The following is a 226081-nucleotide window of genomic DNA, read 5'->3' as shown; positions in this document are numbered from 1 at the left end:
TCTCATGAGGTTGTACTCATCTGAAGGCTCACTAGGGCCAAAGGCTCTGCTTCCAGGTTCACTCAAATGATTGGTGGCAGGATTCGTTTCCTCAAAGGCTGCCGGACTGAGGGCCTCACTTTCTTGAGGGCTGTTATCCAATGGCCGCCTCAGTTCCTTGCCACGTGTGCCTTTCCATAAGGCAGTGCACAAAATAGAGGACAGCTTCCCTCAGGGAACAAGCAAGAGAATTGAGAGAAGGTGCCCAAGATGGAAGCTACAGCCTGTGAAACCTGTTCTCAGAAATGACATTCCATCACTTCTGCTGTATCCTATTCGTTGGAAGTGAGTCACTGGATGCAGTCCACACTCGAGGAGAGGAGCATACACAGGGCAAGAATACCAGAAGGCAGTGAGCATTGGGAGCCTTCTTAGAGCCTGCCAACCCCAGTATAAGTGCCGTAGTAGTGGTAGCCAACACATAGGAAGAAAAGCATCAAAACGTTAACTGGGTGATGGGATTATGGATTGTTTTTCCCTTTTTTGAATTTTCTAAACTCTCTTTAATGAGCATGTATGGGTTTGACAATGAATTTAAAAATAGGAAAGCTAAATGAAAGGGAAGAAAGGAAGGGAGAAAGTAAAGAAGTGGGGGAGGATAAAGGAGAGAGGAGGAGAAAACCTGAATTGAATTTTCTGAATTAAATTTGAGTTCTGTGAGTCTGCTTCAACCTGCGGAAGCTGTCTACAGAAGTATCACAAGGCATAATGCCTTTTAGCTAAGAAGTTTCAGACTTGATTGAAAAAAACAATTAGTTCCAGGATGTCCTGGAGGGTGAGGTGAGGGAAAACAACAAGGAATTAGGGTTGCCAGTGCTTGAGAATTGAAGAGGTGGAAATGGTTTTTCCCTGAAATCTGTTCACAGGCAGCAGAATCCCAGCAGGGCAGATACTCGGTGATCAGCTCCCTTCCTTGTGGCTGAAAGGACCTGAATAATAGTGTCCGGTGCAGAGCACCACCCCTCCCACAAGCAGCTGAGGCTATTTGAGCATCCTACCTCAACCAGAATTACCTTGGAATAGGACAGGACTGAACTATGATAGAAACTTCAGTAAACCCTCCTCTGAGGAACTGGAGAGGGCAGGTATTAGGAGATGGCATTGGGCTGACCCACATTCCCTGAACCTTGAAAACCATAGGGTAGAAGTAGCTTCTATCCCACCCACAAAGTATCCCAAACCCCAAAAGGGGGGCACTCATAAAACGCGTACCAAAGCAATCAGAACCCCACAGGGCCCAAATAACCAATTTTATTAGAGGTTATTTTATCATCCCCTTTGGGAGAGAGCAGACCACTCTCCTGCCTTCTCTGACGTGTTTTGAGGATTCTGGACCCACCGCCTATTTCCTAAAGCCATGCTGGAGCAGGAAACCCCTCAAATGCTTCATAAGACCAAACTTTGGGGGGGCTGGTGGATTCCTTGGGGCCCCGTGTGGGTTCTCAATTTCCTCAAGTTCTTCTGTTTTGGGAAGAGCAACCGCAGCACCGCAGTGACCTGGTGGCTGAGGGTCCCTCTTCAAAGAAGCGTGGTCTCTGATGCTGTCCTCCCTTGCATGTGGGTCACCCACTCTGGGAAGCAGGACGGGATCAGGATCCCTCACACTCAGGTTGGGGGCTAAGTGCTGGGGCTTGGCCAAGTGTGGGGACCAGGAAATCCTGTTCAAAAAGCTCATGGTCAGCCTTGCTGCAGCAGAGTGCAGACTCCTTTTGGAGCTGAAGGTGTCTGTGGTACAGGGGGAAGGCTGCTGCCCAGCCCCTCTGCCTTCCTCCGGCTCCAGGCTTCCTCTTCTCCTGTGTGTGGGCTGCTGACGTTTGAATCTGGGGGGCTCCTGAGATGCGTGCTCCTTCCTCCAGTGGTCTGCCCCGAAGTGTGAGATCCTCACTCTGCCGGGAGCCCCGTCTGCCATCTGGGAGACCCCTGGCCTGACCATTTTCCTGCCCCTGCTGTTCTCGCTGGAGGGTTCTTGGACACTTTCTTGGCCACACCAGTTACTAGATTCTGCTGCAGGCCTCGGGTTCCTGGGAGCAGTGAGCTTGGCCCTAGGAAGAGCCTCTTTCTGGAAGTCCTGTCGTTCTCTGAGGCCCCCTGGTGGCCTGACTCTCTTAGACTTTTCAGGATGGATAGAAATGCCCATCATTGGCTTTGTCTGGTGTGGTCTACGCTTCTCCAGAGCTCTGGCCTGTGTAGGAGGTTTTGAGCTTTTCCTTTCTGGGGGCCGAACGCTCTGGGACCTCTCTGGGGACTTAAGGCCTGGCCTGGATCCCTGGGCCCCACAATGCCTTTCCTGCTGCCCCTGCAGCTCACAGGTCTTGTGTAACCCAAGGAGCCTCACCCCCGCAAGGGGCAGCGGGCATGGTGCTAAGAAGTTAAAGCACAAGTAGGACTCTAGGATCTGCTGGGGGAGGCCCCACTTCAGGTGTGCAATCTTCCGCTGCACAAGGGACTCCAGGAGCAGTAGCTGGCTCTTCTTGAGGACTGGCCACTTCGGCAGGATGGTGAGGGCAGTGGGAAAATCCACCAGAGCTGTGGCAGCTTGTGGGGCTTGGCCACATGAGACAGAAGGGCAGGCAAAGGTCAGGCCCGGGGGAGCAGCCAAAGACTGTGGGTTCCGGAGCTGTAGAGTCAGGCCAGAGGTCTTCCCTGGAGCCACTCCTTTGTCCCTTTGTCGGCTTTTCTGGAGTTTCTGTTGGGCCTGCCAGGAGGCTGGAATGCCACTGTGCTTCCTGGCAGTGGCCGTGCTCTGGCTGGCCAAGTGCTCTCCCTCCCCACTGGCGAGCAGGAAGAGTTCATTCTGGTGGGGGAGAGGCTTCATCTCAGGACAGGGAGCAGAGGCCACAGCCTGTTCCTGGTCCATGGCCCCATGTCCAGAGCCAGTGAGGGCTGGGGGCCCCTCACCCCCGGAACAGTCAACTCGGAGATTGCCTTTAGCAGCACCCTTTCCTCTGACTTGGCCCTTGTTTCTTCCCCTTAGTACTCGAAGCCTTCCAGCATCCTCAGCTCTGCACTTTGTCTGGCTCCCTACATCCTGGATTTCTGCAGCGTCCTCATCTTCACCCTTATTCTGGCTTCCTTGCCCTTGTATCTGGATCTCTCCATAGATCTCACTTCTCAACTCTCCCTGATCATCTCCCCCAGGAGCCTGGGTCTCTTTATCATCATCACCTGTGGTCCCTCTCAGGTTTCTCTTCTCTTGGATTTGAAATTCTGCACCATTCTCACCACCAATCTGTTCCTGGCTCTTCCACTCTGATGTACAGACATTTCCATTCATCTTACTTTTTAACAGTCTTTGCTTCCCTCCCCTAAGTCTCTGGATCTTTCTACCATCCTCGCTTCCAAACTCTCTCTGGCTTTTCTTCTTCAGTGTTGGATTTTCTGCATCGTTCATTCCTCTAGTCTGCTCCCAGCTCCTTCTCCCTGGTGAGTGGCTCTCTCCAATTTCACCATCTAACTGTCCCTCATTCTGTCTCTCAGGTCTCTGGGTCTCTGTACCATCCTCACCTCCAGCTTCTCTCTGGGGTCTCTTCTCTGGTGCCTGAATTTCTGTTTCATTCTCACCTCCCATCTGCTCCCGGTTCTCCCCATCTGACAAATGAGTCTTTCCATCAGTGTCACCTCTTAACTGACTCTGGTTTTCTTCCCCAGGTGCCCAGGTCTCTGTACCATTCTCAGCTCCAGCTTCTCTCTGGTTTCTCTCCTCTGGAGCTGGAATTTCTGCACCATTCTCACCTCCCATCTGCTCCTCTTTCTTCCATTCTGCTGAATGAGTTTCTACATCAATTTTACTTGCTAATTCTCCCCAATTCTCTGCCTCAGATGCCTGGGTATTTGCACCATCCTGGCCTCTAATGTGTTCCTGATTTTTCCACTTTGATATGTGAATCCTTCCATTAATTTCACTGTTTAACTGATGCTGGTTTTCTTCCCCAAGTTCCTGAGTCTCTTTACCATGTTCACCTTTAACGCCTCTCAGGTTTCTCTTCCCTGTTGCCTGGATGTCTGTACTATTCACATCAACAAACTGCTCCTGGTTCCTCCTTCCTGGTAGATGGGTCTCTACATGAGTTACACCTCTTAATTGTCTCTGGTTCTCTGCCTCGGGTGCCAGGATATTTGTACCAGCTTCATCTCCGTTCTTTCTCTGGTCTCTCTTCTCCAGTGCCTGAATTTCTGCTCTATGTTCACCTCCAATCTGGTCCTGATTCCCCCAACATGGTATCTTGAATTCTCTGCCAATTTCACTTGCTACTGGTTTCTGGTCTCCCCCAAATCGTGCCTGGATCACCACCCAATCCTCCGCTCTTATCTCCCTGAGGTTCTTCCTTCTAGATATCTGGCTTTGCCCAGCATCCTCACCTGTTTTCAGGCCTTGACTTCCCCACCCCACTTGAAGTTCATGTCTTATTTGTTTCTGGATCTCTACCCTAAATACTTGGACCTTCCCAGCTTTCTCACTTCTGTTTTGGTCCTGCATTTCCCACCCTGGTGTCTGGATCTCTGTAACATTCTCACTTTGAACGCATTCCTGTTTTCCCCACACCAGGGCTTGGGTCTCTAGGCCATCCTCTTTTTTCACTTCCCCCAAGTTCTCCCTCCCAGATACCTGGATTTGCGCAGCATTCTCACCTCCAACCTGGCCCTTTCTTCTCCTCTCTTCTGCCTGAATTTCTATACTAGTATCACCTTTAATCTGGTCTTGTTTTCCCCACCCTGGCAGCTGGGTCTCCCCACCATTCTCAGTTCCAGTCTGGCCCTGCTTCCTCAACCCTTGGGCCTGGGTCTCTCCTTCATCCTCTCCTCTGGCTTCTTTCTTATTCTTCTCAGAAGACTGGGTCTCTATAGCATCCTTATTCCTACTCCTATCCTGCGTCTCCCACGTTGGCGTTTGGGTCTCTGCATCAATTTTACATCTTAACTGTTCCTGTTTCTCTCCTCTTCGTGCTTGGGTTTCAGGAAGATTCTCACCTCCAGCATCCCTCTGATTTCTCTTCCGTAGTTTCTGACTTTCAGCTCTATTCTCAACTCCTACCTGGTCTTGATTCTCCCACCTTGGTGTCAAGATCTCTCCAACAGCTTTCCTTATTACCAGTCTCTGTCTTCCCCACTCCAGGACCTTAGGCTCTGCCTTGTCCTCCATCCCAAAGTTTATTGGGAGTTGCCTTCCAGATGCCTGAATTTCCCAAGCATCCTCTCCTCTGCTCTCTCTCTGGTTCACCCACCCTGGAGCCTGGGTCTCTCTACTATCCTCTCTGCCTAGTGTCCGGTTTTCCCTCCCTGGTGCCCAGGCCTCTCGTGGGCAGCGCGAGGACTTCCAGATGGGCATTCCCACTTGTTGGTTGGAAGGAACAGGTAGGTACTCTGTGGAACAGAACTGCAACCTCTGGGCTGATGGGAGGTTTGGGAGAGAGTCCATGGAGGTGGGGTGGCATCTCATGCCAACAATATGCTCCAGTGGTACCAGTTCTTCCGGGGAGGGGACCAACAGCTGCTCCATCCTTTGGCACATGTCCAGGGCAGCGGGCAGTGGCTTGCAAATCAGGTGAGTCTGGTCATCACTACGACACCAGGGTACCTGCCACGCTTCCCAAGAACTGTCCTGAGGTAGCATACAGGTGCTTGAAAAGGAGGTGGTGCAAAAGATGTGTTCCAAAGGTGTGTAGGCATCCCGAGGTAAACCTTGACCTGGCTGCTGACAAGAAAGCAGATATTGAGTCCATGAATCCTGGAGGCTCCTCCGGTATTCCTCTCTCTTATTTTGGGTCCATTGTTGGGCATCCAGGCCCCTGAACTTGCCAGGACTGAAGAGGAATTCAGGGGTCAGCCCGAAACAAGTGTCATGTCTCATGGAGGGCACTGCCCACTTCTGCGGTGGCACCTGTGGGTGAGAACAGAGAAGTAAAATCTTTGCATTCACATTATCTCATCTAATCCTCAGATCAGGATTGTAATCCCCATTATGCAGATGAGGATGCTGGGGCTCAGGAATGGGAGGTCAGTTCTCTTAGGGAAAACAGTATTCATTCAAGAAAGAAAGATATGGGGCTTCCCTGGTGGCGCAGTGGTTGAGAGTCCGCCTGCCGATGCAGGGGACACGGGTTCGTGCCCCGGTCCAGGAAGATCCCACATGCCGCGGAGCGGCTGGGCCCGTGAGCCATGGCCGCTGAGCCTGCGCGTCCGGAGCCTGTGCTCCGCAACGGGAGAGGCCACAACAGTGAGAGGCCCACATACCGCAAAAAAAAAAAGAAAGAAAGATAAAGAGTTTACTCCAAGCCAGGCACTGTTCTAGGTGCTGACAGTACCAGCATGAACAAGACAGACAAAGTCTTTGTTGGCAGCTGTCTTTTAGACATGGAAGACACAATAACTAAGTATACAACATAATGTTAGGTGTTGAAAAGTGTTTTGTTGGTGTTTTTGTTTTGTTTTGTTTTGTTTTTGCCACGCTGCATGGCATGAGGGATCTTAGTTCCCTGACCAGGGATCAGACCCATGCCCCCTGCAGTGGAAGCGTGGAGTCTTAATCACTGGACTGCCAGGGAAAGTCCCCTTGAAAAGTGTTCTAATGGAAGTAAAAGCAGAGTGGGAATGGGGTTAGATCCTTTAGACATATTGGTCAGAGAAGGCCTCTCAGAGGAGGTGACACTTGAATGGACACCTGAATGAAGCAAGGGACAAACCAAGTGACATCTGAAGAAAGAGCATTGTAGGCAGAGGAGACATTAGTGCAAAGGCCCTGAGGATGGAACTGGGTCATTTTTTTTTTTTTTTTTTTTTTTTGCGTTACGTGGGCCTCTCACTGTTGTGGCCTCTCCCGTTGCGGAGCACAGGCTCCGGACGCGCAGGCTCAGCGGCCACGGCTCACGGGCCCAGCCGCTCCGCGGCATGTGGGATCTTCCCGGACCGGGGCACGAACCCGCGTCCCCTGCATTGGCAGGCGGACTCTCAACCGCTGCGCCACCGGGGAAGCCCCACTGGGTCATTTGTATAAGAACAGCTCGGAGGCCTGTGTGGCCAGAATGGAATGAGTGAGTGACGAAGAGAGCGCTAGGAGATGAGGTCAGAGAGGCGTGCAGGGCAGATCATTCTGAGCCTTGGAGTTGTGGTTAGGAGTTGGATTTTGGGGGTTTTTTTAGGAGTTGGATTTTATTCTGAGTTCGACTGGAAGTATATCCATCAGAGCCATTGCAGAGTCTTGAGTGGCAAAGTCCTGTGATCTGGTTTTTTTTAAAGTTTGTTCTTGCTCATGAGCATAATGTTAGGGTTAAGCCAGGTGCAAAAAAATACTTACTGTATGATTCCATACAGACAAAACTAGTCTATGCTATTAGAAATCAGCACAGTTGTGGCTGCAAGCTTCTGGGCTGCTGGTAGTGGTCTGTTTCTTTTCTTTCTTTTTTTTTAACTTTTTCTTATTTTTTTTTTAATTTTAATTTTTATTTATTTATTTTTGGCTGTGTTGGGTCTTTGTTGCTGCGTGCAGGCTTTCTCTAGTTGCGGCAAGCGGGGGCTACTCTTCGTTGCAGTGGCTTCTCTTGTTGTGGAGCACAGGATCTAGGCGCGCAGGCTTCAGTAGTTGTGGCACGTGGGCTCAGTAGTTGTGGCTCGCGGGCTCTAGAGCGCAGGCTCAGTAGTTGTGGTGCACGGGCTTCGTTGCTCCACGGCATGTGGGATCTTCCTGGACCAGGGCTCGAACCCGTGTCCCCTGCCTTGGCAGGCAGATTCTTAACCACTGCGCCACCAGGGAAGTCCAGTGGTCTGTTTCTTAATCAAGTGCTGCACCTGGATGTGTTCAGTTTGCAAAAATTCATTGATCTATACACTTATAATCTGTATATTCCCTTGGATTAACATTTTTTAATATAAATTTATTTATTTATTTATTTTTGGCTGCGTTTGATCTTCGTTGCTGCACGCAGGCTTTCTCTAGTTGCATCGAGTGGGAGCTATTCTTTGTTGCAGTGCGTGGGCTTCTCATTGTTGTGGCTTCTCTTGTTGTGGAGCACGGGCTCTAGGCACGCAGAGTTCAGTGGTTGCAGCACGTGGGCTCAGTAGTTGTGGCTCGCGGGCTCCAGAGTGCAGGCTCAGTAGTTGTGGTGCATAGGCTTAGTTGCTCCACGGCATGTGTGATCTTCCCGGACCAGGGCTCGAACCCGTGTCCCCTGCATTGGCAGGTGGATTCTTAACCACTGTGCCACCAGGGAAGTCTGGATTAACATTTTTTTAAAAAGAGAAAGAAGTTCATTCTGTTGGCTGCGTGGAGCACTGATGATGGTTGGATGAGAGAGAAGGCAGGAACCAGGCAGAAGGCAGTACCTACAGTCCAGGTGAGCGCTAAGGGTGGCTTTGCCCAGGAGGGTGAGGTGATGTTTTAAGAAGTGAGCAGATTCAAGATATGGGTTGCAAGTAGAGCCCATAGGACTTGCAGGTGGATTGATCCTGAGGAGTGAGGGAGAGAGAAGTGCAGGGTGACCGCTGGGTTTGGGGCAAGATAATGCTCTTCCTGACTAGTCTGAGTTCATCTCTGATACACAGGACATAGAACAGGGTCTTTATAACAAATGACTGAGACAGTCATGGTGTTGAGGGAAGGAGGTGTGTGGGATCCCCTCACCTTGATGACCTTCCTCATGCTGGACTGGGTCCTGGTGACCTGGTGCCAGTAGTGCTGGACCTGCTAGATCAGAAAGAGGCAGAGGACAAGCAGGTCGCTGCAGCACCGAGGGTCCCTGCAGCTGCGATCCTCGGAGAGCAGGCCCCGCACTGGCTCCCACTCAGAGCCCTGGAACGGCCCCACCACGACACAGGCGCCCAGGAGGGGCAGCAACATGACACAGCTTAGGTCAGGCAGGTGGTGTTCAGGAGTTGTAGAGCAGGACTGGTATGGCTGACCCAGCCACTTTGGGGCGGGGTAGCCCCTGCCTCATAGCACCCCCCCGTCACTAAGGCCACCTCACAAAGGCTCCCGATGCTGCAGCCTCAGCTCCAGCTGCTGCACCTGGCACCAGAGCTGGATAACAGGCCCTTCGTACAGGTGAGGACAACATCAGGGAACTGCCCAAAAGGAATTAAGAGGAAGAAGAACTTGTTTTAAACATCCTGACCTCTGGAATGGAGAGATTAAGTTCCCCCGTGTATGATGGAGGGATGGAAACTGCAGTCTGCTTGATTTCTTTCTTCCTGTTTGATACTTTCATCCATTTGTCCATCAGTCTATCCAATATCAAACATTTAATGAACACTGTATTGAATGTGTGTTCTTGTTTAACCACCCAGCATATCCTGATTTTTTGTTGGGGGATTACTTTTCCATCCCAGGATCACTGTTTGTAGGAGTATAAATGCTACCCTGGAGACTTTCACCCAAAGGTTATATTAAAAATATTAAATTACAGGGCTCCCCTGGTGGCGCAGTGGTTGCGAGTCCGCCTGCCGATGCAGGGGACACGGGTTCGTGCCCCGATCCGGGAAGATCCCACATGCCGCGGAGCGGCTGGGCCCGTGAGCCACGGCCGCTGAGCCTGTGAGTCCGGAGCCTGTGCTCCGCAACGGGAGAGGCCACAATGGTGAGAGGCCCGCGTACCGCAAAAAAAAAAAAAAAAAAAAAAAAAATTAAATTACAGAGCAGGCAGGGTCATCAGCCAATCAGAATGGGCCACACCTTAACCATTTAATACCTGGGTTGTAAGTGGCCCCTGGGATCCCGGTAGAAGGGCATCACCTATTTACCAACCAGTTGGGAAGTATTTCTCTATTTTAAGAACCCAGGGACTCCCCTGGTGGCGTAGTGGTTAATTATCTGCCTGCCAGCGCAGGGGACACAGGTTTGAGCCCTGGTCCGGGAAGAGCCACATGCCGCGGAGCAAATAAGCCTGCGTGCCACAACTACTGAGCCCACATGCCACAACTACTGAAACCCGCGCGCCTAGAGCCCGTGCACCGCAACAAGAGAAACCACCTCAGGGAGCAGCACGCCCACTGCAATGAACAGTAGCCCCCGCTCACCACAACTAGAGAAAGCCCACGCAGCAACAAAGACCCAGTGCAGCCAAAAATAAATAAATTAAATATTTTTTTTAAAAAAAGAACCCAATATACCACACAATGTATCTTGGTTAAATGTTACCCCAGCTTATACCTGATACTCTTTCACAGGCCCAGGACAACCAAGGAGTGGAGATGTGACTTAAGTTTGGCCAACTGGGCTCTCTCTTCCAGGGCTCTGTCAAGGTAGGGATAGGAAGCTGGTAAAAAAAAAAAAAAGAAAAAAAGAAAAGCAGCCCATGGCAGCTAGAAACTGACCCAGCTCTGTCAGTTAGGCCTGATGTTGGTAGGAGCTGGCCTGACACTCATAGCTGAGCCTTGGTGTTCTCCTGTTGAACATAAAATATTTCATAGAGTGTCAGCATCAGACAAAACCACTCTAACTGTGGTAATCAAGACAAAAACAAGACCTCTCTTTAGTCATGTCTGAACACAGACAAAAGCATGAACATTGTCAAAACCACAAAAATAACCAAACATCTCACTATCCTGGCTAATATCTATTTTGTTACCAATTATAGCTTTAGCCTCACTTCATTCCTTCCACCTTGTAGATAAGATTTATTAGGATGCCCAATCATAGAATTACTCACACTTTCTGATAGTGTCTAATCCAGAGCAAACCCCATTTCCTTGAACCCTCCCGAAATCATTTGACACAAGCCCAAATCCTATAGTAAATCCAAACACCCTCTTACTGAGAAGTGCCACAGTTCCCCATGGTATGTGTTCTCCGTTGTTGCAATGAGTAATAACACTGTAGAGGTGTGTTCCTGGTGGTCTTTAGCTAAATTTAGGACAGTGGCGTAAGACTTTATGTCTGGTCCTGCTCTCACAACCAGCTCCCCTTGAACCTCCAGGCTCCACTGCAGAGTCTTTTCCCAGATTCCTTTTTGCTTGCTTGCCACCAAAGATCCCTAAGTGAAAGAAGAACTTCCTCTGGATCAGGCACAGTGCCAAAAGATAGATCTCCAAAGTGTCCAAGGCATCTACCAGGCCTGCTCTCATAAAGCTCTCAGTATGGTTGGAAAGGCACACACTGAATAAAAGACAGAGTTGACGACGGCTACAAAGGGCAAGTACAGGGGGCTTGTGGGTGCATCCAGCAGGGGTAATTACCTGGCCTGGATGGCCAGGGAGGCTTCACTGAAGAGGTGACAAACACTAAGCAGAACAGTGGAGCACATCACATCACTCCCAACAGAGGGTGATGGATGGGCTTGGGGAGATTGGGGTGAGCTTAGGGTAGAAAAAGATAGTGGGTGGGGCTGTAACATGTGGATGAGGAGGGGGGTACTGGTGGGGAGAGGCCTAGCAAGCCATGGCAAGGATTTAGCATTTTAAGCACAGAACTATGGTAAAAGACAAATTTCTAAGACAAATTGATTCTGAGCATATGTTAACATTTATCAACTAACTAGCAAGGGAAATAGCAAGATACAAGAGGGTGGGCTAGTTCTGTGAGAACATGGAAACTGAGTTATTATATAGTTGGGAAACAATTAATTAGGTAGAGTGTACAGTCTCATTACTCATGGTCATAAAAACATCAAGCCCCTATCAGTCGTTACTAGGAGATCTGGGATATAATGGTCCAAGATGCCAGGTAGGCCAAATAACAACCAGACATTATTATAATGGATATCAAAAAAGCAAATGGTAATGACACATCTATGACTGTAAACTGGAATAATAAGGTTTCATTCTTCCACAGTGGTAGCTGATAGGTCCAATTAATATGGAAATATGAAACAGGATCTGAGAAAGATGAGGAGCAGGGTTCTACTTTTTTAAAAAAATATCTATTTATTTATTTGTTTGGCTGTGCCATGTCTTAGTTGCGGCACTCGGGATCTTCGTTGTGGCATGCAGGACTGTAGTTGCAGCTTAGTTGCTGCACGCGGGATATGGGATCCTATTTTAGTTGCGGCATGCGAACTCTTAGTTGCAGCAGGTGGGATCTAGTTCCCTGACTAGGGATCGAACCCGGGCCCCCTGCATTGGGAGTGTGGAGTCTTAGCCACTGGACCACCAGGGAAGTCCCCACCGGTTCTACTCTTAAACAGGAGCCATCAGTGGGAATTTCTTAATTTGGAGACAAAAATTTATTTTTTGACAAGTCATAGATATGCATGAATGAAGTTTGATGGGGAAATTTTTTATGTAATAAATATTCAGTCTTGGAGCCACTTCAAACCCATCTGGTTGGGTTTTCAAGCAGAGCAAACAGATGTGGTAGAAGTAACCCAAGCCAATATCCAAAAATCCCAGGGTCCAGTTCTGGCTCTGCCACTGCCTCATTCTGTGACTGTGGACAAGCAGCTTTCCCTCTCTGGGCCTCAGTATCTGTAAAATGAAGGGGTTGCACTGCGTGATTCCTAAGGGTCCTGCTAGGTCTCTACTTCCAGGTTTCCAAAGGAAATAACTGGAACTGGCCCACTATGGTCTAGTTTTGGCTAGATCCAAATGGTCCCAAGAGGGAATTCCCAGGCAGTCCAGTGCTTAGGACTCTGCGCTTTCGCTGCCGAGGCAATCCCTGGTTGGGGAACTAAGATCCTGCAAACACAGCGGTGTGGCCAAAACAACAACAGCAGCAACAACAAAATGGTCCCAAGATATGCCTGGCATCATGCGAAGAGAGATGAGTAAGGGCCATAAGAATCCAGAAGGACCTCTTGGAGGTGTTGAGGCATGAGTCTAGCCTTAAAAAATGGAGATTTGGAGGAGCATAGGGAAAAAAGCACCATGCTAAGCCAGACGAAATTGGGTGTCCTAGACATCTCCAAACTCAACCTGACAAACTCAACCCCCATCCTCAAACCTGCTGTTCTTGAATTCCCTACCCAATGGATTCCATTTCTGGTGGACTCCACCCTCACCAGAAAATTTAACAAAGACATCTGAATATGAAGGAAAACATTGAGGATTACCTATCATTGTCTCCATACCATTCCTTTACCAGTGCAGAGTCAAAAAGATGATTTTAAAAGCACAAAAATGTGCTAAAAGATAAACTACCAATGGAATGAGGACACCCTTGAAAACCTTTGTTTTGGTGTGTTATTTTTTGAATGTTTGACTCACTGTTTCGGCCAATAATTTATGGTAGAATAACAGCAAAAACAGCAAAATACGGTCCCTCGCCCAAAACTGGCGTCATTCCCCGCTGGTGCCTTTAAGGGGCGTGACCCGCCCGCCTCTTGGTGACGCCACTTCCGCTTCCTGCCGCACGCTGCCATTTCCACTTCTACCCTGCGTCTAGCTTCAGCGGTGTGGGCTGCATCTCTGACGTCGTCTTTGCTCCTTGAGGCGTGACGATACCGCGGAACCGGAGCCATGGTGAGTGCGTGCTCCTGGCTGAAGGGCTGGGAAGTGGGAGACGGGATTGCGTTCTCTCATTAGCTTGTTGGGGGCTTAGAACGTGCGCCGTCTCGTTCTCCCGGCTCGGGCGGCCGCGTAGCGCCAAGGGCTTTCTCTCCTGGCCCGAGGTTAGAAGTCTAGAGGCCTCAGGGTCTCAGGTGCTGTGCTGGGGCTTCATTCCGCAGTTCGTGCTTCTGGCCGAAAGCATCCGGTGAGCAGAGGGGGCATGGCCCAACCTGGGAGAAAGAGCCAAACCCACGTAGGAGAGAGTCGAAAGCTGGATGGATGGGGAAACTTGGCTCCATCAGTTTTATTTTTCTTTTGGGGGGATCGCTAGAGTATGGGGTGGAGCCCTGGATTTGGATCAGCCCTCCCCTACCCCGCTTTCCTCATTGCTGATGTTCAGGAGAGGGAGCTCTCCATGGGTCTGCGCGCCTAGTGCCTGCCGCGAGTTACATGTGCCAGGGATTAAAGTGGTCTTTGGCGTTTGGGGGCTGTGGGGAACGTGGAGTGAACCCCAGCCTGGAATGCAGGAAAGACTCTTCCTGCGAGGCGGTAGCCTCTGAAATCAGAAGTGCTGGTAGCACCACGTGCGGCTTCTCTAAAACTCTTGGTGGTCTCCAACTTTTTAGTCAGATCTTGTGCCCTGGTAGCTGGTTTTGGTGGGCACTTAGTAAGGAGGGAAGAGTTTACAAAACACTGATTTCCGTAACGAGGTTTAATCCTTTTAACGGATTTTGGATCCCACGGGTATCTCCCCTACTGCCCGCCCCGCCCCCATTTTGAAGCTAGTACGTGGCTGAGCCTAGAATTTCAAGCTTCTAAACGAGTGCTCATCTTTCGCAGTGCCGTGAAAAGTTTTGGAATCAGTTGGTCACAGTTTAAATGCATTTAATAGACCTAACGCTTGGTATGGAGAGAGTGAGCATGCACTATTTGTTATTAAATCAAAACCTTGCAGGTTTTGGCTGTCTGGTGTATGGGGAAATCAAACGCATCAAGCTACGGGTTACAGTTGCCTTGCAGTAAGATTTCATTCATTCATTCATTCAATTAGCCCTTGGAAAAATTAAAAGGTGAATAAATACACACAGCAAATTTCAGTTGCTGTTTATAAGGTGGTTTGGTTTTAAAGTTGAGTGGAATTTTTGTTGTTGTTGACTTTTATTAAACCAATAAAGTGACTCTTCTCTGATCGTGTTGGATCTCCTGAAGTCTCCCCTTTTGTGCATTTTATGTTTATTAAGAGTTGAGAATCCTAATTTCCAGAGATGGGCTATTGGAAACTGCAATAAAAATATCTGGCATTTTAAAAAGTATATTTATTAGGAGTGATAGGAATAAAAGTGTTGCTGGAACCTTTATTGTTTAAGAGTAGGGTGAAATTATTGATGCGCATTAGACTTTGACATAAGTTGTGATTTCTCAGATAGCCACCAAAAGAATACAGATAAATAACTCCAAATCACTAGAGGGGAGAAAAAACTCAAAGGAAGGAAAGAGAGAAAAGGAAACCGAACAGGTGGGACAAATAGAAGGCACAAAAGAAGGGAGATTTGGACCCAATATATCAATACTTAAATAAATATAGGAAGGGACTAAATGCTTCAGTTAAAAGACAGGTTGAATTAAAAAGAATGGGAAAAAATATCGGTAAAGATAGTGGCTAAAAAATAAGGTACAAGTAAAATGAAAATGACATAATTATAAGAAGAAATAGACAAATATGCAATTATATAGCATTTAATTGATCGTGAAGCCAAAACATAAGTGTGGAAATAGAAGATTTGAACAGCACTATGAATAAACTTGATCTAGTGGTCGCAGTGAAACCAGTGAATACTTTCTAGTGGTCGCAGTGAAACCAGTGAATACTTTACCCATCAATTATAGAAGACATTTCTCAAGCAGAGAACATTTATGAAAATTGGCCACCTACTGGGTCATAAAGCAAGTTAAACAAATCTTAAAAGATTGATAATAAAATAGACCATGGTCTCCCAACCAAAATACAAGACTTAGAAATCAGAAACAAAGTGTTTGGAAAGAAGCTATAAAGAACTCGGGGAATGACTTAGAAATCAGAAACAAAGTGTTTGGAAAGAAGATACAAAGAACTCGTGGGTCAGATTGAAAATATATAAGGGAAATTTGAAAACAACTGAACAATAATGAAAATACCAAATGTGAGAGTACGTAGGGTACAAATGAAGTACTGGAACCTAAAATGCTGGGTGAGGGAGAAATAACATGAAAAGTCCCTTCTGGTGCGATTAATCAAGAAAATAAGCAAAAAGTTATAAATAAGGAGTAATAAACTTGAAGGAGACATAATTTGCAAACATTGAAAAGAAAGGATATTATGAACAATGTGATATCTATAAATATAGAAATTTAGATGAAATGAACAAATACCTGAAAAAATAGAATCAAAACCAATTCAAGTAGAAATAGGATGACTGAATAATAGTAAAGAAACTAAGTTAATATACCGTATGTTAATTATAACTCAATAAGAAAAACTAAAGTTTTTTGACATGAAAAAACTTTACACCTACTTTAAAAAATAGCTTTATTGAGATAATTTGCATACCATAAAGTTCCACTCTAAAAGTGTATAACTCAATGGTAATCATTTTGTAATGTATAGAAATATCAAATAATAGAGTTGTGTTTTGCACCTGGAACTAACACAATATTGTGGTCAATTATACATTAATTTTAAAAAACAAAACCAAAACAAGGTGGTAGTAGAAAAAAATGTATAACTCAGGGGGTTTTCTTATATTTACAGAATTGTGCAACCATCATAAGAAAATCTTAAAATTGGTTTTATCTCGGTAGTGTAAAAGTGGTTTAACATTAGAAAAACTTTTAAAATAAAGGAGAAAAGTCTAATTCATCCAACTCAGTACAAAAACATGACAATTCAACATCAATTTATTTATAACAGAAGAAATTCTTAGTATACTACGGAATAGAGTGAATTTTCTTAAGCTGAAATATCTTAAGAGTAAGTCTAAAAGATTAAAACTTTTGGAGAAATTACAAAGCTTTATTTAAAAGCACTAAAGGTGGATATATATGTTTAAATGGGTCGACAGATTCTGTATCCTAAAGGTGTCTTATCCTAATTGGGATTACTTCAAATCTACAAATCAGTCCCAGCAGGCTTTTTTTGTACACCTTGGAAAAGCTGATTCTAGAATGTATGAAGAGAGCAAATAATTAGAGGTCTCCTCCAGCCCTTGTCTAATTCCTCACCACCCTGGGACCATGACAAATTCACCCAGTGTGATGTGTTGTTATTAGGGAACAGGCTTCTTGGTGCAATCAGGTTATTGACGCCACTTCCCCTGACGTCATTTCCTGCTCCTCTGGGGGTGGGTCATTTCTTTGTCTTTGCGGCATCAGGCAGGAGACCGCCGAGGCGGACTCAATGGTGAGTGTTCCCACTGGGCCATCACCCTTGGGTCACCACCTAGAACCGCGGTACCGCGGCTACGTGCCGCGGTCCAGCCTCCAAACCCAGGGTTAGACAGCACCGCTGCGGGCGAACTGCTCGGTGCTCAGGAATGGTAACGTGGGCTACACCCGGGTTATGTCTATAATAAAATATATATTTGTAAAAAGAATCACAGGGAAAACAAATGAGAAATTAATAAAAATGGTTAAAGTTGAGAGGTGAAGATGGGGTAGAAGGAATGGAATAGGCCAGGCACCACCCAATTTGTTCCCTACATGTGTTATTTTGAAACGGATCAATTGAGGTAGCATTTTAACCATACGTATTACAGTATGTGACTATAAAATAAGGATTTTCAACAACTGCAATGCCACTACAATACCCCCAAATTTAATAATTCCTTAATATCAAATATCTAGTATTAGAATCAAAGGCTGGGACTTCCCTGGTGATCTAGTGGTTAAGACTCCTCCACAGCTGGGCTTCCCTGGTGGCGCAGTGCTTAGGAATCCGCCTGCCTTGGGGCTTCCCTGGTGGCGCAGTGGTTGAGAGTCCGCCTGGCGATGCAGGGGACGCGGGTTCGTGCCCCGGTCCGGGAAGATCCCTCATGCCGCAGAGTGGCTGGGCCCGTGAGCCATGGCCGCTGAGCCTGCGCGTCCGGAACCTGTGCTCCGCAACGGGAGAGGCCACAACAGTGAGAGGCCCGCGTACCGGGAAAAAAAAAAAAGAAGAAGAAGAATCCGCCTGCCAATGCAGGGGACATGGGTTCGAGACCTGGTCCGGGAAGGTCCCACATGCCGCGGAGCAATTAAGCCCGCGTGCCACAACTACTGAGCCTGCGCTTTTGAGCCCGTGAGCCACAGTTACTGAAGCCCATGTGCCACAACTACTGAAGCCTGCGTCCCTAGAGCCTGTGCTCCAAAACAAGAGAAGCCACCGCAATGAGAAGCCTTCGCACCACAACGAAGAGCAGCCCTCGCTCCCTGCAACTAGAGAAAGCCTGCGCGCAGCAACGAAGACCCAACGCAGCCAGCCAGCCAGCCAGCCAGTCAATCAATCAGTCAGTCAATAAAATACAAAAGAATAGCTCAACCCCTAGGGTTGCTTTAAAAAAAAAAAAAAGGCTCCACAGCTTCCACTGCAGGGGGCGTGGGTTCGATCCCTGGTCGGGGAACTAAGATCCCGAATGCCCTGCGGTGCGACCAAAAAAAGAAAAGAATCAAAGGCTGGATCAGATTTTTTCTTAGCTCTCCGCCCACACACACCCCCACCCCAAGACAGCTTGATCACAGATGTTTTGTTAAGAGGGGCAGTGGTCACATGGTATTTTTTGTGATGTTGGTAGCTATTAAAATCAACGTCTGGATCCATTAATTTGGATTAAATTAGTATGGGTTGCAAGATGGTGCTATTTAATTGTATCATTCTTTCTTTATTAGGTGAAATACCGGAGAAACTTATCCTCTGCTATTTGGTTACCTAGTAACACAGTCTGTGTAAGAAAGGCAGGATAAATGCTGTACAGTTTACCTCTACCAGTTTCCACTGACTTTGGAACCATGTAGATGTTTTATATATTTTTAAGAATTTTTTTAAAAAGCAAACTAAATACGAAGGAGCCCTAATTGTATATCAAATTGATAACCACAGGAAAAAGATAATTTGAGTAACTTTTGAATATAATACCCTGGACGGCCTTAGTCAGATATATTCTAAGAATAAAAAGAAATATTGACCTTGGTGGGTTTATAGTTGGTGGAGGTAGTATTGGTATAGCAATTCTGAAACAATTTTATATGAATTGTAGGGTAAAATAAATGAGAAAATATTTTGATGTTTTGGAAACCGGGATTCTTACTGAAAACAGAAGAAGATTCAAATATTGAAGGGAATAGAGGGAACTTTGTGCTAGGTTTCTATAAATTATACCTTAGTTTAGATTTAGTAAATTCAGGGTGGAATATGGAAATCCAAATTTAGAGATTACCCCATGTGACTGAAATGGGTACTGAGCCATGGAAGCCTGTAATAATCCATTTGCAATAATATTAGCAAGCATTAGGCTAAAGAGACAAAAATACATAAGCTTTAGTATATATTATTGGATTATGTAATTACTAATTTTTTTTTCTTGAGCCTAATATTTTCATTTTTCTAAGTTGAGAGTGGGCAGGCCAGTGTCAGTTATTAAATGTGTGTGTTTGGGGGAGGGGGGAGCAGGGAAGCTGACCTTTGTCTCTCTCAGTTGTTGATTAAAGTATTTTGTGACTTGTCTGGAACAACTTATAGGTCAGTTTGACTCATGCTTTGATTCCCCCCCATAGACTGAGGCTGATGTAAACCCGAAGGCCTACCCTCTTGCAGATGCCCACCTCACCAAGAAACTATTGGACCTCGTTCAGCAGTCATGTAACTACAAGCAGCTTCGAAAAGGAGCCAATGAGGGTAAGGCAACCAGAGTGCTCCAGGAAGAGTGCTAAAGGCACTGTCCTTGTCTGGGGTCTCTGGACTAGATTTCCAGTATGGAAAGAGGGCTGGATGCTCTTGATTAGGTCCAACACGAGGACCTAAGAGCAGCAGAGTGTGGTCCGTGGGCTAGCACTGGCTCACAGAGATAAGCAGGCAGGAGTAAGCATTTGAACAACGCTGTGGTGCATTGAACTTGCTCGGTGAGTTGCATGTGGTGTGAGCTTTCCAGAAGTATAGCCTGTGGCAGATTGGGATGGTAAAACCCTGATCCTTGATCACAGAGTTTGAGAAGTGCTGCATTGCACTGCTTCGTGCTGGTGGAGGTTGTGTGAAAGCTGTTCGAGTCAACCAGGCAACGGGTGGTGGTGACTTAGGTGAGTGTGGTAGCAGAGGACAGGAAAGAAGGGCTCTGATTTAGGATGTGTTTGGACAGGATTGATGGGTTTGATGTAGGGTTTGAGAAGGGCATTGGCGATGAGTAATTGGTGCTTGGCTCCCTATCACTTCCCAAGGCCACTATGGGGCACAGAATTGCTTAGTCCTGGAAGTTTTGCCCAGTTTTCTTGTACCTGTTTCTTTTCCTGGAAATTGCTTTGTTGTGGCTTCCCTTCCCCAACCCCATATCACCTATTGGCCTCATGTTCTTCTCTCTACAGCCACCAAAACCCTCAACAGAGGCATCTCTGAGTTCATTGTGATGGCTGCAGACGCCGAGCCCCTGGAGATCATCCTGCACCTCCCACTGCTGTGTGAGGACAAGAATGTGCCCTACGTGTTTGTGCGCTCCAAGCAGGCCCTGGGGCGAGCCTGTGGGGTCTCCAGGCCTGTCATCGCCTGTTCTGTCACCATCAAAGAAGGCTCACAACTGAAGCAGCAGATCCAATCCATCCAACAGTCCATTGAAAGGCTCTTAGTCTAAACAGGTGGCCTCTGCCACACTCCCTGCTGCTGACTCCTACGCCAGGGGTTATGTATCATTTGTCTGTTAGCATATAGTATTTCCAGCTACCTTCTATTGTTATAAAATATTGTAGTACTCAATTTGGTTTTTGTATTTTTGTATTGTTTTTGTCTTGTTTTTAGGTTGTCATCTCCTCCCCAGCCGCTCCTGTAATCTCCACTTCCACTCTCTCTCTGCCATCCTAGTTTTGGAAAATGCATGCCCAGAGCAGGTGGAAGCAGGGTGGCTGACACCATTCAAAGGCAGGGAAGAGCCAAGGTAGAGATTTGGTTCCAGCTTTCAGGTGCCAACTTCCTGCTCTGCAGGGCATGATGGAAGTAAACACTGTCCACTTTGTATCCCTTGTGCCCAGCATACAGGATCATATTTGAATAATCAAGGGGTTTCCGTTGCTCTCTAGGGAATTATTTATCATTTGGGGAGGAAGCATGTATTCTGTGAGGTGGTTGGGTGTATGTCCCAAGAGTCCATTTCTGATGTACCCCTGCTGTTTGCTTTTGGTAATATATTTCCCCCCAACTCCCACCTATGCCTCTGAGGGTGGCAGGGCAGCAACATACCAAAGAGATACGCTGCAAAATTCCAGAGGCGCCTTGGTGAGTGAGACGTGGGACAGTTGACCTAGGTCTTGAAGGTGTGGCAGGAGGTTCTGGAATGGAGGATTCTGGGCCAGTCATGGAGAACTGGAAGCTGCAGCAGAGATGATGGAATTCAGGGGAACATCCTTGCTTTGGTGAATGGAGATTTCTTCAGTAGACGCTTGGTACCAGCTCTGAGAGCCCTCACCCCTGCCTGTTTCCTGCCATGATGTGGGTCAGATGTATGTATTCTCTGTCACATCGGAAGGACAGTGCTAACGTGTCACTCTTGTGAACACCCTAATAAAGAACACATATATTCGTACTCCAGCTTAAAGAAAGTGTGATTCCTGTTAGGAGTCCAGCTAATACTTGAGTGAAGCATTAGCATGGTTACTAGTTTCTTGAACTTTTCACCAGGAAGGTGTAGAGAAGCCATTACCTCCACCAGATGATTTCTGGTAGTTCAAAATGTCTTGTTCAGTCATTGGTGTTGCTGTCACTCTAGAGCAGTATTTCTCAACCTCAGCTGCCCTGGATGTTGTAGAATGTTTAACAGCCTCCCTGGCCTTTACCCACTAGATGTCACTAGCAATCGTCCCCCTCTCCCCAGACATTGCCAAATGTTCCCTGGTGGCAAAGTCACCCCTGGTTGAGAATCACTGTTGCAGGACTAGGGCTCCTAGTAGCCCTCCACACGTGCTAGAGAGTGGGGGGGATTGGTATTGCTGACTGAAGCTGCTGCCGCCTCACCTGCCTCATTACTTCCTTCCTATCTTCAAGTACCATGAGAGCCTGATACCTCCTCTACCTTGAGAAATTTTCTTCCAAAGTACAGACAACTGGATACCATAATGGTCATATTAATGAGAATGGATTACATTTAGTTTACTCTTGGCCAGCTTGGGCCAGTGTGACCACTCCGGCAGTGGGTTCCTAGGGAACCTAAAATCACCCTGTCATGCTAAGGCCTGTTCTGTACCTACTGAGCTCGTCCTCTCCCCCAGCTCACTCCAGTGTTTATATACCCCCCCACTCCCACCCCAAGCAGTCTTCTATCTGGATGGTGGGGTCTGAGGTAGTACTTACTTTCTTTTGTTGTATATGTGTCTTTACAATCATACTCTAAAAGACTGAAGTAATTTGGGGGTGGAGGGAGATCAGGTAATCCAACCTCAGGAATTCCCTGGTGGTCCAGTGCTTAGGACTCTGAGCTTTCACTGCCAAGGGCCCAGGTTCGATCCCTGGTCAGGGAAGTAGGATCCCACAAGCCATGGGGCATGGCCAGAAGAAAATAAAAAAGGTAATCCAACCTCCACTTAGATGGAAACTAGGGCATACCCACCAGAACCCTGAGAAACGGGGGGTGGGGGGGCAGGGCTCCTGGGATCTTCATCTCTAGGGTCCATCTGGAGTGTTAACTCAGTTCCCACAGCTTCATCGTGAGCCTTCAAAGGACAGGGCATCGATTTGTGATCACCCGAAAAAACTACAGGGCTCTTTTCCCTGTTCCTACTGGCTCTGCTATGTGTCTTGTGTCTGCCTCTCTGCCATGTTCTATCTTTGCTCAGTGTTTCATATTTGGTTTCTTGAGCACTTCAAATCTGTTTCTCAGATTCTTTGTACTTGGTATACCTTTACTGCACTAGTGGCTTTCTCCTCATGCTAGTCTTAATTCAAGTACCACTTTTTAAGGGCCTTTCCTAGCTACCTCATCTCATGTTTCCTTTACCCCTAGCACTGTAACATTCTGTTTTTTAACTTGTCCTTAGCTAATATCTGAGGTGGTTTTCTGATTATTGCCCTCGTTAGGAACTTGTGTGACTGTGATCCCCTAGCACCTGCAGCAGTGCCCTAACACTGATGCTCCAAAAGTGTAGAATGAATAATTCCTAAAGCCTAGACATGCAAGCAAGAAGGAAATCTAGTAATTTCCATTCAGCCACCTATGAAGTAGGTTGCAAATTTTTGTGTGTAAACATTTTATTTTGGAGAGAGAATCCATTAGACCTCAAAGGGTCCTCTGACCTCAAACACTGGTTAGGAATTTCTGTTTTAGAATAAGTTTCCTTAAACCGTTTTCTCAAGAGGATCTATGATTAAGGAATATTTTTACATTAACAGCAATGGTCTTGTTAAAGAGGTTATTCATTCGTAGTATTCTTAAGTACTAAACAATGCATTTCCATTATCTTTAATCCCAAACTGATGTGACGAGGAAGGGAGGGAGAGGAGCTCGTTCTAGACGCTTAGTATCCCTGGGTCCCTCTTCCCAGTGTCCGCTAAGTGACATTTTGAAAAGTCAGGAATGTGCTTTAGCAGATAATATCTGCTTGAGGGAGAGGGGGGGTATAATTGCTTGTTTTCTGAAGGAAAAAAATGTTTAGGTAGCAAGTCAGTATTTTCCATGCTACCCTGTGGCAGCCAGCCTCCAAAGTGGTCCCCAGTGACACACACAGCCACCCCCCAGAATTCATGCCCTTCTGTGTGAATGCTCTGAGACCAGCCTACACCAACTCAGAGCTGATCTAGCTGCAGGACTAAGTACTATGGAATGACATGTGACTTTTCAAGTTTCTATAAAAGACATTGCAGCTTCTGCCTTCATGTCTTTGGATCACTGACTATGACAGAAATCATAGCCATGTTATAAAGACTTCTAAGCAGCCTGTGGGAAGTGCCTTGAGGCCTCTAGCCAAAAGTCAGCACCAGCTGCCAGCTGTAGGAAATGAGTCTGTCTCATTTGTACTTGAGGGATTTTAATTTATAGAGGTCACTGAGTGATGACATGGAAAAGGTGGTACTACTGAAAGAAGAATTTATTACTTTTCCCAAAAGAAGGGTGCCGGTGTGCCATGCAGGACCACAGGGAAAACACCAGGTTTTGGTCAGGCAGCAGGAGCAGGAGCAAGGGGAAAGCTTCGGCCACAGCCTTTATTGGGGTTTCTTTGGCAAAGGCAAGGCAGGACAGAGTAAACAGCTTAGGATTGGCTAGTTTGAACAATTCTGGTGGGCTTTGGGCTATAAGGGTGGTCTCTAGTTGCCTGGTACCCTGCCCTGATAATTTAAGTCAAGGGCAATACTGGCTTGGTGTGTGACGTAGATAAAGGAGGTGCTTGGCTTGCATGAGAGGTATGCTCCGAAGTAAGTTTTTAACTGTCTTTAGTAACTAGCTAGCCCTGGGAGGAGCAGTCTCTCCAACCATTTGTAAGGCCCCCCAGCTTATGTCAAAACATAAAATACAGAAAATAAAAAACGTGATTAATACAGCCTCCCTGCAAGTGGATCCTCCAGCCTCAGTCAAGCTTTCAGATGACAGCAGCCCTGGACAACATCTTGAATGTAGCCTCATGATTGACTTCAAGCCAGAACCACCCAGCCTCTTCTTTCCCAAATTCCTTATCTACAAAGATGGTGAGAGATAATATGTGGTTATTGTTGTTTTCAAGCCAATAGTTTTGGGGGTAATTTGTTACACAGCAATACACAACTGTGTATTTGGGAGGTTGGGAGGTAGATGATGAAAAGGTGAGGCGGTCTTGTCAAAACAGCAGCAATAAATATGACCATGTCAAAATTGCTCTGGTGACAAAGAATGCCGGAAGTGCTAGCAGGGCCCACAGGTGAGAGGGTCCCAGCTGCTTGAGTGCCCAGAAGTAAACTCTGGGTAGGACTGGCTTTCAAATATGAGGCAGTCAGTTGCAATGAAGATTACACATTCAGGGATAGTTTGGGCTCAAACCAGAAAGGCTGGGGTCATCATAGCTCCTGGTCGAGAATAACAGGTGTGTGCTTTCCCTCCAAAACGGATTTGAGGTTGGAATCTCTGTTCGAGGGGGAGGGAGAGGAAGTGGGTGACTAATCTCTCCCAGATTTCATGGTCCTGCTTTACTTTTCTTCTAATTTTTTAATAAGACATTAAATCTAAACATTACCGGACTTCCCTGGTGGCACAGTGGTTAAGAATCTGCCTGCCAATGCAGGGTACATGGGTTCGAGCCCTGGTCTGGGAAGATCCCACATGCTGCGGAGCAACTAAGCCCGTACGCCACAGCTACTGAGCCTGCGCTCTAGGGCCCACGAGCCACAACTACTGAGTGCCACAACTACTGAGCCTGTGTGCCGCAACTATTGAAGCCCGCATGCCCAGAGCCTGTGCTCCACGAGAAGCCACTGCAATGAGAAGCCTGCGCACCACAATGAAGAGTAGCCCCTGCTTAATGCAACTAGAGAAAGCCCTCGTGCAGTAACGAAGACCCAACGCAGCCAAAAAATAAAAATTTAAAAAACAAAACAAGACAAAAAACACTAAACATTACAGGGACATCCCTGGGGGCACAGTAGTTAAGCCTCCATGCTCCCCGTGCAGGGTCCTGAGGTTTGATCCCTGGTCAGGGAACTAGATCCCACATGCATGCCTCAACTAACAGTTCGCATGCCACAACTAAGGAGCCGGTGAACTGCAACTAAGGAGCCCCCAAGCTGCAACTAAGACCCAACGCAACCAAATAAATATTTTTTAAAAATACATTTGTTTCCTCTGCATTCAGCCAGGAGGCATATGCGCCTATGCGCATATGCTTGTTTGGTGCAGTTTTGGCCAAACATCCGTCCATGGTCTCCAGCTCTTGCCCCGCCCCCGCCGCTGGCCGCTCAGAGGCCGATGTACCTCCCTGCCCTTCCCTACCCACGCCACTCCCAGCCGCCAGGTCTGCGGCGCGCATGCGCAGGCCGTTTCGTCCAGTCATTGGCCGCGCGTCACCAGCACCTGCAGGAGCGAAGCGTGTTTGCAGCCAGAGAAGTTAGAAGGATAAGAGTTAGTGCCTATTGAGCACTGTGCCCATTTACGTGTTTCCTCATTTATTTTCCCTATTCCATGTTATTATTCTTATTATAAATATGATGAAACTGAGGCTTGAAAATGCCAGGTACATTGCTGGTGGTCACTTGTACGTATGTGAATGGAATCAAGATGCAAACTTACTAAATCTGACTTGTGAGCTTACAAAAACCCAACCAGATTACGTCTGGACATGTTTCTCTCCTGGGGAGCTCAAGAGCAGAGAAGGCAAGCATCATTAATTTACAGAGAAACTGAGATCACACAGTTGCTCTTTATCACAGACCTCGGTGGTTATTTTTCTAACATCATTCACATTACTGGTGTTTTGTTGGACCCTTGAACTCTTTCCTTCTCTCCATTTTGTAAACAGGAGAACAGAGGAGAAGGAGCCTAGACTTGGGTAAGGTCCTGCAGGAGTGCACAGACAAGCCTGGGACTCGCGAGGTTTCCTCCTCGGTAGCCAAGAAATCCAGGCTTGAAAACAAAGGCCCAGCAGTAGTACTCATTCTTGCCCTGCTACTTATGGTGACCAGCCTGATTCTAATCTACCTCTGTGGTATTAGTAACTCTCTCTAGAACCCAGAGTTTCCAAGCATGCTTCATTTAACGGGGATGGTCTTATTTCTCAACAAGAATGAATACATACTACATTAAATGGTTTTGCATTATTTTGCTGTATCCTCAAAGGCATCTCTTCTAATTGGAGAATTATTTTCCCTCTCCCCCAGATAAGGAAAGAAATCCAAACAAGAATATAACATCTCCTTTCCAAACAAAAACAAGCAAAAATAAGTTTAAAAAAAAAAACTTATAAAAATCAGAGCAAAGAATCCAAAACTGAAAAATCTCTTCCAAGAGTAATCTGACCCCTCCAACACTAACCTCATGAGATGCTCATTCTAGTTTTGAAAGACACAGGACCTGCAAGCCATCCTCGGGGGATAAAAACCCTTCCATCTTCTTCCTTCTCTCAGGCTAATTCTTCAAAAGCAATAGCTGCAGAAAGAGCAGGAAAGGGGCAGGGAGGATAGAGGGATGGGAAGGGGAAGAAAACAAAGAGAGACACTCCCCTCCTCTTCCTCTTTTCCTGACACTAGGACTCTTCTTTTTTCCCTTCTCCCATCGAACCTCTCCATATCTTCTTGAACTTCCTACAGCACCCCTGAAAATAACAGGAATAACTCATTTCACTTACGCTGCAACCCAAACTCTCAGGGCAACAGAAAATGTGTATCTCTTCTTCATATACTTGAATGTCACATTAAGAAAATACAACAGGGCTTCCCTGGTGGCACAGTGGTTAAGAATCCGCCTGCCAATGCAGGGGACACGGGTTCGAGCCCTGGTCCCGGAAGATCCCACATGCCATGGAGTTACTGAGCCTGCGCTCTGGAGCCCGCGAACCACAACTACTGAGCCCGTGTGCTACAACTACTGAAGCCCACGCACCTAGAGCCCCATGCTCCGCAACAAGAGAAGCCACCGCAATGAGAAGGCCCCACCACAACGAAGAGTAGCCCCCGCTCGCTGCAACTAGAGAAAGCCTGCTCACAGCAACAGACCCAACACAGCCAAAAATGAATAAATAAAACAAATTAATTAAAAAAAAAAAAGGAAAGAAAATACGAGGGGGGTTGCCATTTACTCATGAAGCAAGTGGTACCAGAATTAGAAATGTTGCCTCATTATTACTTTTGAAATCTGATCTTTAGATCTTCATATGACACATTTAAAGGAAAACAGGTGGGAGGACAGAGGATCAGGAGAATATAACCTTACTAGGGCTTGTCATTCCTAAACTATGTTCACCTGTCCTTAATTGTCACACTCTTCCCTACCCTCATTGATATTTATTTTGTTTCCATTGTGATGAAATGCCTTCCCAGTGGGAGAGAAAATTAAGCTAACAGCCAATGGCATCTTTGGATGCAAGGCAGACACATCTTTCTCTTTTATACTATAGAACAATATATAGTACAAAGTTAGGGCTCTTTATTCAGACAGTAGAGTAAGGCACAGCAAAGTGAGATGGCAATGCTGTCCCCATGACAACAGAAAGTCTCATAAACAAAGTCCTTGGCTTCTGTCAGGCAGACTCTTCCTGGCTCAGGAAAAACATGTTTTAACTTGATAAAAACAAAACCAGGCCACCTGGCTGCAATGTGGAAGGGTAACTGGCTGTGTGGTCTCTGGTCAGGCCTTCTGGAAGCGCTTGGTGAGTGCATCCAGCAGCTCCTGCTTCTTCGTCCCACTCTTCAGCCCGTACACCCTGCAGGCTTCCTTCAGTGTGGGCACAGTGAGCTTACCCAGTGTGCCCTTGCTGACGTGGGCCTTGAGCTCCTCTTCAGATAACTCCACCTTGGGCCTTTTACTTCCAGAATTTTCATCACCTGGGGAAACAGGTCAGGTGAGAGTGATTGGAAATGCTAACAGTGGGACCCCAGCTATACTGCACGGGGGCCCTCATATGATCTGGGCTGCAGTTAACCATCTTCCATAAAGCTGTGATGCCTACCTAGAACACCATGGGGAAGACAGGTGTCTTGATAAGGCAGCTTCAGTTTAACACAAAAAAATGTATCATGTCTAGGAGGGAGTTAAAAGTAGTGAGTCCTATCAGTTTACCCAAAACTGCTGATCACTCTGGGTGAGCAAGTCATTCCTTCCTTCCTTTCTTCATTTGAAAAGCATTTATACTTTCAAACTATACTACAAAGCTACAGGGATCAAAATAGTATGATATTGGCCCCAAAACAAGACACATAGGTCAATGAAACAGATGGAGAGCCCAGAAATGAACCCACACTTATATGGGTAATAAATCTATGACAAAGGAAGCAAGAATATACAATGGGGAAAAGACAGCCTCTTCAATAAATGGTGTTGGGAAAACTGGACAGCTATGTGCAAAAGAATCAAACTTTCTCAGACCATATTTTTAAAAAACCTCAAAATAGATTAAAGATTTTTTTTAAGATAAAAAAATAGATTAAAGATTAAATGTTAAGACCTGAAACCATAAAACTTCTAGACGAAAACACAGGCAGTATGCACTTTGACACTAGTCTTAGCAATATTTTTTTGGATATGTCTCCTCAGGTAAGGGAAACAAAAGCAAAAATAAACAAATGGGACTATATCAAACTAAAATGCTTTCGCGGGCTTCCCTGGTGGCGCAGTGGTTGAGAATCCACCTGCCGATGCAGGGGACACGGGTTCGTGCCCCGGTCCGGGAAGATCCCACATGCTGCAGAGCGGCTAGGCCCGTGATCCATGGCTGCTAAGCCTGCGCGTCCGGAGCCTGTGCTCCGCAACGGGGAAGGCCACAACAGTGAGAGGCCCATCTACCACAAAAAATAAATAAATAAATAAAAATAAAAATAAAATAAAATGCTTTCACACAGCAAAGGAAACTATCAACAAAACAAAAAGGTTGCCTACTGAATGGAAGAAGATATTTGCAAATGATATATCAGACAAGAGGTTAATATCTGAAACATGCAAAGAACTCATACAACTCAACATCAAAAAAACAACCCAGGGCTTCCCTGGTGGCGCAGTGGTTGAGAGTCCGTCTGCCGATGCAAGGGACAGGGGTCCGTGCCCCGGTCCGGGAAGATCCCACATGCCGCGGAGCGGCTGGGCCCGTGAGCCGTGGCCGCTGAGCCTGCGCGTCCGGAGCCTGTGCTCCGCAACGGGAGAGGCCACAGCAATGAGAGGCCCGTGTACCGCAAAACAAACAAACAACCCAACTGAAAATGGGCAGAGGACCTGAAAGGCCATTTTTCCAAAGAAGACAATACAGATGGCCAACAGGCACATGAAAAGAAGCTCAACATCACTAATCATCAGGGAAATGCAAATCAAAACCACAGTGAGATATCCTTACACCGGTCAGAATGGCTATTATCAAAAAGACAACGAATAACAAGAGTGGAGGGGCTTCCCTGGTGGCGCAGCGGTTGAGAGTCCGCCTGCCGATGCAGGGGACATGGGTTTGTGACCCGGTCGGGGAAGATCCCACATACCGCGGAGCGGCTGGGCCCGTGAGCCGTGGCCGCTGATCCTGCGCGTCCGGAGCCTGTGCTCCGCAACGGGAGAGGCCACAACAGTGAGAGGCCCGCGTACCAAAAAAAAAAAAAAAAAAAGAAGAGTGGAGAAAAGGGAAGCCTCATGTACCATTGGTGGTAATGTAAACTGGTTAATGGAAAATAGTATGGAGATTCCTCAAAAATTAAAAACAAAACTACCATACAAGCCAGCAATTCCACTTCTGGATATTGTTTTGAAGAAATACAAAACACTAATTAAAATGATACATGCTCCCCTATGTTCACTGCAGCATTATTTACAACAGCCAAGATATGGATGCAACCTAAGTGCCCATAAATAGATGAATGGATAAAGAAAATGCGGTACACATATATGCAATGGAATAGTAGCCATAAGAAAGAATGAAATCTCTCTATTTGTGACAACACGGATGGACCTAGAGTGCATTATACTAAGTGAAATAAGTCAGACAGAGAATGGCAAAAACGATATGATTTCACTTATATGTGGACTCTACAAAGCAAACAAATGAAAAAAACATAACCAAACAGAAACAGAGTCATAGATACAGAGAACAAACAGGTGGATGCCAGGGCGGGCTGGCGGGGGGGAGAGAAATCGGTGAGGGTGATTAAGAAGTATAAGCTTTTTTTGGTTACAAAATAAATGAGTCACAGGAATGAAACGTAAACTGTGGGGAATATAGTTAATAATTATGTAACATCTTTGTATGGTGACACATGACAACTAGACTCATCATAGTGATCATTTTGAAATGTATAGCAATATTGAATCACTATGCTATGTACCAGAAACTAACACTGTGTTGGAGATCAATAATACTTCACAAACAAACAAATAAACAAACTCATAGAAAAAGAGATCAGATTTGTGGTTACCAGAAGTGGGGGGTAGGGGCAAGGGGAACTGGATGAAGGCAGTCAAAAGGTACAAACTTCCACTTATAGAATAAAGAAGTACTAGGGGTGGAATGTACAACGTGATAAAGATAATGAACAGTGCTGTATGTTACAAATGAAAATTGTTAGGAGAGTAAATCCTAAGAGTTCTCATTACAAGGAAAAAAAATTTTTTTTCTATTTCTTTAATGTTGTATCTACATGAGATGCTGGATGTTCACTAAACCTATTGTGGTCATCTTTTCATGATATACGTGAGTCAAATCATTATGTTGTAGGGACTTCCCTGGTGGCACAGTGGTTAAGAATCCGCCTGCCAACGCAGGGGACATGGGTTCGATCCCTGGTCCAGGAAGATCCCACATGCCGCGGAGCAACTAAGCCCATGCGCCCCAACTGTTGGGCCCACATGCCACAACTACTGAAGCCCACGTGCCTAGAGTCCGTGCTCCGCAACAAGAGAAGCCACCGCAATGAGAAGCCCGTGCACAGCAATGAAGACTAGCCCTTGCTCGCCGCAACTAGACAAAGCCCACGCAGCAACGAAGACCCAATGCAGCCAAAAATTAAAAAAAATAATAAATAAATTTATTTTTAAGAAAACCGTTACGTTGTACACCTTAAACTTATACAATGGTGTATGTCAACTATATATCAATAAAACTGGAAACAAACCAAAAAGCATTTACAGAGCACCTTGTCAGTACCAAGGCACCATGCTAGGTGATGAGAACCTGCAGGTTGAGTGAGATAAATACATAAATCACACTCACGCAGGTGTGAAAAGTTATGACAGCACACAGGGCACTGGAGGAATCACTTCTGACGCAAAAGGGAGAAAGCGTGATGACCACAAACCTAACGTCTCAGAGCTCCACTTCCTCCTGGGTCTCGGGGGCAAGCAAGGCCCAAATTTGGCTTTACTTGAGCAACGACAGCCAAGAGGATTACAACCTAAGACAGAATTATTCCCGAATGCTGAGGAATTCACAACGTGCTGAACTGAAAAATGTGAGAGTCGCGGTGAAGACATTTTGGGTCCGGCAGTAAGAAAAAGGACAGTCTAGTAGGGAAAATGGTTAAAGCCCCAAGCTGGGAGTTCACAGAAAAAAAAAAAAAAAAAAAAAAAGGCCAGTAAAACTACGTCTTACTCATAATTGAAGAACTGCAAATCAAAACGGGATACATTTTCCCTCTATTACTTTTTTGTTGAATATATAATTTTTAAAGTATATAAAGTCTACACTTGGTGAGAGAGTAGGGAATCACACCCATCCCTGCTTGGATAGGGTATAAACTGTATCACTTTTTCACAGGCTAACTGGCAACTCTTATCAGAATTTAAATGTCTGCACCTCGACCCAGCAATTCCACTGCTAAGAATTTATGCTGTGTAACTGCTCACACCAGTACGCAATGGTGGTTCCTGTTCACTGCAATATATCTATCCATCGGTAAAGGTCTGGTTGGATAAATTGTGTGTATCTATCCAACGAAGTACTCTGTAGCCTTATTTTTTTTTTAATTAGGTAGATATGTGAATGTAGGTATCAATACCTGTCCAACATATATAGCTGAGTAACAAAATAAACTAGAAAACAATGTGAATATTGTTTCATTTGTGCTGAAATATGTTGTTTGTAAATATGTAGGTTTGTATAGTAATTTCTAAAAGGACATTATCCTCTGTGATAGGACTATAAAGGCAACTGTAAAAAATAACCCACTGGGAACTACCTGGTGGTCCAAAAAATAACCCACTGGGAATCCCCTGGCAGTCCAGTGGTTAGGACTCCACGAGTTCACTGCTGAGGGCCTGGGTTCAATTCCTGGTCAGTGAACTAAGATGCTGCAAGCCGCACGCGTGGCCAAAAAAAAAAAAAAAAAAAAAAAGCTAAACAAAACCAAAAAACCCCCCCCAAAACCCACTGAACGTCCACACCCAGCTCCTTACTTTGTTTTCGCTTGGGAACTTTTTCCTCAGGATTGTAATCTGGTGGGTAGACAAGTTCCTTAAACTCATCCACCAGGGAGCCCAGTCTTTTGTCCATTACTTCAACCTTGGGCACTAGAAAATAAAAACACAAGAAGAGTGGCCTGTGAAGTCACAAGCCCTGGCTTCCGGTCCAGTCCAACTCTACTGGGACCGGAGGAGAAAATACTTAATTGCTGAGACGGGGGAGGGTCCACAAGGCAGCTGAGCTGGCCATGAATACATTTGCTAGAAGTCTAACATTTATCAAGTAGCTTTTGACGAGCTACAAAGTGTACTTAATGAGCGCTTCTGACAACCAGGCGCTCTCTTGAATGCTTTAAACTTATTATTTTTATTTAATCCTCCTAACAATCTCTGGGGTAGGTAAACCTGTCTTCACGTTTTACAGGGGTGGAAATCAGAGGCGTTAAATGACTTTCCTGAAATCAAACAGCTGGGAAGCGGTAGAGTTGAGAACCGGGCTAGACCCTGTGGATTCAAACAAGAGTCTGTACCCTCAGGGCTTACAGTGCACGCGGCATAAGGAGGTCGTAAAAACACCAATGCAATAGAGCAGCACAGTGCCATGAAGAAAGGGACCGTACAGGGCACCCTGGAACACAGGAGGGGTCAGGAAGGACTCTGTGCAGCACAGCCTCGCAAGCTGAGTGTCCTTCCTGAGGCAGATACTAGTCTAAGCAGAAGGCACAGGGGTGAGAGACAGCCAGTGACAACACAGCTTGCAGGCAGGGTGTGAGATGGGCAGGACCAGCAAGGAGGCTAGAAAGACAAGCATGGCGAGGTCACAGAAGCCTCGAATGCCTGCCCAGGAATTAGGCCTTATCCTATAAGCAGTGGGGAAACTTTGAAGGTCTACGAGCAGGCGAGCGACGTGATCAGATGGACGTTTTAGATCACCCTGCCCGCCAGCTGTGTAGAGTAGGAATTGAGGGAAGGTGAGACAGAAGGCTGAAGCAGTGTGTGTGAGTGGGGCGGTGCGGGGCTGGGGGGTGGCAATGGGATTGTAACTTGAGAAGTGACAGCACTGGCAGGACTTACTCTGGATGGAATAGGAGGTGTGGGGGTGGGCGGTGAAGGAGGTGAGTGGTTGGGATGGCAGGAACATTCCCCAAGGCAAATGCGATAGGCAAAGGAAGCTCTGGGGGAAAGATAATATTTTTATTTCCTTTCTTACAACTGTATAGCTTGTAGAGCTTTTGCTGAGAGCTGGGTCACATCAAGGGCAAGCGTGATGAGACGAATGTCTCATCTCCTCATGTGACCACGTTTGCAAAGTACAGAGGGGAGCTCCTGCCCTGTGGTGTATGTACCTACAAGATGGCGGAACTTCACTGTCAAAATGTGCTCCCGCCGTGTCAGAAGCCCCATGTTCCAGGTTACAGGAATCTCTACTAGAGCTTTGGTTCTCAACCTGGGGACTTGAAAGAGTACTGATGCCCAGGAGATTCTTATTTAATTGGTCTGGGGTGAGGCCTAAAGAGCCAGATTGTTTTTTAAGTCCCCCAGATGATTCCGCTGTATAGCCAAAGCTGAGAACCAATGTGCTAGAGGCAGTGGCATGTCTCAGAATCACCGGGAAGGCTCGTTAAAACACATGTTGCTGCGGACTTCCCTGGCGGTCCAGTGGTTAAGACTCTGAGCTTCCAATAAAGAGGGCACGGGTTCGACCCCTGGCTGGGGAATTAAGATCTCACATGCCACACAGCATGGCCAAACACAATAAAATCAAACACACGTTGCTGGGCCTCAACCTGAGTTTCAGATTCAGTCAGCTTGGGGTACGGCTCAAAATGTGCATTTCTGACAAGTTCCCAGGAGATGCCAGTGCTGCCGGTCCAGGGACCACACTTAGAACCAGTGATGTAGCCTGATGAGGCCATGCAGGGAGAAGTGAGAGGACAGAGAAAGATGGCGCCCAGGATCACCCAGCGCACTTCCATGTTAGAGGAGAAAAAAGGGAAGCAGGTCCAGCAAAGAAGTCTTAGGGTCTCCACAGGCACGGGAGAAAAACCAAAACGGTAATGGTGTGACAAAGCCAAAAGAAGAAAGAAAACAATTTTGAGTCTTTGATAAGTTATTTATTAAAAGAAAGCCTTATCGTGTCACAAAGAAGCAGACACATTTGATTAGAAGTGAGCGAGGGATGTGAAAGAACAAAGAGTCAAAGGGGTCACATGTTTGAGCAGTAGATGTCACCTGGGCAGCTGGAAGCTTTGGCCAGAGCTTAGAGGAAAGGACAGGGCTGGAGATACAGGTTTGGGGGTTGTGGACTGAGGTCATACTTGAGGCTATGGGAGTGGATAACATAACCAACAGAAAGGAGAGAAGAAAGGGCTAAAGACAGGAACCTGAGACATTCAGCTTACAGGAAACACTACAGCAGCCAAAATTGTTTTTGAAAAATAGAAGTAGAAAGAGAAAACAAGACTTTCTCCCAAAAAGTATAGGGCCAGAAGAGAGAATGCAAGAGGCTGAGGTGCTAGTGAGGAAGTAGAGCACAGGGCTGTGGAATAAAGGAGAACGACCGTGTTCTGAGCACCTTCCCGAGTGTCAGGGCCTATATTTTGTTAACACCCTGTAACGACAGATCATTATCCCCATTTTACCAATAAGGAAACTGGGTTTCAGTGAGATTAAGTATTGTTCCAAGGCCACGCAATTTAATAAGTGCCAGAGAGCTGGGATTCAAATCTACCCACATCGGGTGTTTCCAAAGTCTGTGTCCCTAGCCATCTTGCTAGAGACTAGGCAATTTACTTCCTGATCTGCCTAAAGGCCATAAAGGAAGAGATGGGCTGCCTCACTCAAGGGTTCTTCTTCTGCCAGGCCCAGCTGACAGTCACCACCGTGACACACGTCCAACAACTCATGCTTTTAATGCTGGTGCTAGCATGAAAGAGATCAATGATAACTGGGAAGCTAAACAGGCCGAATTAACTGTTCTGATCTTTCCAACCTCTGTCAAGAGTCTTTATTAAATCCAATCTGTTTTCCAGTGGGTGTTTACTTACATCGCTAAACTTCACGCATCCTCTTAGGAAGTACATGAGAGAACCACAATCCAGAAAGGGACCAGCAGGGAGCCCAGAGCACCTCAGCCTGGGAGGCCAGGCAAATGTCCTCCATGCTGGGTAATGAGGTCCATTTTCTCAGGGCAGAGCACGCCGTCTGATGGAGCAGCAGTAAGGTTAAGCATAGTGGTTCAGAGCAAGGGCTGTGGGCCAGACTCACCAGATTCTGCGCCAACAGCCACCACTTACTACTTAGTGCCTTGGGCAAATCACTCCCTTCCCTGCAAACTAGGGACAGTAACAGAACCTACCTCATAGTCATGCAGTAAATGAGTCAACACACAGGACAACAAGGCCTGGCACACAGTAAGCACTCAATGAATGTTGCAGATTGTTGCTTTAACTTTTACTAACATGTAGTCATGGATGGTCTACTTCAGAGGCAGGTCTCAGAAGCCTGGCACTTTCTCCTCCTCTTACTGCAGAATCGGCCAAACCCATTCCCAGGCAATCTAAGCTGGTCTAGGAAATCTCTCAGGCAGAGAGCATCTGGACCACAATGTTGTGTACTTAGAGGGTGCTGGGAAATGCATCCATATTACTGGTCCAGAGTAAAATCGACACTAAAGCCTCCCATGAAAATAACTTCTCAACTCAGTCACAGCCTCCTTACGTGTCAGATCCACGACTTGTTCAGGCTCCATCAAATCCAAAGCCAAGGCCTCCATGTTCCTAAAGTGCTGCTGTAGCACTGGGTTCTCAAAGCTGTCACTTCTGTTAAAACATTAACAGTGACATGAATAAATTAAAAAATAAAAATTTAAACATTTTAAAAATAAAATAATAAAGTTAAAAACCCAACTGAGACAGTGCCGGCCCAAGGTCAGCTGAGAAATACACCCCAGGTAAAACAGTTGGGAATCTTATCTCTTGAATCAACTTCTCTCTTTCCAATTTTCACTTTACTGTCCGATGCTAGGGATCCAAAAGCAAATTTTAAAGCAAAATAATACCTGCCCACCTGTCTGTCACTGGAAGCTGTGGACAGAGACAGAAACCAAGGAGGCAGGGCCAGAGGAGGTAAGTACAGAGAAAACACAACAGAGGGATGGTGGGAGGTGGGGAGACAACGAACCTGAGTATTCTTTCTTCCCATACTCGATAGCAACATGAAAGTAAAAACAGAAAGAATCTAGAGGCATACAGTCCTAGACTTGAATCCTGGCTCCAGTTCCTTCTAGCTGGGTGAGTCTGGGCAAGCTGCCTCACTCCTCTAAGCCTCAGTTTCTTTACCTGTAAAATGGGCACCAAAACTTTCAGGGTTCTCATGAAGAATAAATGAGATACTGTTGGAGTTGTATCTAGAACAGTGCATGGCACATGGGAGAACCTTAACAATGTTCCCATTTGCCCAACAAAGGACAACACCAGGACGTTTCCTTTGGAGAAGGAAGGTCACTGTGCCCACAGGCAGGCAGAGTTAGGGAAGTAGCCGAGAAACAAAAGATGAAATGTGAAAAAAATTATGTTTGCTGTCACCTTATGCAGATTCTGGGAGATGGTCTGTGTGCATTATATAATCATTTTTTCAACCCCATGACAATTTACACTGGATTTACTTGCTTTTACTCACCGTGTGACAACAAACAATCAAGGAGAAGGCCAACCTAGAATCTTCTCCTTACTGCTGCTTTGCAGAGCTTGTTCAACTAACCTGGCTTTCTAAGCACAACACAGCAGGTCAACCAGCTGTAAACCCTTAGCACAATTCCAGAGCCTTCAATAAAAGAACTTCCACTCTCCCTATAGCTTCTAAAGACTAATTATCTATCAGTTAATGGAAAAGAATAAAATCACATTCTCTTGGTTTATGCTTAACTCAAATCTCCAGTACAACCTTCAACTCAGGAGGCAGTTCCAGAAGAAAGCCTGTGAATGACCCATCACTCACCTGTACTTGAAGCGGAGCTTCTGAACAATAGCCTTCATCTTGTCTACCTGCTCTGGGTTTGCCATGACTTTTTCAGTAAAGGGCACCTTCCGTTTGTCATCAGCATAGGGCAAGAAGATGAGCTGGAAGCCTGAAGAAGAAAGAAAGAAAGATACGTTTTCAGAGATTTGACTTAACGAAAGGTTTCAGTCACTGAGCTATCGTTTTGCTTCCTTTTTTTTTTTTTTTTTTTTTTTTTTGCAGTACGCGGGCCTCTCACTGCTGCAGAGCACAGGCCCCGGACGCGCAGGCTCAGCGTCCATGGCTCACAGGCCCAGCCACTCCGTGGTATGTGGGATCTTCCTGGACCAGGGCACGAACCCGTGTCCCCTGCATCGGCAGGCGGACCCCCAACCACTGCGCCACCAGGGAAGCCCTCTTCCTTTTCTTAAAAAATTAATTTATTTTTGGCTGCATTGGGTCTTATTTGAGGCAAGCAGGATCTGTGTTGCAGCGCAGCGGGCTTCTCTCTCATTGTGGTGCATGGGCTCAGTAGTTACGGCACACAGGCTTAGTTGCTCTGCGGCAGGTGGGATCTTAGTTCCCAGACCAGGGCTCGGACCGGTGTCCCCTGCATCGACAGGCGGATTCTTAACCGCTGCGCCACCAGGGAAGTCTCCTGAGCTGTCGATTTTTCTCAGCTCCAATTCACCCTTCTCCATGCTGTGCTGCTGGAGCTGGGACCCTGCAAATCCCATTTCTCCTTTACCAGCTGATTCCCGTTAGCATCTGCCTAGCAGACTCACTTTGGAGTCTCCAGAGGGGGACCTGAAAGGAGTGATCGTTCTCAGGTACTTCCTATTCCTGCCAGTGTCGCCCCAGCCAGCTTCCAGCCGCCAGCTTTTTCCATACACCCAGAACCAGGTGGACAGTGCCCCTCTCTGGAGGGCTACATCCAACTCTGTCGGGCCCTCCTCCGAGCTTCAACCTCTTCCCTTTGCTCCCCAGTCCCCACCATGTGCTAGAAGGGAAGAGGTAAGGGTTACCAGCCTGACCCTGTCCAGTTGCTGATGGGTTCTAAAAAGACTGAAAAATCTAGAGACTGGAACCCACTGCTGCTGCCAGGTGAAGAGCCCTTGCTGGCAATGCCAACAGCACTGAGCAAGAGGAAGTTTCTTAGCTCTCCACGGCCCTAATGTCTCCCTCTAGCTCCCACTATTGACAGAGCCTCACTGAGAGCCCTCTAGCAAAGGAGAAATGGGGCTTGGAGAGCCTCTACTTCATCAGCACAGAGCTGAGAGACAAAGCATAAGAACTGACATAAAAGGTGTTCCTGAGCATTCAGACGACCAGGGTTGGAAATATAACACATTCAAAGACTTTATAATTTTTATTAGCATGGCTAAAGAGGAAGGATGGGATTTCCTGGTGGCACAGTGGTTGAGAGTCCACCTGCCAATGCAGCGGACACGGGTTCGAGCCCTGGTCCGGGAAGATCCCACATGCCGCGGAGCAACTAAGACCATGTGCCACAGCTACTGAGCCTGCACTCTAGAGCCCGTGCGCCACAATTACTGAAGCCTGCGTGCCTAGAGCCCGTGCTTTGCAACAAGAGAAGCCACCGCAGTGAGAAGCCCATGTACCGCAACGAAGAGTAGCCCCCGCTCACCGCAACGAGAGGAAGCCCATGCACAGCAACAAAGACCCAACACAGCCATAAATAAATAAATATTTTTTAAAAAGAAGGATGACTAGAAGTCATCTGTTGGCTGCTTTGTGCTAGGCACTTATGTTTATTAACTTATTTCAAATGTGAAGTGACCTTGAGAGAAAGGTATTCCAGAATTCTCATCTTTGCATTTAAGGAACATAAACAGAAAGGTTAAATTATTTGCCCAAGTTGGCCAGCTAACAGGTGGCAGAGAAGGGTCTAAAACAAAAGAAAGTGAGCTTTCAGACACATAAGTATAAGACAAAGTCAAGTGTGACTTCAAAACCCAGTCATGGGATTTCCCTGGTGTCGCAGTGGGATAGGTCTCCGCACTCCCAATGCAGGAGGCCTGGGTTCCATCTCTGCTCAGGAAACTAGATCCCACATGGCATGCCGCAACTAAGAGTTCGCATGCTGCAACTAAGGAGCAGGTGAGCCGCAACTAAGGCACCCTGAAGCTGCAACTAAGGAGCCCTGGAGCCACAACTAAGGAGCCCTAGAGCCACAACAAAGGAGCCCGCCTGCTGCAACTAAGACTCGGTGCAACCAAATAAATAAATAAATATATATTTAAAAAAAAAAAAACAAAAAAACAGTCATTCCATGATACCTCACTGCTTTGGTGTACACAAGAGATAAACCAACCATTAAATATTACAAGGGTACCAAACAATAGTTTTTTTTGGTTTTTTTTTTTTTTTGCGGTATGCGGGCCTCTCACTGTTGTGGCCTCTCCCGGCTCCGGACACACAGGCCCAGCGGCCATGGCTCACGGGCTTAGTTGCTCCGCGGCATGTGGGATCTTCCCGGACCAGGGCACGAACCCGTGTCTCCTGCATCGGCAGGCGGATTCTCAACCACTGCGCCACCAGGGAAGCCCCAAACAATAGTTTTTAGTAAAGAATGTGTCAGCAGTGAGACCACATGAACTTATGCCAGTAAACTGCAAACAGTCCCTATGAAGTCAATTCTCAGTCCTGGCTGCAGAGCATGCTGTGCACTGCACAACCGTATTTGACAGCCTTACCTGGCTGTTCATCAAATTCACCTGTGCAATCTTATAAATACACATTTCCCAGGCCCCACTCCTGGAGACTCTGGTTCAGCAGGTCTGAGTTGGTATCCCAGGAATGACTTCAAAGCCTAAGCAAGGTTCAGAAGCACTGAAATTATCTCTTTCACATACCTGGGGGAGTCACCTGAATTTTCTGGTCATCCAGCTCCTCTTCCTGTGGCATCAAGGCCACAAAACAAGGGGGGATATTCTGGCGGGGTGTGTATCTGCACACTGCCATGACCTCCTTCTCCAGACACTTGGTGAGTAGAGCACTGAATAGGGTTGAGCTCCCTGGAAAACAAACATCCCAGGGGTCTATATCCTAAAGATGTCTCCTCCTTTCTTAGCCCATGTTATAAACCTACAGTTTCTCTTCCATTTTCTTAAAAGGGTTTATGATACTTCGATAGGTCAGGGGTGATGGACCCAGAGGTGAGAGTAAAGTGAGGGTAGCAGAGGCACAGAAAGGAAGAGAAAGGAAAGGGCACCTCAAATACTCCATTTAGGGGTGTGAATTATTACTGTCAGTTCACTTTTACTATCATTAGGCTAATGACATAAGCCTTAGTTGCTAATGAAAACCAGTCAGGTCAGATCCGGGAGGTTCATTAGCTATAGCACAGAGGAATATAGGTCTGGACAGCACAAATAAACCCAATGGCCAAGTTCATATCATCTTTAATTGCAACACTAGGGAAGAAGCCAGGTTTGTTTTTTTTTGTTTTTCCCGAACTCTTTATCTGATGCCTCAACGAAAGAATTTCATAGCAACTAAGTTTTAAATATGCTAATTCCATATCCCCTCCTGGATATTCACAATGCTATCAGTATATTATAGTCCCTAAAGAAATCTCTTTAACTTTGTTTAGTCCCACGTTTGCAAAATTTATCTGAGCATGAAACACTTTCAAAATACCCACTGACACATCCTATATAGTTTCCAGCAGCAGCCATTTAGGAATGCTGCTCAGTAAATTGCCTTCTGCGTTGCTTACTCATTGATCCCTGGTTTATGTCCCTTACCGTTTATCAGGGACTCCTCGGGGTACACGAACAGGGAGGGCCTCACGTAATGGTGCTTCTTCAGCATCATCAAGGGCTTGAAACCGATGAGAATCAAACCTGGCTCATCAAACCGTTTAAGCTCTTCTGTTTCCTCTTTCTCTAATACAATCTGACGACTCCCATAGGTCTATAGAAGGGGAACAACGAGGGCCACATGGCGAGGCTACACAGAGATGCGAAATGGCTGCCATATGACACTAGCAAGTTAAAATCAGCTTTCCTCTAAGGAGCAGGAAGAGGGCTCATCAGAGGCTTCCTCCTCCTATCAACAGCAATTGACATGTATCGGGTGCCAGCCAGGCAGTTTACTTTTGCCACCCAGTTTATCATCTGTAACAATCCTAGGCGGTAACTGTTAAAAACTTTGTTTTACAGATGAGTGAACTGAGGCTCTATAGTTAGTAACTTGCTCCAGAGTATACAACCAAATCGGGCTTTGAACTGAACCCCATCTGTCTGGTGCTAAAGGCCACGCTCTTCGGGCATCTGCTCCTTCCCTCACTTAATGTGTACGAAATCCTCAGCATCATCCCTGACACACAAAGGATGCTCAAGCCTTACCTACTTATTGAGAGGACCTACATCGGGTGTTGTACTAGGTCTCAGTGTAGGAGGCGCACACACACACACACACACACACACACACACACACAAAACTTCCAAACTTTAACATTTGCATTTTGATCCTAAATATGTGATTAGTAACAGAACTTAGTAGAGGTCAAATTTGGGTTTTAGAAACAAAAACAGAGCCCTTAAGACTTTTGTAGGCACAGTTAATCAAGAAAGAAACTTAGTAACTGGAAGAGCTAATGCCTATGAATAAACCAACATGGAAAACTAGCTACTTCCAAAATGGAAGGAGAAATCTCTTGTCGTCTTCTCCTCCTGAAAAGTAGGGCAAGACACTCTGGCCTGAAATTTGTGCTCCAAAAGACATCTCAAGGGTTGAATCAAAATAATATTTAATTTTAGTCACTTAGTTGATCCTTCTAGGTCCCGAACTTAGGCAAAATCGCTCTCCCACGTTTTGCGTAACTAAAAAGGAAGGATGACTCGCTTGATTTTATCACATCCTTCTATAGGGAACTACATTCAATATCCTGACATAAACCATATGGAAAAGAATATTTCAAAATGTATGTATACGTATAACAGAATCACTTTGCTGTACAGCAGAAATTAACAGAACTTTGTAAATCAACTGTACTTCAATTTTAAAAAATCCTTCTATAGATTGAACAAGGGTGAGAGGATGAGGAGAGATAGCGTTCTGCATCCTTAGTCTGTCTTTCAGATTAAGAAAGGCATGAGGCGGGCTTCCCTGGTGGCGCAGTGGTTGAGAGTCCGCCTGCCAATGCAGGGGACGCGGGTTCGTGTCCCGGTCCGGGAGGATCCCACATGCCGCGGAGCGGCTGGGCCCGTGGGCCATGGCCGCTGGGCCTGCGCATCCGGAGCCTGTGCTCCGCTACGGGAGAGGCCACAACAGTGAGAGGCCCGCGTACCGCAAAAAAAAAAAAAAAAAAGACAGGCATGATGGTATCATTTCAAGGCACAGGAAAAACTGGTTAGTTTGGCAAGAAAAAAAAAATCTCTCCCTAAAACGAGGGCACTTCACACCTAACACACTTTCTTTCCCTAGCTCATCTCCCTGGTTAACTATAAAACAATTTCTGCCACTGACTGGAATTAGACTGTTAAGACTCAGAGTAGCATGTGCTGGCTGATCAAGGGCTGACGTTTTCACTGACACCTCTTCCAAACACTGGCTCTAACTTTGTAGCTCCCAAGGTATTACTGATCTAGATGCCATATTCCAAAGGGTAATGACAACAGCTTGGCTAGAAAGATGTGCACATGCAAGTTATTTAACTAGTTAGGCTGATCATGTCTCCCCCTCCCTGTTAACTCTTCAACAGGACAAAATTCAGTAAGAAGGCAGAGACCTACCTGGGACCTCTTGGTGTCGCTAGGCAAAAGCAAACTGCCTGTATTTACATTAAATGTCCGGGTCTTGGTTTTCACTGGTTCATTTGTTTCCCGATAAAGCCTCACTGGAGAAGGTTTGAAAGCCTTCTGGACCATATTATAAATGCCAACAGTGAGCGCCACATCTTTGTTGAGCTTAAGCTTCAACCTGAAGGAGAGAAAAATTTTTTAATTTGGACAGAAAGAGTATATTTTCCTATCTAAAATTCATTCATGGCACCCAAGCCCTGATTTATTTTATTCTCTCCAATAACCTAAGCTTTTCGAATACAAATATAAAGCTTTTTAATAATACAGTGGCGTTTGCTGTAATACATCTCAGGGTCTACACTGCAAAAAATTAGTCTCAGAATGTATTGTTAACTCCTTAAAATAATGATAAAGAGTGTACCGTAATAAAAATAATGATTTTTTAAAATTGAGCCTAGCAATTTATCAAATCACTTTACAGTTATTCTCTCATTTAATCATCATAATAATCCTATAAGTACTATATTATCTGCTGCTTCTGCTTGTCTAGTATACCTTCCCTCTTATTTTAACAATGAAACCCCACTTTTTCTTAGGGAACCACCTTTCCCCCACTGCACTTTTGGGAAAATGTTCATCCAGGTGCTACGCTTTACCCTGACCAAGAGATGGGCACATCTGGCCCAGGCTCAAGCCATCAGACTTATTCTCCTGAGAGTCTGTGTCTTAAACAATGACCAAGAAAGGACACGGTTGGAGGGGATGCTTGCTGACAGTGGTACCCCAAAGACACTGTCAATAACTCTTATTTTCTAGATTCCTGGTGCCACCCTGGTTCCTATACTACCCATCCTGTTCAGGATTTTGTTTTAATATGCTGAAATTAGTCAAAAGTCAGTTTCTGTTACTTGCTACCCAATAACCTTGTTGTTGTGATTTTTACAGGTGAAAACACTGAGGCTCAGGGATGTTATCTAACTTGCCCAAAGACATACAACTAATGAAAACTGGTATTCAAATTCACGTATGTCTGATTCAAAGCTCAGCTACTTTTCCATTATAACATATTGCTCCAGAGTATTTATATCAACATCTTAAGCAGCAACAGGACCTCTTGAAAATGTGTTCTATAATAAAGACAACATGCAAAAATATTTACAGTACAATACTATGGGGAAAAAAGGCAGAACAGAAAAATAACCTGTGCTACACCTTCTCTTCAAGCACACATGGAACAGTATGGAAGGAAAAAAAGAACTTAGGACAGTGCCTGGCACACAATAATTATGCAATAAAATAATTCTATTATTTTATTACAGCAAGAGTAAGTGTAATAATATTCTAAGCCTTAGGCAATTAATTCTCAAACAGCTCCAATTTATTATTATTACTACCAAGTATCCTATAATGACTCTTTCACAAAACAGTAAGAATAGCTAACGTTTATAATTATTACTATGTTATTCCATTTAATCATCACAGCAGCCCTATAGAGGGACCATTTTCGCTCCCATTTTACTGAGGTTCAGGGAAGTTACATGATTTACCCCAGGTCACACAGCAGAAGACTAGAATCCGAGCCAATCTGACTCTAGAACCTACTTTTAACCACCATTTTATCCCCCCTGCCACTCCCACCAATATGTGTAGATTTCCAAATTGTAGTAGTAACAATATTCCACTATTTCAGGAAGGAGAAAAGGTGACAAGGTGATTGTTTGAGGAAAGAGAAATAGTTCCTGGGAGGAAAAGGAGAACAATGACAAAACTATAACTGTAGCAATGAGCTGCTTCATGGTTTCCTTAAGATATTTAATTTCACGGGTTTTCTAGTAGAATTGTCAGTGATCTCTGGAAAACAGCTCAAAAACTACCAATGGTCTTATTCCTCTATACTGAGGAAACTTGTCTAAAATGAAAGTCTGATGCTCTTTAGGAAGAAACACTGAGGCGGCCTTAGTATTCTAATGTCAAAGGTCTCTAAAGGAAGATAATCCAACCACCTGGCTCTTATTGGTCTCAAGTTTATAAGAAATTAGAATAACGCAATTTTAACAACAATGATAATAACTAAAATTTATTGAGTTTTTGCTCTATACCAGGTACTGTCGTTGTCCCCGATTTACAGAGGAGAAGGAAACAGACAATGTCCTAGTGAGGGCAACTGAGGATACCGTTAGTCCGCAACTGTTTACCCCAAAGGAGTGGAGAGCTGCTTTATTTTGGAGAAACAGCATACCAGCTCTTTCTAGAGAAAGAGGAGCAAACAGCTTGTGGTATCCTGAAATAAAGCAAGTTTTTTAGAGGAACAGTGAGGCAGTGGTACAGCCCAGAGTTAAGGAGCCAGGGAGGTCAAAGCCATGCACTGCTTATGATCAGTTAGGGACCTTGTGGGCAGCTGACCCAGGCTTAGTGCCTACCTGTAGAGCACGCGCTTCCTGGTCTCCTTGGCACGAACCTTCCTCAACAGGTCTTTGAGCTTGCCCGACTCCTCAAAGTGAACCCCTATGTCCTCATCCTCTGCTATGCTGATAATATCTCTATAGAACAAGGATATGTCAAAGCCCCCACGTTTCTTTAGGTGCATCAAGTCAAGGAAGATACCTGGAGCGAGGATAGACAGAAGTGAGGGGAAACAGTTTTCAGCAAGGGAGAATTTTTTTCAGTTAAGTTTAAATATGCTGTTAAAAGCTCCCAAAGAACTAGATTGATTATAAACAATTTCAGGACTTAGAGAAAGTGGTTAAGGGGATCAGCTGCTCTAATGACTTCAGACAACTTATTCAAATAACCACCATTTGTGGTGGCGTTAAAATCAAGAAGAACTCCCTCTGGTAGAGCCCTTCAGACAACTAATGGCCTGGTCATTTTCACTGGGAATATTACATAGGGGTCTCCCCCAGCTTCACTTTTATTGTTTCATTTTACTCTGAAGGGTGAAAAGCAACTATTTGACATCAGCTATAAAGAAGCAAACAAAATTAAGTGCCAAGTTAAAAGAACAGTGGGGGACTTCCCTGGAGGTCCAGTGGTTAAGACTCCTCGATTCCACTGCAGGGGGCATGGGTCCGATCCCTGGTCGGGGAACTAAGATCCCACAAGCCACACAATGCGGCCAAAGAAATAAAATAAAAGAACAAGGGAATGCCGACCTGTGTCACGCAGATCCCCAGCTTTGGTCCTGGCCCTGCTGGCTTTGGCACTGTCGTTGCCGTGGGGGTCATCTTCATTGGTGAAAAGCATGATCCTCTTATGGCTCATCTTGAACTGGACATCGCTAAAGAGGTTGGCACAGACCCACAGTACTTCACTTAGGGAGTAGTCAGATCCATGGCCAATTAGGTCTTGGAAATGTTTCTTCCCCTCCTGCCCCTTAAAGTGGTCAAGCTCTAGCACTCGTTTAGCACCTGATCAGAGAAAGGGAGTCAAATGGGCAGAAAAGTCGGAACAGCATCAGTGTTTTACAAGACTAACAGAAGCTCTTTCTCACCCAGAGCTGTTTAACCCACATTAACAAAAGTCTACACCCCAGTAAGAACCCCCTTGTGCAGGAAAGCATACTCCCAGTCAAGATGTTATCCGCTTCCTTCTCCACATCCCCCTTCGTGCACGTTAGTGACCTTCTCATGTAAGGGAAAAGCTGCTCTTAGAATACTACTGACCTGGATTATCCAATTCCTGCAAGACGTAAATATTTTTGAAATTCACTGAATTTTTGTCCTTCTTGGTACCATAGAACACCACTGCCAAGAGATCTCGATCACTGCTTATGATCTTACTGGTGTATACACTCCGGATACACTGAAAAAACAAATATAAAATTTCAATTAATATTTAACTATATACCACTAAACTTAAGCTCCACAGGTGCCTGACACATAGTAGGACACTCAATATATATTTGCTGAATGTGTACCTGGCATTAGAGTAAGGTGTGACCCCTACCTTCAGGAAACTCATAATCCAGTGAGGGTGATGGTCATTTATATTACGTATAACACAAAGCAAAGTGTGGTTAAGTATACAACAGTCCCTACCATAAGAAATCAGAGAATTCAAAACATGTATATACTCAGGAAGGAAACTCTGCTATAGGGAAATAAAAATAAATAAAAGCCCAGCACTAGAATTGGAAAACCTGGATTTGAGTCCCAATGATGTCACTTACTTAATTGGCTGAGTTTGAACAGGCCATTTGATCATTCCTCAAGTAGCTGGTTTTTTTTTTTAATGTGGACCATTTTTAAAGTCTTTATTGAATTTTTTACAATATTACTTCTGTTTATGTTTTGGTTTTTTGGCCCCGAAGCATGTGAGATGGTAGCTCTCTGACCAGGGATTAAACCTACACCCCTTACATTGGAAGGCGAAGTCTTAACCACTGGACAACCAGGGTAATCTCTTTTCCTCAAGCAGCTTGATACCAAGAAACAAAATTTACATATATAAAATAATTACATATATAAAAGGTTTAAGTGAATGTTAGTATATGTGACATTAATAAATAATGAAAAATAAATCTATACCTACTAAAAGCAACTTTTGAAATAAAATTTGCCTCATTACCCAATTAAAGACATCAGTATTCCAGGTAATATAAACTAAAGCCATATCTAGTAAATCAGTGTCTCATAAGTGGTCAGTCCTGGTGGCCTATAATTCTGGAAGTACTGACGAAATTAAGTTTCTGACTCTGCAAAGTTGAGGAATAAACCAACCATGGTGACCCCCCTCCATATCCTGCTTGAGAGTCTACCTGGCCTTCCTCCATAGCAATTCTCTCCTTAAGTGCAGAACTTATGGTACGTCTAGTCATTGACAGTTATCTTCATAGCAAGCAATTATTTCTTTTTATTTATTTGTTTATGTATTTATTTTTCATATTTATTTCTTTATTTGGCTACGCTGGGTGGGATCTTTAGTTGCAGCATGTGAGATCTTAGTTGTAGCATGTAGGATCTAGTTCCCTGACCAGGGATCAAACCTGTGCGCCCTGCAGTGGAAGTCTTAACCCCTGGACTGCCAGGGAAGTCCCAGTGAGGGCTTCTTTAGGTTCTACTATTAACCGCCCCTCCCTCCCCCCACCACACACAAACTAAAATAGAATTTTAGAAAATGTTTTTTCATCGCTCCTTATCAAATATATTACGTTCATCAGTGACTGTTTCACTTATTCACTACATAATACTATAGTTGCTTCTGGGTTCTCTAGGCGTTAGCATTTCATGAACCCTTTCAAATTACATGTAGAACTGTATCTTTTGGGGGAGAGGGTACATAGCCTTCATCACATCTTCAAAGAGGTCCATGATCCAAAAAAGGTTAAAGCAATGCTCCTCAAACAGTGAGCCCCAAACAACATCAGCGTCACCTGGGAGCTCTGCTGGAAATGCAAATTCTTGGTCCCTCCTCCAGACCTACAGAATCAGAAATTGCAGGGTAAGGCCCTGCAATCTGTGTCAACAGCCCTGCAGGTGATTCTGATGTAGGTTAAAGTTTGCAAACCACTACTTTAAAGTTAAGAATTGTTTTTATTAATTCTTCTTTCAGATGCAAGATATTCTGACTTGTCAATTGCAAGAACTGTTTGTGTACAAATTAGGACATGAGAAGCTTCCGTCTGGTTCCAAACTCCAAAACTATGAGAAATCAGATGTACAATAAATCCTTAAGAATTCTTCTCTATGGAGAAATAGTAATCTTTCTAATTGAGGTGAAATTCACATAACAAAATTAACCATTTAAAGTGAACAATTCAGTGTTCAATTTAGTACATTCACAATGTTGTGCAACCACCACTTCTATCTAGTTCCCAAACATTTTTATCATCCCAAAAGCAAACCCCGTACCAATTAAGCAGTTGCTCCCTCCCCTGCAGCCCCTGGTAACCACCAACCTGCATTCTCTATGGATTATCTATTCTATACTTCATATAAAAGTAATCATACAGCATGTGACCCTTTTGCCTGGCTTCTTTCACTTAATGTAATGTTTTCAAGGTTCATTCACCTTGTAGCATGTATCACTACGTCATTCCTTTTTATGACTAATATTCTACTGTATCTATAAACATTTTGTATATCCACTCAAGAAGTTTTAGAATGAGATAGGGGTGGTGATTATTGCATGATGTGAATGACTAAATACCTTAAAACTGTGTACTTTAAAATAGTTAATTTTGTTATGTGAATTATACTTCAATTTAAAAATAAAAATATTTAATCCTCATAACAATTTGACAAAGTAGGTACTATTATTTTATTTTTTATTTTATTTTATTTTATTTTATTTATTTATTTATTTGCAGTATGCGGGCCTCTCACTGTTGTGGCCTCTCCCGTTGAGGAGCACAGGCTCTGGACACACAGGCTCAGCGGCCATGGCTCACGGGCCGAGCCACTCCACGGCATGTGGGATCTTCCCGGACTGGGGCATGAACCCGTGTCCCTTGCATCGGCAGGCGGACTCAACCACTACGCCACCAGGGAAGCCCTATTTTTTATTTTTAATATATTTATTTATTCATTTATTTATTTTTGGCTGCACTGGGTCTTTGTTGCTGTGAGCAGGCTTTCTCTAGTTGCAGCAAGTCGGGGCTACTCTTCCTTACAGTGCACAGGCTTCTCACTGCGGTGGCTTCTCTTGTTGCACAGCACGGGCTCTAGGTGTGCAGGCGTCAGTAGTTATGGCATGCAGGCTTCAGTAGTTGTGGCTTGCGAGCTCTAGAGTGTAAGCTCAGTAGTTGTGGCACACAGGCTTAGTTGCTCCACGGCATGTGGGATCTTCCCGGACCAGGGCTCGAACCTGTGTCCCCTGCATTGGCAGGTGGATTCTTAACCACTGTGCCACAAGGGAAGCCCAAAGTAGGTACTATTATTATCACCATTTTACAGATGAGAAAACATATCAAGAGCTTCAGCAACTCTTCCAATATCATACAGTTTGTAAGTGGCAGAATCAAGATCTGAATAGCGTTTTTTTATTTAATTGGGTAAACATCTAGGAGGGGAACTGCTGGCTCATATAATAAGCCTACGTTTAACTCTTTGAGGAACTGCCAAACTGTTTTCCACAGCAGCTGATCCATTTCACATTCCCACCAACAATGTATGAGGGTTCCAATTTCTCTACATCCTTGCCAACACTTCTTATTGTCCCTTTTTCTTTTTTTTTTTTTTTAAATTACAGCAGTCCTAGTGGGTGGGTATGATACCTCATTGTGGTTTTGATTTGTATTTCTCTAATACCTAAAAATATTGAGCATCTTTTCATGTGCTTTTGGCCATTTGTACATCTTTAGAGAAATGTATATTCAAGTCTTGTGCCCATTTTTAAATTGGGTTGTTTGTCTTTTTGTTGTAATAATCTTTTTCAACCACAGGTAATACTCAACTTCCAAATAATCACTTACAAAAGGACTCATCTCCACACATAATAGCTGGAACTTCTTTCCTTCCTTTACACTGACATCTCTATAGAAAGAGGAGCCCGCTTCTGCTACCAGGGCTAACACAGAAGGTGGGAGCAATGTAGTCCCAGGGTCGGAAGTTCAAAGCAAAAATAAAATGGGCCTGTTCTCCAACACTGCTACTCTTTTTTTTTTTTAATTTATTTATTTTTGGCTGTGTTGGGTCTTTGTTGCTGCGTGTGAGCTTTCTCTGACTGAGGCAAGCGAGGGCTACTCTTCGTTGCAGTGCGCAGGCTTCTCATTGCAGTGGCTTCTCTTGTTGCAGAGCACGGGCTCTAGGCACACGGGCTTCAGTAGTTGTGGCATGCGGGCTCAGTAGCTATGGCTCGTGGGCTCTAAAGCACAGGCTCAGCAGCTGTGGCACATGGGTCTAGTTGTTCCATGGCATGTGGGATCTTCCTGGACCAGGGATTGAACCCGTGTCCCCTGCATTGGCAGGCGGATTCTTAACCACTGTGCCACCGGGGAAGTCTCCATATTTTTTAAAGTGGTGTTAATACATTTTGTTGTTTGTTTGTTTGTTTAATTAAATGAAAGGTAATCTTACCTGGATGCTCATGTCAAAAGGAGTCAACTCATCTTCATCCTGAGTTTCAAACATGGCCTCAGAAGCATCAATCAAAAAAATTAAACTATCTCTTCCTGAATATTTATAATCTCCTATGGGGAAAAAAAATAGAAGGAAATGTTTGCCCTTGTTTCATGTTTATCATGTTTATTATTCATATAAAACAAACAGAGGGACTTCCCTGGTGGTGCAGGGGTTAAGACTCGCCCTCCCAATGCAGGGGGCTAGGGTTTGACCTCTGGTCAGGGAACTAGATCCCACATGCATGCCAAAACCAAGAGTTCACATGCCACAACTAAGGAGCTGGTGAACCACACCTAAGGAGTCTGCCTGCCGCAACTAAGACCCGGGACAACCAAATAAATAAATTAATTAATTTAATTAAATAAATCTTCCATCATAAACATATTAAAAAAACCCAAAAATTCTAAGAAATAGAATTAAAATAAAATAAAACAAATAAAATAAAATAAAACAAATAGAAAAAAGCCCATTAAGCAAAATTATAATCTGAGGAATTCCCTAAGGTGAACACCCTTAGGGAACTCCTTAGTGGGCCAGTGGTTAGGACTCCACGCTTTCACTGCCAAGCGCGCGGGTTCAATCGCTGGTCAGGGAACTAAGATCCCGCAAGCCACAAGCTGAGCAGTGCAGCCAAAAAAAAAAGAAAAAAGTGAACACCCTTAAAACCACCAGGCAAGTCAGGCAACTGAATCTTGCCAGTCACCCCAGAAGCCCTCTCCAGGTTGCCTCCCAATTTTAACACCCACCTTCCTCCCAAGAGTAACCACCATCCTGACTTTTGGTAATCACTTCATTTTTTTCTTTATAATCATCCAAGCCAACATTCCTAAACACTGGTTTTGACTTTAAAAAAAAAAAAAGTTTTTAAAGCCTCTTATAATCTGTAGATTCCCCCTCGGTCTTTTGTCTCAAAATTTATTTGCTGAAAAACCTGGATATTATGTCATATAGTTTTCCACCTTCTGGATTTTGCTGACTGCATTCTTTTGGTGTAGATTAACATAGTCCTGTCTTTTCTACTAAGGACCTAGAGAGGCTTCATTGGATTTGGGTTTTTGGTTTTTTTTTCCTGGCATGATTACATTATAGGTGATGTTGAGTTTTTCATAAAAAGGCATATAATGTCTGGTTGTCTCCCTTTTTGACGATGCTGCTTCCTAATGCAATAAATTTAATTACCCATCTTTTCTGAAGCAATACAGCAATACGTGTCAAGAGCCTTAAACAAACATTCTACCTTGAGCCAGTGAATTCTACTTCTTAGGAATCTATCTTAAGAAAATAAAATATGGAAAAACCCTATGCAAAAATTTCTACAGTGCTGTTTATTAAAGTAAGAAACTGAAAACTAAAATGTCCAACAAAAGGTAGAATGAACAAATTATAGCATATTTAAAATGATTTATAGGGTGGGATAGGGAGGGTGGGAGGGAGGGAGACACAAGAGGGAAGAGATATGGGAACATATGTATATGTATAACTGATTCACTTTGTTGTAAAGCAGAAACTAACACACCATTGTAAAACAGTTATACTCCAATAAAGATGTCAAAAAAAATTAAATAAATAAATAAATAATAAATAAAATAAAATAAAATGATTTATAGAGGCTATATTTGCAGTTACATAGAAAGATATATCTATAATACAGTAAGAAAAAAGGCAGAACACAAAACTATGTATATATGTTTAAAATTCTTTTTGAAGATGTAAATTTTGAAAATGTAAATTAAAATGGAAAAAAACATATGCACTATGATTACAACCATATAAAAAATCAGATACAAACAAAAACAAACTATATATAGTTACAAAATATAAAGAAAGATATATGAAGGAAATATGCAAAATGCCAAAATGCTAGTAGTGGTTGTGTTAGGGTGGTAGATTACATAGATTACAGAATTCTGTTTTATTTTTTATATTTCCTATATTTCTGACTTTTAAAACATAAAAATACTTTAAAAATTTCTACCCAGGACTTAAATTAACCAGTATGTAGAGTACAGGCACCCCTTATCTCTCTTCCTTTGTCCTATGTGTTACTGTGTTGTCTGACCATATACTCTCAAACCTGCAGGCTAGGTGAGGGAATGACTCTTGTAACTGTGTTGCTAATGTATACCCTTTGGTTGCTGCAGCTATTGAAGGGTGAAAGCATTTTTACACTGACGTCCAAGAATGAGGAAAACTACTTTCCTGGGTGAGGAAGGGTCTTACCTGAGCCACCTAAGGTGACAAAGGATACCAATGTTCAGGGTCATTTATTGGAGATCAATCTACCAGTGCCCAGCAAAAGTTTAAGGCTAGGAATGTTCCATAGACTAGAGTAGGACCTGAATAAAAGAGCCTAGGGTAGCTCTGCAAAGTTCAAAGGGAGAAAAGTATTGGAGATTCTCTGGGGAGAGAAGCGTGGGCCACAAGACATCAAAGATCACCCAGCAGAGACAGGTAGGGAAAGTCTTTCTTCCACACACACAAGGGTACATGTTAATGAAAGTCACTTACCACCTGCTTCAAAGCCCTCCTCTTGATCTTCTTCTTCCTCATCAACCTGATTTTTGTAATAAGACTCCCACTCTGACATGTTGGTTACTGCTCACAAGATGAAAGAAAGTGGAGATCAGTAACAACCAAATTTAAACCTAAAAGTTATCGACCACTAGGCTTCTTTGAGTTCTGTCCTAAAAGCTACATGTTACTCCAGTGGAACGTGGATGCTGGATCCTGCTGCCTGGAGAGCTTGGTAATTGAGATGCAAGGTAAAAGGGCATGGGGATTATTGCTGCAATAGCCTCACCTTAGCTGTCCCTTAAGGACAATTCAGAGCCGGTGGCCCGTAATGCCCTCTCTGACAGGTGTGCTGGGGCAGCCTGACCTGGAGGTCCAGTCCCGCCTCCGGCATCATCTGGCGTATGAAAATTTATTACTATCGTGCTTTCATCATCAAAACTTATGATCTTGGTCTTTCCTTCCTGCCTTTGTATAAGGCCAAAAGAGAGACACTGGCTACTCTGACAACCTTAAAGCAGACTCCAGGAATGTCACCAACAGCATGACCTTTGCGACCAAATCCAGAAACCAGAACTTCATCATTTTCCTCAATAAAATTCAAACAACAATCATTGGGTACAAAGGCTGTGATTTTTTTGTGCTATTCTTGATTAGCTGAACCCTGACACACTTCCTGATGGCAGAATTTGGCTCTTTGGCCCCTACTTTTTCAAGCACAATTCCCTTGGCATGAGAATCACCTCTAAAAGGGTTGGCCTTCAGGGCTGTACCCAAATGGGCTTTTTTGTACTGTTTATCATGCCACTTCTGGTCTCGTCGGCGGCTACGGAGCTTCCTGGCAGTACGAAGACCGCGACACTTGCCCATCCTGCCTGCGCCACGGGCCTGAGCGAAAGAGCTCCGGCATCCTCTGGACTTGAGAGATCCCCGGTCCAGTGTACTGAGTCCTTTAGTAGACCCACTTGCCCTCATCCCGCCCCCAAATCTCCCGCAACTCCTCAGTCAGCTATGCCCAGTGGGGTCTCAAACGCAGGCGGGCCTCCAAGGCCGGGTGTGCCTCCCCTCGGAGGAAGGAATAGGGATCAGAGGCTGTCTCCACCCCTCGGGTCAGCACACTTCCGCACACTTCAGCCCCACGATGAGGCTACGGGGACGCGCAAGGCTGAGTGGGCAAAGCAAAATGAAGCCAGACCTGGCAGAGAGCAACAAACACAAAACTCAGCCCCCTTCCTACCTACCTTGAGCGCAACGAAGAGATCAATTTGGGCAGAAGGCGCGGCGCCGAACACGCACTGGATCCGGCTCCCGCTCCCAATCAACGCCCCTTACGTCATCACGCATAGTGCGCACCTTTCGCGCCCAGCCGACACGCCCACTCCCTCAAGGCGCTTTCCACATCCATCCCGAACTAACACCACCCCGTCCGCTAAGCCCCGCCCACTCTTGGGAAATCCCGCCCCTCGCCGCCCGTCAGGACGGTACGCACATGCGCGAGAATGCGTCCCCGCCCGCGTCCCCGCCCCCGCCCAGTCTTCCGCGCGAGTCCGGCCGGTTCTCACTCTGTCACCTCACAGTAGTCGTTGCCGGTGGAGGGTGCGGGGGCGCGAGCATCGCAGGGCGACCTCTTCCCCGCCCCTCAAGCCGGGCCCAGGCTCGGTCTCCCCGCTCCCTCCGCTCCCCTCCCTCGTCGGGTACGGGAAGGTCCAAGCAGCTGCCGGGTGCCTGAGGGACTTAGTGGCTGCAGCCGCCACGGGTCCCGATGGAGCCGCCGAATCTCTATCCCGTGAAGCTCTACGTGTACGACCTGTCCAAGGGCCTGGCCCGGCGGCTCAGCCCCATCATGCTGGGTGAGGGGTTGGGGGCGGGCGGGAAGGAGGGCGGGAGCCGGGCCGGAGGGCGCCGAGACGGCCGGCCGAGGTGGGGAGGCCTGGGCCATGGCTCAGGCCATGGCTCCATCCAGAGGATGGAGAAGAACCCCAGTAGAGAAGGTGTGGGTCTGAGGTTTGGGCCCCCGAAGCCCCTCTTGGCCCTCATCACGTTTGAATCCAGGGAGAGGGGATAAAGGAGTCACGCTCTCCCCTAGACCTTCAGAGCCACTTCAGCTGGGAGGTGGGGGAAGCCGGCGCTGGGTCCCCGTGGGTTTCCTGACTCGCTTGGGGAGCCCCCTACACTCGTTCCTCGGCTCTGTGGAGGGGAGGTGAAGATGCCTGCCGCGCGGTGCCCCTCGTGGTGAAAGGGACACTGCGGAGGAGAGCCTTCCCTCTGTGCCAAAATGAAACTCTTTGTGCAATCTCTGGGGTAGGTGGGGAGAGAAAGCTAGAGCTGCACAGGGGCCCAGCCGTTGCCCCCAGGTAGAAGTAAAGTCGGGTCTATTGGAGCCCCAACTCAAGAATTCACCAAGTTCCGCCTGGCAGTGCCGTCTTCTCAACAGCTTTTAATTTAATTGCTTTTGCCCAGGTGGTAAGAAAGCAATTCTGGGGGAGGATTGGATGCTGTTGTGGCAATAAGGATTAGTGAGGGAAGTATTTCGGTTGTGCTCCATTAAACTGCTTAACTGCTAGGAGAGAAAATCAGCCCTAGTTCAGCACAGATCAAACCTCGTTATAACCCAAATACCAAAATGTCTTGTGTAACGTAGGAATTGTCAGGTTTGTGATTTCAGATGATGTTGGGCAGGAAAGGATTCTGGGAATTGAAAATTGAACAGCTTTGGCAACATCCATTTGAATGGCTAGTATTTCCTGGCTTCTATGGAGACATTAGAGAATGTTTTAGTTCATGTCATGTCTGTGAGACAAGAGGGCAGAGATCAAGTAAGCAAGGCTGCTTCTGAGTTTCAGTGTCCTTGAGTTTCTAATGTGTCTTAGTGGGTTGAACTTAATCTCTTAACCCTGGGGCAATGAGTGATTCCTATATTTGGCTTCACATCAGAATCACCTAGGGTGCTTGTTAAAAATACAGATAACTTCATTACCAACATATATTGTTTTTTGTTAAAATACAGATAACTTCATTTCCAACATGTATTGTTTATTTTTTTAATTTTTATTTATTTTATTTTTGGCTGTGTTGAGTCTTTGTTGCTGTGCACGGACTTTTCTCTAGTTGTGGCAGGCGGGGACTACTCTTCGTTGTGGTGCGTGGGCTTCTCATTGTGGTGGTTTCTCTTGTTGTGGAGCATGGCATGTGGGATCTTCCCGGACCAGGGCTCGAACCCGTGTCCCCTGCATTGGCAGGCAGATTCTTAGCCAGTGTGCCACCAGGGAAGTCCCCAACATATATTGTTAAATGGGAATAGAAAAAATGAAGTTGAAACAGTCCTTTAAATATGCAGTTGTGTGTTTAAAGCAAAGGATACATGGTTGTTTAGGCAAATAATTATCTGGAAGATACATAAGAAAATTGCTAACAGGGGGCACAGGTTTGATCCCTGGTCGGGGAAACTACATGCCGCACAGTGAAAGAAAAAGAAAAGAAAGGAGGAACTTGACTCTGGGGACATACATATATTTTCTATTCAAAATAAGCAAAGTTTTTTTGGCCACGCCGCGCAGCTTGCGGGATCTTAATTCCCCAACTAGGGATTGAACCCTCACCCTTGGCAGTGAAAGCGTGGAGTCCTAACCACTGGACCTCCAGGGAATTCCTGCAGAGTTTTAAACATATGGATTCTAGAATCTTATTACACAAGTACTTAATAAGAATCTTTTGGAGTTTTGATCCAGAAATCTGTATTGTTAATAAGCTCCTCAGGTAATTCTTTTGTAGCCAATCCATTATTAGAAGGTTGGGCCTAGATCTCCAGTTGTTAAAATGAATAAGGCAAATCTGAAAGCAAACTAACAGAGTCACTGTTTGAGGAAGGTGCTAGTCACTAGTACATTACATCAGTCAAGTTCTGACTAAACGTCTTGGAATGGAGCCATTTAGTTAGCTTGATCATGGTGAGGAGTTACTTAGGTATTTCCTAGACCCATAAATAAAAGCCTCCACCTTTACACTGGATATTTTTTTGTTCTATTATATACTAGTTATTGATTTTAGCTAAAGGGGGCCTTAGGGTCATTGATTCATGATTCATTCAGCAGACATTGAGTGTCTGCTACGTGCTAGTCCCAGTGTTAAGCTTAACTGAAAATGATGTGATAAATAAAGGTGTTCTCTGTCATCATGGAGCTATTTAGTGGGGAAGCATTAAAAATAAATAAGCAAATGAGGTAATTACAAATCGTGATAAGTACTAGGTTGTGCAGGAAGCCAACTGGGTGCTGAGACGGAAAATAAGAAGAGAGACCTACTTTAAACAAGGGGATCAGAAGTAGTGACTTTTAAGTTGGGAATTAAAGGATGAGGAAGAAATAGTCACAAGGTGGGTGGTGAGGGAGTTATAATGTTCCAAACAGAAGGGGGATTAACCTGCCAAGGCCCTCAGGTAAAAAAGAGCCTGGCCTCGTCTAGAAGTGGCCTGGTCTTTGTGGCATTTAGTGGGTAAAGAGAAAGGTGCCATAACTGAAGGTGGCATACTGGGACTCCCTCCCACCCCCCAAACCTTTTTTAATAGATGTGAAATCCTAGAAGACCTCAGCCAACCTCATCAGTTTGGCGCATCTGATTCCAGTAGTATTTCTGAGAACATCACCTTGCCTGCAAATCTGATTCTCTCTTCTCTATCCCATTTTCTCATATTGCTTTTATGCCTTTTTCAAAAGCAATGAATAAAGGGTTATCAAAGGTGGTAATCGGGGCTTCCCTGGTGGCGCAGTGGTTGAGAGTCCGCCTGCCGATGCAGGGGACACGGGTTCGTGCCCCGGTCCGGGAAGATCCCACGTGCCGCGGAGCGGCTGGGCCCGTGAGCCATGGCCGCTGAGCCTGCGCGTCCGGAGCCTGTGCTCCGCAACGGGTGAGGCCACAACAATGAGAGGTGCGCGTACAGCAAAAAAAAAAAAAAAAAAAAAAAAAAAGGTGGTAATCATTACTTTCTAGAGTTAAAAACTTATGGAAAATGGGCATTGCCTTACAGGTTCATCCTATCCAGACATCACTAATCTTAAAGTTGGGTATGTCCCAGTTCTGTTAGGAGCCATCTATTAATTTCCCATTCCTAAATATATTTGAACCTTTAAAAAATCAACTTGTTTCCTGATTTTTGCAGTGTATTCTAGAAGCATATTAATAGCTAGATTTACTGAGTGCTTACCATGTGCCAGACCCTTTCTTTTCTGAGTATGTTCATGTGTTATATTCTTCACCTCAAATTTGTGAGATAGGTCCTGTTATTATCTCCAGTTTTCATTTGAGGAACCCAAGATATAGGACATTAAGAAATTTGCCCCCCAGGTCACACAGCTGGTAATTGGCAGAGCTGGGTTATGAACACAGGCAGTCTGACTTCCAGAGCTCATGTTCTCAGGCATTTTGCTATACCACCTTTCCTCTGTAATGTGTTCCTTTATAATTGATGTAAAGTAGGTACCTAGTTCAAGTTTATAGAGGCATCTCTGGCCAAGTGTTTCAAATTTGGATGAGGAAAATAGCTGGATTCAGTGTGTATGTGCCATTCATAATCATAGTTTTATGATCACCCCTCCTAGCCTTCATTGTCCTGAACTAGTGTGACCTCATCAGCAGTGCCATCTTATTCTTTTTTTTTTTTAAAGGGGGAACTTCATAGGTGGAGTGGCCTGGCTCTTTATCTAGTTATAGTAGCCTCTTATTATGACAGCTCCTCATTGTAAGACCCCCATCTAGTCTATTACAGTCCTGATTAGACTAGATAAAGCCCAATGTAATTCCTTTCTCCCTTGAAACAATGTAGACTCCACAGTTTTACCCTGTCCAGTTTTCAGTCTTCTAGAATTGCTTCCCATGAAGGTACTCCTGCTCCACAGTCTTTTGCTCATAATGAAGACAGTCCTGGAATTATCCTTTTCGCTCTAATGGAGCAGACAGCCTGATTGTACTTTTTTTCATAGTTACTATTTGCCTAAGATAATTAGCTATTATGATTGTCCTTCAGTTTGTCCTTTTAATAATTTTGGCTGCTCTTTAAATTTCTTGACCTCTTTCTGTGCTAAAGTATGTAAAGATAATGGTGGAGGTTTGTTATATTTGTTTAATCGTGGTAAGGGATACTTTCTATTTGTTGATTGTTTTCCAATCTGAAGTTTGTGTGCATGTACGTGTTCCAAGGTCACTTTATTTTTCTTTACAAGCCTATCTCAAAATTGTTGTCAGGTTTAAAGATTTAGGCGTATGGCATGTGTGTGTGTGTGTGTGTGTATTTCTTGGCAGAATGCAATCAAATGAATATTTGAGATTTTACACTGCTCAGTTCCTTGCTTAATTCTGTAGTACAAATAGTAATGAAATAAAAGACATCGAGGAGTTTAATTAGTTAAAAGTAATGCTGTGCATATGCAACATTAGATAACAGCACAAAAGAGATTACGATTAGGACTTCCCTAGTGATGCAGTGGTTAAGAATCCACCTGCCAATGCAGGGGACACGGGTTCAAGCCCTGGTCCGGGAGATCCCACAGGCTACGGAGCAACTGAGCCCGTGTGCCACAACTACCGAGCCTGCGCTCTAGAGCCCATGCTCTGCAACAAGAGAAGTCACTGCAATGAGAAGCCCATGCACTGCAACAAAGAGTAGCCCCTGCTCGCTGCAGCTAGAGAAACCCCACGTGCAGCAGCAAAGACCCAACGCAGCCAAATAAATAAACAAATAAAGTAAATTTTTAAAAAATAAAATAAAAAGTGAATTTTTAAAAAGAGAGAAATTATGATTAGATGCCAAAAAGAGGTGAGTGGTGAGACAATTATTTTAGGCCTTGAAAGATGGGACAGGTACTGGTGGGCTGGATGTGTCACAAAGACTTAAGCAAGAACCTTGAGCTCCTGGAGGACAGGAACTCTGACTCCCCTGTTTGTCCCCAGTGGCCTTTCAGAGCTAGTGGTCAGTAAATATTGATTATAGGAATGACTGAGACTTGAACTCAAGCTTAAAGATTAAGTAGAATTCATTTGAATCTGAGGGTTTTTTTAACGTTTTAATGCCATCTATTGTGCTTTGTTTTAGATTTTTTTTGTTCATTGTGTGCACTGTTTTACATCCATCCAGTGAATTAATTTAGTAATCGTGCAGTTTCTTTCTGGCAAAATGAAAAAACACCAAGCCCTTCATGACCCTTCTCCTGCTTTTCTCTCCACCCTCACCTGTCTCTACATACTGAGCACACTGTACATGAGCCTTTCTCAGCTGGCTTCCACAAGAGAATTAAGCACTAGTGAAAATGATCTGAGTGGCTATTTTCTCATTCTCCCAATAGATTCCTCAGGGCATAAGGGCTTAATTCTCTTGCAGAACCCCAGTGGAGAAGGGCTGTTTCACACGGTAACAGGACTGAACCTGTTCAGTTCTTTTTTACCTCTAGACTTTTCAAAGGCTGTGCCCTCTGCCAGGAATACTTTCTCTCCCCATCTCTTAGCCTGGATAACTTCTGCTTATCCTTGAGGTTTCAACTGAAATGTTACTCCCTACAGGAAACTTTCCCTGTCCCCCACCTTGCAAATCTTGGTCATGTGTCTCTATTATGTGCTGATAACATCCTGTAATCTCCTTTAATAGCATTTATCATTCTATTTTTAAATTGCATGTTTTCTCATCTGTGTCCACTCCCCCAGCCCCAACTGGACTCTTAAGCTCCAATGGGGGCAAGAACTCTTGAGTGTATCCCCAGAGTTTAGCACAGTTACTGGCATTCAGTAAATACAAACTGAGTAAATGACAGGAGGTTGCAGACCTACCTCAAAGCATTGCTACAAGGCCTGACTAAATAAAAACAAGCAGTGGTTAAGAGGGAACCTTCTGAGTACTGAAATAAAGAACTAACAAATTAGTTATTTTTATTCTGAGAAAGAATCCTGTACTGGCTCCAAGGAATCCTAGTGCTAGAGTATTAAGTAGTTTTAAATCTACCCTTTTTTGAGGATCAAAATACCCTCTTAGTTTTTAGCAATGTTTTGCATTTTGATTTTGTGATAACCTCTCTACCTAAAGGAGGGGCAACTGCCAATAGGCACTTTTTTTAGCCTGTAGGCATAGAGGTCCACTTAGGTTATACAAATGTATCCTTTTACCTTTTACCACTACATTTACCTGGTAGTTCCAGAGAAGAATAAGCTGATTCTTTGAGTTAACCCCTTCACATTGCTGGTAATTTGGCAAGTCAGATTAAAACACTGCCAATTAAGAACACTTTGTCAGGGACTTCCCTGATGGCGCAGTGGTTAAGAATTCACCTGCCAATGCGGGGGACAGAGGTGCGAGCCCTGGTCCGGGAAGATCCCACATGCCGCAGAGCAACTAAGCCCACAACAATGCGCCACAACTACTGAACCTGCGCTCTAGAGCCTGTGAGCCGCAACTACTGAACCCCGCACGCCTAGAGCCCGTGCTCCGCAACAGGAGAAGCCACCGCAGTGAGAAGCCCTCGCACTGCAACAACGAGTAGCCCCCGTTCTCTGCAACTAGAGAAAGCCCATGCACAGCAACAAAGACCCAACGCAGCCAGATAAATAAATAAATAAAAAGAACACTTTGTCACTGTGGGTTGAAATCTAGGAGGTGAGCTAGGGCTACTTTTGATTTATACTAATGAGCTAATACTGCCTGCCCCTGGAGTCCCAGCAACATCACCCACTTTATGCTTATTAATAGAGATTTATTTAGCATCAGCAGTATACCAGGTGCTGATCTTGAGCACAACCCATAACCAGCAGGAATGTCTATATGCACAATCTCCATTACCTTAATTGATGAGGAGGTAGATGGAGTATTTTCTCCTTGGCTTTTATGTACTGACTTTACTCTTACAATCAGTGGACGGCTGACTAGTGTGGACCTCACTCTACGTTCTTTGTTGTTCATGATGAAAAACAGGGCTAATATCCATGTCTTCCATTTGTTTTCTTGTTTTTTTCTTTTTTCTTTTTAGCTGCGTTGGGTCTTTGTTGCTGCATGCGGGCTTTCTCTGGTTGCGGCGAGCGGGGGCTACTCTTCGTTGCAGTGTGCGGGCTTCTTATTGTGGTGGCTTTTGGTTGCAGAGCACGGGCTCTAGGTGCATGGGCTTCAGTAGTTGTGGCACGAGGCTCAATAGTTGTGGCTCATGGGCTCTAGAGTGCAGGCTCTAGTTGCAGCGCATGGGCTTAGTTGCTCCATGGCATGTGGGATCTTCCCAGACCAGGGCTCAAACCTGTGTCCCCTGCATTGGCAGGCGGATTCTTAACCACTGTGCCACCAAGGAAGCCCTTCCATTTGTTTTCATGTGCATACCTCATAGGCTTTGAAATCAACGCAACGGACGTGCCAGCAAGCTTAGAGACATGCAGCCATCTGACCCACCCACTCTCCAGCTTGCTGAGGAAATCCTAGTGGGAAAACAATCTGCTTCTATAGTGTGCTAATATCCACTGAGCCTAATTCACATCCCAGAATGGCCTTGTGCCCCAATTCAATCTCAAACCCCCACCATCTACTACTCACCTACTGCACCTCAGTCTGGCTGAAAAAATTTTTTAAATCAATTCAGTCCCACCTTACAATGCCTGTCACCCCCAGAGGAGGCCATGACCCTCGTTCTTGTCCTCATGAGAGCAGGCCACTGAGCAGCCAACCTTACGTTTCTCCCTGAGCTGCTCCAACAAGTACATGGTTACATCCTTTTTCTTTCTTGTCTTTACAGTGGACAAACCATGCATCTTTATTTACCTGTTTGAAATGATGTTAATAAATATTTGTTCCACTCTATCATGTAAAAATGTTGTGAGAATAAGGGTAACTATGAAGCACTTTAAATTAAGAAAGGATGTAAATCCACTCAATCCATTTTAAATGTTGTTGGCTCCAAGTGTTTGGTAGATGGATTAATAAATGAAAGAATGAATAAATAAGAGGATCTTTTTTCTATCGTTTCTATCACCATTCTATGGATGGATGAGATCTTAAGCATACCTTGATGTAGTTGAATAAGGAGGAAGTATAACGTCCAGCTTACAGATAAATTTAGTGATCAATACAGAGAATATCAAGCAGAATAATGTAGAGTTTGTATCCCACAACTTTTGAATTGTTTTTCAGGTGTAAAATAAGTGACAGGATGGTCTCTGAGGCCTCTCTCCAAAAACCCATTAGTTTAGTAGGGCTGGGTTTGAACCGGTGCACCTGTACCTGCCACCTGTCCACCTGGGTCATTGAACATGGGCATCTGAGAAGGCAGTAGCAGACTCAGGGTGCAATATGCCAGGGTTGCAAAGTCATTTGAGTAACAAGCCAGGGCAGCCAAGATTGGGGTTAAGAACTTTGGCCTCATCAGCACTGTGTGTCAACCACAACAGCTGTGCATGTAGCATCTCTGTTCCAGGTTCTTTGCTACGCGCTAGAATTGCAAAGATGCATAAGAAACTGCCCTTGTCCTTGAGACAGTTATAGTCTAATGAGGGAAAAAGACATGTAAATAGGTAGTTTCCATACCAAGGTACTTTGAAAGCAGCCATAACACTTTCAAATCGTGAAGCGTAAAAGAAGAGTTAGTTTTTGTTTGTTTGTTTGTTTTTATTTGGCTGCATCCGGTCTTAGTTGTAGGATCTTCGTTGTGGCACGTGGGATCCTCTGTTGCAGCACATGGGCTTCCTTCTAGTTGCGATGCACAGGCTCAGTAGTTGCGGCACGGGGGCTCTAGCGCCCGCAGGCTTAGTTGCCCCGCAACATGTGGGATTTTAGTTCCCCGAACAGGGATCAAACCCAAGTCCCCTGCATTGGAAGGTGGATTCTTAACCACTGGACCACCAGGGAAGTCCCAGAAGAGTTAGTTTGTGGGGGGCATATATTATGTGCCACACACTGTGCTGGGCCTATTTTGTGTGTCATCTCTTTTAACCTTGGAGATGTTATGAGGTAGACACTATGTTGCTTTTTTTTTTTCTGACAGAATAGGAAACTAAGGTTTAAACAATGCCATCCAGAAAATCTTCCTGCAATGATGGAAATGTTCTAGATCTGCACTGTCCCACCTCTAACTGCTAGCCACATGTGCTACTGAGTACTTGAAGTGCAGTAGTCAGCTGAGGAACTGAGTTTGTTCTTTTAATTTGAATAGCCGCACGTGGTCAGTGACTACCATACTGGACAGCTCAGGCTTAGAAATGTTCTCAGCTTCTGCAAGTTCATCTATATGATCTGGTCCTCCATTACCTCTGCTCATCTCCTGCTTTTCTCCTCCCCACTCACCCAGTCTAGCCACGCTGGCCTCCTTAAGGTCCCTCAGATACACCTAGCATGTCCTGCCTCTGCAGGGCTCGCTCCCTTGCCTCCTTCAGGCCTTTGCTCAAATGGCACTTTCTCAAAGAGGCCCACCCTGGCCATCCCTGAAACTCCCAGTGTCCCTTACCCTGCTCTTATTTTTCTTTATCACTCATTATTGTTAACCTACTATGATTTATTATGTTTATTATTAGTATTTATTGACTGTCCTATCTCCCCACCCTGTAAATACAATGAAAGAGGGTTTTTTTAATCTCCTTTGTTTACTGACGTATCCCTACTGCCAAGAATATTTCCTGAAGTATAATAGTCACTTCATAAACATTAGTTCACTGACTGAACTGATAGGATTCAGACCTGGCCTGTCCACACTAGAACCTGTGTTCTTGCTCACTACACTGTACTTCTTCTCATATAAGTACAGTGTTTTTCCCAAAGTAAATGAGAGCAGGAACAGTCAGAGAAAGCAATATTCCTTATATGTCTAGTTTCGTGCATCATTGCATGTCTCCAAGGAAATAAACAACAAATTGCTGCCATTTAGACCGCAAGTTGTTTTATAAGTGGCAGTACAGAAGAGCACATCAGCTCTACTTAAAATGCAATGTTAGGGTTTCCCTGGTGGCGCAGTGGTTAAGAATCCGCCTGCCAGGGAGTCCCTACCATTGCATTTTATTTATTTATTTATGGCTGCGTTGGGTCTTTGTTGCTGCACGCAGGCTTTCTCTTGTTGCAGCGAGCGGGGGTTACTCTTCATTACAGTGTGCGGGCTTCTCATTGCGGTAGCTTCTCTTGTCGCGGAGCACGGGCTCTAGACGCGCGGGCTTCAGTAGTGGTGCATGGACTTAGTTGCTCCGCGGCATGTGGGATCTTCCCGGACTAGGGCTTGAATCGATGTTGCCTGCACTGGCAGGTGGATTCTTAACCACTGCACCACCAGGGAAGTCCCTTCTTTTATCTTTTGAAAGTCTTCACCCTTTTCCCCAGAAGGCTATCATATGTAATATCTCCATTTATCAAACTTCTGTGTACCACACACGGTGATGCTTTATACAGATTATCATTACTGGTTACAACAACTTTGTATTGAAGAAACTGTAGCTCGGGCTTCCCTGGTGGCACAGTGGTTGAGAGTCCGCCTGCCGATGCAGAGGACGCGGGTTCGTGCCCCGGTCCGGGAAGATCCCACATGCCGCGGAGCGGCTGGGCCCGTGAGCCATGGCCGCTGAGCCTGCGCGTCCGGAGCCTGTGCTCCGCTACGGGAAAGGCCACAACAGTGAGAGGCCCGCGTAACGCAAAAAAAAAAAAAAAAAAAGAAACTGTAGCTCAAGTGGAGTAAACTTGCCCAAGATCCACCGCTAGCAAAGGGAAAAAGCTCAGCTCTGAACCTGTGCCATATTCTTAACTGCCTCTGATGACACTGTGCTGAGCCATCAATAGGTTGTCATGCAGAACCCATGGTTTCTTCTGTCTCTTCCAAAAAAAAGAAAATTAGGCTACTGTTATCTTATTTTAAAAGCTTTCTTACAGGGGCAAAATAGTGCAACTTATGCAAAGGGAGAAGTGTAATCATATCACCTCTCCTCCTTCCACACAGTGCCTAGAGTTTCATCCTTTAGAAAGTCACAGGGCAAACACTGAAGCATTGAAAGTATTCAATTCAGCAATCAATAAACAGTTACCATGAAATTATTACCAAAGGTGAATGAGTGATGTTTGATAATGTTCTCATGTCTTTCACTGCCCTTCCTCTTCATCCTTAGCACTGTGGAATCTCCCGTGGACAACTGCAAAGACCTCCTCACTCTCGTCTGCTCTCTCTACTCTCTGCCCTCCAATTCATCTTCTGTTCCTACAGTTATCTCTTAGAAGATACAGTTATCATTTAAAAACATGGATCTGATCTGGGCACTCTACTGCCTAAAAACCTTCAATGCTCCACAGTATAGGGCAGCCTTCAGTCCAGATTTGCTCTACTTTGCTCACGCCCTTGCCTGCCACTCGCCTCTTACCACCATCACTGCACCCTTTGCTCTACCCTGCACGACCTTAGTCTTTTTCACAGCTATGCATTTGCACATACTATTCCCGCTGGCACAAATGTCCATCCCTCCCCTGTTTGTTCATTGGTTGAATTGCAGCTTGTGAAGGTAATTCTTTATCTTTATTATGTTTACCACTATTATGGAGCCTATCAACATTGTGTTTTAGTTAGTTATGTGTGTCTCTCTCTTTCCATTTGACTTTGGGCTCCTCAAAGGCAGGACAGTAATCTGTTCATATTTGCATTTCCGTACCTCACATGATTTCTGGCATGTAGAGGTGTAGAATACATGTGCATTGACTATTCAAATGGATGACATCTGCAGTTTGCTTTCTAATTTTCTAAAGGATTTCACTTCACATATGCTCCATGAAGAAGTGGACAATAGTTTTTCTATACTATTTTTAAGATTTTGTTTTCTTTTTTCTTTTTTTTTGCTGTGGACCTTTTTTTTTTTTTTTTTTTTTTTTTTTTTTTTTTTTTTTTTTTTTTGCGGTACGTGGGCCTCTCACTGCTGCGGCCTCTCCCGTTGCGGAGCACAGGCTCCGGACGCGCAGGCTCAGCGGCCATGGCTCACGGGCCCAGCCGCTCCGCGGCATGTGGGATCTTCCCGGACTGGGGCACGAACCCGCGTCCCCTGCATCACCAGACGGACTCTCAACCACTGCGCCACCAGGGAAGCTCAACTGTGGACCATTTTTAAAGTCTTTATTGAATTTCTTACAATATTGCTTCTGTTTTTTTATGTTTTGGTTTTTTACCCACGAGGCATGTGGGATCTTAGCTCCACAACTAGGGATTGAACCCACACCCCCTGCATTGGAAAGCGAAGTCTTAACCACTGGACCACCAGGGAAGTCCTCTATGCTATCGTTTTGCTTTATCTCTGTAGATGAGACAAATTAAAAAGGCAGAGTTGAGTTGACCCTAAAGGGGAAAGAAAAGCAGACATAAAATTGGGTACCTCTATACCAATGTTCCATCTTGCATTTTGCTTAAGGATTCTGATTATTTTTGCAGCTTATTTAACACAACATACCATGTCATGACCTAAGGACCTTATTGGAGGAGAATTGCGTTCCTAGAAAGTCCCCCAGGAGGTTTATAATGGGTTACTCTAGGTTTGACTGATGTTCTGAATTTACTCTGGCTGGGGGGGCCAGTTAGTCTAGTCCCAAGTGGTTAAATCTCTTCTTTTTTTCTCCACAGGGAAACAACTGGAAGGCATCTGGTAAGTTGGGTGGGACTCCTTACATTGGCTGGTTTATGAAACCAAGTAGCACCCATGCATTTCAGGTTCCAATCTGTGGCTTCCAGTTTGAAACCTACCTCTCTCAAGTCACAAATCTTCAAGTTCTAAAGCAGTGGTTCCCAGCCAGGAGTTATCAGTGTCTCAAGACTGTTGGGGTGGGTGGGTGAAGGCCAGGGATACTGCTGTAAACATTCTACATTGTACAGAACACCCCTCCACAATGAAGAATTTTCCAGCCAGAAATATCAGTGGTGCAGAGGTTGAGAAAGTCTGTCCTAAAGAAAGGCGGAATGATGTCCTGCACACCCCTGACCAAGCTTTCTAACTATGGAAGTCACGAGTATCCCACATGTCTGTCTTAGAACACATTCTACTTTGGTGTCTCAGACCCATCCCTGTCACACACAGGGTGGTGGCTGGGCTCAGTTCCATTTCTGAGAAAAACTTAGGTCAGCATTCTGTCTGGATCCTAGAGCCTGCTGACATATTGGTTGACCAGAATGACCCTTTGCTTTGTTTGACTCAAACCAAGAAGTAATGAGCACCTTCACCTGAAATAGCTTCACACGTATCATCCGGTCTTGGTCCAGGTTAACTGCTCCTGTTAGTTTAAAAAGTCTGGGAACACACCTTGGTCTGCAGAGATTTATTTCAGTAATTGAGTTGTTAATACTGGGGTGAATCTGTAAGGACTCCTCTCTGCTTACATGATCTACAGCGGTGGTTCTCAACAAGGGACAGTTCTGCCCCAAGGAGACCTTTGGCGATGTCTGGAGACATGTTTGTCATCACAGCGGAGGCGGGTAATGCTAGTGCCATCTAGTGGGTAAAGGCCAGGATCTGCTGAGCATTCTAGAATGCACAGGTCAGTCCCCACAACAAAGGATTAGCCAGCCCCAAATGTCAGTAGTGCCAAAGTTGAGAAGCTCTGGCCTATGGTATTTATCTTACCTTTGTTTGATTAGTTTTATTAAGATGTTGACCTTAAGTCATATCCTTAGGCAGAAATCACTCTCATTGCAGTGTGGTGTTTGCTTTTTCTCAGACCAGTTTTAAGCTTTCTGGCTTATTCTGCCTCTTCTCTGCGTTGCAGGCACACCTCCATAGTTGTACACAAGGATGAGTTCTTCTTCGGCAGTGGCGGTATCTCCAGCTGTCCACCGGTGAGTGTCTTCCCCCACCCTGTCTGCAGTCTCAGGTTCCCATAGACCGGGAACTTTGTTCTCCTCTATAGTTCTGGCTTCTAGCCCAGTGTATACAGGCCTGTGGCATAGTTCCTCGTGGTGACCTTAAGACTCAGCTCAAGAATACCCTTCCCCAATCTTCCAGCTAGCTGCCCTCCTCTCTGCTCCCATGGTATTCGTGGTCCCTCTGTGTCACACTGAGCATGTTATGGTGAAATGGGCTGTTCCTGAGTCTCCAGGGGGAGCCCTGTGTAAGCACCTTGTAAGCTGAGACTGTCTCATTCTTCTGTCACCATCACCAGCTCAGTGCCTTGTGCATGGTATGAACTCAATCAATGTGAAGCTCAGTCAGTGTGAACTATGAGGGCTCTGAGAGGTAAAGTGAGTTGCCCAAAGTTACATGGCCAGTTACGGCACCAGTACTAAAACTCAGGTCTCTCTGACTCCAAAGCCCATGCCCTTTTCCAGAAAATTTCTGTCGGAGCTGTCTAAGGGTCGTCACAGGAAGTACTCAAGCAAAGACCAAAAAACCATTCTTTTTTTAAAAAATTTATTTATTTGGCTGCATTCGGTCTTCGTTGCTGCATGCAGGCTTTCTCTAGTTGCAGCAAGCGAGGGCTACTCTTTGTTGAGGTGCGTGGACTTCTCTTTGTTGAGGTGGTGCACTTCTCATTGCGGTGGCTTCTCTTGTCACGGAGCACAGGCTCTAGGCACGCGAGCTTCAGTAGTTGTGGCATGTGGGCTCTAGAGTGCAGGCTCAGTAGTTGTGGTGCACGGGCTTAGTTGCTCTGTGGCATGTGGGATCTTCCTGGACCGGGGCTCGAACCCGTGTCCCCTGCATCAGCAGGCGGATTCTTAACCACTGTGCCATGAGGGAAGTCCAAACCATGCATTTTGATACTTATAAATGGGAAGTCATTTTTTTAATCTCTTCCTCCCACTGCCCCACCCCACCTCCTATAACAAGTCCTTCGTTAAGCCCAAGTCTGTTCTACCTTGTCAGTGTATCTTAAACCAATCTAATTCTCTTCATCTCATCTCATTTTTTTTTTTTTTTTTTTTTTGTGCTAGGCGGGCCTCTCACTGTTGTGGCCCCTCCCGTTGCGGAGCACAGGCTCCAGACGCGCAGGCTCAGCAGCCATGGCTCACGGGCCCAGCCGCTCCGCGGCATGTGGGATCTTCCCGGACCGGGGCACGAACCCGTGTCCCCCGCATCGGCAGGCGGACTCTCAACCACTGCGCCACCAGGGAAGCCCAATCTCATCTCATTTTTCCAGAGCTTTCACCTTAATCCAGGCCACCCTCATTTCTAGCCTGGACCACAGCAATTAATCTACTCTTCCTTCTCTCTTTTTTTTTTTTTTTTTTTTTTTTGCGGTACGCGGGCCTCTCACTGTTGTGGCCTCGCCCGTTGCGGAGCACAGGCTCCGGATGCGCAGGCTCAGCGGCCACGGCTCACGGGCCCAGCCGCTCCGCAGCATGTGGGATCTTCCCGGACCGGGGCACGAACCCGTGTCCCCTGCATCGGCAGGCGGATTCTCAACCACTGCGCCACCAGGGAAGCCCCCTTCTCTCTCTTTTTTTTTTTTTTTTTTTTTGGCAGTACGCGGGCCCCTCACTGTTGAGGCCTCTCCCGTTGCGGAGCACAGGTTCCGGATGCGCAGGCTCAGCGGCCATGGCTCGCAGGCCCAGCCGCTCGGCAGCATGTGGGACCTTCCTGGACCGGGGCATGAACCCGCGTCCCCTGCATCAGCAGACGGACTCTCAACCACTGCGCCACCAGGGAAGCCCCGACTCTTCCTTCTCAATCAGTTCTCCATACAGGTGGCAAAGTGATTGTTTCAGAATGAAAATCTGATCATGGCATTCCCCTGCTTAAGTCAGTACTCTGCCCGTTGCTCTTGGAATAAAAACAGGAAGGCTCAGCATAGCCTACAAGGCCCCATCTGATCTGGTCTCGGTCTCTCTCTGGGTGGCCTCTTTGCAGGTTGTGCCCTTCCCCACCCCCCTCTTCTCATTCCCTGAACACACCTTGGACATTTAAGCCTGTCCTCTGACTTCCGTCTACCTCCCTGATCCTTCATGTGGTTATGCCTCTCCATTCTCCAGATGAACTCAATGTCACTTTCTCAGCCAAGTCTTCTCTGACCCTTCGGACTGGGAAGGTCCCTGTCTTAAGTACTGACAGCAGTACTTTTTCCAACAAGACCCTATCGCAGCTTGTAATTATACATGGTTTATGGGATTTTTTTGTTTGCCTTCCCTGGTAGACTACAAGCTCCATGAGGGCAAGAATCTCATCTGTTTTGTCCAACGCCTAGCATAAGGCCTGGCAGATCGTAAGTTCTCAATACATATTTGTCATATGAGTGAATAATAGAGGGTTGAATAATGATGACCTTTTACTTTCTTGCAACTCTGACTACAATAATTATCCTGCTCACCATGTTTTCCCCAATGCCTAGAACAACATCGGGCACATAGTAGGTGCTCAGTAGCTGCTATTGTGTGAATTTAGGATCTTTTCAGGGAGCTCTGCTCTGGAGTGCTCTCCCTCACTCCTCAGCCCATTCCCAGCTCTCTCCTTTTCAGTGACCCTGTTGCTTTCCGCTTGGCTGGTTTCCCCCAGGACCTCAGTCTCTCCTTGAATCTGCTATGGCAGTCTGTTAACCCATGGCTGAGACTTTTCTGTAGGTCTTTCCAGGGGAACCCTATCACCTCGTTAAATTAGCCTCACAGATCAAAAAGGAACTGAATTGTGGAAATATTTGCCAGCCTTCCAGCTTCCCCACAGTTCTTCACATTTTCCCAGTGTTACAAGGGATATCAAGTGTGTCACACAAAAAAACGGGCTGCATACATTATGGATATAGACCTGGAAAGATGGCCTGTCAAGTGTGAGCCATTTCTAGTCGTCCTGTTCTGCCCTCGTGAGTAGGCATGTTGGGGCCAAAGGGAGACTTCAGATTCCAGGTTTCTATCCTTTTATCAACTGAATGAATGGACAGTGTCAGGAGTCTGACCTGCAGGAGACTAAGCTTCCCAGGGTCCCGCCAGAAACAGGACACCTGACTTCTTAGCCATGTTGCCAGCACGTGGTGATGGAAAGTCTCCAGGGAGCTCTAAGCCATTATAACCTTGACACAAGTAGGAACTAACTCTTGGGCTTCCCTGGTGGCTCAGTGGTTAAGAATCCACCTGCCAATGTGGGGGACACAGGTTTGAGCCCTGGTCTAGGAAGATCCCACATGCCGTGGAGCTACTAAATCCATGCACCACAACTACTACACTTGCGCTCTAGAGCCCACAAGCCACAACTACTGAGCCTGCGTGCCACAACTACTGAAGCCCGCGCACCTAGAGCCTGTGCTCCGCAACAAGAGAAGCCACCACAATGAGAAGCCCGCGCACCACAACGAAGAGTAGCCCCGGCTCGCTGCAACTAGAGAAAAGCCCAAGCACAGCTACGAAGACCCAATGCAGCCAAAAATAAATTTTAAAAGTAAATAAATTTTTTTTTAAATAATAATTCTTCATCTGTCCTGGGTGCTCTGAGAGTTAAAAGTTGTTGGAACAGAGCATTTGTGGTCTTCCATGGGAAGCCACATGAAAAAATTCAGTGGAGAGAGTGATTTACTGACTTTCTTTGGGTTGGCTTTTTTAGGGAGGTACGTTGCTTGGGCCCCCAGATTCTGTGGTTGATGTGGGGAGCACAGAAGTCACAGAAGAAATCTTCCTGGAGTACCTGTCCTCCCTGGGGGAGTCTCTGTTCCGGTGAGTGGAGACAGGGTTGGTGGTTGGTTATGTCTGTCTCCCCCACTGGATGATTGGCCCCCAGAGGGCAGCCACCAGGTCATTTCCCCCAGAACACTCAGCTCAAGGTCTGACCAGTATTTGCTGAATAAATATGAAGGGAAAGCATTAATCATTACACAAAAAGAGCTCAGCATTGCCTCCAAGGCCACTGTTCCATCGCAGCATATGTACTGCTGAAACTTTTGAGGAAAGGAAGTGCTGTTTATTCCTTCTGATTAAAATCAGCTCCTGCTATTTCAGCACATGCTGCTCTCAACAGCAGTATTTTATCCTGAAAATCAAAAACGGGGTTTGTAGAGAGGTTGGGATAAAATACAAACTTGAGCATATTTTCTCTTAAAGAAGCTTTAGTCAATTTGAAGTGTTAAACTCTAACCCTGTAGCTCTGCTTTTGTGACTATGAAGATTCTCCTGAAACTGTGGAGGAGCCAAATGTGTTTATTTCATCCTTCCCTTAAAATGCCCAGAGTGGCAAACCAGGCACTCCTTTTGGAGGGTAAGAGAGGGGAAATCGCAGTCCTCAAATTCAGCTGTGCTCACCAGTCTGTTACCTGGTTTGAATGGTTTCCCATACATGGTTGATGACTTTCATATCTGTTTCCCAAACCTTTCTCACAATTTACAGAGGTGAAGCCTACAACCTCTTTGAACACAACTGTAACACCTTCAGCAACGAAGTGGCACAGTTCCTGACCGGGCGGAAGATCCCTTCTTACATCACTGACCTTCCCTCTGAAGTTCTCTCCACGTAAGTGGCCTCTGTCTCTGTCTCTGCCTTTGAAATCCCCATTCACAGACAGGACCTCTCCTCTGGCCCACGTCTGCCCCCACTGTTCTCAGCAGAATCCTCCCAAGCTGGGTGGGGTGTCATGATGGCAGCTTCTAACATAGAACGCCACCATTCTTTCTACTCTCGGGTGCTCACCTGTGTTACCTTCACCCTCCTTGGAGTTGGACCAACTCTACCCTGACCTGAGTGCAACTGCAGAACTTAGAAACCCAGTTGATGCTGGCCCCAGCGTTTGTACAGAGTCCTGGCATCTGTCGTCCCCATTGCACATGAAGCACGCCATTCCCCAGAAGTGCCCACTTAAAAGACAGTTTAGGGCTTCCCTGGTGGCGCAGTGGTTAAGAATCCGCCTGCCAATGCAGGAAACACGGGTTCGAGCCCTGGTCCGGGAAGATCCCACATGCCGCAGAGCAACTAAGCCCGTGCGCCACAACTCCGAGCCACAGCTACTGAAGCCCACACGCCTAGAGCCCGTGCTCTGCAACAACAGAAGCCACCGCAATGAGAAGCCCACGCACCGCAATGAAGACCCAACACAGCCATAAATAAATAAATAAATAAATTTTTTAAAAAATAAAAGGCGGTTTAGATAGATGAGCTGAGAGGAGGTCGGAGAATTAGTAGGGTGACTTGTTTTGAAACTGTTGTTCGTCCTTCTTCCCCTGCACCTTGAGTTCTTTGACACCTTCAAAGACAACCTCCTACTCGCCCTCGTACCTCGTAGCGCACAGTCAGCCCTCGGTAGATGTTTTCTTCAAAAACACTGTATAGCCCCTCCCTCCCTGATGTGCTCCAAGCTTTGTGGGCCATCATCCAGGCACACCCAGTGCCATCACACCCCTCCCTGCCTTTGCTGTTGATTGCGTTCAGGCAGTCTCTGCCCACTCTAGGACCAGGTCCATTTGCTGACTCTGAATCAGTTTCTCCTGAACTGGGGACCTGTTCAACAGGGATCCTGGCAGTTTTAGCAGACTCAACAAGGTGAGATGTTCTTCGCATCCAGGTAGGAGCCCCTCAGGAAAAACTTACACAGGAAAGAAGGCTATTGTCTGTGTCGAGGTGGTGAAGAGAGCCCCATGTCCCAGTCTTGGCCCTGCCTTCCTATTCCTTGGTGGGTGTGTTAAACAACCACAGCATTGCTGAAGGATCTAGGTTATTGGGCCCTGAGCAAACCCAAGTAGCTGGAATATTCTTGCTGTTATTATTTGATGGGTGAGGTTCCTGGACTTGTCGGAATTGGCGTTAGTATTTCTTCATTTCATCAGTTTATGCTTTAGAATATTTCATTTCCTTTGAACATGGGGATGGTTTTCAAAAATGGCAGTATCACCGAAGAAAAAGAAAGCCAGTAACTGAGATGTGTTATGGGCAACCGGATTTAAGGTTACAGTAATCTTGGAAAGTCTCTAAGACTACAGTATTTGTGGTCTTTTTTCCAGCTAAGCTACTCTGAGAGCAAACTGGGAGCCCTTTATACAGTGGCATTAACACCTTCTGACATCCTGCACCTGTCATTTTTCCTGAGTACTCCCTGTACTCCCTAGAAGACCTCAGTTCCCTGAGGAGTCCAATTATGTGCCATCCTCACTTCTGACTTTTTCTTGTTCATATCCTTTTTCTTTTACCTCAGCTTCCTCACTTAAACTTTATCTTCTTGTACCATGAGAATTAAAAATACAGTACAGAAAGTACAGAAAGCTCTAGTTCCCAGTATGTCGCCAACCTTTTCAAACCACAGCTAACCAGGAGGCAAAGGTAATATGATGGTAGCATTTACTAAGGAGGGGACACCAGGAGTAAAAATGCAGAGCAGCTTTGTAGAGATCCCCTCTATGAAAAAGGATGTGTGAGGTAGGTGAGAAAATTAGATGGACTATAGCGAACATTCTCCTGGTGTGGCAGCGCTGCTGCACGTGCGGGCAGAGCTGGGCGCGCCGGCCAGCTGTGTCAGCCTGCGGCCAAGAGCCCACTCCAGCTCCCGTGTCTGTTCTCTCTGCAGGCCCTTTGGACAGGCCCTGAGGCCCCTCCTGGACTCCATCCAGATCCAGCCTCCTGGAGGGAGCACGGTAGGCCGACCCAACGGCCAGAGCTAACGGGACTGCATGGGACCGCCCTGCCACCAGGGCTTTTCCTTTTTAAACAAAACAGACCCTACCAGATTTCTATTTTATAATTTTACATCAGAGCTAACAACCAGGGAACGGCTTTTTAAATTTCCCAGGGAAGGAGATCATCGGGCTGCATGTAGAACAATGCTGCTAAGAAACAGAACAAAATGCCATCCCTTCTAATAGTATTATACTAATTTATTAAGGCTGTCTTTGTGAGTTCACTTTTGACGCTGCTTCCTAAGTGTCCTCCGCACTGGAGAAACAGAGGGGATTTGTTTAAGCAGAAAGCAAGAGACACAGTCTAGGGGAGCCCCAGCCCAGAACCTCTTTCCAGAGAATGCCCACGCTCTACCCAGGTCGCCACCACCTGTGGGACCCAGGTGAGTTTTACATCATCCATGACCTGGAAGTGGTTACTCTCCACCATTAAATGAACCAAAGGATTCGGTGCACATGGGGCCAGTTTCAGGATGACTAACCCAACCTAAGTGAACTCTTTAGCCATGATCTGTCTCACCTTCCGTCTCCTCCCCCAAGCAAGGCCATGGGGCAGGCTGGAGCAGCCAAAAGCCTCAAGGTGGAGGGGGAGTAAAACAGCAGGTGTCAGGCCAGAGGACACAGGATAAAGCCATTGCTCCCTCCACCTAGACGGATTGCCAGTCCTGTGACATCAATCTTGGAGAGCCTGCTTTGCTGTCTACAGGCTGCATTTCCTCAGCGTAGCTGACCTGTCATAGTTAATGAAGGTCTGGAGCAGCAGAGACCTTTTGTCTGCAAGTAATAATGTAGGTTATTTGCAGTCACTGTACCCGCCCCACCCAGACTGATACGCAGTATTCAGCTAGGGGCCAAGGGGGAATGATTCCCTGCTCTTGGAAAATATCCCTGAGGTAGCAAGAATAATGAGGCAGGGTCAAGGTGGCAAGAAAATTTAAAGTTATTTCTGATAGGGATTTTTACCTTATCCTAAATGTGTTTTGAAGGCACGTGTTATTTCTGGTGTCATTCTGACTTTAAAGAAGCAAGGTTGAGGGCATTTTCATAAAGAGCTGCTGCTAGGAGCTTATAGGCAACGAATAATCTGCAAGTTTCTAATCTGGAGAGGCTTTCATATTCTCTTTCTTCACGTGAACCTCCTTTAACTTGGGAGAGTGAATGTGGAGAAGAACTCAGAGCTGCGTGGTACCTGAGTCCCAGCCCTGGCATCCTCGGGCCCCTCATGCCATGGCTCCTGCCACTGCTCAGACTTGAATTATGTTCTCTTTCCCGGCGTCTGACCTGCAGCAGGTGCCTTTCCTCACCAAAAAGCTGCTGCTCACCTCTGGCCTCATCTCCTCCCATCTCTGCCATTAGCCCTGGCAGTTGGCATCGTCAGGGTCTCAGCTAGAGGACAAGATGTTATTCTGCCTTAGTGTTTGCCTGTGACCTGACCAGGGCACGTCCATGATGACTAGCTGTGATGTCGAGTGACAGTTTGGAACTGTTAAGATTGGAAGCCAAACCAGTGAGCACTTTAATTCTTCTCAAGACCCACTGATTTGCCAATGTGCATGGTAATAATACACTAGAGCAGAAACTATCAGGGGCTGTCATTTAATGTTGACCGACTGGCCGAATTGGGCCATGGAGAGTGGGTTTCAGGCTGGCTTTCTCCTGGGAGGGCAGCATGTGGACCAAGGCCATTGCTCTGCTTCTCAGCTGCTGGGTTTCTCTCCTTTTCCATCTTGCCTTGCCCAGCCCTCTCTCTCTTGCAGGCTCCTGCTCCAGACCTCTCTGCCCAGGGCACTCAGCCCTGGCCAGAGCACGATGGGCGTCACAAGCTCCTTCTCTTCTCTCTCCTCCCCACATCCAGGCTCAGCTGATTGCTTTCCTTCCAGCAGTCACCTCTAGACCCAGGGCTGTACCACAAAGTTAGCCTGAGTGGCTCCCCGAGAGACTCTGAGTCACTTGGTTCATTGAAAGCCACCCTTCATGTGCAACAGCCACTTGTGCCAATGCCTGTGCCTTAGGGTTTGTGGGGGAGAAGGAGGGATCAATAAGCTTTCTTCTCAGCTCTGCAGGAAGGCAAGCCCTCCCTCCCCCACCCTAGTCCCACCATCACTAACTGGAAACCTGGTCTCAGGCTAGGAACCCCCGCAACCCCATCCTCACATTTCTCTGTCTGTCCCAGAACCTCAGGAGCCTGCTCACCGTGACCAGCCAGCTCCACACGGGCGTGCGCAGGCAAGCAGGGTGAGAAGGATGTGTGTGATTGTATCACGCAGCTGGGCACCTCTGTCGAGGTCCATTGGTTTAAAGGGACAGGGAAGGAGGAGGAGGGATGAGACTGTCACCCCCTCCCAGAAATAAAGTTTATACCTTTGAGATTCCTTTTCGCCCTTGAAGTCAAACTAATAATTGTGTCTAGTACGGAGGTGTTTGCTGTTTTTCTTTGGTATTTTTTCTAATGCAATAAACTCATTTCTGCCTGCGGCATCTGGGTAGCACTTGAAGGTCTGGGTATGGATCCAACATGAAGCAACTCCAGGCTGCTGCTTCATCTCTCTCCCTCTGAGCCTAAATTTGCTGAGTCTGGCTATGCCGCCTTTGCTTGGTTGTACGCCTTGTGGATAAGAAGTGTCAATAGCAGAGAAGAATGTATGACTTTCACCATTGGATTATAAAGATGGGGAAAGGGCCCAGAGAGAATTCGACTTGCCCAAGGTCACCTTGTGACTGGGGGTGGAGTAAGACTCAAAAGCCTGATCTGCTGGCCCCAACTTCTGAGATCTCAGAGGACCTCTGACCTCACCAAGAAGTGTTCACTTCTGGCTTCAGTTTGGCTGTAGGCTGGGTCTGTGGCCCCAGGGATCTCTCCCCACCTTGTTACTATCACCTCACTGAACAAGTGTTGGGGTGGGTGGACAGCTCTCTGAATGCCCCCTGATACTACCAGGCTCATCAGCTTGGCTGCTGGTGTCTGCAGGTTCAGTCAGGCCACTTTGAGTGAACACCTTCCACTCACAATGGACGTGAGATGTGAGCAGTGGTCCCATTTTACAGATGGGGAAACAGGTGCAGAGAAACAAAGTTATCCATGTGGCGAGTGGCTGAGCTCTTGAATCCAGGCTGTGTTCTCACCACCACGCAGCTGAGACCTCATCATTGAAGCATTGTATCTTTCCAACATGCTAGCTTAAAAATAAAACGAGATTCTGTCTTTCCAGAGGACACAGAGGGCAGGTGGCTTTGGCTGACATATTTGCTTCCCAAGAGCTGACATTTTCAGAAGCAGGAGTCCTTTAAGAACACCTGGTCTGGGGGAATTCCGTGGTTTGTCTAGTGGTTAGGATTTGGTATTTTCACTGCTGTGGTCCGGGTTCAATCCCTGGTCAGGGAACTGAGATCCCACAAGCCATATGGCACAGCCAAAAGAAAATGTGCACCTGGTCTGAGATCACACAGCCTGGGCTGAAGTCCTAACTTAGCCACATACGGGCCAGTCTGATTATCTCCTTATCTGTAAAATGGGGGAACTGGTACCTACTTCACAGGGTGGTTTTGAAGAGAGTAAATGGAATGCATTTTGCCCAGTGCCTGGCACAGATTAAATGATCGATGAATGTCAGGCCGAGGACGGAATCCATTCAACAGCCACTGACTGAGGACTCCTGCCAGCCAGCTCTGTGCTGAGGCTCCGGCCAATTCCCTGTGCTGAGGATGGTTTACAAGAGAAGGTACTGCAGACTTGCACTGTTTGCATCGGGTTGGGGGATTGGCAGAAAACACATACTTCACCCTTAGACTTTGTGACTCACGACAAGTCACCGTGGGGTTCGTTCATTCAACCCCACAAACTTCCCTGGGAGCCTACCGTGTGTCAAGCGGCACTGGGCTTTTTGCTGGGTTATAGTGGTGAACAGGACTGATAAGGCCCCTGCCTGGGCAGGGGTTAAACTCTGGGGAAGTTGGGAGAGACTTGGGGAGACATAGGGTAGACAAGTTCGGCAATCTCAGGTGGCAGTTGTGCTAGGGAAGAAATAAAGCCAGGTGGCGGCATAGTGTGTGGTGGGAGTCGTGGGGGGACGGGGATGTTTTAGGAGGTTGGGGAAGCCTTGTGTGACGAGGTGATGTTTGATCTGAGACCTAAATGACAAAGCACAGATCTGAGGGAAGAGCATTCCAGGCGGAGGGAGCAGCAAGTGAAAGAATGTTGGGGAGACTGGACGGGGACCAGAGCAGTTGGTGCATGTGCAGCAGGGTTGGTGGGAGGTGGTGAGGTAGTTTCTGGAGGGGCCGGTGGGCCAAACTGTGCGGGGCCTTGTAGGTCAAAGAATGATGTGATTGATTTGCACTGTTGAGAACAGACCGGGGGTGGGGGGAGATGGGGTGGGCGGGTGGCAAGAGGGGCAGCAGAAAACCAGAGAGGAGGGTAGCGCAGTTATCAGGCAAGAGGTGAGGTGTATTGTGCATCTGCTCTGTGCCCAGAGCTGTGAAGAAGCTCTGGAAATTGGTTTGGTCCCTGCCCCCCAGGAGCTTAGAGTGCCAGGAAAAATGGAACAGCCCCTGTGAAACATGCAAAGGCAAGAGCTACAGGACTGCAGAGCCACTGTCAGCCACTCACTTTTACTGCACTATTCCAGCTTCGTTTGGGATGTGCTTAGACTTCTTAATTTGTTTTTTCCAAAATGAAAACTTTGGGGTTATGTGAGTATAAAGATAATATAGATTTAGAAGATGTAAGGAACCAATAAAAGTACAAAGATGAGAGAAAAAAGTCGCCTAAAATTCCATCATCCTAAGATACGTGAACATGTTGTGAACATCCTTGCAGACGTATCTAGATTCAAAGGCACACATGCTAGACATGCCACGTTGTACCTGGCTTTGATCCCTTGACACGTGGTAGAGATCTGTACGGCCCCAGCCAGGTGGAGGAGAACCATGGAGGAGGGGGTTGGGGAGCTGACGGGATGGACAGAGGAAGTCCTAAGGAAAAGTTACTCCAGCAAAGTTCCTCAAAGCCTGAGGGAGCTTTAGATAGGAGTAAGATGCTCATCACAGATGTGTGCTTGGAGGTAGGCCTGCTCTGGGGTGGGATGATAGTGTAAGAGGATTTCTGCCCAGGCTGGCAGGTTGGGCCATGAGACCCATGTCTCCTCATGCTCTCATGGGGACCCTGGCCTGAGAGGGCAGGCAAAGAATCTAGCAGGGGTCTGACACATCCCTGAATGTGAGCTCTTGACCATAAAGCCTGGCTGTTTTGGAAGGGGACAAAGGTTCCGGGACTGGTCCTGGTCCACAAGTTTGCCTGGGAGCCCAGAGGCAGAGATCATCTCTGTCCTACCTTTTCCCCAGCTAGAGAGCCCAGCGAAGTCAAGCTGCAGTGAGGGAGATGGACACCAGGTGGCGCTGTGGACCCAGGCGGCCCAGCCCACTGCCAAACTCGGCATGCCTTGGGTATCCCAGGTCACCTGAGCGTGCCCCGCTCCCCACACATCCCAACTTCTCCCAGCGTTTCCTCTACAGAACCTTCCTGACCTCTCCCTAACCCAGGGTCTACCTCTCCCCCCCAGCAGGGGCCTCTCACCACACTCGCCCCAGCTGGGACTCTCCAAGGGCAGGGCCTCGCTCTGATTACCTGAGTGCCCGGCACAGAGCAGGCTTCTCTGAGTGAATCAGTCCACCAGTTCAGTCCTGGTAGGGCTGACATTTCAGGGGAGGGCAGATGATAAAAACCCTGAACTTGGACACAGACCAACCTGGATGGAGCCTCTGCCTCAGAGACCTTGATCAAAGCCATCCCGTCTCTGGGGCTGTTTCTGCATCTGGCAGTTTCTGGATCAGATAGCCTCAAAGGCCCCTTCCAGGGAGATTCCCCCCTGCCGCACCCCACCCCACCAGCCTCATCCCCCAAGTGAAGTTTGAAAGGTGAGGAGTGACTTGCCCAAGTTCTCACAGTCCTGGGGCTGAGTTCTGATCTGCAGCGGTCACTAACACCAGGTTTTGGGGGACTGCTGCCCCTGCCCCCCAGCCCCAGATGGGGCAGTGCCATACCTGTCCCCACTGTCTTTGACTAAGGGAGCCCCAAGGGGGCCTATGACAACCCAGCAACAGCCTCCACCACTCCACAAACACCACCTTTGAGCATGCGCCCTTCAGCATAAGTTCAATGGACTTAATTTATTGTGAAAACAATGTAAGCACTGTCGGCATTTTGAAAAATGGAGAAAAAAACAGCCCACATCCACAATCTCTCCAACTTCCCACTGCCCCTGAACAGAGATGGAGTTAAAACCAGCAACCAGCCCGGACCCGTTCTTTGCAGAGCCTCTTTGAGCACTTCTCCTTCCCTGCACCCCTCATCTTCCTGACAGCTCAGAGAGGCTGGCAGTGGTGGCCCCATTTATAAACGTGAAACAGGCTCAGAGTGGGAGGCACCTGTCCACGGTCACCTGGCTGTGGAGGGGCAGCCCTAGGAACTGTCGGTCTGACTCCACCCCCACTATACCGAGGCTGCCCCTGGGGCTGGGACTGCCTACCCTCAGAAGGCCACGCTCCAGGTAGAGAAAAAGAGGGTCAACGCCACCTATATTCATTCACTCAGCAACATGTGGACACTTGGCCTTCAACCGACAGCCAGGGTCAGGGAAAAGTGTGGGCTTTGGGGGAACAGAACTGAATGAGAACCCTGGCTCTGCTGTGACTCTGGGAGAACCACTTCACATCTCTGGTGTCAGTACCTACCTCTGGAAACTGACTATACAGTGTAAGGGTACTCACCTCAGAGGGTTCTTAACAAAAGTAAGGGAAACGCGCCAGGGAAGAGCTACACTGCCCAAAGCAAACACAGAAGTCACTAACCTCCAAACCTCAGCCAGTGTCTGGCCCAGAGGAGCCAAGAGTCTTCCTTTCTGATCAGGATTCTGCCAGGCTGGGGTCTCAGGCCCCCTGCTTTCAGGCCGGGCTTCCTTTGGTGCTCTGGAAACATCCTTCTGGCCAGACCTCCCAGTCCCAGTTCCCCAGTCCTGCTCCTCCTTCTCCTCGGGGCCTCCCTGAGCACCAGCTGCCAGGGATGAGCCTCCCTCTTAAGGCGACACACTGATGGCCATAAGGGCTACCCCACCTGGTCTTCCTGAGTCTGTGCCTCAGGGCAATTCACTCGTCCCCCTCTGAGTTTCAGAGGCCTCATCTGTGAAATGGGTTGTGGTGAAAATCCAGAGTGAGACTGTGAAAGGTACTTGTAAGGAAACTAGTTCACTACAGATCTAAGGCACTGGCGTGCTACTGTCAGGGAGCTTATCTTTGTTTGTCTTTGGTTTTTTTTTTTTTTTTTTTTTTTTTTTTGCTGTATGCGGGCCTCTCACTGCTGTGGCCTCTCCCGTTGCGGAGCACAGGCTCCGGACGCGCAGGCCCAGCGGCCATGGCTCACGGGCTTAGTTGCTCCGCGGCATGTGGGATCTTCCCGGACCAGGGCACGAACCCGTGACCCCTGCATCGGCAGGCGGATTCTCAACCACTGCGCCACCAGGGAAACCCTCTTTGTTTGTCTTTGGAAAGGTGGATAGAACCCTAGGAGGAAAAAACCTGCCCTGCCCTGTGGGTCCCACCCTACAGCTTCCAGATCCCGGAACCAGGGGTGGGACCCAGGTATCTGCATTTACCCAGTTCCCTAGGAATTCTTAAGCAAAGGAACAGGTATTGACTGTGAGATATCAGAGATTAATCTAGGCAGTTCCAGCCCCACCAACAGGCTCTAGACTAGGTGGACCCTGGGAGGGGCCTTGGACCCTGCCAGCACCCAGAGTCATAGAAACCAGATCTAGATGGAACAGGAGGTGCAGAAAAGGGTTCAGTCTCCCTTCTCATGGAGATGGTTCAATTTGCTATCTGCATCCTACAGAAAACAAAAGCTTCTTGAGGGCAGGGTTCTTGTTTTGTTCCCTACAGTGTTCCTGGGACCCAGAACACAGTGTCTGGCACAACAACCGTTTGATGACTGAACCAAACTCTCACAGGGCCCGGGAAGAAAGACAGATTTTTCCTTTTGCCTCTCCATCATGGCTCCTCAGCTGGACACAGTTATTCATCCTGTCCTTAAAAGTTTTGTCTTGATATTTTGTTCATCATCTAATTTTGATTTTTTAAAAATTACATTAAAATGCTATTTGTTGTAAATCAACTATACTTCAATAATTTTTTTAATGCTATTTGTTTTAGTTACTGAGCTTTTTGGTGCCCTCGTAAATTTTGTGCCTGCAGAAAGTACCTCACTCAGGTGCTCCGTGCAGTGCATCCCTTTCCTTTTTCTGCACCAAGTGGAGACAGTAACATCTCCTAGAGATGCTGTCAGAGTGAATGAAGGTATGTGATCAAGTGTCCAGTATGGGGGCTGGCACATAGTAAGGGATCAATAAATATCAGTTATTACTATGTCAACTAAAGAAAAACACACAACGTAAAAACTGTGAGTTACGTTTTATTTGGGGAACTTTCTGAGGCCTATAGATGGGGAGACAGCCTCTCAGACAGCTCTCGGGACCTGCTCCAAAGAGGTAAAGGAGGTGCCAGGATATATAGGAGTTGTTTGCTGGAAAAAACATCAAAAGATTATTGCTAATCACAAAAAACAGACATCTCAATTATTTTAGTGCTTTTCTATATATGGGAAGATGAAAGAGTCTGGGCTCATTGAAATCATTCCCTAGATATGCATCTTTATTATCTAGGGCCAGTCTCCAAAGTACCTAATGCTTCCTGTTTTCCTCCATCCCTGAATTCCCCTCAGGGCCCGTCATGGTATGAGGCGTGGGGGCATTTGCAGTGGCTGACAGCTTGATCTTTCTAGAACTGAAATGGCAGTCAACGTTCTTCGTTTATTGGAATGGCAGGCAACAGTCACTGTCCACAGGTGGAGATTACATCCCCATTTGTATAGATAAACAAACTGAGGCCCAGCAAAGGAAGGTGACCTGTGCGAGTCCCTATGGTTATCAGGGGCCTCACTGTGGTTCTCCTGACTTTGCCTCCAGTTATCTCCCCAAGGTACCGAAGCTACCAAGACAGAAAAACAAACAGGCCTATCAAAAGTATTGTGCACATCAGTGCCACTCATAGATGTGTGGAGTGTGTGTATGACCCAAACTGCCAGAGCTGATCTCAGGCATCAGGGCAAAGACTGTGGATGTAGCAAAAACGCCTGCCTACCCAGGCACGCTGGCAAGCTGGAGGGCAACCCACACAAATACAGAGGGGAGTGGAGGTGGGCCTTTGGCTCTGGCTTCTGGAGGAAGAAATAGAGAATCTTAGAGAAGACGAAGCTGCGGCTAATGCATTTCCAAGGGGGGAAAGGACTTTGAAATTTGCCGTAATACCAGCATCCAGAGACGGTCTGCTACTTTTCCATTAGAAAAATGGGATTATGCTTTTTCCATGTTCAATATTCTACAACACAGATTTTCAAGGCTTCACAGCAATTCATCTTAGTGATGGATCAATCATAATTAATTTAACCAATCCCCAATTTTTTTCCTTTTCTTATTTTCTAAAAGTTGAGGACTTCCCTGGTGGCGCAGTGGTTAAGAATCCGCCTGCCAACGTAGCGGACATGGGTTCGAGCCCTGGTCAAGGAAGATCCCACGTGCTGCGGAGCAACTAAGCCCGTGCACCACAACTACTGAGTCTGCGTTCTAGAGCCCGTGGGGCACAACTACTGAGCCCGTGAGCTACAACTACTGAAGCCCGCACACCTAGAGCCCATGCTCCACAACAAGAGAAGCCACCGCAATGAGAAGCCCGCGCACTGCAACGAAGAGTAGCCCCTGCTTGCCACAACTAGAGAAAGCCCGCGCACAGCAACAAAGACCCAATGCAGACAAATTAATTAATTAATTTTTTTAAAAAGTTGAATTGCTGGCTCAAAGGGTCTGCACATTTTTAAGGCTGTTGACATGAAATAGCCGTTTAATTAGTAACAGTATCAAGCATATCTATACAAATTCTTCTTTGGAGAGGGCCTGCTATGTGGGCTTTTTTATATTTATTATTTCTTTTCATGCGTAAAGCAACCCTACAAAGTAGGTGGTGTTCTTCCCATTTTACAGATGGGGACATGAAGCCTCAGAGAGGTGAAGTGACTTGTCCAAAGTCACATGGTTGGTGAAGCTGGGAAGACACCTAGAACTGACTCCAAAGTCAACGTGATGGTTAAATAGTTGTGAATAGAGAGGTGTCCAGGAAGGCTTCTTTTTTTAATGAATTTATTTATTTTTGGCTGCGTTGGGTCTTCCTTGCTGTGCGCGGGCTTTCTCTAGTTGGGGCGAGTTGGGGCTACTCTTCCTTGCAGTGCGCAGGCTTCTCTTCTTGCAGAGCACGGGGCTGTAGGCGCATGAGCTTCAGTAGCTGTGGCGCAAGGGCTCAGTATTTGTGGTGCGCCGACTTAGTTGCTCCGCGGCTTGTGGGCTCTTCCTGGGAAGGTTTCTTAAAGGAAGTAAACCGTTAGCTGCGCTTTATGTGGTGGACAGAATGACAGCAGGAGGAGTAAGGGTCGGGGCAGGCCGTTTGGCAAAGTCCAGAGCCTTGAGAAAAGGCCATCAGGAGATTTCTTAAAGCCCAAGATGGGCTTCCCTGGTGGCGCAGTGGTTGAGAGTCCGCCTGCCGATGCAGGGGACACGGGTTCGTGCCCCGGTCCGGGAAGATCCCACGTGCCGCGGAGCGGCTGGGCCCGTGAGCCGTGGCCGCTGAGCCTGCGCGTCCGGAGCCTGTGCTCCGCAATGGGAGAGACCACAACAGTGAGAGGCCCGCGTACCGCGAAAAAAAGGCTTCAAGATTTCTAGTTCAAAGGCATTAGCAGGGAGGTAGTCCTAGAGCGATTGATAGCCGCCGACACAGTTGTGGACGCTGAGTCCCGCCCTCCCCGCTGGGACTTGGCACTGAGAGCTCGAGACCCCGCCCCAGTCCAACCACTTCTTGGTCAGAAGCAATCGGACTCATCCCAACAAGGGACAATTCTGGCCCCGCCCCTCCCTTCCGGGTTTTATCCCTCACTTCCGGTCCCAGGCCCACGCCCACGCCCCACCTCCCTCTGGTTTAGAACAATCGGACGGAACCTGCTGGGCTCTGCTCCTCCCTATGCCACGCCCCTTCTCCGTCTGGTGCATTCAGAATTATCCTCCCCAGTCAGCTCAGGCCCCGCCCCTGCCCCGTCCGTCCCACCCCCTGCCTCCTATCAAGCCCTGACCACGACCCTTCTTCGTTTGGCGAGGTCGGGCCGGCCTGCTGGCCCCGCCCCCCCAGGCCCCGCCCCGTCTAGACTCTTCCCAAAGCCGCCGCATCCTTCGACCCAGCTGGGCGCCGGGAACTGCAACCATGGCGGTCACCGCTGAGGGCGCCCGCAGGAAGGAGCGCGTCCTCTGCCTGTTTGACGTGGACGGCACCCTCACGCCGGCTCGCCAGGTAGGGCCCCGAAGTTCAGAAGCTCCCGTCGGGAGTGTCACGCGCACACCCGGAGGCCGAATGTGTGGCCTGCAGCGGCGTGACCCCAGACCCCCCCGGGACCGTGTGTGGGATGCGGCAACACCCGGCCCCTGACACCCCTGGGCCTTCTGCTGGGAGTGATGGGAGCCCAGTTCCCCACGTCAGAGCCCGCGAGCGTCCGCGCCCACGTTCTGCCCGGGAGCGAGTGGGGTGGGTCGGATTCTGGAGGAAGGAAGCTGCGAGCAGGGGCCTAGTCCCCTCCCCACCCCACCAGGCCTGGCTCCGGGGCGCCCCCGCCTCCCCAGCCGTGGCTCCCACCCCATTTCAGCCCTAGGACGCACCGGTAGCGCGAAGCTGGAGTCTGAACCTAGGGTTCCATACAAGGCTCAGCGCACCCAAGCGTTAGGTCCCCATCGGTGGGGGACAACGGGGTCTCGGAGCTATCCCACCTGACCTTTGCAAGATTGGGCCTGCGTTTAGTTTCTCAAACTCCTCCATCCCCATCCCCCTCCTCTCCGAGGGAAGGATGGCGGGCTTCTGTACCATTTAGGCTGTTTTGGGGCTCCTTCCACCTGGAGATGGGGGCGGTGGCTAGTCTGGTCCCATGGGGATATTGTGGTACAGGGTGAGTGGGAGTGCAGTTTTCCTTCTAAAAACATCTCATTGGGTTGTTGATGCTCCAACCTGTGCTCCACACACTGTTTTTCTCCCTTTGGATCTCACTCTGGGGGATGAACCCCCCAGACCCACCCTCACCAGCTGGGTGCATGGATAAGCAGGCCTCTTTCTTGCCCTCCAGTCTGGGTCCACCAGGACCTACTGAGGGATCTCCTAGAGCTGGGAGCCAGCAGGTCTAGGTTGCAGGGCAGAGGCTGATAGGAACCCAGGTCTTGGCCTCCCCTCCCCTATGTGAGGGCCCTGGGGGCACAGGAAGCAATCAGGCCACCTGGCCTTCCAGCAGCTCCCAGGGTCCTCAGGGCTGGGAGGAAGAAGAAAGTGGAGGGAGGGTAGCAGAGTCTAGGAACAGCCCCTACACCTCCCTCTGACCCTTAGCTCCCCTAACCTAATGGCCTAAACAGGAACAGAGTGTCAGTGCTGTCCACCCGCCTGGATCTGTCCTTAGCACTTTTCAAAAGTTAATTTTTAATTGTACACGTATTTATGAAGACATTCTCTTGTAAAGAATGGAAACATAACTGAGGAGGGTAAAGTCCCCTCTGACTAGTCAGGATCGCAGGCCCAGCCCCATCCCCAGAGTTCTAAGGTTTTTTGTGTGCGTTTCTTTTTAGTAAGTGGCATCATACTGTGTGTGCCTTTCTGCAACTTGCTTTTGACAATTAACAGCATGTCTTGGGGCTCTCTCACATTGGAAGCACAGCCCTGCTTTATTCTGTGTAACCACAGTATAGAATTTCAGAGCAGGTGTGTGCCATGCTCCGATTGACTAGCTTATTTGCAGTTTTTCACTGTCATAAACCATCCCAATGAACATCCATATACACCTGGGCAATTCTGTGTGACAGAGTATTTGCATTTAAAGTTTTAATAGATTTTGCCAAATTACCCTCCAAAGTGACTGTACCAATTTACAGTCTCACCAGCAACATATGAGAGGGCCTGTTGGCCCTATGTCCACCCTAGATATTGTCAGCTTTGAATAGCTGAATGTTTGAAAACATGGATTATAACTCACTAGTTTATAAGATTGGGGAATCTTTTCAAGTGGTTAGTCACTAGTTAATTGTTTATTCATTTCCAAGCACTATCTCACTTAATCCTTAACGGTCACGCGGTTGCTACTACACATGGTTGTTATTATCATCCCCATTGTATAGATGGGACAACTAAGGCAAAGAAAGGCAAAGCCATTTGCTCAGGTCATCCTGGTCTTGAGGGACTCGAGCCAGAGTTTGAACCCAAGTGCATCTAATTCGGAGATCTGGGTTCTAACCCTTGACCTGCCTCAGATCTGGGTGGAACGCGGGCTCCCAGGATTCTGAGCACTGAGTAACGTGTAAGTGGAGGTCCCAGACGTGCTGACAGAATGCTGTGCTTCCCTGCCTCCCTGCAGAAGATCGACCCTGAGGTGGCTGCCTTCCTGCAGAAGCTGCGAAGAAGGGTGCAGATCGGTGTGGTGGGCGGCTCTGACTACTCTAAGATTGCTGAGCAGCTGGGAGAGGGGGATGAAGGTAAGAGGAGCAACCAGAGCCACTTCCACATTTGGGGTGGGGGTGGAGGGAGTGGGGAGTTCGTGAGATCCCTGGAGCAATGTGCCTTCAAAGACCCAGTCCTGCATCTGTGGGGCAAAGGAAGCAGAGTGAACAGCCAGGTGTTTCCTTCAGTGATTGAACAAACGTTTGGTGAGCACCTACTATGTGCCCGGCACTGTGCTGGGCTTTGGAGAAACAGCAAGGAACAAAGCAGACAGAATCCTGACCTTACATAGTTTATGTTCTCAGTTTTCTCCCTGCTGAGTCTTTATTTCCTCATCTTTAAAATGGGCCTAATCAGTAATGGCTACCATTTGTTGAAAATGACCTTGTGTTCACTTCTTTTCATTTAATCCTCTGTGTTCACTTCTTTTCATTTAATCCTCACAACCGCGCTTTAGGGTGGGTATGATTACCCCATTTAACAGAGGAGGATTCAGAAGTCACCCAGGAAGTTGTGTGGACCCAGAGCCCCTTTTCTCATCTGAGTTCCCAGTTTCAGCTCAGTTGAGGCAAATGCCTCCACTTCCTCAAACCAGAGACTTCCTTGACTTTTCCCTTTTCCCCTCCTCCTCGTTTATTCCGTCAGCAAGTCCAGAATGTCTCCCTGTGTCCATGTCTCCGTCTCCACCGCCCCACCACAGTCCAGGTGGCCACCTCCCACCTGACCCTGCAGCAGCCTCCTGGCTTGCTCCAGCCACTTCTTGTGGCAATCAGAGCCGAAAACTCCCCTTGCAGCCAGCCTTGATAGCACAGTGATGGAAGTCACGAAAGGGAAGTCCCCATGCAGAGGGGCTGTGAGAGCGCAGAACAGAAATGATGTCCTCTGCCGGGAAGTCCTGGAGGGCTTCCAGAGGGAGGGAGCTGGACCTTGGAGAAGAAGTGAAGGGGGAGGGCGTCCCAGACAGAAGGAGCTGCGTGAACGAAGGCCCAGAGCGAAGCACACTGGCTTGTTTGCTTGTTCGGAAAAAACCAAGCTGCAGAAGGCGAGGAGGCTGGAAAAGCAGGTTCTGGACAGAGCAAGTGTGCTTTGAATGCCAGACCAAGGGGTGTGGGTTTCATCTCTCTGCTTGGCTCTGGGTACCTGGTCTCACACTCTTTCTTTCCCCCCTGGCCTCTACATGGCCCTGAAGTCATTGAGAGGTTTGATTATGTGTTTGCTGAGAACGGGACGGTGCAGTATAAGCATGGACGACTGCTCTCCAAGCAGGTCAGTGCCCCCCTTCCCTGGGGCCTTAGGACCCCTTTCCACAGTGGAACGTTCCCTTGGTGGCTTCTGTCCTGGGCGGGGGGGTGGGGGGGCAGCGCTGTGCCCACCACACTCAGAGCCCTGTGTCCCTTGCCCAGACAATCCAGAGCCACCTGGGGGAGGAACTCCTGCAGGACTTGATCAACTTCTGCCTCCGCTACATGGCCCTGCTTAGACTGCCCAAGAAGCGGTGAGGCCCCACCCGCCCAGCCTGTGTCCTGCCCCTCCTGGGCCTGAGCGAGAAAAGGGGCAGGTCTCTCAGATGGACCCTGACTTGCCTGTGGGTGGATTCTTGTCCCCGCTGATGTCCAGGCGGGGCTGGATTTGAATTCAGGGCCCTCCTCCTTCTCTCTGGCTCTCCACCCTCCCACCCGCCCCCTCCCCACCAGTGGAACCTTCATCGAGTTCCGGAACGGCATGCTGAACATCTCGCCCATTGGCCGGAGTTGCACCCTGGAGGAGCGAATCGAGTTCTCCGAACTGGACAAGGTGCCACCAGCTGTACAACCTTGGGCTATAGGACCTCCGTCCCTCAGCCTCTCTGAGCCTTTATTTTCTCATCATTGAAGAGGATTGGGGGTGGGTGGGTGTTCTGATTCAACCAGTACCCTTTTGGATACCTACCATGCGCCATGGTTGTAGGCACTTCTGTGTCTTTCCGGCACTGCTGACCTCCCTCCCTTGGTGACCAGCACCACCAGCCACCTACTTACCTGAGCAACACCTAGGGCGTCATTTCCACCTGCCCACCCCCGTCAAGTCCAGAAGTAATGTCTAGGGTTTCAGCCTCAGAGCTGGTCTCAGATCCCTTCGCCTATGTGTGTGCCTCCAGCCCTTGCCAGAAAGCCCTGCCAGTCAGTTCTCCAGCACTGTGCCGCTGAGAAGCAGCACATCTGTCTGCCCCCATCCACTCCCTGCTTACAGTCCTTCCACGGGTCAGCTTGCCAACGGGACAATGTCCTAGCTGCCTCCTGTGGTGTCCTGAGCCCCGAGGGGTCTGCCCGGCTCAGGGCTCCCTCTTCAGCCTTCTCCCTGTGCCTCTGTTCTTGGAACACACCAAGGTCCCTGTCGCCTTTGGATGTGCTACCCCCGCTGAACCTTGACTTGCATTTTGGTCATCATCCGCCCCATATACCTCTGTCCCTTTCAGGGGTGGAGCCAGTCCACCAAGCCTTTTCACACCCGCCCGTCTCTGTCCTTCCTGCTGACCTGCCCTTCTGCTCTGCCCCTGCTCTCTCTGCTCCGGCCGTGTCCTCCGTGCTGATGCTAGAGATAGCAGACAGTTTTTCCTACTCCAGGGCTGCGCCTTCTCACCTCCTTCACATCCGCTCAAGTGTCACCTTCCCCGAGCATTACACGAAACATTGCACCCCTTTGTACCTGCTGATCTTCTCCTCTGTTTTATTTCCTCCCAAACAGCCATCACCACCCTCTAATCCACTGTATCACCTATTTTTAAACCTTGGTTATTGTCTGTCTCCCCAGCTGAAGCTGTAAGCTCCTTAAGGGCTGGGGTTTCTGTGGCTGTTCACTGCTGGATCCACCGGGCCCAGCACGTGCCTGACAGAAGTGCTTGAGAAATGCTTTCTGAATGAATGAAATAGATGATATTATACCCACGTTATGAATGAGGAAACTGAGGCTCAGAGAGAGGAAGTGGCTTGCCCAAGGTCACATAGAGAATTAGTTGCAGCCCAAAGATTTGAACTTGGGCCTCTGCCTGCTGCCCTCTGATGTTTCCCTGAGGCTGGGTGGGACTTGCAGTGATGTCCTAGCCCATCCCCATTGGCACCCTGAGCCCCAGGGCTGCGGATAGGCAATGCCCACAGGCGCGGAGACTTTTCTTGTGGAGTGGTTAAGATTGACCACTGGCCGAGAACCTCCTCCCACGCACGTATTGGGAGATGGCCCTTTCTCACAGGCCACCTGAGTTTCTAATCCCAGTTCCACCTCCTACTTGCCCAGTTACCTGGAAAAGTGGCTTCACTACTATGTGCCTCTGTTTTCTCATCCGTAAAGTGGGGATAATCACAGTTCCCATCTCATGAGCTGTAATGAGACAGGACACGCTGACCCTTCCCACAGCCCCCAGGGTCTTCTCTTGTCTTTTGGGTCTTGTTTTGCCCTCTTCTGATATTGGAGAGGGAGCTGAACCTTCTGATCTCCTGTGTACCCTTCACCAGTGCAGATCTAATATAAATGCTTTACCCTCCTTCAGCCCTGTGGACTGGGCAGAGCTGACAGGGCTGAGCCCTGCCCTGAGGTGGACACTGTGACTTGGGACTCAGACTGTCCCACCCCTTCAACCTTCCTCCTCGAGCCTCTGCTCCAAGGCCTCCTTCAGGATACCCCGCCCATACCCCACTGGCAGGATCTGGCACTGAGTTCAGTTACAGGCCTTTGGGATTCAGGCCCTGGCTCTGCCACTGAGGCTGGGTGACCTTGAACAAGGCATAGCCCCTCTCTGAGCCTCAGTTTCCTCATCTGTAAAGTGGGGGGGGCGGGGCATGATATCCACCTGGAAGACTCAGTGAGCTCACATGCATTGTGTACCCAGCCCAGGGCCTGGCCCACAGCAGCCCTCTGAACCTCAGTCTGCTCTCTCCCCTTCTGCAGAAGGAGAAGATCCGGGAGAAGTTTGTGGAAGCCCTGAAAACAGAGTTTGCTGGCAAAGGACTGAGGTTCTCCCGAGGTACGTCAACCCCTTGGAGGGCCTGCAAGGTCTGGTACATGAGCCCACCCCAGGGCCTCACTCCCAAGGCCAGGCTGCACCCCGCGAGCATCTTTAGAAACCCCTCCCAGCCCTCCGGGCACAGCAAGGGCAAGCTGAACCAGAACAGGCAGGAACTCCAGCCCCCGAGGCTTCCCCACCTAAACCAGGCAACCCACACCTCCCACCCAGTTGCTCAGGTCAAAAACCAATGCACCTCCCGCTGCAGTCCATCCCCTACAGTGGCCAGAGGGAGCCTTACAGAAAAACAGACCCTGTCATACCCCTGCTTAGAGCCCTTCAGAGGCTCCTTCTCACTCCTCATGAAACCCAGGCCCCCTCCCTGCACCCCAGGGCCCGCATGCCTGTGCCACTGCCCTTTCCCAGCTTTCTGTGTCACTGGGACACTCCACGCCCTTTCCTGCCTTGGGGATTGCATCATTCCCTGGCAACTGCCACTCTGGCTCAGGTCTCGGCTCAGTGTCGCCTTCTTGGACAGCTCTCCCCTGATCACACCGTCTGGGGAGATTCCCTGCCCCGCGCCCTGCCCCCTTCATTGACTTACATGATCTGAAAGGTGGTCTGGGCACTTACCACCCATCTCTCCCACACGGATCATACCTCCCGTGAGGGTCCTGAGTCCGTCCGCGCCCTGTGCCTGGTGCTCAGTAGGCACTCCAGGGTTGTTGAATGAATGAATGAATGAATGAACGAAGGGCCTTGCCCAAGGTCCCCGTGAGCCACCCCTCTGCTAGCCTCGTCTGCCACCCTCACTCCCGCCCCCACAGGAGGCATGATCAGTTTTGACGTCTTCCCTGAGGGCTGGGACAAGCGCTACTGCCTGGACAGCCTGGCCCAGGACTGCTTCGACACCATCCACTTCTTTGGGAACGAGACCAGCCCCGTAAGTGTGGCTCAGGCTCAGCCCAGGTCCCCCCACCCCAAGTCGCCTCCAGATCGAGGCCAGGACACGGGGTGACAGAACAGACCTCCTGGGAAACTCCCAGAGAACAGCCAGGGCTCACCAGCCCCATCACGCAGATCGGACGGCTGGGGCCCAGAGCTGGCTGGACACTTGCCCCATGTCATACAGCAAGTCAGGGCAGATCTGATGAAGGAGGTGGGCCTCCTGGTGGTTCTGAGGCAGCAGGAGGAGGGGCAGCTGTGTAGGAGCCGGTGTGGGGAGGGGACCCCATGCCAGAGTGGGTGTTGGGCTCCAAACCTGGGAACCTCCTCCAGGCACCACATGCGTACATATGCCTTCACTACCCTTCCTCTGTGTGCAGGGTGGGAACGACTTTGAGATCTACACAGACCCCCGGACTGTTGGCCACAGTGTGGTGTCCCCGCAGGACACGGTGCAGCGATGCCGTGAGATCTTTTTCCCAGAGACAGCCCATGAGGCGTGACCAGGGCCCACACCTGCCCCTTGGGACTTCCAAAGAGCTCTGCCCGGGCCTAAGAGAGGCCCTGGCCCTGGTGTTGGGGGGCGCCAGGGCCCCTCCTCTGGCCCAGGACACCTGCCTCGTGTTACCTGCTGAAGGCCCACCTCAGTGGGCCCGGGGTCTGCGTGGACAGCCACCCCCAGCTGGTCAGCTCTTGGTGGGCCTGGCTCCCGTCCTCCACCCCGATGGCCCTGGCTGCAGCTGCTGCTCGTACCTCTGGACAGAACAGGTTTCTGTCGACGCGGGAAGCGTGTGCAAGTGTTGGTACGAGATAGAGCCCGCGCTGCTTCCCTGCCCTAGGTGGGGCGCAGAGCGGTGGGCAAGGTGCATACTTGTGAGAACTTGATCTCACAGATACTAAACTTCGTGGAACGAGGTGTGGAGTCTGAATGGCTATTTGGCCCCAGTCATAGATGCTGTTACAGCCCCGCCTTTGCCGATGCGAAAACACGCACAGATGGCAGGGACTTGCCCCAGGTCGCACGGGGAATCTGATGCAGTAGAGGAGGGTGGACCATTGAAGCCCCAAACAAGGGCTGTTTGGGGTGTCCTCCCCCAGCCACTTCCCCTGGGACCCAGACAGACAGGCAGCTATGGGCCAGGCTGAGTCACAGTTGAGGGTTTATTGCCAGTGTGAGGAAGGATGGGGGAGTCCAGGTGGCTGGGGGTCTCAGGAGGTCGGACTGGACACTGTGGGGCGGCCCCAGGGCTGACGTTACCACAGCCTGCTTCCCGGTTGGTGCCTAAAGCGGGGGCCTACTGCCGGTGTGTGTCAGGGGAGGGTGTCTTGGGGGCTCCCAAGCGTTAACCTTCTGCCAGGGAAGCCAGGGAGCCTTGTTCCTCAGGAGAAAGGCCTCAGGCCTTGCTAGAGTAGCCCCAGCTCAACGTGGGGGTCAGGCTGGGCCATTCTGAGTTTTAGGGGGCTGGCCGGCGCATCTTAGCAGCTCTGGTCTTCCAGCCTCTGTGCTGGGGTCAGGGGTGAGATACACATACCTCAGCCGGTGTCTCCCCTGGGGCCTTGGGGCACCTACAGGGCTGGGGATCCTCCTAGACAGTCACTGACCCCCGCATCCTTGGCATCTGCTTTACTCAGACTGGGTTTCATAAGGATCACTCCCTGGCAGGTCCTCCCTTGAACCCCATTTCTTCCCCCATCAGGTGATGTGTTCCCTGGAGGGGAGTGTGGTGGGGCGGGGGGATGGAGGTAGAGCCCCTCCTTCCTGACCAGGAAGGTTGGCCAGGCCAACCCCCTGCCCAGAAGTGAATGCATCCTGGCCCAAAAGGAATAGGGACACCACACATCTTAAGGGATGGACAAGGCAGGGACCACAGCTCAGCTGCTGGCCTGTTGGTGGCCAGTGGGCGTCACTGTCCCATGGCTTTGGGAAGAGGGTCCAGCAAGGGGGCTGCAGGGCTGGTGGTCTCCCAGGCTGAGAGCTATTCTTGAGGCTGGCACGCCTGAGGGGATGTGTGTTCATCCATCGCTGGGTCCTCAGCGGCCATGATGGCTGGACGCGGGCAGAGCATCAGTGGGCTTGTGAGTCAGGGTGAAGGGGGCGGCTCCATCCAAGCCAGGGGAGCCGTGCTCCCAGCCCTCTGCAGACCTTTGCCTCCCCAGCGGGGAGTGGGGGCAGCAAGGCTCCGCGAGGCCCAGGGAAGTGGACACAGCCTCGGTCTGGGGTTCCCAAAGCCACTGCCAGGCTGAGGAGGAGGGGCTGGCCAGCAAAACAGGAGCCCCCCAGACCGCCTTCTGCCCCCAGGCCCCTCTTTCCTGCCTCAGGTGTGCCGAGAGAGAGCAGGAAGGAGGGAAGGCTGGGCCTTGGCCATGGGGGGCGCGAGGGTGGCCTTTCTGCCCCCAGGTTTCACCCTCTCCCCCGGCGAGGCTCCCCCAAAGAGCTCAGTGGCCTGGCTTCTGAGGGGAGGGGTCCAGGTCACAGCAGGAGACCCCCGCCCGGGGGGAGGGGGGGTGTAGCACAAGCAGAGTCTGGCCCCCAGGGCCAGGCCTGGAGCAGAGCAAGGAGAGCAAGCTTGGGAGGGGGGCGGGGCCCCCGCCCCACCACTGTCCCGACTCCGGCCCTGGCCTGACGCAGGCCCGCCGAGGCTCAGTGGACACGCAGATGGGTGTGAGGAGGGCAGGAGGGTCCTGTGCGTATGTGGCAGGGAGGGGAGGAAGGAGAGAGAGTGGAAAGCAGGGAAGGCGGGTCTGGTGGCCTCCCCCTCGGTCTGACTCACAATAGTCACAGGGTGGATGGAGGCACACACTCAAGTCCACGAGCACAGACAGACAGACTTGCACACCGAGGCCGCCCGGGGGACTGGCTCAGCCAGTGCCGTGGGGCGTGGAGCTGGCTGCCGCCCATCTACCCTGTGTGGCTCCCCCAACGCCTGGCAGCTAGCACAGGAGCCAGCCAGCCTAGGAGCCCACCACCTGGCCGGACCACGTCTCGTGGGGAGTGTGTGGCGCCAGCTGGGTGAGCACCACCTCCACGGCTTGGAACTTCTGGTTCTTGGGCGGGATAGGGCACATCTTGTAGGTCACCTCGTCGCCTTCCACTGGCACGTACTCCCCCTCGATGCTGGTGGGGGGGAGGGGTGTCAGCCCAGGAGCAGGCCCCCTCCCTGGATGCCCCCTGTGGTCTGGCCTGAGGGCAGCCTAGCCCTGGGCCTAGTTAGGCCAGGGAGCCTGAGCCAGCTTCCCTTCTCGGAGCCTCAGTTCTCTAATCTGTAAAATGGGAATCATAAACAGCCCCTCGCTCCGCTACAAAGTGAGATGCAAAAGGGCTCAGGGAGGTTCCCAAGGCTTAGGGCTCAGGGACTCCACAGGTCACGCCTGGCATTAGGGCTGGGGGCCAGGCCTAGACCACCTCCCACCTCTTAGCTTCCCTCCAGGCTGAAGGACCCAGGCCTCTCACCCCCGTGATGCGGGAACAGGATCCCAGGACTCAGGCAGTGGTTTCTGGGGTCTGAGTGCCCCTCTCCCTCTGGCCCCAGCCCTCCTCCACCCATGCCCCTGGAGGCCCTATGAGAGGAGAAGGGTGCCAGGAACACAGACTTCAGCCAGTGAGGGGAGAGGCCTAGGGAGCATTCTGGAGGCACTGCTAGGAAACTGCAGCAGGGGCCCGGCCAACAACGGGGAAGTGGGAGGGACTCACTCAGACACATGCACGAAGATGTCCTCTGACCCGTTCTCCGGGGTGATGAAGCCGTGGCCCTGTGAGCGTGAGAACTGCTTACAGACACCCTTGAACACGGGGCCAGCCGAGGCACGGGCTGTCCTGAAGATAGGGTAGGGGTATTGGAACTGTGGGCTGGGGACCCCCTCCCTGGACCCCCACAGCTCTCCCGGGCCCCGTCTGCGGGGCCTGCCTCAGCGCTGTGGAGAACCCTCCCGGGCCAGAAATCACCCATAGAGACTAGTTCAGTCCTCTCATCATCCCACGGGGCCATAAGGACACTGAGGCCCAGAGAGGGGAACTGGCTCTCCCAGGGTGCACAGCAAGCGGGCCTCCTGACTCCCAGCCAGTGCCCCTCTCTCTGTACAAGACCCTCCCCTCCTGAGGTTACATGGATTCCTGTGGTAAGATTTCCAAGTGAAGAAATGTACAGCCTAGGCTTGAATAACTCCCAGAACGAGGAGCTCACTACCTCCTGAAGCAGCGGTATCCGTCCTGTCCACTTATTGGTCATTCATCCACTCATTCATCATTTATTAAGCATCTGCTCTGTGCCTGGTCTCGGGTTGGACATGGGACAATCACTCAATGCTTGCCATCAAAAACCCCTCCTTTGACCGAACCAAGTCAGCCTCCCTGTGGCTCCCACAAAACCCTTCCCCAATTTGACTCCACCCCGTGACCTACCCCAAAGACCCAGGGCTGGTCTCCGTCCAGCCTGCCCGCCTCTCTCCAAAGGTCCACCCCATGCCTCCGCCTTTGCCCAGGCTGTTTCATCCACCGGGAGCACCCAACTTCCTTCTTCACCTGATACATCTTTCAGACCCGGCTAAGACATCTCCCCTGATGCCCAACCCGGCCAGGTGTAGTCAATGGTGGGCAAATTCCCTCTGGATTGTAAACACCTTTGCGGGCTGAGACTCTGCCTCATTCATCCCTGGATCCCCTGGTCGGGAGCTCAGGACAACTTTGTGGAATGAAAGAATGCTAGCAGTCACTGGAAGGTCCTTACACAGCTCGGACGGAGGAGGATGGGAGCTGGGCAGCCCCGACCGGAGCCCCGTCCTGGGGAAGAACCACCAGAGCCTGGGCGAGGGGCAGGTACTCACGCTGAATACGTCCTGGTCCGTTTGGTGGGCAGGGGGCTGGGCAGGTCCCGAGGCGAGACACAGCCTCGCTCCCAGACCCTGCTGCCCTCCCGGTGGAATGGGAAGGTGGGCCAGACAGGGGACTTGGGGGAGTGGAGCGGGGGCACGACCGGGGGTGGCGTGGGCTCCGAAGTCATGGCGGAGCCAGTGGGAGAGCCTGGTGGGCTCCCAGGCACAGGGGCCGGTGAAGGGCTTGGGCGTCCTTGCGGGCAGGGCCCGGCCTGGCCCTGCTCGGCGGCCTCACCAGCCACAGGCTCCGTCTGGAAGGGGTAGAGAGAGGTACAGGTGAGTGTGGTCCAGGGTGGGTAGCTTCTGGACACAGGTCTGGAGGGCCGGGCCTGCCTGCTACTCCTGACAGAGTGAGTTCAGGCCACTCACAGCCCCTACCTGACTCGGTGTCCTCCCCCGAAAGACAAAATGGTCATAGAACCTCGCTGTGGGCTGAATTGCGTTCCCCTAAAATTCACATGTTGAAATCCTAACCCCTCCTATATGATAGTATTTGGAGATGGGGCATTTGGGAGGTAACTAGGTTTAGATGAGGTCAGGAGGGTGGGGCCCCCATGATGGGATTAGCGTCCTTAGAAGGACAGACACCCCCCAACCCAGAGCTTGCCCCCTTTCTCCCTGCCTTGTGAGGACAGAGCCAGAAGGGGGCGGTCTACAAGTTAGGACAAGAGCTCTCCCCAGACAGAGCCAGACCGTGCTGGCACACTGATCTCGGACTTCTAGTCTCCAGAGCTGTACGAGGTAAATGTCTTGTTTAAGCCCCCAGTCTGGGGTATTTTGTTAGTGGTGATCCAAGCTGACCGAGACTAACCAAAAGTCCTTCCAGCTTGAAGTTCAATTCTTTAACTTGGGGCCCTAAGAGGTGGGATGGGTAAAGTGGCCAATGATCCGGGGCACAGTGTGGCACAGCTGCTAGCAGTTTCAAATCCACAGACCTGGGTCTGAATCTCAGCTTTGTCACCTGTAACTTGGTGACCTCAAGCAAGCCACTCAACAGTTCCAGCATGGCAGGTGGGAATGTGGGCGAATGTGGACCCAAAAGGTCTGGGTTTGAATCCTGGCTCCTCTACCTACCAGCTGTGCAGCCTTGGTCAACACTCATAACCTTTGACTTGGTTCCCTGCTCTGTAAAATGGGGATAATGTGGGTTCTTATTTCACGGAGAGGTTGCTGTGAGGATTAAATGACTTTCTACATGCTTAGAATAGGATCAGGGCATGGTGAGCTCTTAGGAATGTTGGAGATTTTTCCTTAGCCCCAGGTTCCCCCTCTCTAAAACGAGGTTGCGAATGCTTACCATGCAAGGCTGCTGAGGTTTTTGTTTTTTGGTCACACCACACAGCTTGTGGTATCTTAGTTCCCGGACCAGGGATTGAACCCAGGTCCACGGCAGTGAAAACCCGTGTCCTAATCACTGGACCACCAGGGTATTCCCCTGGTTGCTGAGGATTCAATGATTTAGTGTATGTGAAGGCATCTGGCATCTCGTAGGTACCCAATAAATTGCTATTATCAGTGCTAATCAATAGAAATTCCCCTGTCAACAGCTCAGTGCCTGGATGACCTTAAAAAAATTCATCCTGTATTTTTCTCTGCAGAGGAAGAGAATGTAGTTCCCTCACGCATGCACTCACCACCCCTCCCCCTCCCCAGGGTTGGAAAGTCTTGGGCTCCAAGAGACGCTAGCTGTTGATTGAGCCTGGGGCGGGCAACCTGCCACAGTGGGGCCAGGCAGGACGCCTGGACCTGGAGAGCTCCAGCTCTGCTGCGTGTTAGCCGTGGACTTGGCTAGCACTTCCACTGGCCTCAGCTTCCTCATCTGTATAATGGAGCTGATAAGCCCTGCCTCACTCCCTCACAGGCTATGGTGAGGCTTGGCTAAGGGGGGGATACAAAGAAGTGCCCATTGTCCGTGGTCATATAAGGGTGAGGGTGACGAGTTCTCTACCTCCTCACCCCCATTCCTTCACTCCCCCCCACTTCACCCAAAGGCCTTGGGGCCAGAGGTGAATCCCTGAACTAAGCCTCTTTCTGGCCTCCATTTTCACCCTGCCCCGCCCCCAGGGAAGAGTTTAGGACTCCAGAACCCTGCATGGACTAGAAGAGCCGAGGAGTCACCCCATTCAACCCCTGTCATTGGAGCAGGTCTCCTGGCCACTGTTCAAGATCACATAGCAAGTGGGACTTTTCTGGGTCAAGGTGATGAGCTGGCTCTGCCATCCCTGGGGGCAGAGGTGCAGCCTCCCTCCTCCCCAGCAAGCCCCCAACACATCCCTTCCAGCCAAAAGAACTGCCGGGGATGGGGTGAGAATTGCCCCTCACAGCCCCTCGTGCTGACGTGCAGTTTTTCTCTCTGAGCCCCCTTGAGGGGGCAGGGACGGGCCAGGTTTAGCATTTTTATCCCTATTGTATTTTATATATTTATTTATATATTTGTTGGCTGCGCCGCCCCGCGGCTTGTGGGCCCAGGGATCGAACCCGGGCCCTCGGCAGGGAAAGCGTGGAGTCCTAACCACTGGACTGCCAGGGAATTCCCATGTCCCCATTTTATTTTATTTATTAATTTTTTTTTTTGCGGTTCACGGGCCTCTCACTGTTGTGGCCTCTCCCGTTGCGGAGCACAGGCTCCGGACGCGCAGGCTCAGCGGCCACGGCTCACGGGCCCAGCCGCTCCGCGGCACGTGGGATCTTCCCGGACCGGGACACGAACCCGCGTCCCCTGCATCGGCAGGCGGACTCTCAACCACTGCGGCACCCGGGAAGCCCCATGTCCCCATTTTAGAGAGAAGAAAACTGAAGCAGTCACAGAAAAACATGCACATGAATGTCCATGGCGGCATTATTCATAAAGGCCCCAAAGTGGAAACCCCCCAAGGGTCCAACAACAGATAAATGGATAAACAAAATGTGGTTAACCATAAAGTAGAGTATTATTCAGCCATAAGAAGAAATGAAGTACTGATACGTGTCACATTACAGCTGAACCTTGAAATCATGATGCTAAGTGGAAGAAGCCAATCACAAAAGAGCGTGTATTACAGGATTCCATGCACGTGCAACGTCCCGAATAGGCAGACCCTCGAGACAGGAAGTAGATTAGTGTTTCCAGGCTTGGGGGAGGGGGAAGGAGAATGAGTAGTGACTGCTCACGGGTACAGGGTTTCTCCTGGGGGTGATGAAAATGTCCTCTGTAAATATACTAAAAGCCGTTGACTTGTCCATCTCAAGAGGATGAATTATACGGTGTGGGAATGATATCTAATAAAGCTGTTCCCAAAAAGGAAGACAGGCAACAAAGCTACCCAAGATGACACAGCCAGGAAAGCAGGAGATGACGGGCCCCGCATCACAGCCCTGGGTGCCTGCTTCCCTAACTGGGTGAGGGTGGCCGGCGGCAGGGAGAGGAGCTCAGCCTCCCTTTCTCCAGGAAGCAGTGTGGCACGGCCTGCCCACTGCACAGTTTTCCCAGGCCTGGTATTGTGCTTGGCGGTGACAGCCTGTGCTGGGAGGTCATGGCGGGTGGAGGGGAGGGAAGGAGGTGGGGGAGGGGCAGAGGCAACCCTCAGTGGTTACCAGGGAGATGCAGCTGAGCTGGGCCCTGCTCTGGCCAGCCAGGCCTCCGGACCCAAGACTGAGTGAGCGTGGCTCCCAGGTCTCATGCAAAGCAGGGATTGGGGAAGGGGAAAGAGGCACTGATTTTCCAGGGTTAGGGTTGAGGGCAGCCCCCCTCCTTCCCTTCCCCCAAATGGGCCAGGCAGCAGAGGGGGAGGAGAAGGGGATGGAATAACAGCAGCAATAGACATTCATCCCCTCCAGCTCCCAGTCCACAGCCCCACCTACCCAGAGGGGCTCCCAGGGAGAAGGTGGGGAGTTGACCTGCGGGCAGGAGTTGGGGCTGGAGGGGCAGACGAAGTAGCCCCCACAAGTACCAAGAGTGCTGCTCTGCAATCTCCCCTCTCTCCCTCCTCTTCTGGAAAATGGGGATTACAAGAATCCCTCCTCCGAGAGCTTCAGTGAGGATGACATGGGATGGAGTGGGGGAAGCACTGGGTAGGTGCTGGGTGAGAGGTTGCTCCTTCCGGACAGGGTGGCTAAGTTGGGCATAGAGGGGAGAGGGAGTGGGCAGGAGAGACCCGCCAGCTGGAGCCGCCCTGTATGCTCACCTTCCCTGCTTTCCCAAGGACTCACCCACACACTAGGTACCTGCACTGCCCCTCATAGCTTCTCCTTTCATTTAGTTCCTGCAGTAGTCCTTTAAGGCTGGTGCTATTATGACCCCATTTTGCAGATGAGGAAACTGAGGCTCAGAGAGGCTGTCACTCACTCAAGGCCACACAGCAATGAATGTCTGAGCCAGGACTTGAACCAGGGGAATCTGACTCTGGAGCCTTGGAGTGGGAAGTCAGGAGTCCTGGGTTCAGCCCCTGCATTGCTACTGACTTGCTGTGTGACCTTGGACAGAGGCTTTCCCTCTCTGGTCCCTGCCAGAGCCCTGGACTTGAAGGAACTGTACAGTGCAGGGCAGCCTGGGAGACCAGGGAGAATGGAACAAGGGGGTGCAGAACAAGCCTCCAGTTCAGACCCTTTCTCCAGAATATTGCCACAGAAGGAGGCAAGTGAAGACAGGGCTTTTATTGTCTGAATGCTATACACAGTCTTTACAAAAAGTCTTTACAGGACTTCCCTGGTGGCTCAGTGGTTAAGAATCAGCCTGCCAATGCAAGGGACATGGGTTTGAGCCCTGGTCTGGGAAGATCCCATATGCCGCGGAGCAACTAAGTCTGTGGACTACAACTACTGAGCCTGCGCTCTGGAGCCCGCGAGCCCCAACTACTGAGACTGCAACTACTGAAGCCCATGCGCTAGAGCCTGTGCTCTGCAACAAGAGAAGCCACCGCAATGAGAAGCCCACGCACAGCAACGAAGACCCAACAGATCCAAAAATAAATAAATTTTTTTAAAGTCTTTACAGAAATTATTTTCCATTTTTAAATTTCCCAGTTGCCCTCAAAGGTTGAAATTACAATTGTTTCCATTTTACAAATGAGGAAGCTGAAGCTCAGAGAGGTTAAGTGACTTGCCCAAAGTCACACAGCAGGTAAGTGACAGAGGCCAGACTTGTCTGAAAGCAAGTGGTGCTTTTCCTGCGAGGATAAATTCTGTTCCTGGTTCAGCCAAGACAAGGCTGAAGTTTTCCCAAAAGAACTTTCCCTGAGAAAGGGGAAATAAACTCCGAGAGCAGAGAAATAGATGTGTCTGTAGAACATGTGTTTCAACTCAAACAGAGCTACACCCTAGCTCCCGAGGAATTCGGTGTGCCCATCTGGGGGCACCTCTGGCCTGGAATAATGCCCTTCAGAACTAGCAGTTGGAGGGCAAGAGGACAGCTCAGGACCCAGAGGGCCCGGGATTGAATCCTGGCTCTCCAGGTTCCTAGCTGAGTGACCCTCCCTCTTTGAGCCTCAGTTTCCCCATCTGTCCAATAGGGCAAATCGTAGCACCCTGTCCAGGTTATGAGAGGGGCTGGGAGCTGTGTCAATGATCCACCTGTGAGTGTTTTGGTTCTGACCCTGCCAGCCAAGATCCTCTTCATTTCCCTGCAGGAAGATCAAACCCCAGCAATGCCACAGACAAAAGGGCCAGGGGAGCTGAAAACAAAACATCAGGGCTGTTCGGAGAGAACCCTAGGTAAGGTCGTGGTGATACAGCCTCACGGGGCTGTGGATGGTGACTCAGCCCTGACAGCAGGTGGCCATCAACCTGGTGTTGGGGCTGCTCCACTTATCAGCTCCCCAAAAAAGAACTGGGCAGGAGATGGCCCTCAGAGTCCTCTGCTGACCAAGCGAATCCCTCTCCTTCAGGGCAGATCAGGGAAAGCAAGCTGGCTCAACTACCCAGGGCTGTGTGACCTGGGGCAGCACCCGCCCTCCTCTGGGCCTCAATTTTCTCCTCAGCGACATGAGTCATCATTGGTCCAGATGACTCACGAGGGTCACTCCAACTCTCCTCTGAGGTTGTCAGAAACACACACGTCACTGAGTATGATTGCCGGGCTCTGGGACAACAAACAGGAGAGGAGACAGCCCTGCCCTTAGAGGGCCCCAGTCCACTGGGGGTAGCAGATAGACAAGGAGAACACACGGTGGTTAGTCCTGATACGACAAGATCATAGCCACTGGGACTTCCCTGGTGGTGCAGCAGTTAAGAATCCGCCTGCCAATGCAGGGGACATGGATTTGATCCCTGGTCCGGGAAGATCCCACGTGCCACGGAGCAACTGAGCCCGTGCTCCACAACTACTGAGCCTGCGCTCTAGAGCCCACGAGCCACAGCTACTGAGCCCGCATGCCGCAACTACTGAAGCCTGTGCTCCTAGAGCCCGTGCTCCGCATGAGAAGCCCGCGCACTGCAACGAAGTGTAGACCCTGCTCGCTGCAATCAGAGAAAGCCCGCATGCAGCAACAAAGACCCAATGCAGCCAAAAATAAATAAATGATAAATTTATAAATGTATTTTTAAAAAAGAAAAGAAAACAAAATTCAAGTAGTGAGTTTAAAAAAGAAAAATTCACAGGCACCGTCGATTGATTATTAACCGTGTGCCAAGTGGTATGCCAAAACCTTTGCCCTGTTTCCTCATTTATTCCTCACAACAAACCTACATGATAATTACTGTTATTAACCCTGTTCTTCAGAGGAGTAAACTGAGGCCCAGAGAGGTGAAGAGTCTTGCTGGCGTCATGCAGCTGGTGCGGCAGCACCTCTGCACCCTGGAGATGTTTTGGGGGGATGTTTTGGGGGGCGGTGCAGAAAGGCCTCGGGTGGGAGGTCGGGAGGGAGGAACAGCAGGTCCCTGGAAGCTCCTGCCTCCCCTGGAGAAGGAAGAGCAGGGCTTGGGGTTCTAGTTCTGGCTTTGTGCTGATGCAGACCATGACCTTGGGTGAGTCACTTGTCAACTACAGCAAGCTTAAAAGCAACTCCCTCAATAAAAACATCCCAGCCTGAGCCCCCATTGTGGAGGAACAGAGAGGGGGAGGAGTGGGTATGGTGGCTTAGAAAGGGGAAAGACAGGGAACACAGGGTGATGGTGGAAGGGCTTTCTGAACTTTGAGGTCTTGTCTGTGATGGGCCAGAGGAGGGTGAGGAAACAGCCTCAGAACCACCAGAGAGAAGCTGGCACTTCCCCGGCCCCTCCCCCTCTCCCAACCTCCCAGACACTCCTTAAAATACATCAGTGCCAAAGCTGCTCTAGCAGCTGGAGGTGACCTAATTAAACCTGGTTCTTTCCCTCTCCCACAGCGTGTGTGTGTGTGTGTGTGTGTGTGTGTGTGTGTGTGTGTGTGTGTATTGCGGGGGGGGGGGGGGGCGGGGAGGCTGCTGCCCCGGCCAATACTTGAGCTTAATTGAGACCCTTTAACTCTCCTCCTTGTCATGTCCCCAAGCTGCCCTGGGGGGCTGCTATGATTAAGCCCTTTGGGTTTCCTTGGCATTCGTGGGGGTAGGGATGCCAGAATGGGCACCACGAGATCCATGCTCACATCCCGGCTCCGCCGGGCTGTGTGACCCTGGGCAAGTTGCTTTCCCATCCTGAGTCCCCCTAGAAAGAGGCATGGACTGGTCAAAGTCACATTTAGACTGGCCGAGCTTGCATTCAAATCAATATAACCCCAAAGCCCGTGGGCTTTCCAGCGTGCCGTGCCACTCATCCTGGTGACCGCCATTTCACTGGCTTTGGGGCAGGGGAAGAGCTTTTTGCCTCCCATCTTGATGCTATGCAAGGACAAAGGTCTGAACTGCCGCAAGCCCTCTTCCCACCAGGCTCTGGGGCTTGGTTCTGCTGGCTGTTACCAGTGTGTGACCAGCTCAGCTAAGCCCTGAGCTCCCTCTGCTGGGGCCACTCTCAGGGACTTGCCTCTAGACCAGCCTGCAGGTATCCCCTCCCCACCAGCCAGCTGCGTGGGACCCCCCAGGCCCCCCTAGGGAGGCCCCCTCCATGGCCAGTGGACTTCTGTGAACATTGCCCATCCATCTCTCTCCAGGCCTGGGAGAAACCTCTGTGGCCACGATTGCCCCCTGACCCCTCCCAGGCCCCTGTGAGCTGCTTCCTGCATGCACCTGTCTTTGTTTTTTTTTTTTGGAGGAGGGTCAGACAGATCCGGAGGGGCGGGGCAGATACGGGGAAATAGATGTTTTTGGAAAAGACTTAAAAGAAATGGTGGGGGGAGGGGGGGTAGGAGGCTGGGAGGAGGAAATAGCCAGAATTTGGATGACCCAGAGGCCTCTGGGATGGAGTCAGTTTTGGGGAACTGGCTCCCCATCCCCCGGGGGCTGGAGACAGCCCCTTCCCAGGGAGAGGTCTCCGCTGGAGCACATCCAGGCGGGCATGGTGCCAGGCTCTCAGAGGGGTTGCCCGCCCTCCACCCGGACACACTTCCTCTTCCCCTCCCCCAGCCCCAGCGGATGCAGCAGTTCACACACTCCGCGTCCCCCTCCCCTCTGCCCGGGAAGAGTCTGCAGCCTGGCAGATTGGCAGGAACCTGCAGTCTCCCTTCTGGGTGCCAGCATCACCCCTTATCTCTGCCTGGACTCCTTATGCCAGAGTCAAACCACTGAAGGACTTGGCACTAACCACGGCTGCCCGTGTCCCTGAATCCCACGGCCGGGGACCCAGCAGCCCCTGGCTTATCACCCCTGCCCTCCAGGGGCTGCGTCCTGGCGAGGGTGGAGGTTAGAGCCAGACCAGTGGGCAAGGGAGAGGGGTGGCCTTAGGAGAGGCAAGAGCTCCTGGTGGGGTTGGCTCAGAGGCCAAGGGGAAACTAATAACATGGAGCCACCTCCCCAGGCCGGTTAACACAATTATCCCCCCTCACATCGGGGAAGAAACAGAGTTAGGATGAGACAGCTGCTCCAGGCCCAGCTGTCTGCCTGCCCCGATGGTGCCTCCCGACCCCCAGCCCCAGATTCCAAGGGGAAGGACCTATTTTGCTCCGTGCTGCACTCTCTTTTCAGTGTCTGGTAGGGACACAGTGATTTCCCCAGTCGTTTCTCTCCCCCTGGTTCCCAGACAGGAGGCTGCGGCTTGGCAGGTGTCTGCTGCTCTCTGCTTCTTGAGCCAGACGCAAGTCCCAGACACACACACACACACACACACACAGACAGACACACACACACACACACACACACACAGAGACCCTCTCACAGGGAGCCACACAGCCTCAGCTTCCCCTGGGGGCCAGGGAGAGGGAGCCGCAGGCAGGATGGCCCGTGGGCTCATGTGCTCAGCCGCCAGCCCCTCTTCTGTAAACTGAACGGGGCTGATCCAGCCCCAGGGGAGGTGCCCACCTTCCCAGAGCCCCCAAGTCACGCCTCCCTCCTTCGCCCCTGCCAGAGCCAGTTTCCAGTGTGCCCTCGGTGTGCCCGCACCGTCTAGCCCCTTACCTCTCCCTGGCAGCTGAGGTCCTGGCACTGCCTCCTGCAGCCGGCTTCAGACTGGGCCTCCCTCACGCGCTTGGAGCTGACGAGCAGCGGATGGGTCTGAAAGATGTGCTGTGTGTATGACTCCGTGTGTGTGTGTGTGTGTGTGTGTGTGTGTGTGTGTGAGAGAGAGAGAGAGCATGCGGCACCTCAGGCCCCTCACTCACTCACACACGCCTTCCTCCTGACGTCAGGGAGAGCAGGAGGGAGGGGTGGGATGGGAGTTTGTACTCCCTGCTTAAAGGGACACAGGGCCCGTCTCCTCGGGCCCCGGCCCCACCTCCTGACTCAGACGCAGGCAGTGCCAGAGAGTTAGCTGCGTTTCTCAGGGCCCTAAAGCTTCTTCTTCTGGAAAGTGGCTTTTATTGCCAGGCCAGGGTATAATTTGCCCTGCCAGGTGGGAGCCGTTGCTGAGGAATGCAGAGGAGGAAGAGCTGGGGACAGCCTGCATTCCTGGCGGTGAGGGAGCAAGTGGGGTGGTGAGTGTGCGTGTGCGTGTGCTTGTGTGTGCACGCGTGTGTGTGTGCGTGTGCGTGTGTGGTGGGCCGCGGGGTTGGGGGTGAGTCTGGGAGAATGGAGGCCACAGCAGGGTCCCAGGGACTCTCAGACCTCCCTCCCCCCTCTGTACCCTCTCGTGTCTCCTGCCCTCCACTAGTCTGTCCCTCACTTGGCTCTGAGATCCTCGTGAGTGAACCCACGTGGGTAGGTCGCAGGAACACATCTCTTCCTCTGTCTGGCTCACAGCAGGCCCTTGAGCTATTTCTAGTGAATTGAACTGAAGAGGAGTGAACGTTTGCTTCACACACACACACACACACACACACACACACACACACACACACACACACACACACACACACAAGCACCACAGCCTGGGAAGCTCTCCAGATGCCCTGGATGTGAGTCTCAGCCCCAGTGCTTCCAAGCTGGGTGACCTTGGGAGAGTCTCTTACGACTCTGGTCCTCCACACGCTCTGTAAAGTAAGGAAGGAGGCCCTTTCTGAGGGGCCTGTCGGAGGCTCCAGTGCAGCCCGTGTACGAGCCCCGGCCTGGCTGCAGGAGGCCCCTACAAGCTGGCTCCTCCTCCCCCTTCCCGACGCTTCTACTCAGACTGGGCTTGGAAAGAACGGAGTCTGTCCCTCACATATCTTTAGTACTGCTGACGCAGCATGGCATTTTCAAAAGAAGCCTTATTTAAAAAAAAAAAAAAAAAGGAGTAGGGAGCTTTAAAGGAGACAATTAAGAAAGATATAAATACCTAATAAAAATAGCTAGTAAGAGGCATTGAGGGCACCCCACCTGTCAGGCAACCTGCTTTGCCCTCATTTAAAGCTCAGGACAATCCAGCAATGTATTATCATCATCTGGATTTTGCTGGTGAGGAAAGAGTGGCTCGTGTAGGATGAGTGACTTGCCCGCATTGCTTATCTGGTTAGAGGGGTATTTGAACCAATGTGACCGCTTATCCTTGCCCTTCCAGAACATCCCAGAACAATCAGGTTTCTGATTCTGCCAGAGATGACGATACACGTCGGCTGCTGTTACCCGAGGCCCGGAGCTCTGATTCTATTCCACCCAGGCCGAGGGCCCCATCGCCCCCTTTAACTCCTCCTCTGCCTCCATCTCTTCCAAAGGTCATAATAGTTTCCAAAGTGCCCTCCCAGGCCTCATCCCACCTGTTTCTTAAAACAACTCTGTGAGGTTTACCTGGGTGAGGAAACAGGTTGGACAGATGGGCCTGGGACCCAGGCTCTAGACCCATGATTTTCACACGCACCCACCTGTCCTTCTGGAGAAGGGCGGGGGGCCAGGGTGGACACCTGTGATTTTTCCCTGCCCTCCACCCACTGTCCCTTCTGGGGGGAAATGCCTTCCTGCTTTCACCTGGGGACTCCTCTCTCCCCTGTCTTGGTCCACAGGACCCCTGGCCCAGGCCGGGCCAATCAGAACCAGAGTCAGGCCTTGGGCTGGATTGCCCGGCAGGCTCTTCTCCCGTGGCTCCTGACTTGGTAGAGTTTCGGCCTTGGCTGTTGGTGGCTGGGCGGTGGATTACAGGCCAGCAGAGGTGAGTGGCCAAGGAGGACCTCTCTGAGGTGATGATGTCTAAGCTGAGCCCCAAGTGACAAGAAGTATCTGGCCTTGTCACGATCCAGAGGGAATTGCGGGAAGAGGGGACGGTGTGTTAGAAGGCCCTCAGGTGGGAGTGAGCTTTGGCGTGACAGAGGACTGGGAAGGAGGCTGGTGTGGCTGGAAGGGCTGAGGGAAGGGAGAGGTAGGGTATGAGCCTGGAGGCTGGGAGGCAGGGCCTCAAAGGCCAGTTCTGAGGAGGCTGCGGCTTGGTCCGCTGCGGACAAGGCCAAGGCAAGGACCGAGGGCCTGAGCTGTCCCTTCACATCCAGCCTCCAGTCTCTGAGGCCCTCCCCGCTCCGCCAGCTGGCAAGCATGTGCTGTGGCTGCCAGGGAAGCTGTGAATGAAGGAGGCTGGGCTGAGGTTTGAAGCAGTGTTATGATTATTCTAGACAAAGACGAGAGGGCACAGCTGTTCATTCAGGAAAAGAGCAGCCCGTGGCACCACCCACCTACCCACCAGCAGCTGAGTTACAAAGAAATCAACTGCTGAAAACCAGGGGCTCCGCCACGGAGGCTATTTCTGTGCAAGCCAAGCATTCAAAAGCTCATCTCCTCAAAAGCCTCCCTCGCCTTGGAGAGACTGTAGAGGTGGGTCAAGGCAGAGCAGCCTCTTAGTCTTATTGATTCCAATCGAATTATAATCCCCATTTTGTCATTGACGGTCAGCCCACAAGTGGGGGCCAGTTCTGGGCTTATGTGGCCTTGAATCCACATAACCCTTTAAGGTACACACACTCCTAAGGTGGTGGTGTCGCTTGACAGATGCTGAAACTTAGGCACAGAGAGGATAAGAGACTTACCCAGCACCACACAGCCGGTGATAGAGCTGGAATTAAAACGCAGGAATTCTGACTTCATTACATTCTTGTTCTTTCTGCTGCACCGCACTGCCTTTGCAATGTCTTCAGCTCCCTGGATGCCCTCCTCCTCCACTGAGAGACTCATCTCCAGCTTCTACTAACGATTTTACCCAGTAAATCAGAGTGGTCCTTCCCTTCTCTCTGGCTATGCCCCAGTCATCTTCTCTAATTCAACTACTGCCCTTCTGCCAGAGAAGATCTTTTCCTGCAGTTCTGACCACATCATTTGTTCATTCACTCCCAGAGGCAGGAAAGGACTCTGCATGTTCAAGGAACTTAAGGTCAGCAATGTGGCTGGAGCAGAGGCCACATTGTGTAGGGTTTGGGGGACCTGGAGGGAGGCCCGCTCCTCATCTGAAATGAGACAGTGTCTCTGGCAGCCTCGCAGTCTCATCCAGGGTAATGGTCAGGGCACGCAGGAGGATGGGGGTATGGGAGGCTCTCCTGGCCTTGCCCCTAACCTGGAGCCTACCCTTAGGTTGGTGGGTGAGGGTCTCCTTCTGCTGTAGCTGCTTGGATCCTCTCAAGTCACTAGGAGAAGCTCTCTGTGATGGGGTGAGGGGGTCCCTGGCTCACAGCCGGCCTCCCTTGCACCCTTCCCTGAGGACCTGGGCCTGGAGCAGCCAGGCTGACCCCCAGCTGACCTAGGTCTGGATGGGCCGTGAGCCAGGCCTCTATCAGCCATCTGTCCACAGATGTGTGCTCCTGGACCTTGGGCCTCCAGCCTTCTCAGCACTTCGTGCTCACCTCCACTCTCACCTTAAGAGCCAGGCTGTCCCTGACCGCCTTGGCCAGAGGAGCAGTTCTCACTCACTTGCTATCAAATTATGCATGTGACCTTTCTCAACAGCAGTGCCTGAGGTGACCTGTATCTGTTTCCCCGTTTCCTGTTGGTGCCCCTTGCCGGAGCACTAGCCCTCATGCACAGCAGTCCTAACAAATATCTACTGACTTTCTATACTTGACTTTTGGCTCAAACCAGAACAGAGAGCAATGTCCTGGGATGCTTTGTTTAGGTACGCGGGCCTCTCACTGTTGTGGCCTCTCCCGTTGCGGAGCACAGGCTCCGGACGCGCAGGCTCAGCGGCCACGGCTCACGGGCCCAGCCGCTCCGCGGCACGTGGGATCTTCCCGGACCGGGGCACGAACCCGTGTCCCCTGCATCGGCAGGCGGACTCTCAACCACTGCGCCACCAGGGAAGTCCATGAGGGGTTTTTTTTAAAACATATTTCTTTGTTTATTTTTTTAAATTTATTTATTTTTGGCTGAGTTGGGTCTTTGGTGCTGTGCGCAGGCTTTCTCTAGTTGTGGCGAGCGGGGGCTACTCTTCGTTGCGGTGCACAGGCTTCTCACTGCAGTGGCTTCTCTTGTTGCGGAGCAAGGGCTCTAGGCACGCGGGCTTCAGTTGTCGTGGCACGCGGGCTCAGGAGTTGTGGCTCACGGGCTCTAGAGCGCAGGCTCAGTAGTTGTGGTGCACGGGCTTAGTTGCTCCGCGGCGTGTGGGATCTTCCCCAAACAGGGCTCGAACCTGTGTCCCCTGCGTTGGCAGGCAGATTCTTAACCACTGCGCCACCAGGGAAGCCGAAGAACAAAGTCCTTTTTGAAGATGGGAAGTCGGATAGGAGCAGGTTTGCGGGGGAGAGACGACCAGGAGTGCCATTTGGGCCCAGATTAAGCTTGAGTTGCCAAATGGGCATGTGAGCAGGTAGGTTTGTAGACTGCACACGGGAGCCCTTCAGTTTAGCGGTGGGAAGAGGATCCGGGTGTGTGAAGGAGGAGGGAGTGATCAGCTGGGATAAACGCTGCCCTTGAGGACTGAGAATTACCACTGGATTTGCCAAAGTGGAGGCCTTTGTTGACCTTGAAAAAGCAGCTTGGGTTGAGAGGTAGGGCCAAAAACCTGACAGGAGCAGGCTGAAGAGAGGACAAGAAGAGAGGATTTGGAAACAGCAAATGCAGATGACTCCTTCAAGGGGTTTTGCTGGTTGAAGGGAGCAGAAAATGGGGGCAGTAGCTAGAGGGAAAGGGGGCTGAGAGGGGTTTTTTTTACGAAGTGAAAAAAATCTTAATTGCTTTTTTAAATTTGAATTTTATTCAGTTTTGAATTTGAATAGGTAATATGTTCCTATGATCCCAAACATCAAAGATTCTGAAGGGCATTTGAAAAAAAAATTCTTCCTACCCCTGTCACTCTCCCACACCCCTCAGGCATTCAGTTCCTTGCCCTGGAGACAGCCAGTGTAATTAGTCCCAGAGCACAGACTCGTGCATGCACGCGCACACACACACACACACACACACACACACACACACACACAGTATTGTTTTTCTCCTTTTTATATGAATAGTAACATCCCATATAGACCGCTCTGTGCCTTGCATTTTTCAACAATATATTCTGAATATCATTCTATCTCAAGACACAGAAACATTTGCATCCTTTCTTTCTTTTTTTTTAAAAAAATTATTTATTTATTTATTTATTTATTTTTGGCTGCATTGGGTTTTTGTTGTTGCACGAGGGCTTTCTCTAATTGTGGTGAGCAGGGGCTACTCTGTTGCCGTGCACGGGCTTCTCACTGCGGTGGCTTCTCTTGTTGCGGAGCACGGGCTCTAGGTGCACGGGCTTCAGTAGTTGTGGCACACAGGCTCAGTAGTTGTGGCTTGTGGGCTCTAGAGCACAGGCTCAGTAGTTGTGGCGCACAGGCTTAGTTGCTCGGCGGCATGTGGGATCTTCCTGGGCCAGGGCTCGAACCCGTGTCCCTTGCATTGGCAGGTGGATTCTTAACCACTGTGCCACCAGGGAAGTCCCACGTCCTTTCTTATGGCTTTGCATTATTTCCCTCTATGGTACACCGTGTATATTTTTTCATCCAGTCTTCCACTGATGGACAATCATTTGAGATGGGTTCTATCGTTATCTCCATTTTACAGAGAGGCAAGGAGGGGCTGAGAGGTTCACCAGCTCCACCATGGTTGCTAGCTAGTGCGCTGCGGCGTGGGAACTCCATGCCCTTAACCACCACTGCTCTCTCCTCCTCCTCTTGGATTAGTTTCTAACCTTATTTCTCCTTCACTCCTACACTCTTAGCAATTATTTTGCTATCCTTTTGTTCATTCAAATAGCACATATTTACAAGCGCTGACCTTGTGCCAGGCACAGGGCTGGGCCCTGAGGATGCAGAGGGACAGGACAGAGAAGTCCTCTGCTGTCGAGGAGCTTGCAGACTAAGTCTTTGTGTGTTTTTGTAAGCTACCTCAAAGCTTCTGTGGAAGGACGCAGAGAATTAATAAGGAAGCCTGGTCCTTGTTTTAACTAATGAGGGAAGCAATCGTGCCAACAAATCATTGTTGCAATCCTGTGAGCTGAATACCATTTTAAAAAGCCTGGGAACTCTGCAATTCTGGCCTCATCCCCTGAGCCTGGCCCTCCTCCAGTTTCCCATCTCAGTGAAAGGCCTTAGGGGTTGGCTCCTCCCACTTCCGTCCACAGGTCCTCCACCCTGTCTCTGAGAGCACCCCATGAAGACCTCTGGACTCGGCCCAACTTTGCTCTCCATGGCTACCCGCTTGCTTGGGCCTCCTCTTTCAGGGGCCACCCAGTAATTTCCTCCCTGGTATTCTTGTCTCCACACCAGCCCCTTCTCATCCACTGTCCCTCCAGCTGATGTGTCACTATGTCATTTCCCGGTTCTGACCTAGAAGGTGCCGCCCTTGGGCTAATGTGGTGGCGGCATTGCCCAGTGGCTAAGATGATCATGGGCTCTGGAGCCAGAATCCCAGCTCCTCCACTTATTAGCTGTGTGACCTTGAACAACGCACTTAACCCCTCTTTGCCTTAGGTGAGGCAAAATGAGATGAGATAAATGATAATGAGATAAATTAGATAACAATGGTAATAGCTCCTACCTTATACAGCTGTTGTGAGGATTAAAAGTTAATGGATATTATAATAATAAGGCCCTTGTGATCTGGACCCTGTCTAGGTCTCCAGTCTCACCAGTCTTCATCTCCCCTATAAACTTTGGGATCCCTGAGAGAGCATCAAATCCTCTGGCCCCGCGCTCCCTCTCCTCCCTGCAACCCCTCTGAGCTGAAGCTGGGCCTGGGAACCAGTTCTTCTTCCCCACTGGATCTCTAACAGCTGTAACATAGTGTGTTGGATGAATGAATGAGAAAGGTATTGCATTTGGGTTCCAATGGATGAGTAGGAGTTTTTCAGGTAAAGAAGTGTTCAAGGTTGGGCTATATAAAAGGGCGGTTTAGTCCAGAATTTCTGTGTGGACAAAAGATATTCATGAAGGGAAGGCTTTTGTGACCGTGTGGGGGTCAGTTGGAGAAGGACTTGAGGGCAGGAGCTGGGATGTGTGGTGTCTAAGCTCCAGGGCAGCAATGAGAAGGCCTTCAGGGCAGTAGCTGTGGGAATGGAACGAAGAAGGAAAATTTGAGAGATATTTGAGAGGAAGAAATAATGATCTCCTAAACACTTTTTTAAAATTTATTTATTTATTTCTGGCTGCATTGGGCCTTTGTTGCTGTGCGCGGGCTTTCTCTAGTTGCGACAAGCGGGGGCTACTCTTCGTTGTGGTGCGCGGGCTTCTCACTGCGGTGGCTTTTCTTGTTGTGGAGCACGGGCTCTAGGCGCGTGGGCTTCAGTAGTTGTGGCACGCGGGCTCCCGAGCGCAGCCTCAGTAGTTGTGGCACACAGGCTTAGTTGCTCCACGGCATGTGGACCAGGGCTCGAACCCGTGTGCCCTGCATTGGCAGGTGGATTCTTAACCACTGCGCCACCAGGGAAGTCCCAGTCCCGTCACTGAGGTTTTTGTTTTGTTTTGTTTGTCCCAATATATTATCACTTTTCAGTTGAGATGTAATCTGCCTACAATTAAATGCAAAGATCTTAAGTGTTGAGCTGGATGGGTTTTGACAATTATATACAAATATATACAATTATATACATCTCAGTAACCAGCTGCTAAAAGAAGATACAGAACATTTCTATCATCCGAGAAAGGTCCCGCCAGTCAATTCTCTCCGTTTCCGGAGTACTGTAGGGTCTAAGCATACACTGTTTGCGTTTAGAAAGGATCACTCTGGCTGCAGCACAGAGGACGGCCCGAGGCCAGCAAGGAGAGTACTTATCGGCTGCGCGAGCGATGACTGAATTGCACCGAGGTCGCCTAGCAACCTGGGAGCGATGTCCGTGGGTCGACGGCGCGCCTGCGGCAGGGAAGGCCCCACCCCACCCCACCCCACCCAGGCCCCTCCCCCGCCCCGCCCCGCGCACGAGCCGGTAGGCAGCTCCGCCCCGCGTCGGGGGACGGGCCGAGGATTCTTATTGGTCAGTCCTCCGGAAGCTACCGGATTCGGAATCTCGCCCAAAGTCTTGCCGCGGCCGGCTGCGTGTGGGTTCGCGGTGCGTGGCGGTGGCGCTTGGCGAGGGCTGTCTGTGGCTGGCCGCGCACCCCTCCCGCTCGACCCCGAGACCCTGCAGCTGAGCCTCATTTTCCGCTCCTTGTAGTAGCGGAGCAAGCGCCGCACGGGGCAACCCTACGGTGCAGCCCCATTGCTGGCCTTGGGGCGGGTCGCAACTATTGGGACGGGACGGAGCGGGCTCGGGGATCCCCACCGCCCCAGGCCCCGGTGCGTGACTGACCCACCCGTTCCCAGAGCCCCCCGCGCAGGCCGGGATGTTCGTCCTGGTGGAGATGGTAGACACCGTGCGGATCCCCCCGTGGCAGTTTGAGAGGAAGCTCAACGACTCCATTGCCGAGGAGTTGAACAAGAAGTTGGCCAACAAGGTACTGGGTCCACGGGGTCGCGGGCAGGCCTTGGCACGGGAGGGCCCAGCACTGCCTACCCGCCCGCTGCCGGCCTGGCCATGCCAAGCCTTGGAGTTGGGCAAATAGCTTAACGTCTCAGAATTCGGTTTCTAAGCCTGTGCATGGGATGGGGGTAATCCTTAACCCACTAGGATGTTGGCAGGAATTAAAGAAAAACAGGGTTTGAAAAAGGCCTTGTAACTGGGACTTGCTAGCGTCCCCACTTCCAAATTACTTTGCAATCTAGAGCGAGTCCTTTACCCCCTCTGGGCCTCAGTTTCCATTTGTAAAATGGAAATAATAATTGCTGTCCAACCATGCATTGTTTCTGTGAAGATGGATGGCAGTTTAGATGTAAGGAGGTTTATCCATTCATTCCTGCAAAAAAATGTTTGTGCACCTTTTATGTGCCAGGCTAGCATGCCTTAGTGCTGGGTCCTCAGAGGCCTTCCCATGGCCTTTTCTGAAGCAGCCCTGCCTCTGCAGTTATTCTGTGCCATATCACTCTTTTCTTCTTAGCACTTACCACTCTTTTCTTATTTGTTTACTTGGTTACTGTTTTTCTCTTGCCTCTCCATGAGGGCAAGTGACTGTTGTCTTCTTCCCCACGGTATCCCCCATATTTAGCCAGAGTCTGGCACAGAGGAGATGTTCCATAATTGTTTATTAAATGAATAAGACAGACAAGCTCCTTCTGTAGTGTGGTGGGGAAAGCTGATATGGATGAGAGACTCCCACAGTTGAGTGTGTGATGAGAAGTTGAGGTAAATGTTATGAGAACAGGTGTTCACAAGCCTGTGGAATGAAGGAACTTCGCCTACAGTGAGGGAGACAAGAGGGTTTGCTAGGGAGGTGGTGCTTGAGCTGAGATCTGGTGGTGAGGAAGAACTAACATAGGGCATTTGTTTTTTTTTGTTGTGGGGAGGTTCTGGGCAGAGAGTAGAGCTGTGCGGGAAGCAGAAACAGCATGTGCAAAAGCCCTGTGGCAGGAGGGACTATCGCACCTATCATGGCATGGAGGGGCTGGTGTGGCCTGGGCAGACGGAGAGAGGAGAGGTCAGGCTGGAAAGTGGTGGGAGCCAGGTCATACAGGACTTCATCGAATAATGGTCTTCATCTGTAGAACAGCAGGAGGTGGTAGGCTGAGAAGGAGAGACCCGGAGGAAGATTGGCTGGCTGTAGGCAGGAGGCGGGTCCCTGCCATAGAGCCTGAAATCACAGGAGGTGGAGTGTACAGACCTGGGGAGTTTTTGTTGGCGGAGAGGACTCATGGAGTCCTTAGTGGATGGTGTCTAATTACTTCGTGAGGTAAAAGGAGAAGGGGCCTCTAAAGGACAAAGAGAAAAGGTGTGAAAATTATAAGAAGGGTATGTAGTCCTTTTGTGATGCAGGTCCTTCTCTGACCTGTTCAGACAAGTATTTCTTTTTTTTTGGCCACGCTGCGAGGGTTGCAGGATTTTAGTTCCCTGACCAGGGGTCGAACCCGGGCCCTCAGCAGTGAAAGAGCCGGACTGCCAGGGAATTCCCAGACAAGTATTTCTGTATTTGAATCATTGAGTCATTTGAGAGGAGGCCACACAGAAGAGGTCCAAGGTCCAGCCAAGGGCACACATCTCCTTGTGCTTCCAAAGCCAGCCGACTCTGCCTCATTGCCCTGAGGTCTGGCCAGGACTCTGAGTTCTCTGAGCTTCTTGCTAATCCTTGAACAGCCCTGCAAGGTCTCCAATTGGGAGGTGATGACGCTGGTGTCAGATAAACAGACACCAAGTGGCCAGTCCTTTGCAGCATCATGGAGTGGAGACGGGTCCTGGGAGGCCCTCGGCCTGTTCTCTGCCCAGTTTCAGGGCCTCCCACGTGTCAGCCTGCCGGCCTCAGTGCCTGTGGCCACGTCTGCGTGTCCGAGACTTTGGGAGCAGAACAGCGATTAGCTGTGGTCTCTGACTCTTTAAACTGTGAGCTCTAGTATGGGCCTGGGGCCTGGGAAAGTGTAGGTTTAACCAGGGGTTCCCCACCACTGATCCTTATTAGTAAGGACAGTGCTGCTTGATTGGTGATTGTTATTTCTAGCAGGTGAGCCGGCTGCTGAGCTGGGTGCTTCGCAGCTGTTCTCTCGATTTAACAACCCCACAGCCTGGTGTGTCCATTTTTGCAGATGGGGAAACTGAGGCTCAGAGAAGTGACCTTGGAGGTCACACAGGGAGTGGTGGAGCTGGCATTGTAACCTGCATCTGTCATGTCACCGAAGACCTTGTTCTTTCCAGAGCTCAGCATCTCCTCTGAGTTCCTTACCTCCGGCAGTGCCCCAGTGCTTTCCAGCTGCAAAACGGGGATAATCATACCTGCCCGGCGGGAGGCGGGGGTGGGGGGCGGGGGGTGGATCTCAGGAGAGACTGCGCAGGGAGCTGGGCCTCGAGGTCACTGGCTGTGTACACGGATGCCCACAGGTCGTGTACAACGTGGGACTCTGCATCTGCCTGTTTGACATCACCAAGCTGGAGGACGCCTATGTGTTTCCGGGGGACGGTGCGTCACACACCAAAGGTGGGTGCCCTCCTTCCGGGCATTGGGCTTCTTGCGGCTCAGTTTGCTGTAGGGGGGGTCCTGGTCAGGGTGTTGGGAGACCTGGGGCCTAGTCTTGACTCTGCCAGGAATTTACTGGGTGATCATGGGCAGAGTCTCCCCCTCTCTGGCCCTCGGTTTCTATAAGAAGGGGAGGCAGACACGGTGACTCTCAAGGTTTCTCCAGCTCTGAGATTGTGGCTCTGCGTCTGTGTCCTCTTTGGGCTTGTGTGTTATATGAGCCCTGCTCTGCCTGGCTCTCAGGCTGCTCTGGTGGGGGGGTGGGGTGGACAGGTAGTGGAAGACAACTGGAGTAGGCATTGCTAGCTTAAAAGTGGGGAGAGCGGAGGGGAGCACAGCTGCCCCTCTTGGGGAGGTGGCTGGTTGGGGTGGGAGACTTTGAGGGACACCAAGACATAATGGTTAAAAGTGTGGCCTCTAGGTTTAAATCCCAACTCTGCTACTTATTTGCTGTGTGTCCTGAGCAGAACATGTAACTTCTCTGTGCCTCTGTTTCCTCTTCAGTAAAATGCAGTTAACAGACTTTATTTTTTAACAGTAGACTTTATTGTTGTGAGAATTTACTGAGTTAATATGTGCAAAGATCTCAGGACAGGTCCTTGGCACAGAGCGAGTGCTTGACGGCTCATCGATTTGAATTGTTTCTCCGATTCTGTGGGTCACCTCGGTGGTGGTCTTCTGGGCTGGCTTGGCCAGGGCTGGATGGTATAGGGTGTTCTTGTGTGTCTGGTGGTTGGCAGACTGGTTGGATGGGGGGCTTCGGCTCTGCTCGGTGTGGTGTCCTCTTCCAGTAGGTAGACTGGGCACCAAAGCACAGATGCTTTTCAGGCCTCTGCTTATATCCCATTGGCCAGAGCAGGTCACATGGCTGAGGCCAGTCAAGGGATGGAGAAGGGCTTCCTCTGGATGGGAGGGGCTGCGGTCACATTGGCAAGGGATGTGCACCCCGATGGGAGGGAGCAGTAGAGGGCGGTTCACCTTGAGGAGAGGGCTCGGGGAAGAAGTGGGGTGTTCTTCTCTCCCCTGCCTGGACAAACCAGATCAGAAGCAAGGGCGCCATTGAGGTGTTTCGGGGCTAGTCAGGGTGTAGGCATGCCTCTCGCCGTCCGCCGGGTGCTTGCCCGCCTGCCCCAGACCCTCTGAGTCAGAATCTCTGGGGAGGGGCCTACAGGGATTCTCACACGAGGCCGCGTTTCAGGAGCCCTGCCCTGGCCCGTCCTGGGGGGGTCAGCCTTGGCACAGAGATGTCCGAGCATTCCAGAATGTGCCGTGAGGCTGCCTGGTGTGTGTGTCCAGGAATCCAGAGACTTAATTAGTTCTCACGGATGTCGAACTCTGTGGAGAGCTGCGCGTGGGGACCAGGACGGTTTCATTAGCAGAAAGACCAGTCGGTGATGTGGACACAAGCCCACGAGGGCTCTGAACCCAGTCTCTGTCGTGAGACAGGGGCCTTGCTGTCTAGGAGACAAGTGGTCAGGGGGCCAGAACTTCAAGAAAAGCTCAGAGGGACTTCCCTGGTGGTGCACTGGTTAGGAATCCGCCTGCCAATGCGGGGGACACGGGTTCGATCCCTGGTCTGGGAGGATCCCACGTGCCGCAGAGCAACTAAGCCCGTGAGCCACAACTGCTGAGCCTGCGCGTCTGGAGCCTGCGAGCCACAACTACTGAGCCCACGTGCTACAACTACTGAGGCCCGCGCGCCTGGAGCCCCTGCTCCGCAACAAGAGAAGCCACCGCAACGAGAGGCCCACGCACCGCAACGAAGAGTAGCCCCCGCTCACCACAACTAGAGAAAGCCCGCGCGCAGCAACGGAGACCCAACGCAACCAAAAATAAATAAATAAATAAATTTTTTTTAAAAAGAAAAGAAAAACTCAGAGAAAAAAGTTAAATATGAAGAAATTCTGTCCGTTCATTTGGTTGTGTCTGCCGCTTGGTGTGGGACTTCACTGCCAGTTTTCTTATCCACCCCGCTTCGCGCAGGGTCCCCTGCGTTCTTGGGAACGAGGTGCAGGGGTAGAGCCCAGGGTTAGGCCTGTCACGTAGACCCGGAGTTGAATTCTGGCTCTGGCCCCGCTTCGTGGGGACCTCAGGCAGGTGGCCACCTTCCTCAGCCACACTGTCCTCGTCTGTAAAATGGGGTTAACGCTCGCAGCTACAGGGCTCCTCGGGGCCCGTCGAGCATCGCGCAGGGCGAGTCATTGGTCTGTGGTGGGGGCCGGTGGCCGGGCTTCGAGGCTGAGGCCCCCCTCCCGCCGCTGCCTCTCCAGGCCTGTGGCCAGGGCTGTGCCGAGCGGGGCTCTGCACCGGGCCTCTGCCTTCGCTTAGAGGATTATTCATTTGCCAGCTAGTTGCCTTCTGCTGCTTTCTACTTCTCCTTCTACCCAGGCCAGATTACTTTACCTGTGTCTCTGAGACTCACTTCTGGAAAAACGGTGTAATGTCACTGGTACCCGCCTCACACAGCCCTTGCAAGGAATCAACGAGAAAAACCACGGGAGGCCTTTGGTCCGTTGCCTGGCACATAGTAGGCGCTCACGACATGTTAGCCTTTGTGACTGGTGACACTGGCCCCGGCTGGCCAGCCTTATCCCTTGTCACTTAGGGTGCCTTTCCTTAGCACCAGCCCTGTGTTCTCCGTGCCAGCCAGGCCGGCGGGACCTGCCTCCTCCCCGCTGCCTCTGGCTGAACCGGGGCCCCGCTCTGGGCTGCGGAGCAGCCTGTCTTTGTGCCCACCGTTTGCTTTGCTCTTTTCCCTTGTTTTTTAAGTTGTGATAAAACACATATAACGTAAGATTTCCCATTGTTAGTGTTGAGTTCGGTGGCGTTCAGTGCATTTACATTGTTGTGTGGCCGTCACCACCATCCACCTCCAGAACTTTATTGTCTTCTTTTTTTTTATTTATTTATTTATTTATTTTTTAAATTTACTTGAGCCCAGCTGCTCCGCGGCATGTGGGATCTTCCCGGACCGGGGCACGAACCCACGTCCCCTGCATTGGCAGGTGGAGTCTCAACCACTGTGCCACCAGGGAAGCCCCTGTCTTCTTTTTTTTAAACTTACTATTTTTAAAAATTTTATTTCTTTATTTCTTTATTTTTGGCTGCGTTGGGTCTTTGTTGCTGCGTGCGGGCTTTCTCTAGTTGTGGCGAGCGGGGGCTACTCTTCGTTGCGGTGCGCGGGCTTTTCATTGCAGTGGCTTCTCTTGTTGTGGATCATGGGCTCTAGGTGCGTGGGCTTCAGTAGTTGTGGCGCGTGGGCTCTAGAGCACAGGCTCAGTAGCTGCAGCACACAGGCTCAGTAGCCGTGGCACACGGGCTTAGTTGGCTCCGCGGCATGTGGGATCTTCCCGGACCAGGGATCGAACCTGTATGCCCTACATTGGCAGGCAGATTCTTAACCACTGTGCCACCAGGGAAGTCCCTTTATTGTCTTCTGAAACTGAATCTCTGTCTCTATTAAACAACCATTCCCCATCCCCCGCCCCCCAGCCCCTGTCCACCACCATTCTACTTTCTGTCTCTGTGAATTTGGCTACTCCAGGTACCTCATGTGAGTGGAATCATTATTTGTCCTTTGTTGAAACTCAATCCTGAGGTAGCCCTATGTATCCTGGGACAAAGTTTGCTCGAGCCTACAACTAAGAACGGGTCTTCCTCTTCTTACTGGTCCTTCAGACCCATCCTTTTTGACTTTCCAGTCTTCCCACCTGCAAGCTAAACATCCCTAGAACTTCAGATGGGGGTCTTGGGAGGTGGCCCGCAACATAGCACCATCCCAGCTGGCCCTCCAGCTGGTCTGTGGCCTCCTATTTTATTTATTATTTTTTTTGGCCATGTGGCATGCGGGATCTTGGTTCCCCAGCCAGAGATCGAACGTGTGTTCCCTGCAGTGGAAGCGTGGAGTCTTAACCACTGGACTGCCAGGGAAGTTCCTTCCTTTTTTTTTTTTTTTTTTGTTTTGTTTTGTTTTGTTTTGTTTTTGCGGTACGTGGGCCTCTCACTGTTGTGGCCTCTTCCGTTGCGGAGCACAGGCTCCGGACGCGCAGGCTCAGCGGCCATGGCTCACGGGCCCAGCCGCTCCGCAGCACGCGGGATCCTCCCGGACCGGGGCACAAACCCATGTCCCCTGCATCAGCAGGCGGACCCTCAACCACTGCGCCACCAGGGAAGCCCCCCTTTTTGTTTTTTAATTGAGATATAATTCACAACCATGAAATTCGCCCTTTTAAAGCATACAGTACAGTGGCTTTTAGTATATTCACCAGGCTGTGTGACTATCACCACTGTCTAATTCCAGAACATTTTCATCACCCCCAGAAGAAACACCATACTCATTACCAGTTACTCCCTGCTCCGCCAGCCCCTGACAACCATTCATCTACTTTCTGTCTCTGGATTGGCCTATTCTGGACGTTTCATATGAATAGAATCATAAAATACGTGGCCTTTTGTAATCGGCTTATTTCATGTAGCATAATGTCCTCAAGGTTCTTCCATGTTGTTGCATGTATCAGTACTTTATTCCTCTTTGAGGCTGAATAATCTTCCATTGTATGGATATATCACATTTTGTGTATACATTCATCTGTTGTTGGACACCTGGGTGGCTCACCGTTTGCTTCTGGATGTAATTGTTCCAGCCTTGAGCTCCCTGGGCACAGGATCATGTGTCGTCCTGCCCCTGTAAGCCCAGTGCCCAAATCGGGCCTGGCACAGACCTGGCAGAGGCTCCGTGGGGATTTATTAAAATGAACTGACGTTGGGTCATGCAGGGGACAGGATTTTTCCATACTGGGCGTAAGTGACATCTGCCCTCATCTGTTCTCTCCGAGGTCAGCATGCGGTTCTCCCATCTTGAGAACGCTCAGGCGGCTTGTATTTGTCTCCTCCCAGGGAGGGAGGGGGCACCAGCTTCCTCCTCTGCTTCTCCCACGCTTTCCTGCCTGGTGGAGCTATGGGGAAGCAGCCTGGTGGGGAGCTGGGGGCCATGTGGACCCTGCTGTCCTTGGGGTGGGGCTGCCAGACTAGGCAGCTGAGGGCACTGGTAGCAGAAGCCTGTGTTTGGGGATTAAACCTTTCTGAGGAAGGCAGATTCAACCCAGTGGTCCTGTCTCAAGGTTCAGAAAGACTTGGAGTTTCGCCTTGGCAGAACAGCTGTGTGACTGTGAGCAGCTGACTCAGCCTCTCTGAGCCACTTGCGCATGCCCACACTGGGGAAGCATGACGTCTGACACAGGTGGACAGTGATGGGCGCCGGGCGACTGCCAGCGGGCAGCCTTGTGGTTATTTACTAGCCCTGGCGGAATTCAGGCCCTAGACACCACCTTTGGGGCTCGGTGGACACCCCCTTTGGGGCGCTCAGCAAGGGGCAGCAGTGATGGAGTGACGGCTTCTGCCACGCTGTGGAGTCAGAGTCTGTGATGTGGGCACAGACCTTACCTGATATTTTTCTTGGGGTCAGGTGAGTAGGGACCACGTAGGACAGGACCTGAGAACCCACAGAAGCATTTTTGCTGGTTTATTGGCTCCTCCCCCACCCCAAATTCCGGAGCATTTATAGCATCCTGTTCCAGGTCAGAGCTATGCCTGCAGCAAACTTTGCCAATCAGCGGGAGATGGGGGAACTTGTTTCCAAACCTGGTTCTCTTTGCCAGTTGCTTATTCCCTTGTTAGAATTTAAAGGAGAGAGCCTGGGCTTCCCTGGTGGCACAGTGGTTAAGAATCCGCCTGCCAATGCAAGGGACACAGGTTCAAGCCCTGGTCCGGGAAGATCCCACATGCCGTGGAGCAATTAAGCCCGTGTACCACACTATTGAGCCTGTGCTCTAGAGCCCACGAGCCACAACTACTGAGCCCACGAGCCACAACTACTGAAGCCCGCACGCCTAGAGCCCGTGCTCCGCAACAAGAGAAGCCGCTGCAACTGGAGAAAGCCCACGAGCAGCAACAAGAACCCAACGCAGCCAAAAATAGAAATAAATTTCTTTTAAAAAGAAAAAAAAGAACAGCAGCCCAGTAATTTTAACAATAAATAAATAAAGGAGAGAGCCTGGAGGAAGGCTGGAATTGACTTTGGAGTCATTGCTGGCCCAGAATCTGAGCTCAGGTGTGACTGATGGATTTGGGAACTGAGCCTCAGTTCCAGGACCAGTGCTGCCAGCCTCTTAATGGGGGCCAAGTTGTGGCCTTGCCGGGGACGGGGCCGGGGGTCCCTCCGACTTAGCTAACAGGTCTAGGCCCACGGGCACCTGGCGTGGACTGCTGTGTGGCTGCTTGGTGCCGCCACAGGGCCAGCATGCCGGTGAGTGAGAGTGGACACTGGCAAGCACAGGCCACCCCAGTTGGAGCAGCCCTTCCTCATGGCCTGCTCATCACTGACATGCTTTCTTCATTTCCAGTTCACTTTCGCTATGTGGTGTTCCATCCGTTCCTGGACGAGATTCTGATTGGAAATATCAAAGGCTGCAGCCCGGAGGGAGTGCACGGTAACGTTGGCCCCGAGTCCTCACGTGAGACCCGGGAGCACGCTGCGGGCAGGTGGCGGGGCTAGCCTGCCTCCCTTTAGCTTCTGTGCTGGGCCGCGTGTAGGGAAAGAGAACCTTCCCGAGCTGTCCGAGCAGCTTGTGCGCAAGGGGGATACTCGGCCCCCCACGCTGTAACTGTGAGGACCTCGGCCAGCTGGGGGCCTTCACTGCGAGGCCGTGAGTCAGGACCTCAGGGCAGGCACTGGAGCTGGCAGAGGTGACTCGGGGCCGCCGGCATCCGCTGGTCCCTGTTGTGCAGTGTCCACCTCGGGTTTGGGTGGCTGCTCAGGCTGTGGCAGAGGCGTGGGGCTCTGGGGTGGGACGGGGCCCGGGGCTCCATGGGCAGCACAGGGTAAGGGCTTGCTTGTCCGTTCCGAGCCCCGTCTCTTGCCGTCACTTGCGTGTCTTCCAGTCTCTCTAGGGTTCTTCGATGACATTCTCATCCCTCCAGAGTCGCTGCAGCAGCCGGCCAAGTTGTATCCTCCCAAGGTTAGAGTGGGTCATGGAGGAGCTCGGGCCTCTCCAAAGGAAGGTCCTCACTCTTCGAGGTGGCCTTGGGTCCTGTGACCTGATGCTGCTGGCCTCTGCCCACCCCTCCAGCTTGCGTTTTGCTCTAGAAGCACCGACCTGCCTGTGCTGCTCACACTGACTGTGGCATCTGCACACCCGCCTCCATCTGGACTGTCAGGCCCGGTTCCAGCTCACGTTGCTTAGGTTGTCCCTTCAGGAGTGGTCTCAGAGGTCACCTCCCTCTAGAGGCCCGCCTGACTGGCCCACCTCCCCTCCCTCAGCTAACATGTGAGGGCTTGGCTCTGCGGGTCCGAGGCTGGTCGAAGAGTCCCTTTGTTGGCTCCCCCATTGTCCCTGTCCCGGCCCTTGCCTGCTGCACTGGGGTTGCTGTTTCTGTAGGTGCTCACCGAGACCGCTCACCAGGAGGGACCCCATCTTGTCCCAACTGTACCCCGCAATGCCCAGCGTGGGACCTGGCGCAGAGGAGGGGCAGGACCCATCTGCGGGGCTGCCACTAGAGGGCAGCATGTCTCTTTGGTGTGGCCTCTGCTGATTGGAGGGGGGCCATCCAGCAGGGCCGGCAGTAGGGAGCCTGGGTGCGCGCGTGCGCGCGCATGCGCAGGGCAGGGGGCAGGGTCTGTGTGTGGCTCTGGAACTTGTCAGAAAACTTGGCCCAGGCTGGCCTGTCCCTCAGCCTCGTGACCTCCCATCCTGCCGTGTCCTCTTGGAAACTGGGCGAGTCCTCGGGCTGCCTGCCGTCGAGAGTGTCTGAGGCACGGAGAGGGATGTGGAATTGCGCTATGCGGAGAACGCTGGCCGGCTTCATCGAGTGCTCGGGCCGACCCAGGGTCCTGTGGAAAGCACTTGCCACGGGTGCTGTTTTATTACCTCCCCACCGCAGCCCTGGAGGACAGGCCTTACTGTAATCTGTGTTTTACAGATGGGGACCCTGAGGCACTGAGAGCTTGGGCCTGGCCACTGGTGGGTGGTGGAGCTGAGGTTTGAACTTGGCAGTCGGCCTCTGAGAGGACACAGGTGGAGTCAGACCCCAGGCACCGAGGGGCTGTGGTCATTCCATGTTGAGGCGGCGCTCGCGCTGTGCTCTGGAGCTCCTTCCTGCTCTGATGTCCCATGGTGCCTGCCCGGGGTCCGTGTTCCCAGCCTGGGTCCTGGTGCCCAGGAGAGCCAGCCACTCACTGGGCCCGGCCCGACCTTGCCTCTCGCACACGGCGCTGGGCCTGCTTTTCCTGTGACTTCCCAAAGCATCTCAGCCTGGGATTGGATTTTCCTGGGGCGTTCCGTGGGAGGACACCCCAACACTCGGGGCTCCCCCGTGGCCTGGTTGTTGCCTTGACCCTGTGCCCCGCCCAGCGATGAGGCGGAGCAGGTGTGGGTGTGGGAGTACGAGACGGAGGAAGGAGCGCACGACCTGTACATGGACACCGGCGAGGAGATCCGCTTCCGGGTGGTGGACGAGAGCTTTGTGGACACGTCCCCCACCGGGCCCAGCTCGGCCGATGCCGCCTCTTCCAGTGAGGAGCTGCCAAAGAAGGAGGCTCCGTACACGCTTGTGGTGAGCTGTCCTGATAAGACTGCGGGGAACCGCGGGGCGGGAGGACCCAGCAGGTCAGGGTGCAGGTCCCTGTTGTGGGGTCTTGGGCGGTCCCTTCTCCCTGGGGAGCCCCCATTTCTGCAGGCCAGGGCAGCGGTAATTCTTTTATTTTCCTTATAAATTTATTTTTTGGCGGCGTCGGGTCTTTGTTGCTGTGCGCAGGCTTTCTCTAGTTGCAGCGAGCGGGGGCTACCCTTGGTTGTGGTGTGGTGGCTTCTCCCGGTGCGGAGCGTGGGCTCTAGGCACGCGGCCTTCAGTAGTTGTGGCATGCGGTCTCAGTAGTTGTGGCTCACGGGCTCTAGGCGCGGGCTTCAGTAGTTGTGGCATGCGGTCTCAGTAGTTGTGGTGCACGGGCTTAGTTGCTCTGTGGCATGTGGGATCTTCCCGGACCAGGGCTCGAACCTGTGTTCCCTGCATTGGCAGGCGGATTCTTAACCACTGCGCCTCCAGGGAAGCCCAGGGCAGCAGTAATTCTTGCAGCGAGGTCGTAAAGCTTCCATGGCTGTTGGGGACGGCAGGGGAGTCAGACCCCTGCCCACAAGAGGGATGACACCAGCTGGACAACAGGGCTGTGGGTCAAGGGGCTGAGAGAGGAAGAAACCAAGGGAGGGGTGGTGACCCCCAGGGCTGCTCCCACTACAAACCCACATCGCCTGAGGTGGCAGGGAAGCTGCAACCAGCCAGATCTGCCTTGGGTCCCTTTTACCCTCGTGAAGCCAGACAGCGACACGTGCCAAAAGTGGGATTTCAGGGGCCTGCTGGTAGGGTTTTCTGGTGTAACAGTGGGCCCCAGGTTGTTCACTTTTAGGGCAGCTGTGTCTTTGTCAGGATTGTGGGTGGCCCAAGGCTTCCCCTCTGCGTGTGTTTGGAGGCTGGGGCTCAAGGTTACTAGGCCTTGCTGGCAGAATTAGACCACGAGTGGCTCAGAAGCTAGGCCCAGGACTGGTCTGCTGGTGCCTGTGTGGGCCAGGCTTGGGGGCGAGGGGTGAGGGGCTGTATACCCCCGGTAAACCAGCACTTTCCTTACATGCCTCCGGAGAGGCTGGAGCAGGAGAGGGGAGTCTGGACCAGCTGGGAGTGCTGGTACAGCTCCTGGATGTCCCCAGAGCCTCCTGGCTGGGGTGTGCCCCACCCTCCCTTTGGCCTGTGCTGGGCACCTAAAAGGAAGGGCCCCCTTTGCCTCCCGTCCCGGTTGGCTCCAGCTCTAAAGGTAGATGAAACGTGCCTGTTCTCTCTCTACCCCGGCAGGGATCCATTAGTGAGCCGGGCCTGGGCCTTCTCTCCTGGTGGACTAGCAGCTAGCACCGGGGCTTGACACCGGGCCCTGCCCAGCCCTCGGGAGGGTGGTGCAGGGTCCTGAAGACAGCGGTGGTTCTGCAGATGCCGAGGACCAGCCTGTGCCCTGCCAGGTTGCCCCCTCCCCTCCTCCTCCCAGACCTACCCCGCTGAGTCCCACCGTCCACATGGACTTCTGCGTGTCGGCAACAACAGAGACATTTAATAAATGATGGCCGCATCAGTTGGGAGAGCCACCCTTGTCTCCGTGTTCTAAGGTTACCGAGTTGCCACAGCTGGGACAGTTCCTCACCCCGGATCACTTCTGGAGATGACTCAATGGCAGGACTTGGGGTTTGAGAGATCCAGGCTATGCTCTGGGCCAGCTGAGCTTGGTGGCTCCATAAAGTAACACAGAGAGCAAGAGGCTGGCCTGGGGCAGCTGCCAGTTGCTGATCAGAGTCTGACCTTTAAGGGAAAAACCATCTTCCCACCCGCATGTGGAAGGTGGGACGGCCTGGACTCAGCTGACCAGCTCCATCAGGAAAGTGGATGCTGTGGATTTTGCTGGCCCAAGGGGGTGAGGGCTGGTGACCTGCTGTTATTCCCCCACCAGCAGTACAGCAGGAAGCCTCGGGCCAGCTGTCACTTTCCGACCTTGGCCACGCCAGGAACAAACACCCTGTGGGTCTGTCTGCTTGTGATGCGAGATCCTGGCACCAGGGCAAGCACCCCATCATTTACCCAGCAGAACGGCTTTGCCAGAGTCCTTCTGTCCCTTCACTCATCTCTGCCAGGAATTTCTGCCGGAACCAGGACGTCGTTTTGTGGCACCCACCCGACGCCATGTTTCCGTCAGGCAAGTCTTGTCCTGATGAAGGAATCTCCGTGGAGCCTGCCTCCTGCCCTGGCCTTTCTGCTCACATGGACGCAGGACCATGGAGGTATGGGTAGGGCCAGTGGACAGTGTTCCAGGGAGAGGAGCAGTTGCATAGCAGTGCCTGTGGCTGCCCTGTACTAAAAACTAGGGAGCAGTACACATACAGACTAGCTGTGACCTTGGATGTGGTGGTCTGTCTGTACAACAGACACACTCTGGGCGTTTGGGGGAAGTGGGGGCTGCATCTTGGGCCACCCCACCCCACCCACCAGGGAAACTACTGGAATGTGTGGGCGTGGGGAGGGGAGGCTGCAGCAGAAGCAGGGCGGGAAGGAAAGTGGAAAGTCTGGTGACAGGCCCAGCTGTGGCGTGGCTGTCGGCGTCCGCTGACTGGCTGTGAAGGACCCCCCCACCCCACAGGCTGGAGTTGGTAACAGCACAGACACCACCACTCACAAAGGAACACTCACTGAATCTGGATTCTTATTTTCCTTAGAAGAGCAAAAGGATCTTTCAAACCCTTCAGCCACCAGTGAAATGATCATGCAGGAGAAAAACTTTAGATGGGAGTCTGTCATTAAAAATAAATACAGTTGCACAAAGTGCTCAAGATCTGAATCAAACTAGATACAGGAAGGTGGGGACTTGATACGTTATTTTAAGAACCTCCCCACCGCCACCTGTGGGTCACTCCACGGGCGGAGGGAAGAGAGGGCAGGAGGCCTGGTCACACCATCTCGGTGGTGAGCGAAGCCATGGCCGGATCAGATCAGATCCAGCTCTGGTGACGCAGAACTGCACTCGTGGCACCGGAGCTGGGTCCAAGGAACAGGACGGGCGGGCACTGGCGGCAGAGCAGGGCCTTACTTCTGCTGCAGCTCCTTCATTCTGTTCAGAGCGCTGCCAGCGCGGAACCACTCGATCTGGGTCTCGTTGAAGGTGTGGTTCAGGAGAATGGTCTCCTGGGTCCCGTTGGGGTGCTTGATGATGCACTTCAGGGGCTGGGAGGAGGAGGAGGAGGAGGGAGGCAGGTATGGGTGGACTGGCTCTTGGGAACACGGCCCTCGGTTCTGGTAGAGGCTCAGGAGAGTGGGTCACCGCTCTGGGGCCTTGGGGCCAGCAAGGTGAACCAAATCCTGGGCCAGGTCTGGGCCTTGGTGGCCATGGTGTAAGACCTAGATGGCTTAACTCCTGGGGCCAAGAGGGTCCTGCTGGGCGTGGGCTGCTGGCCTCTGAGTGCCAAGCCTGGGCTACTGAGTGGACGGTAGGAGGGCCTGAGCTGGCTCTACCTCATCTCTGGGAAGGCATTTCCTTCCCTCTCTAGGGGGGTTACCTGGAGAATTTAGGCGCCCTTCTAGCTGGAACAGAGGCTCATGGGAGGAGGTGCAGGTGGGGCCAGGTGTAGGAGGAGGGGAACCAAGGCGGCTGCCCCCTCCATCCCCCTCCCCTCTTACGAGGGCCCTGGGGAAATGGGCTGGCTGGTCCACCTCCTTCCCTGGTCCCCTACCTTGCCAGGGGCAAAGTCCTTCAGGCCCTGGATGGTCAGCTTGTCCACTGGGTGAATCTTGTTGTAGTCGGCTGGGTCAGCGAAGGTGAGGGGCAGGAGACCCTGCTTCTTCAGGTTGGTTTCTAGAAGGCAGGGGGCACACTCAGTCCATACGCGGCAGGTTCCTTTTGTGAGGAACCTCACCAACCAAGTCTAGTTAGGGCTCTGGGAGAGACACCCCTAGTCCTGCCACACGGGGACAAAGCTGGGGCATCGACTACGAGGACCGAGCCGGCCGCGCTCCCAGTGACGCGGGGCCCTCGGCAAGCGTGCTTTGGCGCCTGTGTTTCCTGAGGCCTCGGACAATCAGAGACACTACTTTGACCACGTGCCCTGGATTTCAGCTGCTACCAGTTTGGAAGCAAGACCAGTACGTGCTGGAGATGGGAAGTTGTGGGTGTCAGAATCCACACAAATCTGAAGGGGCAGAGGCTGGAGCCTGGTGATGGTGGAAAAACGAGCTGCCGACACGCCCTAGGAACCAGGCACGTGGCTCCAGGCCCCACTGGGCCACTGGCAGGTTGGGTGACCTGGGGCTGCCAGCGAGGGGAGGCGGACGGGGCTGGGCGGGGGCTCCAGCTCACCGTGGATCCTGGCGAAGCTCTTGGTGATGATGGCCCGGCCCCCGAGGTGGCGAGGCTCCAGTGCCGCGTGCTCCCGGCTCGAGCCCTCGCCGTAGTTCTCATCTCCGATCACCGCCCACCGGATGCCATGTGCCTGTCAGGAAAGTAAGGAGCGGGTTTATGAGGGAGAGGAGGGCACTGGCCCCCCTCTTGCACAGTCCTCGGGCTTCCTAAGGCTCACAGGTCACGGAGCTGGAGAGTCCCCTCCTCACCTGCTCCCCAAGGACAGGTGAAGTGAGACGTGAATCCAGCCCAGACCGGGCCCTGGGAAGACATGTGATGAGACATGGGCCTTGGCCGTCCACGGTGGGCCTGGGAAGGTGCGACCCCCCCCCCCACCGGTGCTCAGCCTGGAGGCAGGCGTGAGTGGGGGGGCACAGTGTCGGGGAGAGCCCAGGGCAGTGGGGGTGACAGACATGGGACTACCTCCGTGGCACTGGGACACTATTCAACTGCAGAGCTACTGGTATGGACTCCCCCTGTCCCTGAACCACCCATCGCCCCACGCAGCCACCAGGCGGTGCCAGAGGACCCCCATCCCTACCCCCCATCAACCCACCTTGTAGTAGCGGGCGGTGTCAGGGACGGGACCAAACTCCTGGGTGACGGCATTGCGCACGGAGTTGGCCTTGCCATTTTCGATGTTGATGGCACCGATGAGCAGATTATTGGAGATGTTGTCCAGGTGCCCACGGAACTTGAGCCAGGGGCCGGCAGCCGAGATGTGGTCAGTGGTACACTTCCCTTTGACCTGGGGTGTGTGAGCAGAGAGAACAGAGGTCGTGGCAGGGCCTGAGTGGCGGATGAAGGGAGAGGCCCTCCCGAGGCGGCAGGACCCGGGATGGGGACACGAGAAGGATGTCGGGCTGTGACACACGGTCTACAGTTTTGGTGTCACCACCGCTCTGGCCAAGAGGGCTCAGGCAAGGCTGTCAACCACCCCTCAGAGGGGTGGTTAGAGGAGGCTGGACATGGAGGACACAACATGTCTGCTCACTCGCCCTTTAGACCTGGGCCCCCAGGTAGGAGATGCCCAGGCTGGAAGACCGGCTACAGATCTCATGCCAGACACAGAGAGGAGCCCAGGGATGTGTCTGGGTTCTGGCTAGTGACTGATCACTTTCATCTACCACGTGGGCCTAATATTGGCTGTGACACTGCCTGGAGACCCCACAGTTAACAGCATAATGCACGTGTGACATGGGTCTGAGGCCTCTGGCTGTACCACAAGAGCTTGTCTGCTCAGCTCCCAAACACAGGCCATACCCCCTGATGCTCAACTGTGGGAACAGAGGAAGTGACGTCTTCCGGAGCTTGTCTGGTCAAGCCAGACGTGTGGAGACCTGGCTGTACAGGGTCGCATGTGCCCATCTTGCCCTCCCTGTGCTGCATTCACTGACCACACCCACTGGAGGTGGCCCTCACCAGCTGGAGCAGGACTGCTGAGGGCCTCAGACAGCAGCTGGCCAGACTCAGTTCTGCCTGGCACGGGGCAGTGGAAGAGGGGACACAGATGCCCTCACTCCTCTGCAGCCAAACCTCCCTTCCTGCCCCCCCCAACCTTGACCGTGTCCTCCACCAGGGTCCATGGGAGAATGCGTGGTTTCACGGCCCTTCCTGCCGAGCAAGGGCCGCCCTCCCTGGCCCCACGCCGCTGACCTTGATGAGGATTTGCAGGTCCTCCAGGTCTTTGCCGTCCCACTTGTCAAAAGGCTCCAGGAGCTGCAGACGCTGGCTGGTGGGACTCACGTCCACCCGCTGCCCGCTGCTGTCCTTAGGGGGGTGCTGGTAGGTGTCCTGTCCGGGATCGAACTCCTGCAGCAGGGGACAGGGCACGTTGGGTGCCAACCCCTCGGCCCCCATTCGGAAAGGCTCTCACGGAAGGCAAGCTCCCCCGAGCACCAAGCCGCTCTCTCCCGGTGAACACGGCCGCTTCACTCTCACAAACAGTGAGCGTCCCTCCTGGGCAAGAAGTGTCTCAGCCACGCAGCAGCCCTGAGGCCCAGGCCGAGGCGGGCGTGCAGGACAGGCGGCAGTGGTGGTGCCTGCTCACCGCTCGGGGAAGCTCATCTGCGTCTGGAGCCTCCAGCTTGAACTTCTTGCCATCCTTGCCCGTCAAGAAGTCAGTATCTGGGTTGAACTTGAGGGTGCCAGCAATGGCCAGAGCTGTGACAATCTGGAATGGAGGCGGCCGGTTTGTCAGTTAGCACCAGACTCCATTCCCGTTCCTCCACCTCAGCAGAGACCAAAACTGAGATGGAGCCCAGGAAATTTCCAGATTCTCCACAGACCACTCTTCCCCTCAGAGGCGGGAGCTACAGGAATCTCCCTGGGACCAGGGCCACTGGCCCGCAGGGGACTCATGAACCCAAGGGTAATCTGGCCTCTACCACCCCCACTGGGGCCTGACCTCAGAGGCCCCTCGACCAGGGTCAGCGCTGGACCCAGAGAGGCCGGAAATGCGGCTGCAATGAAAATGTTCCTTAATGGGAACTGAAAACATGGAAAGGGCCATTTCTTCACAAAAGTATTTCTGGAACACTCATTTAAAAAACCAAGTTACGAAAGACTGGCCAAGTGCGGACAACCACTGAGTGTGTGGAGCCCGCGGCTCATCGTGGCAGCACGGCCTCCCTCCCGGCTCAGGGACGGCGCGTGCACCTCCTGCGCTGCTCCTGGGCCGCCGACAGGACCCCGGGGCACAGAGGAGGTGAGTGACAGGGTCAGGCCCACGGGGCTGGGTGGAGGTAGGGCTGCCTTCTGTCCCCGGTGGTGATTCTAAAGCTCCTGCTCACGATCGCCCCTGTGCTAAATGAGACCTCAGACTCCCGGGACTGAGGGGAGCCAGGCAGGGGGCACCAAGGGAGCTTGATGCCTGGGGCCAGCAAGGCTTGCGGCTCTTGGTTTCTGCCCTGACAATCCCCTGCCCTGCGATGCCAAGCCTCCCTCAGCAGCCCTGCGGGGTCAGACGGCCTTCCCCAGTGCCCCTACTCCCCTGACCGGCCAGCAGCAGGGCCCCGAGAGGCCGTCCCAGCTTAGGGCTGGGCCTGGCAGACTCTCACCTCAGGGGATGTGACGAAGGCGTGGGTCTCGGGGTTCGCATCGTTGCGGCCTGTGAAGTTCCTGTTGTAGGAGGTGACGATGGTGTTCTTCTCCCCCTTCTTGATGTCCTTTCTGCCAGGTCGGAGGCGACAGAGTTAGGGATGTCTGGCCTTGTCACCTGGCCCATCCTGCCTAGCTCATGGCAGAGGAGGGGCAACTGGAAAGACCCTGCAAGGGTCACCTCTTCCCAGAACTCACACACACACAGCAAGAGGGAACCTCGGGCATCACTGAGGTTTCCTTGAGACCACACGTAAGACAGAGGCCAGACCACGGCCAGAGTCTCCTGACCCGGGCACTGCTTCCTCTCAAGAGGCTGCATCAGAGGTCACCACTGTGTGCACTACGATGAGGCCCCCCTGGCTTCTTCCTGCCACCCCAGGCTCTGTCCAGGTGGCCACTCAGTGCTGCTGGGGGCTCTTCCTCTTTACTTCCAGCCCAACTTTCCAGTCCTTCCTGGAAATGTCTTCTAATGTGCAACAGCCCCAAAGCTAAAGGCCTTGGGCTGAGAGTTTTCACTTCAATGACATCTCCCCTCAACATCTGGGGCTCTGTACCCCAGGACATAAAGGGCCGTCCTATTAAAATCGTGCTTCTCACCTGTCCCACTGGCCAATGCAGGGGCCACAGGCATTGGCCAGGACGACGCCACCCACGTCCCTCAGGATCTGTGCCTGCAGCAGGGACAGAGGACAGCGAGTTGTCAGGGGCAGGCTGGCAGCTGATGGGAAAGAGTGGTTCAGCAGCCTGAGGGACGAAGAGCTGATGGGAACCCGGGGACCTGTACCAGCCCCTGCCTACAAGCCTGCGGTTTGTTCTGCCCTGAAGCCACGTTCCTCAGCAGTGGGGTGGGGGAGCCGGGGGCGGGATGCGTGGGCACTCACGTAGCCGTCCCGCTCAATGGTGGCGCGGATCTGCTCAGAGCCTGGCGTGATGGTGAACTGGGACTTGCACTTGAGTCCATGAGCCAGCGCCTGCTTGGCCACAGCAGCTGAGCGCCCCATGTCCTCGTAGCTGGAGTTGGTACAGCTGCCGATCAGACCTGGTGCATCATGGGTGGTGAGTCCGGGAGTGAGGAGGAGAGAGTGACCAGAGCTCTCCACCTGACCGCAAATGATCCAGGTCTGGTCAAGAGTTCACCAACTCTGCTTCCAACAGAGACATGTTGAAAGCAGACTACCTAGCTGTCTAAGAGTAAAGGATAAGCTCCTCTTGACCCAGCCATTTAAGGGAAGAGGATGTGGCCAGTGAACACGACACTGAACACGCGTGGAAGCAGTACAAGCCACCCTTACAGTAACACAGTCTGCATGTGTATGCACATCAGCAGGCCCACGATGAAGCACTTACATGACTGCTGCTGGGTGAGGGCCTATAGGCCAATTTTCTTCTCTTATACTTTGTAGTATTCTCTGGCTTTCTAGTTGGTTTATAATCAGGGGGAAAAGAATTCTTTTTAAAAAGTCCATCATAGGGCTTCCCTGGTGGCGCAGTGGTTGAGAATCCGCCTGCCGATGCAGGGGACACGGGTTCGTGCCCCAGTCTGGGAAGATCCCACATGCCGCGGAGCGGCTGGGCCCATGAGTCATGGCCGCTGAGCCTGCGCGTCTGGAGCCTGTGCTCCGCAATGGGAGAGGCCCACGTACCACAAAAAAAAAAAAAAAAAAAAAAAAAAAAAGTCCATCATAGTGGGCTTCCCTGGTAGCACAGTGGTTAAGAATCCGCTTGCCGATGCAGGGGACGCGGGTTCGAGCCCTGGTCCGGGAAGATTCCAGGACCAGGAATCTTAGTTGCGGAGCAACTAAGCTCGTGCACCACAACTACTGAGCCTGTGCTCTAGAGCCCACGAGCCACAACTACTGAAGCCCGCGCGCCACAACCACTGAAGCCCGCGCGCCACAACCACTAAGGCCCGCGCGCCTAGAGCCCGTGCTCCACAATAAGAGAAGCCACTGCAATGAGAAGCCCACACACCGCAACGAAGAGTAGCCCCTGCTCGCCGCAAGGAGAGAAAAGGCCGCACGCAGCAACGAAGACCCAATGCAGCCAAATAAGTAAACTAATTAAATAAATAAATTAGAAAAAAGAAAGTCTATCACAGTTATTCAAAGTCAGTAAAGACTGGATGACCTCACACTGTATACAGACAGAGACAGTCTCTCTCACCAGCTCAGCAATTTAGTTTCTAATTTTAAGCTACCGAAGATTTGTTTTTCTTTGCTTCAGCTCATGAGGCTGAACACCGTGCAGCACTCCATGCCAGGCACCCTGGAGTCCAGCTCTTGCCACACATTAGCTCGTCCCACTTCCCAGCAATTTAACAGGGAAGTACAGTATCACCCCCGTTTTACACCTGGGGCACCGAGGCACAGGAGGTGAAGTGATGTGCTCAGTCACCAGCTGTGAAGTGGCAGAGTCAGATTCACACCCAGGCCACCTGGGTCCACGTGCTTCACAGCCACACTAAACTGACGACAGTGACACCATGCCAGCGTGTCCGTATATGTAAAGCATGTAAAGTAAAATCAGTCGTCATGGTTGGTAAGAGGAAGTGTTTGTAAAACAGAAAATTACACACATCAGTATATGCATGTACACAGAAATACAGTATTCCCGTCAAAGGGCTTCTAGAGCTGGTTCTGGCTGAGATGAGGGGTGTTTTAAAACTCTTCTTATTTGTCAATATTCTCTACACTGATATATATTTCTTTTCTTTTTTTTGAAGATTTTCTTTTTCTTTTAGGTTCCATATATATGTGTTAGCATACGGTATTTGTTTTTCTCTTTCTGACTTACTTCACTCTGTATGACAGACTCTATGAAGATTTTCTTGATGTGGACCATTTTTGAAGTCTTTACTGAATTTGTTACAATATTGCTTCTGTTTTATGTTTTGTTTTTTTGGCCGCGAGACATGTGAGATCTTGGCTCCCCATTCAGGGATCAGACCCGCACCCTCTGCACTGGAAGGTAAAGTCTTAACCACTGGACCACCAGGAAATTCCTCTATTTCTTTTATACCAAGAAAAAGTAATTTCTTTAAAAAGCCATAAGGAAAAAACCAACTACTTCAGAAAGTGCCTGGTCTATTCAGGAAGGGCCCCGTGGTGGTAAGCACAGGCGACAGCCCACGGCCTGGGCGGACCGCTGGCCCTGAGGCAGGGGGCGGGGGCGGCTCACCTACTCGGATGTCCAGGGGCCACCCCTCCTTCTCTGCCACACTGCCCACTTCTGCCACGGGGTGAGCCAGGTCGGGGGTGAAGGGCCCATTGATGTGCGGCTTCAGCTGAGGAAGGAAAGGCACGGGGAGGGGACCCAGCTTGGCACGTGGACAGCCTCTCCTCTTCCGAGGCAGCCTCGCTCCCGCTCACCAAGTCACAGTGGGCCTGGGAGGCCAACTACTGTTCTCACGGCTCAAACCTCAACCCAGGAAACGCCCGAGCAACAGGCCCCGTACGTGCCCCAGCTCCTGAGATCTCTCCAACCCCGCGAGGCTCGTCATGTCCAGCCTGCAGACGGCAGAGCGCCTGCCTTGCCCAAGGTCACATAGCTCGGCGACAGCAGAAGCATGGGCTGAATCAAGGTTGCCAGCGTCCTAAGCCCGTTACCTCCCATACTATGGTGCTTTTGGAATCGTAAGGCCAGACGCTTTACACGTGACGATGCGTATCAATCAACGTGAAGCACTTACGAAGCGCCTGGAACACAGTGAGCTCTCAATAATGTCAGCAACTGTTATTACGTGGATTAGCTCATTCAGCTCCCATGGCTGCCTCGGGTTTCACACACCGTGAAGTGAGGCCCACAGTGCTTGAGTGACTTGCCCAAGGTCACAGTCAAGACGTGAACTCATGCAGGCTGGCTTCAGGGCCTAAACCCGTGGCTGCTGGGCTCTGCTGCCGCTGCCCCTCCAGACTGCCCTTTCTCTGGCCTTCCAAACGCCACCCTGGCCTACAGGTGTCAGGGTGCCAGGCTCAGGCTCGGGAATCTTGGGCTTTGCCCTCTGAACTCTCCCAACTCTAGGGCAAAATCTTGGCTTCTCCTAAAGCTGCGGTGGGGGCCAACTGAACGTTTCTGAATCACCAGCTACAGCCACCTCCACTCTCCCCTTGGCCATACAGCCTTCCGGCTGCCCCTCCCACCCCACTGATTCAGGCAGCAGTTTACAGGGACACTGGGGAACCAAAAGCCCAAGAGCCCTGCTGGGTGTGCAGCCAGGGTCCTGCTCTGGCTCTCCCCAGGGCCCACCAGAAGTCCCCAGACAGGGCCTGAACCCCCCACCCTCAGAAACTCCTGGAACCAACTCCCTTCCTCACCTCGCTGAGGTTAATTTCAATCAGTTGGTCATAATGGCAGCCAGGGTCAGGTACCAAGTGATCCTTGAATTCATCAGCAAGGGTGGCAATGTCTGAAATCAACAAGGAAGGGAGACTGAAGCATGTAAAACAGAAATTGGCCATGAGACTCCACCCACCCACCCACCCACCCACCCATATGAACCACAGTTACCCGGCACCTGTCAAACACCAGGCCCTGGACACTGACTGGGCAAACAAAGGAACAAAACAGCACAGCACAGGACACAGTTCCTGCCCTCGAGGAGCTCATGTCTAGCGAAGGAGCTATCAGTGAGCTGGAAGTCACAACGTAATACAACAGAGGCACACAGGAACACGGGGACACGGGAGAAATAGTGACTGAGGCTCAGAGTCAGGGAAGGCTTCCTGGAGAGGAGAAGCACTGAGTTTTTAAAGAAGGAGAAGTTACCTGATAATAAAAGTGAGGGAAGGGCCTTTCAGGTAGGGCTCCATGTGCGGAGAGCTTGGGAACAAAGTGACAAACTCCCCCACAGGCCCCGGCCTCTGGCTCCACCAATCACCCTCGCTCACCTCCCTTCAGAGGCTCCAACAATTCCTCCCCCAGGACCCATTTCCATCTCTGGGTTTCAAAGAAGCCAAGCTAGAACCTCAAGGAAGTTGGTGAGGGAGGCCTACAAAGTGGTTCTTGTTGCAGACGTTTGTCCTCCTCCCCCTGCTAGGGCAGGAATTACAAACAGAAGCAGATCCATGTCATTTCCAGAGCCTCCCAGAGAGGGCACCAGGGACCAGGCCAAGAAGAACCGGAATTCAGACACCCTTTCAGGGGAAACTGAATTCCAATCCTGAGGCAGGGATGTCTCACACTCAGATGCCAGACCCACTGAGAAGCTGATGAGAGCCACAGACACCCCACTCAGGAACAGTAACACACATAACCTCTCACAGACCGTCAGAGGCTTCTCGGAGCCTCTGAAGCCAGTCCGGAGACACCAGGCTTAGGACTTGGGACGCCCACTGGCTCACCTGCCCGGCCTGTCTTGCTCAGGTACTTCTTCATCCTGTGGTTGTAAGGAAACACCGAAGTGGTGGCCCCAATTTCTGCACCCATGTTGCAGATTGTCGCCATGCCTGTAGAGAAACAGAGCCCATGGGGCTGGCTGTGCAGCTAGGCGAGGGTCCCCCACACCTGCTAGAGGTGCACACACATCTTCACGCAGGGGAGCTGGCATCATTTCTTCCCTCACTCTCACTGCCCCTGTGGCCCAGGGTTAAAATGAGGCCCAGTGAAGAGAGGCCATGGGGTCAGAGCTCAGTGTCCCGGCTCTCAGGGTGGCTGCTGGGTAGAGTGAAGGGGACACAAGATTCAGCTCCTACAAGCCAGGTTCCAGTTCTAGGCCTGGCTGTCCCGCTCAGCAGACTAGACAGCCCCCATGTAATGAACGCTGACCTGGCCAGACCACCAAGTTGTTACTGCGTCCATTTGCAGGTGAGGGAACCGGCTCAGAGAGGCCCAAGGTCATGCCACAGAGCAAATGCGGTGCGGCCTGCAGGTCTCGGTCTGACTGCCTGGTGTGCAGGCCTGCACTGTTTCAGCTACAACACAGTGGAAATGTTTCTGGGTCCACGGTTTTCCAGCAATAAGACTGGACCAAAGACCGCCCACAGAACTGGAGAGGCTACAGATGCCCTGACTATCAGGACTCCAGCCTCATGGGGCTGCTGGGACATGGGTCTGGGCTTGTTGCCAACTTCCTAACTGAGCTGTCCAACAGTAGTAAGGGCTACTTATAAGAGTGAGCCCTGAATCACTGGAGGGACACAAGGGCCAGCTGAACTGTAGCTCTGTGGGGCTGCTGTGGAGCTGAGGCAGGCCCCTAGGGAAGTCTGGACTGAACCATCTCTAAGGTTCATTCCAAGTCTACCTGGATTTCCGAGGGCCCAGGCACTGGGGCCAGATCACCAGGAGTGATGAGTAGGAAGGGGCTGGCTCCCACCTGGTCTTGGAGGCTAGTAGGTGACGGTCTCTAATCCAAAGGAAGAGAGTGAGGTTCCAACTCCAGCCAAGGGAAGATGTGAGGATGCGGCTGCTTTGAGACAGAAGCCCTGGCTCTGATTCCCCTTCCCACCACCACCTCCACCCTCTGTAGGTTCTTCTTCTGGACCACCCAAGGCAGCCCAGGGCCACAGCCAAGTTGGCTCAGCCCCTAACTCTGTGTGGCCACAGGGAAGTTACCTGCCGTCCTTGAGGGGCCCCAGTCTCTTGTTTAATGAGGGACCTGGACTAGACAATGAGGTCTCCCCTTGACCTCTAAGTGTCCATCCCAAGTCCCCAAACTGACTGGGCAGACCCTCAGGGGAAGGCCATTCACTGCTTCCACGGCTCAACTACGGGCCCCACTGGGCCCAGCACAGGCTGAGAGCCATGTCACGCGGCTGCCTTCCTCACCAGTGCAGGAGATGGAGTCTACGCCGGGGCCGTGGTACTCCACGATCGCGCCCGTGCCGCCTTTTACTGTGAGGATGCCCGCCACCTTGAGGATCACGTCTTTGGGCGACGTCCAACCGGACAGCGAGCCCGTCAGCTTCACACCGATCACCTGAGTAGGTGGGGCAAGAGAGCAGTTACAGGCCTGTGTATCGTGCGCCATGTTCCAACCAGGAATCTACCTGCTGGAATTCAGCTTATTTATCCCTGCCTCCTTCCCAAGGAGATCTGAGCCTGACCTAGTCTCTCATCCCTTTCAGGTCCCACATCTCCCATTCACCCCCACCAACCACCCCTCTGCTGTCACCCCAAAATGAGCCCTTCCCTACCCCTCACCTTGGGGCACTTCAGCTCCCAGGGGATCCCAGCCATGACGTCCACCGCATCAGCGCCCCCAACTCCAATGCAGATGCCCCCCAGGCCACCACCATTGGGGGTGTGGGAATCAGTGCCAATCAGAAGTACCCCAGGGTATGCATAGTTTTCCAGAATGATCTGAAAAAGAATCCAAGATCTTAAGCTTAAAAGCCCTCAGGAGACAATGGAGGTAGGGCTCCAAAGGGGTTTGCAAGACTGCCCTCTACCGACACTGGGCCGGGCCACTGGGCCATTCCCAGGCACCCTTCCAGGATGGGGCCTCTCCAGTGTGGCCTGGACGAGCCAGAGACCTGAGAGACCGGCGACCTGGGCTCACAAACTGCTCTGACAGTTCCTGACTGTATGACCTGGGCTTGTCAGTGCCTCTCTGCACCTCAGTTTCCTCATTTGTTAAGAACGGCCACACCACCTTGACCCCAGGATTGTGGCGAGAACCAGATGAACTGGGTACAAGAGTGTGTCGTGTGACAGGCCTGGGGACAAGTGCTGACCCCTGAAAGGTGTCCCCTACAACCCCCCCTGCCTCACGTGGTGGACACGTGGAGTGTGATTCTCTGGCTTCTCAACAGGGCAATGTTTCATGGCCTGGCTCCAGCACCCACAAGAAGTACCGGGACTCCTACGGGAGCACAGGCCAGGAGTTTTTCCACCACTGAACTAAAAAGAAGTATAGGCAACACCTCCCTAGCCTCAGTGGCCTGGAGGTGGCTCTGAGAACAGAAGCGGCTTGCTTAAGGAGGAGGATGACGTGCCGCGTCACCTCTCCGAGTTCCGTGTTCCCTTCCTCGAGGCGCTCCTCCTAGCTGGGAGCTAGGGGCTGGCGGTGAGCATTGCCCCCCAGGACATTTAAAGGAGCTACGGGCGCAGCTACCCCAGTGCAGCCCGGCCCACCATCCTGACAGCCGAGGTGCTGGACACGCTGAGGCTGCAGCGGGGCTGCTTGAGGAAACCGCGGCCAAAGGGCGCTGCCTGGGTCTGCCGTCTGGCCGCACCACCTACCAGTAGTCGCTTCACCCCTCTAAGCCTCGGCTTCCCATCTGTAAAAAGTAGCTGGTGACAGTGCCCCCCGCACTGGATCACTGTGAGCACTCGACAGGAACATGTCCGTCGCGCTGTAATAGTGCCCGAGAGAGGCATCATTGCTTATTATTTTACAGCAAGGTCCTTCACCTGAGGCTCTGCTGTTCACTGTCAGAGGCGATTATGGCCCAACACACACACAGGGATGTTGGGGAGGATACATGAGATCAGAGGTGCGAAACGCTCTATGAACCGTCGGGACAGACGGCGTGGTGGGTAGTCTCCCCAGAATATTACAGAAACCCCAGGGCCTCTGCCTCAGGCTAGGCATCTGCTCAGCAGACTCAGCAAGGGTCGAGGGGTCTCGCCTCTTGGGAACATAGAAAGTTAGAAGACCTGGTTCCTTCTCCAGAAACGAGGCAGCTGGCTGGGAGGACAGGCCAACACGGAAGAAATCCCCAACAAAGAACAACTGCTGGAGAGAGTGCCCTTTAACTGCTTCATTTCGCCAGCCCTCCTTTCCTCGGCCACATACAAAGAGTTACAACTAGTGAATCTCTAAAGCTCCTCAAGGTGGAAGAAGTCTGATCCATGAAGACCAGACACACAGAATTCAGTGTGGTCACACCACGCAGACTGTCAGTGTGGTCCACGTCCAGAAGGGAGTGCTCAGTGCAGACCCGAGGACTGCAGAAAGCGTCACAAAGAAGCTGGTTGTGACAGTGACCTCAGTTGGTCGGCTGCATACAGTTAGGCAGACGGGGTGGTGCAGAAGTGTATTTTTAGGCCGGACTAACATCTAGAACAGAAAACTAGAAACTCAGCCATCTATCTGCCTGACACATGTAGCCTGAGGACTCATTCTATGCTGACCTGGCACCGGACCCAGAGCTACAGAGGAATAAACAAGCCATAGTCCCTGTCCCCACAGGGCACACTCGGCACACAGTGTGGCCACAACGTGAAGGGTCCCACAGGATCACAAGATCCCCGATGCTGGGCACCGGAGGGCCAGGACTTCACAGAGGTGACCGGAAAGCACAACTGTGGAGGAGGACGGGTCTGCCAGGGGACTCGGGGCAGAGGGAGAGGGATTAGGGTTTAATCGGGACACGGCAGATTAAAGCTGCCTGCTGTCGAGGGGGAGAGGAAAGAAAAGCTGCACACAGATCGCCCGGCTCTTGGGAACTTTCTTTTTTTTTTTTTTTTTTTTTGAGGTACGGGGGCCTCTCACTGCTGTGGCCTCTCCCGTTGCGGAGCACAGGCTCAGCGGCCATGGCTCACGGGCCCAGCCGCTCCGCGGCACGTGGGATCTTCCCGGACCGGGGCACGAACCCGTGTCCCCTGCATTGGCAGGCAGACTCCCAACCACTGCGCCACCAGGGAAGCCCAGGAACTTTCTTTTTAAAGAAACGTATCAGGCTGTTCACCGAGCTGGGGGCCAGTGGCAGGTGTGAGCCGCCATCACTCACGACCCCAAACTCTGGCCCAGAAACTGCCAAAACAGCCTCAGCATTTGTACTAAGGTGGAATGGAGGACACTTGGATTGGGGTCCCCTTGACGACAAAAGGCCGAGGTTGGATCCACCTGACTCCCTCGCCCTGCTGCTGAGAGAGGCTTTCTGGCCCCTGCAGACCAATGTGACATGCCATAGCCGGGGAGCCCCTTCCTGGCAAGGGCGATGGTTTGAAAGGGCAGAGCAGTGATCTGTGGCTCTGGTTTCAGAGTGGGGCAGTGCTGGGAACCCATGCAGGGTCCGATTACAGCCTGACTCAGCTCATCTTGAAGGAAGGCCTGGAAGTGAGCCCTGGGATGGAGGTGGGGAGAAAGGTCACCTTGAGAAGGTACAAAGAGGCAGGTTTCACATACAGGATGGATGGCAAATGGACACAAACCAGCACACACCCCACAAACCAGTCAGAAGCCCTGAACACACACACACACACACACACACACACACACACACACACACACACACACACACACACACACACACACACACACACACACACACGCGACAGAACTGCCTATCAAGAGAAAATCCATCCTTGGGAGAGAACTCCTGACTGATGTGGCCATGTGACCTTTGGTCCCTCCGCCCTCCAGGACACCAGCAACGGCCAAAAGACTCCAAGGAGCACCCCGTGCACTGAGAGGGGAAGAGCTCCCAGTGTGATGGGAGACCATAAAGCAGCACAGCAGTGTGGGGCGCTGGCTCCAGGGCCAGGCTGCCTGGATGCAAAGCTGGCTCCACAGTCGGCCAACTGGGTGCCCCTGGGCAAGGAGATTAACTTCTCCGTGCCTCAGTTTCCTCATCTGTAAGGTGTGGACAATAAAACCACCAATCTCATAGGGTCATGGCGAGCACCCAGTAAGTTACTATCTGCAGAGTGCCTCGCACACGGAATGCGCTCATCAAGTGTTAGCTATCCACGCAACAAGGTATAACGCTTGTGGAAAAAAGCAAAACAAAAAACAATACAATACCATAAAGCTTAGAAGAAGGTGTAGCACAAAACATATCAACCTTAAAAGGCTGGTCAGAAGGGACTATTTTAATTTCTCACACAGAGAGGGAGAATGTATAACTTGACACAGTGAAAATTAATTTTAGGGACTTCCCTGGTGGCGCAGTGGTTAAGAATCCGCCTGCCAATGCAGGGGACTTGGGTTCGAGCCCTGGTCTGGGAAGATCCCACATGCCACGGACCAACTAAGCCCGTGCGCCACAACGACTGAGCCTGTGCTCTAGAGCCCACGAGCCACAACTACTGAGCCCGCATGCCACAACTAATGAAGCCTGCATGCCTAGAGCCCATGCTCCGCAACAAGAAGCCACTGCAATGAGAAGCCGGCGCACTGCAATGAAGAGTATCCCCTGCTCGCCATAACTAGAGAAAGCCCGCGTGCAGCAACGAAGACCCAACTCGGCCAAAAGATAATTAATTAATTAATTAATTAATTTTGAAAAAAGAAAATTCAATTTAAAGTGAAAGCAGAGGAGTCTAAGGGCTGATGAAAATGTCATCCACTTGCCCGCCTGAGCCCCGGGCTCCCACAGGCCTGGAGGTGCTCCCTGGTTCCCAAAGGGCAGCCTGTTCCCCTGTGCACCCACAAAGGCAGGCCAGGCCCTGCTTTACCTGGTGAATGATTCCAGAGCCAGGCCTCCAGAAGCCCACGCCGTACTTGGCACCTGCAGTTGCCAGGAAATTATACACTTCCTGGTTTATGTCCTATTGAGACAAATCAATAACCAGGGCATTAGTAACACAGTTTGCTCATGCCTTCCCCCCTCCCCCTCCCCTCCTCTCTGACTCTGAAATGCTGGCACTGTGAAGACAGGCCCTCTCCTAGAGGCCGTCTACAAATAATTCCAAAAGGGCTTGGATGCTGGCCCATAGTCTCAGCTGGCAGGCCCAGGAGAGAGACCAGGGAACAGAGACAAAGCCCAGTTCTGTGACACCTGGCCAGGGAGTGGGTCCAAAACAAATCCCTTCCCTGCCCTGGGTCTCAGTTTCCTTATTTGTAGAAGGGTCCCTCTGGCACTCAAGTCCTCAGCCAAGGCCAGCAGTGAGGGGGAAGCATGGGACTACAGGACTAACTGGGACATGGTGTGGGGGAGGGGAACTGTCAAAGGGAAGCAGTGGGACAGAGAGGACAGCCCAGTCCCACCACGCCTCACGTTGGGTGTTGTTTCTCCACTGGAGCCTCGGATGCCTCACCTGTCATCCCGGCTGACATTTGCTGAATGCCCACTACGGAAACGGCACCACGCTAAACATCCTCACAACCCAGGGGAAGTGCTGTCACCAAGCCCATTTTACAGATGCAAAAACAGAAACTCAGAGGTAAAATAACTTGTTGGAGATCCCAGGGTTAAGCAGAGGAGCCAGTGTTTGAATCCAGGCCTGTCCAACCACAGAGCTGAGCGCTACGTTGTAACAGAAATAAGGCTGCCTCCCTTACAGAGACTGCGTCTCCGAACACCTAGGCCGCTGTCTGGCACGTGGCAGGTGCTCAGCACTTGGTAATACGTTTGACGGGCCCCAAATGAAAGACTGTCAAATGGACCATGTTCTGAACAAACAAAACAAAAAAACAGGATGGTACCCACTATACCTATAATTCAGAGACAACTTCCTCGGGGGGGAAGGGAAGGCTTCCCACAACATGGATGTGAGGCCAGAGTTAATCTGGAAGACATGGCATGTCCCTGGATAGGTGAGACGCCAGGGACTAAAGGGATGGGACCACAGCGGACAGCACAGAGCCGCAAAGGAGGAAGTAGGAATAGAGACCTGCTAGCCTCTGGGTGTGGGACAGCCGTGCTCCAAGGCAGAGGAGGGACTCACTGTGGGCTCCGCTGGGCCCTCCCTAAAACAATCTCGATACCGTGCAGCCCCCTTCATTTAAACTCCAGACCAACCCTGCATCCTTCTGAGGGCCCCTGTAGTTCCCCCAAGTGAAAGAATGGCAGACAAAGGACTCAGGTCCCCACAGCAGTCTCTTTCTGATTAATAATTAATATAGTGGGTTTTTCGTTTATAAATCAGTCACTTGTAAAATTGGTACCAAGGGCAGGAGGCAGCTGGTTGTGTGGATGCATTTGCTCGTGTGTTTGCGTGTGGGAGGAGAGGCAGCATGGCGGCCAGAGTGGTGTGGCAGAGTCTCGACCGGAACTCAGCCTAGATACTTCTCCGGTGGTCTGTGTGACCCTGGACAGGTCACTCTGCCTCTCTGAACTCCAACCAGAGGGACCCTTTACAAACACATGTAAATCTGACCATCTCCCTCTCCTGCGCAAACCCCTCAGCGACTCCTAGGAGGGCACCCACAGTCCTCACGGCCCTGCCTGTACCTTCCCCCACCCATCTCAGAGATCCAGGCCCACAGGCCCCCTTCCAGCTCCACAAACGTACCAGGTTTCTTCCTCCTCAAGGTCTTTAGGTCGTCTATTCTGTCTAGAACATTCTTGCTTATCTGTTCATGTCTCAGCTTACATGTTACACCCTCAAAAGAGGCTGTCCCTTCCCCGCCAAAGTCTAAATTAGACATCTTTCTTACACGTTCAGAGTTCCACACTCTCCCAAATTGGCAGTTACCAATTTGTGTGATTGTTTAGCTTCTGTCTCCCTACTGGACGCTAAGATCCATGAGGGCAGAAGGCAGAGCCCCGGTCCGTCATGTTCACACTGAGTCCCAGCACCTAGCACAGTGCCTGGCACATAATTAATGTTCAATGAACATTTGCTAAATAAATGAGGGAACGGGTCCTGAAATCCTATGATTCTGTGAATCTCATCTCCAGAAGGTAGATTTTAAAACTATAAAGTAAGGGGAGGGCCAGACCCTGAGGGTGGTGGCCCTGCTGCAGGCAGTCATTCACCCCTAGGGCTGAAGAGGACCCAGTTCCCAGCACTGAAGGATCCCCTGTGATGTTACCAGTTACCACCACCGCTGCTAACATGGAAACCACCAGCCAGAAGGCTGGGCTCTGTCAGCGGAGTGGAGCCGCTGTGCCACCAGCACACAAACGAGCGGGCCAAGGTAGGAAGAAGGGGCTTGAATGGGAAAGCTGCCCTGCGCGTTTCCCATGCGTCTGAGAGGCTCCCTGAGCCGTGCTGACCCCGGGAGCCGAAGCACTTTCAATTGCGCGCTCTGCTCTGTGCCCAGGCGGGCTGCAGCCCTGCCAGCATTCAGCTCCTGCCAACGGCCCCCCAAGAGCAGTGCCCACTTCCATTGCGAGGGACGGGGAGAGGGGTGGGTAGGGTGGAGGCCCAGAGCTGGGAGAGACCTGCTGTTGCCAAGAGTAGACACACACAAAGGCACCACAAGCAGAGCCTGGAGGAAGGAGCACAAATTTGGTTTCATAAGAGTGAGAGGAATCCCAGGGGAAAACTCCCGTGTGGCATCCAGCCCCTTCTACCTCGTTAAGCAAAACTCACAGAAGCAAGCCCACAAAGGGGGTCAATCAGTAAGAGGGCCCTGAGTGGGAGATGGGATAGGGTCTGGTCCTAACCTCGCCCCCATGCAGTTGTGGGACTTGATGCAAGCGCCTTGGCCGTCTCAAATTTACCAACAGCGACACTATTCGCCTACCTCCCTGACAAGGTCCCCAGGGGCCAGGCGAGAGCGTGAGTGATCACGCGTGATGGTGGCGGCAAGGGAACTTTAAAGTCCCTTCTCCAGAGCAAGTGGCGGTAGGTATCAGAATCCAACATCTGCATCACCTTTCTTATAAAGTATTCTGTTTTATTACAGAAAAAGGACCTGAAAAGAATACCTTGAGTATGGTAAGATTAAGGATGATTTTTGTTTTCTTTAGGTTTTCTCAGTATTTTCTAACAGCTTCACAAAGGGTAAATGGTATTTTTCAAAGTAGAAGAGAGCAAAAATAAATTAAAAAAAAAAAAAAAAAGACAAAATCAGAGAGTCCATCAGAATTTGGGGGTAAGGCCCTAGTTCAAGGGTTTTGTCTCTCGTCCCACGTCACACCCACCGGCCCCCTCCAAACCCCTGCCACGCCACCTTCAGCTCACCTTGGCCCGACGCAGGTCTTTCTCACCCCCGAGCTGGGCCTCGATCAGATGGTCACAGTGGATGGTGGACGGCACAGCCACCTTGGGCAGCCCGCTGCTGATGAACTGCAGCATGGCCATCTGGGCCGTGGCGTCCTGCATGGCCACGCGGTCAGGCCGCAGCCGCAGGTAGCTCTTGCCTCGCTCGATCTCCTGGTGAGCCGGGTCATCCAGGTGTCCATACACGATCTTCTCTGAGAGGGTCAGAGGCCGGTTCAACCTGGCGGGAGGAGGGAGGGATGACCTGGGACCAGCTGCGCGATCCTGTCCGCCACAGCCATTCCCTCTCCGCACACACGGCGGGCAGGGAGAGGGGACCCTGCGCCCCACGAGGGTGGAGACGAATCGGTGCTGCTCACTGTGGTGGCTCCAGCTCACGGCACAGCGCCTGGCACTCGCTAGGTCCAAAACCACTTGATGGATGACAACATCACAAGAGGCGGCAGTGTTTTTTTTTTCCCCGAAGTATATTTGCTTTTCCAGCATATTAATTGCTATTATCTGACGAGCACCTATTCCATGTATGTCTCATCTTTTAATCCTTACTGTATCCTTGTCATTTAGTAAAACAACCAAGAGGTAACAGAGACCCAGCAGAGTGATGTTCAAAGCTCAAGTTCGCAGCCAGAGTCTCACCTTGGACGCTCTACTTCTGTCCGTGGCCATCTCCCCCGTGCACTCAGTCCCACTGAGACACAGAGACTCTGCACCAGCACCCCTCACCCAACCAGCCTCACGCTCTGCCCACAACCCTCCGCCTCAGGTGCTAGAGGCCTTGCTGCCCTATTCCGCTAAAGCCTTTCCCGCTGGTTCCACTCGCTCTCACCCCGTGAAGTCAGGCGTGGCTGTCAGCTCTCAAGAACAGAAGCTGCCTCTGGCCTCTCACGAGCCCCTCTTGCTAGACCGTTTCCTCGTCAGAGCCCCTGGGGAGGTGCCACCCCCCCGCCAGGACTCAGCTGCCTCCTCAGCACAGCCCCCACCCCGCGCAGACCGAGCTGGGCTCGGGCCAACTCTCCACCCGCACCTTGAGGCTCCCTGCTGCTGCCGGCCGCTGCAGCACAGCTGCCACCCCATGTGCCTGGACCTCACACTCTGCCTTCCGCCGTTCTCAAAGCTTAGGCCAAACCTGAAGGCTCCTCGGGAGGGGCACAATTCCACTCACATCCAATGAGCCACAAAAAGTATCTATATGGGACGAGGAATCAGAGGCTCTGGGGTTAGACCTGACCCTAGTACTAAACCCCCCGTGTAACCAGGTAAGCCACTGCCCCTCCCAGAGAGCTCCCAGTCCGTCTCTGAAGTCCAGGGCTCATACTGGAAAGAGATAACAGATAGCACTTATATAGTGCATACTTGTTTTTAAACAGCTTTATTGAGATATAATTGGTGTGTAATTAACTGCACATATTTAAAGTATACAACTGGTAAGGGTTTTTTTGTTTTGTTTTGTTTTTGCGTTACGCGGGCCTCTCACTGTTGTGGCCTCTCCCGTTGCGGAGCACAGGCTCCGGACGCGCAGGCTCAGCGGCCATGGCTCACGGGCCCAGCCGCTCCGCGGCATGTGGGACCTTCCCGGACCGGGGCACGAACCCGCATCCCCTGCATCGGCAGGCGGACTCTCAACCACTCGCCACCAGGGAAGCCCAACTGGTAAGTTTTGACATATGAATAAACCTGTGAAATCATCATCGCAGTCAAGATAATGAACACATCCATCACCCAAAAGTCTCCTTGTCCCCTTTTACAATCCCTCCCTCCTGCCCCCACCCCCAAGCAACCACCGATCTGCTTTCGGTCATTATAGTTTTATCTTAGCACTTACTTTTAGCCCCGAGCACTCTGATGTAGGTAACTCACTTTATCCTCACAGCACAGAGGAGCAAACCAAAGCACAGTGAGGTGCAGTAACTTGACCCCCCCTGGTCATGAGCTAGTGAGTGAGTGGAAGAGCTGGAATGCAAGGAGCCGTCGTGGCTTTATACTGTCTCTCAATAACATCTGGAAACTCAGAAGGGGCCCGGCCTGCAGTGAAGTGCTCAATTACTATCATTACTGCTATTGCCAATACAACTCCGCTGGGAAAGCAGAGAAATGTCCTTCTGCTGGTCTGGGTTCTAGCCCCTCACTCCCAAGTTTACCTATAACGCCTTGAGAGCAAGAGTTTCCCAGGGTGCTGGCCCTGTGGGAAACAGCAGAGCAACTGGCAATTCTAAAAATCTCTCGGTTCTGCTGTCATGAGAACCTTGAATAAAAATAGCACTGGCCTGAAGTACAGCCTGCCCCCTTCTTGTGGCAGCATCTCCAAGGCTGGGGTACAGGCAGTGACTCACTGCACAGCCCCTCCTTCTGTATCCAGGGGAGGTGAAAAACAGCACGTGAGCTTTAAAACCAAAGACCTTGACAGCAAATGCCTGAAGTTGTATAAAAAAGCCTGACAATGACAAAAGCCTAAGGACGAGTTCATCATCACATTTCCTTGAGGATTAACTGAGGATGGCAAAATGGGTCCTCTATGTCCATCTGTCCCCCCACTTCACTGGATGACAGAGACCCAGTTCCCAGGAACAGGATCAGGCCCCTCTGTCACAGGGTGGAGGAATTGTCCCCCTGCAAATCTCCTGGCCCTATAAAACACTCTCACATCTATTTTAATCCACTAGCATCTTTTTAAAACAGCCTCACTTCTGCCTTCTTTCTCAATGGAAGGGTTTCTCAACTATGGCACGACTGACAGTTTGGGCCAGACGATTCTTTAGTGTGGAGGCTGTCTTCTGCACTGTAGGATGTGTGACAGTTTTCTTGGCCTCTACCCACTAGGTAACAGTAAACCCCACCCCACCCCAGGTTATGACAACCTACAATGTCTCTAGACATTGCTAAATTCCCCTAGGGGATAAAATCGACCCTTCACCCCACCTCCAGGGAGAACCACTCTTCTATGGCAACAATGAAAATGGAACATCTCTTGTCTGCACTAATCTGGAAAATGCTAAAAGTTACTGATTGGACTTTTCTGGTTAGTGCAGAGTTGGAATAAGAAGGCAAAGGAAAAATTTTAGGGGGAGGGTTAATTTTGCTGATAAATATTAAAACCAAAGGGCAGTTTTTTGATTAATTTTTTTAAAGCAAAGACAAAATGGTGAACACTTTTTTGTCAAGTTATCTCAAAGCAAGCTTCTATGTTAACTCTCCTTCTAAGCATGATAAAGAGCAGGGAGGAAGTGTTTTGCAGACTAAAGCAAAATCTATTATTTTCCCACTGAGCTGTGATCTGAGAGCTCTAAGAATAAATCGTTTTCTGGGGAAAAAGTATTTGTATAACGTTGCACAGTGATGAGGACAGTGGTTTCAACCCTGACTACACATTAGAACCAGCTGGGAAACGGGCCAGCGCTTCTCACATTTTGCTGTGCACTCCAGTCACCTGGGGCTCCTGTTAAAACTGCAGACTCTGACTCAGTGGGTCTGGGTGAGGCCTGAGGTTCTAACCAACTCCCAGCGCTGCTTGTTGGTGCCGAGGCTGCTGATCCGCGGGCCACGTTTTGAGCAGCAAGGCCTACACCACCTGCGTCAGAGGAACATCCTTGACGTACACGAAGAGGGCTGTACTACAATTAGGTGATGCCACGTTGCAGGCTACTGGAGATAAAGGCTACGATAGTCCCTCACCTGTAAAACTGAAGTGAGGATACCAGTAAAAAGCAAGCAAAGTGGCAACAGAGAGCAAGTGTGGGACAGTGGCCACAGCACTGGACACCAGGTCCCATCACTCACTCACAGTGCGGCTTTGTCCACCTGAGCCCATTCGTCAGCTGTTAATGGGGACACTGTGTACTCATACTGGTTCTCTCGTACTCCCAGGGCCGTGTCACCAGATAGGCAAGCGCACAGCTCTGTCTGCAGTCATTCAAGTTTCAGGAGCAGTGCTGGTTGGCGCTACCAGCCCCCACTCCTCATCCTCTTGTGGCATCTTATTCAGCCCTCCTGTGCCAGCATCTAGCCCAGAACCTGGCACACAGAACAGCAGTGCAAAGACAGCTGCCATTTTACCAAATGAGCAAAGAGAGGTCCAGAAAAAAATATGCTCAAGATCCCGCCTGAGCTTCCTTCTGAGTCTCAAGGCTGAGCTCTCCCCTGGGCTTATGCACTGAAGAGGAAATATATGTATTTCTGAAGTCACCGGGCCCGGCAGATCCCAGAGAAATGGCCCAGGGCTAGTCGTCTGTCCTGAAAAGGGTGGGTGAAAGGTTCAGCCCACAGCACCGAAGAGTGCCTGAGACCTTCCCTAGGGCCCACATCTCCAGGCTTCTTGATAACAGACTTTTCCTTGGCAGAGGGGACCGAAGGTCCACCGCTTCTGGAACACCCTTCCTCAGCAGGGACTGCTGTACCCTAAACGACTCGATCCTGCCACCAACCACCCTTCACCAAGCACCTCCTACGCTGCCCGAAAGGGGCAGGCGGCACCAGAAGCACCAACACCCTCTCGCAGTCTCCGCAGCTCACCCTGCAGCCTTACCGTTTGCGGATGACGTTAATGTTCTTCTCGAGCAGGTCATAGCGGATGTACTCACTGGGCTCAAAGTGGCTCATGGCCACCTCGGCCCGTTGGCACAGGACTGAGGCTACATGGTACTGCCGCACACCCAGGGCTTTCTGCAAGAAGAAGGACAGCAGCAACTGTCAGTGGAGTATTTAGGGCGGTCCACCCCTCAGAGACAGCGCAGAATGGTGAAAAAAGCAAAGAATGCAAGTGTCAAGAGCTATTCAGTGACTGTAGCCTCAGTTTCTTCACCTGAGGCACAGGGATGAGACAGTAGCCACAAGGAACACCGCCTGTGGTAGCAGAAAGTGCAAGGGATTTACAGTCAGGATTTCTGCATCAAAGTCAAATTCTGTCCACTTAAGAAAATCCTCCATCATCTGAGGGCCAGAAAAGTTGGGCAATGGGGATACAACCAGCTGTAGCGATCATATAGTTACTGGGAAGGTTGAAGGAGGAAATATGTGGATGTTCTCATTAAGCTCTAAAGCACCACCCAAATGGTAGCTGCTATCCTGCCTGCCCTATAAGTTCCTTGAGGCTTGAGATCAAGCTTTGTTTGTCTTATTCATCTGTATCTGGACTACCTGGCACATATTAGAGATTTAATAACTCATGGTTGAAAAGATGGAAAAATTAGTGAGGAGAACCTATGCATGAGCTTTGGATGTTTCCTCATCCCTTGAAAAGGTGGTGCCTAATCCTGCTCCCCGGGAATGTGCAGAGCGAATGACTGGATAGAATGTGGCACAGGGACACTAGGGGACCTCTGAGGCTAGGTCACAAAAAGGATTGCTTCTGCCTGGCTCTCTCTTCCTTTGATGGCTCTCGCGGAAGACAGTCACCACCACTGTTAAAACATTTCAGCAGTCCTGAGAGAGGCCCACCTCGAGAGGAACTGAGGCCTCTTGCCAAAAACCAGCACCACCTTGCTAGGCGTGTAAGCATGCCATCTTGCAAGCCAGCGCTCCAGCCGCAGCCTAAGCCCTCGGATCACCAGGGCCCTGGCCGACAACCCAGACTGCAAGTTCTTGAGCGACTCGGAGCCAGAACCACCAGCCAAGACGCTCCCAAATTCCGGGCCCACAGGAACTGTGAGCGAGAAATGTGTACTGTTCTTTTAATCCTCTGAAGTTTAGGAGCACCGACTTGTTATGCAGCAACAGATAAGCAACTGTTATGAAGGGGTCTGTATTAGGTCATTTTAAACTGTGGATGACAAACTTCACAGGGTCCATTTTGACCAAGGAGGAACAGATGAACCCGAAGAAGCGACAAAGGGAAAGAACAGTGGTGTTGCCTGTCTAGGAGGTCATACCCTTGGGCAAGGAAAGAGGCAAAGCTCAAGCCACTGCCCCAGGCTCCCTTCTATATGTCACCAGGACATTTAAAGCCAAACCCTGCCGACCTCAGCATCTGAAGCAATACAAATGCACAGCTGCCACTCGCCTGTTCAGGTGGCCGGCGAGGAGGGCAGACCCCATCAGGAAACAGCACCCCACCCGCCACCCCCCGACCCGCCAGAGCAGGAGTGACCTCCCAATGCAGACTGCAGATCCACCTGCCCTCCAGCTCAAAATCCACCAGGGGACCCTCACGTAGGGGTGAAGAACTCACCGATCAAAGGACTTTCCTTTTTTTTGGCCTCGCAGCATATGGGATCTTAGTTCCCCGACCAGGGAACAAACCCGTGCCCCCTGCAGTGGAAGCATGGAGTCCTACCCACTGAACCACCAGGGGAGTCCCAAAGGACTTTCAACAGCCTGTGCAGAGGAGGAATGTGGGACACTGCAGCTGCAGGTATGGCCGCCGCTGCCTGCCGCTGCCATTACAGTGGGAGGCCCAGTGCACAGCGGCAGTCGGGGGGACCTGGACTTCCAGCTGGCACTCCAGTTACTACCTGAGCCACCTAGGACAATTTATCCTAAGTACTCATTTCCACACAGTGCTATTGTGAGGGCTAGGAGATAACAGAAAGTACTTGGCACGGTTTCTATTATTACCCCTGTGCATTTATAAGCATACGTTCAGCCTCCTCTGTGTTTTTCACACAAATGAGAAGCTGTACAAGTTGTTCTGCAACTTGCTTTTTTCATTTATCAACATATCTTTGACATCTTTCCAATGTTTATACACAGATCTATCGCTCTCTTTTTGTAAATTAACTGCCCTTAACTTCAGTTTCCTTAGAAATAAAAATGAGTATAACAATACCTAGTGTCTGGCCCAGTAAGCAAAACAAATAACTGTAATCATAATTATAGTGTAGAGAAAAGGTAAAGTAGCACATTCCTAACAGTAAGGGGACAAAATGAAGCAATCTATGGACACATATCAGTACTTAAAAATAGATTTAAGTAATAATGCTGATTGGAAAAAAAAGGACAAAATAATATGTTCATACAGAATACAACTTTGGGATACAAAAAGAATATTTATTAGTGCCTAGTGTGAGATGAGCGCCGTGCTAGGCATCTAACCCTCACAGCCACCCAGCGAAGCGGCACCTATTGAGCCTATTTTCCAAGTGAGGCAACTGAGGCCCTCGTGGAGTGAGCAAGGCCACAGAGCAGCAACCAGGACCCAATCCAGCCTGACTGGCCCACTTTCTGCTATTGCCCCAGGCCCTCACCCTAAGCTTTGCCCCGAAAATGGAGATAAACTCAGTAGTGTTAATAACAAACCAACCAGCTACACGCTCAACCCTTAATCATGATACTGCTCTGCTTACCAGCTGTGTGCAGATGTCTGTTCCCAACAGCTAGCGCTGCCCAAGAGGACTTCCTGCCATGACGGACACGTCCTAGATCCTCCCTGTTCAGTACAGTAGCCACCCACCACGCACGGCTGCAGGGCACCGGAAGTGTGCTGAGGTGACTGAGGAGTGGAATTTTGAATGTTACTCAATTTCAATTAAAGTTAAGTTGCCACATGGGATGGCTCAGGTTTATACATTAATAAGGATGGAAAGAGTTTTTAGGAAGCCTGAACAACCTGAATGTTCATCAAGTCAATTTTTCTAATAAGCTATTTGGACCCCTTCCCATGCCAGGAGTTCATCATCCTACACGACCACCAATCCATTTCTGAAAAATTTCAAAATATTTTCCCTCTGTTTCCTTGCAGTCTGCTTTTTCAGGTGGCGGGGGTGTCTGCCCTCTGGACGGTATGAAATAAACGCAACCATCTTCCTCAGGATATTGCTTCCCAGACCTGAGGTGCAACAGAATCTCCTGAGTTTGTTAAAAATACACAATCCTGGGACTTCCCTGGTGGTCCAGTGGTTAGGACTCGGCACCTTCACTGCATGGGCGTGGGTTCAATCCCTGATCGGGGAACTAAGGTCCCGCAAACCATGAGATATGGCCCAAAATAACAACAATGTAACTCTAAACCTTACCCAGGTCAACAACTCAGCTGAGGGCGGGGGTCCCTCAACTATCTGAAGACAGGACTTCCCGTCCCCTCTAAACCCCCTCTTCTCTAGGCCAAGGGTAGCTCTGAGTTTTTCGACTTTTCCTTTACGTGGCATGTTTCTAAATCCTGCAGTAGCCCAACCGTGCCCTGTGCTGAGGGCGAAGGGACAGTCACCTCCTTTGCTAAGCTTGTGGCCGCCCACCTCACCGCTGACACACGCATCACTCCCTTCCTCCTAACCCCTCAACAGCCACCTTCCTCACTGACCGCTCCAGCCACACTGTACTACGGACTTGGTTTTCTGTGCAGAACTCTACCTTAATCTTGGTTTAATTTCAGTGCCAGTTTCTGTCCACCTCCAGGCCTCTGCGGTCTACAGGAGTCTGGGTCAGTCACCCCAGGTCCTGGCAGGCTGGCCTTCCCAGTGCGTGCCAGCCACACACGCAGTGAGCACAACTCTCAGACTGGTCACAAGTCTCAGTACACATGCAACCCGTTCCAGGCCAGGCTCCCCAGGGTGCACGCTTGGTCACGCCAACAGTGATCTATTTCGTGACAATCCCCAGGTCCGGGTCTTCAACCCGCAACAATAAGCACCTGACTGAAATGTCACTAAGCCATCGCTTCTGTTTCATGACCAGGGACAGCCTGAGCGACCCGTCAGTTGCCCTACAGAAATCAACACTCATACTCCGTTTCACTAATCTACTAATCGCAACAAAAAAGAAAGAAGATGTTAGCCTGGCTGTGAGACCTTAAGCAATTCACTTTGTTCCTCCAGGCCTGAGTTTTTCACACCTGTGAAGGGTGAAATCTCAGCCTTGTTCCCTGCTTCAGAGCCAAACTGTGAGAGGTTTAAAGTGTATGAAATGTCATGTATAACTCTGAAGAGGCTGATCATACTAATATGCTTACCCCAAAGACTGACTTCAAGGGCAAGGATACCATGTGTCATTCATTCAGGACCACATATATCTCACACATAAAATGAAGACTAGGCTACGGGTAGTCTTAGAATAAAAATAAAACAGCCTGACTTATTAAGTACTTGCTCCATGCTAAGCATTTTCTGTGCCTAACTTTGAATTCCATAGTGGTACAAGGTAATTGTTATTCCCATCTTACAGATTTGGAAACTGAAGATCAGAGAGGTTAAGTCAGAAGTCTTACATGTGACAAACAGTGAATCCAGGGTGCAAGTGCAGACCTCTTTCTAGGATGAGCCAATTCCCCTGGATTCTGCTACCCACTAACCCCACAAAGCCTATCCTTTCCCATTGGAAGGTAGCACGGTGTGATGGTTCAGATTGAAGACCTGTAGTCAGATTGCCCAACCCAGCAGCATCACTAACCCGCTGTGGCCCTAGAGAAGTTATTTAGCCTCGCCAAGCCTTAGCTTCCCCAGAGAAAATGGAGATAAACGTCAGTGTTAATAGTAAATGAAACAGTCTACTTTAAGTGCTTGGCACAGAGCGGGCTCATATGCGCTCAATGTACGTTTTTTTTAAAAAATTAATTTATTTGTTTTTATTTTTGGCTGGGTTGGGTCTTTGCTGCTGTGTGCAGGCTTTCTCTAGTGGCGGTGAGCGGGGGCTACTCTTCCTTGCGGTGCGCAGGCTTCCCATTGTCGTGGCTTCTCTTGTTACGGAACACAGGCTCTAGGTGCATGGGCTTCAGTAGTTCTGGCGCACAGGCTTAGTTGCTCCGTGGCATGTGGGATCTTCCAGGGCCAGGGATCGAACCCATGTCCCCTGCATCGGCAGGCAGATTCTTAACCACTACGCCTCCAGGGAAGCCCTGAATGTATGTTATATTGTATTATTTTCATGGAGGAGACAGACACACAATTAGATATGATGAGGTTGTGCTCCTTTACTGGATTCTGGCAGAAGGGGTATGCCTCTTATTTTGCTTACTGCCTGCAAACATAGATTTTGGCTGATCAGCATTTTTCAGAAGCCTTAGCTCATCTGGGCCTTTGACATTCTTGACCCCTTTCTGATGTTTTCCAGCTGCCACCCTGTTTCTCCTTAGTTACTTGCCCTCCTTCCAACTTTGGCTGAGACATTCTAAAAATCTAAGCTGAGGTCTGTAGCAGCATCTCTTCTGTCTCTCCTTCAGACTACTTGCAATATGTTAGAATATGCCTTGGAAAACCTCCCATCCCTCTGAAACCCCTTCTGCTTACGGGATCCTGGCAGAGAGACCGCATCTATTTGGTCTCTGAATAATTCAGAATCTTGCTTTCCTCCAGGGCACCAAACATGCTGAACTTCCGTAGCCAGTACAAAGTCTAAAGGGATCTGCCACTGGGCCTTTGCACATGCCGTTTCTTCTGCTTAGAATGTTCTCTGCCCAACCCCTTCTCAATCTACCCTTTGTGTAGGTAATTCCCATTTATCCTTCAAGTTCCAAATTAATTTCACTTTCTTAGGGAACCTTCTTGAACTCTCAGCCCAAGCAGAGCCTCCTATCATCTATGCCCTTTTACTACTTCCTGACGTTCATTTGTGAGATGATATGTCTCCATTACTCTGTAAGATCCACTAAGGGAAGGATTGTGCCTGTTCATTCATAATAAAGTTCCCCACACCTGAACACCAGGTCTGATACACAGGCGGCGCTACAGAAATATCAGTTAATTAAACCAATGAACGTTGCTTTTACTTTACCAACCAGTTCTTCCTTATTGAGCAAGGTTAAATACAGAGCAAGTTTGGTTAACCTTGTGAGAGCAAATGGTTAACAGGACAAATCAATAATCTGCCAGAGGCTCAGATGCTTGTGCTTAGACTGTAAACAGGTTGAACATTTTTGAAAGACAATTAGGCAATACCTATTAAAATGTAAAACGTTTGTACCTTTTGACTAGCTTTCCCTCTTCCAGGAAGCTATCTTATAAAAATACTCACTTAAATGAGCGTAGAGACTGGCAAAGATGCTCTCCAAATCCCTGTTTTTATTTATGTATTTATTTAGACGACTGTTCTTTATCTAGCTGCACATTTGGATTGATGGTCTTCATTGCCACGTGCGGGCTTTCTCTAGTTGCAGCAAGCGGGGCTGCTCTTCGTTGCGGTGCGCCGGCTGCTCATCGCGGTGGCTTCTCTTGCTGCAGAGCACCGGCTCTAGGCATGCAGACTTCAGCAGTTGTGGCTCGCGGGTTCTAGAGGGCAGGCTCAGCAGTTGCGGCACACGGGCTTATTTCCGCAGCATGTGGGATCTTCCCGGACCAGGGTTCGAACCCGTGTCCCCTGCACTGGCAGGTGGATTATTAACTACTGTGCCACCAGGGAAGTCCCCATCACTGTTTTTAAAAGAACAACACAATTGTCCAAAAATAGGGCACTGATTGAATAAATTCTGGTTCATCCACGAAGGAATGCCATTCTACAGCTTTTTAAATATTCAAGAATAAGATGGTGGTGGTGGTCTAACAACATTGTGAATGTAGTTCATGTCACTGAAGTGAACAGTTAAAATGTCAAACTTTATGTTATATTTATTTTACCATGATTTTTTAAAAAAAGTAGAGGGGACTTCCCTTGTGGCGCAGTGGATAAGACTCTGAGCTCCCAATGCAGGGGGCCCTGGTTCGATCCCTGGTCAGGGAACTAGATCGCACATGCATACTGCAACTAAGAGTTCACATGCCACAACGAAGGAGCCCACCTGCCACAACTAAGACCCGGTGAAACCAAATAAATACATAAATAAATATTTTTTTAAAAAAGAATATTTAGGGGCTTCCCTGGTGGCGCAGTGGTTGAGAGTCTGCCTGCCAATGCAGGGGACGCGGGTTCGTGCCCCGGTCCGGGAAGATCCCACATGCAGCGGAGCAGCTGGGCCCATGAGCCACGGCCGCTGAGCCTGCGCGTCCGGAGCCTGTGCTCCGCAACGGGAGAGGCCACAACAGTGAAAGGCCCGCACATACCGCAAAAAAAAAGAAAAAAAAAAGAATATTTAAAAAATTAAAAAAATTTAAAAAGAAGTAGATCTACCTTTACTGGCAGGAAAAAATTTTCATGACGCATTCAATAAAAATAAGAAATAGCAAAATAGTGAAATGGTATGGGCCCATTTCTGTATAATAACAGTAATTAACAAATGTAAATATGTTTAGAAAAAAATTGAAATGATATGCCTAAACTGTTCACAGCAATTATCTCTAGAGATTAGAATTATGGGCATTTTTATGTTCTAGGCTAAGTATTTCTGTAACTTTTAAATGCTGCATGATATATGCGAGTTCCTTTTGTAATCAGGGGAAAAAAGAATGAATAAGACAAATTGGTGCAGAAAAGCATGCTGACTGTAGTGTAGCGTACATAGCAGGATCAGTCAGGAGCACTTAGACGATAATCAAGTGTTCTGGTTTTTAAAAATGTGCAAACCCTTTGTTTCAGCAAGTTAACTTACAGGAATTTATCACGACTAAGTAAAAGAATGTATCTTCACACTAGAGGAATCTGGTTACCACCACCTCAACCCACAGATCAAACAGCATCACCAACAGCAAGACTACCTTACATTCGTGCCTCCCGATGGGACAGCGTCACCTATGAAGAATTCTTGTCAAAAAATGTTTAACCTGAATCTAAGAAAGCTTTGGGACCTTACTTCCAGTTTAAGGGAAATGCAAGGAATAAAAGAATAATCAATTACATCCAGAAAGTGAACAGTCTACGAGAATCTGGGATAGTCCCTTCCAAGTCAATGTTAAGGGGGAAAACGGTGTGTGTGTGACAGGGTGGGAGTGGGGAGGTGCCGTTCTAGATTAAGAGATTAAAAAAGTAAAATCAATGCAGCATGCAAATTTTTTATTAGGTCTTGATTTGAAAAGAGATAGCTATCAAAGACATTTTTGGGAGAAGTGGGGAAGTTAAGAAAATGATACTGTAGTTATATAGCTAATTGACTTAGTTTTAAAAGGTGAATGTTGAAGCTTTTAGGAATGAGGTGTCACAATGCCTTTAATTTCTTCTGAAATGGTCCAGAAAAAAAAAATTTTTTAATATATAGACGGGGGTGGTGGGATGAATTGTGAGATTGGGATTGACACATATACACTATCGATACTATGTATAAAACAGATAACTAATGAGAACCTATTGCATAGCACAGGGAACTGTACTCAATGCTCTGTGGGGACCTAAATGGGAAGGAAATACAAAAAAGAGATAGATAGATAGATAGATATAAACGTATAAGCTGATTCACTTTGCTCTACAGTAGAAACTAACACAATATTGTAAAGCAACTATACTCCAATAAAAATTTTTTAAAATATATATAGATGAAGCGAATAAGGCAAAATGTTGATAACTGTTGACTCTAGATGGTAGGTATATGGGTGTTCTTTGTACTATTTTCTACTTTTCCTTATGTGTAAAAATTCATGACAAAAAATCTTTTAAGTAAGGCATCAAGTATGGTTAAATCCATGCGCTAGACATAATGGCTTAAATTTCCTTCTTGATTTTTTCTAAATTTTCCAAATTTTATACAAATGAATCATTATAATACTTCTTATAATTAGAAAGAATGTAACCAACATTAGTTTTTAATTAAAAATTAAATGCTTGGAACCAAAGATAAATATCCTTGCAGACTGCTTGCTGTGGACTAAAAGCAAAATAATTCAATCCTTTCATAAAGCAGCTTGTCAATAAGATGTCCACAGGAACATCCAAACCTTTGACTTAGTAATTCCATATCTGAGACTATCTTCAAGAAATAACTCTAAATATGTAAAGGAAATGAACATTATACAAAATGGTTTGGGTTAAGACAGAAAATTATTTTCTCCTATAATTCCCCAAATTTGTATTAAGGTGATACTGTGTGGATGGAAAGAGACTGACAGCAAGCTGTTTTTAGCTGGTGTAGAGAGAACCAAAGTTCCCTAGTATCACTACAGGTTTCTCCTTGAACCCCAATTTTGAAATCCAACATTCGGGTGAAGGTATCAAGCTCAGAGTGCCCGCCCCATGCGTCACTTCCCTGTGTGCAGTATGGTGGACAGTGAGATTCCCCCTGTGACAGGAGGTGGTGGGGGCCAAGAAGGAACATTCAGGGGTTAGAAGTCCAGAGATCTGGCCTCCGAGTTTGGTCACAAGGCACCCCTGTACAAATAATCTAGCCTTTCTCTGCTTTCTTTTTCATTTCTTTCTTTATTTTTAAAAAATATTTATTTATTTATTTGGCTGCGCCAGGTCTCAATTGCAGCTCGTGGGTTCTTCGTTGCCGCGTGCAGAATCTTTAGTTGCGGCATGCAAACTCTTAGTTGCAGCATATGGGATCTAGTTCCCTGACCAGGGATCGAACCTGGGCCCCCTGCATTGGCAGCGAGGAGTCTTAGCCACTGGATCACCAGGGAAGTCCCTCCATTTCTATAAAATGGGAGAAGCAGATCATTCTGGCTGCATCAAAATCACCTGGGAAGTTTCACTGAAACAGCTTCTAGGTCCTAAGGACACCCAGACCTCTCAATCACAATCACCTGAGGTGAAGCCTTAAGCATCAATAAAGATTACAGGTTACTCTGATACAGCCATATCTGGGAACCAATACAGCCATATCTGGGAACCACCGGACTAGATGTTCTCCAAAGTTCCTTCCAGCTCAGAGATTCTATATATATTCCTCCCCAGTAAGCAGGCATCAGATAAACCCACTTATTCCCAAAGGCCTACGGGAAAGCACAGCAACATCAGAAAAGATTAATCTGTACCAAGGAAGAAAACCCCCAGAGCTCAGGTCTTTCTGGAGTAGCCACAGCCTTCGCCTTCATTTACACACAGATGTGGATGTAAAGGTATGCATATGTGCACACATCAAATGCAACCCAGCGTGGTGTCACAGAAAGCACACCAGATTCAGAACGCTACCCATTTATTATTAGCTCCCTGCATGGTCAAACTGTTTACTCCATTTTAAAATACTTATAAAATACGGAGAATAAGCCCTGTCATTTAACAAATAATGCCAGAAATTGTTTCCACATGGCTCCCAAACTTTTTCAAGTTAAGGCCCACGAACAAAATAATTCTTTTTGGTAAACAGACCAGGTTGCTGCTGGAAGGCAACTGGCAGCCTTAGTTGCTGGAGGATGGGGGTGGGGGGTGGGGGTGGTCATTATCTCTGCACACCTGTATGTTATTTGCTACAGCACACCTGGGGAAAGCTTAGCTGTACCACACTAGACTCTAGAACACCATCATGCTCTCCCTGCCCTCAAGACCATAGTACAGTGGGATAAGACAAACATGAAAACAGAAGGTGTGGTAGTGCGTTAGAGTGGCTATTGTATGCGTTAGGTACAGGGGTCAGTGAAGGCAGGGAAATATGAGTGGTCGAGTGAAAAAGAGGCTAAGGCCTCCTCGGGGCTCAAACAAGATCATGTTTGGGTTCAAATCAAAAACATTGGCTACAGATGCAAAAACCAGAGAGAATGAGCAATCTGTTCAAAATCACATGGCATTTGTGGAGAGTCATCAGGGAAGGAGCAAGTCATTCAAAGTCCACTGTATCCTAGCAACATCCATATACTGGCCACAGGATGTTCCGACCTAAAAGGAGCCTTAGAGAGGGGACTTCCAAATTTTGACTGAAAACACACAGGCACAAAACACATTTTATGTTGTGACCCAGCAGCAGGTACTGAGAGTGTGTGTAATTCACACGAAGTTTCACTAAACAATACCTGAGGGGCTTCCCTGGTGGAGCAGTGGTTGAGAATCTGCCTGCTAACGCAGGGGACACGGGTTTGAGCCCTGGTCTGGGAGGATCCCACATGCCGCGGGGCAACTAGGCCCGTGAGCCACAACTACTGAGTCTGTGCGTCTGGAGCCTGTGCTCCGCAACATAAGAGGCCGCGATAGTGAGAGGCCCGTGCACCGTGATGAAGAGTGGCCCCCGCTTGCCACAACTAGAGAAAGCCCTCGCACAGAAACGAAGACCCAACACAGCCAAAAATAAAAGTTTAAAAAATATATATATACGTTTAAAAAAAAACAATACCTGACATATGCAATGTACACTGATACTTTTTATTCTCTATTATTATTTTCATGTGGTAAAATCCACATAGGTAAAATCTACCATTGTAACTATTAAATGTACAATTCAGTACATTCACAATGCTGTGCAACCGTTCCCACTATCTAGTTCCAGAACCTCTCCATCACCCAAAGCAAGCCCCGGACACACTGAGCAGCCGCTCCTTTTCCCTTTTCACCCTCCCTGTCCCAGCTGCTGCCAATCACTGATCTGCTTTCTGTTTCTATGGATCTGTCTATTCTAGATATTTTATGTAAATGAAATCATACAATAAATAGGTGGCCTTCTGTGTCTGGCTTTTTTCATTTAGCATTCTATATTATCGTTTTTTGAAGGCCACTTGCACCCCATTAATTTCATGATCCAGTAACAGGTCGACACAGGCAGTCTGAAAACACAATCTTAGAGAACTTCCAATTAAAAATATTAGTTACAGGGGCTTCCTTGGTGGCACAGTGGTTGAGAGTCCGCCTGCCGATGCAGGGGACACGGGTTCGTGCCCCAGCCCGGGAAGATCCCACATGCCACGGAGCGGCTGGGCCCGTGAGCCGTGGCCGCTGAGCCTGCGCGTCCGAGGCCTGTGCTCCGTAACGGGAGAGGCCACAACAGTGAGAGGCCCGCATACCGCAAAAATAAATAAATAAATAAAAATTAGTTACATAAAATGTATGGTGATGGACGTTAACTAGTCTTATTGTGGTGATCACTTTGCAATACGTACAAATAAATAATCATTATGCTGTGTACCTGAAACTAAAACAATGTTGTATGTCAATTATAACTCAATTTTTAAAAAAATTACTTACAAACATCAAAGGCAAACAGCGACAACGAATGAGTCACCAGAGGCGTTTGCAGAGCATCACCAGGCTCTCTGCAGCATTCCACCTACTGCACCAGAGGACCCCAAACCTCAGCCCGCCCACTTGATGCCTGCCTGCACACAACTATCCACCAGGAAAATAGGGAAAATAAAGACAATGTAGGGCTTCCCTGGTGGCGCAGTGGTTGAGAGTCCGCCTGCCGATGCAGGGGACACGGGTTTGTGCCCCGGTCCGGGAAGATCCCACATGCCGCGGAGCGGCTGGGCCCGTGAGCCATGGCCGCTGAGCCTGTGTGTCCGGAGCCTGTGCTCCGCAACGAGAGAGGCCACAACAGTGAGAGGCCGCATACCACAAAAAAAAAAAAAAAAAAAAAAGATAATGTAGCAAGTTTTTTTAAAAAGTTAAATTTATTACATTTAAAACATGTTCTTTGTCTTTCCTTCCTATACCTTTGATGTTAAAAAGGCCCTTTGGGCTTCCCTGGTGGCGCAGTGGTTGAGAGTCCGCCTGCCGATGCAGGGGTCACGGGTTCGTGCCCTGGTCCGGGAAGATCCCACATGCCGCGGAGCAACTAAGCCCGTGAGCCATGGCCGCTGGGCCTGCGCGTCCGGAGCCTGTGCTCCGCAACGGGAGAGGCCACAGCAGTGAGAGGCCCGCATACAGCAAAAAAAGGCCCTTTTAAGAAATAATGGTGGGGCTTCCCTGGTGGCGCAGTGGTTGAGAATCCGCCTGCCGATGCAGGAGACACGGGTTCGTGCCCTGGTCCGGGAAGATCCCACATGCCGCGGAGCAACTAAGCCCGTGAGCCATGGCCGCTAGGCCTGCGCGTCCGGAGCCTGTGCTCCGCAACGGGAGAGGCCACAACAGTGAGAGGCCCGCATACCGCAAAAAAAAAAAAAAAAAAAAAAAAGAAAAAGAAATAATGGTGATAACAGAGAATGATATAGTGGTTTTTTGGTTTGGGTTGTTGTTTTGGTGTCCTTACTTCAAAAAATTTAAAACCTGCAACCTCACATTGATCCTCTCAATTCTGTGTGTACACGTTGGTGCCCTCTACCATGCAACTTTCCCAGAACACTGTCTTTGGGGGACAGTAGCAGTCACTGGAGAAGTAAGATACAAGGATGAAGAAAAAGCTAGGTTTTAATATTAACTTTATAATCTCAGTAGCAGCCAGAAATACGAGAAATGATAAGCAGGGTTGACTCTGGTGAAAAACATCTATCTTCACTGTCATTCTCTCTGTCTCCCCTCCCTCCTACCACCAAACCTTACCCATTTGTTTACACATTCGTCTGTCCATCTATCAACTAGTTACTGAGTGACTACGGGTGCCAGACACTGCTGGAGGCACTGAGGGTACAGCAATGAACAAAATGTTCCAATACTCCCTGCTCTCTTGGGACTGACATTCCGGAAGGTTAAGGGCGGGGAGGGGACAGACAAGTAGAGACAGAGAAACAAGTAAAACCTCAGTCAGATGTCGGTAAGTGTCATGAGAGAATGAAGCAGGAGCAATGGGAGAGGGACCCGGGGAAGTAGGGGGAGGTGCAATTTAAAGTAGGATAGTTGGGAAGGGCTTCAGTGAGAAAGTGACATTGAACAACGACCTGACAAAAGGTCAACCTACAGGTATGTGAAGGAAGAGTATTCTACACAGAAAGTGTAAGGATCCTCCAAAGTGAGGTAGTGCCCGTTGTGTTCAAAGAACAAGAAGAAATATCTGCATACCCACATTGATAGCAGCATTATTCGCAATAGCCAAAAAGTGGAAGCAACCCACCCAAGTGTCCATTGATGGATGATGGAGAAACAGAATGTGGTACATACAACGGAATATTAGTTAGACTTAACAAAGGATCTGTAAAAGCCTAAAAAAGAATCTGACACATGCTACAACACAGATGAACCTTGAAGACATTACGCTAAATGAACTAAGCCAGTCATAAAAGGACAAATACTGTGTGATCAGTTGTATGAGGTACCTGGAGTAATTAATAAGTTCATAGAGACAGAAAGCAGAATAGTGGGTGCCAGGGGGTGGGGGGAGGGGGAAATGGGGAGTTAGTGTCTAATGGGTACAGTCTCAGTTTGGGAAGATGAAAAAGTTCTGGAGATGACTGGTGGTGATAGTTGTGCAACAATGTGAATGTACTTGATGCTACTGAACTGTACACTTAAAATTCTTAAAATGGTAAATATTTAAAAGTAAAAAATATATAGGGGGGAGAAAAGGAATAGCAAGGAAGCCAGTATGGCCAGAGCAGAATAAACAAGGAGGAATACAGTAAGAGGCAAGACCAAGATTGCATAGGACCTAGGGAGTTCCCTGGTGGTCCAGTGGCAAAGAATCCACCTTGCAATGCAGAGGACACGGGTTTGATCCCTGCTCAGGGAACTAAGAATCCACATGCCGCAGGGCAACTAAGCCCACGCGCCACAACTACTGAGCTCGTGCACCTCAACTACAGAGCCTGCGTGCCACAAACTACACAGCCCACCCGCCCAGTCTACACGCCACGAGAGCAGAGAAAACCCACACACCACAACTAGAGAGAAGCCCATGTGCCACAACGAAAGAGCCTGCATGCCTCAACGAAGACCCACGTGCCACAACTAAGATCTGACACAGCCAAAAATAAATAAAACAAATAAATAATAAACAAATCTTTAAAAAAAAGGAAAGGTTGAATAGGACCTTGTAGAATACAGTAAAGATTCTGGACTTTACTCTGAGTGAGAAGAGAAGCTAATAGAGAATTCTGAATGAGAATTACATGGTCCGACTTATTTACAAGGATCATTCTGGCTGCTGTACATAGAATAGAAGGAAGCAGGGAAACCAGACAGGAGGCCAACACAATACCCCAGTCAAAGATGGTGGTGATTTGGACCAAAGTGGTAATGGTGGAGGTGGTGAGAAGGGGTTGGAGTCTGGATATTCTCTGAAAGTACTAACAATAGGATTTGCTAACAAACTGGCCAAGAGGCATGAGAGGATAGTCAAGAATACCATTGAGGTTTTGGGCCTGAGTAACTGGAAGAATGGAGTTGCTATAAACTGAAATGGGGAAGGCAATAGGAAGAGCAGGCTTGGGGGTGAGATCGGGAGTTTTTCTGTCTGACACCCAAGTGGAGATGTCAAGTAGGCAGTAGGAGTCTCATCCTAAGTCCCATCCTTCTAGAACTTGGCTAATTAAATGGTTCATCTAGAATCATAGATTATCAAAACCCAAAGTGACCCCAGATCACCAGATATCTTTTCTTCACATGACAGATGAACAGTGCCCCAGGTCACATACCTAGTTAACAGCAGTTTGGAGCAGAACTCAAGTCACTTAATTCTCAAGTCAACACTTTTTCTACCACACTACTACCCTAATTAAAACTGAAGCAGGGACTTCCCTGGTGGTGCAGTGGATAAAACCTCACGCTCCCAATGTAAGCAGCCCGCGTTCGATCCCTGGTCAAGGAAGTAGATCCCACATGCATGCTGCAGCTAAGAGTTCACATGCCACAACTAAGGAGCCTGTGTGGCACAACTAAGGAGCTGGTGAGCCGCAACTAGGGAGCCCTGGAGCCACAACTAAGGAGCCCACCTGCTGCAACTAAGACCCCATGCAACCAAATAAATAAATATTAAAAATAAATAAAGTTACTCTCTTTAAAAAAAAAACTGAAGTAGGGGCTTCCCTGGTGGCGCAGTGGTTAAGAATCCGCCTGACAATGCAGGGGACATGGGCTCGAGCCCTGGTCCAGGAAGATCCCACATGCCATGGAGCAACTGAGCCCATGCAAAGCAACTACTGAGCCTGCGCGCTAGAGCCTGCGAGCCACAGCTACTGAGCCTGCGTGCCTAGAGCCCGTGCTCTGCAACGAGAAGCCACCACCATGAGAAGCCCGCGCACCACAACGAAGAGTAGACCCCGCTCACCGCAACTAGAGAAAGCCCGCGTGCAGCAATGAAGACCCACTACAGCCAAAAATAAATAAACAATAAATAAATAAATTTATTTTTTTAAAAAAAACTGAAGTAGTACTGATTCATTAAACAAATATTTATCCAGCCCCAGACTTTGTGCTGTGGTGCCTGAATTAGTGAGATAAGCAAGACGGACACAGTCCCTCCCACTGCTGAATTTACAATCTGGTGAAGAAACAGATATCAAGTAATCACTAAAGAGACTATGGAAGCAACGATATGAGAAGTGCTATGAAAGAAAGGTTAAGCAGCTATAACAGTATAAAGCTGGAGAACCTAATCTAGACTACGGGAAGGGCTTTTCCAAGAAAGTGATATTTAATCTGAGAACTGAAACCTGACTAGGAGTTAGCCAGGCAAAGAAAGTGCAGTTTAGGAAAAGGAATCCAGGGAACCTGGCAGGTGGCGAGAACAGCATGTGCAAAGGCCCTGTGGCAGGGAAGCACCTGTAGTTGAAAGAAGAAAGAGAAAGCCAGCTTGGCTAGAGCAAAGTGAGCAAAGGGCAGTGGAAACGGCAGAAAATAAGGCTAAGAGGTAAAATGGAGCCAGGTATCATGACAGACCTTGCAGGTGTATGAGAAAAGCACCGTAGCAACCTTGAACTATAGTTTATCTGAGTCTTGGCAGAATACCTCGGAACACCAGACGGTAGAAGGCCTCTAAAGGAGTAGTGAGGCCATCTCCCACTTGCTCCTTATCTTCCTGGGAGGCAGTCATGAGACAGTTTCTCCTCGCCTCCCAGGATCTGATGAGGTGTGGAGCTTTCTGCCCTGGACTCTTCAGACTAGAGCTGCAGGATATAAACCCGCTTAGTGGCATCAGGGCTGCCACAACTTTCAGTGCAGTCATCAGCTCCCTTTGTTTTGGTGCCGCCCTTTTCGGTGTATGCAACTAGGACCCAAGGAGCTGGCAACTTCGGCTTACTCTTCTCAGTCTGTATATAAGTAATGAACCGTCAGAATATGAAAGTGGTTCACTGTACCTTTACCAATCAATTGGTCAGGCTTTGACTTTTTCATATAAGTATGAGCTTTATTTACAGTAGGACATGTTAAATGTTTAATTTGATTCTAAAAGCAATGGGAAGGACTTCCCTGGTGGCACAGTGGTTAAGAATCCGCCTGACAGTGCAAGCAAGGGACATGGGTTCAATCCCTGGTCCGGGATGATCCACATGCCACGGAACAACTAAGCCTGTGTGCCACAACTACTAAAGCCTGCGCTCTAGAGCCCACGAGCCACAACTACTGAAGCCCGCGCGCCTAGAGTGCATGCTCCGCAACAAGAGAAGCCACCACAATGAGAAGCCTGCGCACCGCAATGAAGAGTAGCCCCCGCTCACCGCAACTAGAGAAAGCCCGCGTGCAGCAATGAAGACCCAATGCAGCCAAAAATAAATAAACAAATAAAATTTTTAAAAATAAAAGCAATGGGAAGCCACTGAAGCAGGATTATATCTGCATTAAAATAAAAAGTCACTGTGGCTGCCATGTAGTAATGCATTCAAGAGGGGTAAAAGTATTCAATGGAATAAGCTGATGGTGGCTTATCATGTAACCTATTTCCTATAAGCACATTTGTATTTTAACACTTGAACACCTATTCTGTGCCAAGCAATAGGACACAGATAACAAGAAGAATAAGACAGTCCCTACATTTATATATCTTAGTCTGGCCACAATCAGCAGTAAATGTAACCCACTGTGACCTGCTTCAGGAAGGAAACACACACAAGGAGCAGGAGTACAGGAGAGGGAACAATTAGCTCTGCTTGGGATGCCCAGGCAAGACTTCACTGTCCAGGGCTGTGGAGGATAAATAAGGGTTTGCAAGGCACTCAGAGGACAGATAGTACATAAAAAGATACAGAATCATCAAGTGAAGTGTGCAGGAGTTACAAGTCACTCAAAATGGTGCGAGGTAAAAGACAAAGCAGGAAATGGTGGAAGGTCAGGTTAGAAACCCAGCAGGTTTGATTCAGGAGGCTGAATTATGACCTGTGGTTTACTTACACAGTGAAAAGAACTTAGGTATAGCTCAAAGGCCCAGCTCTACCATTTATTAGTTGTGTGGTGTCAAGCAGGTTTCATCTTTTTGTTTGTTTGTTTTTTTGGCGGTACGCAGGCCTCTCCCGTTGCGGAGCACAGGCTCCGGACGCGCAGGCTCAGCGGCCACGGCTCACGGGCCCAGCCACTCCGCGGCATGTGGGATCTTCCCGGACCGGGGCACGAACCTGCGTCCCCTGCATCGGCAGGCGGACTCCCAACCACTGCGCCACCAGGGAAGCCCCAGGTTTCATCTTTGAACCCAGTTTCTTTCTCTCTCCTTTTTTTAAAAATTTTTATTGGAGTCCAGTTGATTTACAATGTTGTGTTAGTTTTCAGGTGTACAGCAAAGTGACTCAGTTATACATATACATACCTCCAACTCTTTTAGATTCTTTTCCCATATAGGCCATCAGAGAGTATTGAGTGGATAGACTTCCCTGTGCTATACAGTAGGTCCTTATTAGTTATCTATTTTATATATGAACCCAGTTTCTTCACTTGGAAAAAGGGAATAAATACCCACAGTATTATGTGAGGTCTGAAATTATGTGAATGAGCTCCCAAATAATAGCAATTATTATGTAAAATGCTACAAAGCAGGTTGTTTTTTGTTTTTTAAACAGCCTTTACTAGGGTTTTTCCTCCCATTTAAAAAAGTAAGGACAGATTTCATGGAGAAAATTTAGACAACACATAAAACAACACAATTTTACAACTCCCCAGAGCCCATCCAGGAGTACTTACTCCAAGACCCCTCCACCAGACGCCCTGGCCTGATGTCAGGTACCCTGTGGTATTTAACAGTGACTCCAAGAGAGGCACTAAACACCAGTCTGTGCTGAATCTACACCTCCCCACAGTCCCTGGCACCAGGATACCTACTGAGCCCAAACTGAACAGGTGGTAGGGCTGAGGTTTCTAAGCAAAGACAATGATGATAATAATAATTACTAGTAGTAGTAGTAATAGTGATACTTAATACTTTCTATTGAGTGCCAAGTTATAAGCACTTTACATGGATGAACAGCCCTACTGTATATGACCTCCAGTTAACAGATGAGGAAATTGAGGGCAGGAGAAGCATAGAAACTCACCCAAGGTCTCACAGATACACCAGCATTCAAAGACAGCCTGGCTCTAAGCCAAAACACTGAGCCTTCCAAGCGCCCAGTGAACCCTGGCAATTCTAAGTACTGATTTGGATACAAATGAATTAAAGAAATCAGATAAAATCAAAATGGAATAGATGCCAAACTGTTAACAGGAGCTATCCCTGGAGGGTGAAATTATGGACAATTTTTTATTTTTTATATGTATTTAATTTGAACTTTTACAATCAGAAAAAAATTTAAAGAAATATAAATTATAAATACATGTACTATTAAATATATTTTTAATTTGGATTATAACATTTAAAAAATACTAGATGGAAATATACTACAATGTTAATGGTAGTTATCTCTGGGTGGGGGTGGGTTATCTCTGGGTATTACGAATAATTATAGGTAATTTTTATGGTATTCTTTATACTTCTGTATTTTCCAAGTTTCCTACAAGGGGTACCTTTACAAATATGAAAAAAAGTAAGAAATTAATTTTACCTTAAAAATAGATATTACTGAGTCTTATAATATCTGACTACTGTGGCTGGCGTATGAGTAGTCCACATCAGTATTATTTAAAGAAGGATGATGACTTGGGCGTATTTTTTAAAAAATAACTTACTGGGGTTTTGTTTTTATTTCCTAAGTCCAAAAGTAAAACACACTCAACGTTTGGTTCAACCTGGCCCCAGGGCCCAGAGACATTCCAGAGATCATCCATAGGCCATCCACACAGATGTCACAACAACTAGGAAATGGGTAAATTTTCCCCCATGCTTGGAGCCCAAGTCTCGGGGCTTGTGAAATTCTCATGAGTAAATACCAGGCCTTTATCTAGAACAGATACTTCCACTAAACCCTCAGCCTCCATTTTCTCAGGAACTAGGGTGCCAAAGGGAAGCCTCAAGGCAGAAAACCTCTCTTCAGCAACTTCTACAAGCCCCTGATTCAACATGATTAATCCAGGAAGCTAATTTTCTTCCAGAAAGTCTGTTCCACTACTAGACAATTCTAATACTTTACAACAACAAATGCTTCTGTTCAGAAACACACCTCCATTAAATCAGGCACAGATTCTAGCAATGGAAACGTGGGCTCAAATCCCATACCCACAACAAGCTGTGTAAACTTGTGTGTTTTTATTCAAGCCCTCTAAACACAGCCTTTTTCATCTGTGAGTGGGAATAACACCTTCACAGGCTGTAGTGAGGATTAAAGGAGAGTACCTACGTGAAAGTACCCAGCACGCTTCCTAGCCCCGTCCTCTGGAACCAGATCAAATGAGCTTAATCACTCCTCCACACTTCAGCCCTTCAAATCACCGAAAACCATAATCGTGTCTTCTCCATTCTAAGCACTCCTACAGTACTTCCTCGCTACAAAACTCCCTCTCCTTGGGTGGGAGTCTCCCATCAGGGTGACCAGCAGCCAGGTGCCCTCAGATCTGTTTTGGAGTAAATTGCAGTAGTTAACACACTGCTCCATGCCAGCCACTCTTATAAACGTTGCTGGACAGAGCTCAGCCTCACTAACTGCCCTGAAGATGGAGAGGCTCAGGGACAGGAAGTGGCCTGCCCAAGGTCACACAGCTGGGAACCTGCTGAGCCCATGCCCTTCTCACTATGCTACAGACAGTGTCTCCCAACCTCCGCAGGCCCAGCAGCCAGGTGGGCTCAGTGCTCCATAGGGGCTCAGTCCCAACTGTTCAACGCCTCTGGTGGAATCTGGCTTCTCGGTTGGATAGTGCCCCCTCCCTTGCTGGGTGGGATACAAATCTCTAGGGCTCCCAAGGAGTAAGGGAGGCTCTCCTGATCCTGCATTTACTGACATAGAACAAACTCTGAAGGAAGGAATACAACCAAAGTGGACCCACCAGGGAGTCTGGTAAGAACTAAAATGAAAAGAAACAAAACTGTGCCAAGCAAGATCACAAAGGTTATCTTATGTCATCTTCCCAACAACTGTGCCAAGTGGGATTGTTATAGGTCATTCTGTCTTCTGTTTTAATGAGAAAATGGAGACTCAGACAGATAAGAAGGTAAATAATTGCACTAAAATGTAAGCTCTATGAAGGCAGAAAACTTGTCTAATCTGATCACCACTATATACTCAGAGCCTAGGACACTGAAGGAAGAACCATGATTTGAACACTAGTCTCTTCATCTTGCTTTCAAACTCAAGTTGTGAGTGCCTCTGGCAGAGGCTGTGCTGAGCCATTAGTGCCTGTTCACGGAACCATGAACAGTCCTTTTCAGAGGCTTGGAAAGGGGGCAGGGAGCCATGTCTCTCCAAGACACAGCCTCTAAATGGGCTCCAAGGCAGTAGGGGGTTCCTTTAAAAAATGAGTTGATAGATTCACTCATCTGCCTAATTCTCCTTTGCTGCTGTCTGGAGCAGAGACTCTAGACACACCAAACCCTGCTCTGGCCCCCTGGGGCAGCAGCCCTTTGAATACTTACAAAGGGCATCCTCTGTAAGCTCAATAGGCAGCCTGCGAGGCTGACCCACAGCTCTGGCCTCTCCCTCTCAAGCTCTGCTGTATTTGGGGCAGGAGGCAATCACGGCCTCAAATAGATCCATATGCAAACAGGGCACAGAGCCAACCGAACTGTGTCCCCTCTATCCAGCCTACTCTGCAGAGATCTAGTTTCTACTCTCTATGCCCAGGGGAGTTCTCTGGGGGAACAGCTTGAGTGGTAAAAAGCCTGAGTTCTGCAGTCAAACAAACCTGCATTCAAAATCTGGCTCTGCTGCATGCTGGTTGTGACCTCAGGCAAGCCGTTTAACCAATGGGGGTCTATTTCATCATGGTTAAAACAGGCTAATGACACCCACATCTTAGGGTTGCTGTGAAGGTCAAGTGAAGCAGTGTTTGTCCAAGACCTAGCTCAGTGACTGGCACAGCGGGTCTGACAGCTCATTATCAGTATCTCTAATACCAACGGTGCCGTGGGGCAGACTAAACATGCCACCAAACATGCAAGTTCCTGGATGGTCTGGCCTGAATTTAGCTCCACCCAGCACGCCCCCTCCCTTTCTTGCTTCAGCCCAGTGTATTATAGTTGCTAAGCCATGACTTCTTCCTCATCAGCACTGAAGCTCTTTCACAGGCCGGGCCCTTGTCTTAAATCAGCTCTGCAGCTCTCAGTGAGCAGCAACAACAAAACAGTAACAACACACACATCCAGCCGAAGGTGAAGGAGCCCAGCTACGCAGCACAGAAGTGTGGCAGTTACAGGAATCCCCAAGGCCTCTCTGCAGACCCCCACAACTGGCCGGCCACAGGATCGAAGCTCCCACCCGGAAACTGCCTCGCCCTCTGCAAGGTGAAGGCAGAAATCCTCCTAACTGGGCCTAAATTCCCCAAGGAGCTTCATATTTTAATGATGGTGATACTGCAAATGTAATTCTAGAGCGCATCTTCTCAATGCTGCCCTTCAACTTAGAGAATTAGAAAACAGGAAGCCAGTGGATTCATTTATGCCTCTTCCCCCAACTCTCTTAGGACAGTACCCAAGAGATTTTCCTGCACAACTACTACACACCTGATATCCATAGACAGCACGGAGGAGCAAGCAACTTCCCCAGAGCCAGTCTTTTTTATTTTTTATTTATTTTTATTTATTTATTTTTTGGCTGCACTTCACGGCCTGCGGGATCTTAGTTCCCCGACCAGGGATCGAACCTCGGCCCACAGCAGTGAAAGTGCCGAGTCTTAACCACTGGACTGCCAGAGAAATCCCAAGAACCACTCTTGAGGATAAATGCTGTGGCAAGGGAGGCTGCAGACCATCTCCAAGACTGAAGACACAGACTAACTTTCACCAAGTGCCCATACCCTGCACCAGATTTCCCCCAAGTACTTTATATACACAGTCCCATTTAATACTCAGAGGCAGAAGATACTGTGTCCATTTTACAGGTGAGGAAACTGAGGCTCTGGAACGTAACTATTTTGCCCAGGGCCACACAACAAAGGTGGTGCCCTTTCCTTTGGCCCAAGCTTTGCAGAATGAATCCAAGAAAATCATTCTCCATGCCTTTTAGGATCCCCTAAATATAGAAGGGCTTCTACAGGTTCATTCTGGAACAAACTAAGGAAGAAGTCTGCCCTTTGTCTCAGTATTAGAAAAGGGCTATTCCTAAAATAACATTAGAAACTATTCACAAATTTTTATAGTGTATTAGAGTTCAAAGAACTTTCCAGGGACTTCCCTGGTGGTCTAGTGGGTAAGACTCTGCACTCCCAATGCAGGGAGCCCGAGTTCCATCCCTGGTTGGGGAACTAGATCCCGGAACTAGATCCCGAATGCATGCGCAACTAAGAAGCCCGCATGCCGCAACTAAGAAGCCCACATGCCGCAACTAAAGATCTCACATGCCACAACTAAGACCCAGGGCAGCCAAAATTTTTAAAAAATAAAATAAATATTTAAAAAAAGAACTTTCCAATTATTACTAGGCCTTCAGGACCCTTCTTAATTGGAGGGTAGCTATGAATTGTCCCATTTTGCAGATGTGTAACCTGAGAGCCACAGAGGGTAGGGACCTTGCTCGAAGCCACATGGTAAGTATGTGGTAGAGGAAGTCTCCAAAGGTTCCTGATATTGTATGTGCTGCCTATTTTTTTTTGGTTTATTTTTATTAAAACTTTTTTTTCTTCTGGTTTTATTGAGATATAATTGACATAGCTGTATAAGTTTTAAAGTGTACAGCATAATGATTTCACTTACGTCATGAAATAATTACCACAATAAGTTTAGTGAACATCCATCATCTCATATAGATACAAAATCAAATAAATAGAAAAATATTTTTTCCTTGTGATGAGAACCCTTAGGATTTACTCTCTTAACAATTTTCATATATAACATACAGCAGTGTTCATTATATTTATCATGTTGTACATTCCATCCCTAGTACTTAATTATCTTACAACCAGAAGATTGTACCTTTCGACAAACTTCATCCAAGTCCTCCCCGCCCCACAAAGCAGCCTCGGTGCAGTCCCTCACCTCCTTTATGCCGAGAAGCCCAGAGCCTACCGCTGCCTCCCAAACCACCTGCTGGGAAAACAAGGTGGGTCAAAGAACACTGAGCCAATGAAGACAGACGGCTCAAGCCCCAATCCTCCTTCTAAATACTTTCCCAGATGACCCTCTTGGAGACACCAGGTAGCAGAATAATGCCCAAGATGAACAGGGCTCACTTCAGACAGAAGCTCATACTCAAGTGAGAGACCCTGCGGCAAGACACCTGACCCCATCCAGCTTCCTCACCTGTGAAATACAGATACTTGTTGAATTTATAAAGGAGCTTCGGCTCCTGACTAAGTTTTGCAAGTACTACGCAAACACATGACTACTGAATTCAAGTTCGCCCATCCTTCCGTTACTCAGGCCCCGAACCTAAAAGTCACCCTTAACTGTTCCCTGTCCCTCACACTCCACACCCAACCCACCTGCCTCCAAAATACCTTCACTACCAGAACCCCAGCCCCAGACACCTTCATCACCCCCTGGATAATCCCAACAGGCCCCACTGGTCTCCCTGCCTCCTCCTTCGTCCCTCTGTGGTCCATCATCCATGCAGCAGCCTGAATGATTCCTCTCAATCGTAAATCAGATCCTGTCATTCACAGTTTAAAACCTTCCAGTGGATTTTCATTACACTTGGAGTAAAACCCAATTTCCTTACCCGAGCTGACATGACCCTGGCTCCTACCTCTTGCTCAGACCTTCCTCTCATCGCCTCAGCCACGCTGGCCTTACTTCTTACCCTCAGACCTATCTCAGGTGCTTTGCACACACTGCTCCTTCTACTTCAAGTCTCCCCTCCCCAAATGCTGAAGGGCCGCCTTCTTATCACTTAATGTCACCTCTTCTGAGAGGCCTTCCCCAACCACTCGTTAAAGCCACATGCCACATCCTCACCCCTATTCTCTCTACCACACTATCTTGTTTCATCTTCCTTGTCCCACTTCACAGCTACAATTTTCTTGTCTAACTTTTTTATTTTGTCTCCCCAGAACTATAATACAAGCTCCACTACTCCTGTTCATTATTACACTCTCAGTGTGCAGAACAGTGCTAGGCACATAGCAAGCTTTCAATAAACATTTTAGGAACAGTTGGTTCAAAAGGCAATGGTGGGACTTCTCTGGTGGTGCAGTGGTTAAGAATCCATCTGCCAATGCAGAGACACGGGTTCGATCCCTGGTCCAGGAAGATCCCACATGCCGCAGAACAACTAAGCCCGTGCGCCACAACTACTGAGCCTGCGCTCTAGAACCCATGCGCCACAATTACTAACCCCACGTGCCGCAACTACTGAAGCCCGCGCACCTAGAGCCCGTGCTCCGCAACAAGAGAAGCCACCGCAATGAGAAGGCAGTGCACCACAACGAAGAGTAGCCCCCGCTCGCCGCAACTAGAGAAAGCCCGCGCGCAGCAACAAAGACCCAATGCAGCCAAAAATAAATAAATTAATTAATTTTTTTAAAAGGCAATGATGGGGGCTTCCCTGGTGGCGCAGTGGTTGAGAATCCGCCTGCCGATGCAGGAGACACGGGTTCGTGCCCTGGTCCGGGAAGATCCCACATGCCGCGGAGCAACTAAGCCCGTGAGCCATGGCCGCTGGGCCTGCGCGTCCGGAGCCTGTGCTCCGCAACGGGAGAGGCCACAACAGTGAGAGGCCCGCATACCGCAAAAAAAAAAAAAAAAAAAAAAAAAAAAAAAAAAAAAAAAAGGCAATGATGGGCTCCCCTCTTCCTCTGCCCAAATTTAAGATTGGAAGTTTGTTTACTCATCCATTCAATCATTTATTCATTCATTCACTTCAAATCAACAGCTGACTATAGGACACCAGAGAAGATACCACAGTGAATAGGGATGACCTGTTTCCCAATTCAAAGCAAGATTTTTTTTTAAAACATGGCACTTTATACAGGCACTTATAACTTCTGCAAACGTGTCAGACTTCTTTGTAGTTAACTGCTGTTTCAGATTTACATGCAGGAGGTTACGTGACTTCCCCAAGGTCACAGGATGAGAACTCAGCATCCCAGTACCTCAAGGCAAAACCAAAATCTAAAATGTATCTGGAAGTGCCCAACCACTTTTATTTACCATCCGTGGTCATTTACACAAAAGTTAATTTAAAAAACCAGAGAGTAAATGTGGCTTTTCAAAAATTTCACCTCCATTTTCTTCACTCTGTTTCTATCTTCCTACCTGATAGCACGTACTATCAAACAATAGAACACTTTAAAGAACACTGTTTTCTGGTTATGGACCATTAATGGTGCCCTGGTTTACAGGCTGAGTCTTGATGCCAAAGGGAAGCAGTACCATAGTGCAGGTGCTGGGACCTCAGCCTTGGGAGTCAGAAAAGAGCAGATTCAAATCACATCCTGTAACAACTAGTGATGCCCTAGACAAGTCTACTTTAATTTAATTAACAATTATATAGCACTTAATAGATGCCAGCAGGGTTCTAAATACTTTGCAACTATGATTATTAGGTAAGTCAGATATACTATTATCTGTATCTTACAGGTGAAGAAACAGGCATAGAGAGGTGAAGTAACTTGCCCAAAGTCACAGCAAGTGAGTATTAGAGTCAGCATTCAAATAAGATAGTGTGATGCCAGAATCCATGCTCTTAGCCATTACACTATTTTTCTGCTCTAATCCTGTTTCTTCACCTATAAGACAGGGCTAATAAATCTGCCATATCTCACAGGATCATGTGAGACTACCAGCACAGTAAGGTAAATGTTAGCTACTCTTAGTGGTAGTAGTAATTGCCATCATTCTATCATCTACCTTCACCTTTGGTCCAGCCAAGGTCCAACCAAGACCTTTGGCCTTCTGCCCAAAATACTTTAGCTGAGAAAGACCCCCAAGGTCCTCTGCAGTAGGATACATTAGAATATACTGAAGTTTCACGAGAACAAAAATTGTCTGCTTTTTTTGCTTCACTGTATCCAGAGGAAGCAGTGGGTACTCAGTAAATATGTGGTGAATAAGGTAGTAATAAATTGAATGCATAGACAGGGTTCTGTAGACACGACAACTAAAGTAGTACCATCACTTCTCAAATGTAGCTAAACACAAAAGAGGTAAATTTACAAGGTTTTCAGAGCATAGTGGTAGCTGGCTGTTACTTAAGACAGCCTGGCTATTAGGAGACAGTGTGGTATAATGCTGTTCATTCATTTTAGCTAAATGAACAAACAAAGAGACCCAGGTTCTCAAGGTGTTGGATTGTCTATCTATAAAAGAGGAAGTTGGACAACATGATGATCATAAACAAATATATTCTACTTTCTCATCACTTTATTCTATTTTTTTTTTTTACTTTACATAACACATCATGGTTTATATATGTTTGTACTTTTACAGCATAATTGGCGTGTGCTTGTATAAAGGAGCCTCTTTGTCAGGGACTCAGTCAAGGAAACTAAATTGTACATTTAGGGAAAACAAGTTTGCACTACTAGGAGTAGGAAGCAGAAAGCTTTCCCCCATTTTCCTAGGCATAGGGCCAGTTTTCAAGAAAATTTCAAAATAAGCTGTTTGGCTTTGGCTTACTCCTACTCTGTATGCAAACAACCAGGGCCTTCATGTGACCTTTAGCTACCTACGGCTACCCAGTACCCTAAAATGTCATGTGTCTTAACTTATCTAATCTCTCCTTTCTCACTTCAACCCTTATCAAAACTTCCTTTCTCCCAAAGAAGAGAAATAGGGCTCCATTTAGCAGCAGAATCTCTTAAAATAATCAATAGTAAGATAGTATGTCAATGATCAGGTAGTGGACATCTCAAAGATCTGTTTTAAGACACACAGCTTAAAATCTCAAAATTGATCTCTAACTGGTAGAATTTCAGGTAAAACAACAGGAAAGTAAAAAAATAAAAGTCAGGTTTTATGTATATGCTGGGAGATGGGGTCAACTTTCCAGGTAGCTCATACTGAGCATGTATATAGTTACTTTGGACCATTTCTACTTTCCATAACTTCCTCCCTTTATCTAAAGCTTAACCCAAAATTTTCTAAAATACCAACGACTGTTCTGGAGATCCCTCCTCACTCACCCACCCAATGAGATAGGAGACTTTGTAGGGGGTAGGCAGAGGGAAATGTCACATCACAGAGAGAAAATGGCATACCAGGGTGTAATGTCTCCAGTAAGAGCCTAACTTTCAACCTAATACTAGTGTTACTGTTCACAATGTATATAATATATAATTTAGGTAAATTATCAAGTTATAAAAATATACAATAAAACCTTACAAGAAACTCTGAAATAATTGATGCTTGATAATTCTAAGTAAAGACTACAATAAAAATGCAGTTATTGGCTATATTCCATCAATCCTTTTTAATTCTCTTTGATTTTTTTCTCCTGGTCTTCTGCTTTCCTTTCTGCAGGTCACTTCTTCAACCCCTTCATTTTCCTGGTTTGTAGTTTGCTTAGGTCTTGCTTCTGCATATGAATTCTTCCATAAGTTGTACCAAAAGTATCATGAGAGACATTTTTCTTCTTCTTTGGCTTGAGGGCTTTGGGCATTTTCATAGATAACTTATAAAGGTCATCTGATGCTAGGTGTGTCCTCCTCAGAACCAGATCCAATGAGCGTCCCATCTCTTCCAATTCAATCCGAGGTGTTCTGCAGCCAGATTTCTTCAACAGCAACTTATAGCTTCGAAAGTAAATCTTCCCATTCAGTGCAGTGAAGTGCAGAACATACTCTAAACCAGCCAGGCGGACATTTGATACTGTGGGGCCTCTGAAGAAATCAATAAGAAGGCTTTTTAGCCTTCTGTAGTCTTCTGTTACATCAAAATCATCACCTGTGAATATTAACATGGGTTTTGTTCCCCCCGGAAATTTACTATTCTTAATACCTTTAAGGGAGACAAACTTCTCAATACCTACTCCAATCATATCCAGCACGTGGTAGTCATACATACGACCTATTACTAGATTATTTGGCCGCTTCTTATTATGGAAGCCAAACATGAATAAAGAACAATCTGACTTCTTTGAAAAAAATCCCAATGATGTCTGATCCTCAAATGGTCTTGTAATATTTTTCTTTTTATACAGAACTCCATATGGTTTCTTCAGTGCATACACATCTCTAAGTACTTGTGTCACTGTTGAACTTGCATTGCCCCCTTTAATCAGCATAGCATTTTTAATATTTTCACTGAGTTTCGGTTCTCTTTTCTCAAGGCATCTCTTGGCTCTTTTTGTTTTGGGCTTTCCAACTCGATCCAAAGCGTCCATGCTACCGCAGTGCCCACCTGGCGCACGCACGTGTACCGCAGGGTTATAGGAGATCTCGCATCACTTTACAACAATCATCATAACAATATGAATAGAAGCCGACCACCAAAAACTCAATAAATGTTTGTCAATGAACATAATCCCCAACTGACAGATGAGGAAACTGGGATTCAGTTCTCAAGTTCAAGGTCATTTGCACTGGGTAGAATACAAACTATAGTCCAGACTTCCTACACAGGTCTAACACTCATGCATTCCAAGATCCTTTGTGATTATCAGTCCTCTCTTCCAAGCTCAATAAATCTGTAATAATTTACCTTATCAAATAATCTTGCCTAACTTCACTACATCATGGGTCAGGAGGATCAGAAAGAAACACTATTTCCACTTTGTTAACCCGAAGAATCAAAACATCTAAAGAGATAATTAGCAAATCCCTTTTTTTACCCAGAATTTAGAGATCATAAAATAAATGATGATTTCGCTTTAAACCATATGGCTTAAATTTAAGCAATGTGAGCTTCCCTGGTGGTGCAGTGGTTGAGAATCTGCCTGCTAATGCAGGGGACACGGGTTCGAGCCCTGGGCTGGGAGGATCCCACATGCCGCGAGGCCCGTGAGCCACAACTACTGAGCCTGAGCGTTTGGAGCCCGTGCTCTGCAACAAGAGAGGCCACAATAGTGAGTGGCCCCCGCTTGCCACAACTAGAGATAGCCCTTGAAACGAAGCCCAGAAACGAAGACCCAACACAGCAAAAATAAATAAATAAATTTAAGCAATGTGACTTAAAAAAAAAAAAAAAACAACTTCTGGTAACACAACACTTTTTGAGAATACAGTACAAAACTGCTTTTTCAATTCTGTAATCAGAGTTGTGCTGCTTGATCCAAAGTAGAACCACAAAGTTAAATGTAAAAGGTTGTCAGAGAATATCTATAAATGCTTGCTCACTTTATTTTTATTAATGGAATACATGCCTGACATTGAATCTGAGTATAACACCTTCCTAGGATTGTCAAGTTAGGAGTGAAAAAACATCTGGCAGTCACAGTCAATTTTCTAGATGGTTCATAACAGGACAGTCAAGGTCAAATTGTTGAGTCACTTTTACCCTCCCATCTAGTAATTGAAAAGCAACTAAGTATGAGCTCAAAATACTCCATTCTGGTACTCTCACAAATACAAATGTCAGGTCCAGGATCACACTCGGGCTCAGAAAGTTCTCAGGGCAGGCTGACATGAACAAGAACAGAGAACAGACGGGTAGTGGGGCAGATGCTCAGGCCACAGCACTTCGGTAACATTCAGAGAGAGCAGGAACTTTTACCTACTTTCTAACAGTTTCATCATCTATCAAATGAGAATAGTCATCTCACCAAATGATTATATGAACCAAATGATATGAGGAATTAAGTCTTGCAATCTTGTGCAAAGGCGAGAGACTACTGTTATCGTTATTAATTACTACATCTGGGCACGGAAGGCCCCCTCGAACTCCTGGCTATATGTTCCGCAGGATCCCCACAAGATGGAATAGGTAATAGTTTTTTTCCTCCAAACTTCAGGTTTGGCAACCACGGATGCACCTGGCTAGCAAGGGTCTGCTGTTGAGAGATGAGAAGTGAGGACTTCGGGCTCTGAACCTAGCGGGCTCAACAACCACCGCGCCCCCCAGTCACCTTGTCCTCACCTTGAGGAACGGCAAAAGAAAAAGAAAAAAAAAAAAAAAAACTCTACAGGGGAGAAAGTGCGGCCCTCAAAAGAGGTGCCTCCACTCTTCACCTGGCCGCCGCTTCTGAGACCCACGCTTCCAGCGGGGCGGAGACAAGGGTGGGAGAGCTGACTGAGCCGGGGACGCCTTGACCTCGGGCGCGGGGCCCGCTGCAGGGACAGGTACACGAAAAGCCGGCCGGAGGTCGGGCCCGCCTCGCCTTGCCTCGCCCACAACCGTAAGCACAGGAGGACGCACCCCGCCCCCGTGAACCCAGAGGGCCCTCAGTTCGCTCTCACCTGCAGCCGGGTCACCAACAGGCTGTAAGGCGCCATTTTGTGCACTGACAAAGATGAGGTCGCTTGAAAATGACGTGCACACGGCGTACTTAAAGCCTTCGGGTAGGGGGCGTGGCCTGAATAGAAACGCAACGCAGTGAAGGCTGGGCCTACCCAGAGGCGCCGAGCCCTGCGAGCGCCTTGGGAGGAGCTCACGTGTGAGGAACCTACAGGGGAGAGGACAAAGCTGCATAAAAACACTTGAGGAAGTAAATACCGGGAACGAAGATGTGTTATCGAAGTGCAAGCTTCATCTTTGCACTTTGCAATTTGTATCTTCCATTCAGATCTCGAAAGGTTTATCTGTTTTTCTTTTTGATGACTTTCATGCACCTGCCAGGACCTGACTCCCCAGTAGGACGGAAATTTGTCTTTGAAATGTGATCGCGCGAGAACGACCGGGGCTTCGTGCAAAGATTGTAAACGCTGATGGAAACCTAGAGAACCAATCACGGCGACCAGGAGGCAGGAACAATGGAGGTTAAAGGTCGGCCGGAAGTTCCCTAAGTTTCCGGTGGCATAGAGGGAGCTATGGCTAAACATCACCCGGACTTGATCTTTTGCCGCAAGCAGGCTGGTGTTGGTGAGACGGCCTCCTGCCCCCGATTGTCTCGGTGGGGATAGTATTAGAACCTGAGGAGTCCGGGGTTCCCATCACTTCCTTAGGGTCTTGCCTCAGCGGCGCCACGTTTCCCGCCTCACCGTCGGTAGTGTAGGAGCGCGTGGGTTTTTGGTCTCTGATGAAAAGAGGGCGGGGCGTGCGTGATGGGAGCCTGAGGCGGGCTGCCGGGATGGGGTCCGGAGAAATTCTCAGTTTGCCCAGGACCTGGGAGGGACTTCGGGAGGGTGTGGATTTGGTTCGGATTGAAGTTTATGAGGATAAGATGGAAAGACTTCCTCAGGGCTCACTGTAGTCCCTGCTCCTGTCCCCACCTCAAGCTCGAGGATGTTTGTCCGCTCTCCGTCAAAACCTTAATCCTAATTGTACTCTTTACCGTCTTTCATTTTGCAGCCATTGGAAGACTGTGTGAAAAATGTGAGTGGAACACGCCTCCCCAGACAGCCCACCCGTCCCACTCAGTTTCTGTGGAGACAGCCAACGGGCATTTCCAGCCGTGCCGCTAAGAGGGCTTTGAGTAGATGTGACTGGAAGCATGTTAACACAATGCCAGGCTGCAACTAAAGGCCACCGCCCCACTCCAACTTGCACATTTTAGACACTAATTTGAGAACAGTCTCTAGCTGTGGACCAGAAGTAGCATGACCCCGTCCCCAGCACACACAGCGTTCTGCCCGTTAATCATATAGACTTATCTACCAGGTGCTATTCTAAGCTCTTTACCCATTAGTTGACTGACTTTTCCTGTGTGTTGTGGAGATTGAGCTGGACACTAGGTAAGCCAAGTTTTGTGATGCCAAAGTAGCAGGCCCTAAAGTCACCATCAGAAGACCAGTGTGTTTCCCCATTAACAGGAGGAGGGCAAAGGACTTGAAGTACTTGCACGTGGGCATGACTCCATTCTCTTTTCCTCACAGGTGACGGCAAGTGTGTGATCTGTGACTCCTATGTGCGTCCCTGCACCCTGGTGCGCATATGTGATGAATGTAACTATGGGTCTTACCAGGGACGCTGTGTGATCTGTGGAGGCCCCGGGGTTTCCGATGCCTATTATTGCAAGGAGTGCACCATCCAGGAGAAAGATGTGAGTATATACTAAGCTTTTCATTGGAGCCTCCCTTGTATTTAATAACACTTTGCCATCCACTCCTGTGGTCTGTGGATGACTATGTTCATCTAGCCATCTAGGTTATAATTTCTTCAAGGTCTGTGAGCCAAACTGGATGTAGTCCAACAAAACGCACTTATTGCATCGAGGACAAAAATGCAAGAGGCAAATGTTTGTCAACACTGGCAATTTGGAAAGCCCTCTCTTCCTTTGATGTCTCTCTCTCTCTCGTTATTTTTTTTCTCATTATTTTTATTCAGAAATAATATCCTTTTTTTTTTTGGCCACCCACCCCATGGCTGTGGGATCTTAGTTCCCCAACCAGGGATTGAACCCAGGCCATGGCAGTGAAAGCCCAGAATCCTAACCACTAGGCCACCAGGGAATTCCCAGTATCCTGCATTTTTAAGTCCTAGCACAGTGCATGGTGTGTAATAGCCACTCAGTAATTCTCTTAACTGTCGTTAAGGACTATTTGGGTGGATGTGGTGGCTTCTGAACTTGGGACAGTTCAAGTTGATTTCAGCTCGAAGTGGCTAGAGAATGCTTTTGGTTTGATTTTGCAGAATTGATTGCAATTCTTCTTATGACATTTTTGCCCCTTGACATTGTGTGGTGGCAGTGGCTAGTTATTCAACTTCTTAAGCCACATGCCAGGGTAGAGGGCTGTAGGTCTCTACCAAAAGTAGGCTTCTTGGGGAGAGGGGTGGGAAACCCATGAGTCAGCTTTTATTCTTCTTATGACACAATAAAAGGAAGTGTGATATACTACCGATAGGCTAGTATAAGGCATCTGGTTACCTAATCTAGGATAAGGCGTAAGGCAAAAGATAAGTAATTCTTGGGAATTCCCTGGTGGTCCAGCGGCTAAGACTCTGCTCTCCTAATGCAGGGGACCTGGGTTTGATTCCTGCTCAGGGAACTAGATCCTACTTGCCACAACTAAGAGTTTGCATTTAAAAGAGCCTGCAACTAAAAGATGCCACATGCCCTAATGAAGATCCAGCAGATGGCAACAAAGATCCCACGTGCGGCAACTAAGACCCAATGCAACCAAATAGATAGATAAATAAATAAAATCTTTAAAAATAAATAAATATATATATATATATATATATATATATATATATATATTTTTTTTTTTTTTTTTTTTTTTTTTTTTTTGTCTGCGTTGCCTGGCTGTGGAATCTTAGTTCCCGGACCAGGGATGAAACCCAGGCCCCCTACAGTGGAAGCACACAGTCTTAACCACTGGACCACCAGGGAATTCCCAAAAGATTAATAATAATTCTTAATATTTCCTTATGCAGAGTAGGTAGTTTTATATATATATATATATATATATATACACACACACACACACACACACACACACACATATGCTGTCTCTCTTATTCTTCACAGTAGCTTTGTTAAATAGGGATTATTATTATCTCCATTTACAGCCCCTCACCCAGCTAATAAGTGGCAAGTCCAAGCTGTCTGACTAAACCTAGTGGTGTCCTTTCATAAGGCCTTTTTTTTTTTCTTTAACCCAACTTATTATTTATTTATTTATTTTTGGCTGCGTTGGGTCTTCGTTGCTGTGTGCGGGCTTTCTCTAGTTGCGGCGAGCAGGGTCTACTCTTCATTGCAGTATGCGGGTTTCTCATCGCAGTGGCTTCTCTTGTTGCGGAGCACGGGCTCTAGGCGTGTGGGCTTCAGTAGTTGTGGCACGTGGGCTCAGTAGTTGTGGCTCGCGGGCTCTAGAGCATAGGCTTAGTAGTTGTGGTGCACGGGCTTAGTTGCTCTGCAGCATGTGGGATCTTCCCGGACCAGGGCTTGAAGCTTGAACCTGTGTCCCCTGCATTGGCAGGCGGATTCTTAGCCACTGCGCCACCAGGGAAGTCCCTAGTGTTAGTTTTTAAGTATTACTTGGAAGTCCTGGATTTTCACCAGGACCAAGTCCAGCATAGTTTTTTTGTTGTTGTTTGGTTTTTTTCAGGGTAGTTTTTGTAGCTTGCTCTTGTGACATAGAAACAGACTTGACATATAGCCCTCCTCAGAAAGGAAATCCATAGGCATTGAGTTCTTCTTGGTGGTTGCTACAGGAGCCCATCTTAGGCTTCTCCTGGGAATGTTTTAATGGACATGTTTAGTATAATGAAAACAAGCACTTGGCAGTCTAGTGTCTCCTTTTTTAATGAAATTTTAGAAATGAAGTGGCCATTAAACATGGACATTCAATTCAAGCCATAGCTGCCTAAAATAAAGATGCCATATGCTCAGAACGGGAAAATCTGTCATCCTCTGGGAGGATTGAGAAAGGATGAAATCTGTATTCAGGCATACAATTGGTTGATCTTCCCGGGCCAGGGCACGAACCTGGGTCCCTTGCATTGGCAGGCAGATTCTTAACCACTGCACCACCAGGGAAGCCCTCGAGGTTTCTTAACAGTCCTTCCATCTTCCTTTTCATGCTTTCCATTCACAGGCATATTCACAAAAGCCAGCCAGTTCCGATGCACACATCCTCACCTCTTCACAGCATTGGTGGAATTTGGGAACAACCACGAGACCCACAGGAGATGTGTAGAAAATAAAAAACAGGAGTTTAGGCAAGAAAAGCCAAAGAGCTAATAATCCAATGCGTTGGTTTTCCGATTTTTTTTTTCAACTTTTTAACATGTAGAGTCCCATCTTCAAAAAGTATCTTACACAGAAGCCGTGTGTGTATATGTGTGTCTGTGTGTTAGGTGAACCGTCATGAAATTGCTGATGTTTATTTTTGGCAATTTCTTATAATTTATTAAGGGCTGGCTATATGCTAGGCATTGTTCTAAGTATATTGATTCTTAATTCTGTAAGGTTGGTTCTACCATTGTAGTAATTTAATATGTGACTAAAAAGAGACACAAGGAGGTTAATAACTTCTCAAAATTCAGGTCACCTATCTCCAGAGCCTACAACCTTTTTTTTTTTGTTTTTTTTTTTTTTGGCGGGGGGTACGTTGGGTCTTCGTTGCTGAGCGCGGGCTTTCTCTAGTTGTGGCGAGCAGGGGCTACTCTTCATTGCGGTGCGCAGGCTTCTTATCGCAGTGGCTTCCCGTTGCAGAGCACAGGCTCTAGGCACACGGGCTCAGTAGTTGTGGTGCACGGGCTTAGTTGCTCTGAGGCATGTGGGATCTTCCCGGATGAGGGCTTGAACCCATGTCCCCTGCATTGGCAGGTGGATTCTTAACCACTGCGCCAGGGAAGTCCCTACAATCTTAATAAGAGTGAGAACACAGCTGCACAGGTTGGGGGATGAGTCCTACTGTCACCTGGCACCTCTCAGCACTCTCTAGGGCTCTGTAAATACAGTTTATATACATTGACCTGATCCAGTCATTTTATAGTTGGATACAAATCCAGACAGAAGTGGTTTGCCCCCAGTCACACAAGTCAGTGAGGCAGAGTAAACCTGAACAGGCTGTCATCATACCGTAAAATTTCAAAGCATCCCTAAAGGGCTTAAAGCACTGTTGTGTTTAATAGCAGGCTACCTGGGGCCAGGAGAGGCAGCTCTTCCCACATTTGTACCAGGACTTTCAGTACAGATTACGTGGCTTACTTGAGTTCACCCAGCAAGCCATTGGTGGGGCTGGGCCCACAACCTGGCTTGCTTAAGCACACCAAACTCCACAGATGGTGGTTCTCAGTGTAATACATGGTACATGTTTTCTAGAAAATAATGAAATGTTAGTGTTGGCTTTGTGTGGTTTCAGAGATTTTTGTGCAGTGTTGATATCAGTCCCCAAAAAGAGAAGTCAGCTGAATTAGAAATGAGATGCCTAAGGACTTGATTCATTAATTCATTCTATAGCCCAATGTCACAGGAAACAGCTACCTTTGACATGGGTGTTTAATAAAATGAGATCTAAGAAGGTTTCTTCCAGTAGCAATTCCCCCAATTTTCCTCCCATCATCCCAAGTCAACTGATTGGAATCATCATTCCTGCAAAACACAGCTTCCCAAGGGCTTCACTGAAACCACTCAAGCTCACAAAACGGCCAGGGGAAGGTGTCACTACACATCAGAGTATGAGCTGTCAACAGTTGTCTCTGGCACAGGAGCACTCTTCCCCCAAGACCATGTGTCCGGTTAAGTGAATTAATACGGACACATCAAACTCACTATTCTCTTATGATATTTAAGATGTAAGGTACTATTTCCTAAAGTCTTTAGTTTTTTTTTTCCGTTGGTATTTTCTCCTTTCTTGGGATAGTGAAAGAGAGCTAGGAAGCTTGATCTGTATATGATTATTACCATTTCTTACCTCTCACTTGGAGAAAATCCTTTGAACGCATTAAAGAGTTTTAGATTCTTCCTCCACTATATCATATTAGTAACAAAAGTGGGCTAAGAATCCAACATTATAAGTGCAGGCCACTGGATAAACAGTGGACAGGCCCTGGGCATGTTCTAGGTGTTTAGTAAATACTTGATTGGTCAAATAGGATAACTGAACTGGTAAGATGAATGGCTAAACCATTAATCCAAAAGTTATTTTTATCTTAAATTCCTCTCAGTTCAAGCTCAGAGACTTTTAACAACTTATCTATTCTGTTTTCCAGAGAGATGGTTGCCCAAAGATTGTCAATTTGGGGAGCTCTAAGACAGATCTCTTCTATGAACGCAAAAAATATGGCTTCAAGAAGAGGTGATTGGTGGGCTGCCTCTTCCTCCCCCCGTCAAGCTGCTGCAGCTGCCAAAAGAAATGCCTACAGAAAGGAAATGGAGGACAGAGCATCACCTGAATTGCCTATTTGTACACTGGCACCTTTCCACCCTTTCCTCTCCTCTCACCCAGCCATGGTAGGAATGGAAAAAGAGATTCTTCGCAGAGCACTCTGGCAGACCGTACCACAGACAAATTAATAGATTGGTTCATGGCATTCCTTAAATTCAAGAAGCAAGGCTGTGTTAATCCACATCGAGAAGTTCTGTACACCAAAAGCTTCTAAGACAGGAATGATATATCATTTCAGTCTTCTGTTTGAGGAGCTGACTGTGAGGCTAGCTGCAGTGAGAAGCATGGCCTTGCAGCAGCTCTGATGGCAGCTGTCCTTGACGAAACACCTGCAGTGCGGTGGGGGCTCTCAGAACAGTCGATGTGGGCATTTCATCTTGTAACACCCACCAGGTGGTGCTGCTTCATGTTATTTTTCTTCTAAAAATTGGAAACCCTTTCTGTTGCTATTGTATTCATAAAGTAGGTGTTTATTTTCTGGTAGTCAGCCCCTTCCCAATTTAATTTTAACTCTAGGAATTTTAGTCACCCAGGAATTTGTGATTCAAAATAAAGGTACTGGGATTCATTAAGCACCTTGTTCTCTTATTACTACTGGAATTCAAAACCACCCATGCCTTTTATGATAGGTAAACCAAAGTTATTTTTAGAAACTTTGCTGTTTCCCCTTCCTGTCCAACTTGAATATTGAACTGAAGAGATGGCTTCCAGTAATGGTGAAGGCAATGAGACAAAATGTACTCGAATGAGTTAGAACTGAACTTGGTTGATTTGTCTCACAAAGTGCATATGTACTCACATTAAGGATATGAGGGGAGGGGTTTCCCTGGTGGTGCAGTGGTTAAGACTATGCACTTCCAATGCAGAGGACATGGGTTCAGTTCCTGGTCGGGGAACTAAGATCCCACACACCTCTCAGTGCAGCACCCCCACCAGAAAAAGAAAAGGATATGGGAGGAGGTTGGTTTAAGTAAATTCAAATTCAGACACATCCTTTACCCTAACTCAACTACCTGTACTTTTTGTCTGCTAGAGGCAATAAGCAAGTTATCCTGAGGAGCCACATTCATAATTGGAGACTTCCAGTCAAGTAGGTCTTTGACACCATAAATCTGAAAAAGGTTGTGAGTCCTGGAGAATCCAGGGGCCTGGCCCAGTGTTACACTGCAACTCGTTGAGATGAAAGCCTTCTGACTTCCTATCAGGGTTTTATCTTGGATCAATAAAACTTGGTTATTTGTAATGTATTGAGTGTCCAAAATAGAATTAAGATAATCTCTGCCTTTAAGGAATTTAATAATTGAGCTTGCCAGAAATAGCTCAGTGTAACACAGGGGATACACAAAGGAAGGGTTCTGGGCCTCACATGGGGTACCTCAGGAAGGCTAGGGGAAGCCCACAGCCATAGGGCTGCCTGAGGGCTCCTTTCAGTTCCTCAAACTGCCATTTTCCTTCCTGCCGCGGTGCTTTTTACCTCTTTTTTACCTCTGAAGCTCTGCTTCCCTTCTACTAACTCCTACTCATCCTTCAGACCTTAGCTAAGTATTTCCTAAAAGATGCCTCATCCAAGCCCCAATCTAAGTTCCTCTTGTTATACTCCCGCATAGCACCATAAGCATTTTGTTGGTAGCATTTGGTAATATTGACTGTCATCTAGTAGGCTGTGTTCCATGATGGCAGGAAGCAAGTCTGTTCTGCCCAGCAGGTAGCAGGCTCTCAGTATTGAATGAATAACTGAAGTCATAGAAACCAGATAATAAACTGGGCTTTGAAGGCCATGTTGGAACATACAGGCAAAGGGGGTAGGGTCTGCCGATAAAGATATTTGTGGGGGGGAAACAGTTTGAATGGGGTGATGTGTTTGGGGAGCTCTGAGCAGTTCTAAAGCATCAGGTGAGGGTTACGGTATATCAAACAAGTTGCAGAAACCAGGTAATTTTCAGATTATAACTAGAATCTGTCATTTGATTCTATAGTAACTTTAGTTTTAATGTCTAATATAAGTCAAAATGTTTTGTTTTGCTAAACAAATCAATTTCTAAAATTTGTTTATTGGGACTTCCCTGGCAGTGGTTCAGACTCTGTGCTTCCAATGTAGGGGGCACAGGTTCAACCCCTGGTGGGAGAACTAAGATCCCACATGCTGCGTGGGATCCCCCCGCCAAAAAATCCATTTGTTTATTAACCACCTTGGTCTACATAACATCTTGCATCTCCAGATGTTTGAAAAGCTACTCCTTACTTTCAGCAAAACACCACCTTAACTGTGCTCTGTGAGTCTTAGTGTGTATGCCTCTAAAAGTTCTTGCAAGGGAGCTTAAAATTTAATGCCCAGGAGGATTTCCACACTGGTCAGCAACAGGACAAGTTCAACCTCAGTCTGGTGAATTCTGCTGAACTCTGTTCCTCTGTCACCTAATTTTATAATCCCATTCTCCATTTGTTTGCTCTCTGAGGCCAAGAGAATGATACAATACAACGAATAAGTTTAAAACGCCTTAGATAAACAGCATTCAAGTTCAAATCCTTAGTTATCGTCTATCTTGGACTTTAGAATAAGTCCTTTTCAGTTTTTAAAATTAGAATAATGATAATACTAAATCCTCTATTGGGAAAACATTGCTTACAAGCTGAATTTTAACCTCTAATAGTATATAGTTCTGTGAAAAGAATTAGAATAATGATCTCAGCCAACTGTGTATGGCCACGAAAAATCAGAATGGGCTTAAAAATTATTGCTTTTCTCCATTGTTGAAATAAGCACTACATATACAGGTCTAGTTGAAATAACTCATCAGAGTCAGTCTAATAAAGTGGTTCCATTTCCTGGGTTTATGATTATTACTATTAAGTATTCAGTGTTTGATACATTCATTTCTAGGATCTAAAAAGGATGGGTGTCTTCCAGCTTCTCAGATATACTCTGTACACATATGGTAATTTAATCCCTTTAAAAGTATAAAGAGAAATGTGTGGGCTTTACAATCAGTCCTGTATTTGAATTCTAAGCTGCTATTGACCTTTAGTGAGGTTTTCAGTGTTTTCTTTTTCTTAATGCCTCCCTCTTTGGGTTGTAAGGATTAAATGTGACCTCGTAAGTGCCTGACCCTTACTGGGAAGGCTTTACATCATAAATGGTAGCTCTTTTATAGTGGGCCTTTACTTCATAGATAAACATTTAAGTTCTAGCATTGAAGATCCTCCATATGGTTCCCTCTCTTCCCTACCTCAGGTTTTCCTCTATTCATTCTCTGCTGTTCATTAGGCAGCTGAAGGGAATTCCTCACACACAGCCCATCTTGGCTCTGTATTTCCTTTGTTTGAAATACCATTCCACCACCGTCACATCATCCAGCCAAGTCTGTACCTTTTCCTTCTAAGCTCCTAACATCTCGTGAATGCTTCCAGATGCACCATACCCCACAACAATCTCTCATGTCTAGTACCTATGTATAACAGAAAAATCTCATGAAACATTTACTGTCTGTATAGTATTTTCAATTTATTCTATTCTAAAAAAAAAACACTGGGCTTCCCTGGTGGTGCAGTGGTTGAGAATCTGCCTGCTAATGCAGGGGACACGGGTTCGAGCCCTGGTCTGGGAGGATCCCACATGCCGCAGAGCAACTAGGCCCGTGAGCCACAACTACTGAGCCTGCGCGTCTGGAGCCTGTGCTCTGCAACAAGAGAGGCCGCGATAGTGAGAGGCCTGTGCACCGCAATGAAGAGTGGCCCCCACTTGCCACAACTAGAGAAAGCCCTCGCACAGAAACGAAGACCCAACACAGCAAAAATAAATTAATTAACTAATAAACTCCTACCCCCAACATCTTCTAAAAAAAAAAAACAGTTATTAGAAAAAGGGGTCACAAATTCAGTCTGGGTAATATAAGTGATTAAAAAGGAGGGGTGGGACTTCCCTGGCGGCCCAGTGGTTAAGACTCTGCCCTTCCACTGCAGGGGTCACGGGTTCCACCCCTGGTTAGGGAACTAAGATCCCGCATGCGGAGCCTTGCTGCCAAGGAAAAAAAAAAGGCATGATGGTCAATGGTATGTGGCACTGGGCCTCAGTGTCTGAGGGACAATAGGGAGTGGTAGGGACCTTGGAACCAGAGAGCACAGGCCCTGTCTAAAGAAGACAGTTGCTGTTCACGTCCAGACAATTGCCAGCTTGAATACCCAGTGTTAATAGATCTTTTGAATTTAGGACAAGTGGCAAATTAAGATATTTTTGTGCAATCTCCCAAGTTTTAAGTGTTGTCAACTTTTTTTGGTGGGGGGGATAGGGACCATTTTTAAAGTCTTTATTGAACTTGTTACAATATTGCTTCTGTTTTTTTTTTTTAATGTTTTGGTTTTTTGGCCCCGAGCCTTGTGGGATCTTAGCTCCCCCACCAGGGATCAAACACACACCCCCTTCATTGAAAGGTGAAGTCTTAACCACTGGACCACCAGGGAAGTCCCTGTCAACTCATTTTTGAAATTTTAATGTGTCAGTATATGCTAAGGCAATACATCCACCAGATGTGGACCTTGGCCTGCCAATTAGCAGCTTCTAAATTAAGAAAATTAACTTCCCAGGGAATCAAATTCAACTGACTAAATTTCAGAGGGATTGTATGTCACTATATTTTGACCTGTAGCTCTTTATAGTTTGAAGCAAGGACATACAGGTGAAAGATTCTTTGCCTTGGAATTTTCCTGCCTTAAAAAAAAAAAGGACTCCAGTTCCCATCTTTTCCCAGTTATTCAGTTCCTTATCAACTCTATCCCCAAGTGGCCTCTCTGCCACCACCAAGGCTACAATGATACTTTCTTTGAACACGGTAGTTTTAGTGTCTTAGCCAAAGACAGGTTTGTTCACTTACCTTGTTTACTAGAATTCACTCACATCAGGTCAATACATAGCAAATCATTTGCCCTTGGCATCCATCCAATCACTCTTCTCCAAAGCTAATTTCTGTTGTGGCTCTTTGCTCCTGCCCAGTTGGAGGAGTGGATCTGAAGAATCAAACTGAGGAACTATTTTCTTGGATAACTTAAAAGAAACTACAAAAATTTCCCACCCCAACATGTGTACATGAGAGAGCGACTCACCCCTGAGAGTTAATTGGGGCTAATTATGACTAGCCTGACTTGTCACAACAAAACATCTGGCATAACTTGCTTACTCTCAGACAGGGGAGCTGCCTCCACCCTCTCCCCAAGCACACGCTTACTCCTGAAGCTCACCATTTTGAAAACAAAGCGTATGCCTGTCAACGTATGATTATTCCAAGTGGGAGGGGACTCTGGAATGCCTGAGTAGGAATTCAGCTCACAATTAAACCCTGGCAAGATGAAATCACACGTTGGGGAGAGAAAAAACGTCCTCCTCACCACATGATAAATGGAGACATCAATGGTGATTGCCTTTTTCCCCTCTATTTTATTATTTTCCTATTTATATGCTAACCCTTTACCCAGGGATCCCATTTACCAAGAAGCTGGATTTCTCAGTTTTGTTTCAGTGATATTGCGCAAGGCGGGTGTGTTTTCAGCACTGCAGGGGAGATTCGAATAAATATAGGAACGCGCAAAAATTCAACACCTTCCGTCCAGAGATTCACTCCACTCTCCCACAGCCTGCAGTGAACGGTAGGAAATGTATACCCTTTATCTACTTATATGGACTTCGTCCCTCCTTCCTGTGATACCCTAGGAGAATTCGTTTCAACTCACTTTCACCTTTCTCATCCTGTCTTGTAAGGTTTCCTATTGGGAAATACACAATGAACTGAGCACAGCACATGTAGGATGCAATTTGGCCAGAACGGTGACCTTTAAATTAAGGATAGTACCTATTTGAGACAGGCTTTACATACAGTATCATATTTAATCCCCGCACGATCTCCATTTTAAGGATGAGAAAACAGGTTTGATGATGTAAAGAGATTTGTTGCCATTAAATCAAGATAAAACAGTTGGTGGCGGAACTGGGATTCCAACCCACCTATTTCCACAGCTGCCGCTAATAAATGACTACAAATACCAGCATCCCTTGCAATGCCCCAATGCGCAAACGCACTCTCCCAGGGCCAGGCTTCTTGGCTCTCGGCCCCCACTCCCCCGTCCTAGAGGTTGGATCGAACATCCAATCAGATGCTGCCGCTCCCTCTTCCCCACCAATGGGAAGGCTGTTGCTAACGTACCGGTTATATTTTTAGCTCTCCAGTACTCTGGCACCCTGAGTCGGCTAGGTCTCGCTGCCCGGTTAGAACTCGCGACGCGAGGGGAGGGGAGAGGAGAGGAGGGGAGGAGAAGGGAAGGGGAGGGGAACGAGGTGAAGGAGGAAAAAGAAGGGGAGGGGCGGAGTGGGGCTAGGCGGAGGGGGGCGTGTGTGTGACGCTTTGGCACTCGCTGACGCACAAGCAAGTAGTCCCTTGAGGTGCCCCAGGGGCTGAAGCGCTCAGTGTGGGGGATGGGAGCTCTCGGGCTCAGGCTCCGTTCCCTTTTCTGTCCCCTTGGAGTTTGCCCTCCAGTCCGGCGTTTCTCTACAGCAGTCAAAGAAAGCGCATTTAAACCCGCACGCTACCGTTGCTCTCTGCCCTTGCCAAAAAAAGTGATCAAGGCAAAAAAAACCACTGCAAACCGTTCGTAGCTGGAAACTTTCGCATCTCGCCATCCCACGTGGGTTTGGCGGCTGTTGGGCTGGAACCGTCTGGAATGAAAATAAAGGCCGGGGGTGGGGAGAGTTGGGGAATGGGCGGTTGAAGAAGGGATGGTAAGACTTCAGGCGCAAGCTCCCAGCGGCCCCGGGCTTTACCACCTGGCAGTCCAGTCCGCCTGTGACCTCACTGGGCACAGGCCTCCCTACCCCCAACTCCGTGCCCCGCACAGTCACAAAGTAGCCGAGTGGCCCGCGTGGCCATAGCCCGGGCCGGGGGCGCCGAGCGCGCGAGGGTGCTGGTTTCGGCGAACCTGGGTCAGCCGCCCGAGGGACCGTCGGGTGCGCAAGCGCGGCGCCTCTGGCACAGGCAGGCGCTACCCCCGCCGGTGGGGGCTGTTACTATTAGAAATGTGGCTCTTGGGCTTCCCTGGTGGCGCAGTGGTTGAGAGTCCGCCTGCCGATGCAGGGGACACGGGTTCATGCCCCGGTCCGGGAAGATCCCACATGCCGCGGAGCGGCTGGGCCCGTGAGCCATGGCCGCTGAGCCTGCGCGTCTGGAGCCTGTGCTCCGCAACGGGAGCGGCCACAACAGTGAGAGGCCCGCGTACCGCAAAAAAAAAAAAAAAAAAAAAAAAAAAAAAAAACTGTGGCTCTGGTGCCCCTTAGGGGTGGGTCGCCAACCTAGGAGAAACTAAGGGTGTGTCCGCAGAGGGGCTGAGCCCCGCCCGGAGCGGGCAGGGGACGGGCTCGCGCGCCTGAGCGGAACCGGCGCTGGCCCTGTCCGCGCCGCGAGATTAACGGGCGCCAGAGGTGGCAAGCGCAAGGTTAATGTGTCGCTCAGCTCCTTTTCGTGGCCGTTCCGCCTCTCCTCGCTCCCTCTTCCTCCCGCTCTGCCCGGGCCCAGGTTTCCCCCTCGCCCTTCCCTCGACGTCACGCGTTCCCCGACGAGGCACCAGGAGCTCGGAAGATTCGGGCTAAGCCGCGTTGATAAAAGGTCCGAAACCTTTACAGAGTTTGAGTCGTACCCTTAGCTCCCCCACGCGCGAAGAGACCGTATCTGGGGCGGTGCGAGCGCCACGGGGAAGGTCGGACGGTCAGAGTTCCAGAGCTGGAGCGACTCGCCGAGGTGGGCGGTTCGGACGAGCATACGAACCGTCGGCGCCGGGGCAGGTGCAGGGCCGAAGACACAGCGGGGAAACTCCCTTCCCCGCGACATCCATTCAGCCAACACACCTAAAGTGAGCAACTGAGTCCCAGGCCAGGCCCCTGCCCTCCCGAGCTCGCTGTCTACCCGGGGAAACACCTAACACGATGAGCACGATTTGAGTGGTTTGGGACATGAAAATGCGAAACAGCGTCGTGATGGGGAGGGAAGGCGGACCGCGCGCGTTACACAGGCCAGCCAGAAGCAGCAGACGTTTGAGCCGGGATCTGAGTGAAGAGACAAACAGGCCGGCCGAACGAGGGTGGGACGAGGGCGGTGGCCAGGCACCCTCGGCTTCCACTCAGAGCCGCGCGCCGCGAACCCTGAGGGGTTAAGCAGTCCTCCGGCTGGGAAGTAGTTCCGGCCGGCGCTCAGCCCCGCCCCTGCAGGGCGGAGGGACTCATCACGCAGGGGTGGGGAAGCCGGATCCGTGCGCAGGGTTGCTAAGGGTGAAACTTTTCATTGACTTTGCTCACTTCGGGCCGGGGCGCGGGAAGGTGCAGTCGGTCGGCGGAGAGAAGCGAGTGGCTCGGGCGACGCGGGGCCAGAAGGGCAAGACCGTCCGCCGGCCACAGCCGGGACCGTCTTCCGCTCCGCGACACGAGCCACCCTCCGGTCCTCCATCCCCGCGCTGTCGCCGCCGGCCGGCTTGCCCGCCCTCTGTCCCCCGCCGCTGAGCCCGACCTCCAAAAAGCTGAAAGAATTATTATTGAGAGTCATAGCCCATATCCCCCTCACTCGCTCCCCCATCCTCAACGAAGAAAAGGACACATCGGCTCCCGGGAAGGGAGAGCGACCTCCACCCCGCGCCCAGGACCACCCTGGAGGAAGAAGCCGCCCCGCGGCCGGCACACCGCCCCGCCGCCGCGGAGACCCGAGTGAGTGAGCGGGGGGCGGGGGGCCTCCCCGAGACCCAACAGGCCCGACGCCTTCCCCCACCCCCGCCCCACTCCCGCTCTCCGCTTTGGTGGACGCTCCACGTTGCTGTCGCCCCCCCCTTTCACCTGGCCAACATTTTCCTTTCCCCTTCCACCTCCCCACTGGACCCCACCTTTCCCCTGTGCTCTTCTTTCCCTCACGTTTGCTCTCATCCTGGGGTATCCCAGAGCCCCTTTCTTTCCCTGTTCCAAGTGTGGCCACCTCCTGGGTGCGGTGCATTTCCTCCCTTTTCTCTCCGTTCTTCATATCCTAGAGAGTCGCTAGATTTTCCTTGTTCCCGGCGAAAACATAACTCCCACCACCATTAAATAAAATCAGAAGAAGGAAGGGGATCCAGGCCTTGTTTTTCTGCTTTTCCCGTGTGCGGGGAAGGAGGGTGGTAGTAATTAATAGGGTTTATTTTTGGCCCTGTGGAGCCTGAGGGATGGAGGGTGGACCATCCCCCTTTTGGACCGGTCAGTGGTGACTGTCCTCTGGCCGCCGAGCCAGAATTTACCATTTGGCTTGAGCTCTTTATCCTCGTTAGTGTTTTAAGGGAAAACTGGGCGGAAAAAGTATCCTTACAGCAGTATCAGTGAGTGGATTCTGGTTGACCCTGGTGAGGTGCCTGGGAGGAAGAGCCTTACTCCTAAGCTCCTGTCCAGAGGATGGACTGTGCCCTTGACCAGAAAGGGTGGGGGAGGAGGAGGGAACAGAGAGAGGAGGGGCACCTGGCAGCCCTTTCCCACACCCTAGAGGAACCAGAACCCCACACGGTAGGCGTCAACTCATGGGCTAGCCGAGGGGGGTCCCGGGTGTCTGCTCAGTATCTAACCTTTTTTTTTCTTCTTCCTACCCACCCTACCCTGGGAGTGGGTCCCTCATCTTTGATTTAGCAGCAGAAAAGCACCCCTATTGCTTTCTTGGGTGCCTGCCCCATCCCCCTCTTAAGCGGAGGGGGAGAGAAGCTTGTGTGGGAGGCAGGATTAGGAAGGTTTAACACCGTGCAGGGGAGCTTTGTCGAGGATCTGGTAAGTCTGGTCAATAGAGCAAGCCTTGCAGTGAGAGGAGACTCACAAACAATTAGAAAATGTTGTCAGATGTAGTTTTTCCTTCCCTGCCCGGGAACTCTTTCCCATTACCTGGCCGGGTCTGGTTACTCGGACTTGGATTAGAAGAGGGGTGAGGCTTGGGCCCTGCTGGCGTCGGGCCTTCTGATTGTCGGCCTGGCGCCTCCCCGCAGCTTAAAACTGGGAATTTCTTTGGCCGAGAGGACGGGAGAACTGGGTTTATTCCTGCCGTTCCATTCCTGGTGTGAGGTGCTACAGCGGAGCCCGCTGGGCGTTAAGTGAAAAGGCTCTTTTCTCTTTGAATCCACCGTCCCTACAGCAACTCCAAAGGGAAACCACCCAGCCCAAGGAATACAGATTAAGTGGCATGGGTTTGGGGAGGGGGAGGGATGTGACTCCTATCTATCCCAGCCTACCGCCTTCACCCAGAAAAAACTCATTAGTTTCGTTAATTCAGCGGTCTTGCGAGGCAGTGACGAGAGAGGAAGAAAGAAAAGTTCAGTTTTTCGGGAAGCCGAGACATGGATATGGTGGGCGACACAATACGGGGAGTAGGCCTTATGGGTAGAATTTATATAAAATGTATTAGGCGGTGGGCGGGGGAGGGGGGAGCGCCAGTCAGCCACAGCGCGCATGTGCATCGGAAACTTTTCCTAGGTTCTCCCACCCTCCGCCAGCTCCCCTTACCGGGCATGCGTAGTTCCCCGGCTGAGTCTTCGCAAAGTACGCAGGGAACTGTAGTGTGCAGAGAAAGTAGGTCGTTTGCTCCAACCTGAGCATGAGGTTTCTGAAGACTACAATTCCCAGAGTGCACCTTTGCCTCCGGCCTCCGTGTATGTTGGGGTTCAGTCAAGTCTTCCTGGCTTCAGAGGAACCTGGAGAGCCCTAGGAAGGGCTTTTTTTTTTTTTTTTTTTTTTTTGGCCGCCCAGCGGGGTTTTGTGGGATCTTAGTTCCCGACTGGAGATGGAACCCAGGCTGTCGGCAGTCAGAGCATGGAGTCCTAACCACTGGACCGCCAGGGAATTCCCAAAAGTGCCCTCTTAGTCGGAGGGAGTCTTATAGTCAGACTTGGGCTTGCACAGTCCATGTTTCGGGGAGATGGTGTGGGACACTTGGGCGGGGTGGTGCAGTCAGTTGGCACAAGTCCTGGTAGGCTTTTAACCACACCCAGCCGTCTGCCTCGGGGACCAGTGTGGTGGGGCCACGCCCTGTCCCACCAGAGCCGGGCTCCCACTGTCCAGCGCCTGGTCTGTGACACCTGCTGGCCTTGTCAAAATTGAGGACCCCGAGTCCTCTTTCCTCACTCATTTGAATCTGGTAGTGCTTGATTGTCCTGTGATTTGGATGTTAAGGCTTGAGGTGCCTGAATATTTTACAGGTGCTCAGGCTTTGGGGGCCCAGTGGGTTCCCTCACTATCCTTCCTTTTCCCCTTTAAAACAACTTTTTCTTCCTAAAAACCATTCTTCGAGTTTTTGTCAGAAGTTCTCTGGCATCTCCTTTTACCACATCGTTGACTTGCAGCCTCCTCCCAGCTTCTTTCTTCCCTCTTTTTTGACATTCTCTTGAGCCACTTGCTCCTTTAAAACTCAACACAGGGATCTGAATCCAGGATGAACTTTGTTGCTGGAAGTAAAGCAAATGGAGGATAAGATTCTAAATAAAAGGGAACAGAATTTTACTCTCATATTTGCAACTTTTTAATATATTGACAAAAGGTAGATTTTGCTGTTGTTAAGCACTTAGCCTTTTTTTTTTCTTTTTGCCACATTTCTGGCCTTTTGTGCCTGTGTCAGGGTTGGAGAAAGTCTTTTGAGTCCTCTCCTGCAGCTTAACTTGAATCTACTTGTTCCTTTTATTGAAGGGTGGTTATTTTTAAGCTATCCAATTTTATCACATTGTATGAATATTTAATATATGAGCTCTAGAATTTGTCCAATAGCCTTAAAAAAATGAACAAACTAATGAGTGGTCACTCCTATCTTTAGTTAAAGACAGCACCAATGCTTTAATCCTCTGTTCCGTAAGCTTCTTGAAGTCAAAATTAGAGCCTGAGCTGCTAGAGCAGAAAATCTCATTCTGGTTGTCCGGCGTTTTTGTAAGGTTCCACCCCACAGCCATCTGGCCTGGCCTGTTCTCCAGTTGAAGAAGCGAAGGTGGCATTATCTACTTCTGATTTGTGTAGCAGCATCACTGAGGTATAAATTGGTGTGCCGCTTTTTTTTTAAAATAAATTTATTATTTATTTATTTATTTTTGGCTGCGTTGGGTCTTCGTTGCTGCGAGCGGGCTTTCTCTAGTTGCGGCGAGCGGGGCTACTCTTCGTTGCAATGTGTGGGCTTCTCATTATGGTGGCTTCTCTCGTTGTGGAGCACGGGCTCTAGGCTCACAGGCTTCAGTAGTTGTGGCACACGGGCTCACTATTTGAGGCTCATGGGCTCTAGAGCGCAGGCTCAGTAGTTGTGGCGCACGGGCTTAGTTGCTCTGCAGCATGTGGGATCTCCCGGACCAGGGCTCGAACCCGTATCCCATGCATTGGCAGGTGGATTCTCAACCACTGCGCCACCAGGGAAGCCCCTGGCGTGCAGCTTTAGTTGCTAATGCTGCAGAAAATGGTTAGCTAGGCAAGGCTGATGACAGTGATTCTATTGTATTTTGGGGAGGGAGGCTTATTTCCCAATGACTTTGGCCTGCATTTAAAATGCTCCCATTTTGAGGCTGAACTGTTCAGGCGAGGTGATTTAGAAGGCAATTACGCAGCAGAGTTTGAGAAGGCATAGCAGGGTGCAGGAGCCCTTTGGACCGTGTGGCATGCCAAGAGGCCATGTGGTGCCTTGGGAGAAGGGTCATATGTCATGTTCAAGTTTTACTTTTCAAAAATACTTTGAAGACACTGTCTTTAACTCCAGGCCCATTCTTGGGAACCAGTGCCAACTTCCTTTACGACTTTTTAGTCTCCTGTGTGTTGGACACTTCTAGTGGGCCACTGTGGCCGTTACAGACCTTCGTTCTTGAGGGGAGACGCATGGTCCTGGTGGCTATCTTTGCACCTGGTGATGAATCCAATCCTCATAAACAGAAAGCTCCTTATCTTTATCATTCTTCTTCTCTTTAAACCTAGAAGGACCCTGGAATTGATCTTTGGCGACCAGGAATAGACATCTGAAGACACGTGGAGATAGTCTGTATTGGAGGCTGGGATAGATGGGGAGAAAAGAGTCATCTGAATCCTGAGCCTCCCTGTGGAGGGCTCAGGAGAGGCCATGCTCGTGGCACTTATTTTGATGCCCCACGTGACCCTTTGTCTACTCAGATCTGAAGTGAGAGTGGGGCTAAACATGGCCAGTGTCATCAGATACTCCACATTAAGCCAGTGTGTTTTCTCTGGTACTCACCCCGGAGAGCTTTGTCTGAGGATTCCATCCTTAAAACGCCCTGGGGAGCCATGGTCCCAGGCCTTAGAATTACAGTGTAGCGAGTTGGGTCAGGTGTTCAGAAAGCTCAAGATCCTCAAGCCTAGAATTAGCACCTGGATACTGTGTGCTGGACCCAGAAGGGATTTTAATCAAAATCCAGCTCCAGGGACAAAAGATGCCCTTGACGGATCGTGGATCAGTCTCGCCTCTGTGCTGAGCTCAGCAGCACATTCTTACCCAGAGGTCTGCTTAGGAACATGTTCTGGCTCTGTCGGCCCTCAAAAATGGCCCTTTTCAGTTCAGTTCTCCCATGGCATGAGCCTGGATCTGCCCTTTTAGAGAAAGTGAGGCAATTAGGATCACTGGCTCTCAGGACCTCACAGATCATCTTCCTGAGAAATGAGGCTGGCCCAGACCTCAGGAATAAACCTTTTTGACCTCTGTGGATCTAGCTGTGAGAGAATCCCAAAATAACAAGCTGAGTGTTTATGTTGGGCTGCCTCCTCTCTAGGGATCTCCAGACACGTGATAAATCTGGTCTGGTGCCAAGGACAGGTGGTCAGACAGTCCCTGGGAGACTGAGTGATGATGGGTCCCCAGCTGGAGGCTGTAGGGTGATGGAAAATTTCTTCTCTCTGCCCGCCTCATCACCTACACTCTAGCCAGAAACTATAGAGATTTCCCTCAGGCCACACCAGTACTGCTCTTAAGGCTTTGTTGACCTACAGGGCCCACTTCCCTCTCCTTTCCTCTGCTTCCCTAGGGCATCCCCTAGTCAGTAGATTCCTTGTTGGTCCATGCCTCTCATTGTGATAGGTCTTGACTTCTTCCTGGGGATCATGCCCCAGTCTCCATTCTTGGAGGCTGTCTGGATGGAGATGCTCGCCTTGGTTACAGTGTTCTGCAAAAGAATCAGCTCTGCAAACCCAGAGTGAGCCAGAGCACACGCACACCCAGGGAGCTCAGGACAACAAATTGGATGTGATCGGAGTCCTGGCCTCCCGTGAAAAGTTGGCAGTGCTGCTTCCTATTCAGTGACCTGTATCCCTTTCCATTTAAGGGGTTGAAACTAAAGATTTTAAACTCCTGTCTTGGCCTGTGACAGTTTGGGAGTGGGACTTCACCAAGATATTGCAGAGGCAAGTTAGCAAGAGCTTTCCCTTCTCCATCTGATTTAGGAGCTCAGTTTTTTTGGTGTCGCTCATAAAGTGACCTGAATTCTCAAAATAGTGGAAACCACACTACCCCTATTTCTTTAGAAGTACTTAAAAATATTTATCAAGTGCCGACTAAAATATCACGTTACTGATGAAGCTAAGGCTCAGAAAAAAGTGACTTGCCCACAGTCACACGTATAAACCTGTCACTGGTGGGGCAGAAATGGGACCGAGGCTATGTGATCCAAAGTTGGTGCTTTTCTGTCTGATCCCCGCTGGCTTCCTGCATATCTACTCATGAAGCCTTTCTTTCTCGTTTTTCAGCGTTGTCTGGAGCCCAAGGCTACCCACCTTACATTTCCTACCACTGTCCTTGGCTTGTGCACGTGCCTGTGCTGATTCTCTGCCTAAGAAAGGACGATGCAGCTGGAGATCAAGGTGGCCCTGAACTTCATCATCTCCTACCTGTACAACAAGCTGCCCCGGCGCCGGGCAGACCTGTTTGGTGAGGAGCTAGAGCGACTCTTGAAAAAGAAATACGAAGGCCACTGGTACCCTGACAAGCCACTGAAGGGCTCTGGCTTCCGCTGTGTCCACATCGGGGAGATAGTGGACCCCGTGGTGGAGCTGGCCGCCAAGCGGAGTGGGCTGGCGGTGGAGGATGTGCGGGCCAACGTGCCCGAGGAGCTGAGCGTCTGGATCGACCCTTTCGAGGTGTCCTACCAGATTGGTGAGAAGGGGGCTGTGAAAGTGCTCTACCTGGATGACAGCGAGGGCTGCGTTGCCCCAGAGCTGGACAAGGAGATCAAGAGCAGCTTCAATCCTGACGCGCAGGTGTTCGTGCCCATCGGCAGCCAGGACAGCTCTCTCTCCAACTCCCCGTCACCGTCCTTCGGCCAGTCGCCCAGCCCCACCTTCATGCCCCGCTCCGCTCAGCCCATCACTTTTACCACCGCCTCCTTCGCAGCCACCAAGTTTGGCTCCACCAAGATGAAGAAGGGGGGCGGGGCAGCGGGTGGGGGTGGGGGGCCCGGGAGCGGGGCAAGCGGCCAGCAGATCCCCCAGCAGCAGCCCCGCATGGCCCGCTCTCCTACCAACAGCCTGCTGAAGCAGAAGAGCCTCTCTCTGTCTCTGCATTCACTGAACTTCATCGCCACCAACCCAGCCCCTCAGTCCCAGCTCTCACCCAATGCCAAGGAATTCGTGTACAACGGCGGTGGCTCTCCCAGCCTCTTCTGTGATGGGGCCGATGGCCAGGGCAGTGGCACCCCGGCCCCCTTCGGGGGCGGTGGGGCTGGCACCTGCAACAGCAGCAGCTTCGACATGGCCCAGGTATTTGGAGGTGGCGCCAACAGCCTCTTCCTGGAGAAGGCGCCCTTCGTGGAAGGCCTCAGCTACAACCTGAACACCATGCAGTATCCCAGCCAGCCGTTTCAGCCCGTCGTGCTGGCCAATTGACCGCCCACCTGCCTGTGGGGCCAGGAGCACCTGAGACTGCAGAAAAGAGAAAGGAAAGGAAAGGCCACAAAAAAGAGGAAAAGAGAAATACACAAAAAGATTTCCAATCTTCTCACTCTAACTTCTAGAAACAAGATCCAGCCTAGGCATGGAGGGGGAGGGGCTCCTGAAGCGCCGAATCCTGTTTAGCTCAGCCCCCCTGCTGTTCTCCCGCCTGCCCCTGATTTAGTTGGTTGGTTTGGGTTTTATATTTTTTTCTTTTTTTCTTTTTTACATGTAGTTTTCTATATAACATCTTTAATTAGTGGCTTCCTGTGCTAAGAATGGTCCAGATGTGAATTGCTGCTCCCTCCCTCCCTCCCTCCCTCCCTCCCTCGCACGCGTGGCTTAGGGTTGGTGTGTCCCAACTCACAGGGAAGGAAGAACCGCGGCTGGGGCCTGGCCCTCCTCAGAATAGGGAGAGACTGCCCCGTGTCACTGCCTTCATCACCCAGCTGTCCTCTCACTCAAAGCCATCCAACCTCAGCAGGCCTTCTCGGGCCCTGCCCCCCAGATAGGTCTGACTCCAGCCCCTGCTTTGTCTCAGGCCTGGGCCCTAGGGAGCTGCCAGCTGGCCACATGCCACCCTCCCCCTAGAGCTGAAGTCTGTGACTCCAAGGAGGTTAGCACTCTGTCTGGTGTCCCTTTCATCTCTGTCTTGTGGCCCCATGCCACCATTCCCACCTGGCCCAGACCATCACCGAGGCCCTGGAGACCCAGCCATTGGCACATGTGGCCTCTCTCATGTAGCCCCTTCTTTCCTGGGCCTGAGTTCGTGGGTAGGGAGGTGGGGTGAGTGCAGGTGTGCGTGTGCATGCGTGCGTGCGTGCGTGATTTGCTCTCCTGTTTTAAAGGATCCCGAGCCATGTGAAACTTCCCCTCTGGATGTGATTCCGGGTTGCAGCAAGTGTTTATTTATGTGTGAGGGTGGGGAATGCACTGGGGGTGGGTTGTCAGTCCTTCTGTGGGTGCTTCACGTGGTGGCGCCAGACTGTGGCTGAGCCTGACGCTCCCAGAGGAGAGTACTGCACAAGGAACTGGTTTCCAGACTGCGGAGGGATCTGCACTTTTGTTTGTTTTCGACCAAAAAAAAAAAAATGTTAGCAGTGAGGGGCTGAGGGTATAGGCAGCCTCTGATACCTAAGAGAAGTCCCTGGACTCGGCCCTCCTATTGTGTGACCTTGGCTCCCCTGAGCGCCCCGGCCGGTGGGAGTTTGGGGTCCGTGCCTGGAGCGGGCAGTCCAAAGCCTTGAATTGAGACTTTGGTCTTTTGGCTGTAGATGTTGCTTTAATACATTTCTTCCCCTGCCTGCGCTTGAGAACCTCTTGGTACCTCTTGCCATCCCCTCACTGCCCGACCCAGGCCCACTGGGCCCGAGGCTGATCTCGAGCAGGCTGGGCTGCACAGGCGCTTGGCCACGGCAGGGGGCGTGTCTGGATTCTTGAAGAGCCCTCCCCACCTCTGCTGGAGAGAAGTTACCTTGACCCAACCCTCGTGGGCCAGTTTCCACGCCATGACGCTTTGGCAAGTGGGCACGTAGCGTCAGGGCCCCCATCACCAGGAAGTACCAAAGCCTTTGGCACCCCACCCTCTCCTCCCCAGCGATCCCAGGTGGGCAACTGCTGTGGCAGCGGGTCCGGCCCAGACGGACACTGCCAGCCTCCTCTCCCTGCAGTGGGCACCAGCTCTACCTCCCCGCGCGGGGCAACGCCCTGGCTCCTCAGCCCGGCACCATCTGTCCCCCCTAGACTTCTCAGGGGCCGGCCCCGTCTGGGCCACCCTCTCCCGAGCCCTCAGCTCCCGCACAGGTGACAGGCCCGGGCTGCTCTCTGGGAAAGGTTGGATGCTGCCTTATGCCCCCTTCCAGCCCCTCTTCCCCCACTCACGCACACAGGCACGCACCACGGCCTGGGCGGCTTGTTCCTCACCACATACAGGGAGGGGGAGCCCAGCCCCTTAGTGTCTTTTGAAATACGAAGGAAGATGTGTGGTCAGGAGCATGACTGCTGTGCTGGGCTCTTGGGCCCGCTTCAGTCTGTCTGTCTCAAATCTAGGCATTTTTGCTTCCATTTTATTTTATTTTTTAAGAAAACAAAACAAAAAACTTCACTAATTTACCTGGTTTCGTAGGAAAACTTTTTTTTTTTATTTTTTACATTTTTTGGTGTCCGTTTGTATTGAATAATTTGCTACATTTGTAAAATGTAAGAGGTATATATAATATATGTATATTTCTAACGTAAAAGTAATTTTTTTCTTTTCAAGATTTTTTCTTAAGAGGAGAGAAAGATATTTTTTCAGGAAAAACAAACTTTAAAATAAAAAAAGAGGAGAATAAAACCTATTTCTCCCCTTTCCCCATCCTCTCTCTGTCTACCCCTCTTTCCCAGGAACAAGTCAAAAGGTGGATCGTCTTGTAAAGAAAGTAAACTTTTAGTCCAGAATGGTGTCTTTTTCTCAATGCAGTGAGCTGTAGATTCTCTAGTTGGACCCCTGGGGATGGGAAGGGGGGCACTGAGGCAACATGGAGAGGAGCTCCGGGGAGCAGGGTAATGAATTTGTTTTCTTTAGTGAAGGAGGAATACAATCAAGCGTTTTGTATTCAGAATGTTGTGCAATATTTTGGAATGGAACATTGGTGTGTTTAGAGATTTAGTTTAAAAACAAAACAAAAAGATTGATCAAATCTGTACAGTTTATATTGTTCCAGATTTTTTTAAGTTTGTATTAAAAGCATGATATATAATAACCTTCTGCTTGCTCCCTGCTTTTTTTGTTCCTGCGGCCCCTTTTGGGACAGGGAGAGTTGGAGTGGCCCAGCCCCTGTTAACTTCACGAAACGATTGGTCATCCTCACCCGAGCCCTGGGTGGGCACGGTGTCACAGGCCCCCCTGACCGCCTCTCCCCTCGGCACAGGACACCAGGGTGCCCACTCCCACAGGGCCCGTTCCACACTGGAAGCAGGTTCCATGAGGTTGGGAACTGCCCCTCGCCCTCTGCAGACAGGTGGTGACAACAGGACACGCCTCTTCATGGAATCGCAGCCGAGGGAGGGCTCAGCCTCCAGGCTGCTCTCCATCTAGTATTTATTTGGCCAGCAGAGACCACTAGACCCTTGGGAGTGGGCAAGGATGAGAAGAGCCTACCTGGGTCAGGTTCCGTCCAAAAACTTGGTGCTTAGATTCTCGACCCTTCTCTTGGCTGGGCAATTCTGGAGCTGTTTCAGGCCTGCCTGAGCCCCGGGGCGAGGGAGGAAATCAGCGTCTCCTCCCTCTTCCTTGGTACCTGGTGCCCACTCCGCAGCAGTGATGTACATCAGCCTCGCAAGGCCCACGGGTTGAAGATGCCAGCTAGGTATTTGTTGAATCTTACTCTACCCTCACGACAACCTGGTGATGACAGGTATTATCTCCATGGTACGACTGAGAAATGGGCTCCAAGTTAGAGTGCCTGCAAAATTCATAAAACTAGTAAGTGGGGAAGCTGAGATTTTGCCCCATGTGTAACCTTTTCATGTGTAAACCTATGGTAACTGCTATGGAAGAGTGCCACTGGGGGTGGGAGAGGTGACAGGCCTGGGGGACGACACCTCCATCCAGGCTGGGGCAGGGGGCAAGCACCTCTTCCGGGGCATCAAAAGCACCGGCGTTTCCTCAGGCCCCTCACCCCCCAAACAGGCCAACACCGATCCCTCCCCACCCAAGTGTGTGAACTGGGCCTAGAAGCTCTCAGGCCAGACATCCCACATCTGCACAAGGTCCCAGGAGCCCTTGATGTCTGGCCCCTCCATGAGCCACTTCCTCCAACAGAGCCTGTCGAGGAGAGGGAGGCCCCAGTCCAGGATGCCCAGGCCCTGGCAGAGGTCTCCCTTTCCTCTGCCCTGGCAGGGAGAAGCCCAGCCTGTCTCCGTGTCCCTGTGCACAGGTTGCCCATTGCCTGCGGGCCCCAGCTCCCCTCACGTACTCATTCTTATTTATGTTAATATAAAGAAAACACCTAGCACAGGTTCTACTAGAGTAGGGCCCCATACTCACTCCCACTCACCCATACCCACTCACTCATTCCCGCTCCCCGTGCACGTGCCAGGGAGCCGACAGGCCTGGGGGAGGCCCAGCTCGGGTGCCGAGATCGCCTTCCCGGCCAGCCCCGCCAGCTGAAAGAACAGAGAGTCCAGGTTTGAACAAACCTCCAAATTCTCCATGGCTCAGGCACAGAAATGATTCGTTCGTACGTTCTTCCCTCCATTTATTCACCAATTGCTGGCTCTGAAGCGGTGCGGCGGGAGACCTGGGGGTAAGGGGAGAAAGGACATTCTGGTAGACTCAGAGTTCCTTGGAAAAAAGGCTCATTTATTCACAAACACTCCATGAGCACCCACTGCCTGCCCAGGGAGCACAGGTGGGAGCAGTTACAGGAGAGGTGTACGCAGGGGGCCTGGGAGCCCAGGGATCAGGAGGCGAAGAAGAACCAGGAAGGAGAAAAGCAAGACCAAGTCCCCTCCCCAGGGAACGTGTCAGGACGGCACCCATCGGGGAAGAGTCTAGACTCTGCTCCCTGAGAAAACAAGGATTCCAATCCTGGCCCTGCCACTCCTGAGCTGGGTGACCTCAGGCAACCACCCCACCTACTCAGGTGGCTCAGTTCCCTCACCTCTAAAATGGGTATAATAATTACACCTACTTGTGAAGATTAAATGAAACAGTGAGTGGAAAATGCTGGACACCGTAGCTGGCCCAGAATAAATGACAAGTACCATTTCATCATCAGGGCCATAATCATTCAGCCTCAAACACCAGCAGCCAGCCCAGCCTAGGATGCTTCCTTGAATCAGCAAACAGGTCGAAACCCAACCCTGCCAACAGCGGGACCGGGCTGGGGTGGAAAAGGAAACTCCGTTCTCAGAGCAGACACTAGGCTGGCCCCCAGTCTGCCCTCTGCAAGAGTGGGAAGCTGCTTGTCCCCCAGCAGGGCAGCATCCTGGGACGTATACCGATCACCCTCAAAATAGCTTCTCCCGTAGAACAGATGGGTGGGTCGGGGTGAGTCACGGTGGCTGGAGAACGCTGCTCCTTTCGTCACTGCTTGCCTGAGTCAGCGCCCGCCCTTGGGCCAAGGGGATGCCACTGTCTGGTGCCCTCACTGCCACCTCCCCCAAGTGAGTCATGGGGTGGAGGGGCACACTCTTGCCCTCCCTCCTCCCTTCCCCGGGTCTGGCCACTTCAGCCAAGTCCTGAGTAGGCAGGGCCTAAGCACAGGCTGGGACCAGCCAGGACGTCTCCAAGCCCCTGGGCAACAGGAACCTGCTGATTTTCTGGAGTTTAATTTGGGGAATTTCACTGCCAGCGAGAGAAGTGGGTCCTCACAGCTGCCGACTCTGTGTAACCTCAAATATCTCTCTCCCCTCTTGACATCTGTCCCATTTGTACAAGAGGCAGTGAGGCTAGGTGCCTGTCCAGCTAGGCCATTTGGGCTGGTCCCTGGGTCAGCACCTCTTCCTGCCCCACTGGCTCCTGAGCCCTGGTGAGGGCCCTGGAGGACCCTGTGCTGTGGCACCTTCCCCAGGGAGGGGAGAAAAGAGTGACGGGCTGATCGCTGGGTGGGACCATAGGGCTACCAGCCGAGACCCCCACAGGCATGAGGACCTGATCCTGTGGCAGGGTTGGTGAGACCAAGCAGGAGAAGAGGCCTGGCCCAGCCACCTGGACATCTGGGTCCTGAGGCTGGCTCTGCCCTAACGGACTCCAGTAAATCACTCAACGCTCAACACTTACCATTCAACATGGAGGCCCCATAAGTGCCGGACACTGTTCCAGGCATCTTCCTGAAGTGATGTTCTAGGAACCACAGACAAATAAGCGAAGAATCTGTCAGATCGTGAGGATGGTCCACTAAGACAATCAAAACTGGTGATGGTAGCTAGTGACCAAGTGGCTCCTTGAGATTGGGCAGGTGGGGGAAGGCGAACCTTCCCAAGGAGGGGCCTTTCAACCTGCGATCTGAATTACAAGAGAATTGGCTGAGAGAGCAGAAGAGAGGTCAGCCACTCCCAAGGGCGAGGTAGAAAAGAGTATGGTGTGCTCAGGGAATGAAAGGGCCAGCAGTAAACAAGAGACAGGCAAGCAGCACAAGATGAGGTCGAAGAAGTCCTCAAGGCCACATCATGGGCCACATAGCCCAGATGGCGAGCTGGGATCTAACCTCCAGTGTGAGAGTTAAGTCTCTCATGCCCAGGTTGCCGCATCTGTGGCTAGGAGCAGAGATAGTGGGAGTTCTCTCACACGTTCAATCAGCAAAGCTCCCCAGAGCCCTCCTCTGTGCGAGGTCCTGACCTGGGCCCTGGGCTTGGGCCTGCTGGAGGACAGGGAGACTTCTAGCGGTAGAAAAGTGGAAGACAGACCCAGGTCGTTATGACTTCAACACCTTGATCAGATCCACGGCGGAAGGAAGGTCAGGGAGCCGCAGGAGGCTCCTATCCAGCCCCGAAGGAAGGCTCTTCAGAGGGTTGATAGAAGCTCATGGGGGAGGAGCTATGGCCCGGCACACATGCCAAGTACTTCAGGCTGGGCTGGTACGATGGCACCTGGACTCTACATTGAGGGGCTCCAGGCGGTGGGCAGGGAGATGGGAAAAGAAACAAGACTCCCAAGCGGAGGAGGTAAAGCCATGGGCACAGCAAGTGCAGATGACCCCCTTCACGGAGCCACAGAGATATCCAGAGGGCAGAAATGTAAAACTAAAACTATAAAATGTTTAAAAGAAAACAAAAGAGGGACTTCCCTGGTGGTCCCGTGGTCAAGATGCAGTACTCCCACTGCAGGGGTTGCTGGTTCGATCCTTGGTCTGGGAACTAAAATCCTGCATGCTGCACGGCCAAAAAATAGAAGAAGAAAAAAAAACAACAAGAGAAAATATTTTTGAACTTAAGTTATGCAAAGATTTCTTAGATATGACTCCAAAAGAATGATCCATAAAAGAAAAGACTGATAAATTGGACTTCATCAAAATTTAAAACTTCCCTTAGATACTGTTAAGAGAATAAAAAGACAAGCTATAGACTGGGAGAAAATGTTTGCAAAATACAGTCTTTGTAAAAGAGCTTTTATAGAGAATCTATGAAGAACTTTCAAAACTCAATTATACCATTTTACAGTATATACAAATATCAAATCACTGCACTGTACACCTGAAACTAATATAATTTTGAAAGTCAGTTATATCTTGGAACTTCCCTTGTGGTCCAGTGGTAAAGAATCTGCCTTACAATGTAGGTTCAATCCCTGGTCAGGGAACTAAGATCCCACATGTCCTGGGGCAACTAAGCCCACGTGCTACAACTACTGAGCTCTCGTGCCTCAATAGGAGAGCCTGTGTGCGGCAAACTACAGAGTCCACACGCTCTGGAACCTGTGCACCACGACTACAGAGCTCACATATCCTGGGGCCTGCGTGCCACAAGTAGAGAAGAGAAAACTCAAACACCACAACTAGAGAGAGGCCGGTGCACCACAACAAAAGATACCACATGCCTCAACAAAGATCCCACATGCTTCAACTAAGCCCCAATGCAGCCAAAAATAAATAAATAAAATAAATAAATCTTTTTTTTTAAAAGTCAGTTATATCTCAATTTTTTTAAATCCTCAATTATAAGAAAACAAACGGCTTCCCTGGTGGCGCAGCAGTTAAGAATCTGCCTGCCAATGCAAGGGACATAGGTTCGAGCCCTGGCCTGGGAAGATCCCACATGCCGCAGAGCAACTAAGCCCGTACACCGCATCTACTGAGCCTGCGCTCTAGAGCCCGCGAGCCACAACTACTGAAGCCCATGCACTGCAACAAGAGAAGCCACCACAATGAGAAGCCCGCGCACCACAACGAAGAGTAGAGCCCGCTCACCGCAACTAGAGAAAGCCCGCGTGCAGCAATGAGGACCCAATACAGCCGAAAAGAAAGAAAGAAAGGGCTTCCCTGGTGGCGCAGTGGTTGAGAATCTGCCTGCCAATGCAGGGGACACGGGTTCGTGTCCCGGTCCGGGAAGATCCCACATGCCGCGGAGCGGCTGGGCCCGTGAGCCATGGCTGCTGAGCCTGCGCGTCCGGAGCCTGTGCTCCACAAGGGGAGAGGCCACAACAGTGAGAGGCCCGCGTACCGCAAAAAAAAAAAACCAAAACAAAAAAACACTAAAAATACCAAAAAAACCCCAAAAAATCCAGTACAAAATTGGGAAAAGATTTGACTATATCAAAAGAAGATATATCGATGGCAAATAAGCACATGAAACGATGCAAACTAAAGCCACAATGAACACACCTATTAAAATAGCTAAAATTAAGGGACTTACTTGGTGGTCCAGTGGGTAAGACTCCGCACTCCCAATGTAGGGGCCCCAGTTTCAATCCCTGGTCAGGGAACTAGATCCTGCCTGCATGCCGCTACTAAGAGTCCGTATGCCGCAACTAAGACCTGCCACAGCCTAATAAATAAATAAACAGACTTTTTTAAAGTTAAATCATATTGAACATTTGGGAAAATAATAAATGATTTTAAAAATAGCTAAAATTAAAAAGACAGGCCATACCATGTGTTACCAAAGATGTGGAGGAATTAGTAACTTGTATACACTGTTGGTGGGAATGTAAAATGGTACAACCACTTTGCAAATAATTTAGAAGCTTCTTTAAAAGTTAAACTTCTGGGGCTTCCCTGGTGGCACAGTGGTAAAGAACTGCCTTCCAATGCAGGGGACACAGCTTCAATCCCTGGTCAGGGAACTAAGATCCCACACGTCGCAGGGCAACTAAGCCCGAGTGCCACAACTACTGAGCTCACACCTCAACTAAAGCCCACGTGTCACAAAACTACAGAGCCCACACGCCCTGGAGCCTGCATGCCACAACTAGAGAAGAGAAAAGCTGCACGCCACAACTAGAGAGAAGCCCGAGCGCCGCAATGAAAGATCCCGCATGCCTCAATGAAGATCCTGCGTGCCACAACTAAGACCCGATGCAGCCAAAACTAACTAAATAAATAAATAAAATTTAAAAATAGATACTTAATTATTTTTAAAAGTTAAACATCTGGGCCTCCCTGGTGGTGCAATGGTTGAGAGTCCGCCTGCCGATGCAGAGGACGTGGGTTCGTGCCCCGGTTCGGGAAGATCCCACATGCCGTGGAGTGGCTGGGCCCGTGAGCCATGGCCGCTGAGCCTGCACATTTGGAGCCTGTGCTCCGCAACGGGAGAGGCCACGGCAGTGAGAGGCCTGCGTACCGCAAAAAAAAAAAAAAAAAAAAAAAAAGTTAAACATCTACCTACAATATGATCAGCCATCCCATTCCTATTCACCCATAAGAAAAGGAAATAACTGTCCATACAAAGACTTGTACACAAATGGTCATAGCAGCTTTATGTGTCAGCCCTAAAATGTAAACAACCCAATGTTGTTCATGGGGTGAATGGCTGAACAAACTAGTACACCCACACTATGGAATACTACTTGGCAATATAAAGAAATGAACTACTGGGACTTCCCTGGTGGTCCAGGGGTTAAGACTCTGCGCTTCCACGGCAGAGTTCCCACCTGGGGTTGGATCCCTGGTGAGGGCACTAAGATTCTGCATGCCGCGTGGCATGGACAAAAAAATAAAAAATAAAAATAAAATAAATAAAATAAAGACCAAAAGAAATGAACTACTGATATGTGAATGAAGCTCAAAATATTAATGCTGAGTGAAAGCCCTAGTAAAAAAACAAAAACAAAAACAAAAAACGCACATACTGTTTCAATCCATTTATAGAAAATTCTAGAAAATGTAAACTAATCATGTAGCAAGAGAAAACAGATTAGTGGTTACTTGGGGACAGGAGAGGAGGAGGGGAAGGGACTGGAGGGAAGGATTAAAGTGGGGAACAAGGGAATTTTAGGGGATGATGGATATATTCATTATCTTGATTGTTTCACGGTATATAATATGTCAAAACTTATCAAATTATAATCTTTAAGTATGTGCAGCTTATAGTTGATCAATTATTCCTCGATGAAACTGTTGGACAAGACAAAGTCCCTGCCCTCACCAAATTCATGTTCTAGTGGGCAAGATAAATAGTAAACCTCACAAACAAATGAGAAAAATACCCTCAGGGAAACAAAAGGGCCACATGGTGAGAACGCTGCAGAGCGGGTGGTGAGGAGGGCGCCTCCGAGCAGGTGCAGTTCCTCCCTGCCCCTCACTCCCTGGGGCGGCCGCCTTCCTGTTCCCCATGGTGAACTCTTAACTCTCAGCCGCTGTGGGGCTTTGCACAAACTGCTCTGCAGCTCAGCTTCCTTAGCCACGGGGGGTGGGGGGGTGGGCAGGAGTCGGGGGAGATAAGGCTGTGTCCTCTCACGTCTCAGCGTGGGCACGGGGCCCCGCAGTCGGTTCTCTGCCCAAGGGGGCCTCTCACCTGCTCTGGCTGGATTTGGGGACAGGGAGAGCAAAAATGCCAGGAGCAGGAAAATAGGCTTCTCAAGAGCCCAGCTGCCTTCCTCTGAAAGGCACCCCAGGGAGCCTGTCCCTCAGGACTCAGGGTTGCCTTCTGGGGAGAGGAAGGTTTGGAGCAGCAGGCACCCCTCTTCAGCAGGGCATGCAGTGAGGCAGGAGGAGCTGAGGCGTGCCAGGCCCGGGGACAGGCCAGGCTGGCCTGAGGCCCGGAGGGGCGGGGCAGGAGGTCATCCGGCCGTGGGCGAGGGGCCCACTTGGCCCTCTCTCTGGACACAATGTCCTGGACTGCTCCAGAGCTTGGCTGGCAGACAGGGAACAGTGACTAGCAGAGGGTTTGGGGAGCCGGCCGAATGGCGGGGGGGGGGGGGGCGGCTGGGGGGAGCAGCCTGGCCTGAGCAAAGGGCTGGTTCTTACAACCTGTCCTGCCACCTTGGGCAAGCGGAGGACCAGCTCGTCCGGGAGGCAGGCAGGGGGCCTGGCGCCCTGTGGGGACCTCAGCAATCCCTCCCTACCCTGTGCCCTAGTTGCCCCATATCACCAGCAGCTGCCGTAACTTGAGCTAAGTTTTCCAACAGTACAAAACCCTGCAAATGGCAGCCCTGCTGCTCACCGTGTGGCCTTAGGCAGGTCACAACCTCCCTGAGACACAGAACTCCACCTGAAAAATGGTGTCTACTTCTTTGGGCTTCAATGCTTGGAAGGCATTTAGGACAGTTACCCTCACAGAGGAAGCCCTTGATGGAATAGTTTGCTATAATGACCACATTATAGCAACAATAACAATGTTCATATATTGAGAGCCTACGGGGTACCAGAAGCTTTACCTGCATTGCCTTGAATCTCCAGCAGCAACCAGAAAGCAGCTTTATCACCCTCATTTTATAGGTGAGGGAACTGAGCTCCAAAGTGACACAGCTGATAATCAGGAGGCAGTGGCTGCCCCAGTAGGAACCCAGCCTCCCCTGTGGGCAAAGGGGAAGGGCCTGATGGGTGGACCCTGGGGGGTTCCTTGTGGCAGAGCTGAACCAGGGAGGGGCCAAGGGGGTGCTAGGAACTCAGCAGCAGAAGCCAGAGACCTCAGCTGCTTCCCATAGGACTCTCCTAGATCCTGATATACGAGCCACGGTAGTCAGCAAGGGTTGGAGGCAGGTGCGGGAAGAGATGCATTCGTACGTTCAGCAAATACTGATGGAGGGAAATACAGTCTGGTGCTGCCGCACATGGCCTCTGGAGTCGGACTGCCACTTTGGACTCAGACACTGTCACTAGCGAGCTGTGTGGCCTGGTGACTCCCAGTTTTCCCATTGAAAGTGTGTTTGTCCCTGGGCAAACCAGGACTTTTGATCACCCTACCTGGAGGAGTTAACTCCACCTCTTGGTTTCCCCAACTGTAAAAGGACACCAATTCTCACCTCAAGTTGCTGTTTGAAGGTAAAATGAACACGTAGCCCTGGACTCACACTCCAGGCCCGATAAAGGTGAGCAGGGTTAGAGGCATTTCGTCTCATCCTGCCAGAGGCCAAGAAAGAGGGGAGGAAGGGAGGTGTGATTATCTCCATTTTGCAGATGAAGAGACTGAGGCTCCCATTGTATCTGAGCAGCACAGAGGTCTGGGCAGATACCTCCTTCACCCCAAAGCCTGTTCTTTAGAAGGTGCTCAAAACGTGTTGGGTGGGCTACCTCAGAGAGTGAGACCATGGGTGGTACTGCAGGGGATCCTCAGGTGCTCCCAGGGGTCTTGTGCGAGGGCAGCCGGGTAGGGCCTGCTGTGCTGCACCAGCGGGCCCTTCAGGAACAGCCTTACCTGCAGCTGCCGGCCACGCCACAAGGCAGACCTGGACCACGTGCTCCGTAGGGAAAAGCCAAGGTCCACTGGGAGCTGACTGGCCCAGTGGGGCACCACCTACCAGCCCAGGGCCAGGCCCTGGGAGGGGTGAGTGGAGGATAAGGACAGTTCACAGTTACCTTGCAAAGTACTCAGCAGGTGGTGAAATGCCGGGTTCTTCCCTAAGACCTTAGAAGGAGGGCCTGCGAGCAGCCCCATTTTATAGGTGGGGACAGTGAGATTCAGAGAGGCAGTTTACCCAAGGTGACCCAGAGGGTAGGTGGAGGTACCAGTCACCACTGGGTTCACTGCCTGACTTTTAGAATTCAAGATACTGGTGGCTCACACACAGTGGGATGGGAAAAGCAGCTGCGGAAGACTCCTCAGCAGGGGAACTTCAGAGCCCCCAACGTCAGGGGCCAGGGAGGGAACTTTTGTTCAGAGGAGGAAGTCGTGGCCCCAGCCAGAACTGGGGCTCTCACCGCAGTCTGGGCTCCCCTGGGGGCCCAAGGATCCTAGCGAGGGCGGTTACCCCCATCCCCGCGTGCACCCCCACTCGCTGTGCCCTGCTGGACAGCTGCCTCAGTTTCCCCTCGGGCACTAAGCAGAAGGGGAGGATGCCAGGCCAGGCAAGGCAGCGCCGAGGGAGGCGGCCATGGCCTCTCCTTTCCCAGCCCCACACCACAGCCGAGCACGAGGGGGAGAGGGAAGGGGGAGGGGAGGGGTTACGTAACGGGCGCGGCGCGGGGCGGGGCGAAGTGGAGCGGGGCGGGCGTCAGCGCCGGCACCGGGTAAGGGGAAGGGAGGCGCTGGGGGCGCCCTCTACCGGGAAGAGCCAGGCTGTTCTCCACACTAGGGCAGCCCCCTCCGCGCTCCCTTCCCCGCTCCTGCCCGCGAGTGCTGGGGAATCCGGCGGGCCTACAGCTGGAGAGATCGAGGCCCAGGGCGGACGCGGCGAACTCGCCGAGTCCCGGGCTGGGCGTGCGGAGTGGCCGAGGCCGCTCACCGGGGGAGTCTCCTGCTCAGAGCCACTCGCTGGCTCCCCAGTGCCCGGCCTCGGCTCCCCGCAGCCTCCTCCGCAGCCCAGAGGCTCCCATTGTCACACCTTGTCACACCTCCGGGCTCGGGCCTGGCTGGGAGCTCGGCAGAGCCGCGGACCCGCCTTGAGGCCTGGAGGCCGCCCCCCCACCCCCCGCCCGAAGGTCACCCGGGACCCGAGGGAGCTCCCGGCCCGCGTCAGCCGCGCGCCGCCCGGTTCCCGCTGGAGCGCCTCTGCCTCCCCCGCTCCCCGGCGGCCGTTCCTGCCTCCCTGCTCGCACTTACTTCATCCGGCCCGGCCTCGCTGTTATTTATATCCGCGTCTGTCTCCCCAGCACAGAAGGGAGGCGGCAGCGGGCGCGGCGCTGAGGCCTGCAGGCACACCTGGTGCGGCAAATGCCGCTCGCCGCTGGGCCCACCTTTGGCCGGTAGACTGAGAAAGCCCTGTGCCTAAGGCCTGGCAACTGCCACCGGAGGTCGTCCCCAGCCCCGAGTCCCACCTTGACGGCACTCGCTGTCCCTCCCAGCCCCTCGTCAGGGCATTATCTTGGGTCTCCGTGTTGCATCCCAGGAAGCTCCTAAAGTAGGACCATCTGGGCCACTGGGAGGCTGCTTAACAATGCTGATTCCCGGGTTCCGCACCAGGTCCCTCTGAGTGGGCCTCGCGGGGATGAGGCCTGGGACTCTGCATTTGCAACAGGCTCCCTAGGAGAATCCTGAGCCTTTCTAAGATTTGAGAGCGGTCTGTGCTGTGGTTGCTTTTGGGAGAGGGAGAAAGCAAACAGCAGGAGGGTGGCAAATTGGGACTGCCCCTGCTTTGATTTGATGGAGCAGGATGGAAAGACCCCGCAGGGGAGAGAGGTTTGGGCAGAGCAATTGATGGCCTGTGGGGAGGGTAGCCTGTGAGACTGGGCCGGAGAATGAATTGTGGACTCTGAGCAACACCCCACCCCCACCAGTAAAGCCCTTTAACGCCAACTAAGGAACAGACCCCACCATTCTGCAAAGTGGGCCTTGGCCCCGCCTCACAAGGCTCAGTTTAATCCCTCCCTCCAAGCGCTAGCTAGACACTGGGCTTGGAGAGCGGACCATACTGTTGCTGCCCCAAGAGTGGCCAGTCCAGGAAGAGAGGCGGGCAGCAAACATATAGCAATTACAATCACAGTCATAACCGTGATTCGACGGAGCAATGAAGGCTCAGAGCGGAGTGGTGAAGGATGAATAGGAATTCCCCAAGCAGATAAGATACAGGAGGGGGCATTCCAGGCTGCAGGAACATCTTGTTCAAGTGCTCAGAGGCCTGAAATAGCAATCTCTGTAGGAATCTATGAACAGTTTGGTGAGGCTGAGTGTCAGGAACATGGTGAGAGATGAAGCTGGATGTGCAAGGTGAGCCTTGGCCAGGCGAGGAGGCCAGACTTGGCCCTGAATGCATGGGGGCTTGGAGCCCATGGAGGAGGAATGAGGAAGAGGAGGGATGGGAGGGAAGCTAAACACAGGACACCGCCACAGCAGAGGTGGCAGGGCCTCCCTCCCACCCCTCCCTGTATCCCCATGGCAGCCCCCTACACCCACTCTGGCTCTAGAAGCTCAAGCTGGAGACTGCCAGGGGAGACTGGACCTCATCCCAGCTGGGTGTGATGTGCTGTGAGGCCTGGAGTAGGTGATTTTTGTGCTCCTGGGTCTCGGTTTCCTCATCTATAAAATGGGGGCAGCACTAATCCCTGCCAGTCCCTCCTTGGGATCAGGGTGAGGAGCAGAGGAAATGGATAGGCAGGAGGAGCTTGCTTGTTCTGAACAATGTTGAGCACAGACCCAGGCACCTGCTCAGCTGGTGCCTGCCCCCTGCCCTCATCCAAGTGAGCCTTCTCCCCAAATGGCCCCCCACCCCCTGCCCACCAGACTTCAAGAATCACTACTTGAGGGCTTCCCTGGTGGCGCAGTGGTTGAGAATCCGCCTGCCGATGCAGGAGACACGGGTTCGTGCCCTGGTCCGGGAAGATCCCACATGCCGCGGAGCAACTAAGCCCGTGAGCCATGGCCGCTAGGCCTGTGGAGCAACTAAGCCCGTGAGCCATGGCCGCTAGGCCTGCGCGTCCGGAGCCTGTGCTCCACAACGGGAGAGGCCACAACAGTGAGAGGCCCGCATACTGGAAAAAAAAAAAAAAAAAAAAAAAGAATCACTACTTGAGAGCCGGCACTGCTGGCTTCCAGTTCTGGAGCTGTCAGATCGCTCAAAGTAGGGGCCTCATTTTTCTCAGATGCAAAATGAAATGCTCCCAAATGTTGGGGGAGGAGGGACCCCTGGCAGCCCCTCTGGATGGTG

At 49.8% G+C, this 226081-nt stretch overlaps 11 protein-coding genes and 1 pseudogene across 26 annotated transcripts; 6 read left to right on the top strand and 6 right to left on the bottom strand.

Annotated features, from left to right (window-relative positions):
- Positions 1–1601: 1601 nt before the first annotated feature.
- On the bottom strand, positions 1602–2854 carry LOC136792346 (uncharacterized). The gene is made up of 2 exons (XM_067010635.1): positions 1925–2854; positions 1602–1610 (listed from the first exon to the last, which is right to left on the bottom strand). The coding sequence occupies exons 1-2, from the start codon at positions 2852–2854 to the stop codon at positions 1602–1604; spliced, it is 939 nt and encodes a 312-aa protein (XP_066866736.1).
- A 1-nt stretch (position 2855) lies between these two features.
- Positions 2856–5179, bottom strand: LOC131766571 (retinitis pigmentosa 1-like 1 protein). The gene is made up of 2 exons (XM_067010634.1): positions 2938–5179; positions 2856–2887 (listed from the first exon to the last, which is right to left on the bottom strand). Exons 1-2 carry the CDS (start codon positions 5177–5179, stop codon positions 2856–2858), a joined length of 2274 nt encoding a protein of 757 aa, XP_066866735.1.
- An 8109-nt stretch (positions 5180–13288) lies between these two features.
- SNU13 (small nuclear ribonucleoprotein 13) lies at positions 13289–21242 on the top strand. Its single transcript, XM_067010305.1, has 3 exons — positions 13289–13422; positions 19234–19354; positions 20035–21242. The coding sequence occupies exons 1-3, from the start codon at positions 13420–13422 to the stop codon at positions 20295–20297; spliced, it is 387 nt and encodes a 128-aa protein (XP_066866406.1). The 5' UTR covers positions 13289–13419; the 3' UTR covers positions 20298–21242.
- A 2477-nt stretch (positions 21243–23719) lies between these two features.
- On the bottom strand, positions 23720–55444 carry XRCC6 (X-ray repair cross complementing 6). 7 transcript variants are annotated; one of them, XM_067010302.1, is made up of 13 exons: positions 55275–55363; positions 54031–54117; positions 51478–51590; positions 47125–47263; positions 46615–46869; positions 45883–46066; positions 43454–43640; positions 41462–41630; positions 40568–40729; positions 37692–37821; positions 36414–36514; positions 32663–32801; positions 23720–24407 (listed from the first exon to the last, which is right to left on the bottom strand). In XM_067010302.1, the coding sequence occupies exons 2-13, from the start codon at positions 54107–54109 to the stop codon at positions 24362–24364; spliced, it is 1704 nt and encodes a 567-aa protein (XP_066866403.1). In that variant the 5' UTR covers positions 54110–54117; positions 55275–55363; the 3' UTR covers positions 23720–24361. The 7 variants fall into 7 exon arrangements, with proteins under 7 accessions (XP_066866403.1, XP_058937053.1, XP_066866399.1 ...); XM_059081070.2 differs by lacking the exon at positions 23720–24407 and adding an exon at positions 27731–28150 and having other exon boundaries at positions 32688–32801; positions 55275–55377; XM_067010298.1 differs by lacking the exons at positions 23720–24407; positions 55275–55363 and adding exons at positions 27731–28150; positions 54777–54940 and having other exon boundaries at positions 32688–32801.
- Positions 55445–55547: 103 nt separating this feature from the next.
- Positions 55548–80570, top strand: DESI1 (desumoylating isopeptidase 1). 4 transcript variants are annotated; one of them, XM_067010297.1, is made up of 7 exons: positions 55558–55883; positions 68613–68634; positions 69749–69818; positions 73504–73613; positions 74281–74403; positions 76445–76511; positions 80130–80570. In XM_067010297.1, the coding sequence occupies exons 1-7, from the start codon at positions 55796–55798 to the stop codon at positions 80148–80150; spliced, it is 501 nt and encodes a 166-aa protein (XP_066866398.1). In that variant the 5' UTR covers positions 55558–55795; the 3' UTR covers positions 80151–80570. The 4 variants fall into 4 exon arrangements, with proteins under 4 accessions (XP_066866397.1, XP_066866398.1, XP_066866396.1 ...); XM_067010295.1 differs by lacking the exon at positions 80130–80570 and adding an exon at positions 78727–79031; XM_067010296.1 differs by lacking the exons at positions 76445–76511; positions 80130–80570 and adding an exon at positions 74808–76438 and having other exon boundaries at positions 55548–55883.
- Positions 80571–87689: 7119 nt separating this feature from the next.
- On the top strand, positions 87690–96000 carry PMM1 (phosphomannomutase 1). Its single transcript, XM_059081105.2, has 8 exons — positions 87690–87989; positions 90082–90199; positions 91354–91430; positions 91568–91659; positions 91859–91958; positions 94086–94161; positions 94968–95083; positions 95466–96000. The coding sequence occupies exons 1-8, from the start codon at positions 87903–87905 to the stop codon at positions 95586–95588; spliced, it is 789 nt and encodes a 262-aa protein (XP_058937088.1). The 5' UTR covers positions 87690–87902; the 3' UTR covers positions 95589–96000.
- A 228-nt stretch (positions 96001–96228) lies between these two features.
- On the bottom strand, positions 96229–110080 carry CSDC2 (cold shock domain containing C2). Its single transcript, XM_059081133.2, has 4 exons — positions 109392–110080; positions 99907–100205; positions 98777–98899; positions 96229–98200 (listed from the first exon to the last, which is right to left on the bottom strand). Exons 2-4 carry the CDS (start codon positions 100080–100082, stop codon positions 98038–98040), a joined length of 462 nt encoding a protein of 153 aa, XP_058937116.1. The 5' UTR covers positions 100083–100205; positions 109392–110080; the 3' UTR covers positions 96229–98037.
- Positions 109639–132229, top strand: POLR3H (RNA polymerase III subunit H). Of its 5 annotated transcripts, XM_067010292.1 has the most exons (9): positions 109702–109886; positions 111347–111492; positions 117501–117711; positions 118089–118219; positions 120685–120781; positions 127222–127308; positions 127760–127823; positions 129229–129430; positions 130718–132229. In XM_067010292.1, the coding sequence occupies exons 4-9, from the start codon at positions 118109–118111 to the stop codon at positions 130769–130771; spliced, it is 615 nt and encodes a 204-aa protein (XP_066866393.1). In that variant the 5' UTR covers positions 109702–109886; positions 111347–111492; positions 117501–117711; positions 118089–118108; the 3' UTR covers positions 130772–132229. The 5 variants fall into 5 exon arrangements, with proteins under 5 accessions (XP_066866391.1, XP_066866392.1, XP_066866393.1 ...); XM_067010290.1 differs by lacking the exon at positions 111347–111492 and having other exon boundaries at positions 109639–109886; XM_067010291.1 differs by lacking the exon at positions 111347–111492 and having other exon boundaries at positions 109668–109886; positions 117501–117759.
- On the bottom strand, positions 132086–188368 carry ACO2 (aconitase 2). Its single transcript, XM_059081048.2, has 18 exons — positions 187965–188368; positions 156196–156332; positions 151638–151896; positions 148239–148331; positions 144036–144194; positions 143661–143811; positions 142238–142342; positions 141212–141303; positions 140076–140181; positions 137780–137937; positions 137496–137569; positions 136856–136967; positions 135847–135969; positions 135453–135608; positions 134353–134544; positions 133755–133887; positions 133132–133253; positions 132086–132625 (listed from the first exon to the last, which is right to left on the bottom strand). The coding sequence occupies exons 1-18, from the start codon at positions 187998–188000 to the stop codon at positions 132488–132490; spliced, it is 2346 nt and encodes a 781-aa protein (XP_058937031.2). The 5' UTR covers positions 188001–188368; the 3' UTR covers positions 132086–132487.
- On the bottom strand, positions 185005–185980 carry LOC131766599 (ribosome production factor 2 homolog pseudogene; annotated as a pseudogene).
- On the top strand, positions 188120–195748 carry PHF5A (PHD finger protein 5A). Its single transcript, XM_059081126.2, has 5 exons — positions 188120–188212; positions 188344–188586; positions 189016–189039; positions 189540–189706; positions 194326–195748. Exons 2-5 carry the CDS (start codon positions 188535–188537, stop codon positions 194413–194415), a joined length of 333 nt encoding a protein of 110 aa, XP_058937109.1. The 5' UTR covers positions 188120–188212; positions 188344–188534; the 3' UTR covers positions 194416–195748.
- A 4639-nt stretch (positions 195749–200387) lies between these two features.
- Positions 200388–213161, top strand: TOB2 (transducer of ERBB2, 2). Of its 3 annotated transcripts, XM_067010288.1 has the most exons (4): positions 200388–203232; positions 206445–206539; positions 207463–208896; positions 209239–213161. In XM_067010288.1, exon 4 carries the CDS (start codon positions 209335–209337, stop codon positions 210370–210372), a length of 1038 nt encoding a protein of 345 aa, XP_066866389.1. In that variant the 5' UTR covers positions 200388–203232; positions 206445–206539; positions 207463–208896; positions 209239–209334; the 3' UTR covers positions 210373–213161. The 3 variants fall into 3 exon arrangements, with proteins under 3 accessions (XP_066866389.1, XP_058937077.1, XP_058937078.1); XM_059081094.2 differs by lacking the exon at positions 207463–208896; XM_059081095.2 differs by lacking the exons at positions 206445–206539; positions 207463–208896.
- Positions 213162–226081: the final 12920 nt, after the last annotated feature.

Source organism: Kogia breviceps, chromosome 12 (assembly GCF_026419965.1).
Source record: "Kogia breviceps isolate mKogBre1 chromosome 12, mKogBre1 haplotype 1, whole genome shotgun sequence".
NCBI lineage: Eukaryota > Metazoa > Chordata > Mammalia > Artiodactyla > Physeteridae > Kogia > Kogia breviceps.
Note: the sequence above shows the minus strand (reverse complement) of the source record. Positions and strands in the feature narration are given on the sequence as shown.

What these genes read in the sequence shown, in the direction of transcription:
- LOC136792346 (XM_067010635.1), bottom strand. Translation starts at nt 2,854, where the DNA reads ATGAAGCCTCTCCCCCACCAGAATGAACTCTTCCTGCTCGCCAGTGGG.
- LOC131766571 (XM_067010634.1), bottom strand. Translation starts at nt 5,179, where the DNA reads ATGGAGGACAAGGCAGAGCCTAAGGTCCTGGAGTGGGGAAGACAGAGA. An exon ending in CCGAGTTGACTGTTCCGGGG is followed by an intron (nt 2,888 to 2,937) that starts GTGAGGGGCCCC and finishes GCCATGGACCAG; the next exon opens with GAACAGGCTGTGGCCTCTGC.
- SNU13 (XM_067010305.1), top strand. An exon ending in TCGAAAAGGAGCCAATGAGG is followed by an intron (nt 19,355 to 20,034) that starts GTAAGGCAACCA and finishes TTCTCTCTACAG; the next exon opens with CCACCAAAACCCTCAACAGA.
- XRCC6 (XM_067010298.1), bottom strand. Translation starts at nt 54,903, where the DNA reads ATGGGCAAGTGTCGCGGTCTTCGTACTGCCAGGAAGCTCCGTAGCCGC. An exon ending in ACAAGTCGTGGATCTGACAC is followed by an intron (nt 32,802 to 36,413) that starts GTAAGGAGGCTG and finishes TTTATTTTCTAG; the next exon opens with TGCCCAAGGTTGAAGTAATG. An exon ending in AGTTCCCAAGCGAAAACAAA is followed by an intron (nt 28,151 to 32,687) that starts GTAAGGAGCTGG and finishes CTGTTTCCCCAG; the next exon opens with GTGATGAAAATTCTGGAAGT.
- DESI1 (XM_067010295.1), top strand. Translation starts at nt 55,796, where the DNA reads ATGGAGCCGCCGAATCTCTATCCCGTGAAGCTCTACGTGTACGACCTG. An exon ending in CTGGGGGAGTCTCTGTTCCG is followed by an intron (nt 73,614 to 74,280) that starts GTGAGTGGAGAC and finishes CACAATTTACAG; the next exon opens with AGGTGAAGCCTACAACCTCT. An exon ending in AGCCTCCTGGAGGGAGCACG is followed by an intron (nt 76,512 to 78,726) that starts GTAGGCCGACCC and finishes TGTCTGTCCCAG; the next exon opens with AACCTCAGGAGCCTGCTCAC.
- PMM1 (XM_059081105.2), top strand. Translation starts at nt 87,903, where the DNA reads ATGGCGGTCACCGCTGAGGGCGCCCGCAGGAAGGAGCGCGTCCTCTGC. An exon ending in GCTGGGAGAGGGGGATGAAG is followed by an intron (nt 90,200 to 91,353) that starts GTAAGAGGAGCA and finishes ATGGCCCTGAAG; the next exon opens with TCATTGAGAGGTTTGATTAT. An exon ending in CTTAGACTGCCCAAGAAGCG is followed by an intron (nt 91,660 to 91,858) that starts GTGAGGCCCCAC and finishes CCTCCCCACCAG; the next exon opens with TGGAACCTTCATCGAGTTCC.
- CSDC2 (XM_059081133.2), bottom strand. Translation starts at nt 100,082, where the DNA reads ATGACTTCGGAGCCCACGCCACCCCCGGTCGTGCCCCCGCTCCACTCC. An exon ending in CGGACCAGGACGTATTCAGC is followed by an intron (nt 98,900 to 99,906) that starts GTGAGTACCTGC and finishes CCCTATCTTCAG; the next exon opens with GACAGCCCGTGCCTCGGCTG. An exon ending in ATCTTCGTGCATGTGTCTGA is followed by an intron (nt 98,201 to 98,776) that starts GTGAGTCCCTCC and finishes CCCCCCCACCAG; the next exon opens with CATCGAGGGGGAGTACGTGC.
- POLR3H (XM_067010290.1), top strand. Translation starts at nt 118,109, where the DNA reads ATGTTCGTCCTGGTGGAGATGGTAGACACCGTGCGGATCCCCCCGTGG. An exon ending in ACAAGAAGTTGGCCAACAAG is followed by an intron (nt 118,220 to 120,684) that starts GTACTGGGTCCA and finishes GGATGCCCACAG; the next exon opens with GTCGTGTACAACGTGGGACT. An exon ending in CTGCAGCAGCCGGCCAAGTT is followed by an intron (nt 127,824 to 129,228) that starts GTATCCTCCCAA and finishes TGCCCCGCCCAG; the next exon opens with CGATGAGGCGGAGCAGGTGT.
- ACO2 (XM_059081048.2), bottom strand. Translation starts at nt 188,000, where the DNA reads ATGGCGCCTTACAGCCTGTTGGTGACCCGGCTGCAG. An exon ending in AAGACCTGCGTCGGGCCAAG is followed by an intron (nt 148,332 to 151,637) that starts GTGAGCTGAAGG and finishes TTGTCTCAATAG; the next exon opens with GACATAAACCAGGAAGTGTA. An exon ending in GAGCAAGACAGGCCGGGCAG is followed by an intron (nt 141,304 to 142,237) that starts GTGAGCCAGTGG and finishes TGTTGATTTCAG; the next exon opens with ACATTGCCACCCTTGCTGAT.
- PHF5A (XM_059081126.2), top strand. Translation starts at nt 188,535, where the DNA reads ATGGCTAAACATCACCCGGACTTGATCTTTTGCCGCAAGCAGGCTGGT. An exon ending in TGGAAGACTGTGTGAAAAAT is followed by an intron (nt 189,040 to 189,539) that starts GTGAGTGGAACA and finishes TTTTCCTCACAG; the next exon opens with GTGACGGCAAGTGTGTGATC. An exon ending in GCACCATCCAGGAGAAAGAT is followed by an intron (nt 189,707 to 194,325) that starts GTGAGTATATAC and finishes TCTGTTTTCCAG; the next exon opens with AGAGATGGTTGCCCAAAGAT.
- TOB2 (XM_059081095.2), top strand. Translation starts at nt 209,335, where the DNA reads ATGCAGCTGGAGATCAAGGTGGCCCTGAACTTCATCATCTCCTACCTG.